The sequence below is a fragment of the Blennius ocellaris genome (assembly GCF_963422515.1).
Source record: "Blennius ocellaris genome assembly, chromosome: 11".
NCBI classification, from domain to species: Eukaryota; Metazoa; Chordata; class Actinopteri; order Blenniiformes; family Blenniidae; genus Blennius; species Blennius ocellaris.
Window position 1 is genome coordinate 10,989,276 of NC_137660.1, and position 288,358 is coordinate 11,277,633.

The 288,358-nt window shown below is 41.8% G+C and overlaps 10 protein-coding genes across 12 annotated transcripts; 4 read left to right on the top strand and 6 right to left on the bottom strand.

Annotated features, from left to right (window-relative positions):
* Window positions 1-582: 582 nt before the first annotated feature.
* irak4 (interleukin-1 receptor-associated kinase 4) lies at window positions 583-6,414 on the top strand. Its single transcript, XM_080504174.1, has 11 exons — window positions 583-775; window positions 862-1,007; window positions 2,080-2,232; window positions 3,286-3,446; window positions 3,527-3,591; window positions 3,682-3,796; window positions 3,885-3,994; window positions 4,090-4,276; window positions 4,680-4,742; window positions 5,007-5,171; window positions 6,161-6,414. Exons 1-11 carry the CDS (start codon window positions 615-617, stop codon window positions 6,206-6,208), a joined length of 1,374 nt encoding a protein of 457 aa, XP_080360300.1. The 5' UTR covers window positions 583-614; the 3' UTR covers window positions 6,209-6,414.
* Window positions 6,415-6,477: 63 nt separating this feature from the next.
* twf1a (twinfilin actin-binding protein 1a) lies at window positions 6,478-15,707 on the bottom strand. Of its 2 annotated transcripts, none has more exons than XM_080504175.1 (9): window positions 15,634-15,707; window positions 14,363-14,443; window positions 14,005-14,183; window positions 11,931-12,026; window positions 11,660-11,764; window positions 9,507-9,632; window positions 8,952-9,102; window positions 8,746-8,867; window positions 6,478-7,765 (listed from the first exon to the last, which is right to left on the bottom strand). In XM_080504175.1, the coding sequence occupies exons 1-9, from the start codon at window positions 15,656-15,658 to the stop codon at window positions 7,598-7,600; spliced, it is 1,053 nt and encodes a 350-aa protein (XP_080360301.1). In that variant the 5' UTR covers window positions 15,659-15,707; the 3' UTR covers window positions 6,478-7,597. The 2 variants fall into 2 exon arrangements, with proteins under 2 accessions (XP_080360301.1, XP_080360302.1); XM_080504176.1 differs by having other exon boundaries at window positions 14,005-14,178; window positions 15,634-15,667.
* Window positions 15,708-17,657: 1,950 nt separating this feature from the next.
* tmem117 (transmembrane protein 117) lies at window positions 17,658-64,084 on the top strand. Of its 2 annotated transcripts, none has more exons than XM_080504288.1 (8): window positions 17,658-17,788; window positions 20,647-20,954; window positions 37,683-37,815; window positions 47,461-47,560; window positions 50,807-50,904; window positions 52,538-52,697; window positions 57,842-57,971; window positions 59,984-64,084. In XM_080504288.1, the coding sequence occupies exons 2-8, from the start codon at window positions 20,675-20,677 to the stop codon at window positions 60,640-60,642; spliced, it is 1,560 nt and encodes a 519-aa protein (XP_080360414.1). In that variant the 5' UTR covers window positions 17,658-17,788; window positions 20,647-20,674; the 3' UTR covers window positions 60,643-64,084. The 2 variants fall into 2 exon arrangements, with proteins under 2 accessions (XP_080360414.1, XP_080360413.1); XM_080504287.1 differs by lacking the exon at window positions 17,658-17,788 and adding an exon at window positions 20,015-20,208.
* Window positions 30,370-32,417, bottom strand: LOC308136950 (P2Y purinoceptor 1-like; the record flags this gene model as incomplete). The annotated part of the gene is made up of 2 exons (XM_080505506.1): window positions 30,370-31,373; window positions 32,378-32,417. 2 exons carry the CDS (start codon window positions 32,415-32,417, stop codon window positions 30,370-30,372), a joined length of 1,044 nt encoding a protein of 347 aa, XP_080361632.1.
* Window positions 64,085-76,527: 12,443 nt separating the features above from the next.
* On the bottom strand, window positions 76,528-165,546 carry nell2a (neural EGFL like 2a; the record flags this gene model as incomplete). Its single annotated transcript, XM_080505386.1, has 20 exons — window positions 76,528-76,608; window positions 79,035-79,259; window positions 82,470-82,646; window positions 86,357-86,550; window positions 87,548-87,688; window positions 102,888-102,983; window positions 104,504-104,626; window positions 116,846-116,971; window positions 135,840-135,968; window positions 137,170-137,275; window positions 138,815-138,906; window positions 141,248-141,350; window positions 145,451-145,579; window positions 145,953-146,035; window positions 146,810-146,882; window positions 150,972-151,068; window positions 152,455-152,628; window positions 154,061-154,211; window positions 165,076-165,204; window positions 165,495-165,546. 20 exons carry the CDS (start codon window positions 165,544-165,546, stop codon window positions 76,567-76,569), a joined length of 2,442 nt encoding a protein of 813 aa, XP_080361512.1. The 3' UTR covers window positions 76,528-76,566.
* A 13,871-nt stretch (window positions 165,547-179,417) lies between these two features.
* dbx2 (developing brain homeobox 2) lies at window positions 179,418-182,692 on the top strand (the record flags this gene model as incomplete). Its single annotated transcript, XM_080505547.1, has 4 exons — window positions 179,418-179,688; window positions 180,352-180,435; window positions 182,126-182,310; window positions 182,507-182,692. 4 exons carry the CDS (start codon window positions 179,418-179,420, stop codon window positions 182,690-182,692), a joined length of 726 nt encoding a protein of 241 aa, XP_080361673.1.
* Window positions 182,693-183,903: 1,211 nt separating this feature from the next.
* prl2 (prolactin 2) lies at window positions 183,904-185,133 on the bottom strand (the record flags this gene model as incomplete). Its single annotated transcript, XM_080505549.1, has 5 exons — window positions 183,904-184,113; window positions 184,296-184,481; window positions 184,638-184,739; window positions 184,851-185,026; window positions 185,124-185,133. 5 exons carry the CDS (start codon window positions 185,131-185,133, stop codon window positions 183,904-183,906), a joined length of 684 nt encoding a protein of 227 aa, XP_080361675.1.
* Window positions 185,134-186,470: 1,337 nt separating this feature from the next.
* On the bottom strand, window positions 186,471-187,686 carry szl (sizzled; the record flags this gene model as incomplete). The annotated part of the gene is made up of 4 exons (XM_080505270.1): window positions 186,471-186,781; window positions 186,924-187,016; window positions 187,139-187,305; window positions 187,406-187,686. 4 exons carry the CDS (start codon window positions 187,684-187,686, stop codon window positions 186,471-186,473), a joined length of 852 nt encoding a protein of 283 aa, XP_080361396.1.
* Window positions 187,687-192,444: 4,758 nt separating this feature from the next.
* Window positions 192,445-203,577, bottom strand: mov10l1 (Mov10 like RNA helicase 1; the record flags this gene model as incomplete). The annotated part of the gene is made up of 25 exons (XM_080505550.1): window positions 192,445-192,540; window positions 192,658-192,795; window positions 194,140-194,247; window positions 194,548-194,697; window positions 194,903-195,076; window positions 195,190-195,336; window positions 196,053-196,152; window positions 196,239-196,360; window positions 196,637-196,783; window positions 197,024-197,239; window positions 197,436-197,514; window positions 197,843-197,912; window positions 198,317-198,372; window positions 198,474-198,565; window positions 198,640-198,710; window positions 198,789-198,966; window positions 199,146-199,260; window positions 199,862-200,059; window positions 200,223-200,510; window positions 200,663-200,803; window positions 200,929-201,116; window positions 201,715-201,827; window positions 202,870-203,029; window positions 203,195-203,406; window positions 203,508-203,577. 25 exons carry the CDS (start codon window positions 203,575-203,577, stop codon window positions 192,445-192,447), a joined length of 3,429 nt encoding a protein of 1,142 aa, XP_080361676.1.
* Window positions 203,578-209,506: 5,929 nt separating this feature from the next.
* nuak1b (NUAK family, SNF1-like kinase, 1b) lies at window positions 209,507-225,264 on the top strand. Its single transcript, XM_080504562.1, has 7 exons — window positions 209,507-210,711; window positions 216,072-216,192; window positions 219,880-220,031; window positions 221,136-221,201; window positions 221,332-221,451; window positions 222,980-223,112; window positions 223,752-225,264. The coding sequence occupies exons 1-7, from the start codon at window positions 210,418-210,420 to the stop codon at window positions 224,843-224,845; spliced, it is 1,980 nt and encodes a 659-aa protein (XP_080360688.1). The 5' UTR covers window positions 209,507-210,417; the 3' UTR covers window positions 224,846-225,264.
* Window positions 225,265-288,358: the final 63,094 nt, after the last annotated feature.

Below are 288,358 nucleotides of genomic sequence, written 5' to 3' on the forward strand. Positions count from 1 at the left end.
GGGCTGCTGGAGGACAAAACATGCTGGTTGTCAGCGTCCCATCAAGTTTGACATCAAGTTAGACCTCTTTTATTTACGTTCTCTCAAAACTAACAACTGAACTGATGCAAATCGCCTAAATTAAACTCGCCAATAATATTAGTGTAATTTCAAATCAATTATTTAAATGAATTAATTTCATTTGATTGAATTTACAATGATGCAATGCAAATAAGATGCAATGTGTGTATATTTTGAGTGGATTTGTGCAGAGGAGCAGCAGCTGTGCGCATGAGGTGCGTCTTATTATTCACACTTGCGCTTTGAATCCAAACCTGAGCAGCACGCGCACACAGAGCTGCCTGCAGCTCCGACTGCTGTTCATCATCTGTGTGTGTATTTCCGCTCAGTAGGAGGAGGAGACTTTTCTGCGGCTCTTACGTTTGGGGAAGTTGCGCAATTTGGGAAACGCACAACTCTCCGGACTGTGAACAAAATATCCGCTTTCTGTTGCTTCTTATTGACACAGTAACAGTTTCTCCCGCGTGGCGCTTTTATATAAGTTACGCATCATGAGAACATGACTGTCAGATGAATGAAAAACGTTTTTTTTTTTTCCCCCCTCGCTGAAAAGAATGAATAATTCCGTAACTTCCGCGACTTACATCCGTCACCTCGGGTTCGGTGCGCGCCGCAAACTGTCCGACTTTCTGGACCCGAGCGACAGGTGGAGGGACGTGCTGGGATCCATACGGAGGCCGAGTGGGGAGTACATGTACAGCCGGCTCCATGCAAAGTAAGGCCGTGTGTGTTTGTTATTCGTGCAGAAGGTCTCCTAAATCTCCTAATCTGTCATCCATCCATCCATCCATCCGCCTCCAGGAGGTTCGAGGGCCTCGTTGCGCAGGGAAGGAGTCCCACCCAGGAGCTGCTGGATGACTGGGGGACCACCAACAGCACAGTGGGGGAACTTGTGGACATTTTAAAGAGTCACCAGTTACTGGCAGCCGCCAGTGTCCTACTACCAGGTGGGAGGTTTTTCGAATGCTTCACATCCAACCTTGCTGCCCTGAGACGCAAGTCATCAGTGTTTAACTGGAACTCATCAGTGAAGGAGTTTGCATGTTCTCTCAGAACCCAAGTGAGGTTTCCTCATGTTGACTTACTTCCTCGAATAAACTAAAAACATAGTTTAGGTTTAATCGTGACTGTGAATTGGGAGTAGTTATGAATGCACTGTATTTGTCTTTTATGGGTTGCATGAACTCTTGTTCTCAGGTGATATTGGCTCTAGATCTGGGGTGTCAAACATGAGGCCCGTGGGTCAAATCCAGTCCAGGAAAAAGCTGCAATCCGCCCCGCCACAGCACTCAGCGAGTTGTGAAAATATCAATGAAAACAGATTTCCAAAGAGTATAATTAACTGCTTTGCTTTAAGTGTGGAGCTATGCTACTTCCCCTCTGGGATTAATAAACGGTTTCAGTTCTGTTCTAACTGTCAGTCAATACAGACATTTTCATCAAGCGATGCCCTGCGCTACAAAAATGAAAAAGTTTAAACTTACAGGTTATTATGTCACTATTTTACCTGTCCGGACGACTCAAGATGAAATTGTGCAGGTTGTGAACTAATATGTTTGTTTTACCTGCATGACGATTTAATTTCGGATTATCAAATATTCTATATTACTTTCAGGTTTTTTGTGTTTTTAAACTTAAGTTGTCAATTGAGTAGTGACAACTCCTTTGTTTGAATACCATACATTATGAAAGAAACAATTCACATTTAATTAAATGTCTTTTACAGAAGCTAACAAAAGTAAGTTGACATTTTAAAGACATATTTAAGCAGGGTTTTTTTTGTTTGTTTGCTTTTTTTTGGCAATGATTCCAAATACAGTCAAATGTCCCAAAAGACTTTTCCTCTCCATGCACTTTGAAAAAAACATGATTATTAGTATTCAAGAAATCTGCTGAGATTTAAAATCCAGTTTGAGAAGTCCAGTAAAGGTGGTGTGTAATCCTATGAGAAAGGAAATGCACAGTCAGCATGTTGAAAGACGCATTTACGTACCTTTTTTTGTTTGTGTGTGTCTCCAGTAGAAGATGTCCCCTCATTAGAGACCCGGCAGGTCTCCGTGGTACAGCCAGCCAGCGCTCTCTGCACCAGGCTGCTGGAGGAACGAGACACACAGCCGCCTCCGGTCACCTGCCCCCTGCAGCCACAGGAGCCGGTGGAAGATACTGAACCAGGTGGATGAACTTTCCTCCAAGTAATCCTTCTTTAAATGTCACTAATGTGTGCATCGACGCAAACACTGGCACAGTCCCAAATTATATTAATGAAAATACCATCCAAAGAGCGAAAGTGGGGAAAATCCACTTTCGAGAAATTCACATATTTTGAAATTTAATGGCAGCTAATTTAAATGACAATGACTAACTCCATGTTCTTAATTTATTTACAAACAAACAAACTTTATACTAGGAGTAATTGCAATGTATTAGTTGTATTAATGAAGTCAAAATGACGACCATTCCACCTGTGAAATCAATAATTAATAACATTTTTAAAAATGGAATGCAGCCCACACAGTACTGAGATCAGGCGTCACGTGGGCGTGGCCATCTCTGCTTTACATTATTGTTTCGAGTAATAATATAATAATTTTGAGCCTTTAAGTATAATAACTAAAAGAAATAAATAAAATGATAGTTGTAAAATATATTTTTACACCCACAGTGTGTGTTGCAGGGTATAAATCCTCAATGAATGAATATGACAATTATTCCAAACATTATACCTATTCTAGATAAGCAAACTGCAGAAAACCTAGTTCCATTAGCTACATTACATTACAATGTTTTTTCTAATGTATTATTACATTGTTGGCTGAAATTATTACATTTGAGATAGTTTTTTGAACGCGACTTCAGACATTTGATAAGTTATTACATTACAGGCAAAATATTCTCACAGTAATGTCTCAAACATCCTATTAGATCAAGGGAAGGTATTTTGTTATTTGGCATTATTATTGTTGCATTATTGATTGTTGCTGCCGCCCTTTAGCTGAATCAACTTGGTATTTTGATTGTAATGTTACTTAATTGTTGTTGTATATTTTGTAATGAATGGATATATTTAATTGAAATGCATCATACTTAAAAGTCAGTGAAAAATTTCAACATCAAACATACAAATAACAGTTTCAGTTGTGTGATGGAACTCAAACTGTAATCATTTGACCAGTAGGAGGCAGATCTGTGGTCCTGAGTGCCTGCATGTGTGTTTTTCTGCCTCAGGTTTCTCCACGTTCTTGTACAGCGAGCTGATGAAGATCACCCGCAACTTCGACGACCGCCCCGCATCCAGCGGCGGCAGCCGGCTCGGCGAGGGTGGCTTCGGGACCGTCTACAGAGGTCTGCTCAACAACAAACTCGTGGCAGTGAAAAAACTCAATCCGGTGAGATAAAAATAAATAAATAAATAAATACTGCGAGCGCGTGTGGATGTCGACACAAACAAAAACGTCACGTCATTCAGGTGGAGGACATGCCGATGGACACGCTGCAAGATCAGTTCAATCAAGAGATTCAGACTCTTCAAGTGTAAGTTTCAGAGGAAAAGACAGTTCATTTAATAATGTGTTTGTGAAAATCAGATTTAGGCCTGATTTGATGGCGTCTTTTGCTCCGCAGGCTGAAACATGAGAATTTGGTGAACATGGTTGGATTTTCCTACGACGAGCAGCACCTGTGTTTAGTGTACGCCTTCATGGCCAACGGCTCGCTGCTGGACCGGCTGGCCTGTTCGGTGAGCAGCAGTCACAGATCCTGCTTCCTGCTCCCTTTCAGGACTTTAAAAAAAAAAAAAAAAAAAAAAATGTTGTTTCTGCATTCAGGATGGAAGTCCTCCGCTGTCCTGGAGACGGAGATGCTCGATAGCTGAAGGGTCGGCTCAAGGTTTGGAGTATCTGCACCTGAACCATCACATTCACAGAGACGTTAAAAGGTTTTCAAAGTGTTTTTAAATAAAAAAGTTTTATTTCACCTTTTAAAAAGGGGGTCATTTCCCATAAAGGACTCTTGGTTTCGTCCACTGTCCAGTGCAAACATCCTGTTGGATGACAACTTTGTGGCAAAAATCTCCGACTTCGGCTTAACGAGGGCGTCGGCCAAGCGGACGTCAACAACCATGATGACGGAGAGGATTGTGGGTACCCGCGCCTACATGGCGCCCGAGGCTCTGAGAGGGGAGATCACGCCGAAATCCGACGTCTACAGTTTTGGAGTGGTGGGCTTTCAGCACACACACACACACACACACAAGGAACCGCCGCTGCAATGTAAAATCAAAAGTCAGGACTCGGCAAAGTTCCTCCCTGGCACTGATCCACACATCAGTGCAGGACACAAACATTACAGTTTTCATTTCATCCCATTTATGCAACAAGAGCTTTGTCGTGTTCCATGCTCTACAGCTGTGGCGCCTCGTCAACCACAAATGACAAATTCATTCATTCATTGTTTGATTCCCTCCATGAAGGGTTTTCTGCAGATCTGGGATCTTTTCAGGCATCTGACCAAACTTTAAAGTGCCAGGTTTTTCTGCCTGGCTCTTTGCTGGGGTGATAAAGTTTCCACCCAGCTGGGGAAATGTGATTAACCTCCGTCTTCCCCCTCCCCGCCATCCGCAGGTGTTGTTGGAAATATTGTCTGGACAGGCGCCAGCTGATGAAAACCGCGAGCCGCAGTTCTTGGTAAGCCGCACAAAAGAGGCTTTTGTGCCGTGTACCCGCCGAGCCCTACCTTTGTGATTACAGCTTATTAAATACTTTTGAGTTTGATAAGAATGGGAACATTATCAGTTAGTGGAATAATTTGTAAAAGGCTTTAATCCCAGTTTAATCTCTGGAGTTTCTGTTCAAATAGGAAAACAATGGAGTTTTTGAGGTGTGTCGAAGCCTGAAGGCACCTGCAGCATTTGTATTTTTTCTCTCTCTCTCTCTCTCCGCCCCTCTCAGATGGACATGAGGTACGACATAGACGACGAGGATGAGAAGTTGACCCTGGAGGACTTTGTGGATAAAAAGATGAGGGACTGGGAGATGAGCCAGGTGGAGTGCATCTACTGCTTGGCCTCCAACTGCCTCCACGATAGGAAGAACAGACGGCCGACAATCAAACAGGTAAGAGTGATTCTGGAGGATGTTCTGCTTTAGTCTGTATTAGTGTGTTTTGAGTCCTCATTCCCGAGCCTTGCAGCTCAATGTGGTGCAGCTCAGTGGTGTCGTGACGTTGCCTTCAGGCGAAATAACCTGAATGTGGTTCCCGCAATCCAAAGATCTATACGTCAGTTGATTTTAGGACTTTAAATTAGACGTACTTTCTCCTTTAATGTCAGCTGGAGGGGGTGAATTGATTTCGTCTGCCAGTGAGCGTTTACAAAGTAGGACATCGACCTCAGATGGACAGTGTAATGATGGGTCAGTGTAATAGTGTGGCTCAATCATCAATCATTGAATAGCTTTAGAAATGGTTTTTTTTTTTTTTTAAAGTGCCAACCAAGATTTTTGTGTGGAGTTTGCATGTTATCCCTATGCTACTCCCTTTTCTCCCCAAGCCAACAAGCATCTTGGTGCCTCTCAGTGGCTCTGACGTGTGAGAGCGATCGTTTTTTTCTGTGCCTTTGCTAAATTGTTGTTTGGACACCGGATAAAGCAGATGGATGTGTGCAATGAGCTTCAATGCAAAACCATGAATTTAAGTTAGAAAGGCTGCATCTAAATATCTAAAGCTTTAATTTCATACCAAAATTGAAGACCTGCTGTGAAGAAAAAGCGTTTGTTGGTGTGAGAGTTGAAGATGCTGAGGTCATCCTCCCGCACTCTGGAAATCCATATTAGAAGGACTTTTATGGCATTTTCTTTGCTCGTGCACGACGTCGGCAGGTATCATTTTCTCACTTCCCGATGAAGTGAGGCTCCTGCTGCACGTTCTGCATCAACCGCTGATCAATGGGACTGGACACGTTTCACTACCAGGGTTGACCTTCGTTTGGTCGGCCAGGAAGTTGGACGAAGCACAAAACTGAAGTCATGAAACAGATTTCAATGTTTTGCTGTAGATTTGAGTTTAGGCTGTTTTTGTTTTTAAATGACTGTGATCTTCTTAACAGGTGGTGTCAGAGATTCATGGAGTTGTCAAAAACATTTCACTGGAGTGAAGCGTCGCCTCAGAAGAGCAGACAGACCCGTATTTTTTCCTCAGCCTGGGTTTTATAAATGAATGTTACACTGTGACTGACTTTTCTTCTTCTTTTTTTTAATCAGGTGTGCTTTCAAAAATCTTCCTGAAATCATTTTATCATTATATGATAAGTGTAGATTTTCTGCATCTGTTCCAAAAACCCCAGTCACATATGTCAAACAGCAGATTGTAGTGTTTCTACATGTACAATCAATGTAATTACCATAAATAAAATAAGCAACAATGTGATTTAAATATTTTATTTTTCTTCTTTTAAAGATTTGTAAGAAAACATAAGACCAAAAAAAAAGGTTGTCTTTTTTTTTTTATTATGACACCATATGTGAAGAAAATGAATCTCCCTTCAAACTTGAGGTGAGTTTAGTAGTTTGCCTAATAATATGAATCAGTAGACCAGTGAATGTGGCAACATTTAATCAAGTTATTTCCTTCCCGATGCGGCCGCTTGGCATTCCCTCTTATTTGGAAAGCAGCAAAGTGTGAGTAGCTTCCTCTCCCTCCCGAGTTCTACTGATGGAACTTTTTTTTTTTTTTTGGAAGCCCCAGTTCGATTCACTGTGATCCTGACTGACACCGACAATCACCAGCACAGACCAGACTTGTTTCTTAATCGTAGATCATCACACAGCTACAATATGTACATTTACAGCACTTGCATAGAAAAATAAGTTTCTCAGCAGATGATTTTTTTTTTTTTATATCTTTTATATGTAAACCACAGTTATATCAAAAAAGAAGTCAATTTTCCAATATAAAATGCACTGTTAAAACAAACCGATGGGACACGAAGTGGGATCGTTATCGTCGTTTCTGCTTTGGAGCACCTCATTGTGCAAACAGGAGACAAATAATCAACACGTTAGACACAGAAAACATTAATTGACACGGACTTTAGGAATGAGAGTTGGGAATTTGAGCACGTGAACTCAAAAGAGGGGGAGTTTTATCATATTGGCGCAAGTTCACATCAGTTGCAGTAATGTTTCTAAAGTTGTAAAGCTGGCAACATAATTTAAAATAAAGCCCAACCTCAATTGTGACTTAGGGATTCTGTGAATTCGGTATGAGGAGTGACTGTATTAACACATGAATGCGTTTCCATTTGGCAAGCTACAAATGGAAATTCTGAAGTGTGTCATTGCTCAGTTGTCCTTGGCGTGCATAGTTGGGTCTCTGGATGAACTCGGTGGGAATTTGAGGTCTTGTTCTTTTAAACAAGCGTGTCAAATATGATTCCCCTCCCTCCCCTCCCCTCCCCTCCCCTCCCCTCCCCTCCCCCATTGCAGGAATGTTCCAGTGTGGAACGTGCTCGGGGTGGAGTTGAAGGCTCACTGCCGAGGTCGGGCTAGTCTTCCTCCTCTCCCTCCGCAGGCGGTCGGGTGATGCGACGGCCGCCCCTCTTCCCCGCGGGGCCTTTGGGCTTGGCGAAGGCCTGCTTGTGTGCATGCTGTTTGGGATGCACCTCGTCGTACAAGTAGTCGCCCGTCAGCTCGTCCCCGTTGTCGATTTCCAACTAGCAGACATTTAAAATAGACAAACAAACGTGAGGCTTTATTTTATTAAAATTTTTCCCCTCCAGGAAGTCAGTCTGAAAAAGTGAACTCGTCTTATTTTCAGGGTCTGATATTCAGTTCAAACTTGATGGGAGCAGAATGGATGTCAAGCTCGCAACAGTAGTTTTAAAATACCGCATCTCAAAGGCATCGAAAACGATGCAAAACTACAGATGAAGACAATCCTGGTGACACTAGAAACTGTATATACCCAGGAAACAGAAATATAACCCGTTAACGTTCAAATTACCATACAAAGTCAAAGAAAATTGTGTAGAAACCTCAAATTTGATCTCTTAACCCTTTATCTGATCGTGTTTGGGGACTTCCTCGTTCTTCGTAGAGAACTTGATTACACAGTTGAGCCGAAGACCTTGGCTTCAGCAGGATTTCTGGAGATTGTAAAAATTCTACTTTGTACTCCCCATAATTGAAACCCACAGAGTGTAATTATGGCTCTTTTTGCTACAACTGACTGGTGATTTACAGAGTATAAATAGTCTTTCAGTCAATCTACTGAGCAACGTCTCCTACTGCTTGAAACACTGAAATATGTGGATAATTTTTTTTCATTCTACGCTTTTCACGAGGTTTAGCAAAAAAAAGGAGGTAAAGGTTTGAAACTCAGAGTTAAGAAAACACACGAGTGCCATATAAATGGTGATGTACTAATCTAAAACAACAAATCTGATTATTAAAAAAATCCATACGAAAGTCCTCGCCATGGTCAATGTTTACAGCATATTGATGTCTGCAGGCATGCGTGTGTGGTTTCAGTACAAAAGTAACCAACTGGCGCCAACTCATGGCCATACATGAAAACTACATTTCCACATGAGGTGGTGCGTTGAGCCTTTCAAAGAAGCGGTAAGAACCCAGCCAGACAAACACACACTGGCACAAAGAGCTGCTTTAAAATGACATTTTCAAGATTTCTGACCTTTTTTTCAATCTCGATCTGGAGTTTGTTTTCCACCATGTCCACCAGGGGGTTTTTGCAGCTGGAATACAGCATCCTCTCCCGAATGCTACACTTGTACCCGGGCATGGAATAAATGAAGACTGCAAACACAAAGAATCATTGAGAGCAGTGTACAAATATAGATATATTAAAAAAAAAGTAGAATGGGAATAAGGTGAACTCACCTGTAGACTCTAAGTAGTCGCCCTCATGGGAATGTTTGTAGAGGAAGAAGTGGTAACGTGCAGAATCTTTCGGGATCCTCGATGGCAGATCCTTCAAGTCTGTTGGCTCAGTGTTGCACAACCGGATGATTTCCTGTTGGGCATCTACTTCCTGTCAACAAAGAACACGGAAAGTCCTCAGAAGCAGAAATGAACCATCTTTTTCTCCTTTGAGGGACTCGTTGACTGAAAAGTTGCCGATGCGTTTTCCAAGCTCGTGAGCGCAAACATTTTTTCGTCTTCTTTGTAAAGCTTTGAGATGACCAAACAAAGAGACAAAGGCCAAACGGCCACAATTATTCCTTTGTACTTTGGACAGATCTGATCTTGTGACATGAACCGTTTGAATTTCAATGAGAAGAGCAGACACAAAGGCTTTTGGGGCAAAAATGACTCATTGTGTTAATTTGGAAACGGCTCCTGAGCAAAACAAGGGGAAAAAAAAGAGCGCATTCCGTGTATCGACCTCCCAAAGCCTCACCTTCGCACCAACAGGTTTTCCTCTAAAGAACTCACCAGCTGTACGTAGTTGATTCTCTTGTCCCTGAAGCGTTCGAGCGCTGCGACGGCCTCGCCGTGCAGAGGGAACGCCACTCCGGCCAGAGTCTGCTGCTTGGTGTCCACGCTGATGTCCGTCTGCACCTGAAACCACCAAACGCACAAAAACAGGAGACGCTAGAGCTCCGACAACTGGAATTTTACATATCAAATCTTGGTATTTTGTGGAACAACTCTCGGGCAAAAAGGTCCGGCCCTTGGTTTGGCACGCCGGTCTGATTTTGTCCCTCTGGGGCGGGTGGATTAATTGAGGGCCTCTGCCGTAGGATCGCCATCAAAACGTGATAGAAGGAGCTCACAAGTGCGACAAACGGCTTTGGCGGCGGCGCGTGATGGTTACAGACGAGGTGCCCGTATCGGAAGTGACAAGGCAGCGCCGCCAATTCGCGCAGAAAAACTGGAAACGCTGCACGGATTACACTGATGGATTGCATCTATTTTTAGACGCCTGTTCCCACAAAATGAAATGCCGTGCAAACATGATTGAGCCTCTGATGCGGCTACCTCGCATACCAAAAAGGATTGCGGCTCTTTTTTATCCATCTGCTTCGTAAAAAGGCAGGCAGTCTCCAAGGCATGACAGCGATAGATATTTCAAAGCCTCTTTTTTCTCCCCCCCCCCCCTTTCACCAGGGTGATATAGATTAATAGTATATTATCTTCCCTCACCAGCTGGTCAGGCGGGACGAGTGTCGCAACTCACTTTCCAATTGCCGTGCTGCCTTTAATTGCACTGCACAAACTCGGAGCACTTCCTTATATGGTGGTGAAGACAGTTCTTGTTTACGCAGCCAGCCAGGCAGAGGAGCAATCGGAAAATGTGCATCAAGAATTAAAAAAAAAAAAAAAGAGTTTGGATTAATTTAGAGTGATAATCCCTAAAGACTAAAGCGCAACACTTGAATATTGACTTTTCTGCTGGGTGAAGCCCTCGAGCTCTGCATCAGCAGCATAAACACTGCAGCAGCATGCAGCGGATCTCACGTTACACTATTCCACCGCGAGCACACTGATGCGGCTCAGGCAAAATCCCCAACACATAACCAGATCTACTGAGCGCTCAGATTTTGCGCGTCGATCTCACCGCGAAAAACCTGAGAAACCACGAGGAGGAGCTGTTCTTGAAGGCACTTTGTTAAAACCTGAGGTTCAGGACTGCGTGCAAAAACTTCCTTTTTATGGCGCCATGGGTGCGAGCTGTGCAAGCCCCGATACTTTCACCTCTGCCAACATCCTGCTGTCCTAATGCATCAGCACCTCTACGCTGTGTCGACACCGCCAGCCAAGCATATGCACGCTTGCACTGCTGCCGACCTTGTGCTTGTTGTGGAACGCTCCATCACTGGCCTTCATTGAGGCTCCCCCGTTTACGCGACAACATTTCATGTGACAACAATCTAATTCGTTTAAAAGAAAAAAAAGGTGCGTTTACACTGTAGTGCATGCATAATACGTTGCTATACAGAAAGGTATACAACAGCCCTTCCTGATGAAAACGTGTCAAAATGCAACTATAATTTGAAAGGGGTGTGGCCACGGAAACGCAATGTACATCTGACAGAAACAGGAAGTGACTCTGTTCTACATCTAAACAGCCCTAAACTTTGTGATCTCATCCTATATGAAGCACAATTTACACTAAAAGACTGCTGTGAGATAAATTCCCACACACGCGCAGGCACGCACACACAAAAGGGTGTTTTGAGCGACTGAAGCGTTTCCTGTGAAGTATTAATAAAGCTCTAGTACATTAGAGTGGTGGTTTACAGAGGGTGGGACGGGCCTCCCCTGGGTGGAACCACAAAAATATGGGGTTCATAAGGATGCCTGTTATTGATTGAGTAACTTAAGTTTTCAAATTATATCAGTAGAGGCCAAAACCATTAACTTCTATCACTACAAAGCAGTTACATTTGTCGACTATATATATTTTTTTTTAAACTGAACTTGCCAGACATTGTGAATTAAAAGTAGAATTGTGCTTTTTACTGCTTTTATGCTTTAAATGCGCTACTATGATAGTCTATCAGATAAAGCACATGTGGGCTGCTCTGAGATGATCTCACATCACAACACAACCTGAAATCCAAACAGGTCATCTCTGTGTTTACCTCATTGAGTTTGATCTGCCTCAGTTCCTCCTCTGCAGCGGTGAGAGGCAGCGGAGCCGCCTGCGAGGTCAGATACTTCCTGTAGCCACTGAGGCTCAGTTCGTCCTGCAGACGAGACGACGGCACAAAGTCACACCGCGCACACAGTTGGGGAAATGGCGACTGCACGTGTCACACCAATACAGTAGGAATCTAAAAATAGCTTGATAGGTATAGCTCATCTGCATAGATGCGAGTCTCACTTCATGTCAAGTGTTGTAACGTGACCGACCTTAGTGTTGGCGAAGAGCTCGTCCTTGATGTGCCCGCCGCCAAACTCTTTCTTCAGTGTTGCTCTGGTGGCAGCGTATAGCATTTTGTATCGCACCTGTTAAAAAAACAGGAGGAAGGTTTTCATGATTATTGACGTCAACCGAAACATTTTTAAGGAAAGGAAACGAGGATCTGTACAATAGCTGCAGAGAAAACGTGGCTGTTTGTGTATCCATTATGGTGATACATATTTATGACAATACATACTGAAGGTATTCCATGCAATCCTTAAATCTGTTGAAACTCGGTCCTACAAATTCTAAAAGCCTGACATACAGCGTCAGATATGTAGAATCTTCATCGACAATTTAAAAGCAAAACATGTAGTACTGAGCAAAAATTCTAGGCAAGTGACAAGATGTTACCAAATCGTTACACCCACAAAAACAGAGGCGCGAGTAGTTGATGTTGATCACTTAATGCAATGCAGAGTGAATAAACAGGATTCAAAATCGGTGCTTAGTGGAAGCAAGATTTGCACCCTCAGCTGCTTTTGTCCCCAGTAAACGTGCAGTTTTTTCATTGAATTTAAGTCATTTTGAGACGTCTACCAGATTTCTTTTTAATGCCTCAGAGTTGGTGGTGGATCTGCATTTGATAAATTTCCTGTTCATGTCTGAAATCAAAAGAGACGGGCTCATTCCAGTCAACCCTTCTCCAAATACTGACATCATCACGGAGGCAGAAATACAGCGATGTAAACAAAACAGAAGCTTCTTTGTCTGGGTCTTGCCAGTCCAGCGGCTTATTTGATAAACTTTCAACAATCGACTCACTCCTTGTTTCTATCGACGGTTCGTCATGACCTCCTGACAACATAATAGATCTGCGTCAATATTTGCTCGCCCGGCTGCCCGTCAGCGTCGCCCATTACTGACTGGGAGCTGGATGGACGTTCACACATGGATCAATGTGAAAATAACTTTAAACATTTCTGAGTATACAATACAGGCTGGATCAGCAATTTCCATTCCCCCCCCGCCAAATACACACTATCCTCCAGAAGTCAGATTCGTCTTCAGATCTTGAAATAATCCCTTATGACAATGTCTATTTGACTGGGATTATTGCAGTCTGCCGCAGAATCAATCTGGAATCTGATTTCTCCTTTACGTTATATCATTGAAGAGTGAATATGAATCTCTTGCGATACACTGTGGACTTTATCTACGGAAGTGGTAATCTAACACTTTTAGCCATTACTTCCGTAAAACAGTCTTTAATACAGTAATTTCGGAACATGTATCATTTACATTTGACCCCTCTTTAGCAGTGTTCCTTTGACAAAACAATGCACAGACCTAAAAAACAGCCAAAGAGCAAAACACACTTTCTCCATCAAATATCTGAAGCGAAGCGTTTTAAATGCAGCCGACGGGACAAAACAAACTGACAACTCTTCAGCCTGAGTTCATGAGGCAGCGCGAGTGCACACACCAATTGTGAAAACAATCTTAGAACTTGTGGGCAAGTCTGAACCTGAGGCCTGCCTCTTCAGTTTGAGGGCAAGAATGTAGAGTCTGGCTGTATCGTTCAGAAAGCGAATACGAGTTTGCACCCTTTAGTTTGGGTGCTGAAAATATCCTACTAGTCACCTTCTCCCTGCAACATTCCTCTTTCCACTGCTACAATCATATGTCTATTTATTTGTCGTGACTATTATGAATTGCTGGGACGCGACTCATGAAGTGGTTCATCAAGTTTCTATGAAACCAAGTAGTGATGATTTATGCCAGTCAAGAACAATCAACAGCAAGGACGAGGGAGTAGAACAATAACACAGGCCCGTTTCACCTAAACACACAGCGACAGCGAGTTTTAGGTCAAAGAGAGCTGCAGGCCGAGTGTCGAGTTACTTGGACGCCAAGATCATTATTTAGATTTCAAGAGGTCTGTTAGGGAATGAGGAGAGGCTACACGAACTGGCCTGCTTCATGTGGTAAACTCCACCCATCTGACACCCAAAGCGGAGGAGGGTAAATGCCATGCAAAACGTGAAACTATTCATTAAGATCGGTGCAGGCCTCTCTTACAATGGAGTGGTCCGGTGACCAGACCAGGAAGATCCACTCGTAGCCTTGGTTGTTGGCGGAGTCCAGCCGGTACAGGATATAGCAGGGAAGGTCATCGTCCAGAAGAGGCAGCACTTGAGAGTCATACTCTTGATCCCACTTCTTTGATGCTTTCCTGGTGCCGCCCAGAGTCAGCTGCTCTGGAAAGCAGATGTGTACAAAAAAAAAAGAAAGAAAGAAAGAACTTTAGGCCGTGTGTGGAGTTTGTTAGTCATTCTGATAGTCGGGCGTCTATAACTTGGGCAGAAGTCACGGTTCAAGGAATTCTGTTGGCAGAGGAAGTTATAAACAAACTCCTGGCTTTCTAGACGTTTCTTACCATCCTCAATGACGATCTTTATGGCACGATATTGGTCTCCAGTTTTGGCAGAGGCAAAGATTTCCTTCACATCATTCCCCGCTGAGGAGAAACAGAGTAGGTCAGTCTCACGCCGGATGCTTGACAACAATAATCCATCTGACAAGATCCTTTAAAGTCATGGACTGGAAGTGTAGATCTCGGGGTCAGCCAGTGAACAAGATCATTTAATACAAGTCAATTATTTCTACACTCATGAACAAAGACTTGTCACACGTATTATGGCTTCTATTCAAAAAAAAAGAAAAAAGACTGCTGATCTTTATCTGGCAGTAAAACGTCTGGAAGTTTCACTGTATAGATTAAATCACGGGATCAACTTGTAAATTCACATGTACAGCCCCGCTCACCGACTCACCTTTGACACACACAGCGCAAAGAAACAACGTCACCTTGATTACTTGGAGCTGCATGACTCCACATTTTCTCCTCCAACCTAACAGCACTGCCAAAGCTCGTCCATAAGCTCCACTAAACAAATTTTTTTTTTTTTGTATTAATTATGCAAGAAGGCAGAGCTGCAGTGCTGTGTTAGCTGATTCTTAAAAGCGGACACCCACACAAACACACAGACACAGCAGACCTGACAAAAACTTTTAAAACAATGTGTGCAGTCAAGCACTGGGATTCAATTCCATTCATCCTGCAGACATTTGCAACAGTAATCAGAATAATCGATGCATTTGGTTCTGCATTCAAATATAATAAACCGTTGACAGCTGTGTGGAAAAGTCAACACACCGCCTGTCTTCACCCTTAATATGCACTTGATTTCACCCGATCGTGTCCCGTGTGAGACGAGATCTGTACATGTCTACAACAAGGCAAAGTCAGTGATTCACACGGGTTCCTACAGAAACACCGGCAGGTACCAGGCCAGCAGATTGGATTAATGAAGGCGTCGCCCTTCCATCCAAAGCACCCAAACCACACGGTTTAACGTTTGCACTGAAAAGCCGAGGCTTAGTGGAACAGGGAGGGGGCGGGAGGCGGATTGTATTAGTGTTTCTGGTGCTCGTAAGCTCGCGAAACACTCGGAGATCCTAAAAGTGCTCCAACACGGCTGATCTCTCACATCTCGGTAGCACACCGCTAGCTCCGAGCGGCTAGCTCACTTGACGCCAGCTTCCCGTTTTGCAAGGCGCAAAAAAAGCCGGCCCGGAGGATACGCCCCGCATCGAGAACACACACACAGGGTGGGAGACACCGACAAGACAGAGTGAAGCAGCTACCTTGAATCCCCGTTTGATGTGACATGGTGTCTTTCTTCGGATCAAAGGCTGATGCAGCTGACCGAGCAAATCCAGAGCAGAGAAGCAGGAAGTGGACGGCCCGGCGAGCCACGCCCCCAGCGTGACGTCACCTGCGTCACCGGCCAGTTTTATGATAATTATTTAAAATATGTTATTATTTATAACTTATTTTATTTAAATGTATTTATCTTTCAGTTTATTTTATTTTATTTTATTTTAATATAAACAAAAAACGTAATTAAAACCCCATACACATCGAATATATTTAGCTCGTGTTGAACTGAACAGGTTTCATACAGAATAGAATAGAATAGAATAGAATGTTTCTGCAAAAGATTGTATTTCCTGGATTGATAAAATATGTTCTATTCTATTCTCTTCTATTCATAGGTAGTTAGATAGATAGATAGATAGATAGATAGATAGATAGATAGATAGATAGATAGATAGATAGATAGATAGATAGATAGATAGATAGATAGATAGATAGATAGATAGATAGATAGATAGATCGATCGATCGATCGATCGATCGATAGATAGATAAATAGATCGAAATGAGAAGTTCCAATTGAACTATTGTTATTACTGCTGCGAGGATCATTATTACGGTATATGGTAACAATATTAAGTCTTTCAGTCATTTCATATTGTTTTCTCCCTTTTAGCAGCAGATTGTTTGTGACGTGAAATCGACAACTTTGACAAGCCACCTACCCGTCTCTGCTTAGTGCTTACCGTTATCTGTCTTCTCTCCTCAACAAATAAATAAATAAATAAATACATAAATACTACGACATCCACATGATCAGTCCCCACAAGGAATCCCAGCCTTAAGTAAAGTCGAACTGACAGAAGCATAGACATGCAGGAAATTGTAAAGCCTTCTTCAAAATAATTTCATACCGTGTCACATTAAACTTGACTAATCGTGACAACCTTTTCCTCATCTGGTTTCCAAGCAACTTGTAGCCGTCCAGGGTATTAAATATTAGACGATTCATCTTTGATTCATCTTTGTAATTCTTATGTTGTTATGTCTTGTTTGCACATTCTCTCTGTGTGTGCATGTTTCCAGTGAGTACTTCGGTTTCTTCCCACAGTCCAAAAGAGCATGTGAGGTTAATTGGTGACCCTAAATTGCCCCGAGGTGTGAATATGGACGTGTGTGCTTGTGTGTCTCTGTGTTTGCCATGTGATTGTGTATCCTGCACTTGCCCAGTCAGCTGTGATTGCCTCCAGCGCCCTGAGACCCTGAACAGGATTAAGAGGTATTAAGATGGATGGATGATTCAAGAGAGCCAGTCTGGAAAGAGACATGATTTGAAGTTGGTTAGAGATGTTCAGAGTCCATTTGACTGAGCAAGTGTCTTGCAGAGTCGGAGGAGCTCCAGAATATCGGGCATGTGGTGAAGATGTAAAAAAAAAAAAAAAAAAAAAAAAGTTCTATTGAAAAATTAAACTGCTTATTTTGTAATAATCACACCTTGTAACTAGATTGGGGATGCCTGTTTGGGGAGAACGGGCTGCATGTTTGACAGCTCTGGGTTTGGGGATAGTAAGAGGGAAAAGGACAGAGACAGGACAGAAAAGGGAGAGCCCTGACTACGGGAGAGATGCACATGTACCAGAGAGAGAGACTCAACGAGTACAACCTGCTGAGCTGCTGCGAGCTTTATTCTGAAAGCAATTGAAAGGAAGTGCTGTCTATGGACTGGCTCTGGTGAGGCAACGTGTTGGCTACGCTGCGTTGCACTGATGCTATGCGTGCTGTGTGGCCCCAGCTGTCTCTCCATCCTCAGTCCGACAACAGCGGCGGCAGCAGGAGCGGCAGCGGCGTCCCGCCAACCCCCCGCCCCTCCGACCCGACAGTCTGCACCGTCCGGCGGGGACCCGGTGACGCAGCGCCGCCCGGCGCATGGACGCTCTGGCACAATGGCAGAGGATTTGGGGGTGCCTCTGTCGTACTCCGACAACAGGTCTCATGGATAATCCCCTTCCTCCGCTCTCTCGCATCATCTCGTGTTTGGGATGATTAGAGCGCCGCTGTCGGCCTGATGTGGCAGCAGAGCCGAGCGCGAGCGCGGCTCCTCGTCCCGGCTGTCGACTGAGCGCGCAACGGCGGCGTGGAGCTGGTGCGTAAAGGAGGGTGATACACACACACACACACACACACACACACACACACACACACACACACACACACATACACACACACACACACACACACACACACACACACACACACACACACACACACACACACACACACACACACACAGGGCCGCCCCTGGCCAAGTGGGGGCCCTAAGCAGGATTTTATTTTGGGGGCCCCCTTCCAATAACATAATAATAATAATAATTATTATTATTACTATTATTATTGTATTGACGTTTGGAAGCCATCTCTCTCTCTCTACTCTCTACCTGTAAACAACTGCCTGCCGGCCCATCTGACCGCTGATTGGTCAGATGGTGATGCTTCGCGCTTTCGTCTCTTTTCTCTCTCTCTCTCTCTCTCTCTCTCTCTCTCCTGCCTCAGGCTGACTTGGTGGCGGTGCTCTACGCACGCCTCTCGGCAAAATGCACGCGCATCCTTTGCGCATTTGCAGAGTATGATGATACTTTATTGATCCCGAGGGAAATTCAATTCACTTGCGCAAAATGGGGCCCCCCATGGATCGCGGGGCCCTACGCACAGCGCGTGTTCTGCGTGTAGGGAGGGGCGGGCCTGCACACACACTGATACCGACGTGCACGCAGGATAGACGTGCACGGATTTGTCGGCCGTCCCACATAACACACACCGACATTTAAGTTGTGTAATCAGGATAATTCCTGGCCAAGCTTGTGGTATCTCCGAGATATTGTGGGGTCAGTGTTGTGACATTTGGCGTCATCACTGCTGTGGCATTACCTTGTGCGTGTGTGTCTGTGTGTGTGTGTGTGTGTGGGGGGGGGGGGGGGGGGGGGGGGGTTTACAGACTTATGTTCTTAGCAGGATGTCCATTCAGAAATTGCCAGAAACACCAGAATAGATAATAACTGTATTATAACTTATAATACACTGTATAATAACTGTATTTCCTCCTGCACTGCAAGTTGATATTAAATTGATTGATTTCATTGCAGCTGCCTTGGCCTAGTAGTTTGCACTCTTTCCTTACAGTCTGTAAACTCCGGTTTGATTCCAGGAACTGGAGTATCAAGGTCTCATATGGGAAGCTTGTCTTCCTGAGGTTTTCACATGTCATTAGTCTGCAAGTTTTTATTTCACCCAGAAAGGCCCCCCCAATGTTAATGCAAGCCAGGGATATTGTGACTGTGAGGTGAGCGAGCGAACAACTACACCACGTATGAAATAGTTCCAAATTGTCAAATCCTTCCCTCAAGAATCGCCATACTGCTTGAATGTTAACCAGTAAACTTGAGGCAGCAAAATGAAACCTCTTTGTGAGGAGTTTGCATGTTCTCCCTGTGCACGTGTCCTTAATATTTTTCTGGCTGCTCTATTCAAAGACAATGTGTTTCAGGTGGATTTGTCCATACCATGTGAAAATGTGTGATTGTCTCTGTGTATTTACCCTATAAGAAGCTGTTGCATCCCTTGTGTTATGTGGCTCCAGCTCTCCGGCCACCAGACATAAGCTAAAGATATATCAGTGATGAATTGATTTCAGTGCCTGTTTGTTACTATCAAGATTACAGTCAACCACCATGTTCCATACGGGGTGTTCCAGGTTGGTAATTTTCCATCGGTGTGAATCTTGTATATTCTCATCCCACTGTCATTAGTGTCCTTTGGGTGCTCTGGCTGACTCCCACACAGGAACTCCCCCACTATAAGGCACTGACGTCACATTGGGAGCAGGTCCCATGACACTGCCGTCTTGGTCTAAAACGTAATAGAGATAGAGGCTAAATTCAGCATTTTTGTTTTTTTTCTGACTAAATGAGGTCCTCTTGTTCCGTGAGTGGAAGCATCAGTTCAGTATCATCCAAGGGGGCATATGATAACATAAACATGGTGTGGGTGTGTTGTGAAAACCTGTGTCGAGAAGACATTCTTGCATAGTAACACAAGAATTATTATGACAAGACATCAAGACTTTATTTTGCCATTACAGGTGAAATGTAATAGCCTCGGGGTGTTCCACTGTGGCAGCCCTATTTCTGAAGCTGTTGCATCACAGGAAATTTCCACCACGGGGGTATTTTAGGAAACCGTGTCAAAGTGAGGGAACTTGTTTGGGAAGTTCAGTTCAACAAAGTCGGACCAGCCAGAGAAGGCGACAGCTACGCAGTAGAGACCGGCGCTCACGGGTGAATGACAATTGTTGAGTTTGAAAACACAGCGGAGCGGACTGTCGGGAAGTTCCCCAAGCGCAGCTTGGCAGGTGTTCCCGAGCAAAGCTCCAACGAAGTGCTGTGACAGTTTTTTTTTTTTTTTTTAAAGAGAGGTGCACAGAGCAGCCAGGCTGAGAGGATAAGCCTTCAGAAGCCAGCAGTTTAAAGCTTATAGATCTTCAACACTTCGAGATTCCTCCTCATCCAGGTATGACACTCGTTTCAGTGTCTGAGGCAGATTTCATTCTATTAATGTCAGTGTTTCACCAACGCCCATGAGTTTGCTTCGCTGATGTTTTTTTTTGCTGAGCTGTCACCTTTCAGCAGTCGTTCTGTTATAATCTCAGCATTGAGCTCGTCTGTCTGCGCATAGGTGTACTGCCTGCAGTGTCACTGGAACTGTCTGAACTGAGCGTAATTCCAATCCACGCCAAATCTCTTGATATTCCTACGACTAATCTGAGTCTGAGAGATGTTTTCTCTGTAATCTGCCCTGCTGATGCGAGTGTAATATAATCTGACTGAAAGAACCTCTCTCTCTCTCTCTCTCTCTCTCTCTCTCTCTCTCTCTCTCTCTCTCTCTCTCTCTCTCTCTCTCTCTCTCTCTCTCTCTCTCTCTCTCTCTCTCTCTCGCCCTCCCTCCCAGGTGTAGTGTTGCTGGGGGGCTCAGCAGGATGGAAATAGATGCCCATTTTCGCTACTATTTTCAACACCCGTGGTCCCGACTCCTCGTGGCCTACCTCGTCACCTTCTTCAACTTCCTCCTCTTCGCCGAGGACCCCATATCTCACAGTCAGACGGAGGCCAACGTAATCGTGGTGGGCAACTGCTTCTCGTTCCTCTTCAACAAGTACCCAGGCCTCGGGTGGAACATCGTCAAAGTGATATGCTGGATACTGGCAATTTTCACTGGCCTGTTAGCCGGGAAGTTTATATTTCACCGCCAGCTCTTTGGTAAGTCATGCGCACAATATCGCAGAGGAATGTGCAGAGTAATGGCTCTGTTGTGGAAGGGAAACTTCCTCCGGGGCTCTTCTTGTTGTGGTCATTTATCGGGGATATGCACCTTTTACACTCACTCACATTTTTGTCAGTTTGACAGTGTCGTTAAAACATTTTGTAAATCTCCACAACTAGCGTTCATATTTGTTGCTGAACTAGCTTTTCACCTTTGATTAGATCTGAGTCAAAGAAATCTTTTATTTTTATTTTTAAATCATTTAAAATTATTTGTCATAGTTGTTTAATCTTCTGAGGTGTAGCCATATCCCACAAAAGGACTCACAAACAATCCAAGAAATCTCGGTCTCAGTCTCACTCCAGTCATTTGTATATGTCACTAAGTGCAGCTGCAAATCATGGATTTGACGTGGTGACCCTGCTGGAGTCACAATGGGCAGTCAATGGAACAAGTAGGTTTTCAAGTTTCTTTCTTATTAAACATTTCCCTACAAATTGGGAGTGGAGGCCTCCAGGCCAGAGAATATTTGTGTTTGAATCCAGACCCCGGACCCCCAGCAGCTCCCCGAGCACTGCACTGCAGCAGCCTACAGCTCTCCGGATGTGCAAAATGTAATCATCAATAAGATTCTTTAAATGCAGGGAAATCATTTACCCAAGGGGGTTGACAGAGTGTCTTGATATCATTACGATTAACAATCACTCCGAAATGTGTTCGGTTGTTCTTACAATTCACAAGACCCAGGTGGCCAGGCATTACTTCAGAGTTTTGAACAGAGGCACTATATTCTAGCATTTTTAGGCGTTGAATTGCGTAGAAGTGTGATAATGTAAGTTATGAACATTCAGTAAGTAGAATTTTCTTCAAGGGGAATGTTAATTACACATTTTAAGATGGCTCTAAAGGTTGCAAGCAAAACCCAGGACAGGCAGATGTTGCGATGTACATTCTGTAACATCCCGAAAATGTTGTGTGCTGCTCTCAGTATCAAAATTGCAATTCATGCTGGAATATTATGGTGTTATTTCCTCGAGCTTAGACCTCACCAACACCGAATGAAAGATATGAGCGCTGGATGATGTGTACATTAGCCACGATTATCCCGTTACATCATGTGTTTCTTCTGTTTCAAGATGATTTAAATTGCATATGACCTGCACAATGTACCTACTAAATGACAAGCTATTATAATGTTATATATGTATATAACACTATATATATTATAACATTCGATGTCCTGCAATAACATGATGAGTAAACATAAATGGGATTAATCATTTATCCATGTTATTAATTACCCCTATGTTCCCTGAGCTCCATATACTACATATTTTATTCAGTATCTCACTGCTCGCCTCTCACATCTCTGTTACATTTCCTCCGCCTCCTCACCCACTTGCAATTTTTCCCATCTCGTCTTGTCAACCTCAAACTTTTTCTCCTTCTCTTGCTGACAGTCAGGACTCTCTGCGTTTGACTCTCCGTCTCAGAGAGTCAATCACAGCAGCTCTTCACTTGTTTAAACAGCTCAGCAGTTTGCGGCGCTTCCTGTTGAGCTCACACATTTCATTTCCGACTCCCTTCATCGCACACTTACTCCGGGATATTATTGGCCACCCTGGTTCATCTGCTGGGGATGAACCATTAATGAGTGTAATTGGCTGAGTGGCGGGGGATGCTGGGAGTGATCATCTCCATTGAGGATAAATAGAAAGTCGAGCGTGCACGATGACATGACACTTTGTGCACAATCGTCGCAAAGCAGGGAAGTGGAACATGGCTTTTAGTTTCTCTGCACTCTGAGGGCAGTTGATCTGTCCAATGATACCAGGCATTCTATCTTCTCGGATTGCAATCGTTTAATTGATTTGACTGTTTCTTTATTCAGAATCTATGATGATGTTTAACTTCCTGTGTTCTGGGGGAGCTGCATGGTCAGATCATTTCTACACATGGAAGGATAGTTTTATTTATATATGTATAATTCTCAGACTATAAGCTGCCACTTTTTTTCACACACTTGGAACCCTGCGGCTTCTAAAATGATGTGGCTAATTTATGGATTTTTACTGGTTAACGGGCTTCATGCCACACAATTCTACTTCCACATGTAGATACATGCTATTTTGAGCCCCTCTGCTTCTCCAAAACACCCTAAAAGTGATATTTCAGTTTTTCGTGTCCTCGTCTTGTGCTGCTTTCCGTGGTCCAGAACTTAGTACTCCAGGTGCCCTCAGTACTCCAGAAAATACAATAACTGTTTTGTAGGTTGCATTAAATATGGCATCTTTTAATCCTCACCTTGGTTTCATACTTTTCCAGGAAAACACAAAATACCTTTCAACCCTCTGGAGGTCCAAACACATCCAGTCTTACTCTGAGTGTTGTTGTTACTACTGCTTGTACTCAGAATTTCAGTTTGTTGCTCGTTGATTGTAGCGTATAATCCATTCAGACTATTGTGTGTTTGAAAATGGTTATTTTTGACATACTGTAGGTCCGGAGTGATGTCCTTGTTTTTGTTTGGAATATTTCTGCCTCTTGTCCTGCTGATTGTTACGTCTCTGATGTATTTGTCGTCATCATTTGCTTGTTTGCTGCTCACACTCAAGACGTTGAGTACGAGGAGTGAAATAGGAGAGCTGTTTCTTTGTATAACTGCATGCCTGTCGGTATTTGAAAGATGACTATATTAACCTTTGATTGTGTCCATCATTTTAATGTCACGCTCTGCATGAACAGTTATTTTGTAAACACTCTGCAAGCCCTTAACCCCTTAATGTATGACTCCACTGCTATTTTCTCATTTGCATGACTCATAAGTGTAAACTGAGTGCATCATCACATGCACTTCACCCGTCTGTCGGTCAGGTTTTACACTTGAGCTGGGTGTATCTGGATGGCACTAGCGCTTTGTGAGGAGCGCATTGAGGACAGAATGAGTGCAGCTCATCCTACAGCCAGGTACAACTAATGCAGTCCAACAAGCCTCTGAACAGGTGGTCCGAGCTTCTGTAGATGTGGGTGCGAGAGTTGAATTGTTCCGTGTGTACGTGTGTGTGTGTGTGTGTGTGTTTGTGAGTGAGTGAATAGGTCAGTGTGTGTGCGCGCGTCTGTTTGTGTGCTGCGAGAGTTGAAAGTAAGAAAAATCCCGACGAGGCAAATATGCGAGAAAAGCGAGGCTGAGGTTGAGAGAAGTGATGTGTCCTGCACAACATTTTACTGGAGCAGTTATGTAATCCCCAACCCAGGTAGAGCCTAAGAGCTCCACTATTCGAGCCTGCAAAATCTATCATCTATTATAGATCTGTCGCACAGACCCACATGACCAACTTACTGTAAACATCATGATGTCTTCTTCACAGCCATGCATTTCTCTACCTACCATCTCTTTTGCTCTGCGGTATGTAGGCAGTGGGAACACTTGTGGGAAGTAATCCAGTCCATGCAGCAATTTTACTTTTATTTCTGATATATTTACTGCGGCCATTTTTGTAAGATGCGGTTTTCTGCTTTTATTCAACAGATGTGACGTCTTTCATAACCGGACTGCTGTTCACGTCTGCGCTGCTATTCTCAGCTTTATGTCAGTTCAACACAAAAATGCAAGCAGATGTTGTGTTAGAAAGGTGAAACATTTAAACAATCAATTAAACTTCCCTTCCTCGAGCGATGATTCTCACTGCATTTGTAACAAAATGGGATTTACCCCCCCCCCCCCCAGAAGCCCACACAGTCATTAATCCAATTACTGCAAAATGCTTTTTCTTTAATGGATTTCAGACATTTTGCTTTGTAGAATAGGCAGAGGTGCACTATATTGTTTCCTGTTTGCATCTATTGAAATACAAACAAGGTGAATCCCGGATGATGGATAGGTTGTGGCAGATAATGTGATTTCAGACGGCATTTGAGGTTCAAGAAACAACCTATGCCGCGCCATTCAGCCACTCAAGGCTATGTGTGCTCTCTAATCGAGTGGGTGGTAGCCAGTGACTTCTGGTTATTCAGAGGAGGACTGGCTGTCATTATGCATTTGTATTAAACCGTAGGTCATGCGGGGTTGGCGACCTGTCTAGTTTTCAATGAGGGTGTGGGTTGTTTGCATGCAGCTGCCGATCAGAGGAAGCTCAACTTAATCAAATATAAAGGCAAAGGCAACTCATGGTCAAGGACTTCATGTTTCAATTATTTTGACTTTTTTGCAGGATTATTAATTTAATGATCGCTGAAAAAAAAATCAATGTCTGTCACATTTAATAAATGGAAATAGTTTTGAATTCCCTATTGAAATTGAATGTGTAGTTCTGAGACAGGCATTCATTAGTGAAAGGAGCAGCCCTCTGAGACTAAACAGTGTTTCTCAAGGATTTTCAGATACATTTGAGTTCATTTATTGAAGTTGGCAGATATCAATTGGTACTGTAGTTCAGGGGAAGTGACAGCAAAGGATGCCAAAACCTTTTCTGTCAAAATCCATGAGTCCCTGACAAAATTTGAGTGCTACAGGTGAAATGATGTGAAGATGAAAGATAGATGTCAAAGGACTTCTAAATATATCCAACCAGTGAAACTTCCTTCAGGATCAGTTTGGCAAACTTTTTCTACCCTTGTTAGAAGTTAAGTGAGAGTCAGTTCCATCCATGTGTTCATCCATATTCATGTTCTCGCTGTGCATTTGAGGATTGTTCTTGGTGCTCCCAAAAGAGATGAGCAATAGAAAGACCTGTCTGTTAAGTGGGGATTCCAAATTGGCTCTGGAAGTCAATGTGTGTAGTTGTGTGTCTCTCTATATTGGCCCTGTGATGAAATGATCACCCTTCATTTCAGGGTTTATGCAAGGGCATACATTCACAATCTTTATATTATATATTGTATGTGACAGCATAAAAGGTTTGTTTGACAGCACTATCTTCCTAGGAAATGACTATCTCCCTCCCCATCTCCATAATGAGTGAAGTGAACCTGCCAGTTCCTTCGCCGGAGCTTCCTCAGACCTCACATCAGCATAAGACATCCACCTATCTCCCACTAAGGCTTTGTAAACTCTAAAAGGTAATTGAAGGGTATTTTGAGTCGTGCGGAGCACCGTCCTAACCGGATTAGAACCTGCTTTGCATCTCATTACAGACACTTACATTCAATCAAACTCTGATCCCTCCTCATCGAGATGAGTCACCAGCAGCTCCAGTCACTGTGAACAGCTCACAGAAAATGTGACGGTGATGTGAAAAACCTTCATCCGCCCCTCACAGACCTGTTAGGTTCTGCTGAACTCTGTGTCTGTCTGTGATGTGTTGTTGGGTTTGCTCTGTTGCTTGAGTGCTGCTCCACTCCCTCATTTTTCCTTTTTTTTTTTTTTTTTTTTCCTGGTCTTGATGATTGTAGCCTGCAGGATGCCATCTGGGTTCTGTCATATGTTATTACTGTGGCGAGCAAAGGCTGAGATGGCTTATGTACAGCGCTGTGTGGCTGCAGGTCAAAGAGGAGAGAGTGTGTAGAGGAGTGAGTGTGTGGGTGGCAGGATCGGGAGCTCTGTGTGTGTGTGTGTGTGTGTGTGTGTGTGTGTGTGTGTGTGTGTGTGTGTGTGTGTGTGTGTGTGTGTGTGTGTGTGTGTGTGTGTGTGTGTGTGTGTGTGTGTGTGTGTGTGTGTGTGTGTGTGCGTGCGTGCGTGTGCGTGTGTGTGTGTGCGCCGCGTGTGCGCGTGTGACTCAGGGTCTTTTATCATCTGTGTGTGTGTGTGTGCGTGTGCGTGCGTGTGTGTGTGTGTGTGTGTGACTCAGGGTCTTTTATCATCTGTGTGTGTGCGTGTGTCACAGACGTGTACAAGGTAAAGAACATCTCTGCATCTGTTCACCCTCCTGCTGATGATTTAACATTATATATTTTTGCTTTTTGTTCTGCACCGCAGCATAACATTATTTGATATTAACTTCACTCGCACAGAGATACTTATTGTCCATCATTCTAAAATGACAACAGGGAATGAGTTAAATGCATGTGAAAACAGTCATCTGTGGCTCCCTCTGAGCGTTTTAGCTTCTTCATTCAAACTACTTGTTTTTAGTTTCATAGCCTGCGACTGTACTGCAATTCCCTTCTTCCTCATCAAAACTGTTTGCTGCTGGAGCAGGAAACAGTTTTCAGTAGGAGTCATGGTGAACTATGCATGCACTGTCTGCCTCAAAGCAAATACTAGATGCTTTTGTGACCAGTTTTCCTACGAGGGGAGCAAAGACATTAGAGAGTATTTCAGATTTAGTGATGATTTGAAATGGAAAAGAACAAGGCTTAAGATACATAGCTGCAGTATATTCAGAAGGAACTTGTGTAGAATGAATGAAGGCATCATCTCTTATGAATATGTCTTCAGGGGTGAAACGTAGGACCTTTACAGTGCTCAGACCTCCATGTTTGGGGTCTATTTTTTAATCCCTATTCTTGGATAGATTACGCCTATTAATTGCAATAGGCCCTTGTAATTTGACACTCATACCAGTGTATATTTATGGAGCTGTTTTGACAGGAAGAAAACAAACAATTTTTTTATTAGACAGAAAAAAAATCTCCAATATGGTTACTCTATCATGCATTAAGCTGAAAATGAATTTTGATCCACATGGATAAAATGTTACAAGACCAAAATCTGAATTTTTCACTTTTTCGAGACGATAAAATACAACAGTAGCTTGCAAACCAATTTCCCTTTAAACATCTTGTGTCCGTACCTCTTTGATAATGAACACATCTAAACACAAGTCTTTTTTTTTTTGCCAGACAATCTTCACCAGATACTGCAGCTGTTTGGTATGGTCACCCTTACAATGAAGCCAATGAGCAAATCACATGAGAAAACCTCTAATTTTCTTCCAGACTACGACATTGCTGATGCATTGAACTTTTCTACACAGTACAGTTCTTCTCATGTGTGTCCTAATGAGGGTCCTAAACAGTTGTCAGTGTACATAAGAAGACCAGCTGGATACCCTTATTGGAATAGAGATGTAAAACAAAGTCGGAAGCCAGTGTTTGTGCAGAACCATATATCATGATGACTGTATCTCCATCTTTACCTATTAAACATTTCAGGCCTTGATAACTGATTGTCTAAAGCGTTCATCTATTCATTATTAAAGTTGTCCTGACTCTTATTATCTTTTAGTCCCCCTTGTATGTTCTGATAATTCGAGAACAACTCTGCATAACTTTTAATGTTGTCTCCTCATTCTGACTTAAAAAGACTGAGGATTTTAAGAGTCATAATGAGACTCTTGGAGGACTTGAATTAAACAGCGGCTTGGTGGACATTCAAGCCTTAAATATGTTGAAATATTTTATTAACCTTCCAGTGTTTTCTTTTTATTGCCTAATAATGTGCTTCCAATCCAGAGCAGAACACGAGTGTTTGCACAGAGATAAAGATACAGAGCAATAAAGATGAGCGGAACAGAGGAAACAAGCCAGCAGAAAATTGCTTATTTACTCAAAATGTATGACTCCTTTGGTCTGGAGCTGAGCCATAAATAACAGAACAAGCAACCAAGCTGCTTAATGGAACAGGTACATTGGCCCAGTAACCATCTCTCTGAGGAGCTTTGCTCTCTCCGCTGCAGTGGGACTTGTGTTGTCACTTCCCACCTTTGATTTATGATCCAGACACTTTAGTTACAGAGGAGTCCTGCTCTGGGGACACGACTGGACACAGTTTGGACTGTTTCTCTGCAGCCCCTCCCCACTCAGGCCTGTGCCAATGCTCCGTCCCAGCTTATGTATGACGTGATGAATGAGGATGCTGGAGTGTGCCTTCGTAGATCTGGATAGAGATGAAGCTCAGCGGTGGAGTTATTAGAATCCCTAAGGAGGGCAGGATTGTTCTTCTGATGCTTGAAATCAAAACAGGTTCTAGGGGAGCTGCGTACAAAAACTCAAAATAGATGAAAGGGCATCAATATGCATGTAATGTGTGTGTGAGTAGTGATTTGAATAGAGAGCCGCGACTGTGTACAAACACTGCTATTTGCAGAACAGGAATCGATATGGACATGATGATATCGCTGAGCTGTGTTTGTTTTTCAAGGCCGGGTGTTTATTTGTATTCCTGTTCATTTCAATCACATTTTTCCTGCACAGTGTCTTGTTCACTGAACTGCAAGGGCAGAATATGTGAAGACAAAGTTGACGAAGAATCATCCGCCAGCTGGAATTACTCCAACCATTGCTACTCATCACCAGCTGTGTTTTAACTCACCTGTATATATCTGTGGTGTCACTAATCAGACTTGAACTCAAGTCTCACACTGAACACAGATGTCTGCCTATCTGAAGAAAACATGACACAGCTTGTATTCAGGAGGTGTTGATGCGCTGCGAGCTGTCAGAACGGCTTCCATGCAGCTTTAACTCGGAGAGATTCCATGACTGTTAAGTCTATATAGCTTATGTTTCACATCATACTCATACCAGTGAACCCGCTCAGTAATCACTTGTGCTTTGCGTCCAGTGTGTGAATTGCGATGAAAGCAGAAGGTGGGCTTGGGGAAAGTTATGGGAAGGAAATCTGAAAAATATCAGAAGACATAGATAGAAGGTAAGTAAGGTTGATATTGTGAGTGTCACTCTCAATGTGTGAAAAGCGAGAGCCATTAGATTTGAACTAAAGTATCTTTAATGCCAAGGGTTTATCGTAAACTGTCATTAATCTCAATAATTTTCTTTATTTTTTATTTTTTCTATTGCTATTTTATGCACCTTAGTGAGTGAAGGCACTGAACAATCCGTGGGTGCCAGTGACAAAAACATAAAATAAAAAAAGCCACTGATTTAGGATGCTGTTGATCACAAACATTTTAATGACAATGAAGCTTATCTATTAGCTTATGAGTGTCAACAATTAGCCAATTGAAATTTAATTGATTTACATCTGCCTTTATAAGCTATCACTGATTTCAGAATTAACTGCAATTTCAAAGTGTTAATTGTGAATAATACCAATATCATTTTTTCTCATCCAGTATAATGAACTGAATATCTTTTGGGGGAATAAACATGAGATTTGATTTCAGACTTAATAATTTTCATTTACGTATGTCTGACATTTCACATTTCTAATTAGTTAAAGCTATATTTATTCATTCAGAAAACAGAATGGCCTGGAATGAATATATTTCTCGCTCTTTGAATGTGTAATAAAATGTTTCTGAAATACAAAACACACGCTGCAATACCAATTCACCTTGTTTCTGAATTAATTTCTATTGGTAAACAACAGCTTCATTTTCATTCCTGCTCCATAATTGTGCAATTTAACGGCAGACTCCGGGTCAAAATAATTGCCACGGCTACACACGCAGCATGGATAATGCCAAGTTATTTTAAGGCGATTGGCCAAACTCTCCTCATCAGATCTGTTCAGCTGTCAGTAGCCTCGACCCTCCCGCTTGCTCTGCAGCACAGTCCTCTGTCGTGGTCTCTTTTCAAGGACAGCAGTTTTCTTTTCAGCTGCTCAGCGACCACGATATACAGCAGTGGATTCAGGCAGCCGCTTAAGCTACACACGGCTTCAAAAAACTCGAAGCAGGCATAGATCACGTTCGAGTTAGAAGGTGTCACTTGGTGATGGAGCCGCATGGCCACGAGAGTGAGGACCATGATGTGATAGGGCACGAAAGAGACCCCAAAAACCAGTATGGCTGCAGTGACGAGCCACATCGGCTTCCCTCCTGCCCGCTGGTTGCCCCCGTTCCTTCTGCCTTTCGGCAGACGCCTCAAAACACGAACTGTCATGATGTAGAATCCCAGCATGACGCTGAATGGGAGCAGGAAGCCGAGTGTGGCTCGAAGGAGGACGGTCGTCTTGACATAGACGAAATGACCCTGGATGTGATCCACACACACGGTGGTGTTTTCTGAGCGTTGACCGCCAGGAGTTAGAAAGAGGTCAGGGATGGAGCTCAGGACGAGCAGCAGCCACGTGCAGACGGAGCACAGTTTGGCCTTCCTCACACCCCACCAGCGGAGCGAGCTGATGGGATGCACCGTCCCAACGTAGCGGTCAAAACTGATCAGGGCGAGGAAGAAGATGCTGCCGTATACGTTGACGTTGAAGGAGATCTGTTTGACGCGGCAGAGGATCAGGATGTCAGCGGTGTGCTGAGTCTGGAAGGTAAAATAGAGGGTGAAGGGATGGGTGAGGATCCACGCCGAGTCGCACAGTGCCAAATTCAACAGGAAAATGTTGCTGGCGCTCGAAGTGTGCCTGAAGCAGGTGTAGTTGATCAGCACTGCGACGTTTCCAAGGATTCCCAGAGGAAGGGTCACCGAGAAGAGCACCAGGACGACGTAGCAGTACCACTGGCCTCTCTCTGAATGCCTGCAGAATTCTGTCGATTGATTCACGATCTGGCGGAGTGCCTCTGCAATTCAAGAGCAGGATGCAGTCAATACTTCTACAGCAGTGTTGCAGTAGACAGTCTGGTGGGAGATAATAACCTCCTGTTTTAACAAAAGCTACTTAGGAGCTCAATTACGAGATCAAAGATGATGAAAATGTTTAAACAGCAAAGTCTCCCTTCACATGATGCATTACAGTCTGGTGTGTCAAGCCTTTGAGCTCTCTGGTCCTCGGTCCAAACACATCCAGCCGGAGGAGGTGTGGTTGTCTGAGTCATCCCTGTGCACTTCATTTAGTTGTCTTCTTTACATGTTCTCGGCCTGTTTGTGGTCAGACTCCTTCCTGCTTATTGTCTATTGCTCTTATGCTTCCTGCTTATTGCCCTCTATGCTTATCTGCATGGTCTATTTTATGTCAACAAAAGGGGGATGCATTCTGCAAACAATGAAACCTGGGGGACTGCTGATATGTCTGTATTGACTCCAGTACTTTGGCTTGTTTGCATTCAAAAACCTCTTTAGTTCAGATGCACTGATCTTGACAGCTGACTCACTCACTAACTAACTCCCAAACTCAAAGTGCAGCCTGTATTGAAGAACATTTCTTGCAATTCTGGTGGTGCCAAAACTCTGTTATGTCTTCTTCCAAGTGAGAAGACACTATCTAAATACAGCCCCATTTCAATGCAATCCTCTTGTTCCAGTTACATCTTGTTTGGTTTGTGAAATGGTGATAAAAGTCTCGAGTCCTTAATCAAAGGACACGTAAATCTAAAGACTGCCAATGAATGTAGTTTTCATATTTATGTACTCCAAGTATATTTTCAAAATTGATCATTTATAAGTATTAGTACAATTTCAAATTGTGATATTAAAATGTTAAACCTTCCAGCTTGTAAACAATAACACATATCCACACCAGTTAGCCTGTAATACACAGGTAGAACATGCACACAGAAAGGAAAGTTGTTGTTTAATAGGACTAAAGAGTGACTGTTGAAGTTGTCCTGCGTCCGATTAAACGTACCTCCTGCAATGGTCTCCGACTTGTTCCAGGGTGATATCATGACGAACTCTGATCACATCTTGGGTCTGCTTCACTTCTTCACTTCTCAATTCAGGTGTGTGTTTCTCATGTGTCTGCAGCAGTGAATGATGCTCTGTTTAACCGCTGAGTGATCTCTCAGGTAAAACTGAGCGTGGGCAACCAGAATATCAAGCAAAGCTATTGTTTGAATGGATACAGATTATTTATTGCCTTTGCTTAGCAGTGCAGATGTTTATACTGGTATGTTTGTGTTCTAACTATTTGTATAAGCAATAGGTAGATTGGTGGTTTTATAACCTGTGCATTTCCCAGAATTGTTACAGGTGCTCCCATTATCAGACACAGCAGCAGCAGACAGGAAACTATAAAACCATATGTCTGAGGCAATCAAGACTTTCAGTCTGGACTGAGTGGGACTCCTGAAAAAAACTGATACACTCACAAAATCTACTGTCAGCAGTTTAATTGCTATACATAGCTCAAAGGCATGTAGTGATACAGCAGTCTTACATTTGCTACATTCAAAAAGGGCTTTGATAGATCATTTTTATATTAAATAATAATCAATTCTCAATAATTTAGGAAACATTTTGACGTATCGTCTTTCTGGTACAGCTGAAGTGTTTCAATGGACTGAGAAATGTGTGGCTCTTGTGGGGTAAAAAGAAAAAGCGGTAATTGGCCTGACGAGCTGTCCAGGTGGACAGGAGGAAGCAAAAACAGAAAAAGGATATATGGACGGTTTACAAACGGACTTGGAATGGTTAGCTGACGTAGCTGCAGTCAATCTAAATTCAGTTTTTAGGAAAAGCTGGTTCTTCATAATCGAAATTAGGGCCGTATTGTAAACATGTCCAATAAACGAGCAGGAAACATGTACAAGGTGTGTAGTGTGTATGTATGACCAGTAGATGGAGACACAGTTACATGTTTGATGTTGATTTGGAGACCACTTGAGAAAAGGTAAATATGATCTTAACATGAACACAATCACTTTATCAAAACATGTGATTTGTAATTAGGGTTTAAAAGGATTATTACACTCTTTGTAGTTACAGACCAGCTCGTTTTGTGTGTGTGTGTGTGTGTGTGTGTGTGTGTGTGTGTGTGTGCGTGTGTGTGTGTGTGTGTGTGTGTGGGTGTGTGCGCGCGCGCGCGCAGCAGCCTGATCCACGTGCATTGTTGTTTTTGTTGTTATCCCCTGCTGTGCTGAGCCTCCGCCTCGACACCGGCCATGAATCACTCCTTATCGGGCCGCTCTGCTGTGGGGAGGTGTGGTGACTCAAACGGCTTGGCTGAGCGCTCTTGAATCAGCCCCGAGTTAAATCTCCCAGGCTGCGAGAGGGGCCATGCTGCTTTAAAAGTCAGATCTGTCGATACACACTGTGCACCTACATTCTAAGCCAGGGCTCATTGGCACTGAAGGCAATTAAGTTCACCCATGCAAGTCAATTCAATTATGCAACTGTGATGAGCCCTGAAATACCACAGAGCAAGACGGACGACGTGGCCGCACAGTAGGCCATGTTGCTTCAGTACCAGCTTGTTGAGGTTCAAGTTTGTGGGTGCTTGAAACAGACATTTTATTTCATGTTTTTAGGTTTTTGTTTGTGTGTTTGAACATACAGCTTCGCATTAACTTGACAGCAATCCTCTTCTCTATAATACGCTCAACATCTTTGGGGTTTTTTTTTTTTTTATGTGCACAGTAGATAACAAAGTAAGAGTGAGCAGCATGTAAAACTATTGGAGAGTAAACCAGCTTGACTGTAAAGGGAAAATAAATGGAGCATTCTGTTTTCCTGGCTGTGCGTGCATGTGAGAGTGCATGTGCACAGAAATGCAATGCTCTCTCCGAGGAGCTGTAACTCAAAGGGACGCTGACTGAGCTCGGAGGGGAGAAAAACAAAGAGTTGTTCCTGGGAAGATGGCCGCTTCTGGCACCAGATCACAGCTCGCAGAGATAAAGCAGAGAAACAGAAAGAGAGAAAGAGAGAGGGAGAAAGAGAGAGAGAGAGAGAGGGAGAAAGAGAGAGGTTGTTTTTGTGAGCAATATGAAATAAGTAGTAGTTTTATAGCAGAGTTTCTCATGGAAGACTTCTTAATTAGTGCTCAAATGAGGGACCTTAAAGCCAGTGATAATTTATAAAGTAAAAATCAACTACTCTGAGTAGTTTTCCCTGAATTACAGTTTGATTCAAAGTGACATTGCACCCATTTATTTTGTGCGTCTTTATCTCAGCTACCTTGCCTTGACAGCTCCTGCTCGACCTGGTTTTGTTACCGTCTGAGAAACCGAGCGGGATGATGTCACAGTGAGGCCATCACGTGCGTTCTCTCTACTCCAGTCTCAACATTCGCACACAACGCTCATGTCGCAAACGTGTGGCGGTGTGTTTTTCAGCAGGAATTGATGACAATGTTGTTTGCAGTCTGCTTAATTACAATAGCATTGAAGAGCGGGTGTGTTTTTCTCTTGATGCTTTGAACAGAGCTGCCAGAGAAGTAGCTGTTGTGCCGCTAATGCGCCCGGCAACCAAAAACAAAATGGCTCACATTTGTATGGAGCTTTTATCCAAAGTGCTTTATAATTTGCCTCCCATTCACTCATTCCATTTTCATTCACTCACACACGGCGGAGAGCGAGCTTACATGGCGCTGGTGTTTTGTCCAGGAACACTTGGATATGTGGACATTGGGGGGGGGGGGGGGGGATATGGGGTTTGAACTACTAATCCTCTAAAGGTGAAGAGAGGAGGAAGAGTCTCACCTGTTAATTCCCAGGTGTGAATCATGTTCAGAGCAAGATAGTAGGACAAAATAGTTGATTAAATTAATACATTTAAGTTTAAGTTTTAAGTTTTAAGACTTAAAGGACAATTGACCTTTTTGACTGCAGATAATTTTACTTTGCGTCTATATTATTTTCAACATGTAAGTCAGTTTCTCCTCGTTTAAAATTTGTGTTAATGTAGTATGACTACCCTTTTTCAGGCATGTCAACTGGATGTGTGTGTGTGTGTGTGTGTGTGTGTGTGTGTGTGTGTGTGTGTGTGTGTGTGTGTGTGTGTGTGTGTGTGTGTGTGTGTGTGTGTGTGTGTGTGTGTGTGTGTGTGTGTGTGTGCGTGCGTGTGTGTGATTGCGTTTGCACATTTGAATGGTTGCATGCTTGAAATGAATTTTGGGTAGTTTTGCCAGTACAGTTCACTCTCTAGAGGCCGCTATTGTTACTATTGTTCTTCTACTGGTGCCTGTGCAGAACAACTATTTACGATGCCGTGGTGTGCATGCACAGGAGCAGCATTTAAGAAAAGTTGCATCCCCCCATTTTCACAGAGACTGTCGTTTTTCTTTTCGAAAAGTTCCTCAATATTCTTCAGAAACTTTCACATCGGCAACAACAAACAACAAATCAGAATAAAATCACCTTACAAAAATCTGCAGGCAAATGACAAACATATCACTTGTATATGATAACATTCAAATACATTGATGCTTTATAAAGACATTATTATACAGACTTATTGTCAAGACATATGGAAATAGAGCTAATAAAGAATAAAGACTAATGAAGCCTGGCTGCTTTAAATGTAACTATGATATCATTGATTTATTATACAGCACATTGCTAAGAGACCCTATTTCTTATGGCTGTAAACACAGTTAGGTTGAATGATGAAGGTTGAATGATGAACTATGAGAAATTTGCTTTTCTCAGCTGTTTGGAAATTTCCCATTTTCCAAATGGGACCTTTTGATAAACTGTTTTTTTTTTTCAGCACATTTTCGAATATTTCCCACTTAAATTACTCATGAGCAAACCGTTGATTAGTATCAAGTCAAAGCTTCATAAATTGTCATGTCAAGTTGCAAACATATTATATATTATTAAATTAAAATAATTGAAGATTTATAACAACATTTGACGTCATAACAGCATATTTTCCATTATAAAATTGTTGATTTGAATCGACTTGTTTAAATGGCATAATTTTGTAAATGGAATTATTTCATTTTAATATGAATGAGTTTCGGTTTTGTTGGAACATATTTCATTGATTAGACTTCTTCATAAGCCATTCATAAAAAAACATTTGGAGTTTTTGTATAAATGTTATTTTTGCTGTGTTTTTACTATCAAATCGGGCTTCATGCAGGCCCTGAACTAAAATGAACTTGACACCACTCCTCTAGAGCATCATAATGAAAACAATTACTAAATTGACTTAGAGTCTATTACAATTTGGGGGGTAAATGGAGCCATTGGCTCCAACATCACTGGCATATTTTATTGCAGGACCTCAATTTGGAGAAAAATATTTTACATAGCGACTAAAAGCTCGTGTGATTCAGTTTTTGTTTCATTTGTTTAATGAATCGGTGCCCCGTGAGTGCTTTTTAACTGTGATTTGTTTTATTTAATAAGCCCTCTTTGACCAAGACTGATCGACGGTGGCAGTGACACACCCAAAAAGTACAAAGTGGAGAGTTTCTGTTGCACGAGCAGTGTGGGAGGTGGATCAAGGACGTGGCAGCTGCCGTGCAATTACATTATGCATGTCTAATTGAATCACAAGCGGCACGTCTCTCGTTCATTTAAGCTGCACTTATGAAAAGCTTTCTCCTATCTCTGATACTGGACAAAACACGAACCCAAGGCGTGATGTTATGAATATGTTTGGTCTTTGAGAACCAAAGAAATACAAAAGCACAAAAAAAACAAAAACAAAGAGCCTGTAGACTTTTAAGGTCAAGAAACCAAAAGAGGTATAATGAACCTGACTTGACGAGTTCTCCCACCCGAGGACAAGCTTGTTTGATTATGTATTCTGAGCAGAAGGCTGCGTATCCAAATCAATCTCATGCTCTGCCAAAAAGATATTCCACCATTATTTGATTCCAAGCCAGGACCGAATTTAAAAAAAAAAAAAAAAAAACTGAAAAAAACACCACAGGTCACAATAATTTCTCTAATCCTGCAGATTGTGCACGAGCAAGCACTGAATGACTGACGTGTGAAGGTGATTCTCTGCGGAGGCACATGATGTTCAAATTGGTCAGGAAAAAGACAATCGCTTCAGGGTCACGGAAGTGACGCCTCTGAGAGGTCTTTAATCTTAATTTCATCGCCGAAAGGGTACATGTCCGACAGAGGAGGACGCTATTGATCTCTCTCGCTAATTTATTTACTTTCATCTTCATTTGCGTGCCCGTGCATGTTCGCCGGTCGACGTGCCGTTTGAAGCGCAGACTGACAGCGGTGTCCTTGTTGTGCTCCCTTTAGGTCGCTACCTGCGCCTGAAAATGTTCCGCGAGGATCACGGCTCCTGGATGACCATGTTCTTCAGCACCATCCTCCTCCTCTTCATCTTCTCACACATCTACAACCTTTTCCTGCTCATCGCCGGGAGTATGGAGTAAGACGTTCAATCTCTCTCTCTCTCTCTCTCTCTCTCTCTCTCTCTCTCTCTCTCTCTCGCTCTCTCTGTCTGACCGTTTTCCCCACACACTCTCTGCTTCCCATTTGTTCGAGGCACCGTAGGCTCCCCTTTGGCTCCTGTGATTGATCTGAACGTCTCGCCTGCACAGAGGCTCGATACGAGTCTGATTAATCAGCCCAGACTTTAAATCACAGGTAGGGGCAGGCGAGGGGGAGGGTGGTTAATCCTGAAAGATCACCTTCAGAACCCACACTTATTCTCCCATGATCCTGACTTATTTTTGGACACTTCTCTGGTGCCAAAACACATCCCTCAGTCCGGGCCTTGGGTTCGAGCTCCGCCGGCTCCTCCAGCTCACCTGCTGGGAAGCCCAGTGTGCACAGCGGCGTTCGACGCCCACACATCAGGCGAGTGACAGGAATCCGTTTATGCATTTGTAATGTGTCCATCTCGAGGAAGGAAAACACGCCCTTGAAACCAGCAAGCCGTGCACGAGGTCGCAGCAAGGTGATTTACCATTTCATATGTCAGGGGCTACAAAACAGAAGAAGTAATGTGTGGCAGGTGTTTACACAGCTGTCAACAAAGACGCCAAATCTGTTCTGGGATCTGTCCTTACAATGATGTTTTTCTATATTAACAACAAGCGTCAAGCATCCATAAGGTGCACGCAGATGAAAGCTATTAGCTCGCAGGTGAGCTGTTCTGTTTTTCTGAGGCTGGAGGGATGGGTTTGTATAATCAGCCCATCTGTCACTCTCGCCGGCGCGGTGACACCGGCATCCATCTTGCTCGCTCTCACTCTGGCTGGCCGAGAAAATGTGAAGCGAAGGACTGAGCTGAAAGGCCAGGCCCACCGAGACGATGGATGTTGCTTGCTCAGGGAAAAGTTACATTTGCAGTTGCACTGAGTGAATCTGTCTCAAAGAGGTTTCATCTGGTTTTTTTTGTTTTTTTTCCGCTCTCCTTTCCTGAACTACCTCTTTTTTCATCCCCTGGAGGTTGAGAAAAAGGGCCCCTTTTAGTGTGTCAGTGCATCTTTTAACATGAAGCATTTCATTAGATGAGATGTGGATAATACTTTCAGAAGAAAAATTACTTCGACAGAGAATTTGAGAAAGAAAGCATGTGACTTGTTTCCCTCCGGGATGTGCAAGATGCACATATTCACTGCATCAGGTGTACAGATGTAAAAAAAAAAAAAAAAAAAAACTCATAGCATCTGTAACAGCCCATTAAACAATTAGACAAGCTGACACAACAGTAAAAACCCTAACGGTAATTGTTCGCCTTGGGATGTGTGTGTGTGTGTGTGTGTGTGTGTGTGTGTGTGTGTGTGTGTGTGTGTGTGTGTGTGTGTGTGTGTGTGTGTGTGTGTGTGTGTGTGTGTGTGTGTGTGTGTGTGTGTGTGTGTGTGTGTGGAGCAGCAGCACAGTCCTGTAAAGCTCTGCTCGCAAAGACAGATGGTGCTGTTGTAAAGCAAGTGAGACCGCTGCTGCCAAGACACCTGCTTGTTTTTTTTTTTTTTCCCTGCACCCACTGCCCTCCCTCAGCATCCCCGCCTGCCCCTCCTGTCCCTCTCTCCCGCTTGTTTTCTTTCTGCTCCAAGAGTGTGTCCACCGAGGACCCGGGCTCTGCCAAAAACCATTAGTGTTCACATCTCTGTTCAAGAACGACATGTAAGAGCAATGTTCACACTCTGCCAGGACGCTCCCTCGCAAAATGAGGCTCTGGAGCGGCGGCAGCATGGATGCAGCAGAGTGAGAGAGAAAGGGTGATTGAGGCTGGGAGGGACAGAAGGAGGAGAGAGGGAGCGATGGAGAGGGAGCAGCCCAGATGATGCAGTGTAACTTAAATCTTTTGATCTACGTCCAAAGTGGACTCTGCACCTTCACTCCTGCGACTGTTCCCCCACCCGGCAGCGTGGCTGTTGTAGTTTTTTTTCTCGTTTCACCCCAGCCCAGAGGAAAAGTACAATATCCCTTTGTGGCTGCAGCTGCCCCTCTGTGGGAATGAATGCTGTTTTTCCTTTTTCTCTCACACTGAAAGAAACAAGCTGCTGTGAGGTATTATTCCTGCCAAGGGTTTTTAAATGTTAGGTACTTTGGCATGGGCTCTGCTGGCTTTGACACCGAGCCATGATGGTGCACTGCAGGGGATGCTCTTCTCAGGGCTAAACTCGGCATCCCACACACACACATACACACACACACACACACACACCACATATTGTTCACGTCTTGCACCTCACTGGAGTTAGCCTGTGTGTGTGTATGTGTGTGTGTGTTCTGTATGTCTGTGTGTCCACTGTGGTCTCAGTGACCTGCTGCCGCATGCTGCCCGTGCCCCGCACTCCTCATTAATATGCTTTAATATTCTTCGACCTTTCAGTCATTCTCGAGCTTGATTTAATTAAACCCGGCGATACATCCACGAGGCAAGAAGATAAACCGCAGCATCAGGACAGCAAACAAATCACTGATAAGAGATTGTATATCTTTTTTTGGGATGACAAGTGTTTCTCCATGATTAGTCATGTAAAATGGATTCATCAGTGCCAGGATCAGTCAGCTGTAATCTTACACGTGTCAGCCAATATTTAACCAGCCACTTCTGGGTCAACAACTATCAACCTGTTACCTGGCTTATGTCATATCAGAGTGGGAGCGGGGAGGGGGAGCCCCCTGCCCATCCACTATGGCTCAATGGGAGCTGTAAGCCACACGTGTTACAAACCCGCACATCTGGGCTATTTGCATTTTAATGTAACTGTCAGATTAGGAGAGGGGCTGTTTGTGTGAAACCAGGGGAGTGTGACCGCCCAGGGAGTTTGATGGGCTTCACGAAGGTTCTGTCAGGCCGCGCAATCCCATTCCACCATCCTATGGCGCCATTACCGGTTGAAATTAGCCTCTAATTAGCTGGTGTTATTGAATCAAGGTGGCCCAACGCATGGCGCACACATTAATCACGGCTGATTTAGAGGGAAAAGGGGGAGTTAAAGAGAGAAAGTTTGTGGTCGCTAGTGTGGGACACTTGAGTCGGAAAATGACATTTATTCAGCTTGGGTTTGTTATCCGAGGTAGGAATAGATGGACGGCAGAGGGGCAGGCGGCTGGTATGAACGGAGCATTGGAAGTGTGAAGCAAGGCACAGGGAGGGGGTTGCAGTTGGTGGATATCAGTAATGAGGAGCAGAGGGTGTTGGATGTGGCATTTCACCACAGTGTTATCCTGAGCTGGATTAAACCCCACTGTATAAGTATATTTGTCTTTGTTTACCATGATCCTTTGTGCTGCATGCATGCCAGCTCTCCTCATCTGTCTGTTTGCTTGTCTGGCACTAAGCTGGGGTAATACCATGGACAAAAGGCTAAATCAATAGCATGTTGTGGTACGCTGATGCCTCCTGTTGCATGCAGTCACGCAGGAGACTCGCTGCTTCCCAACAATACAACAGAATATTTCTAACAATGGGTTCAATGAGCCGCCCTTTACTTACTACTAACAAGTATGAATAACAAGCTATGTGTGTTAGAGTAGCATACACAACAGATTTGTGCTTTCTCACATTGTATAATTTGTAATGCTGCACATGTGTTGGAAAAGATGGTTTCTTAATGTACTTGTTTGTTATTAATTTCGTGTTCATTTGGTTCTCAATGCTACTGCTGATCATTGTTTTACACCGCAAACGTACAGTCGGTCGTATAGATTTTCACAACATCACATTTATATATACATATATACGTGAATATAAATATTCTTATTTGTCATTAACGTTGATGCAATAATTTATTTCTGCATGGATTTAGTGAAAACGTTAGCTTATAATCTCAAAACTGAAACCTATTTAAACAAGGAAAAGCAATTATTCTGATAAGTGAATATCATTGTGTGACTGTAATGGCCATTTTTCTAACCTGTCACTTTGCAGCGTTGTCTATTACCTGAGAAAATAACCACCAGATTAGTCCATGATTGAAGTAACTGCCACTTGCTGTTCCAGAACTGAAACATTATCAGCATTTGTTTTGCTTTTTTATTGCAATATTTTGAATGACACGTAGTCAGAAATCCCTTTGCCGCCATGACTTGACACTGACGCTTGTTGCAGTTTGTAAATCATCGTAAATGTCTTCCGATTAATTGATCTGTCTCTGCCTTCGCCCACGCCTGCTTTCTCAGGCGCACTTCATGCTGTCGTTCAGTCCCACGCGTACGCATTATGCTGGTCTCTCCAACATGACTCATTACTGTACGTGTTTAATGAGTGTTAAGGTAGTGTAAAGCCCTCCAAAGTCATTCTCTCTTCTCCGTCAGAGTATTTGTGAAACAGACAGTGTGCTGTTTTGAAGCAGTGAGGTGGGTCACTTTCTCTATGATTATATTATCCTGCTGTTTTCTAAGAGGGAGAAGAGGACTTCAGCGGTGGCTCTCCTCACACAACAAATACACATAACAGTTGTAAACAAACCTGATCACCTCGGGAGCTGTATTTGTCCACTGGGAATAGACATGTGTACATACAGTATGTGTAACGGGAAATAGACATTGTCTTCAGATATGCTTTTGTGTCGAAGCACAAAGACCATGAAGGTAGTAAATGATATCACACTGCATTGTTTGAAAGCATGGCGCTGCATGCACTTTTATGTTGCAATGTTGCATTCAACATTGTGTTTCAGTCATTTTCTGAAAGTTTTGATTGAGATTATGTAAATTTGATGTCTTCACGTTTTAATTTAGTATATGGTGGGGTGGGTTTTTTTTTTCATAAAGTTTTTTATACTTGTTAAGTATGTTGTAACATGCAATGTGCAATATGTATCATATCATTACAGCAATTTTTTTTCCCGTAGAGTTTGATTTGTGCATCACACCACAGACTAAGTTTGCAAATACAACCCATTAAAAAAATTACAGAACCACAAAAAAAATAAAAATAAATACATGTTCTTTATAAATAGATTCTAGGTGAAAGTGTAAAATATGAATTCAAACCTGTGTTTTCTGTGCGTGCGCAGACTTTTCAAACAGAAACCTGAGAGTAGAATGTTGTTGATGTGATTTTCTATGCAGTCCAAACCAAATGAACATCGACTGTAATGAAAGGGAAATTCCCAAACTGTATTGCCTGGGTGTTAGTTTTAATATACTTGAGTGGCTTCCCACCTATTGTGCTTGAAGCCATTGTCTGGATTGCATCAAAGAAAGACTGTGGACCCCCTCTCTGATCTCCGATTTGCCAAAACATTGTAGTGAAGGCAGACAATGGACACTCCCACACAAAAGCAGGGTCGTTCAAAACAAGGTCTGCTCTTTGATGTATGCTAATTTAATTTTGACAACCCCGGCACAGGCAAAGCTTCAGTGCCCCCTGTGTTATCTGACATCCCCCAAGGGGGGTCCCAAACCCCAGGTTGTTAACCACATGATAACCTTTTAAAATAATGGTTTTACAATGACTCAATGTCCAAACTCAGAGTGTTATCTCATCTTTGATATACATGAAGATATGAGGTTCACTTGGATTATCGCACCATATGGGTTTATTCTTTTTAAACATAATAAATTCAGATCTTAAGCACATTCCCTCCAGTCTGTGCCAGTCCCAGGTGTGCATTTTACTTTTGTTACCAGAAAAGGTTGATTCCCGACTCCTTACTCTTCTGCAGCTTTACTGGATTTAGCTTCTCCATCTCATTACTGGTAATGGATGATGTGAGAAGCAACATTTATCAGCTGCATCCAGCTGTGCTACAGATTAACATGGGTACCTTTCGAGAATACCACAAAGTGATCTTGGGGGTGATGTTTCTCATGCCATGTCATAGTTGATCCTACCGGACTGTAATATATTGATAGTGCTTGGTTCTTGTTAAAAAGAAAAACCCAATTACGGTATTGTAAAATCAAGTTTGGCTCGAGTTCATTGTTTGTAAAGAAAGAGACTGACGATTCCAACAGATGGGTCAACGAAATATCACAGTGTCTCACAATAAAATACAGGATTTGATGGTGACGTATGTAAATAGACCTAATTCAGCCCAAACTTTGTGTCGGTTTTTTTTCCAACTGAGAGGTGAAATATTAGACCTTATACAGTAGTCCATGATATTTGCTGATGATTTTCACTCGGAACCCTGAGCCAGAGGAATGATAAGAACCAAAGGACTCAATCTCCAGGCAGTTTAATGCAATACGTGGGTGATTGTGTGCCGAGTGATGAATTGAGATTGAGGTGTTAAGTTGCCTTGGGAGATGGTGTAGCAGTAGTGATGATAGTGAAGAGAGTCCGCATTGACAGCTTTATGCTTCCTAGTAACCACCACTGCTCACTGGCGTACACTGTAAATACAATGTACTGTAGGCGCTGTAGTGCACAAGAAGGAGACGGGCAATGCATTTCAATGTGGAGCCAGCCAAGGTCGCAATTTAATGTTCTGAATGAGTTGAGCTTTTACAGGGCAGGAGAGGTCAGTGGGCTGCTACAGTCACTAAATCACTGCCTTTCTGACGGAGAAAACAAGTTTATAACGGCTCAAGCGAAGGCATAGATGTTCAAATGGACAGCGGAAAAAGAAAATAGATATTGGGTTATTTGATAACTCTTAAGTATGAAATGTCTCAGCATCATGTTTTATAGTATTATCAACAGCGCTTCCAAAGGTCCAGAAAATCTACTCTTGGAACAAAGATGTGATTTGTTTGGGGTTTTTGTTCCCAGTAAGACGACACAAAGAAGGAAAGCCTTTGGCTGAGGTCTGAGGTCTGCATCTCGTATTGTGGTTTGCTGAGTTTGATCATCTGTTAGTATGTTCAGGTTTGGCAGTGTTGGCTAAATACAGTGATTGTAATACATTTTCTTTGGCTTAAAGAAATTCTAAGAGAATATTTTCTGTATTTTTCTATACCTATAATCATGTGCTTTGGACTCTATTCTCTGAGGACATCCCAGGCCTAATTTAGTCTGATCTACTCCATAGCATCACTGCAAGGGAACAAGTCTGATGCACAGTTGTTCTTTTTTCATATTGGAAATAGCAGCTATGTGGCTTAATTTGATTTAAATTGATGCAATATGAGGTCACATAGGCCGTGAGAGCTGAACAGACAAAGAAATACATCTTTTGACACTGGAAGAACAGAAAACATGACAAAGGTATCTTATATAAACCTATAGACTTCACTGCAGTCACATTAAATTGGCTTAACACCAAAGGAATAACCAGTAAACCAAAGGACTACCAGTTTTCAACCTGGAGTCCCAGACCCCCTTGTGTGAGGAGAGAAATGTGGTGCCAGAGACACTTTCTAAATTTAGACCATACCTGGAAGGAAACCTTGGCCTATTGTTTTTTTTTCTCCCTTTTTTGAAGGCTCCTGCTTTTGTGAGTGTCCTCACTGTGGTGTTTCACAAACTTTTCATGCTTTAACAGTCGACGAGGACTTTTCTCACTTGTTGAAGTCAAACAGGGATAACGGCCAAACTCTATATCCCAGTGCCCTCTGTTGCACGAAATTGTAATTTCTTGCATGTGATAGAACAAGACAAGATGGAAGGGCATTCAAATGTCCTTGAATATTATGTCTGAACAAGTGTGGGAAACCTGATAACATTCCACAGAGGGTCAAAGCTGGCTGAGCCGGCCGCGCTGGCACCAACATTGCAACTGGCTCTGCGATTAAGCCACGGGAGCCATTTCCGGGCTGATTATTCATGGTGCTACTGTACTGATGTTCCACTACACTGAATTCTCTCATTAGGTCATCCGACTCTAAAGGCCATAAAATTTTTAGTCAGCATGAATAAGTCAGAATGTTCTGCCTCTGATCATGCAGTGCGAAGAGTCCCCAAACTCATCATAGGTGCTCTGCAAGAAAGAGGGGGAGGGGGAAAGGGAAAAAAAACTGTCTTTCAGTGCTGGGGTAACATTTGCTCAATTAAATATGTGAGAAGGGCAGGGTTGGACAGCGAGGTAGTTTTTTTTTAGATTTAAAGCCTAGCATGTGGTGCCAGACAGCATTTCCAGAAGTATTGATTAGAATTTTGCTGCGGGTAAATGACTCCCAATGGGATCTCCTTGGTAACTGGAGCAGTGCCAAGCCGCTGAATGTCTAACCGACTTAATGCAGATATAAATCGCCGTTCCAATCAAGGCCGTTTTATTTGCGGGCTTAAGTGAAGCAATACGTCACCTGCAGTGCTGCATGTTTTCGTCAATAAAATCCTGTCAGATCTGTTAAATGCATTCTGCATTGATGACATATGATTTATGTCGGTTCCTTCCAGGGAAGAATGTTTGCTGCACAGTTGCAGTAAGCAGGTAGTTGGAAGCAGTTGGCATTTTGGGTCACTGGCTTGCCACTATTAATCATGATTATCCCATATGGCTTGTGAGCCTGAATGATTCCTTCCATGTCTGCTTTGACATGAAGTGTAAAGCACTTAGCGTGCATTAAAAATGAACACCTATTCAAGCTGCTAAGCTAGCCAGTGGACTGCCCTCTGGAGTGTTTAGACTTGTGTGGCAATGATTCATTTACAAAGTGACGCTTCAAATGAAACTGAATGGAGAATCATGTGGAAACCTATGGATTGAAAAACCAGTCAATATGTAGGGGAGATTTTCCTTTTGTGCAGTAGGAAGCAATTTTATCTGTGTTTGCTTGCGGCCAGAAAATGACCCAGGAAAACAAAGACGAATGGAACCATTGACTTCAAAAGGGACCCCTTGAAAGCACAGCCAGAGCCCTATCCATTGCTATCTATTATATTCATGACTGTGACCTGTTGGGGGTGATTGGAGGCTGGGGGGGGGGGGGGGGGGGGGGAATGAAGGGCGCCCACCTGCTCCACTCAGCTTCTAAGACACTGGCTGCCAGGAGATCAAACAGGCCTCCTCCATTGCCTCTGTTCTCCTGCGCGCTATGGCAAGTCCCATATAGGAGGCGACTGACCCACTTTTCCTTGTGCTATTACCTGGAGAAAATGGAGTGATGTGATATCTGTGTGTGTATGTTGGGTGGGTGGGATCGTGGGACCGAACAAAAGCTTCTCATCTTTTCCTACTGTACAGAGATGAAGGCGTAACTAAGACTCCAAAGAAAGCTTGTCATTTCATATCTGACTCTATTGCACGCGAGATTGTTTCTTTAATGGTGCGTCTTGGCCTACTCAGTGTTTTTGCTTCTGTGCCGCTGCTCGTGTTAACCGCACTCGCTCAGATCCTGCTGCTTTTAACAGGAGGGATCTCATCGGGAGGGCGGTGTTGATTTGAAATCAACTCGACATGACACGAATTTGCCAAACAAATGGATAATTTGCAAAACACTGCAGGACCAAATGAAAGTGGCGATACCGTATAAATTCCACTGCGCTGGCGTAAATTGTGTACAATCCAAAGGGGTTTATGGAAGGTGAAGCCATCGGTCATTGCTTTCACCGGATTAGATTGATATTGATTGGCTGTGACAGCTCGCATCACGATACTCAGCGACAGTGACGATTTTCCACCTTCATTCTCCCATTCTCCCCCCCCCCCCCCCCCCTCTCAAATGGCAAGACATAGGCAACCACTTCTAACACCTTTTCTCTCTTAATCTTCTTCCTTTGCAGGCGTCACATGGTGACAGAATACATGGGCATCAGAAATGAGAGTTTCATGAAGATGGCGGCAGTGGGCACCTGGATGGGAGACTTTGTCACTGCCTGGATGGTGAGACGAAAAGAAACCTTGACATTAACATTTTAACCTTGTAATAGAGTTTCAACCTTCCTGCTCCCAGTTTGACATGTTAATATATAGACAAAGAAAAAAATTATAGTATATAGAATAATAAAGGTAAAAATGTTCCATTTGCAATATTGTGATCAACTCGAACAACGCTCAATTGTAGAATGAAAATTTCAGCTCTGAGCTTGTAGATTTCCAAATGCATTGCTCAAAACTGCAGTATCAACCTTATAATAGTAAGAGTAACCCCTTTTAATGAACTTGTATAGATTAATTATTGAGGAACAATTCTCTTCTGTGTATATTATTTCTTCTTAGTGGCTTGATTCAACTCTTTTCTATGTGACGTATATCCAGATCTGTGTTGCTAGTTCCTGGATGGTGCTGATTACATACTGTACATGTGACATGAGTGTACCATAACACAAAGTAACTGGGTTTTTTTTTATCAACATGCTTTGATATATTTTTTTAAAGTTTTATACTTGTACTTTTGACATGGAGATCTTTTTTGTCGAAAAAAAATGAACATTTGATTTGTGACATTATGAGCCCTGTAAAGCTCCAATTGGTATTCTCTTAGTGCACTCGATTTAACCTTTACTGGAGCAACTCTGACAAATAGTTTTCTCATGAGGCTTTCCCATCAATCCCATTTAATTAGCAAATTCCCCACAATGATATTTTCTCTGCAGTCCAAAGGAGACAAAATAGCATTCTGTCATTTGTGATTGTCTTTGTTAATCCTCACACAGTTTACTTTAGCCATCACTCGTCTTTAGTCAAAGGGTGTGTTTAAATCTTTTTTATGACCGCGTAAAAATCCAGACTCAGTGAAGCCATCCTTCACACACTCATCTAATTTCTAGGTCAGGTGTATCCTCTCAGCCGTTATATGGCACACAGTTACAGTAGAGCCTTCCTCACTAATCCAGTTCAATCGACTCTCAAATCCTTGGAGTACCATGAGGCCGTGATCTAAGAGGGGTCAGAGGAAACAATGGGTGCGCAGGGAAGGACGGAGTATATTGGAGGAGAAACGTACCTCAGTTCATTTGTCAACATAAAGAGAGGCGGGGAGCTCCGGCGGGAGTGGACTACCTGTGGTGGGAGGACTGAGGCTCTGACACCGGCATGCCCACAGCTCCGACAGCTTGACAAGCTCCCTCACCGCTCACATTAGCATTCCACAGTACATACCGCAGAGGGGGAGGAGGAGGAGGAGGAGGAGGAGGAGGAGGAGAGGTGTGGTGGTAAGGAGTAGGAATCAGAGGTGAAGGGGAAAGGGAAATGTAAAAGTCTGGTGGAAACGGGAAAGCAGCCAGTGGGAAGGGGAATTGAGGAGACAGAACCTTGTGTAGGTGGGAAAGAGGAAGGGTTAGGCAAGGCAAAATGCTGATTCCAGAAATCACTCACATGCCCCCCCCCCCCCCCCCATCCCCCTACCCCATTCGATTAATTCAATAAGGCACTTTGAAGATGACCTCTGTGTTTCCTCTGCATAGCAGTTTACCGAATCTTAAGCAGACAGGAGGTGTCTCATTTTGAAACCTTGCAAAGCCAAAAAAAAACATTTCAAACACCCCCACATTCAAATCCTTTTTTTTCCCCCAGCACAAGCTACACATATCTGCAGTGAGCGGCTTTATTGATATATTGACCCTGTCTCTGCAGTGAATCCGCATAAAGCATATTGTGAGGATGTTTAGTCTCCTATATGAGATGCTCCCTGACTTCCACGTAAGGTAATCTGCTGTGGATGACTTTTACTGACATTAAGGCTGACAGATGATCCCTGATTGGTACAAACACAGCATTAATAATAAAACAACCTGATATGTTTGAAGGTAATCACATACTCATTAGTATTTAATCACAGATGAAATCTTATTTAACATAAATTATTCAGTGTTGAAAACTGAATACCCTTTTAGTGACTTGTCGCATGTGTTTGTTACTCCGTGTTGCAGACTCATTTATTATTTAACATGTGTATAATTGAGCTGTATTGGTGAAGCAGCATACTGTAGGTCAATTTTTCTTGTTGATGGATTTTTGCACGATATTTCACAAGTGTTACAGGCATCGAACGTATGTAGACAGACACCCAACACAATCACAAAACCCAGTGGTACTCAAATGTTCAACTTAAATACCTAACACGCTAAACTAAATACAAATTTATTTTATTTTGTTATCATTTCATATTAAAACATTAAAGCAGGGTTTGTTTAGTTTACATATAGCATTTACAATGAAGTGAAATAAATCACATTGTGATTTTTACATCAGATGGTGTCAGATGAAGGACACCTCCACATGTAGACTCCACATGAATTGGTGAGGAAAACAACATTTCGTCCGGCACGTCCTGCTTCTATACATTCATGCATGCTGCAAATTGCACTTTGTAGAATACAAATATACCAGAATGAATTATTCAAGGGACTGACCATCAAACTGGGAAATTACACTGTACTAAATGTTTGCCAAATATTATTAGTGTTACATCATGCTTTTGTCTAAATGTTCATTCCAAATGTGGGGAGTTTGATTTGTATGTATCTGGCTGATAATGAGAAAGAAAGAGGTAACGTGCTCCCACAGGGTAACATAGAGGCTGAACACATGAAGAAGGTTTGCTTTGATCTGTCCTTCCCTTTAAATTAACCCACATAAACAGTTACTGTACATATTGTCAAATAGGCCAAGCTATAAACCCACTTTGGGAAGCTTTTAAAAGAATATCACCGATGAAATGTGTGATTTTGGGGAGCATGGTTACTTACTGTTTTTGCTTTGCTTCTAGTCTTTTTTTATTTATTTTTTTATTGTATTCTTCATCAATAACATTTTTCATTTGAAAAATCCTCCTCATTGGCCATAACTCTATCGAATGAACAGATCGAACGTTAGGTACCATAGCTTGCATTTAAACTGTAAGGTTCAATAAATTCATGTTATAGTTCATCCATCCAGCCCTCCGTCTTCTATACCGCTTTATCCCTTTCTGGGTCCCAGCTAACCACAGGCAAGGGCTGGGTACACGCAATCCATCGCAGGGCAAACGCAAAAAGACAGACCACAAGATACAATCACATTTACCCAGGGAGAATATTCAAAATCCACACAGAAAGAATTGCACACAGCGCTGGCCATTGCACCACCGTGCAGCCCGATTCAACTACAAAACTAAACTTTCTCATCTCGCCTTTTCCTCTTTTCCAGGTCACAGACATGATGCTCCAGGATCAGAACTACCCAGACTGGGGCAAAGCTGCCAGAACTTTCTGGAAACGGGGCAACAACAGGATCGTTCTCTTCTGGTATGTCACAACAAGATAATATTTGTGTCAGACCATGTTCACCCTTGACTGCACGCCCATTAATTCTCAGGGAGCCTTATCTTTCTACTGGCTTACTAAATGCATTACATATTGCTGAGATGCTCTGTGCGTGTGCGCGTGTTATTTGGTCTTCCGTAGCCGTTGCAGGGTTCCACGCAGTCAATATCCGTGTTAATCTTCCCTCACTCAGTGTCAGCACCTTTAATTAGAAGAACAGGGTGAAAATCAATGGACACAGCAAGGTCGCAGGGCGAGCCAAAGCCCTGCTTTTCACTTCCTCCTAGCGCAAGCTGTGACCCTGAAATAACTGCTAAACAAATGCTGCAAACCATGTCTGATATGCCCATTACTCGACAGACAAGTAGAACCATCCCCTGCTTGGACGCATTAAAAACCAGCAGTGCACGGCCCCAGCGGCGGTCTTTCAGCATGGCGGCTCAGTGCTGTCAGTCAGGCGATATGACGTAACCCGCTTCAGTCCAAAGAGACACACCGTTTTCTCCAGCGGCTCACTTTCGGGTCACACGGACAATTGAAGGACGGAAGGAACCGGTCCGACATCTGCTTGATACGTACAAACAGGAGGCTAAAGCTGTAGGCATCTGGGGGCTTCAGAAACACTTTGGACGCCGAGTTAAAACATTTCCATTTGCGGAATTGATTCACCTGCGATTAGTAATCGCAGGTGAATCAATTAGAATGCGGGCAAATTGTTCTGTGACTTCAACGCAGCCCTTCATTTTATTGATGCACAGCGCGACTCGCGCTGTCACAATCGATGAGAGATTTGACGAGCCATCGTTTGAAATTCAGAGCCTGAAATGTGATTGATAAATGTGTTGCCTGATATGTTATGTCGATACGTGCTGAAGGCCCCGCAGCAAATTTCAAACAACAGTGCCAAAAGTCATGCCGAGGAAAAGATTCGCACTGTGGGATAATGATGATAAAAAAAAAAAAGAATAACAAACCTCAAATTGTATCTCCCCGGCAGTTGACATGGGATATGAGCTGGCAGACACTATCTGCAGTGCAGCCAAGCGATGGGTGGTGCGAGAGCGCACACAACACCACCACAATAATCGCCGGGTGACATTGAGACAAAATACACAGTGGAGAATAATACCAAGTTACTGTGCCTCTGTCCCACATTGCCGAGGAATGTGCCAGTAAACACAAAACTGCTGCAAAGTGACATAAAGCAAAACACCAGACAGTGTGAGAGAACACAGTGGAAAGGTAAATTAAATATCGTGGCTTGTATTAAATACGGAAATACATGGAAATGTGTACGTTGTGCGATGCAGTTTTGATTTAACGCCGTCCCCGCAGCCACAAACATACACACTTCTCGTCCGTGTGCATCCATCTTACTGGAGGCCTTATCTGCCGCCATTTGTCAAATCCTGGTAAAAAGTGTTGTTCGATACATTATTGAGTCCATGAAGAGAGACTGACTCGCGTGAGATTTATCTTCTCTCGCAGTCGTCGTGGACGAGCTGTTTGTCTTCCGGGATGCGCGACGTGCACCGTCCGTCTATTTTAAGTTGAATAATTTTTTTTTCTGTGTTTGACATTCATAGACCTCCATCTTCCTCCCTCTCGTCTGCAGGACGGTGCTCATTTCTCTGACCTCGGTGGTGGTTCTGGTCATCAGCACCGACTGGATCAGCTGGGACCACCTGAACCGCGGCTTCCTGCCCAGCGATGAGGTCTCCCGAGCCTTCCTCGCCTCCTTCATCTTGGTCTTCGACCTTCTCATTGTCATGCAGGTAGGCCTCTCCCCTGTGGCCAATTAAAAAAAAAAAAAAAAAAAAAAGAGGACGCTGGGATGTCTCTTGGCTTACTCGACTACCCGTCTTGCCAGCCCCCCCCCCCCTCATCCACATTCATCAATGGGGCACTGCGGCACAGAGCAGCAGAGAGGTGTTTGATCGCTCTCAGTTGGCACACACAGACACACACACACACACACATACACACACATGTTATATCTATAGATAGATAAACAAACTGTTGTTTATTCTTTTCTATCTCCTCCTTTTTCAGCCCCTCACAGTCATGAACTCACACTTTTCCTCGCCCACTCCCCCGATGAGTGTGGTATATTTTCTTTAATGATGACTCACAACATTGAAGTTTTTCTCTCACTTTCTCTCCCTGCTCCATCGCTCCACCCCCCCACCCCCACCCCCCCCTACCCACCCAATGTCCTCCTTCCCACAGGAGACTATACATCAATAAAGCCTGTGTCAGAGCCTCATGAATATGTAAACTAGTTTGTCTGGGATATAAAAAACAAACAAACACATAACTGCACTGAGGAGAGAGAAAGAGAAGATTTTTTTTTTTCCCCTTGTACTTTTTTGTTGTCTTGCCATGAGCCATTCATATATGTGTCTCGACTGTGAGCCTTTATTCATACCAGCTCCCCCTGATGCTTCATAAACACATTTTCCCCAAGTCATGGCGCTGCACCATGGTGTAGTGGTTTACACTCTCACCTCGCAGTGAGAATTTCCCTGCTTCAAGGCTTCAAAGACCTGCATGGATTTTATTTTTCCTCGGAAGTCAGGTTTCTCCTCATAGTCCAAAAACTGTGCAACATGGACTTCATAGTCGTAGATATGAGGGTAATTTTGATTCTACTATGTCAGTCGTCACTGAATTGAATTGACTACTATATATTTCTTAGGCAATATCAAATTATAAACAGAATTGGGCTGTATAGCACTTTTCCACTACCTGGGCAATCTCCAAAGCCCTTTAAATTGCAATTGTTTAAATCGCATTCATAGACATTATCCTGTACATATTTCATATACACCATACATACATAAATGAGCCAAATCACGAATTGACCCATTGTTAATGGACAATTTATGGGCAGCAGGAAAAATGTAATTACAGAAGTAGACAGAACCAAATATAATTTGCAATAACTTCCTAAATATTGTCGAGCTGAATCCATTTTAATTTGGAAGCTATTATTTGTCATTCAGTATGACAGAACTGAAGATTTTAGCCTGAGGCAGCTGAAATCGTATGGCTGCATGATATTCAGGTAAACATGTGTTACGTGATAGTATTAGGTAATGTGAAAAGATATTATTTCTATAAATATACGTACTTTAGAAAACAGTATGTTTTGGGGTTCTTGTTTTTTTTAGAAAGAGCAGTGCTGTTTCTCTTGCTCATAATTTATACCAGCTGTGTTTTGTTTTTCTTTTAGGTCTTTAAGTTTTAGACGCTAAGCTTTTGGATCGATATTTTGTTTCCTCATGAATATACATTGATAGTCTGATGCTAATTACAAAGAGAGCCAGCAGTTTCACGGGAGAGCGTCTTTGAATGTGACAAATATACTGCCGCACAGAAACCTGGCAAGCAGACTATTATAATCCCCACGGCAATATGCATTAAAATAACTGTACCATTAAAAGTGGTTTCAAGACTTATTTATTGAAACATTTCATTATTTAAAGAAGGGACTCTGGCTACTGTGGCTAGTAATTACTTTGCACTCTGGTCTCTTTCTCATTTATATACTCAATTGTTGCGATCATTTATCGGAACAGCTCAGCTTACACCAAAAATGCTGCCGTCTTACCGAATCTGGCATTTTTGATGTGTCTTGGCTATGTCAAAATCACAACCAGCACATGGTGTTAGGTTCTTATTCGGAAAACTGAGTTTGACTCTCCGACGCCGGCGTGGACCATGTGACACTCCCTTTGTTTCTCCCGCTCCTCCTCCCTCGCTGTGACTTGACGGTATATCACTCCCCCTCTCATAGTGATTTGTTTACGACGGGCCCTTCTCATTTTCTGCACAGTGTACAGCAAGCACATTTACTACAGTTATTTATGATCTGAGTTACCTGCTGCCGTCACAGGGCTCCTGCACTGGCAGCCCGTCACCGTGCTCCTCCAGTCATTAAAAAAATGATCCGCCGCAGAGCCTCCCCACAACTTCATTCACTTCCATCTTGGTGCATGGACGTAGTTAATCTTACACCATGAGAAAGGATGGGTGGTGTTGTTCTCAAAGTAATTAATGCCCCGGCTAATGACCTGTCTGGATTTGGCTCCGAGCAAGGGCTTTACTTTTTCATTTTGTAAATAGTTTTGTGTGTAATTGTGTTATTTCTCTGCAGTTTCTCAGCCGAATGTCAGAGTTCTCTGTCCTCTGTGTATATGCACTCACACATTTACATATGGGGAAGATAATGCTCACACACCTTGCTGGTTTACTTCTTCTGTATTTGTCACTGTGGCTCATTATTTTGTGGGAGGCAGGTTTAAATGCCATGCCTGTTAGTGCAACAGCAACAGCTTCGGCAGCTAAGGAAGAGGAGAGGAGGACTTAATTAATATCCAAGGGGCTATCATCAAACTGTTATGCTGCTCATAGATATTGGCACAGGAGACCCCGGATCACGTGAGAATACAGCAAACACAGACGTGCAGTAATTTCATGCAGGGGGACGATCTGCACAAATAATAGGAATCAGAGCTAAATGTAACTAATCTGAAATTATGCGTGCCTTTTCTCTAATAGCGATGACAAAAGCTAATTAGTGGGATGATTAAGTCAGCTCAGCAGAAAGAAACTATTTCAAAACATTTCAATTTTCCTTACTTACCTTACTTTTCATCTGAGTTCATCACTTTACTTGTTTGATCTCATCTGCAGTTGTACAGGTTGACTATTTAAACATATTCAAAAAAGAGAGCACATATCGATGCTTCCTTTTGTTCAAAAAACAAAAAAAACAACTCAGTTATCTTTACTCCCATATGCTACAAATTCAGTTTTTTAATTTGTATTTTCTCCTTTTTTGGGGGGGTTGAATAGTGTATTTTTTTTATTTGAAAACATTCAGGTAAAAAAGACACACAATAAAAGCCAAGTGACACCACGGGGCACAAGCAGCCTCTAAATGTCACTTTCGCCTGCCTTGTTGGTGTATTTTGACACGTTGAAGTCCCAGTGCACAGGAGTACACTTCCACGAGGCTGTGAACACACAGTCCCTGCGGCCGGCTCCGTCTCCGACCCCCCAGTCAGCGTATGAAGAGAGTCCACTGGGACATAATACCAGCTCATATGAGGGTCTTTGGTAACTTGTGGCAAATGTTTGGCAAAGTATGATGGATAGTCAACATTTGTCTTGTGGTATTTAAATATGGTCACAGTTGGATGAGGAGTTGGGCTGTGTTTGTGTGAGATCAGGCCTCCCGAGGAAACCATCTGGGGCTTACTTGGTATTTTATGTGAGTAAAATAAACAACAATGTGTTTTTTTGCTTTTAGTTTTGGACAAGGTCAATTATAGAATTATTATAGAGAAACTCAAATGTTACATCATAGGACTGTAGAATTCTAAAATAAAAATTAAAACATAATGCAACGATTAGTTAATTTGATAAACTAAAAACTTTTATTCTCAATATAACAAACAACATTTCAAATAGTGATAGGAAAACCTTTTATTGAAATATACAGTATTGGCCATTATTGACTTGATGGCAGAAACATCTCCATTCAAATTCAGTTTTATTTGCACAGTATGAACTTCAACATATGAGGATGATAATATAGAATAATATATATTGTCTGATAATATTATATCAATAATGATTCAAATAATTTCCCTCTGGGATTAATAAAGCTGTTCTATTCTATTCTATTTATTTATCAATTAATCCTCAGTCTATTGTCAATCGCACTTTTCCCAGAGAAGCTATTTTTGGGGATTTTGCACAATCCTGCTTTGAATTGTATTTGTGGAAAATATGATGTTTGGTGGTGTTACTCAGCCCAGGCAATGGTGACCACTTCAGAAACCTGCCTGATCTTAATGCCGCCCCGTCTAATATATATAACCTTCCGTCTGGTCTTGTGTACCCAGATCTCGATAATTGATGACACTGCCATCAAATTAGTATCAAGACTTTTTTGAATAATGTGTAAAATGTCTTAGATTTAACATCATCCTACTTTGTTTTGTGACATAAATTTGGTTTGTTGGTGGTTGAAGACCATTGCATTCTGTTGTTGTTTACTTTTTAAACATCGTTTCATCCTATTTGGGGTTGTGGTTGTAAATTTATCGTTTAAAGGCCAAATCATTGCTTTAGTTAATCGCATAAAGAAATTATAAAAATTGATCAGAAAAACTAAATAAGATCTGATTACTTAAAAGTGCAGGTTTTGATTTTAAACTGTATTGTTTCTACTTCATGTAATCATCTTAATCATGAATCAATTAGAAAAGTATTCATTGATTCTTTCATTCATTTATTTTTCATGATGATTTCTCACATTTCCAAGGCAAACAATCAGGAGCCCCAGATTTTCTTTCTGCTGCCACGCCGCCCTCAAATTCTCTAGCCAGGGGGAAACTGCTGCACTTTGAAAACCTCTGCTTTAGTGCAGCAAGGCAGGGCTCCTAAGTATTTAATATTTTCCTGGTTATATAGTTGTCAGCAAGCAGAGCAACCAATATGCGGCTGTCTGCAAACTACTTTAAAGTTTAAAGGCGTCTAATGGTATCAAACCATCCTTGAATATTTAACGCGCCCAACATAAATACTTCAAACGTACTGACTTATGAAACATTGTCCTTTCTCAAGCAGCAATCATTGTGCTGTGCGGATTGCCTGTATTTCAACCTATCCTGTTTCAAACGCGGACATTTGACATGTCCTACTTGTTGATGTTATTTCTATGAAATATGAAGCACAGTCACGATGGTTAGTTGTGTCGTGAACGGAATGTTGTTTTTTTTACTCGGAATGACCTATTTTTACGTGTGTGTGTGTGTGTGTGTGTGTGTGTGTGTGTGTGTGTGTGTGTGTGTGTGTGTGTGTGTGTGCGTGCGTGCGTGTGTGCGTGTGCGTGTGTGTTTTGCAGGACTGGGAGTTCCCTCACTTCATGGGTGACGTGGATATGAATTTACCAGGATTGCCAACAAACCATATAAAGGTCAAACTTCCTGTCTGCAAGCGTATCTTTAAGGAGGAGTACCACATTCACATCACAGGTACACACAGCGCACAAACAACAGGGTCACTTCATTGTTTCATGAGAGGCGTCCCTCTTTTCGGAGCACACCTACAGTCAATAAATTGATTTAGTTCCAGAAAGAAATCAAAATGTCGGACAGGGAGGGATAACTTTGTGCTATTTTTTGACTTGAATACCCAACGCGCCAATGCTGTTCTAGTTTTCCTCTCAGCGGGGAAGAGTTTGTTGGTTAGACCACAGCGACCATTTATAATACATGTGTAGCTGATGTGGCACGCAGGTGCCGCCGCCTCGGCTGTGCCCCCCCCCCCGATGCCCGTGTTTCCTTCCTGTCGTGCGAGACACTTCTCTCGTCGTCTTTCACATCCCCGCGCCTTTAATGTTCTCTGCAAACGAGTGTATTTCCCATTTAAAACCATCCTCCAGGTTTCTCCATTTTGTTCCGCAGCGTGCACACGGCCACTCACAACCATCAAGAGAGCGCAAAAACCAATGTTCCTGAGCTAAATGTTAAGCTGTTCAAACGCTCAGTGATTCCAGAAAGGTTGTTAACCCTAATGCATTGCATATCCATTAAGCATTATGGAAATGGCGCGACGTGATTGGTTTAACTAAAAGCTTATTAACATCATATCGTGGGGAGAGGAAGGGAGCAGTGTCACGTATACCCGGGGAGACATCTGCCTCTGTTATCAGTCAACCTGGGGAGATGGCTGTCTCGTGGTAATATAGTGATCTCGTTAGACGATACTATAGAGGAAGTCGTACCTGGAAATGGGTCTCTGTATGCAAAGAGAGAGAGAGAGAGACTCCTGATAAATGACTGTGACAGCAAATCTGTTGGACTATGTCCTCTTAATCTTGTTTGGAGAAGGTTTGTGACGTGCACCAATCGGCTCGTACGCTAAAAGATCCGCACAGCATAAAACAGACCGAGGCAACGTATCGCAAGTGTGTCATCCACCATAGGAACATGGGCAATATACATATGACACTGTGATCAGATGGAGCTACCCTGCCTGAGCTGCCCACTGACTGAGAAGATGTGAGTCGTCGAGGTCACAGAGCTTGAAGAGAGAGCTAAATGAGCATTTTGACAGAGTATGAGGCAAGCAAGGAACGTCTGGGCAACGAAAAACACACAACTAACCACTAAACCTTGTTTACACAGAGTTTTGATGTAACAACAGTGAATTTTTGTTGTGTTTTGACACCGGTACAATAGTCCCTGAAAACTGCAGTTTAACAAAAAAAAGAAAGAAAGAAAAAAAAAAGAAGGTTTCCAGAGTGCAATGAGTGCGACATGCTTCTGTCTGTCTCAGCAAGGAAATCAAAAGCTTCCTGAAACACATAGTTCTGCTCATGTGCGCCGTGGTTCGAGTCGATAGCTTGTGTAATTCGACAACAATAGCAGATTCCTTACTGAATTCAACAGCGCTTTTTCAACAACGTTTTTAACATTTAAACAGGGCCTCAGTCACATCGGGCTCAGCTTTGGTGAGTCACTGGTGAATAGTACACATTGTCAACAATGCTCCGGTTTCCACCTGAAACGGCTCAGCGATCCACTTGACTGACAATATGTTTATTACTCATGCAGAGGAAATTGAGCCAGAAAGGAAGTTGCCACACAAAATACATCACAAATCTGGTCATTTTTACAATAAGACATTGGAATGAATTGTTCTCATAGTTCTCTGAAGTACTGCAACACTTTGTTCATTCATACTTTGTACCTGCTGGCCAAAAGGGCAAAAGTCGGAAGCGCAAAAACACAAAAATCAAAGAAATGTGATCGAAAACAACAGACTCAGCCAGCTGCTCTACTTCTGAGACGTTTGTGTGATCGAGTGGCAAGAAAGAGAGCACTGTCATATGGGAGAACAAATCTGAAATCACAAAGACGTTAACATCTTCATAAGCGTATTCATCGCAAATCATGTCATTATCGCCAAAGTGAACTACATTGGTGTACTAACACGTTGCATCTGTGACAATCCCTAATCTGACTAAAGTGTCTCTTCGCAGGCAAATGGTTCAACTATGGCATCATCTTCCTCGTGTTGATCTTGGATCTGAACATGTGGAAGAACCAGATCTTCTACACGCCCTACGAATACGGTCAGTACGTCGGCCCCGGCGACAAGATCTACTCGGTGGAGGAGCCAGACACACTCAGGAATTTCAACCGCAGCACGCTCACGTACGAGTGGCGCTCCACCACCGTCGACCCCGACACCAACCAAACCTACGTGGTGCAGGACATTTTCCTCCACAGCCGCTACGTTGGGGTCAGCCTGGACGTCAAATGTCTGGCCTTCATACCCAGCCTGGCGGCGTTCGTCCTCTTCGGGTTCTTCATCTGGCTGTTCGGCCGCTTCCAGGACAGCGAGACCATCACGGAGAATGAAAGCAAGACGTACGAGAGGATAAAGAGGAAGTCGCCGTCGGAGTACAGCAAAGAGATGGGCGTGACGCCCGAGGAGACGCACGTGACGATGAGTGAGAGTCTGAAGCGACTGGAGACGCCGGTGCTTCTGTCGGTTCTGTCGCACTTCGAAGTGACGCCTTCGACCAACTCGACCATCTCCATGGAAACCCAAGAGACACATCCGAGCATCGTGATTGACAGCGTGTCGCAGGATGAACCAGCAGTCTCTTTTGATGTCCACAAACTCTCTCCATGACTCGGTTAACTGCCGAACCTTGCGCGGACAGGTTGGGTCTCGGCTGACGCTTCACGGAGAACTCGCCCTGCCACATTTCTACAGATGAGCAAGCGAAACAAAGGACCGAGTAAAATTCTGCAAGCCAATCCAGCTTGTGCAGTCATTTATTATATTTTTCTACAACCTTTTTAAAAGCCTGTTGAACGGCGCCAATTCTGATGCACCAATTCTGATAACAAGCAGATCTTTTCAAACCGAATGCAAACTCTTACTGACGTGGTGCTCGCTTGAAATTTTCATTGAGGCACATTTTTTGTCAGCGTTAGTTAATTGGTGCCTATACCAGAAGAGTGTTTCTACCGCTGTGACGCTGCTGTCAGGTGGATCTTATTGTATCAGCAGTGCTCCAGCTAATTCAGTGCCTTGATTTTTCTTATGTTCTGATACACACACTCCAACAGCCTGTTTGTACGCAGGCAACAAAACGAAAGATGTCCTACTTACAGCGACTTACGCTCTGCTCTAATAATGCTTTCCTACCACATCGACAATTGTTACCTCATTGACCCTCCGACTTTAATTTTTTCTCCTTTGGTTACTTTTAAATGTATATGTCTGCAAATGACATGATTACTTACGGTAATGACCTGTTCATCTCCCCTCACTTGATATTAATTGCAGTGGTAATGAATGCAATCAGCAAAGATGAAGAAGCAGAGCAACAAGCCACCTCATGATTGCTTATGTTGCTGCTGCCGCTGCACCTTCACTGCATACCAACCATGGGAGAGGTGGCTTTGCCCTTGGCATAAACATGCCATTGAAGTGCAAGGGTGGCTTCTTCTCCAAAGCTCAGGGCTTCTTCATGTCGAGATAAACCTTAAAAGTTTCTTAGAAGCAGTTTTCCAGGTGAATGCATGGAAACTATTTCTTCTATTTTAGTTAAAAAAAAAAAAAAAAAAGTATCATTTGAAACAGTCAAAGCTGCAGCATATACTTTCAACTTTTGCTTTAAAAGCTTCTTTTCCATATCTTCTTGTGCTTGGTGTTTCATGTAAAATGCAGATTTGGAGCTTTTACCAGAAATTTGCATGGACCAAAAAAAAAATCTATTCCTATATCACTAACTCGCCCTTGTAGCTTTGTCAATATTTTCTCCCAAATATAGAGGAATACTACTTAACATATATCCATGACCAAAGATGCCAAATAATACAGTATTTTCAACAAATATTGTATCTTTAAAAAGGTTTGCTCATTTAAAGGTGATATATATATATATATATTTATATTGTACATACTCATAAGACATAATGTAGAATGATATTATGTACTCCTGCATTACTTTGTATTAATGTGAGATGCACTATAATATTCTACAATGACCTATAATTTCCCTATTGCGGAAGAATTATGAAGATTTACACATATTTAATACTTGGACCCAGACAGAGAGAACATTATTTGCTTTTAGAGGATCCATATCTGTTTAAAAATCCAACATACTGCAGTTATCATCCAGTTACACATCAGAATAATTCTATAACAGGATTCAACAATATTTAACTGTTATCAATGAGTGCATTGAAGCAATCTAAAACTATGTTTTTTATGTCTATGTTAATTGCTTTCTATGTCTTGAAATCTTAATTGAATAATTAGCTTTGAAAATGACTAAATGTATCAATACTTAAAGGGGTCATATTTTCAACAATTGCACATGGGTCTTGTTGGTCCACAAACATTATATTCAAATTTTATTGCCCCAAATCCAGCTTTTCTTTGATTTTTACCCATTTGAATATTCAATCATAAGAGCTGCATTCAGAATCCGCTGTGTCTGTGTGAGCTGCACTGGCTCCGCCCACACATGCCCATCTTGGGAAGAGAAGGAAGTACTTCCTCCCGTGGTGCCATGTGCCAGAGCAGAGCTGCCTCGGGGTACATCCGAAAAGTCCCTCCCAACTCCTTATCTATGGACTTTTACTTAGCCCGTGGATGACGTCGCGGGGTTAAGGAATGGTGATAGAAGGCTTCCTAAAGGAGTTAATCAAAGGCGATAAAGTTTTTGTTTTTTTGTTTTTTTTTTCAGAACATCGCATCTATTGAATTAAGCAGGAAAAGATTTACAAAAAAAAATTGGACATGTGGGAGGTCAGAATGAAATGAGTTCAGATATAAACGTTCACCACTTTGCTACAGTGAGAAGCTGGAAATAAGGTTCTGCAGGGCTAACTTCTATTATCTCGTATAAAATGACAAAAATCAATGTTTTTATGGCCAACTCCTTTTTAAAGTATTAAAAAAAAAACCTTATTAACAAAACAGTACAGAAAATCAAAACAAATGCAGAAAATACGATGTGAAAAGCTTATGTTGCTTCCCAATTCTGAATTTTCCAGTGTGATTTGGTTAAAAACTCTTAAATTAACTGGCTGAGGTGTTCAGTTGTTCTGAAGACGACAAGAAACAAAAGATAAAGTCCAAAGCGAGATCTTCAACCACAAAGAGTTTTGAAATCTCCAGTGTTTTGTTCCTCTCCTCCCTCCTACTCAGCTCCTCCCTCCGATCACGTTAGTGCGGCAGTCGGACCACACTTTCACTTAGTGACGTCACAATAATCCGACAGCGTTAGTGACGGCTGCCGTGGCGGGGGAAAGAACTACGAGTTTCCGAAAATGGACTACAAAATGTGCATTTGGGTTTTAGATGATTTAAAGTTGCTCAATGCAGATTATTGCTTTGGTAACTCACATGATCTGCATCCTTTTTCCGACATCGTGAGTTTTCCTGAACGCTGGGATGAGCGGGTCCCTTTAAATGTTGTCGCTGCAAGGAATTGTGGGGCAGCATGAGCTCGTCTCCTTTGCGAAAGGATGCATCAGTGGTTCCTATGCTAAAACCATGCCAAATATTATAAAGTGAATTTTGCATAATATCACCCCTTTAAAGATTGAAATTGGCCATTTTACCTGTAATTATTTAATAATCAGTCTACGCTCTTGGAATCTTTATTCTGATGGGTTATCTGTCTGTCTGTGCGTCATATCGGTTTCCCACATAATAGTGCATGTTGTCTCTGCGTGTGTGTGTGTGTGTGTGTGTGTGCGTGCGTGCGTGGGTGCGTGCGTGCGTGTAGAGGCTTGTGAAGTGTGTACCGGTAGGTGTTTCTGGACTACACTTGTTTTTTGACAAAGGCCATTCTGTGAAGAGGTCAGTTTATTTAGCATAATTGTTTCACAGCTCTCGGTTCTGTAATCATCCTTTTATACATTAAAGCTGTGCGAAGACAGTGGATATTAGTGTTTCACCAAAGGGCAGACCCTCTTTGGACATGAAGGGGCTCAAATATGTTTTCTAATGTAGCTATTGTGTTTTGGTTAAAAGTGAGGGCTTTGTGTTTGTTGTTCAAGACTGTTTTCATTGTGTTGCAAAGCTGACCTTCACTCCCTGTGTTTTGAAGGCAGAGGAACCCTCGCAGTGTTTGCATCGTGTTCTGTACATCTGTTCAACCTTGTGTTACCAATAAATTAATACGTTTGTCATATACTGCATTTGTTTGCTACTTTCATGTTCTTTTATTTGACAAATAAAACGAAGCAACTGCCATTTAATAATTCGGAACAAAGAAAAAGTTCTGCTTTATGCTTTTTTTTTTCATTTTCAACTGTATATACTTGGGAAGTAGTTGCCAAGCAACAGCACAGGTCAAGCTTCTTGCAGCTGCTGACCCAATTAATGTGGGCGACATGAGAAATAATGATACTATCTGCACAAGGACACTTGAATATGTAGTCTGCATACACATGACACCCAGCCCAGATTAGCATGAGTCCTGCTCGGGGTCCGTCTGTGGTTTGATTTATGCCGCTGGGAAACAATTTGAATTTGTTACGTGTTTTGCTCCCCGGCGGGATTTGTTTATAGAACATGTCTACGTGTAAATGAGTTATAGATTGAAATCGAAAATGTCTGAGGAAGGAAGAAAAAAAAACTGAACTCATTGCAGGGGGAAGTGCTTCCCCGTGTTTGAAGGGTCGTGAGATGGCTGACAAGAGGATGGGGAGGGGAAAAAAACGTGGTTTGATACAGAGGATTACGTTCTTTTCTAATGTCTAAATGAATTGTTGTTCCACCTTGTAAGAATTGTGACAAATTGAATTGGTTTGTGTGCTTCCCTTTGTTACAGATGCATCTTTTCAGCGATTCAACAGGCATTATACATTTTCATACAAACTTTCATGAGGAGGAATCATCCTTCCTGATTACTTGACTTCATCCACTTCCATAACGAGTTTGGATGAGCGACACTCACCAAACACTGGGCATGAGCCACAGGTACAAGTGTAACATTGCCAAAACAAAAACATGGTCAATATTACAGCGAATCCTCAGTATATTGTTTCTGCATGTTAGCACATTGAAAGCTGGATCGACTGAGTTCCTCCAAAATACAAATAGATTTTATGCCTCGAGTTTGCATGCATGGCAAATTGCATGCATGTCATGCAAAAAAAAAAAAAAAAGAGCATTTAAATGAGGGTTTTTGCGAGCACCAGACTGTTAAAGTAGGAATGGTCTGCTCAAATCAGCATTGTTTCCTTGTTCATGTTCTCGCAGCGGAGAATGATTGAATAGCTTGCCGAGTTCCAACAAACACTGGAGTTGGACTTGTCGGTGTAGGAAGTTAATAAACATACTGGAACATTGCAGCAAATAAATCAGAAAGTTAATTAAAAGAGAAAAGAAGACCTCTCACCACATTTACAGCGGGAGTTCAGAAGAAGGCTGAGACAGTCTGTTCCACCTTTTCAAACATGGTACAAACAATAATAAAGTCACATTGTGTGTCCATAAAACATACAGGTTTGTACACTGTTGATTGTGCCTCTTCGAAAATCAATTCCCGTGAAACGTATTTAGATTGCTAAACAATTTTCCACAATGATTTTAATGCACAGTGGACTTTGAACACATACAAGCGTTTGTTCAAAGTATCAGTAACGGCGATGCTTTAGTTTGACTCAGAATGAAATTGGAAAGAAAATCAATGGTAATGCACATCAAGAACTTTCCCATCTTTCCACATTCAAAAGTATCGTTCGTCCACATCGATGAGCAGTAGTTCGCCCAGGACCTGCAGTGACATTCGGACTTGTAATTAAAGCAATGTATGTCGGCGAAGAACAAATACAGAGAGAAGATGAAGGATGTCTAAAGTCACTGTTCTAATTGGATACCGAATACATTTAGGTGTTTTCTATGTATAGAACTAATTATACAAGAAATACGATTTTTCCTGGAAATAGGTCTCAGATCGTGGGGTTGCACTATATTCTTGCTCTAATATTCAGTGATACCGAGTTCCGCTTAACAACAACACAGCGGCTACAGAAACAAGAGAAACATGCTGATGTGATACACAAACGCCTGACTAAGCAAGTCAAATGTCAGGGACGAGAAGCTTACTACAGGTGTGATAAAAACCCTCCAAAGCCTTTAAAATTCTGCATTTCAAAGTCTTTGGATGGCAGCGAGGATGAAGTGCTATGGGAGGAGCAACCATAGCTGCAGTCTAGTATATGGTCACTTATGTGTCCTTGTCATGCTTCCAGTATACAGCATTTGGTTTTGATTGCATGTCTTTTATATTGAAATACTTTATTTATTGATCAATAGAAAAATAAAATTCATGTATTCATATAAGCACTATTTTCAAGAATTACTTTTTAATCAATTAATTTGGACCTACAGAGTGTATAACATAGATCTTATAATTCATAAAGCTCCTTAATTTTTTTTACTATGATGTCTTCCAAAGTCCAACCAAGTAGTTTGAGGATATAATCATATAACAGCAACTGTATGAGAAGGTTATTATGTTTTATGATCATGGAATCGAGTGGACAGCACATTAATGTCCTTTAGGTCAAAGTCGTAGTCGTTTCTTGAACCAGACCACTTTTGTGCCTTCGCCTAAATGAAAAGTACTATTTCAACTAGGTACGATGTTACTGTGACGATGAAGGTCTGGTACACTTATCACGTAAAAATAGTCTTCATTCAGTGATGACTTAACAGTTTTTAACAGTATTTGAATTGACTGGCAGGAGCATGAAGGTTTTTATTTATGGGATTGATAAAAAAAATAACAATAAATCAATACCATATGAAACAGATGACGTCAAACTCTGAGTTCCCCATTAAATAAAGGACATGTATAATCCAAGATGGGTTTATCAACATTTTGAGCCTTTCTAAGCTGTCACTGGAGAAAAGGAGGGGTCAGTAATTCAGATCAAAATGATTCTATATGCGATATTCGTGCCACCTCTTTTTGTTGCACCTGCCTGAAGCTCTCAGGTTTATGCAACATTTGACATGTTAAAAGAATTGTATCAATATCAACCTGATGAAATCCACAGGAGTGAGATACAATACTGCGTGAAACTTTGATGTAGGTGTTGGATAAAGGTGCCATCGGGTGTTATAATCATTGGAACAGCATCTGACGGCTTCAAAAGCCAGGCTGGGGTCCAACAACACCTGTAATCCAAACACACACAATGAAAGGTGTGGAAATGACTGGATGTCACAATGAGGATCAAGCACCGAGACATGAGGAGGAGGGAGGGCTTCTTGAAGAGGGAGACACACGTGACACTTATCAGGAGACACCCAGGAGGGACATGTGAGCCGAGATGCGGACAAGATAGGTGAGAATAAAATCAAGCAGGAAAGACGGAAACAGGTAAGAGATGCAAAATGTACATAGACACATGAGGGGACCTGACACATACCAGCTGATGTCCTCAAGTGTCTAAAAGAACAGGGTCCGACAGTTGACAGTGTGACCCCCCACAGAGGGTCTATCTCCACAGGGTGGGGGGGGGGGGGGGGGGTCGGTCTGGGTGACAGAGTCTGTGGTTCAATATCAAAGACGTTTAGAACAACCCCCCCTGTGGAGTTCCTTCAAAAACTGTGTGCAGTTGGACTGATGAGAAAATGGAAAAAACCAAACAAACAAAAACCCTGTCAAACAAGGTCTGCAGCCACATGTCCTCCTTTAGTGGCTCCCTGAAGCTTTCTCAAGATTCTATGTAAACACTCATTTTGCTTTCCTTTTTATTTGAAGTGAATATGACACTTTTGACACTTTTTCTCAAAAAAGGGTCTGATTGCCAGGTTAAAAACAGCTGAAGAAATAAAGGCAAGGAAAAAAAGCAAAAGAGCTTAAAAAAGAAAGAAAAGAAATGGGGGGGGGGGGGAAGCCAGAAACCAACCAAAAAAATGAATAAAATAGTTAAAACAGGTAAAATGGCAATGGTAAAATCACAGTGGATAAAGGTGAAAATTGCTAAAAGCTAAAACTGTTCTAACCATCAGCAAATGGCTAAAGTGGAAAAAGTCAATTCAGAAAGGAGGAAAAATGGTTGAAATTGGCTACGACACAAACAAAAAAGTAATAAAATATTGCCAAATTGTAGCTATGAAACATAATAATAATAAATAATTTGCATGTTTGACACATTATTTTCATGGAAAATCACAAAAACAGCTCTTTTGGTCCTAAAAGTTGCAGACCGCTGGTCTGGAAGGTGAAAAGTCACTAATGCTGATCTTACTTGTATTTATTCACTTCATATTACCTTTTACAATTAAAGCACTTGATGTTTTTTTTTTTTAATCAGCATTCTTTCTTTGCAGCATTTTTTTCCTTTGTACCATACGAAGCAGGCTTTTCTCACACATTTGCAGTGACGTGAAGCTAAATGCTTAACAGAGGATCCAGCCTCACCACTCATTGTAAATTACCTCTAATGAGAGCCAGAGCTCGATGCTGTTAATGGTAAATATGGAGAAACGCCTGCTGTGTGAAAACAAAGCAGGTGTATGAACACCTGAGGTCCTGCTGCTGCTTGTTGTTTGTCTGGGAAAATGCGTCTCATTGGAGAGTGTTAACTGTTTGACTGTGGCCTTCTTCCAATTCTGCCATTGGGCTGAGAAATGAGATACTGATTTTTTTTTGGAGGACCATGCAGTAATAGAGAGAACACATCAGAACCAGAGTTTCAAAAATATTTGTGGGGTGTTGGATCCTAATGTCCGTGTTGAGTTACCAGCATATTGACTGTTTCCTCATTGAATGCTGGTAACATTAATGATTGAACGCAATCTGTTTTTACTCACATTTAATTTCTCTCTTTTTTTTTTTCACATGTTCAAATTTTCCGGAGGCGAAATTGAAATTTCTCCCATAATGTACTGTGCGCTCCGTTCCCTTGTCTTCTATCAAGTCAGAAAAATAAACTCAAGAGCTGGTTTTTCATAGGGAAAATAGGTGAATTGCTTTGTAGCACCCCGAGCTAAATATATACCTGCAAAATCCCCAAGAGGCGGATGAGCCATAAGTACAGATCTAACTGGAATCTCCTCCTCTGTCTTTGAGCTATCCTCCAATTAGATCAGTGCATCGTGTCCCGGCATGGGCCATCACTCCACGCTGACAGCTCCGTGACTCTCGCAGACCCTGGGAAATTTATCGGCACAGGCAGTCCCAGCCAGCTCGCAGGTTTTCCCTCTGTCCTCTCTCCAAGCCCGAGATGGTCTCGGTCCCCAGAGTCCATGTAGGAAACAGAACTCATCACCGATTCCTCCTGCAAGCTTCAGATACTTCACAGAGGAACACGGGGCTCAGAGAAATCTCTCACCACTTCACTCAGAGGACTGATGGCCTCGTGTTGAGGAGCTGCAGAGTGAAGGTGAAGACTGCTGCGGTGCTGAAGGGTTTTTTTCTGCAGAAATAAACTAAAATAATCGGAGTCAATTTGTTGTTTTGACACCAATTTCAATCCAATTCAATTTCAATCTTTAGTTCATTTGAATCAGCAGTTTCAAACTGACCATCATGGTAAGAAACAGTGAAGCTACCAAGAGTGGGAGCGTCACAAAATCAAAACAGAAACATACTGTACAACATCAAGGTCAAGGCTTTTTTTTTTTTTTTAATGTAAAATACCTTGTTACAGGAGTCTGAAAGAAATCCATACAATGCTCTCCAAAGAAAATGTGGTTTCACGATATTCTTTTTCTTCGCTGCGGCCTCTCGCCTCTCAGGAGATTGACTTTGCCGTCTTAAATATGCATTAAAGGGGGATTGTGGCTCACATGATAAGGCAGGTCGTCCTTCAACTCCAGCGGTTTGATCCTCAGCGCCGCTTATCCTCCAGCCGACGTGTCCTTGGGCAAGACATTAAACCCCAAGACGCTCCCAGTGGAGGGCAGGACCGACATGGCTTCTCAGTTCTCATTGGCGGGTGTCCGTTAATGAGTAAAAAAGTTTATGGCGGCTTTGATGGTGAAAATGTGTTTCATTGAGAGTCAGCATGGTGAATAATGTGACTGTGACACCGCTACCTTACTGATATTGGAAACAATAATGCAGTTATAACTGAGCAATCGTATTCAGAAGATCTTGAACTAACTTAAAATTTAACAATGACAGAGAGCTTGGAAGGCAGTGGCAGATTAGATTGCTGAAGGCAGAACTTCAGTCCAAGCAAAAGACAACAAGAATGTTTAGTGCAGCCTTCAATTTCCACTGCATACGGTTACTATTCAACAAAACTCCTGTTTATCGATGAAAAGATTCCACATGCACGCTATCCACGGTGCCTGTAAGGCATCAGGTTATGTAAGTAAACAGTAATTTACCTTCATAGCTGTCCGCAGCTGTCTGCGTGTTTGTATTTCATCGAAGCTGTTAGTCTGCTGCCATTAATTCATAAATCCATCTTCCCCCAGCTATGACACTGATCCGCCCAGTGCTGACATCATGTGAACTCTGGATGACTCGATTGGATGATTCTGTCTCTTTTTTTTTTTTATTCTGTTTGTTTCTCTTGTTTAGTTTGTAATTTATTTATTTATTTACGTGTTCAGAAATAAAAAAAAACCAAAATGAATAAATACATCAGTGCATGAGTGAAGTCTATTTACCATTTAAAACAAAACAAAACAAAAAAAAAATCTGGATCTGTGCTGAAAGAAAGTAAATGGCTCAGTCATGATTTATACGACAGTGACAAAACCTGTGGTGTCCAAAAGTCGCTTGACCTTTCCGTTCTCGGCGCTCTCGAGGGAAAAACTAGAATAATCTAATCTCCGCTGAACTATTTCTCACTGCCAACGTAGCATCTGCTTTCCAATTACAACGGAGTTGTAAATGTTTAAATTGGAATCTATTAAATCAGTTCGGGGATGATAAAATGTTTGTCGAGTCGTCATTTTATTAATCCACTTTCAGCCGCAGATGCGGTTTTGCCTGAAACCTAGCGCTATGGGCACGGTGGGACTGTGAAGGATTTGCACTCGTGTGCATGACTGTTCTCATAGAGACGATTCAAAGTGGTTTTTATTCCAGTTTTTTTCTTTTTTTTTTTTTTTTTTCCTGGCACTATAATTCATGCATAAGCTGTGACAAATAAGAAGACAAACACAGAGTTTACCCTGCAGCAACAAGAAGTGAATATTCTGCATACCAATACGTTAAGCTGCACATGTCTACATGGTGCATGGATTAGATGGCCAAGTGCAGATACATCGATACTCCGGTTCTCCGTGTGACCACCAACAAATCCGTCTCCGTCAGCCGTGCGGTGGATTTTGCCAACTAATAAGAACTCTTTGAGGAATTTAAGACGGCTGAGCACCAAATATTCTTCGTGCATTTGATCAGTTTGTGCTCTCTCCTTAAAGGCAGGCTGCTTCTCACTCTTTCCTTGCTTTGCCAGCCACAATCACAATGACGTGTGTGTGTGTTTGTGTGTGTGTGTGGTCATTAACAGTGAATATAGGACAGGCACTGAAGTGGGCTCCCCGTGGGTTCGGGCATCTGTTGCAGGGGTAGTTCAGCACTGCCATGGAAAATTGGACATTTAGGAGCCAGCTGGAGGGGCAGTCTGCCCTGCTGTGCCACCACTACTCAGGTGCCCACTGGCTTCACGCCACCACCAGCCAGAAGCCACTGGACCAGAGCAGGCCAGATGGCGCCCTTGCCAAGCCCGACGGGCAGCCGCTGCGAACTGCCCACCGTCCACCGTCCTATCATTCAACTCAGGGATGAGTTTGCAGTCATCATAACCTGAGGTAAAAAAGTTTTTTGAGGATAGAGAGAGAGAGAGAGAGACAGAGGGACACCGCAAAAGCTGAAGTGAGTGGCGAGTGCGTCGGAATAGAAATGGGCCCCCGTTTACGTTGCGTGTTTGTTAATGCGAGCAGCTGCGAGGTGGAGCGGTGGAACCAGGAGGTGGAAAGAGAGCGTTCTACAGGGAAATAAAGCCATCTCCTCGCTCAACTCATTTGTCTGTGGCTGTGAACGGATACATAATTATATTAGGAGCTTTAAGTGTTCTTCTGCGGTACAAGTATTACTATCATCTCCAGAGGCACGGGATAAAGTACAGAGGAAAGGAATCGGTGTACTACAACCGGGACAACCTGCTCTGCATCCAAATGTGTGGATGTGAAAGTGGATCCAACACAAAAGGAGCCTCATTTAAAAATCAAACCTGCTCAATCAATTAAATTGTGAACAAGCCTCAACAAGTCTTCTTGCTTATTTAGTTTATAGTAACTCGTGAGTCAGTGTTTGACACGGGCAGCCTAAACTCATTTTCAATGATTTTGATCCACATCAGATTGATTTATTATTTATAACCTTTAATTGGGTAAGGTTAACTATTTGAAAATGGATTAGATACATCACTTACATTATCAGAGTGAAATATGTGTAGAAACCATCTCGACAAAAGGGAAAATATTAAGAAAAGAAGTTTAAAGGTAATCTTACATAATTGACTAAATATTCAAATACATGTGTTTTATTTGAGCCACTACAATGAATGAGTGAGTTTTTGATTTTACTTCCCCTGTTTCAAGTTTCTTATACTAACCTGAACTATTAGGCCAAAATGCTGGACAGTCAACACCTTTACAATTACACTAGATTCTTCACATTTAAATTATTCACCGGTGATACTAAGCATATACAGATTTCCTTCTAACGTTGTTCTCCTCCCAGTACATGTCAAGGATTTGTCTTTTCTTTTTCTCTCATCTTATCTTATGTTCCACAGACTCATGTTTCCCACACACTTAAAAAAAAAAAAAAAAGCTTTGTTCTTATATGATTATTCTGAAGATCATAACAGATTTATCATCTGTGATCACATTCTTGTGTGTGGACCTCTGCTTCTAAATGGATTTAGTTTTATTTAAATGCATCTGTCTAATACCGCTGTTTTAATTTCTCCATTTCACACGTGACTTCTCATAAGCTGCTGCTTTTTGTGGTCATCAGTCAATAACACAAATGATATTTCTCAATCTATACACAATACATATTATTTCTGTACGTTAACTGTTAGTGTCACAGGATGCTGACATTTCTATTTGTATAAATTGTTTTCTCATGTAGCTTATCGTCTACTCAGCACAACACCTTCTGTCCCATTGTTATCCATCTTTCTAAATATTATATATTGGTGCATAATGCTTTTCCTTTGTTTTCTTAACCAATAAAGACTTCTAGTGTATAATTTTTACTATCCTGACAACCAGTAATTCTTCTGCAGAATCCATGAATATGTATGTTGTTTTTAAAAACATAAAACAAAAAAACAAACCTATTTAAATATACAGTACTTGAATAACCGTAATCTAAGTATAGTTAAAGCAAAACCTTACAAGTAATAGGTGCAACCATTACAGGCTGCACATAGAGTCTTACCACTGATGGCTTCATGTTGTCGATCTCCTCATTGACGGCTCATCGGACACAGAGTTGTTTGAACCTCTGGAGCATCACAACCTTTTAATTCCTGTAATCTGCAAAGTGTTTCCTCCATGGGAACGTCCACATCACGTAGCCTTACCCTCCCATTACCGTATCTCCAGTCTCTCCTCTCTCACCACTTGAGCTGAACACTTCAGACTGAGAACAATTCACGAGGAGCAGGCATCTTGGTGATGCTACGACGATGTCGTTAAGTGATTATTAATAGAATACGTGTGAGAGTTGGAAATTTTGCATTGTTCCAGCAGAATATTTATTATACTGTAGCTCATAGTGATGGTTTATGATTATTACAGGAGGAGTTATAGGGGAGACATTTCTGAATCCAGAGCCTCTTTTATTCCTCGTCGTACGCATGAGGAATTGTCTAAACAGTTCATGTGCAGGTCGCACTCAAAACACTGTGTTAATAATAATAATAATAATAATAATAATAATAATAATAATAATAATAATAATAATAATAATAATAATAATAATAATAATAATGTTGAACTGTACCCACACCCCTCATTTTCTATGTGTTCTATTTTTCTGTGTGATATCATACTGTAAAAATGTCAATACAAACATTTTTAAAAAGGAAAGAAATACTGTGTTAATTATTATCCATCAAAGAATAACACTCGCCTCTCCTGATCTGTTAGTTTGGCATTTGTTTGAAGTTCTAATCTGCACTCTTTTATAACTAACCCAGTGTTCATATATGTGCTTGTTGTTCCTGTTGATAATAAATGACCAGCCTCCCGCATCACAGTGGAGTTTGAAGCAACTTGAGCTGAACCTGTGGAGCCAGAGCGAACGACAACATGAAGGTATCCACACTCCGCTAAAAAAGCCAAACAGCTGGCCCTCACAGACGGACTGCAACATGCATCCCACCTTCACCGAACAACAAAGTGGATCCATGTGGGACTTTTATGTTTGTGTTTTTCAGCTGGTCTTTGTGACGATGTTTTCTCCTCCGAGCCAGTGAGATTATGAGCTCCTGCAGGAATCCGCCTCTTACTGCCGGGCAAAACAGAATGAAAGGTGCCCGCGGCTGTGCTGCACCTTTTGGGGGTTTTATTATTCTGATGGCTACAGTCGCATTTGTGTTTTCTGCTTTCTTTTCTATCGACCGTGATGGCTATTTATTACAGTATTTAAAAGTACTCTCAAGAATACCCAACTCCATTTAAAGAGGTGGGTAAGGATTTTTCTAACGTGCATTACTTTGTGTTTCTGTGACTTACCATATTTGGACACAATTTACATAGTGAAACAAATAAACGACTTGTTTCTTATTTTACTGAGAGAAAGTAAACCAGAGTTCATTGAATGTATGAATAAATGAACGAACTTCCTGTATTTCATAATAATGTGCACTGACGCCGGTGTAGTGATTTGTCTGTTGTCTGATAGTGAAACATTCCCAGTAAGACTGAGAATGTTTCTGTGGGAAGCTTATATGTTTTTCCTGAGCATTTGTTGGTTTTCTCCAGTTTCCTCCCACAACAGATGGGAGTTTGAATACCGTACGTCTGCCTGTGTTTGTCCTGTGATAGACTCGTGACTGTGTCCAGAGTGCACATTTCAATCACCAACAGTCAACGGAGTTCAGCTCCATATCCTCGTGACGTGGAGAAAATGGTTTGGAAGACGAAAAATGTGTTGACACATTTCAATACCTCCAAAATGGGCCGCTTGTAACTGTCACACTTAAATTACACCATAATCTAGTTTGTAGCGTTTAACTTGTATACATATGTATACACTATGCAATGCTTTAATTAAAACACAAAGCTTTATTCTTTATTCTTATTCTCACTTTGATTTAAAATTAGTTCAAGTCAAGGTCATTATAATTCTTATTTAAAAAAAAAAGATTTAAGTTGTGATTGACAATTTTGACAAAACAATTTTTTCTGTGTTATTTCTGAATATTCAGCAGGTGAATGCAGGGTGATACAAAGTAGTCATGTTGTGACTACTTTGTATCACCATGCCCCCCGCCTCCCCTAACCCCCCCCCCCCCCCCAAAAAAAAAAAACCACGTGTAATGGGGTCTCAAAAGAGTGTTTGTTTTCCTGATGTACCGAGACACATTTCAGAAGCTATAAAATCTCAGTTTCACTTCAGGAGTGAAATTAGCACTTCTTGGTCGACGCCATTAGCTGTACTTTTATTTAAGTATAGAATGTGGGTACTTTTGTCGGCTCTGGTGATTCGTGAAAACTGAAACCTCAGTGGGAACTTGGGTGTTCAGCCACAATGAATATGAACAGCATCAACTCAGAAGCCAAAGACATGACTTTAATGTAAATGGAAATACTTTATTTCACTATTACACAATAACAAGCTTGGAAATAAAATTTACAAAAAAGAGAAATGGAACAAAATGCTACAAAGCACCACATAATATAGACGACTCGTAAAAGTGGCAACAGAACCTTATTCTAACTGCCTTTACTCTATCTAAGGTATCATCATCATTAAGAATTTAGAAATCAGCAAAAATGTTCGGACATCAAGCACAGTCATGCCAGTAATAGTAATATCTTACAGGTTCATGTAGCAATGGTTTGAAGGAGGAAACGGTGATCCTTGGAGGTTCACTCTAAGTGGTGGGACAGAACAAACAGTAGTGGTTTTGAGGAAGCCGTAGTCCATCACCTGTTTGGTATGACATAGGTTTGCATTTGGTATAAAGGAGTTGAGGGAGCCGGCGCGCGTCGCGGACAGATTTGCAGAACAATTTTGATGCTTAACGTGCACGAGGTGCCAGATGGGTGGCGTTTACTGTAAAGACTGTATAACATGAGCTATAAACTGTATGTAATCTGAGGAGAAAGTACCTGAAGGGTAAATTTGTACAACTGTTCGTATTCGACATTGTATGAACTATCGTCCTGATAAATAACCTCCATTCATCCGGAGCTGCAGCCCAAAGCCAATCCTGACAACGCAAAAAACACAGTTTGAGCCACGCCTGTGAGAGGGACAGTGAGGAGACACAGGGGTGGTGTTACTTTTTCTTTTTTTGTTGTTTTCTCTTTTTCTTTTACATGGAGAATGCTGTACAGGTGCCTTCAGATCTGCCGGGACTAAAGGCACATGGGGTCCACTGAGCAACAGATGTGTCCATTCTGAAAGGCGAGAAGAAAGAGAAGACAAAGAGACACAAGTGGATTATTGTCACACTTTAACCTGGGGCAAACGCTCTTTGAAACACGGCAGATAATATTTGCGGGTGGCGCCGGGGCTGCAGCATACAGACTCAGTTTGGCATTTACAGTTCCTCTGGGTGTCATTTCAGCACCAACTGATCCAAAGCACCGCTTTTTTTTTTTTTTACTGAGAATACAAATGTGAATGGTCACCGAGTCATTTTGCTTTAAAGTTGGGGGACTGATAAACTCCCTGGATTGCTAAAGGTTGGTGGAGAAATCTTCAGTCGGGTAAATCCACCACTGAATGTCGGAACAGAACGTTTCAAAAATTAGAGATGCGCATCCAAGGAAAGAAATATGAACCTGTTTGGAAAGACAGCACAAATAAAGACTTTGAATATTTTAGTGAAAGTCCACCGAGAGTGACTTCTTTTGTCTTGGATGTGGCAGGGAGAGAATATTCTATTCTATCCTAGAAACTCAGGCAAGGGAATCGGCCTTTGAGGATTAATCCTGCGGCTGATGTAAACAATTTACTCTCACGTTGGGTAATGAAGAGGATATTACCTGCATAGGTTACTCTCTCTGAGACTGTTCGGAAGCAACAACAAAAACAAAACTTCACCACCTGATTCACTCTTGCAAATTATAGGAGTTTTCCCAAGTTTCCTCGATGCTGCTCTATACATTGGAGAGAGAGAGACAGAGACAGAGAGAGAGAGAGAGAGAGAGGACCAGGAGACCAGAGGCCCACAGATGTTCTCTCAGTGCAGCTTTTCTGTTTGGCCTGAAATGATTCCTCTCTGGGTGCACACGGGAACATTTTCGGGGAATAGGCTCATTATAATGTCGCATACATACTGGAAACAGGAGTCTTGTCATCACTGAGAGGTTGCTAAGCAACATGCGAGTTGCTGCTTTTTGACCAGGAAGTAGCCACGATTCATAACCCCCTGAAATTCAAACTTGTATTTTGTACTCTCTTTCCAGTAGTTTGGGTTAGTTACTTCATGAATAGCTGTTTCTAGTCACTCGGCAGTGCTATAGGAAAGTTATGAGTTTATTATTTTTGCAGCAGCATGCAGCATGGGAATTATGAACAGGAGGACTGAATCAAGTTTGATAGCAGGATGTCAGCTTCCACTGAATCAGAGGTGACAACCGTCAATAAGCAAGAATAACGTCATCCACGAGGCGCAGTTGTCTCCCGCTGCCGGCGCTGACAGGAGAGAAGTAAATGAAGCTAACCGAGACTCAAACAGTTGCTCTTGTATCCAATTACGTGCATGCAAGTGAAGGCAGTCCATAAAAAGCGTTGGTGTGGCGTCGCGCTGCTCCAGCGTATGTGGAACTCAAACGTTTCGAATAGAAAACTCAGGTTGAGAGAGAAAATTTTAGAGCAGATGAATTTAATCGTCATGTGGATATCAATCATGAGGTTAAGCGTATATTTTCCAATCTCTCCCGCTTGCATGGGGTCAATGTGAAGAATCATTGCTTTGATGTGGCGAAGGAGATCAAGCACACGCTGCAAATCTCACTTGACATGATTAAAAAACTCCAAGTGAAGCCAGAGCACCATTGACCACTTCAATGAGGAATGTGGCAGCATTTTATAGAAAGAAAGCTGGTTTGATTTCTTTGTATGTGTACTGTCTCTCTTTTTCATCATCTCATGTCACCAGCTAAACCAGCAAACGGCTTCACATTTGTCTATATTTATTTAAGTAGCATCAATTGTACAGATAAGATCAAACAAGAACATAGGTATATATTCCTTAATATCAAAGAAAGGCTTTCACATAACAAAGATTGCTTGTAAACCGATAAAAAAACAAACAAACAGATTTAGAAATCTGTTTCCTAATTATCTCAAATGAAGTCACTTGAAACAAACAAAAAAAAAAAGTCAAATGGCCCATCTTCACTTATTATTCTCTCTGCTCGCTATTGTGCTCTTGTAAAAAAAAACAAAAAAAACCCAACAACAAATAAACAAAAAATTCCAGCTGTCTCCTCGTGTATGAGAAGCCGATTTTCTCTCTCTCTGCATATATGTCGGTTTGCTTAACAGCTCTGGTGCGACTCCACAGATCCACTTCTCCATTTGTGACCCACTCAAACTCTGCTCTCAGGTTCTCGAGGTTTGTGTTAACACAGGCCCAGCTCCACCAACATCTCCTGACGTGCGTAATAAATACTGCAGCGAAGTTGTTGAAGATACTCAGATTGCCTGTCGCGCGGGGGCCAAAGGCTTGCGCCGCCGCGTACTCTATTTTCCTTGGGAAAAGTACAAAGGGTTCTCACTTTCCACACCATTTCTCTCCGGCGTCTCGTCTGCGGCCGAACCAGATGAACTGTAATTTGCTGTTTGGATGCTACCGACGAGGCCGGCGGCTTACCTTGCACTGGCACAGGGTGCACTCCGTGCCATGTTTAATCCAGGAGGAGCCGCTGAAGCGTGAGATGTTGTGCTCGTCCGTGCACGTCTTGGTGATGTCGTTGCGGATGGTGTCTGCTTGGCAGGGGTCGGTGACACAGCGGGGACAGCACTCGCCCTCGGGCACCACCGTAAACTCGCAGTCCACGGGCGGGCACGGCAGAGGCCAGCAGTCCACCTGCCCCTGCTGTGGAGACAGACAGAGGGAATTTGAGGAGAATAGACGGATTGACGGAAATGGAAAGGCATTATTGCATTATTTCCTGTGCTTAAATAAGTATTCGTGCAAATATAACATATTTTTCCTGACGTTGTGTATTTGTATGCTAGAGGGACCGTCTCCACTTGATGAAAAAAAAAAAAAAAGTACTTAAGGTACCAAGAAAATATAGATGAGCAGAGCAATCTTCTCCCAAAGTCAGCAGTTTTTCTTTACACTGCAGAGGTAAACGCTCCAGCTTTTTAATTGACTTGTTCTAGTCTTATTGTTGTTCCTATATTAATCTCGCAGCAAACTTCCAGCGCTGAAAGTCTTATTGGATTTTCCCCGCTGCCACAATCCATTGGCCTCACAGAACACGGCGGACATTTGGACCATCTTTGCAAATAGGCCTCTTAAATGAATGCTACATCATTCTGGCCTGACCCACTTCTGCTCACACTGTCACCCATGAGCGTCTGTGCCGCACACCTCATTGGGAAGTGAAATATGACTCCTTACTCTATACGTGTGAACACACCAGCAGATACAAAACACGCACGCGCACACGCACGCACAAACTTACAAGAGGCTTGACACTGGAGTCCCACCGGGGATATTTAATATCACTGAAAAAAACGCCAGGCTCAGCATTTTTGGAAATGTTGTAGTAAATTAGGCTGGCTATAAAACACAGACACACAGAGTGCTAATGCTCAGTCTCTGCCTCTGTGCAGTGTGTAAACATTTAAAGTGGAGAACCCCCCCCCCCCCTCCGGGGTAGCACTGTTTGCCTGCAGCCAGAGATGAGGGATTGACTGTAGCTTCAGGTCTCTGCTCCACACTGCGATATAGAACGCTATCATCTCTGTCTGCTTATGCAGATGCGGCCTATGATCACAAAGGAGGAACCGATTTGGTACACAATAAGCTTTCATTTGGCTTTTGTGCAGAACAATGTCGCAGAAATAAAAAAGCTTTATCTGAGGCTGGAATTGAAGGTGGTCTTTGATGTCTTTGTGATATTAGAAGGTTATTACTTTGAAAAGGCTTTCCTTTGAGCATTTACAGTATCTACATGGATCTCCTCTCCTTCACACATGTGTAAGATTTCACAATACATCTGCATCTATGTGAATTAATGTTACACGTGCCTTCAGGAGATCAAAGCTGCCAACATTTATCTTTGCAAAGAAATTAGCCAGCAATAATCACATTCCGCCTTTTTTTTATTCGCTTCAACCAAAAAGACAATCCGCACGTGCGGTTATAGAAATCAGCTCGTTTGATATTCTGGTGATTTAACAAGATAAGGAATGGCAGGAGGCCCGTGCGTCTGCACGGTCTGCAAAGGCCAGAGTCTTGATTTCAAATGATTGCACGCTTTTTGTCGAAAAGGACTTGCATCCCCAGTCTTGGGAGGATGTTTTTTTTTTTTTTTTTTTTTGCCCATCTGCCTGCTGTCACTGCGTATTTTGAGGCCCCTGCTGAGTCCTGGACGGCCACGGCTCTGCTAAGTGAAGCAGCGTTCAAGGTTCATTTCACGTCGCTGTCACGCTATCGCGGAGCCCCCTGTATGGCGGCGCAAGAGCAGCCTTCTCTTTCGCCCTTTCAAGTGGCGCTCGTGGTGACACATGCTGGTGGACTTTTGATTTGCCTGTGCGTCCGTTCACTTTTAACTAAGTGTGCCTCACGTGGGTGTGTGTGGACATATGCTGGGCATGCTGGGCCTCAGCGACACCCGCGGTTGTGAACATGTGTATACGACGTGCATGCCGATGTTTACACCTTATACGTGTGTGTATTAATGTGGGCGCGTGCACTCTGTTGTTGTGACAGACATGCCCGCATTGTCAAAATGTGTTCCGCGTCGGCTTGTGTCAACATATATAAGTGCCTTCAGTGAGCACAGCCACAGCCAGAGTGAAGCCGAGCGAACCCATTTGCAGCCGACTGCGATTCCCCGCTGCCTCTCAGCTGAGCAGTGATTTTCAAGCCCTTCTATAATGGCTCGCTGTAAGAAATCCAAAAAAGCAGCCTCGAGGTCCGGGCACCGGGACAGCATTACAATAGCGGGAGAGGAAGGGGAGGGGGAGAAATGACATTGCTGTTGCTACTCAGACCATAAATCTGTCAGGCTGGAGCCAACTTACAGTATCTTAGCGCCAAGTATGGCTGATCTTTAAAAGCTACAAATAGTGGCTAAAAGGCAGAAAAAGGGGGTTTGAAAAGTGCTTGTCTGAGATCCCCGGTGATGATGATTTGTGAGTCATTCAACAGAATAAGTGACACCAGCGTGGGTGTGTGTGTGTGTGTGTGTGTGTGTGTGTGTGTGTGTGTGTGTGTGTGTGTGTGTTACAGCGTGCGGGTAAGACAGTCAGTGGGGATGGAACATAAAGCATGCCATTTGCATTTAATATGCATACGGATATGCTGGGAGGAATGGCTTTCACAGGTGGAAAGATTTACCGTTTTGTCATGTTTATAGGGAAACACTAGGAAAATGCCTCTCCGTTGCCTGGAACGGAGAGGCACTATGTAAACTTTAAAAAGGTCAGCACAGGCGCAAGATGGGAGCGCAAAGGAAACTGTGCATATGTCTCACAATGGAGAGCTCGGGTTCTGAACACTGTGTCATTTTGTTTCGTGTGAGGAATAGTGTTGCGTGTTTAGAGGGCACTTCAAACTACCGGACACACACATGCTGTATGGACTCATCAATCAACCCGAGCACAACCGCCTGGAAGCACATGGACTGAACTCACTGACACACCTTCCGAGCTATACTGTAGATACGCATGTGTCCCTCTCTTCAACCTTGAAAGTATCCTTCAATAAAACGTGTAATTCAATCACAGCGAACAGTAGGCACTTCCTTGAATTCTTTAAAATCTCAGTAATCACCCACACTTTTCTCTTTTTTTCATTTTGCACACGATGAAAACTAATCTTCATTTTCTCCTCCCTGCAACCTTCCAATTCACCTCCTAATCACTCCTCGCTTGCCCAAAAAAAAAAAAAAAAATTCTGCATGACTTTCTTTACAGAGCGCATCTCTCACTCATGGGCATTTCCATGGAGACCGGAGTATTTGTTACATTTTCTTATGTGTGGGCACTGCGGCACAGCAGTGGAACGTTTATGCTGTTTTTCGCCATCAACCCGGAGGGTTGGAGTCATTTCTCCACCTTCACTCACCAGACACTGACACTGCTGGCAGTTCTCCACCCAGGTGTCGCCGCTGCCGTAGGTGAGCAGGCCGTTCTGGTGCAGGCACTGGCTGCTGAGTCGCGGGTCACACTCGGGGCAGCAGAACAGATCGGCGTTGGGGTTGTCGCAGTCGCACACCATCCTGCGGCACATCACTTGGCCGGCCTGAGAACCCACAAGCACAAAGCCATTTCTTTTGATGGGATCATTAAACATATATGTTGATAGTAAATAAATGTAATGACGGCTCGTTGGCCCGGCCCCAACAACTGCTTGGAAGCAGTGTTTTACGGTTATTCAATTGGCGCTGCGGAGGAGACCCGGGCCGACAGAAATAAATTTGATGAATACCGACGCCGAGCTGTTCTTCTCGAGTTCCTGTTCATCAGCGTGGTGTGTGAAGAAGTGCTACTTGGCTGCCTCGTTGTCTCGGTGATTTAAGGGGCCTCCCAACTGCTGCGGGCCTCAATTCAACTCATTACCTTTGTAAGACGCTGCTACCTCGTCACGGAGTCAGAGCCGTAAAGAAAATAAAGGTGGTGGTGTTTATTCCACAGACAGTGGAATAACAGGGGAGACATGTCAATTAATGGCTCTTTTTTTTTTTGCACAAAAAAAACAAAACAAAGTATCATCTATTAAATTGAAATACTGTGAGGCTGACTCACAAGTACAGGTTCAGCTAAATGGAGTTTTCAATGACGAGAACCACAAAATTTTATTCCTGGGTGTCAAAATAGAAAGAATTAACTGGAAACCACAAATCAACCCAAAGGCTCAAGTTGGTTTGTAGTAGATGAGGCGGCCATACGTGTCACGGAGCATCTCAATATTAAATAAAGTGATGCGATCTTTATTGTGCACTCATATTACCATATTTAGTTTGCGGTGCCTGGAGTCATAATAAAATGTAATTGCCTCCACTAACCATTCAACAGAAAAGAGCAATAAGACTGATGAAAAAAAAAGGTTTGAGATCTGAATCACACCAACACATCTTTTTTAAAAGTCAAAATTAATCAAATTCATGAATATGTTACAAACAAGGCAGTGTTTGATTCCTAAAATAGTATTTCAGTTTCAAGTAAAATTAACATAAAAACATAAAGAGCAGATATTTTGTAAATTCATGGATGGAAGGTTCGTCATCATTTGATATTTTAAGATGTATTGTAGCACGAAGATGCACAAGTGTATGTATTTCTTAAATTTTTTGCACTTTTTTCTGAATACTAAAAAGGTTTCACATAGAGAATAATAATTATGTATTGTGTTAAAAAGATTTTATTTTGTACAGCACAGACGTGAAAAGGATTATTTGTGAGATTTCCTGTTTTTACTTCCTCTCAAGTTTGCATGTTTCACAGGATCCACACATTCTTTTATAATTGAAATGAAGAAACGTCATTGATTCATTCCAAATGAAATATAAAACAATTGTTCTTGTTGTGTGGCTTAAATTGTTGATTTTCTTCTTGAGATTGAAAAACTTTGTGAATAACTTCAGTGTACTTAATTTGTTTTTGACCTTTTGGTTGTGTTTTTTTTTTTTTTTTTTTTAACAAACTATGAACGAATTCTTGACAAGAAAGTTTCTCGTTTACTGAGAATAAAAGGATGTGGAGTTACAGCCTGCAGTCACATCCTGCTCTGAACCGCAGGTAATGAGAGGAAGCAACTCTTCATGGATTCCTTCCTTAATTATGATTATTGTATCACGAACAAAAAACCGAACCCTGTAACAAGTCTATCATTTTATTCATGGTGTTATTTGTTACACTTATTGCACCACTTTTATATATTTATCCCGTCTTCATATACTAAATCTCCTGCCTAATTAATAACACACAGATGTGATTGACGCCAAACACTTTGCTTTCAAAGCGAGTTTATAAACTACAGTATTTGCATACTGTTTTGACCTCAGCCTGGACACATCCCGGCCTTTGTCTTGTCTGCTGTGTTTGACCTTGGTTCAGCCCATCTCATATCCAGCTGAGTCCAGTCACCTTCATAACAATAACATGTTTACTCCTCCGGCTCCCTGAAATGCTCGATACAACTAATTTTGACAGGCAGCTTTTCAATCTCGCAAATCAATTAATATGACTCATTTAATTAGGGAGCCATTTCTGCCCTGGTCCTTTGTAATCAAATGAATAATTTGCTGCTTGATCATTCACTACCGACACTAATCCACTATAATCACCTTCCACTTCTGCCAGACACTTGGCATTAGTTTGAGCGAAACACTGAAATGTAAAGTATGACTGCTCTGTGACCTGATAATCATGAAGGAAAAAATGTGTTGGGGACGACAGAATGGGTTTTCCGGACCAACCGTTCCCAGATGCCTCGTCCCTTTGGTTTTGGCAATCAATCAAAACAACACCATTAGAATGCTGGATCAATCTGCCAGGCTCCTAAAAGTGACCACAGATCATTCTTATCATTGTGTCAGCATGTTAAAGAAGTGTTGCCAGGGTGGGCAGGAGAGGAAGAGGTGGCCAGTTTTCTCTGGTCACAGAGCGGGAACATGTGCAAAGTGGATACCATGCACGCGCTGAAGTTTATACTCGTGTATGAATACATTTGGAGTCACTCCAACGAAAAGTATAGAAATAAGACTTAAAAAAAACCCTCACCACATGTCACTGTGTCACAATCATCCATCTCGCTAACTTTCTTCAATCATTTTTATTATGTCTATCAAGATCCATAAACCAGTCGGATGAAGCTGAAAAGTTAGAATCATATCCCAATGTTTAATTTTTTAGTGTTTAAGAAATACTGGGAGGTCTTTTACCATAATCCCGCTGAGCCCTCTCCGTCTGTTTTTAGAGGGCATTAGAGGAGAATTTGCATTATCAAACTGTTTTGCAACAAACTCTTCTAATAGATTTCGCTGCATTGCCAAGCACCACAGCATGCTGGCTTTAGGCCCCATGAAAAAGACAATTACACTGCAATTATATGTATGAAAACTGATTGTTAATTCAACTTTTGAAATCATCCCAGCCCTCATTTATGAACGGCCAAGCAACTAGCGAATCAGTTTCCTATTTACATATTCGTATTAAGACACAGCAGCATTAGGATTTTGTGGGAGTTATGTTTCTGGCTACTTCAGGACCATTAAGTCTAATTTTCTTCTACTTCTCTATATAATATTATTGTATAATATCCCGCTTGTCTTTTCAGTTGCTGAACGCTTCGCCTCATTCAGCAGTGGGATAGTCAGTTGTAAATGTTTTTTTGTGGGTTTGTTGCTACACAGGCACTACACAAACCCATCTGACCCATTGGTAATATGAAATATTGATTAGCGCAGCTTTATAAACATGTAGTTACACTATCTGCTTAATTATTTACCATGACTGAGTGCACACGACAATTTGCATTTTTTATTTCTTGTTTTTTTTTTTTTTTTCTGGAGAGGAGATTGGCACATCAAAGTTACAAACTATTTGATCCAACTGAGCAAGTCTATTAGTGCTAACATGATGAAAAACCACAAATTCTGAATCGATTACAAAAATAAAGACATTGTTTACTGCTCTTTTGTGCTGGAACATTTCCACCGACGAGTAAAGATGAGCAGTCTGGTGACAGGACAAAAAAAAAAAAGCCATTTGATGTGGAGGGGATGGCATCATTCTCAGGGAAGAGCAGGTTTATACTTGTTTTATTTAGACGCTTGGAAAGTAGAAAGAGAACAAACAAAGCCTGGCAAAATCACTCCTACACCAGCTGGATGCACACACTGTTACAAAAAAAAAAAGCGAGGGGGAGCTTCTCTACATCTTAGCCTGACTATGTGCGTGTGTCATATCTTGTGTTTCTACTCATCCATCCATCTCTCCGCGGTTTATTACCTGGCATGAGCACACCGAGCACCGATCGCTGTCCAGCACCCAGATCTGCCCGCTGTGCTTGACCTTGTTGTCATGGATACAGTCGCCGGTGCAGTTGTGTCCGTGGGGGCACCGGCAGTCGTAGCCTCCCTCCAGGTTGAAGCACACCGTGTCGTTGGCACAGGTGTTCCTCCCCGTCTTGCATTCATTAATGTCTGCAGGGAGTGCAGAGGAAGTGGCATCATACATATGCTGCGTGCCTGTAACACGGCTAATTCACGGGAAAAGAGGCTGATTCAGTGTGAAGTAACTAATTAAAAACGATAGGCAGTGGCCAGTGACACTTTTGTCTTTTCGATGGCAAAATGAACAGTAAAATGCAGCCATACACTACTTTTCCAATCTTGACTGAAGCATGCAGAATGCAGCTGTAACGTAACCCAGAAACCCAGTTTTGGTCAAATTATAACTTTGCTTTGTGAGGTGCAGGCGGGTTCTATTTTTTTTTTTTTTTTTTTTCTTTAGCTTTAATGTACTTCCTCTTGCTTCTTGCAACTCAAACTGACAGTCTGGGTTGGGTCAACGAGCAGGTGCTATTGTTACAGGCAATGCTTCAGTGTTATTGTAGATTGAGGGTTTCCATTTTGACAGCTGACACTTCTTCTGACAGTCTGAATCAGAGACACTGCTTCCTCAGAAATATGAACAGTCTGCAAAAAGCGGACAAAAGGTGACATATTTGGGAGGAAAAAAACACTTAGAATGATATATCAAGTCAGATATATACACTGCTTACACAAACGCATCACCCCAGAACATATTTTCGAAGGTGATTTCAGCAAAGCTGTGCCTCATCAAAAGGCAAAATTTTCAAGGTTTTGAAGTTCAAATCCCCAAAATCAAAGAAAGGAACCGTGAAGATCTGAGGAAACTGAGATTGAAATTAAAGGCTGTAAAATTAATTCAACGAATGGCGCTCTGTGGAGTTTCATGATGCAAACAAGGTCATATTCTTGCATGGCCAAAGATTCCTGAGCCAGATATTTCCCGAAAGGACTCTAAAATGAGAATTTGAGCAGACTTTATAGTGGCACCAGAATTTCACGCAGTCTAACGATGCATTACATAGCCCTCCTTAAATTGGAGGGGAAGTAGATCTTTTTCATTGGATTCGTAGTGTCTGTGTGGAAGAAGTGAACCCGAGTCACTCACCTACACACGACTCCCCGTTGGCAGAAAACAAACCGTTGTCATGGTAACCATCCCGGCACTCACAGTGGTACCAGCCGGGCAAGTTGACACAAGTGGATTTACTATCACACTCGACAAAGCCGTCCGTACACTCATCAATATCTGGAGGAGAAAAAGAGGAGAGGAGAGGAGAGGAGAGAAGAGAAGAGAAGAGAAGAGAAGAGAAGAGAAGAGAAGAGAAGAGAAGAGAAGAGAAGAGAAGAGAAGAGAAGAGGAAAATGAGATGTTTGTATAAAGTCAACATATCAAGCTGATTTTACATTTTTGCCTTCTACAGCAAACAAACTATTGAGCTCTGTTCCTGCCTAGCAGGCATTCTCTATATTGACTGATTCATAATAGATAAAGCAACATGTCTCACATTTGAGTGGATCTAGTCCAACGGCTTTATTGATTAAGCATTGTTTGATAGCCGGACAAGGACATTTGTTTCAATAAAATATAGGAAGAGCGAATGAATTCACCATAACAAGCTTGTTCTTGAAAGACAGACATGGAGCTGATTCAGGTTTTTAGGTAGCAACAAAATACAGATTCTGGCTTTTTTGTTCCCCCCCCATCACAGGTCAAGAGACAAATTCCCAGGTGGCTGCAGACTTTTGTTTAACTTTGCGTGGACATATGGAGTGTGTACAACGTGCTGTGCAGAGCGGCTCAGGGCTTTGACGCAGCCTCAAACACAGCCTGTGGGTGGCTGTCAATACATGGAGCTGATGTTTGTTTTCATAGAGCTCCACTTAGAAATATCCTTGACTCTGCTACCTCCCCCTGCTCTCCTCTTTAATATGAGAACGAGACGACATGCCCCGACGTTCTCCTCCATGAACCCCCACCCCCCACCCCCCCCCCCAACACACACACACACACACACACACACCACTCTCTGCTCTTCTGTTGCCTCGTTTCTCTCTTTCACAATCTGGCTTTGCTTTTCTGCACACAACATCCAAACATTTATTACAAAAAGCGTCGCTGCACATGTCAACCAGCTCATACGCAATTTTCCAACAATGAGCATAATAAACTCTGAGCGAGACAGATTACTCTGATATTCCAGTGAACATTTAATTAAACTAAAGGGCCAGGCCCACATGAGAGCGGAAATAGAGCCTGTTATTACACAGTGGGGCTAAATATGTTAGGTCCAGACATGCATCATGATTAAATGTGTCTGCATAGCCGATGATGGCTTTTTTATGATTGTGCATGATGCATGATGCTCTGCTCTCATTATGAAAATGGCAGTGTGCTGTGTGTGACCTTCTCTGCGGCTGCCCGCAACAGTATCCCCCACAGAGCGACATGCAGACGGGCTCATGGTTCCCCACTGCACAGCTAGTAATGGGATTAAGATCTATTGGCTAATGAGCCCTCAGCCTTTTAATAGAATTTCTGCAGCAGATTAACCGTTGATCAAATGTCCCGTGGATTAAGGCTTTATCTATTTAAAAATCACCAGCATTTGTCTGAGTCAGCTGCAGGTTTGCTACGGGAAAAAAAGAAAAAAGAAAAAAAAAAAAGTCTCTCTGCTTCTGGTTTTAATATTGGTCAGGTTCAAACCGTTCCCACTCTCTCAGTAATGATGTGCCAGACTATATAAAGTGAAACACATTTTACTAATTACATCAGTTTAGTGAGAGCAGAGCACCTCATTTTCTCCCCCCTGGACTGTATTGCTGGGTTAAAAGGACATGGCTTCAAAATCACAGGTGTGCAGTCACAGTATCAAAGCGTGCATCTTAAAATGAATACAAATTCTTCACACTGTTGAGAAGAAATATCTAATGATCTTTCCCGCCTGAGAAATTCAGTGGGATAAAAGCAGCACAGGGAACGTTTAAAAGAAAGGAGTGTCAAACTTATAAATGATTTCAACTCCAATGTTTGGCCTGCAAACGAGCACTTTATTTTATTTTTCATTTAGCCTTTATTAAGTCAGGAGAAGCACATTGAGATCAATAATCTCTTAAAAGTGTGTCCTGGGGATTTTTTTTTTTTTGAGGGGGGGGCTGAGGGACCCCCTGGTGCATGTTTCTTTGGACAGTGGGGGAAACCGGAGTACCTGGAGGAAACCCACAAACGCACTGGGAGAACATGCAAACTCCACATAGAAAGGCCCTGTATTTGAACCCACAACTTTCTTGCTGTGAGGTGAGAGCGCTAACCACCGTGTGGCCTGTTGTGAACATAATCACATTTAACAAAACCTGCTATGTTTATTTTCCCTCCAGAATAATAATGGAAATGGATGTTGGTCTTTGATCGCACGGTGTCTGCTGCCTTCAGCATGTATGTTTTCACTGACTCTCTCGAATGGCATCGCTCTCCTGTCTCACTATTGTATCTGTCGCTGCTGTATGACGACACTCATCGCTGCCATCTGTTGCTCAGTTCTGGATTTCAGAGTTTCGTTATGACGCTCTCATCAAAAAACTGGAACTCTATTCCCCCTGGAGTTGATCTAATAACCTTATAAAGGGAGAAAGGCATGGGCAGCAGCATGGAAAGGTCGCCAGATCATCACAGGGCCAACAGAGACAGTCACACATATTCTGATCAATTACACCGATATGCATCCAAATCCCTCCATCAACATGCACACTACAAACCATAATTCCCCAAAACCAGGGCTATCTAACCTTCAACCTTTGCCAGGTCATCCCATGTTTGCCTTCTCTGCTTCAGAATAAGAAAATGCAAGTTTATTTACAATATATTCAGCAAATCAGCTGATTGTGTTTGAATCATCCTCTTCCGCCCAATAAGGCCGTACGAATCCGTTCAAAGTACAAGCAGTCAGTCAGTGCTATTAATAAACAGAAGTCTAAAAATATGCAAATGGGTTATTTTGGAGCGTGTTTCATTCAGGTGTTTTAAATCCGCGGCTGTCTGCTCGTAGCAACGCAGGGTTACACCCTCAACGGAAGGTTTGGCGTTTTCTCTGTTATCCATGCAAACTTGTCAGCCGCAATTACGGCGAGACGCGTCGCGGGCTGCCGTCACGTCAACTTTTATGGTGCCTCTCCGTTCTGGGACTGTGTGACTCGCTGGCGCTGCACCCCGAGCCCACAAGATTGAGCGTGTGAGGTACAGCGAGGACGCGCAGGGCTTTCGAAAGTCTCGCCTTCTCTTTTATTGTGTCGAGTAAATGATAATAGAAGATCATTGCAATTAAATTATCAGCGATGACAGTCAGACAAAGGCTGCTGCCAAGGGGAGCTGTCTGTACCAAATCATGGTTTTTTTTGCTTTTGTTGTCATAGATGTGACATGGCACACAGTATTTTCACTTGCTAAATCATGTCATGCTTCGCCCCCCCCCCCCCCCCCCCCCGATCTAGCACGAAAAAATAAAAAGAGGATGGCGAACAAAATACAATCTGGCTTTCTGTTCCCAGAGAGGTCAAGGCTGCAGCGGAGCAGCTATTTAAGAGTTGCCTTGCTGACTGAAAAGACATGGAACATGACAAAGAAATACCTACGCAGGCTGAGAGAAAAGCAGAAGGGTGGGCCAGAGGAGGAGGATGAAAAGGAGAATGAGGACACAAAGAAGAGTCGGAAGGAGACATGGGAAGTAGGGGAGGAAGAGGAGGAGTAGGTGAAGGAGAAGAAAAGAGGGAGGATGAGACAGACTGCAGTTATCCTACTTATTATCCTGAGTGGCAGGCTGGAAACAAGGGCTCTATTAAGGCAGCTCTCGGAGGACAAAGTAAGGAACAAGCGGACGGTCGTTCCTCCGATGCCTCCTGGGCTTGTTATGCCACTCTGCCATGAACTGCCCTTCTTCCCTTTTTTTTTTTTTTTAAACTCCTGCCTTCATCTTTCCACATGTCCCCCCCTTTTTTTTAAATCTCTCTCTTTCCCTCCGCATCTTGAAAAGCCAGGCAAAAAAACCCCTCCCAAAAAAATAAAATAAAAACCCAGAGGTGCTCTCATTACCACCTCTGCCAAACTCGGCAGTTTGTTCTCTCTTTGAGCAGAAAAAAGGGAGAGTTTAGAGTTGAGCTCGGCTTGCCCTCTTCTCTTCATGTCTCCCTTTTATTGTCCCTGCCACCGACAACCTCTTCAACCTGGTTCTTGCTGCCTTTTCTCATCCCGAATAGGTTACAGTCCTTTGCTTCCACCTCCTCCCGCCTCCTCCTTTGCACGATTCGTGGTTGCCCCCGCATGTCTTCTTTCTCTGACTGACAGATAGCCCAAGGGGGTTGGATGCAGTTCTGCTGCGTTGCATCACTCGGTGTCAAAACCTGCCACATGTACACGACCTATACAATATAGCCCAATTAATAACTTTATTTATTTTTTTTTTTATTTCCCTAGAGGTCCACTTGGTAAGTCTCATTGGATCAGGGAGGAATTATTCAGCAACATCTCTGGATCTCAACTCCTGCTCCCGAATTCAAACGCTATTTGAGTGTAAGTGGAATTCCAAATGAGCCGAATTTGTCATGTCAGATCACATCGCCGGTTGTGAAAGAGATTGCCGAGCCTTTAAGTCAATAATAATGTGTACACAGCTTTTTATTGGCACGCTCACGACACAGCGATAAGGTGAGAAATGAATCGCGGCTCGCTACTCCTTTATGTACAGTAAAGTGTAATTGAGTGATTGCCACTGGTCCTCGGTCTTCATTAAGGGAAAAAAAGAGAGGGAGCTCTAATAATCAATCAATCATCATGAAACCCGAGGGCAGAGCGAGTTTCACACCGAGTTCCTGAAGATGAAACAGACACTGAAACGCAAATCCATATCTGCAAGCACTTGAGTGGGAGAGTGGATGAGTAATCAGGGTAAATTGGAAACAAGCCTCATGAACAATCGGCGACTGCGAGCGCATACAGAATGCAATCACTCTGCATGCAAACCCCCCCCCCCCCTTTTTCAGAATAACTCAAATCACAACATGTCACCTGCTTTTAGTCAAAATATGTCAAATGTCATTTCGCATGTGATTTTTTTTTCAGGTTATCAGAAGTACTCAGTTCTGCGATGAAAGTCAAACGACATCTGAGCCCGCAGGAGCAGCAAGACATGAAATAAATAAACAAACAAACAAAGCAGAAATCAGAGTCAGAAGTCAGAAGAATATTAATCCTTGGGGGGGGGGGGGGGTTCTTTTTACATGGCTCCACACAGAACGAAAGGATAGTTAAATAGAGTTGAAGGTTAAAAGTTAAATCTCCATATATACAGGGTGAAGCTCAGCAGTGATGTAATAATATTGCAGAGTGAGATTAACAAGCAAACACAACACCCACTATTTAACAAGGAGGAGTTCCAGTCTTATTTGGAGGCTCTTGGATATTTAGGAGTAGTATATAATTTTACCTAAGTGATATTCTCATTTTAAAACCAGCACACCCACATTTTGAATTAATATTGAAACCTTTTGATCTGTATTTTTATAGCAAAAAAAAAAAGGTCTCCCACAGAGAAAATGCCTGGCTTTTATCTGATTTAATTTTCTCATTATTCTTCAAGATGCATCTGACAATTACTTCGAGCATGCAGGTGAATTGAATTCGATGCTTTCTACTGAAAATGCAATTAGACGCAATGAAAAAGTAACTTTGAGACTGAGAGTTCTTTTGCTTAATCGAACATCTTTTATTTTCCACAGTTGTCGGCTGGAGCCTGAACATCTGAGGCGCCCTGATTGGCGGTAGAATCAGAAGCAGGACTGTTTCAACTGCACCAGAGGCTCAAGTCTCCAGTCAGCCGAGGCCTTTTGGATGAGAATTTACGTAGGCCTTTTTGTCATAAAGTACTTCGTCCACAATATGAACTTGTTTTACTCAATCTCTACATTACATGATGTTGGATGTTTGAGGCTTGAGCCAAGAGGCTGTTATTATTTTCCGCCATAACAGGAGCAGGAGTGTCATTAGGTTTCTATGTTCCTCCTCCAATATGAATGCTGAACTAAATTCCCACAGTTTTCTGTATTTTATTTTGCATGTATTTCCAAAAAATCTTGTCTTTGGGCAATCCCAGAATATATGAATAAAGTCACCCACTTTACCACAATTCCTCCAACACAAATTAGAGGTGTTATTACATTTTGATGCGATAATTGATGCGTTAAAGTAGTGCATCTTCACCTTCCAGCTGAATTCCCTCGTTGGCATGTTAGTTAATTTATGACCTGAAGGGTTCTTCTCACTGCTGCCATTTGTTTCATTCAAAGTGTTTTTTTCCTGTTTGGCTACTGTAGGGAGGTAGAGTAGCAAATGCTTTCTTCTTAGTTTTTTGGGGTGTCTCGTTTCAGTTGTTGTTGTTGTTGGCCTTTGACATTTCCTGAAAGTTCACTGCTATAGTTTCTGGGTTGCATTTGAGTATCAAATAACATGTTTGTTTTTTAATTGTTTGTAAAAAGAGATAATTGCAATAAAAGAAATTCCTGTCTGGCACAGACTCCCCCTACGCATATATTTTCTAATGTCATACTCCTGCTCTGAACTGAGGGCATAACACAGGGTGTATCTTAGATCCTGGCTGTATTATTATTTGACAATGTATTTCAAGAACAGCACTTTGCTTCTGAGTATAATTTAATCAATGTAACAGCAGCTGAGTGTTTCCACCTCTTGTAGCTGCTATCCTTGACATTATACAGTATGACCACAGGTGTGTTAGCATTTTCTTTTTAATTCGAAAAGTAGATATATTTGTGCAATTATTTTAGTATATAATGAGACCCTTCCAGTGATTACAAACCCACAGGTTTCCTTTCACTGTGAATGTTTTTGCCCACTCAAGCTCCAATGTGAAGCTATGAGAACAATGAAATTAGTTGCAGGAATACTGACGACTACCAAAGGCTTAAATTTGCAGTTGTGAGCAATTTTTTTGTGCTCCCCCCCCCCCCCCCCCCTCCTTAAAAAAAGCAACAGGGGGTATGATGTGCAGAGCGGCCTGCATGTGGCAGCACAGGGGAAAAAAAAAAAAAAGCATTTAATTTTAGGTTGGCATTTAATTGTAAGCAGTGTCCTGAGCCCAGCCCAGCGAGGTCCGCTGTGCTCCGACAGCTGCAGGAGCGGTCTATCCCTAGGAGATGTGTCATTTCGGTGGAAGCAGCAGGTTGCACTGGGCTGAACGACAGCGCCGGCCATTAGCAGGGCCTAATTAAGACGCACTAATTAAGGGTGATGGAGTGAGTGCTTTGTAGGGCCGTGTCTAAATAAATAATGAATACATAATCATTGTGCTTAAACAAGCCGCTTGAGCTTAAACAGTCGCAGGCCCCCAGGCCTTGTGGGTAAATCTCAGAGAAAAGGAGCGAGAGCTGCAGCAATGCATCATGGGAGCTGTCAAGGGGCAAGAAAAAAAAAAATTAATATGGTTTTAAATATTCACTACCTGGGCCTGAGTGCTGGGTGGAAAGTGCCCAGGGGAGACATCAACTATGATGAGGCTGTGGTGTTTCTTTTTTTCGCCTCCATATTGTAGTTACACGGACACACACGGACACACACGGACACACACGGACACACACGGACACACACGGACACACTGTGTCTTTTGACAGCTTCAATTACTGTTAGTTGTTCCTCTGTTCAATGTACCTATATGAGGCTGTTTTTTTTATGCACATGCAACCTGTTGGTTCCAATTGACCAATATCTGAAAATATTATACTGACATATATATATACTATGCCTGCTCATCCATTATTAACTTTACCATATGTGTAAAACTGATTCCATATTACTACAAAAATAAATGCATCACCATGTTTCTATCACGTGAACTGGTTTTGAAACTCCTGTAGGTTTTATTGGGAGGTGAATTAATTAAATTGGATTAAAGGACACCTCAGCTTGCTTTCTGATTGGTTGTCATGAGACAAAAATGAATCCTTGCACGATTTTACTGTCTGGTGAACATTTTTTTGCAAAAACCAGACATTAGACAGTAACAACCTGTTGTTTCTGCAAACAAATGTACTTTATATTGGATATTTCTGATGCTATTATGGCCAAATGTTAATTATTATTTGTCCAAAATGCTATGATAATCATCATCATGTTATGTACTTGGTTTAAGCAGTCCAAGAACAATTTCACATGGGCGATAAGGACACAGTTTATAAAAACTTCACTTGGACCATTCCACCAAGATGCTTTAGCCAACAAATGAACAATCCTTACCATCATCCTGAGTCCAGACTATATGAAAGCATTGAACAACCCTCAAAATGAAGGCTCTTTTATTTATTTTTTTTATACCAAACACATAAATATCAACATAGCTAAGAAGTTATTGAATGGAGACATATCTAAAATAAATTGTACTGTGCTCAATCCACAAAAACACAGCAGCTGTAGAGGTGAAACATTCTTTGAAAGCACACGCACCGAGTGACAAGTGTCCCTTTCAGATGTTCCTGTTCCTGTGGGTTGTTTTTATTTGGACATAAACTAGAAGTGGCCTAACTTTGTCTGCTCTCCTGGCCGTCTTTCTCAAGTTTGCTCAAGTTTTGTCTGTCCGGTTTGTCATGTTGTGTAAAACTTAAACCTCCCCGGAGCGCCACAATAATGCAAATGAGGCGCGATGGTACAAATTGTTTGTCAGGACCTGTTCTGCTCTCTGTCCTTGTCAATATGCCGGCGTGACCTCAGCGCTCCCGGCTCTTTCATTCCCTGCCTTCAAGGTTTCTTCATGAACTTTCTGGACATCCTCGTGTTACCTTGCATCCTTCACCTCCCCCATTTGCTCTTTCTCCTTGAGTGTGATGCCCTTCTCTTCCATTGTTATATTCTATTTTCAATCCTTTTTGCTCAACTCTTCCTCGTCTTGTTATATCTCTCAATAGCAATCATTCAGTAGTTATATTCTCCCTCGCTGTCTACACAACCTAAACAAATGTCCTGTATGACCGGATTTTCTGCACACAGCTGAGACATGTCATGTTTGAGCATATGCTCACTGTCTATTATATTAGTCAAACAAATAATAAGGAAATGATGAAAAAAAGGCACCTCTTAATTAGACGATCAATTCAACATGATCACAGCTTGACAGTCTCTCCATCCAATGAAACGTCAATTCACAATGTAGCTCTGATGCGGGACCGCTTGGTAGTACTCTTGAATATAACCCTCCACGAGTGTGCAGGAATCACAAATCCAGATTGCATCATTAACACTGAACATAAAAATCTTTTATCTCTTTCTCCTTGTCCTTACAGAACATCGTGGATGCAAAGCTGACTGCGGTGTGACTCAGTGGCGCTGATTAAAAGTGCTCATGAGGACTTGGGCTACAGATGAACGGAGAGATGAAAGCGAGAGGTGTCCATCCCCAGCATCTGATCAAATGCTCCTCTCCATTGAGCAGCCCACGGTGTCCTTTGAGAAAGTAGCACGGGGCCAGCCAAGGACGGCAGGGATGGCCATTAGTTACAGAACTGACAGCGCAGTGACAGAAAATTTTAACTGGTGGCCGAGCATCCTAATAAGCTTAGAGGGGCTTGAAAGCAGAAGATAATGAGCAGAAAATAAAGAAAATACAAAGAGCTACCTCCTCATTCATCTCACAAGAACAGTTCAGCAATTCAGTCAATAAGCACACATCTGAGACCTGAAAAGAGAGAGTATGTTCACAGATGTTATGTCCAATTATTTCATGCAGGCGACTGTTGGCTGGCAACAGAAATCTTTACAGTCCTGGGCCCCTGTTTCTGAAAGCATCTTTATGCTGTGATGGTTATGGATCTTCTTACATCTGCAGGGTGTTTTGTATGACGTAAAGAACTAAAGAGGCTTTGAGGATCACATATTACCAGATCGTCCTACTGACTTATCTTAAGCAGAGTAAGCACCTTCAGATAAAACTGGACCATGATTTATTCAAAGGGTTTATGTTTTTTTTTTTTTTTTTTTAATCTTTAATCAAATAGTCTTCTGCTTTTCTCAAGACTACTCATGCTTACTGCAAGTAAAAGTGGGGCTTTGTGCAAAATGAGTGATGCTCTCTAAATACAAACTTTAAATAAATAAATAAATAAATAAAAAGTCCTTGAGGATATGATAAAATAAAAAAAAAATCAAACAACGAAGGAGGGGGAACTAATCTTTTGAGTTCCTTCTCCAATAAATAACATAGAAGATTGTGGCTTTACATCAGACGCTCATAAACTGTGCATGATCATTTTATGCCAGTTTCCACAGGTAGTATCCTGTTTATTATTGGTGTAAAGCAACTCAGACAGGTCAGGTTAGGATAATTTATACTCGGATTCTCAAAGTGTGGAAGGATTGACCCCCCCCCCCCCCCCCCCGCCACGGCTCCGGGGCAACACAACTCTCATGGATGTTTTGTCTCACACCAAGTATTTATGGTTGGATGCTCCACATACTAATCTTCTTAAAGGTTAATGGCTGTTAAGATCCATAGGCAACAAAATGCACAACTCTTCTCATGTTGGAAAAGCCTGTCAGGCTTTTAATTCATAATCTGGTAGATTTTTATAGTCGGAGAGCAACCGTTGCTACACACATTATGTTGCATTGAATTTAGTTCATCGCCAACAAATAGTTTCCCCCTGAATCTATTTCTTTTTGTCATGATTCCTTTTTAAAGATTAAAAGGGGGAGGAAAAAAACATGTGGGGAAAAGGCAACCGCCTGACCCCACACTTTAGAACCACTGCACTGCTTGGACACGTGTGCAAACGTTTGTCTTGGCATTATTTGTCAGCTGAAGTTAATAAAATAAAATAATGTTAAAGCAGGATTTTTGTTCCTACACACTTTTCCACTTCCTTTATTCTGATGTGTGTCACTCAAGTTTCTTAAATGTACAGAAGCTCCATTTCTTCCCACAAGAGTATCGGTTGCAGAACAATTTGCAGCAGATTTATTGATACATGCACACACCCTCTGATGTCTTATTGAAGAAGCTGCAAGCTGGAACTTGCGGCACACGACTTGAAGGCACTCAGCACTTACACAATGTACTCAGGGATTTGCCTTCCCTTGTCACATTTCAAATATTCATATTTTAGATACATTTTCAATATATTGTGTGCATGTCTAAGTCTTATGTTCCTTCACTGCCTCGGTGAAGACACTGAGTATAAATGTTTTGCTTTTAAAGGCTGTTTTCTAAAAAGCATGTTAAAAATAACGGGCATTCACATAAAGGCTTTTCGAAAAGCACGTCTATAAATGCAGGCTGATTTATACTGAGAAACAAGGCCGAATGTATTTGGCTTGGTCTGTGGACAGCCTTGCTCCTCTGCACCTTAATGATGTTATGAAAAGTATGGTTGCTTGCAACGTTAAACAAAATGGAGAGAAGAAAAAAAGAATAAAACTGTCAAGAAGTAGAGCTCATTCGTTTTTCAAAAATACATCTATTATATCACGTGAAATGACTCCTGTGATCAAAATACAAAAAAGAAAACTGACTAAATAATGCTCAATAAGACAAACTATGACCTTCAGGCTCATTCAAGCAAGGTTAACTGTCTAACTTGTATCTTTATGCAGAATTATAAAGAAATAGCAAAACATATTATATCTGACTGAGAAAGACCTGAGAGAACATTTATATTCCTGACTTCTCTCAGCCAAGGAAGACAACAAACATCTATTTTATTGGAAAAAAAAAACCCCAAACCTAATATTTCCACATTGGCCCATCTTTCATTCAAGCATTACGAGGTGCAGCGTTAGCCCACAGCTACTGTGTTGACTTTTGCGGCATGTACGGGGCACACATTACATGGCTGGCCCTGCGTACATTTATATCCATGACTGAAGTGTGTGTGCCCAGTCGCGGCTGTGTCATGCATAATTCACGATGTGTCAGAGTTCTCTACTATGCTGGTGTCTGTCTGTCAGCACTCCGTGTCCCCTGTCCCTCCCCATCCATTCCCCCTGAATGGTAATGACAAGGAAGCAGATGTGTGCGCGCGCACACACACACACACACACACACACACACACACACACACACACACACACACACACACACACACACACACACACACACACACACACGAGCATGCACGGTCACAGCAAGCCTAAAATGCAAACAAAGGCAGAGAAAGGAAGAGACATAACAACGCTACAACACACAAACGTGCAGCATTGTGAATGGCGTGAAGCCGCCACTGTGAAAACTGTTGCCATCTTCTTGCATGTCGATGTGTGTGTGTGTGTGTGTGTGCGCGCGCGTTCATAAGGTGCGCGCGTGTGTATCTGCTCCGCCTTGAAGAGCTCCCGTTCGGTGTCTTATGACAGGCCGTCAGTCTGCCGCTGCAGCAGCAGGAGTGCTGGAGTCTCTGGGGAGGCCTCTAAAAGCTCACAGGGTTCTGGGGGGGGGGGGGGGGGGGGGGGGGTTGGGGAGTCCAGACTTAGTGAAAGCTTTTCCATGTTCACCCACCCAGCTCTGCCTCTTCTCCTCTGGCAGCCTCGACTCCACCAGCCTCATTCCCGCATCCAAATGCGGAGAAACACTCACTAACCCCGAGCCTCTAACCACCCATCTCCCCTCTGCATTTCCCATTCCATCGCTGCATCTGTCAGTTTTCCCCCAACATCTCTGTATCTTCCTTTCCACTTCACCTCTTCTCAACCCCCCTCGGCTAGTCGTTACCCCTCTTTCCTCTCCCTCCCCGAATTTTGCATCTGTCACTCTGGTGGTACAACTCCATCTCTTCTCCCCAAACTGCTCCTCTCTCTCTCTCTCTCTCTCTCTCTCTCCCACTCCTCCTTCCCATCCTCCCCCATCTCCTCCTCACCAGCAGAGCAGAATATCCAACAGTACATTAACCCTCATACATCTTTGTGAGCTTCAGCAGCAGACGCGTCCCTCACTGGGAGTTCCTGTCACACTGAGAAGAGAGTAGGACGGACCCTTCTCTTCACAGTGAATGACTGGTGAAGACTCTAAACCGTGCCCTGTAGCGTGGGGCCCTTGTGGTGATCTTGGGCTATGAGACTATAAAACCACAAGTAGACAACAACAACAACAGAAAAAGAACCATCCTGTTTGTTGCCGTCAAAGGACTAACTTGGACGGGGTCGCGAGGGAGTGAGATAGTGAACAGCAGGAAATAGAGAGAGAGAGAGAGAGAGAGAGAGAGAGAGAGAGAGAGAGAGAGTGCGCACAGCAGTAGCAGTTGTGGTGACAAATATCTTGTCGCCCGAGGCATGACGAGTGTGCACGAGCCTCGCGACGTTCACGAGAGCTTGTTTGTGTTTGCATCCTCAAACCTCGAATCTTAATCAGCCCCACTGATGAGTGGAAAGGAGCCTGAAAGCAGGCGGGTCCCTGGGCTACCAATCACTCACCTCCCAATGGTGTGATTAAGAGGCAGACAACTGCATTTACAGAGAAAATCTTCAAGAGAATGTACATGTAATGGAAGTTTGATCGCCAAAATGAAAATTACACTAATTTTCCCCACTCACTTGTTGGCTAAGATCCTTCACACCAGTTCCTGTGTCTGCTCTTTGGATATGAACCAGGCCAAAAACTCTCAAGACTGGAATAGTACGCCGTCCGCTAAATGAGGGAAAGAGCTTGGATGAAAATGTGCCAACATCCCTTTGAAGCTCACCGCTTTCCAATTGATATTTGGTTTGTAACATGTTAAGCTCTGAAATAATTTCTCTGGTGCTGTGTGTCATAGTTTTTTCATTTAGTAGACTGGAATATAAGATGCCGCCGTAAAGAAGAAAATGCTTAGGGAAAGAAACATCACCTTGAACGCAGTTGTTTTCAAGTGTTTTCTGAGGTACAGAACAGTCACAAACGATAAAAAAAAATAAAAAACAGACTGAGACTCAGAGAGAAATGCGGAGATCTAAAACACTATAGAAGGTAATGAAATGTGTGATTGCCTGCAATGTGCCATTACTATAGGACCAGGTCTTCAGAACCTTCTCTGCTGCAAAATGGGGAGGAGGATAAGTCATTATGGCAAGGTGCGTTAACGTGCTCTCTCTTTCTCTCTCTCACACACACACACACACACACACACACACACACACACACACACACACACACACACACACACACACACACACACACACACACACACTCTCTCTCTCTCTCTCTCTATTGCGCTCTCTTTCTCTCGCTCAAACACACCTTCCTCAGCTTGTGAGAGCAGCACCACAAGGAAATTCATTTACTTTAAGACAGGCAGTAAAAAGGACGCCTCGTAAAAAAAAAAAAAAAAAAAAAAAAAAAAAGGTCCTTTATGTGCAATCAATACCTGAGCCAATGAGAAAGCAGCTCAGCTCAGTTTGCCTCTTTCAAACAGGAGCGCACACACACACACACACACACACACACACACACACACACACACACACACACACACACACACACACACACACACACACACACACACACACACACACACACACACACACACACACACACACACACACACACACACACACACACACACACACTATGAAAGCTGTCCAGACTTTCTATCAGCCTGGCTGCTTGTGTTCTGAAGGACACCATGAAAGGTCGGACCAGGTTATGAGGAAGGTGTTGCACACAGATTAAAGTGTTTCTTTGTTCCCTTAATGTATCAGAAAATCGAGAAAAACACACACAAACACAATCAAAAGCCTCATATCTTATCATAATGATGTGTGTGATATATTTCTATGCGTGAGCGTCGGCAGTGATATGTGCTACTCAATAAACGTTGGCTGGCTTAACATGTGATTAAGCGCTCACCTCCTGTCCGATATCGTGCATCAGGAGATGCAATCGAGATGTGGCACAGCCTATGAGCAGAATGCCATGCTGATTAATATGGCTGCGATATGGGGTAATTCCCATACTGCTGCAACTGCAGTTCAACTCCTCCACCGGCCACTGGAAGAGGTACGAGCTCATTACTCACCACGCAGCGCAGAGCCACAAAAACAGGCACACATGCACCCACACCAGTTTAGTATAAAGGAGTGAGATCTCTGGAATCTCGCATTTGGTGATCAGCTGTCTTGTGTGAGGGTCAAAGCAAAGTCAGCCCCACAAAGTAAGAATAATCACTCCCTGTTTAAACAATATCCCACACATGTCAAGATAACTCAAGCAACAACTTTGATCTTCAGCGCCTTGCTGCAGCAATCACCCCTCCTTCTCTTCCGCCTCTTCCTCCTCTTTGGTATTTTTACTATTAAATATGAAGAAAGCCCACCGCGGATCACATCTTTATCCTGCGCCTTGTCTCTTTTCGTGCATCCGTTGTCACAAGTATCCCATGACCTTCTTCTGATTGGGATAAAATGCAGGATTGGAACTGAAATAACCTCTTACCTGTTTCACATCTCTTCCCTGTGAATCCTTGCTGGCAAACACAGTTGTTAGGCGAAATGCAGGTCCCTCCATTCTGGCACAATCCGTCACACATTGCTGGAGATACAGCACAGAAGGAGAGCCATTACTCACAAAGATTAACGAGCATTAACTATGTAATTAGACCAGCAGCAGCATATGTATTTGCATACAGAATAAGAGCTAATTTGGTCGATGTGATTCATTATAGGCTCGCACGATATTATTGCGCGTGATTGATGCATCGCACCAAGGTTAATTCAAAAATGTTCATTATCCACATGTGCTAGACTGTTAGTTAATGTGTCCCCAAAACACAGAGAAGTCATTGAAGTTGACAGAATGAAATGGAAATAAATGTAAGGTTCACACACAATTCACAGTGCGTTCAACAAGAACAAAAAGCAAGTGGTGCTGAAAACAAAAGCAACATCAAGCTGCACTTTAAATTAGTTCCACAGTTAAATGTCGCACTTTTGTGATGCTTTTGGACAAATAAGATGCTCAAGGATTAGCACTAAAAAAGACTTTAACTTTGGTCGAGTTTCAAAAGTGCAGAGAGAAACTTTTTCCATAAAGAAAACCAGAGGGCATCAAACCCAACCTTTATGTAACGTAAACTCAAGACAAGGAAATGTAGATTTTAAATCAAATGTTCAGTCTTTTTTATAATACCTTTTATAACCCATGTAACAAATACATTGCATTTTTGGGTGATTTTCTAGCCTTTTCTCTTTTTCAATTGCAGTTCCTGCAGCATGTTGGGTATTCATAACAAGTGAAATGATCCTCATGTGTAACATCAGTGAAGTTCCTCCTTGAGTAGATTTATAATCAAGGAATTGATTATCCAGCAGAGGTCAGGTCAAGTAACTAGTGGGAGGATATATATTACAAACTGGCAATCAGACTGAGACATTCATTAAAACTGGGCCATTGAAGGCTTTTAATCGGAAAACCACGAAAACACTCTGGAGAATATGTCTGAAAAGAGGCTAAACATAAAGATCTTCAATCTTATCGTCATTCGATATCTGTGGCTTTTCAAAGCATGTAACGCACTCAAATTCAAAATGGATCATGTACATCAAAAAGCGATCTGATTTTGTGCGATACATATTATTGATCCAGTCGTCAATCTTCTCTAGTCGGTTCATTCAAATGATGGTTTCAAGAGGCTGGAGATTTCCGAGCTGACGATGATCGAAAAGCTGTTAACATGTCACGAAACTGAAATTTTATGTTTTGTATCATTTCCCCTTGTTTGTATCTCACCTCATGTTGCACCTGGCTCGTATCCTCTTATTCCTTTGTGTGGGAATGTAGTAGTCGGTTTCTCTTTTGTCTTAATTTGCTCCAACCCTAATAATACCAGCTGTGCCTAATTTTTCATCTGCTCGTTTGCCTTGGCGTCCATGTCTGTCCATCTTTAATATATCCTGCCTTTATTCTGCTCCATTCATTTCACAGGAATCTATTAGTGCTAACCACTGCACGGACAGAACCTATTAAATTGGTGTAATTCTGCTTGATAAAAGGAAACGTAGCGCGAAAGATCTCGCTTTAAAGTCACAGATAAAGAACCCTGGGGAGCTCACCTTTACAGACCGTCCCATTGCCAGTGTAGCCCGGCTTACAGGAGCAGCTGTGGCCTCCGACCATATTGAAACACAAGGCGTTTTCATCGCAGTTGTGGAGTCCGCTGAGGCACTCATCGTGCTCTGAAAAACACAACAAACACCAATGTCAAGCCAACCCAACAGTCATTTTGTAATATAAACCTCACCGAAAAGAAAGGCAGAGACAATGAAGCAGCAATATTTAAAGCAGCATCCTCACATCTACAAATCACTTTGGCTGCTGAGGAAATAACACTTGATTAAGGAAAAGCAGCCGTTTATTTTGCAGATAAAAGAAACGATCACAACCAGCTGATAATTTGTTGAGCCCGCCATTGAAAAAACAACAAAAAAACAAAACTGGATTTCCGACATGTCTTGGTTTAGAGGACTTGATAGTTAAACAGCTTTGCATGTACCAAGAAGGACAAACAGCAGATGAGAAGATGAGTCATTCCTCTATCTCCCCCCACGATCTGTCATTACAAAAGAAAAAAGAAAAAATCCTCTTATATTTCGTAGTAATTTAATTGAATTTTTTGCCTCTGGAATATTATAAGCATCTTCACTCTCACATATACGGCACAATAAAAAGCTGCCCCCTTGTGTTGTGTTTTGCATATGTAAACCCTTGGCCTTTAGCTGGAGTGTTGTAAATTACTGTGTTAAGTACCCACATGAGATGTTTTCTGCAAGTTTTATACGAGCATTAACAAAATGTCCCCTCAGATTCAGAACTCCCAAGCTCCCATCACTGTGGAGTTCGAGATACGCCGTGTTATGAATCACTGACGAGCCTGACTAATGGCTGCTACCTGTGACTAAGTACGTTAGCCAACTGATGAAAACAAATCTGCTTCTTTCTCTACGCGAAAAACAAAAATGTGTTTGACAAAAACTGCAGTGCAGATTTACAATACAAAGCCTGCAGTCAAAGCCCAGATACAAACAAACAGTCTAGGTAGGAATAATAGAGAGCATACAACAGAACAAATACCATAAATCCAGAGCAGAACACCGGAGCAAAGTCAAAACACAGTAATTGAAAAACTGGAAACGCACATACACAAAGGCCTTGGTGATGAAAAGTAGGCCTTGAGGGCGACAAGTTACTTAAGTTTTCTGAAAGGGAAATATTAGTGAAAGGAGGTTCTAAGTTCACAAAAAAGTAAATTGCCTCTGACCAAAGTCTGCTTACAGATTGCTTTTCCTGATTATCTTCCACTTTAATGCATTCAGACTGTCTAAGAATAGTAGGTTCATATTCAGTAATAATGGACTTGTGCCCTCTCTTGAGAGTCTCAGTGGACTTTAGTCATCACTAACTTCTGGTTACTTCAAATTTTATATTATTTCTGCCTTTGAGGATGTGTAATTCTTCAGAAATACCTAAGACATCCCCTTCAACTGTAGTTTTTTAAACACATTCCTCTCAGCAAGGTAATGCTACAGTATCACAAAAAGTCTTTTACAGTAATTAAGCTGGTTTTTCATAACTTTCATTCTGTGGCGTTAAACTGATGCACTGCATTCAAGGGTTATTATACTGTAAACATCACGGTTTATCTCTCGGACTCATGGCCTTTTTCTTGGGTTTCCTCATTGTTTTGACCACTTGGAGCCCCATGAAGCTGAAAACACTCAGGGTTAGTCCAGCTCCACCTGAATAGAATAGAATAGAATATAATTTTATTCCTCCCCAGGGGGAAACACAAACTTACAACAGGTAAAAAGGTGCAAAAATTATAAAATTAAAGAATTAAAATAAAATATGTAAACATATGTAAATATCTAAACAAGAGCAAAAAGAACACAAAAAATAGAATAAGTAAAAATAAAAAATAGAACAATCCAGTAAGAAAACAAATCCTCTAATCTCTTATTAATCACCTTCAGGTTAGTGAATTTCTTCTTAACTCCACGTCGAGAAGACGTCATGACAGTGATACGTCTTCATGATATAGCGAACTATGTTTTTGCTCATGACAGCCCTTCTGACTGTCTTTGTGAGCTATCTTGTCGTTACCAATATGAAAAGGGTAAGTAGAAGCAATGGGGTTGTTTTGGAGAGAGAAAACATTATTCATTGATGAACTGAGGCTGGAAAATGTGTGTTGTCGTCTCGCTGATATCAAAACATCCAAATTGAAAGCCGTTCCGTTTACAAACCATTTCATACAAATGTTTTTTTGTTGTTCTATAACTTTGTACATCTTCAAAATGTTATGAAAATCGATATAATATTTTGCATTTGCAAGACATTTCAATAAAACTGATTAGGAAAATTACTAATGACGTTTTACCAATAAATAACTACATTTACTAAAAGATTTATAGCTTTTGGAAAGCTGTTCCTCCTGTCTTGTCAAGAAGGTTTGTGCACAGACAAAAGTGCACAAACAGCCTTTCTCACTTCCCTGAAAGTAGATTATGCGCGACTGTCATGAGAGAGCATGATATCTGTGGTTTATAGCCTGCAGCACAACAAATATCAGGTCGAGGTTTTTTCAGCAGCCTTTTGCGCCGCAGATTATTGTTCACCCTCGATAACCTCTGCCGAAAAGGCTTCAAATCAATATGTTTGTGGGACTCTTGTCAATGAAAACGGTGCAGCACATTGTTTAGTCATACTGTATGCATTTAGTTAACAGAGAATATGAGACACTGCCACTTTAAACAGATACAGCCAGTTGGAGTCATCGAGGCCATTTCAAGAGTTTATGTCTCTCCAAAGGTACATTTTTGGTGCAAATAACCTTTCCCTGAAAATAAAACAACCAGTCAGAGACATAAATTATCCATCCATCTGTCCATCTTGTATCAAATTCAGTATAAAAGGTCCCTCCCTTCACTCGTGACTAATCAAATCCTGCACACAGCTTTCATTTGATAATTGCATGCTCTGAATGGATTTGATGGAAATTCGATTACACGTAGAAGCGTTGGCCAAACTCACAACATGATGCTGCAGTTTTCAAAATGTATGATGAAATATGAGTAAAGCAAAGACGCACCGTTTCAACGTTTACCAGAAGTTTGATCTTTGACGGTTTGGGCTTCAAGAAAAAAATAAGAGAAAAAGTTGATTTCTGTATTTGAAATGATCTTTTTAATCAAACCTCGCTGTAGAATAAATGCCAAAAAACATTTGCCCTATATTCAATCCAGCTGTGGTATTTGTGAATTAGTGTGTGGTATTTTGAGAAACAGTACAAAGTTGAAATAGCCTTTCTTTATTTGTCAAGTGTGGGCAGGATGCTGTGCTGACAGAGTTTGAACTGTGAAGCTTTGCGCTTTCAAACAATTCAAAAACACCTAAAAATATACGGCTGAATTTCTCCTCATGCAGTGCACTTAAGGTAGGCATTTACTCGACTTTTACCCAAATTTTACTTAAATAGTTCGAATCTCAACATTTGAGACCTTTGCATTTGTTTCCATTGTGAGAGAAGTTGTAGTAATACAGACACTCCACTATGAAATAACAAGTTAGGTAAACTCCCAGTCGGTGCCAGCTTATGGCCTAAATTAAACAGTTAAAGAAATGTTAAGCATGTGAGGCCTTTTCCCACGCTGCATGAGGAGCCACTCCAATGCTCATCCTTCATATGTCCCGGAATACAAAGTCAGATCTTTATCCCTCTGAGAGACACGCCAAAGCAGAATACTCATCCATTGGATTCTGGAGATTCAAATAAATATTGTTAATATTTCTGATATGTAATCTAAAGCTTACCAGGCACCATGTAAGCTGAGGTGTCAGAAACTTCCTGACTCTTTTAAACATTCTGAAATCTGTGTGCCACAAAGGTCCAAAAAGGATGCAGAACAGAAAGCAGGCATGAAAGGTCCTTCATCTGGCAGGAAGAAGCTCTTCTTCTCTGTCGAAATAAAGCGTTTGAAAAACACTTGGTAATGTATCCAGAGACGCTGCTTTTCCATTCACATTAGCGTTTGTTTATGAAGCAGACAGAACCTTTAGACACAACTGAAAGGATAGAAAGTCAACTGAAAGAAAAAGATAACTCACTATGGACTATTTCTAGTTAATTTATAGTTGCCCTTTTTTTTGGGGGGGGGGGGGGGGGGCATGGCAAGAAGGGAATATTTTACAACAGCGAATCTCTCTTGTATGGCTTTTGATTTCATGTTGATCTCTGGAGTAATTCTTTAACCACATAGACTTTTCGAGTGAACTTCAATGTCCTTATATGTACTTTTGAGTGAACGGAGTCATGAAAGACATAGTGATGTCAGGACTGAAAAGATGGCCCCTGAAGAGTGAGAGGATCAGACATCAGAATGCTTGTTGCCGGAGACCTGAGCCACGTCACCCATGTCCCTGCCATCATCCAATCCATTATATCTCTTGAACAGACCGTGGGCTCATCCAAATTGAAAGTGACATTGTGATGAGCTCCTCCGCGGAGGGCATGATGTATGAGATGATATATATGCGTGTGTGCGAGATGGACTGAAGGGCACTTCGGAGGGCCCACTGCCCTGTTCCAACTACTGCACCGCATGCTCGTGGACATAAAACAATAACACCGCAGGAGAGGGGAAAGAGAATTTAGTGGGGTTTTTTGTTGTTGTTGTTTCTTTCCAAGGTTACCTTGCCATCAGTCGGAACAGACAGGGCAGAGCCAGGTGTAATGTCGGGGTGTGTGTTATCCCTATAACGCTGGCTTCAGAATGAGTTCCTTGTAATAATGATCATTCCGGAATTTAGGCTTATTATACTCCTGTTCTTGGTGTAAGTGAGACTCAATTTAATCACCAAACAAATCCCTAAAATGTGTGTGCGTGTGTGTGCTTGTGGGAGAGGAGTGTTTCCTCGCTGACTGCTGCTGCTCAGGCTGTAGACAGATAAACAATCAATTATGTACAGGCTGTCACCGGGGATCTCTGTCTGGTGTACGCTGGCCGGTTCTCCTCCTGCTTAGCTTCCCCACACTTTCTGCCAAAACATCCCCAGCCTCTGAGAGCTTTGACCTCAGGCAGCTTTCTTCAAAACAATGAAACCTCACATTTATTTCACAGTCACAGTTCGCAGAGAGCACAATGATCTTATAATGTTTATGTCAAGATTACATTTTCTGCTGCTTCACAAGGCTTTTGTCTGATGATGTGTCCAAGGGGATATCAGCAGCATCTCTCATTCTCAAATACCTTATTATATTTTTATTAGAACATTTGTACGGCCCTCTCTGCAAAAGATCTTTCAGACACATAGCCTTTGAACAGTGACGACTAACCATAAATATAGATATTGCGAAAAGCGAACGTGGGATGATTAATACCCTGAGAAACAAAAATTGCAGACAAAAACAACAGCAAATTGATAAAGATATCAAATCTTTTCAGATAAAGTATAAATGTATACATTCTCTTTGGTATTTGTGACTATTCGCTAGAGCACAGTGCTTCCCTCTATGGTTTGGTGTCCTTTGTTTTTTCTCGTCCTTGCTGCTTTGTGTTTTCTTGCACCTGCACAAGGACGCTGACACAGCCGAAAAGCAATCAACCAATGCTGTTGCATCGTTCAATCAACAGCTGCAGTGGCAATTCACTAAAAACTCAAGCAATGTGCCAACAGAGGCGGAAAAAAAAGTTAATGGGAAACGCAAACAACGTAACACTGGAAGTTTTCTGTCAAAATGGCTTTGAAAGTAAAATACATTGAACTTGGTTTTTTTTTTCAGCTGTAAAGGATTCACACATTATTTGTGGATGACAAAAGGAACTCTCAGTAACTCTCCACATGCATCATTGAAATGCCAAATACATAGCAATGTCCCCATCAATAGAAAAGGAAGACTTTTGAATCATACGGCCCACGGGGTTTCACCGCTCAACCAGTATACAGATGTCACCAACAAAAACGGTGCAAAAGCTGTTTGTCAAACTCCACCTGAACCACAAAACCCTTTGAGTTGTCAGACTGAAAGTCATATTTCCTGATCTCTGTTTGTTGACAAACCTCCTGCCCCACCTCTGGCCTGTGCCCATCGCTTCCTTCCTTACTCCACCCACCCCTCCATCAGTTCCTCAGCCTCGGGGGCCCAGGTCTGGTTATCATAGGATTAGAACAAGGACACACACATACAGTAAAAACACACCTCAGGAACAAGAGAGGGGCCACATCTGGACAGCAACTGTAGCGCACACAAAACATACACACACACACCTCAGGACAGCTTCTTTAATAACATTCAAACGGAGAGCGCAACCAATCCGCTACCTTTCATGGATTAGCCGCTAATCTCACCGACCGAGGAGCACCTCGGGCACTTTGGGGAAAAGACGAGGAGGAAAGGGAGCGAAAGACGGGGAATCTTGACCTTCAAGACGAAGGATGAATTGATAGTCAAAGAAAGGAGGAGGGGAAGAAGTTGGCCATGTTTCCTTTGCTCAAGGCTTCACTAAAGACAGAAGCTGAGCTGTGTTGGGACATTTGGCTGTACATATTTCATTCAAACAAGTACACCCGGACCACATGTTACAGTCCACCACCAGCTGGGATCTGAACCCGCCACCTCCCTCGCAGTAGGTGGCCTCAATGTAAAATGCAGCCTTCTGTCTGAGCTCACTGACCCCCTGACAAGCTGCAGAGAAATAAAACCAGGGCTCCATGCTGCTTCTCGCTCAGGCTTAAATCTGTGGATCAGTCCTTTAATACACTTCTCCACATAAACACTGAGCCATGAAATGAGCTAGGGTCAACTTAATCCTCTTTACTGAGCAGACCCGTTTGCATGCAACATTGTAATGCGCGTGGAAATATAGCTATCAATACCGGGACCATTGTTTCTGCTGATTTTGCAATTCGTTAATTGGTGAAAGCCATTGCTGATGATAAAGACGCTCGTATATCATGCGAATGTACAATGCCAGTCGGTACTGAAGGGTGGCGGTTTAATGTTTCCTTCCACAGCTGTAATATTTCATTGGAGAGCAACTAAAAGGAATCAGCATTCCCTTCAGACTCTTTTCACACACACACACACACACACACACACACACACACACACACACACACACACACACACACACACACACACACACACACACACACACACACACACACACACACACACACCCAGGTGCTATTAATGAGCAATATATTTCTGCAGCTACTAACTTAGCATCTTCTTATATGCATAGTGAGGACATTTAGCTCAAAGCACATGCAGACATTATTGGAGGCATATTGCATTTAAAAAAAAAAAAAAATGTTTACATTGTGAATGTCTTCACTGACACCTCCTCTGTTTAAAATCGTTCACAAAAATCATCTGCTCGGTGAGATGTTGCCATTGTTGGGACTGTTCTGAGCACCACAATGCTGCATGTGTAGGAGATGATCCAGCAATAAATCAGTGGGGAGATCACGAGGGGTAATTTGACTGAAGCTGGGGAAAAAAAAGTCATTACATGGGTCTTTGTATAAGCCTCAGTTTAATCACGTAAATTGACTTTTATAAGCAAACGCATAGCCGTGTGTGTTCCACTAAAGCGACTTGAAGGCATTTTAATGGGGAACTACATAAAATACAGTGACACAATTTAATCCAGTGGGTTTGTGGGAATTAATCTCCATTGTGAATCTGGGGAATGAGCACACAGTGGAAGAAAGACAAATGAGTAAAACAATAAAACTTGCCCACAGCTCGGAGGTCTAGAGAAAACACAGGGAATGAAATCGCACACAGCATCTGTTTGAAGATGCGACGTAAAAAAAGACTTGAGTAAGCAAGAAGACTTCTTTCTGGGAATAAATCACATGAAAAGAGATGAATGTGCATTTGTCACTACCTTAAGAAGCTATTCCTCAATTTCAGTTCAACTTGTTTATGCCTTTCAAGGAGCCTGTTCATGAAAAGACACAAAGTCAAAAATCCTTAACTTTGGTCTATTATTTCCTGATTTTCATTGACAAGGGAATGCAGAAACTCCACAGGAGGGTATGTGTGAATGGAGCAGGAAATGGGAGTTTTCAAAGTGCGTGCGTGGCGTCGCAGAGTCTCACACGGCTTTAATTCAGACTCCGATGGCGCGGCAGGAAGGCTGCGGGCCTAAATCGGAGCGCGCAGGCAGCACCCGGCGCCTTCATCGTGCTGCTGCTGCTGAGTTAGTTTGCATTGGTGCAAATTGCTTTCATAATTATAAGCACAGAGGAAATGCAGCATGTTGCCTCCACTTCAGAGACGAGGCACAGAGGGAGCTACTTAGCGACCCGTTTCACAATCTACAAACAACTGCTGAGGAGTGTGGCAGAGCTCGTCGTCACTGATGACACCGTGTCATTTTAGATGAATGAGAGAGACACGGCATCGCTGAGAGATTACGAAATCATGCATATTTGAATCCATGTGTTAACTTTTATCTAATATGAAAATGTGTCTGAATATAGGCACAGACGCAACTTCCTCACAATTCCTGGACAATCTTTCTGTGCTTAAACAAACCTCTGTGTCTTTGTTTGAAGCTTCTTTTTTGACATTCAGATATCACGTTGGGAACATGCCCCACTTTAACATTTAGAAAATCCATTCATCTATTAATTTTCTAAAGCTGCATATTCCAAGTTAAACTTGTGGGGACTGGAGTCATCCCAGTTAACGTGGTACTAAAGGTTAAGGATCTACTTTGTCCCAGAAAGTCCGGGTATGTTTTTTTACACGGATAACAGGTCGTTTTACAAGTGGAGCTCATACATTCCTGAGGATATATTTTTATGTGTGAATGTATTAATGAAGAAAAAAAAAAATCACATTGGTCGATGTAAAATGGATATAAATGAATATCCGTAACCATGGCAACTTTGTCTGACTGACTTCAGATTGACTCTCATCTTCTCTTTGTGTGGCGAAAGCTTTTTCTCCATGCAGGTGGAATGCAGCAAACCCTTCCTGCTCCTGGGCTCAATCTGTGTGAGTGGCCCGTCTTCACTCCTGGACCAGGCGTCTGCAACCTGCCGATCTCAAGCTACCTGCAGCTTTTCAGCCTCTCTGTTGTGGCTCCCTGGAGGTCTCAGATCTTTGTTGTTTCGGCTGCTCCGTTACGATGTGACCCACATGTTTGATTTGGCCCGAGATTTTGCTGACTCATAGTCTGAGGTGGCATTTGTAACACTTAAACATCAAATGTTTAGTGATCAATTTGAACTAACATTGACAGGTTCTAAATGTATTCAAATGTAGATTTGCGGTGTTATCTTCACTTTGAAGGTTAAGTCGGTTTTGCAGCTCCAAACAAATTCTGCTCGGAGGGAAGGGGGAAGGTTGTGCTTCTTGGTTTTAAAGATCGCTGACCTCTGGTCTGGACTAATGGCTTGAAATCTACCCCTACATAGTAAAAGCTCACCATGGACTCATTCATTCCATTTAAACCTCTTGTCTGGCTCAAAGGTTCCTGAGACCTTCCTTCTAAAGGCCTGAGAGAGCTCTTTAGACTCAGGAATGACGAGAGCGGAGAAAAGACTAAATGCTGGAGGATCGAATGAGACGGGCTGGACACAAACGCTGTAACGCGTCCAGTCATCTGGAGCTGAAACCACCCTTCTTTTTTTTTAATTTTTTTTATAGATTTTACAAGGTGACTGCTTGTGAATGAGTCTTTGGTTTAAACCAATTAAAGTCACGAACATTCATGCAAAACCTTGACTTTATGCACCATTTATTTAATAATACCATCATTTGTAATGAGCCCTTTTTTGGAAAGAATGAAAGGATTAATTGTGCAAATATGTTAGAAAGTCTGACAATCTCCTAAAGAGTGTCCTTACTTTCACAGAGGGCACTATATAAACATAAATTATAGCTTATTTCAAAGTCTAAAGCTTCTCTTCGGTTCCGACTGTGAGTGAACAAGAAAAGTGAGCACACTGAGCTCTCCAGCTGGGCTAAATCTGATTCCCTCGAGCTTAAAACTCGGCGGTGTTGAGTTCAGAAAAACAAATACAAAGAATTGGACGATAGTCAGCTGAGTTTACAGTATCTATATTCTGGAAATATACATATCGGTGCAACTTGGGGTCAAAGACAGAGAGTGTGATCCACAATATTCCTGTTTTCAATCAGCGATGCTTTCACCTACTAAATGACATGTCTAAAAAGACCAAATTTAATTAATAAATAACAATAACACAAACACAGAGATCATTATTTGACGGATTTTGTACTTGAACGATTTGTACTAAAGAGTTGTCATTGGATTGCTCAATAACAGCTGCGTTTTTACTCTGATCATGATGTTGTTGTTACTCGTTAATCTTCTCAACAACACATGTTATTCATGGTCTTTTTCCCCCTTGAAGCAAACATGACTGCTTTTGTTTTTTTTTAAATGCCCTAATAAATAAATTACATCTGACTTCATTGTGTTTTTGGCTCTCTGGGTGATGAAAGAGGCTGATGTAACAAAGCCCCATTTCTCTTTTACCCACTACTGTATAACAGTGTGTAAAATCCAGCGGAAGAAGCCGTTTTGACCATGAAGTGCTCCAACCACAATCATCCACAACACAGACGGAGAACAAAGACGGTGAATCAGACGCACGATCTTTCTGGATTGATTTGGTTTGCTTTTGAAATCGACTCGAGTTTCAACTTTGATCAGGAACAAATGGGACTGCCGCCTCAACTCACAGTCTCGCCATTTCTCAGGTTCTCACTGACTTCCTTTCTCCTTATCACATGCGCACAGAGTACATTCACACACCATATGAGACAACGCGCACACGCACGCACACACACAAGCCAGAGAGTCCACAGACATTTTGACAACTCAAAAGTTGTTTTCCTTTTTTTTTTCCTTCTTTTTTCTTCTTTTTTGGTACTTGTTGTTCAAAGCAAAGTTTTCAGAGTACAAAATGTCTCGTGAGCTATGGGAATCACTTTTCAAAAAGATTGGAGTTGCAAATATGTTAAATAAACTATTAACTTGTCTCGCAGCACAACAGAGTTTAGGGATTCAAAGTTTTCTTGTAGGAGGAATGTGTGTAATTATGCCGTTTGACAAGTTTTTACAAAGAAAGGAGAAGAATTCTCTTTGTAACCTCCACAATGCAGAAGTGATTAAAGACTTAGCGTCAGTGTTCCTCCTTTACTCTACTACTTTCGTGTGGTGGATGCAGTATAAAATGATGAAGCTGCGTGATTGTAAAGTGGGACTAGGAACCTTAATAAACAGCTACTCGGGATGTTCAGGATTAACATTTTGCCTCCGCAGAAAAGCCCAGCTGTAGTATTCCCGAAATCACAACATTGCAAGTCATGTTGTCAAGCTGTATGTGAAGGCAACACTGTAGCAGCAGAGTTGAATTCACAAGTTATGACACGACTGACAAACCTGTACATGCTGTAAAAACACACACACACACACACACACACACACACACACACACACACACACACACACACACACACACACACACACACACACACACACACACACACACACACACACACACACACACACACAAAAGAAACAAAACAATAAATCACTGTATGTGTGTCACATCATGTGTGCAGCCGTCTTGAAAACAAAACTCAAGGTCTTTAATACTGAACGGGGCTTATGGCATGAAAACTCGCTCACAGTGGAAGTGGTTGTTCTTTGCTTTCATTCCAAGAAGACTTGGAGAAGCAGTTTGAAACAGCAGAAAAACAATGAGGCTCGTACTTATGCATAAAACCGAAAGGAAAGCTGCTGTAAACCCTGGAAAGGTCAACATTTTACCACAGTCACTAACTGGCAAATTGGAGTCTTTTACTCACGGCCTTTCAACTCACGTTGACGGGAAGTGAGTGTTAACCATTACTTCACTGAGGGGATCCAAAAAGGCCAAGCTCCCTGACCATATCACATGTAAAGCCCAGTCAGCCAACCAGGTGATTTTGGGAATGCAACATGCTCAAAGGGAAGAAGAGTGCAGGTTTTTTTTACAAGGCTTTTTTTTTTTTTAATTTTAGGAATTTTTCTTTTGCTCGCTGTCTTCATTCTGTCTCCGCTAACTCCCACTGTTCATATATGAACGTCTGTGCCTCGCATATCATCTTAAAATCACATATCATTCATTGAATGACTAAACATGTAAATGAAATCCACTTTCGCTGGCGGCGAAATGTTGCGGTTATGTAGAAATCTGCATCCATACGACGACGACAACACCGTCACCGTGTGTTCATTTAAAGTCACAAATCGTTTTAAAGTCTTTGCACAAAATGGCTGCTGCAGACGCTGAAGCATGCGGACTAAAAGCAGAGCCTCCTCTGCTCGATTCCAGCCTGTCAGAAGTCCTGCAGAGGAACTCACCTGTGCAGGAATAGTCATCGATCCTGATGTAGCCCGTATGGCAGATGCACATGAAGGAACCGGGGGTGTTGACACACATGGTGTTCTCCCTGCAGTAGTGCTTCCCTTCAGCGCACTCATCAATATCTGAGGAGCAAGGGAAGAAGCATAAAGGGAGAACAAAGCTTAGGTGAGACGTGCATTTCTGTCACAGCGCTTTCTGTCAATTGACAACACGACTAATGAAACATGCCGCTAAAGAAGGGAAACCAAATGATGTTCGCCTTTGCTGGCGGCTGACAATTTGTCACACTGTCCTTCCATCCACTGCTAATTACTACAGTTCTTGGCAGATAAAGATGTGACTTTCAACCGCACAGTAAAAGAATAGTGTGTAACTAACAGTACTGGCGGCTGGGAGGTAATTCTGTAAAATTATTCTGCAACAATAGAGAGAAGGATATCAACTATAAGCCATTGAACAAGTATACAAAGTAAATAAATGTGTTTGGTAATATATATATTTTATTTCATTTTTATTACAAATTTGTAGAATTTTGGAAAGTCTGTAAAGAATATGCATTTGTGGGATGACCGGCAGAGCTGAATCATGTGAAAAATGTGTTCAATCTTTAACTCTCAGTAAACTTATCTTGGGTGAAGCCGTTATAGAGAATAGAAAGATCGACTTAACAATGTGTTATATTTGCAAACTTTTTTCTTTCTTTTTTTTTTATAGTGGGGCTTGCTGAAACCAGGGCGACAATTCTCAGGTTTTTAATAACAAGGAAGCATCTTCCCACTGTGATCCCAGGCCCTCCATAATGATAAACTCTTCATGGGGAGACCCTTGTGCTTTGTTGTTGCTGCAGAAACAAGCAGTGAGAAGGGCTATTTGTCTTCATCAGTGGGAGACAGAGGTCGAAATGCAGAAGGTCCACGAGAGGTGGGCGCTCAAGCACTTAAGGTTGGCCACTCGATTTTCAATCAATTAAAAAGTAAAGCGCGCCGTGTGGCGCCACTGCTGCATTTTTCTTGTTTTGTTTCGTTCATCTGGACGCTTCAAGAATCCTTCAGATTTTATATGCTGTGAAGAGATAGTGTAGGGTAAGAAGTATTCCAGTGGAGGAGGAGTGTATTTCTAAAGAAGTGTACACACACACACACACACACACACACACACACACACACACACACACACACACACACACACACACACACACACACACACACACACACACACACACACACAGATTCGCAATTCTGAGTAAATAAATTGCTGCTTAGCTGGATGGTACACAAGGTCATAAAATAACAAGCTGTATCGGAAAACACTGATGATATCCCTTCTTAACAGCTGCAACAAGAGATTAAAGGTGACGTCAATCAATGAAACAGACGTTCGAGCTGAAGGCAAGCGAAGGTACTTGGTGGACATCATGTGTGAGGTGAGCAATGGTGCTTTTTTTTCTTTTTTTAACCTCAAAATGTCAACTTGTGGAGGAGTTTATTGTTTTTTTAAAGGACTGGATGGAATTGACTGACTACTTGGCTGCATATGAGGCTGCCTGTGCAGCTTGACTGTGCTCAAAAACTGAGAAGACAAGTTTAAAGTGGAATTGGGCAACTTTTCAAAAATGTGGATGTTACTTTCATAATTATCATCTATGAATAGAAATCCTAATCTGGCATGTTTACATGAATGTTGCTGGGAGGCTGCTTGGCAGGTTAGTGTTATTTTTTCCCCCCCTCTCAGACCTGGCAACCCAATCTGCATTGTTTATTATCTGCCTACAAAATACAAGTACTTTCTAGAGATACTAAGCTTTTTCAATTCCCTGTCTGCCTTTTTCTATATATTCGTCCATAAGACTTGAAAAGGGTGCTACGATTGTATTATTTTGATTTTCTGTTCAGAAGATCCAATTGCAGATTTAAAAATTACTTTTTTTAATCATTGATTGTTAAAGAGAGATTGTTTGAACAAAGCATGTAGTGTGTGTTTGTTTTGTTAAATGACATTAAATACATTAAATATATGAGGCATTTCAGTAAACTTTCTTTTAATTGTCTCAAGCCAGGCCAAGTGTCCACTTTCTTTTTTAAACTCAAAATCTGGGGTGTTGAAGCATTTGTTGTTAGGTATGATTTATCAAGCTGTCAGGGATCTATTTAAGATGGTTTATTCAATTTAAGTAACACGTTCTATTTGGGGTGCATATTAATAGAAAACCTAGAACAGAACAGCACTAAAGTCAAAGACAAATTGCTATTGGCAACATGTCCATTACTGAGAATATTGTATATTTATACATTATTTGTGACACTGAACCCAATTCACAGGAACTGTAAATAAAAAAAAGTCCCATGTTTCTTTTCCACAGACAGGAGCCTGCTCATGGCTCCAGGCGTCATGTCTCTGTTTGACGAAGGAGAAATCCTTCATTCTCATGCCGCTCGCTCTGCCTTAAGCACCTTGATGCACTTCATCATTGTGCTTTGCATTGCAGGAGATAGATTTCATACTCATCACTGTGCACCGTATGAAAAAGTAGGCTGGCAATAAGAAGACAACTACACTCTGTCATTTTTATTTATAAAGGTTCCCAGCAAAAAGCTCCCTCACTATATCACTTCTCTTTTTAAATCTAAAAACCACTGCTCACCAGACCGTCTCTCCAGACGATTTAATAATGACAGAGGATTTTAAAACTTCACTGACCCATCCCACTGGATGTGGTTTCCTCTCATATTCTATATTGATATATGTGATTATCTCCAATACTGCTTCTACTTAATTCTTTTTGCTGTCCTGGAGTTAAATAAAAGCCCGTCTCCACACAGTACTTCGAGTCAGTCGGCACTCGAATGAAACTGCATTAGAGCAACTACCAGAAAACTGGACACATACAATTCATTGAGATCATTTAAAAATAATTCTTAGTTCGTGCTCAGCTCTGTCAACTCTAAATCATTTTTTGATGACTTCTCCATGCTGTTGGTTGCCACCTGCTTTCATCAGTCTGCCTCACTACACCTGCATGCATGTCTCATCGTGTTTTTGCTTTCATTATGTTAGCCTACAATCAGTGACCATACTGTTTTATACTTGTGTGTGCTTATGCCTTCTAGTGCCCAACAAGGAAGCTCAACTTTGAACCCAGATATTCATTAACGTTTATTAGGGCTGGGCGATATGGACTTTTATCCATATCTCAATATTCTTAGGCCATATCATGATACATGATATATATCTCAGTATTTAGCCTGAAATCAACACTTTTCGTGCATGCAGTCACACGAGTATGATTCTATGTCTACTCCATTAATATATGCTAATATTTAACTCGGATGCAATAAGTGGGAAATCACAACAAAGTGAATCTTGCCAAAGAAGTATTTATTAAACAGCACCATTATGAATGCCATTTCTCTCTTTCTTTTTTCTCTTACTTGAATAAACAATAGAGGTACTGCGTTCTCTGCAAAATATTTGCTTTTAATAATTTTTTTATTTTTTATTTAAAGAATCTGAACAACTGAACAGTAAAGAATAAAAAAAACCCAAAACAAAACAATGAGAATTCACTGAAATTCGAAATTAAATTAGAAACATCTTACATACAAAAAAAAGAAAAAGAAAAATCTGCCTTGTGACATTTCAAAAAGAAACAATTTAGTTTTCATGTTTGGTTTCAATGAAAGTTTATCCAATTAAATTTCTGAATATCAGAAATCAATAACGTGTAAATATATAAACACCCGCTCGTAGTTTGCTAAGTTAAGGTGTATGATGTGGCTCTCTTGAGAGCACAGGGTGCCCGTAAGTGCACTCCTTTTGTTTCTGAGAACCCGTTGGCTGCAGCTGGCAATTTAATACCTGCGGCTAAAAGCTACAGTGTGATAGATACTTGAATATTCATGATATAGTCATTTTCGATATCACACAGAGAACAAGCCACGGTACATTGAGCATATTCACCCAGCCATAAACGTTATTCTATTTTTTTATTACATTATTGACATGAAAATCGCCATTTTTCTGGCTGCATGATTACAGATGATCTTGGTAACATGTAATTCAACTTTTACTTTCATATTCTGTTTTAGGGAAACTCTGTCACATCCGTGGACTTACAATGGAAAATACACATTGTTCATTCAGACCCCTGTTAAATAGAGAGACAAAATATGAAGCTGCAGATTTGGGCAGGTTCAAGTGAAGACTCCTTTAATCTCCTGTTGCATGAATTAAGATTGGAAGAGGCACAACCAGTACCACAAGGTGGTTAAATGAAATTCACCAGCTAAACTCTTTCACTACCAGACTGACTGGATTCATCGTAACTTTATGGCCATAGAGTGGTCAATAAACGTGCATGGAGGGAGTATTTGTGACGTCTTTTCCAAGATAGCATTAAATTAAATTTTCTGAAAGTTTTTGATAAGCTTGAAACGTACATTTTTATTTCAGTTTCAGTTATTCAACATCAATAAAGTCGCTCTCATCTCGACATAAAATGTTAAACAAAAAGCTCCGACACAACAGCAGTTTCAGCAAATCAAATAGTAAATTCCTCTGATTAGTGTAAAACACAACTTCAAACCTCCTGAATATGCAGGATGATAATTTGATAGACTGACTTGCTGTTTTTACCAAAACAATCAAAATGTTAACAGTAAACATAGATGCAGAGCTTCCTGATGACGCTTCTCAACAGACATGTTCAGTTATAATAAAAGGAGCTATTAATAAGAGCTACTAAACATCTACCATGACTCATTTTATACTGTAGCTTCTTTTCTCTTGTGTTATTTATCATATTTCTGTTACTGCAATATGCCTCTAACAGCTTGGACGCTTGAGTGTAAAAGCTGTTGAGCTGTTCTTGTGCTTGTTCGATGCTTTTCTTTGGTGAGCAACTTATGGTTTCGTACTCACACTCGTAAGGGTGACGTTTGTATTCTGAAAATGCGTGATCAAGTGATGATTAAATAATGAGTGAAGACAGATATGACTGTCACCTGCCACTATAGCAGATTTTATGTATAAGATGATTATTCCAGTTGAGTGAAACCAAACTGCTGGGTCGCTGTGCAGAAAGAGGACGTCTCCATCCTGAATCTCCAGACTTTGACCAGTCAGTTGTTTTTTTTTCATCAATCGACTCAGCCTCCTGGAACGAGACTCATATGCACGTTGCTCTCCTGGCTAAGCAATTATCCGCTAACATGCTACCATAAGAGCTTGATAAACCCGTGCGTCTCAGAGCTGTGTTTCCCTGAGCTTGTTTTAGGAACTTTCTGCACCGTTGTAATTAAAACTTGTTGGTGCAGCTTCAGGAATATAATTTAATAGATTGTCCTTTGTTTTTCCTTCCTCACTCTCATGATTCCATATTTGGATTTATATTAGCTGTTGCCAGGGCAACAGCTATTTCGGGATTTTAAACGGCGTGCCAAACATTCAGACAGACGATGCACAACACTGCCAGAGAAAACAAAACAATCCTGATAATGTGATGCAATCAAATGAAATCCAATGCAAATACATGTCAAAGTGAACGGGCCCCGCCATGTAATGTGCCCTGAGCCTTTGTTCGAACTGATAGCACTGGTCAAATGTAGGGACTCCTTTAGAGACAGGCTCCATAGTCCTTGACATTACCAATTTATTATTCATTCACTGTATTCAGAGTCTGTAAGAGTGCGAGAGGACATTCACCCCCGAATATGTTCTGTGCCAGATGCTTTTTCAAAGAGCACTTGAAAACGAATTTCAATAGATTTGCATTGGCATTCACTCGTCTCGCATGTCCTTGGGTTGAGCACCACCTACCACCCTGCAAGCTAAGAGCTCTACACCTGCCTACAACTGTGGCATTCACATTTCCTTGGTCTTCATCCTTTCACAGCTCCATCAATACTTGCTGCCTTCAGCTATTCAAAAGTTTTGTGGATGAATGAAGCCAGCAGACAATGGTCGACCGCCTATGAAAATGCCTGTGTCCTTCAATAAGTAAATGGAGGCTAATTGAAACTGTTACTAGCTATAAAAGAGAGAAAAACACAGGGGGAGTTGGGGAGCGTATGAAGAAAATAGGAAGTGGAGGGAAGGGCAGACAGCAGTGCAGGTAGACAGATGGGGGGGATGACTGCGACTGAGGGGGGAGAGAGACCCAGAGGGTAGCAGGGAGAAAAGGACGGACCAACCTGAGGCTTAAACATAAAAAGATATAAAACGAGGAAGAGCCAGTGTGGTAAAAAGTGTCTGTGTGGGAAGGTGAACAATTGAGATAGGAGAAGAAAGAGATTTAAGATGGCAGACAAACAGGAGCAGAAAGGTATTAACTGTCGCTGAAGAGACGGAATAGTCAGAGAACAATTTCAGTCCATCCACCATCGCGGAGGTAACCTTGAGAACGGATCTTATGTGACAGCTTTCCTACTTTCTGATTGGCCGTGAGGCGCACGGCTTCCAGCCGGAGCCTATTAAGCACGCCCATCCATCCCGGACCTGGTGACAATGGCTCCGTTTGTTAAAACAATATGTTCGGAGGTGAGATGATGAGGGGCACATGGGGGAGAGCAACCATCTCCATCTCCATTAACACTCTCCATTTTCTTGATTGGCCTGTCACATTGGACACGCGTGATGCTCTGCACCAGGCAGTCCGGCCACCACTCAGCGGTGGGCTTTATCGCTGAGCGGAGCTCCCGGGGTCAAACTGTTGCCACACGACGATGGATGGCTGGAAAACGGGCAGTGCTCTTTCCTTTTCACCTTTGCACATTCCTGCATTGCTGCTAAATCAATCATAGTCATATGTGAGGAGCTGTGTTACTGCCTGGACAGAAAGAAACTTCCTTCTATGGCATGACAAGGAACATGTTTAGCTCTTACTGTTGAATAGCGCACAGTGTTACATGCACTTCACTCCACGTGAAGACAAAATGAGATTAAATAGTTGTACGCTAAGGGAACCCTTATTTTAACAACATATTGATGACAGTCCAGAAACACACATTCAAATAGATACAAAGATACAAGAAGGGGATGGTTTGCTGTTTTAATGTCAAAGCGCAAGTGTAAGAGGTGTAATGGTAGCAGGCTGAAAATAAAGACCTACAATGACTCATGCTCAAAGTAACACACGCAGTGCTACTTATTATTACCTCTGGATCCAAACAACCACTGACGCAACCTGACCAAATATTACCTTGAAAAACCCAACACATCCCAATTTAAGCTTGAGTGGGTTGAACGCGTAAAACGGCAGTGTAATTTTGTTTTATTAAATTATTTTCTCTCAAAAGTTTCAAATTTTTTACAAAACCTGAATTCATTTATGTCACAAAATACAGTAAAAAGTCCAAAAACCAAGTCCTCCATTTGCAGTATTCGTGAAGCATACAAATCTATATGAAATCACCACATGAGTTTTGAGGCTGATGCTCCTTCATCAGTGGGGTATATAGATTTCAATAATGCATCACTGATCTATCGGCTCCCGTCTCAGTATCGTATCACTAAAACAGTAAGATCCACAGGAAATGAATCAGAAATAGTGTGCAAAGATTCCAATTAATGTGCTTTTTGATTTTACACCTTTCAAGGTTATACTGTGAGCCAGGTTTAACCTTCGGCCAGGCTGATCGGAGACTCCCGGGCTGTATGTTTGACACTGCTGCGACACTGGGTCTACATATCATCACTTCTGCTTAATCATTTAAACACAAGGGGCAATAAAATACATTTTAAACCCTGAGACAAGCGTAGCTGTCACCTCTCTTGCATTGAGACTGAAAATCATGTGATTAACTCATGCCATATGGTAACAACATACGTCAAAAAATATATATTTCCCCAAAATGAGAGACGTCAGTGACACTGATGTAGAAATTAATGCAACAGGCTTTAATCATGCATGATAGGTGTCATCAATGTATTCCCTCCAAAGCTCATTTAGGTGATTCACAACAAGAAAACAGCAGCTTGTCCTTCTTTGCGTGCATGACATGAAGCTCCTAATAGGGCCTGTCCTCACTATCTGTGTCGCATACTGCAATACACCGAGGCCTGGGAGTAGGGAGATAACGCTGCCATTGCCTTTGGACGTCCCACAAAGACACCCAAATCTGCCATTCCACCGGCGGGCCTCTCGCTTTCTCTCTTCTTTTATCTCTCTTTTACTCCCTGTCATATATTTCATCTAACTATTCCCTCCCTAACCAACTCTGCCACGACTGAAAACCATCTGCTTCGGCGGGAGAGGGATTGGGCTTTCTAAAACGCTGAAGGATATTCCTCAGTAGTCGTTTTCCCTGGTGGCCGCATACATCGCAGTCGGAGAACAGAGCAGTAAGACAAAGACTGTCTCTGCTGGCCAAACAGTGTCCCACTCAGCACATTATCTCCACTGTTGGCCTTGGCTCCTCTTGGGTGGAGAAAGGTGTCGGGGAATGCTAAAAAGCTCCTTTGTGTGTGTGTGTGTGTGGCAGAGTCACAATATCAATATTGAGTCGCAGCTTGTGTTCAGGAGGGTGACAATTGTGTTGCTTTTAGACAGACCGTGGTATTTGTCGAGATTGGACTATCATTATACTCATGGTTATTTTGCATATACTGTAATTTATCAATTGACATGCTTTTCTTTTTTTTTTTTTTTAAAGCAAAGGACTTTAATAATATTAGGTCACACTGATTTGTTTTCAAATGAGTTGATTATGAACACACTGGGGGACTGAAATTGATTTTGTTTACAGCTGAGGAAAAAATCTTTCCCTTTAATTTATTTCTATTTTCTGATGGTCTGAACATATAGAGGTGATGACACATTGTGATGCTACAAGTTGAATCATAGATGCTAAATTACTATAAATACCCTCTACTTTTAATCAGGATGAAAATTGCTGAATGACAAAAGAGCGAGGCACATTTGAATCTTTTTACTTGTTACCAATTGCAGCCTTCAGGGAAAATTATTATTTTCATACCTGCCTTAAAAAGACTGCCAAGAGAAAACAAAATCAGTGAAATAAGGCTCTTTGAAATAGAACAAAGCAAATCATACCTTATCCTTTGAGCCATTACCAAACCATAAACCACTGCTAAAAAGATTACTCTTTTCTGCCTATTTTCAATTTGGGCAAATTGGACAATCACCCCTCAATGAACGAGCCCAAAAAGACCCAAAACAAATATGCAAAGCATCACTGTCAATTTGGGCTGGAGCAGGAGCCAATTAACATGACTGACTGCAGAGAATGCCATTAGGAGGCAACCGGAGTAAAAATCCCTCTCAGAGAGCAGTTGTTGTCTAAATACCAGACACTCACACTGTGATCCATCACTGTAAACACTTAGAAGCCTGCTACCTGACTTACAACAATGAGCATCAAACAGGACGACGCTGGAGGAGGAGGAGGAGGAAGTATGAGTGATTGTGGGTAGAATAGCAAGACGACGTGTAATGAACATGTTCCTTTGCTTGTCAGCGTGTGCAGAATATCCGGACAATCTCCCGACTTAACCACACATGACAATTTTCTCTGTGGGGATCAAATCTCATCCAACTTAACAACAGTCATGGATCCTTCTGTGCAAACATGTACCAGCCGTTGACGTGCGCGCGCGTGTGTGTGTGTGTGTGTGTGTGTGTGTGTGTGTGTGTGTGTCTCCACGTCACATCAAACATGTACTTAGCACACTTTTGGCACAAATCAAATGACGCCTGGCGAATCGTACAGGAAAAAGCTGCTCCGTTCGTGCGGTGCAGGGTTTGGCTCTCCATCGCGGCTCTCATCAATCTGGGAAACGTTTTCAACCACGTGTCAATCGATGGAGCGTCATCATCCATCACTTGTTACACTATGACTATGTGTAGCCCGCCGGCCACAAATCAGCAACAAGGAGAAGCGAATCAAGCTGTGTGATTGGTGTTATATTAATGAAATGTATTTAATAAATACTAGTTCTCAGAACCGATTTTATTCTAAGTATTTAACAACTAAAAAACAACAAGAAAAGCCTAAACTAAATCGATGAATCGGAAATTCACTAGAGGGCACTGCTCTAAATCAACATGCAAAGAGTAGAAGTCAATGATAAATGAGATCGCTCCATCATGAGGTGGGCAGTGTTGCAGGAAGTCATGGTGTGTGAAGCTGTTAAACATCTGCAGAAATTAATTTTTATTTCTGTTGTAACGTATTGAAACCATGTTCCCATGGTCACTGGTGGTACTGCTATTAGTGTGAGCTGCCAGAAGAAATGAAATATGGATGAAATGAATGCAGAGGCCAGATGAAATGCTCAGTGCATATCCCTGTGCATAGCTCATAGTGAGTTTCAATGTGTGTAACTTTGGCTACACGGAGCTTAATTAAATTACTATGTACTGTGTGCAACTGTCAAGCCGGCAACTTCCATCCAATTAAATCAACTTTACATGCTATCGACTCAGTGAGTAACAGCAGGCAGAGGCAGACATGAAACAACCAAGTGAGAACACAGTTCAACATTTAGCAGGTAAAGTGCCACATGTATCCACCCAAAGACTGAACCACAGCAGAGTGGATTGGCTTTAAGAGAACTTCCATTAAGCCCATTATATCAGCACAAGAAGTATTGATTTCAGGATTGTTGTAAGATAATTTGGTTCAATTCTATTTTGTTTTCATTTTTTTTTAAATCCCTCCACTCATGACATAATCATAGCACAGTGACAATCATGTCACTTATTACATTATAGCTTCATTTCAAAATTATTAGTAAAAAAACAAAAAAAAACAAAAAACAAGGAGCTCCAATGTGAGACTGAGTTGCAAGATTTCACAAATTGATGTTTATGAAGAGATTATGAGATTTAAAAAAAAAATGGTGTAATACTGTTGTAATGATGTCTGCACTGTGTTGGCTTCTGCACACGAGTAACCAGAGTAACGAGAGACCTGTGAGAGTAAATGGGGCGATAACGCCAGGCACCAAGTCAAGAAGCACTGTTCTTGACCTGTATATTAAAACAATTAAACTTTTGACAGCTTTATAGGATATAAATACGAGGCGCAAATTAGGATCGACAGGTTTTCTGTATTCACCGTTCTTTGAAAAAAATCATCAAAATCAAAAACAATAAAAAGTGCGCTTGAGAAAATATGTTGTAATGTATTGCCTTGAGCTCAGGTTTTACTCCTGCATGCTCTGCTGCTATGAAACTCAACCCGAGCGCGAAGCAGTAAGTGAATTAAGCGCAATCTCGTCTGCAAATAAAGCAGGCGGGAGAGCGCTCTCATGTGACATATCGAAGGGTGGCGCTCGGGCAATGCTGAGACACTGTTATTGACACGGTCTGGATGATGGTGGGATTGTCTGTTTCGGGTGACATTTCGACGGGGTCACAAAGGCAAACACACCAACATTTGCAACGTGTGTATGCTTTCCTGTGTGTATATGAGCATAAATCATCTGAGTGTGTGTGTGTGTATAGGGGGGGTTTGCGGCCTGTGCAGGTTGGTGAGCCCCGAGGCTCCCGGCTCATCCCAGCAGTGATTGGGTTCTGGAGCGGACCGAGCTCTTCAGTCACAGCCAATTAGCCTGCTGACACCTTGTGACATTTAAAAGACAGCAGTAGCAATTGGATTGCGGTGTGAACGCCAACAACATGCTTACACTAAGCACACACACACACACACACACATGGGCTTACAGGTGATACTAACTGTGTGTGAACTTTAAAAATTATTTATTACATTAAAATTGTGGTTACTGGGAAAGTGAGATTAACAAATATGATGAGCTTAATGATCTTTGCGTGTCTGCCATGTTTCACAAGTCTGTCAAGTAGACATCTCATTTTTGGGCCTTCTTTTTATGAGCTTACTGAATTAAAGTTAAATGAAAAGTAAGTCTTTTTCATATATTTTTTAAATTTTGTATTTTGTGGGTTTATATTTAACACAATCAATTTTATGTAAATATTCAACATATCAAGCTTACTTCATTTAAGTTTCAAAGCCAGATAAATAGCATATGCAGTATGGCTGATATTTTTTATTTTTTATTTTGGAGTGGAGGTGCTAATTGCTATTTGTTTAAATTGTGCAAGAGTGTGAGAGCAGAAAGATGCAGGAGCGGCGGGGGGAGACTCCCACTCCCACGGGACACTGACGGTGCGACGACAGAGTAAAGATAAAACTAAATCCCACATTTTCCACACCAGGCCCGCTGGACCTGAACATCCTGGCTGTGATATAAATGTGTACGGCAGCTGTACAGCGTCTGGTCAACAACATGTCCTTCAGGGAGGATGAGTTTATAAAAATAATCAATGTTATCATTTTTTATTCCAGTAAAAAAACAAACAAACAAAAAACACATATATTTTGTATATTTTTTGATGCTCTGGATCCTGAGTGACTGAGTGACTGAGTGAGAGAGTGAGTGTTGGTTGGTCCTCAGGATAATTGAAAGAGATGCTCCTGTATTGTCCTTAAGGGAACGGAATCCTGACCTGGTTAAGCTTATTCATTGTTCCTTTGTATCCTCGTTTCATCAGGTGTCTATATTGGCATTTTAGTGGTTCTTTTATTTTATTTTTGCTCCTGTCCAGTGAGCCTGCGACTGCCTGTCAATGTCTGTGCTTTGTGCTGTTTGTCCTGTGTTTTCACTTTGAACTTTTGAACTCTGAACTTTACCTTTTGAGGAGAAACTGTGATATGCATCCATGTCGTTAGCGCTGCGTTGTTATAAGCATCAATACGGTCACTTGAGCCAGACGTAATCTGATTAAACTCTAATCCAATTAAAGTTGCATCATGTAAAGACTCCTATCTGATCAGATTGGAATTACGATTGCATCGGACGAGGTGGTGTAATGTTTGCGATCTGATCAGAGTTCACATAAATGGCACATTGCTTCCTGGTGGAGCTTTCTGCGTGTCTGTTATGCAATGTCTCCACTTTGTCCAGAACAATTTCATCTTCAATAGTGACAGGCTTCCAGGTAAATCTGAATTTTGGATTGTGTCACATATAGCTCACGTCACAGTGGAGAAACATTATGGAACTGATCCACTCACTGAATCTGATGATATTGTTGGTGCATATGAAACTCAATTCAGGAAAAATGGGACAATCTGATCCCTCAATCGAAAAAGAATTCCATCAGACTGACAAAAAAAGCGACCATGTAAACGTAGCAGTGATTCTCACAAACAGACCAGCACATCCTGGCTGCTGAGCACAATCCCTCATTACACTTGACTCCCACACACCATCCTTCTGCTGTGAACCATCTCAGGAACACTCAATGTGTAATAATATGCACTTTAAAATAGTTCCAGGCACACAAACTTCTTACTAGTTTTCTTTTTTTTTGCTGAGAACTTTGATGTTTACGGGGCCACTTTCTCTTTTCTGTTCTGTGCTAAATGGAAACTATATATATATTTGTGACCCATTTTCAAAGATTTACATCAGCGCTGAAGGATAACTCAGGCTTCAAACTGAGTGTCACAGACAGGCCAGAGAGTCGGGGAAATACTGAGACAGACACACCAGTTTTAGGTTTTCCATAAGATTCGTTGACGATGTGAGATTTACATGTTGTAAACACTGCAGATTCAATTTGATTGCTCTGCATTGTACTACAGCAGGATTATATCTATGTAAACATGGACAAATTAATAATTATCTGCATGACTAGACACTATAAGTGGCGTTTATTGATGTTTGGGTGAACTGACACATTATCGTCACGCTATCTAACAATTGAACTGTGTGACGCTGTGTGCTTTTCCATAAACGTGAAACATTAAATCAAAATGAACTCAATGAAGAGGCTGTTCTGCACAAATGAAGTGAGTCGATTATTCAAATAAAAGCCCATCAAAATAAAATCCTCTTGCATACTTTGTCTCTTCCCATTTCTTCAAGTTAACTGAATATCATTTTGTAGTTTGCATTTCCCAAATGAATGCTACTACAAAAAAATATATATATATACACCGAAGTAATTCTGACTGGGAGTTTTTTTTTCCGAAGGAGGGCATTTCACAACCAGACAATGGGAGATGTTTTTCTGCCCGCGGTCCTCGGCAATGCTGAGATGAATGATGGTATTATAGCAACGCGTTGAACTATACTGATTGTTCAATTTAGAGACAATCACACAGCCTGTCACTTCTCCGCTGCTCGCCCCTCTGTCTAATTCTGGGATAAACACACACATGCATGTAGCTAAAAAGGCCTCCAACCTGAGCGTGCCGCGAGAACGGGATCGAATGTAAAACTGGGCTCTTGTTCTGTTCTGGGAACTCGGCACTCAGACACACACACACGCACACACACGCACACACTCAGACGCAGAATTGCACAAAGGCAGGGCGAGTATCCCCCTGAGTTTCCCTGCTGCTGTTTCTATGAAAAATTTACACTGAAGTGATCTCATCGGCTATTTTGAGCCCATCTCTGACCTAGGAATGTTTTAAAGAGCTAGTATCTGTCTCTGCTTTTTGTGACGCGTGTCTTTACCTTCAGCGAAGCCCGCAGAAATGCCGCGTGTGCGTCGACGTGTGTCCCAGAAGACCTATGCGGACCGGTGTGCCCCCGTGTCATTCCGCGTTATGATCTCCCCGCCGTGTTCAATACACAAAATTGCCTCTAAGTTCTCATCTCATCTCACAGACACAAACTGTACTGAAACTCATCTGGAATTGAAAGCAAGCGATAACCCTCGTCTCCGCATCCCCTCGCGGACAAATAATGGTGTATCTATTACGCGAACACAAACATTTTTCGGTCTGTCTGCAGGATCCTGGCGAGACTTTTTTTGTTTTAATTTTCCACATAGGACAAACACGCAGACACAATCATATATAGTAAGGGAGGACAAAGAATCCTAACAAAGAATCAATTGCCTTTGAGAGAACTCCATCAGCAAATTGAGTCTATTTCAGTTTTTTTTAAGTGCAGTCTTTGATGCAAAAGTCCACCACAAACACTGCCATCCAATTTCATGTCGAGACTCGGGCAGCTCTTGAGACGGACCGTCTGGGTCGGAAGTGTTGATGTTGGAGGGACAAGTCTGCTAGCTTGTGCCTTCCCACTGGATTTTGTTTTGTCTTTCAACAGGATCGAGAAGCTGAACATGTTTGAGGAGCTTGTTTAATAAACATATCTTCTGTGAGTTGTCACTGTGTTTGTAAGGTAGTTGGAAATGATGAAAGACAGTTTCATGGTTCCTGCTTGACGCCATTATTCTGCATGTGTGTCCAAGTAAATGTTGAGACTCTCGCCTCACACAATGAGGTAGTTTTGCTTTCCATGAAAACTTATTGGTGATTTTTCCACAGGTTGTTATATGTGTAGTCCTGACTGCAGCACATTGTGAGGGAATCAACCGGCAGCTTGTTCTATAGATTCAGATTACTGATCCCTCAGTTCATTCACTTTATTGCCACAATTTGATACTGTCTTATAGTGATTATTGCTGTTTTTTTTTAACAGTGATGCAGTGGTTAGCACTGCCATGATACACCAAAAAGACCCAGCTTTCCAGAGCTTCTTTCTCATGTAGAGTTTGCATATTCTCCAGTGGAAACTCTAAATTCTAAATGAATGAAAACAAAGTGTGAGCAAGTGATCTTGGTGTCTTCATGACATCGTTTAAAGCCCCATGACCCAAAGTTCAGACTCAAAGCACAGCATTTCTCCTAATATGAACATATGAAGTATTGTTACTAAACTGATAGAATGATGATTACTTTCCAAATACCTTTGAGTTTCTAACTAAAGCGTTCCATATGAAGACATCCAGTCATGTCTGCATCCAATACAGCGTTTCAGACCAGTGCAGTTATTTTCGCACCCACTGTCAACAGGTTTTAAATGAATGTCATGTTCACATTCATACCAGATGGTAGGCGTTCTTACACTTTGTTGACACATTTTGATTAATTGTGTTTCGAGACTCAAAACTGTTTATTGCAAAGTTTATAAAAGAGCTTCCGTTACAGAAGTTGCGTTTGTGACTTGCACACCAAGGGCCCGATTCCCTAAGATCAAAGCACGATGAATTGTAGGCACATGCAAATAGGGTGATTAGAATTATACGACAAGTGCCTTCAGATAGTACTTAGATGAGCTTTTTCCACACATTTGGTCTCGTTTATACAAGAACAATCTGCCGGGAATGATAGTTTCCTTGAAATGATTTAACCGCTTTGCTGTTGAGTGACTGCATGGACTGGTGATGCCATGGAGTTGGACGAGGTGGTGGAGGAAGTTATGTTGTGAATTTGTAAAAAAAAAAAAAAGAAATTAAAGGAAGAACAAAACAGACTCAGAAACTGCAAGACTGAAGGAGTACAACATAGAAAAGAAAATATCATGTGATATCTGTGTGAGAATGTACTGTATTTCTCACCGTAAGAACAGCAGCGTCTCAGAATAAGCCAACTGTCACATTCTTTTCACACAATAAAAACAATCACAAACAATGCAGAAATGTTTCCAGCTGTTTACATACACTCCAGTATTTCATGAGATCTGAAACACACGCCCAATGTTCCATATCCTTGAAGGCAAACTGCCTAAATTGATAGTAAGTGTTGTTTTGTGCTTCTGTCAGTTGTGATCGTCAGTTTGCCCCTTTCCACATGTGCATGTGTGCAATATTTACTTTGAAATGTGCTTTTGTCTGCATGTATGGTTGAACAAGCAAACCTTTAGTTCATAAGGCACCAAGTTATTTTATATATGCAGATATGAGTAGTTTATTTGACATGTATATCAAATACATAACAACGCTTTTGCGCTGTGTGCTGGACTCGGTTTTCGACACACTAATTATAAGACCGCGAAGCCGGGAATCAAATCTGCATGCAAACTCGTACAGCTGTCAATTAAATGCTGTTTTATATATCTGGGCATCTGGAATGGAATAATGAGAAATGAATCAAAGTAAATATGAAAATTTGAAAATAGCAGGACAGAAGTAATTGTGAAAAATCTCATGACACACAGTAGCATTGTAATTGAGTTACTGTTTGAGGATGTATGAGTGTTTTCAGTGAGACCAGTTACATCCATACATACATACTGTTATGGTGAATGAGGCCAGTGCTTGCCATTTGATCACAACCTGCAACCCACACCATCACTCCCCATTAACTTAAGTCAGATAGTATCTGTAATTATGCAGATTCCATCCGATTAATTACCTGGGCAACAGCTCATATCTGTAAATTACTCTGAGATCTGCTGAAGCTGTGAACTACTACTCTTTCCTTTAGCGCCCTGATTACAGGAACAAAAAGCTCTGACTGACGTTTGAGCCTCATCTTGATGACAGCGACAGGAAATTTATAGTCGAGAGTGTGTGGACTGCAGATAACAATATAGGCAAAGAAACATACATGCACGCGAGAAAAAAAAAAGGAAAAGAGGAAGACTGTACAGTATATTGATGCGGCAGCTGTCAGGGTCAAAAGCAACCCTATTTGAACGACTTTGATGTCTGTTTTGCAAATTAAGACCAAAGAAACATACGGGCAGCAGTTACCACATGTTTACAGCCTTTTTTTTAAATGCAGGAGAGCATAATGAGGAAGTTATGATTTTTTAATGATGTATCTGGAAAATTTTCGCCAAGATGGAAAATAAAAAATACAGTTGAAGCTCCTTTAATTTCATTCATGAATGTTTGAACTCTTTTCTCTCTCTCTCTCTCTCTCTCTCTCTCACTTTTTTTTTTTAACGGCTTTACCATCAGCAAGAAATGACCTGCTCAATGAGGTGTAGAGCAGGTTTTTCAATTGGGTAACGTGAACATGTGCGGGCATTTGTAGGACAATCAACACCGTTTGTAGGAAAGAGTGGTGCACGTATAATTAATTGGTTTGTTTTTAGTTTAGGGTGCAACATGGTTGGAGACGTGCGTGTGAGATCGGCGATGAATGATCTCACAGCAGCGTGACCTCATGCATACATGCAACGTTTCATGCCACAGATTAATCTACTGACAGAGACGACAAACGTTAAGTCTCTCCAAAGCACATTCTGAAATGTAGCTATTATATGCTGTGGACACAAATAATGAGAGGATTACAGTCTACATCACACAAGGATTATGTGATAAAAAGATGAATTAAACAAAGTGGGTATTTAGAAAATGTCTGCATTATTTTTGAAAATTGTCACAGATGTGCTTCCATTTCTTTCTTTCCTTTTTTTTTTTTTTTTAGATTCATTCTTTATTCAATACTAAACTATGTTTGAATATAACTCGGCAATAATACTGTGCAGTTTATGAGAATGTTTCAAGCATCATGTCAGCAGAGATTCATTTGATGTGTTTCTCAAATTGAAAAAAAAAACAACAACAAAATGTTTAAAAGCTGACTTAAATGTTTTGGATTTATCGTGGTGGATTATCCACATCAAGCCGGAGGCAATTCCATGCCTGCTTTCAAAATGCTCCACAATGAATAGTAGCAACACACTCTTGTGAAAGCTGGAAAATAAGCTGTGACATCTATGTTCACTGTGCACATCGCATGCGATGATCCTGCCGGGATAAAAAAGGCAACACCATAACTGCTATCACTTGGCCATATCAAAAAAGAGAGAAACTAATTAGAAATATGGAAAAATGTAGAAATTCCACGAGTATTATGTACCCATGTAAGTCTTAGACAAATTAATTATGTGCTTGCAAGGACACACAGTGAGTATATGAACTCCCTTGAACCACATGTTCTTATTTCTTATAGGTAGAATGAGAAGAAACTGACATGTAGCAGTCAGAGCACATTGACGCTGATTTAAAACTTACACACTCTCTGAAATGAATGAATATTCTCCGGTTGGCTTCCCTTCATGCAGCCCAGACACATTCACACACACACACACACACACACACACACACACATGCTCAAACGTACATGCCCTATCTTAGAGGGCAAATGATTTCCGGCTAAAAGTCAGGGTTCATTATTCCGAGCCATACGGTACCTTCACAGTAGGCATTGTCGTCTCTCAATGGGCGGAAGCCATCTTTACAGACGCAGCAGTCTCCTGCCTCCAGGTTCACACAGTCGGAGTGCTCCATGCAGCCGTGGCCCTCTGAGCAAAAGTCATGACCTGCAGGAGGCGTGGGGAGGAAAAGGTTGAGACCCAGAGGAGGAAAGGAGAGGCGAGCGATGGATTCAAACAGTGCCAGTGGAAAGGTTATGTCATAGTATGACCCTTTTCTCATAAATGCTGTACTTAAGTGTCTTCAAATTGGCATATTAAGGCAAAACACCACGTTGGTTAGATTTCTTTCTGCAATGTTCGACTGCAGAACTACGAAACGGAAAAAAAAAAAATAGATCCTGGAATTTGCTGCAAAAGAAGTCCAAGTATGAAGATAGTGCAAATGAAAACTGAAGAACCAAATACATTTTACAGGTCTGACAGGTTTGACATTTATTTTTATATTATCAAAGCTTTTAAATGAAGGCCTGTTGCCGATTGCAAGTTTTTAAAGCACATTAAGAAAAAAGTACATAACCAGTCCAGCCAATTAAATCTGTTTGAAAATGACAATGAAATTTAACGCTGCCCAGCCTGCAAACTCAAATGTAAAACAAACACCGACCACATACGCAAATGTGAACAGAATCATTCGAGTTTAGTAGTTTAGTCTTTTTCTTGTTGCAATAATTGTCGGATGTGTTTTATTAAACATCTGTCCAATTAAACGTAAGCTGCAGATTGCTGTGGTGGCTCCTGCTGCCTCGAAAGAAGTAACTCTGGGAGATTTGTCAACGTGAGAGGCCATAGTGGAACCCCTCCAGACCACCAATTCGCACACTGCACATTACTTTGTCTGATTACAAGCAGTAACTTGTGGTGTAATGTATGAACTCGCCACTTGGAACGACTGTTGAGATCCGAAGGATAGAAAAGGAATCGACAAGTGATAAGTTTAAAGCAGAAGTGTCATGTTTTGTGGTTATTTACACACATTCTAACATTCCTACACAGGTCTTGGCTATTTCTTTGTCTCACGCAGCTGTTTTAATTTCTCCCTCGGTGATTGTCAGTTTTAGTTTGGAAAAAAACGGAAGATATCAGGAAGTTGGGAACACGGCTGGTTGCATGATAAGAGGAAAATAGCTTTTTCATCATTACTTAATCTTACTCAGAGTTTAAAAGTAAAATAAAAATCACATTAGGAACAGGCAGGAACAATATATATTTTTTGAAAGGTGAAATGATATCCCTTCCATTTAAAAAAATGAATGTTATACACTACTAGACAGCGGTAATGAAGTATAGAAAGATGAACCCTCGATACCTCGGCACACTTTGCAGCATCTGCCACTCAATGTGATCTGCTCCGACTCTGGACAGTTGAGTTCGGGACAAGGCTCGCTGGGGACGACCCGATGCATGGTCCTGTCCTGTGAAGGGCACACACAAAACGCTCACGGGTTACGTCAGGTGATCTCTGCCCCCCTGTTCATTTGCTCAGAGCTGGAGGTAATTATGGAGGTAATTATTCATCTATTGTGTTTCCTCCTCCACTGTCTCACTCTTGCCACCTCCCCGTGTGCTCATTATAAACCAATTACTCATTGGTCAATCACTGTTTTTCCAAAACAACTTCTGCAGAGAGGAAAAAAAAAAAAAAAAAAAAGCTCTTTTTTTTCACTCCTCTTGTTATCCTCAGCAATTTACATCATGATTCATGGTCCATCTTTATTATACAAACAGTGAATCAATCTTGTGGATTATCCCTGCATGTGTGTTTAGCCGGAGTGTAAAACCTGATTAGGAGGTTCTTTTTCCCTGCATGCTTTTGGCAGGCCTCTCTAATGATCTCACCCGTGTAACTCCAACTGATGCTAATTAAGACTCATTAACACCAGAGACAGTTGGACAAAAACAACAGATTTCCTCTTTCAATATTCCACAGCACACATGTTTTTCTTAGGGATAATCTCACGCCAGTTTACACAGAACATCTCCGTGACCTCGGCTCACGAGGATCCAAGTATGCTCGTGTGAGCTCCGGAAAGAAAAACTTCTCCCAGAAGTCTGCCATCAACTTTCTGAAGAAGCCTTTGCCACCAACTTCTTCCCACCCACCACCTCAAGCCGGCGCCCTCCCTCCTTCAACCCTGCAGCCAGCAGGCAGACACAAGATCAGAGACGTGACAAGCAGCTGTCAGGGGAAGCCTGCAGGAGTCTGCAGCAGTGGACTGACTGACAGCACTCCCCATCCCCATTTCTTTGATCTGCCTGGGACTGCCAGTCAGTTACCTGGGACTACAGATGGGCCAGGTGTGGGCAAGCCCGCCAGACAGCTGTCTGAAACTGCGGATTCTAATGGAGCGCTGCAGAATTCATGGAGGAGACGGTGGACGTGATAGCGATGGGTGATTAAAAACTTCAAATCACTTTTCGGTGATTGATTGGGCCTGCCTGGCATAATGTCATCAAGTGAATTGCTCCCAAAAGTGAGCGACCCACCCATCTGGTGCGGCAGGCAGACAAAAGCAAATACTCTGTATAATTGGGAAATGAATCTAATCTGGGACCATTGTGGCGTCTGATGATTGTTCCTGAAAGATTGCTGCAGCGCACTGTGATCTGCACTGCCTCGGCATCCAAATTCACCCACTTTTGAAGGAAAATCACAAGGAATATGACGATGAGTCTGATCAAAAAAAAAAAAAAAAAAATGTAGCTGATGTGGACAAATTCGCACGATGGCTCTCGGAGGATTCTCTCCTCTCCGGGTTACTGTAACAACGCAATGGTAGACTGTCATGAGCTTCACGGGAGCAAATAAGAACCCAAAATGTTTGGGTACATGAGTTGCTGTGGGGTTTATTTGAGTGTAATAAAAAAAAAAAAACCCTAAAAAAAAAAACCCCTCTCCAATAATTCAGTAGCAAGCGTGTGTTGGTGTCAGTGTGTGCGCTGACGTGACTTACCCTGCATTCAAACAGCAAGCATCTGCCAGAGGAGTCGCGCACAGCCTTCTGATCTCCCTCCACCAACTCTCTTCCTCCAAACAAGCAGACAGCTGGAAGCAGGCACACGTATGAGGACATTAGACACATACAAAATATACACATAAAAGCACATAAAAGCATTGATCTCCTAAAACTCACATCTACTTTGTGCCGTAGTCACAGTCATATTAAACTTTAATTTAATGGCCGTGGTTTTTGATGCCGCAGTGTGTCTGAAAAAAGTTTTTACAATTAATACATTTTTGGTGAGTTTTTGCTTATGGGAAGATGCTTCATGATGTCGAAGTATATATTTCTATCGATCCATTTCAATATAATTCATAGATTGTTTCTCAACATCCCGTGAACGTAGGATGAATCCCATGTGTTCTCCAACTCACAACAATTATGAACAAAAAACAGCAAACAAAGAGCTGAGCTGTAATGTCAGAATTATCAAATCATCATGTACTGTTTTTGTTAATGAGCTTATCATTACAGAAATCTTCACGTATAGTTTAATCCTATTGCCCTTGTCCTGAATCTATTAACATTCAAACCATGAGTGTTATCTAATGGTGCTGTTTTACATGCGTGATACAATCTGTCCACATTATTGCAGCTTTTTCCTAAACCCCCTGTTTTTTTGTCCTCAGGTAAATAAGACTCAAACCAAATCAAGCATGTCAAACCCAATTAAGTAAAGCAACGGAGAAAGCGATGGCATAATTAATATGGAGAGAGAAAGTGCTGCTCGGTGCCGCACTGAGCAGAAGCTGCTTTCATATAATTGAGGGGGAAGGGCTGGGCGGCGGATCTGTGGGGTGGCGTTACAAAATAATCACATGGGCAGAAAGTGTGTGTTTGATGAGCAGCCGGGGTCAGATATATCCAGACCGATACGAGGGGGTGGGGGGTGGTTGACACCGCAGGTCAGGCCCTATCACAAAGCGGTGCATCATGAAAGCGGAGGACTTCTGAAACAGCCATTTGGCGTTCTACTTGACAGGGCATCAAAAAAAAAAAGAGAAGGAGGAAAAAAAAAACTGAAACTCCTCCCTGCAAGGCCTTGTGCTGCGAGATAAGGCTTTAATTTGGAGAGCGAATCGTGTCTTTATAGTGGGGAAAGTTGTGGTACTCCGCTCCCCAAAGCTGGAGCATGCGTGATTTGCTCTGTTTGTCTACCGCGCTGAGATATGTGAACACGGGGGTATTGAGTTTAAAGGTGTTACCTGCTTCATGTATATATTGGTGTAACGCAGCAGAGAATTTGGAGTCACGTGTAAAAAAAAAAAATTGTTTTGAATCCCAGCGTCGCAGCCGTCACCTCCAGGGTCACTGGAAGTGATGCTGGCGCAAGATGATTGGGACACAAAGACTAATGGTGTCCTCTTCATAGAGACTTAATAATGACTATTATTTGCTTGCATGGGGAACAGGAGAGCAGAAGTGTGTGGGAGTTTGTGATGAGAAGGAACTCAAATGAAGTCATCTCACACTTGACACAGAGTCAAATTTACAAAGAAATATTATATAAATTAAAGGTCTGCTGCAATTTTTCCATCATGCATATGGTGTCTGTGTATGTGTAGGTTTTGATATGGGCTGTGTGAAAATCCTCAGATATATAGAAAAAGAAAATAAATTCCTTGGACTTATTGCAGATGCTAGATTAACTTCATGTATTGTCATACCAATTTGCCCTTCAAAAGCACACATTGCACATCTTTTCAAATGTCATTTGGGTTGCTATCAGAACAATGCCGGGGTGAGAAATTATAATATCCACTTAAATCCATTTTTATTGAGAGGGGAATTGAGAGAATATGAGATGCAGAGTGCCGCGGTGAAGAGGCTAATAAGAGTTCATTGCTTAGCTCAAAGTCTTTTGGAGAAAAAAAAAAAAACAGACCCTCCATGTAGCAATGTGATGAAACAGAATTATTTATCCAGCAAGAACACATCGGCAGTCACAAGTTAGAAAAATTGACATTTATGAAGACACCATCGCACGTGCCTCTTTCCAGGCCTTGCCCCCCCCCCTTACACTATTCTCTCAGCCTCAACACGTCATGCCATTAAATAGGAACTATTTTACATCACATGTAGTCACCGCAGATTTACCGGCTCATGTCGGTGTGACTGGTGGCCATCTGTGTTTTGAAGTCAGCTTGTGAATAATTGATTTGTCCATGTATATGCAAAAGGACGGACTCATCTCAGGAGACATGTTAGGAGGTAGCTTAGCAACACAGCAGAGGCCCGGTCAATTGTGAGGCAGTCCTGGTGGAGGCGTTATGTGCGCTCTAAATCCGGCGCCGGAGCGCACGTTATGTGTGCTCGTTTGCTCACGAATGTGTCCGGGATTGTACGAGTGTAGGAGGGTGCCGAGGTTAAGGGTACTCCACTCACGCTGGCACTCCTTGCAGCAGGCACCCTTTACGTAGGTAGGCGCTGTGCCCGCCGGGCACTGAGGGGGAGGGCAGGAGATGGCCTCACACTGCACCGTGCCGTTCTGGTAGAGAGAGAGAGAGAGAAAAAAACATGTTGTGTAATGGGAAACAGACAAGGTCGCAACTGGTATGGAATGTTTACAACCTACAAAGACAGATATTGTATCGACATCTCACAGGAATATTTGGAAGTTTGTACCACTCCAATTCCACAAAGAGTCAGATCATGTGTAAAATGTAAATAAAAAACACGATGCAATGACAATGCTGTTTTTTTTTTTTGCACAATAGAGCATAAACATGTCAGATAAGATAGCTTAACATTAGAAGATGAATAATAGCCCAGTGTGAATTAGATGGCAATGACACAGGTCAAAAATCTTGGAACATAACCAAGCTTACAGTTAAAATTGTGATGAGACACTCTCTTCTGGGAAGCAATGAGAGATGAATCTGGCTTGTCTGAACACAAACTAATCACATTTCAAATCATTTCCACGTCTTAAATTGTCTATTTATTGCCCCATGATGTCTTATTTATGCATTGTCCATTTATTAAAGCGTACGATGCTTTGGATTTTGTTGTTGCACACTGGAACATTTCAAAATCGTCTGAACATCTTTCTAACATCTTAACTTGTTAACATTGATATTCAACTTTCACATTTTCACAACACAGATTTCTGATTGTTGTTTGTGAAGATAGTGCATATAAAGGGGAGGATGTGAGACATTGCCCAAAAGGGATAAATAAGGTTTTTTGAACTGAACTGATGCAAGTTTCATAGCAGCGCAACAGTCCTGGGAATTTATTGCTGGATTTTTATTCACTGAAACACCAAATGTTTTCTTCTGGTGCGAGGTCTGGATTGCTTGCAGGCCAGTTCAGCACCCGGATTTTTCTCCTGTGAAGCTACTCTGTTGTGACGGATGCAGGATGCAATCAAACATTATCTTGCTGAAGCAAGCAAAGCCTCCACTAAAACAAATGCTGCTTGGATGGGAGCAGATGTTTTAGAACCTCACTATACTTTTCAGTGCTTAAATTCCTCTTTAAGAGGAAGGTGCCATAGGCATGAATGCAGCCCTATACAATCAGATATGTTAGCTCTTTTTTTTTATTACTTTGTGCTGATTATAAGCTGGAGGGTTTCTCTCGAGGCAACATGTCTGACGAACGAACTCTACGCAATAGCATTCTTTATGCAAAAAAATAAGAACAAACAGCTCTAAAAACACCAAATGTTCTTCACAGAGCAAATGTTCTTTGCTGTATCCTGTGATGCAGGATGACACAACACTCTTGATCACGAAACGAGGCCATATGACATTATTCTATTAGCACTGGTGTCATATGCAAATAATGTATACTAGAAACAAAATAGAATTTCCTCAGTATTTACAGCGTGGTACACAAGCTAACACTGGATGCTGGTGCTACAACAGCTTAGCATCGGTAAACACATTGATGCTGCTAATAGTGTGTCAGCAGAGGGACTTACAGTCATGGAAATGTTCAAAGAGATCTCAGGAAAACACATTTCCAGAGTGAGGATCAATGAACAAATAAGCTGCACGGACAACAAAGCCACAAGTAATTTATAAACAGTTTCCATGCAAAAGCTGTATTTGCACTAAATACTGCATAACGTAGACGTGTTTTTATCCACATTCTTGCACCTTGACAAATGACACCAATTTTGTTGTTCTTGTACAAAGCCAAGACAATATTTTCTTGTTGAGTCCATTTCATTCTAAAATGAACTACAGGAGTTTTATAAACACTTAAGAAGTACAGGAATCAGTGTGTGCTCACCAAACACAATATAACTATGGTTCTAAATAAATACAACCGATAATATGTTTGTGTTTCACCTCCAGCACGAGGTTCTAAACCTTCACCTTCAGAGGGTATTTGTGTACATTGTGAGCAACTGTTGGTTTGACATCAGCATTTCTTCCTGTACCTTTAATGGTCAGTTCACTGAAGTGGTGCTGGACATTAAGCAAAGTAGTTCCAGTTTGTGCAGCATTTCAAACATTTCTGACAACTGTGAAAACATTTCAGACTTCTGCTTCAAAGTTTCTACAGGAACATAGACGCCGCTGTATTTCGCAGGTTTGACAAAATATGTGAGGACACGCTCTATGCAGATGAAGCTCGCTAAATTACATTTTATGACAGCCAATCCATCCAAAAAGTCCACCTGGCCACTTTTGTGCAAATAACACATTATGTTTGTGAACACAAGTAGTTATCATAAAACTAATGTGGAAGAGGGGTTGAATAACTTTGTATATTTTTAGGGAATTTCTTTTCATTTTGAAACATTTTCAAGATACAAGACAGGAATTGTCCAAATACCAAAAACATATCAATTATGTATCCCCCCCCCCCCCACACACACACACACACACAAAAGTCTTGAAATATTCTACAAGTATCCCAATGAACACCCAATAAAGAGTTAAAGAGAGTAACAATGTTTGTAAAATTGGAAGCAATCTCCATTATTTCCTGACAGAAAAGACAATGCAGGAGATTCAATGTCGGGGGACAAAAATTGTGGGGGTTTTTTTTGGTTGTTGTTTTTTTTCAACTAAATGGGCCGAAACATGCCAGGTATAAACAAACCAATCATTTTTGTGTTGTTGTAATGTCAACAAATACAAGTAATCAGACGTCTCTTTAAACTGACACGTGCTTTCTGTTATTTCATCGACAAAACTCCTACAAGTGAGTTAAAAAAAATAAAACAAACACCTAATTTGTGTGGCATCCTTCCACCACCCAACCCCTGATTGCGTCATCAGACACTTGCACACATGTCTGATCTCAAATTGTACTAAAATCCGGTGTTGCATTTCTAAATATTTGCAGGGTGTGGTAGGAGTCTAAATTATACACACAATCTAAATAAAGAGACGGCGATCATGAACTTTAAGTCTGCGTAGTGTAGCACACTTCCTCAGTAACCTGGATGTGCAGTCTATTTAAATGCTATCCCCTCCTCTCTGGCTGTGCCCGTAATTAACACTGTTTCCACGGATGAAAGCTCCGTGACAGCAACATCTATGAACCTGATTCACATAATTGATAACATCTTAATGCACGACCTTTGAATTTTAAAGGTCACCGCTAATTGCCACACATAAGGTAAGGAACATATTCCATCTAATTCCTTAATTGCAGCCCAGGAATGGCAAGAAAGTGGTTCCTGGCGAATGAAGCGATTTCATTGGTTGAGTGGGTAGAACAAATCCCTGATGATAATTATCATCTGTCAAGAGCAATTAGGTGCGGTGCACTGAGAGATGTGATTTTCATCTTTTTATTTTTTTCTTGCTTGTTGGCTAGTAGTGCGTGAAGGTATCTCATTGGCTAGTTGGACTCGATCAGAAGTTGAGAGTGAGTTTCATGTTCCACAGTTGACGGACAGGCGGTGAAATCTGTTCGCTGATGTGGCACAAGCCTAAGAGCACCCGTTGATTCTAATTCTTCTTTAGGCAATTATTCGCACTTTATGCAGCACAAAACAGACCCTTGAGAGAATGGAGCATTACTAAGCACCGTTGTTGATGCGTCTAATCCCGGGTTGTGTGGAGGTCTTTAATACAGTATCCTTTCTTGGGTAACTGGGGCAACCTTCCTGCGGTGTGAGGAAATGATGCCGGCGCAAGCTGCCGACAATGGGGCCATTGCACCCTGCACCTCCGCCACACCCAAACACAGACCCTCTCGCCCCCCCACCTTCGCTCACTTCATCAACAGGGGAGCAAAACAAAAGGCGACAGTTACAATAGGAGCGATGGTCGCGCGCACACGCCCGCGCAGGCCCACGATTAAAAATGCATGCTCTCGGACACAAACACACATCTTTCTCACACACAGCAACCCACACACATGTTTATTTTTTCATGACTCGCGCACATGCCTGCAACATATAATCACACAATCACATACAGCATGACAAGCACATCATTTTAGAGAGTGTGCGTATGCGCGCGCGCACACACACACCCACACACGCACACACACTTAATTAAAATTGAATGACCTCCCGAAGACTTTAATAGTCCAACATACACACTGGTGAACCCTGTGCACACACAAAACGCGTGCACATACGCACACACCCAGGCAGCAGCTATAAAGCCTCACCATGCATGTGCAGTTCCTGCAGCCATCTGTCCAGCCCTCGTCCTCCCTGTAGACGACCCCCTTGACGCTGCAGGTTCTCTCACAATAGCAGCCATCCAGGCCATTCATCTTCTCCTCCGCCCTGGACAGCTGTTCATGTCACACACCCAATCCCCCCCAAAAGAAAAGACAAAAGCCAAGAAGGAGAGAAGATACAAGTCAGACTCGCAGAAAGCAAAACCAGAAGCACCAAAAATGTCAGTCACGAGGTACCATCAACATATTTTATTCTCAGAGAGTCTGTATCAAAAGAGAAAGGACATCTCTCATGGCCAGCCCATAATGGTAATATATCTCTGGCTGCCTGTTGCACTGAATATTAATGGCATGTGCTCACTCACAAGTGGATATTTTACCCTATAGGACAATTCACTCATTTAATCCAGAGCAATAAGTGATTATTTTGGGGGGATCATGCACACATTGTAGACACATTGGGACACATTACACCCCATTGCATTACCTTGCCGGATGTCTTTGCAAGGATGTCCTGCAGTTCCATAATTTTCTGCACAAGCCCGTGGAAATCGTTGCAGGTTGGACATGCTAGAAAATAAACAGTGTAGTGTAATTTCAGCACATACAATACAATGGTTTGTTATTATGAAGATCAACTGTAAGCATACATAGAAACTATAACTTAATCCTAGATAATAGTAGAATAAATCAGGTATATTCGATATTTTTTTCCAAAACAACTCTGCATTTTAGACGAGTAAAACTCTCTCGAGTTATTCTAAAACTCTCTTAATTTAGTGCCAACGGCAGTGTGAGTGTAGAGTTGGAAGATTCATGTGATCCACAAGATGCTTGTGTGCGTTTCCCCACTCAGCAGAATAAAGCAGTGTGTCTGCGACAACCAAATGAGCCGCGACACCACCTGGCATCAGAAAAATGGATCTCTACAACACATCATCATCACACACAAGACAAAGAGTATGGCTGCACTGGTAAGTTATTGAATTGTAAAAACAGAATTATACTAAAAGCGTTTTATAGCTCCAGGAATATGAGCACTTCAAAGCAATGCTAAACTACGTTTTTAGATAAAGTCTTGACGGATCTGATTGTAAACATGCATTCTTTCAAAAACATAAACATGAAAATTCAAGTGTCATCATCAGAGCCAAAAAAATAATAGACATTCCATTCTTGCAGAGGGAACATCATGGAAATTTGACCATTTGCAGAAAATTCTCCAATGTTTTATTGATGGATAGGAAGAAATAGGTTTTCTATTGTTTGGTTCTTGGATTAAAAGGGGAAAAATGTGCATCACAAACTGAGCACTTTATTTGAAGTGTGTTCGTCGGTACTCACTTCTGTTTAGATCCGGACACTGTGAGATATAACCCTGTGGCATCACGAGGATCTCCACATCCTGCATCACTCCCTGCACACGTACAGACACAGATAACAACTTCTATGAGAATATACCACAGAGAACAGATTCAATGAAGCAGAATAATGTGCATGAACTGGACTCGAAGTCAACGGAGCACCAGTGTTCAAGTGTACACAAACTGTACAGGTGTATGTAAAAAAAAATTGATTAAAATTGCCTAATTTTGTTCATCTTAAATCTCTAAGAGTGAATTTCCATCCATTTTTGATTTACTACACATAAACTGTCTGTTTGGTTTAGCTTTTCAGCAAATCAGTCATAATAATCAAAAACACAGTACCTGTGCTTCCATGGAAGCAGATGTTTTTCCATATTGTTTGTACTAGATGACAATGTACCACAGTTAAAATGAAAGAAACTATTTGGTTTATGTAGAAATAGCTGACAAAATAATAAACTTTGAATCATTGTGTTGTTTTATACATCAAATCATGCTGATTGTAAAGTTTAAGAACTGAATGCAAACACAGTTGTGGTCTAAAAATTGTGTCAGTCTCATACAGCAAAAATGTCTCAGCTCATCTCAGACAGCAATTGTATGATCGATGTAGGATTTATAAATACGTGAAATATTTGCTTACTTCATGAAATAATTTTCAAAATTTATGAGAAAGTATGAGAAAATACATACAAACATACCAAAAATAATATCAAATCTGACAACAGCAGCTTGATCATCGTTGCGATTTTTAAAACTAACAAGTGGGAATAATTGGAAGTACATTTTTCAATCTGGAGAGCTCCGTGGCGTAAACAACAGTCGACGTCGCTTTGGTTTTCATTTCATAGAGACGGTGAGCTCGGAGTACCAGTGACGTGGGAGTTTGAGGCCATACATTTAATTCTCTCCCCTCCAATCTCTTCTGATGAACATAACCAGCAACTATACATTAAATGAAGTTCATAAACCCACAGTGATGGCTTTTGCTTCTGTGCTCAAACCCCACAAACAACACAAACATACATAAAGATGTGCAGATGCTCTGTTACCATGGTAACCGCAACTATACCACTCCTTGACTGCACTTATTGCCCTAACAAAAGTGCAACTTAGTAGAAATTGTTTTTAAATTGTCCTGCCATCTCAATTTACTCATCCTAAATCTCAAATCCTGCACAAATGATTTGCAGATTTTTCATGGCAATGTGAGTAAATGGCAGCGGGTAGGAACAGCATCAATCTATCCATTATATATTGTACAGAAAACATAAAACTCTACATTTATTTGCAGACAGGGTGCAGATTTCCCATTCAGTGATTGCGACTGGCCTTTCTCCGAGTTGTGATTACTGCTGCCCTATACGTTTAGAGTTGTGTTATCCCAAGTGTCTGTATTTGCACATTGTTTACAGTGTTGCCTGCTCCCAGTATATCTCAGGTTCTGTTCTTTTATGTTTCCAGCTTTAGAGGAATCGGACTGCAGGAGAAACTTTGTACAAGTGCTCACATTCAGTTTAAGAGCTGTATCATTCTCCTCGCATCCTCATAGAATAGAAATGTATAAAAAAAAATTTCAAAACAACTGGGAGCTAGAATAACGTAAAACCACAGATATGAGGAAATCTTTGTGTTGTTTAGCAGCAACTTGTGCTGGGAGAGACAAAACAAACAAAATAAATAAATCATAGTTTTTATTGTATCCTGGTCAACCAATAACGAGTGTGAGGGTAACTGTTGTTTAAAAGCAATATTACACTGGAATTCATGTTGTCGTACCGAACATCAGTGCGGCTGTAATTATCCTTGTATCTATGGCTGAATCACTGCCCTGCTGAGGTTCAGTAAAACCTCAGTAACACCCCCTCTTGTGTGATATTGCTCCATTATCCTCCCAGATTTCTGTGAACTTCAATCCCTCTTGTCTTTATATCTGTTCTGTGCTTTTTCGAGTTCCTCATGTGTCATCTGTGTCTCATCTCCTCTCATCTGGATGTGGACCTGTTGATTGCCCTGCTGCTCATGTCTCAACCGACTCATTTCCATGTAACTGTGTGCAGATATAGTGCTGCCTCGACTAAACAATGGGGAGGAAGGAAAGGTCCAATATTATCATTGCTAAATCAGTTGGCTGGTGAAAAAGAAAATGACTAGCTGTACAGCACGTCTGCACAAACGCAGCGTGGAAATGTATTTTACCTCCTGAGCGTCATTCAATCCTTGGTTGATGTATGCGACATTTTGATTCCTACACACTTTGTGTTTGTCAGTTCCATTTTGGAAAAATCCCTGAAGTAAAAAAGTTTTGTTTTACCTGTGTCCATGCTCGGCCCTTTACATTGTAAATTTTGGACTCTGCGTGAATAGAGTGGATTATTTAACTCAGTTAGTCATTTTAGAAGTGGCATGGGCCTTTAGTTACGAGACTGATTAGCAATAATAGGTTTCGTAACGCTTGCCTCAAAGATAATGTGCCTGAACAAACACACCATGTAGAGCTTAGGGTTGTTTGCAACATCGAAAAATATTCTTGCCAGCTGAGGTTTGAAAAATAACGTCTTACGTCTGTCTATAACAGTTAAGTGTGGATTTTCATAAGAAGCCGAGAGCAAAAGCGTGTATAAAAAGTTTTTTTGGCACAGTCTGTACGGTGGGTAAATCAACAGTAGACACAGATTATTTTCCAGTGTTTCTAACTGTAGCTTCACTTTTCAGCACTGTCGTCACATCCCCTTGCCAGATTTAGCTTTTCTTCTTCAGGAAACAGAAAATAGAATAGTCTCCACACTGATTCCTCAGTATGTGTCAGCAAAACAAGCCTCTATAAACTGGGATTTGTATAAAACAGCAAGGGTCTTGTGAGTCAGTCATATTTATCTTCTATAAAGTGCAAACAGCCATGAGGGGATATGTCCCGCTAGACTAAAAAAAAAAAAAAAAAGACTAGACTAGAGAAGAAAATCTGACTCTGGAATAAAGTTTGATTTGCATGTTTCAACTGTGATTTGAATTGGTTTGAATTGTCTGAAGTAAAAGTAGGTTGTTTCTTGCAAGCTAGAATTGCAAATCAAGATTTAGACTGATCATCGAGACCGATGTTGAACAATTAGCTTCATTAGCATAGAACTTACACGTCACAGACGAACTTCGGCAATCAACTTGATATACAAGTCAGATTTACTTCTTTTATAACGTGTGTATTGTGCGTAAAGATATGTGCAGATACACTAATTATGATCGGAGTCTACTTACTATCACTGCGAGGGCTGCGATTTTCTTCAGCTGACGCCCACATATAAACGCTGACTGTCTCTGTGTGTTTGTGTGTGTACGCGTGTGAGCCGCTGCATTTGCACTAATGAAGCACAGGGTTTGAAATAAGAAGACGTGCCTTCAGAGGGACTAATCAAACTTCAGAGTGGAGAGATGCAAGCTACGTGACAAGATGAGTGGGTGACCTTTGAGGTGTCTTTCGTCGACCAATTAACACTGGAAATTCAACAACCAGGCCTCCATGTGTAAAGGCATTAGCAGATGCACACATGCACAACAATGCACACGAGTCATCGCGATAGCATCAAACACAGAGTACAACACTGATTAAAATAGTTCAAGTTGTGGATAAGTTGACATTTTGCCCCAACATATCTCCCCCAGGAGGGTAATTCTGGATGATAATGCAACCCGAAAGATGCGATATATGTCTCTCACCCTGATAAGCAACACTATAGACAAAGCTGAATGAGCACAGAGGCTATTTAATGATTTCTCCCAAATCAGCATTGTGGGGTTTTCTGAGATAATTGCACTGGGCTTAGCAGCAGAGTAAGAAACAAAGAACAAACAATGACAAAAAAAAAAACGTCAATCCTTAGTGTAGGCAGACCAACCCTCAATTTAAAATGGTAAGCCGTGAGAAATGCACGCATTTAAATCCGGCAGCCGTAATAAATAAAACTAAACAATGCAAACAAAGAGGGAAAAGATACAGCATAAACCAAGATTGAGTATGTAATGAAGAGAGGGTGCAACAGCTCGTCCTTGCCCTTCTGAATCATTTAATGCTGAGTAATGTGACAGATCAGGACAGCCATCAACATTCACAGATTCTGAGTGGGGAGTTGTGCTGCAGTGTTAACCTTGAAGAAGCCATGAGCTGCGTTTCTCTGTCCGAGCCAGAAGGAAGTGTCTTCAGGTATGTCCATGAAGGGGGCCTCCACCACCCGCTCATAGATCCTGAAAAACACACAGATCATACAGTGGTCACGAGTTATGATCACAAAAAAGACAGTAAGACCAAATGCTTTTTGCTCGGGTTCTATTACATAGTTATCCCCCTCCACTCGGTAGGTCCTGCCCTATTTAAATCCCTCAGTTAACTCTTACCCAGAGCAGAGTGGAAATAGCCACATGCGTTCTGCAATACACGTGGTGTTGCCATCTGTTTCTTTTACTGTTTACTGTAGGTCTACTCCGAATGATTTCCACCTACCGACGAGGCAGCGGCCTGAAATCAATATCTGTATGTTACAGCCCGCAGAGATTGCAGTGGTCAAAACAGTGGTCTTACACATAACTGCCACAAAGGGAAAAAGCAGTAGAACAGAGGGAGAAGCAAAGTGACACTCAGTTAGCATTGAAAAAGATTTTTCCATGCACGATAAAAATGCCAGTTCACCAAACCGAGACTGCAATCTGCATTAAATCCCACTCTTGAGGAAGACTGTCTCTCATCCGCATTCAGCCATTGTAATAGGTCAATGACGCAGGCTTGACTTGCATTACCGGGCTCATCTGAATGCTGAAAGATAAAGACGTGATCATTCAACAGCTTTAAAACCTACCAGACAATTGTGGTAAATGGGTCAACTGAGACGCCTTGTTAATAGAGAGACTTTAAATGGTAAGCGGTGTGGTCACCCATAAAGACAACACCGAATGTGTACTGAATCAATGAGGCTGTCTACTGAAATGGTGTTTTTCAAAAGATATTTTATCCAAAGACATCATATGACGCTACTCTGTATGCACAGTATCAGTGTATCTGATTTCTATATGAATATCCTCATTTTGTTTTACACTGAATGTAGTTTTGGGAAGAACTACACATTCACATTCAATATAATACTACTTTCCATATCTGAAAGAGCGATAACTGCCTTTTCCCCACATAGATTTCAGCATATCACAATGAATTGCATTTCTCCTGAGTCTTGAAACAATACAGTATATCCACTTCCACGTGTTAATAAGTTACCATCTTAGGGGGAAAAAAGCTGGTAAAACATCGACGTCGGCTGAATTAATTTTTTGTAACATTTCACCAGTTGAACTTCTTCTCTCTGGCTCGGGCTATTTGTGAATAACAAGAGTGGATTCGGTAAGACTGCTGCCTTTGTACCAAATTCAGAAATCTGTATCTCTCACAGTGTGAGCATAAGGTAGCATAACAGAAGGCACTGATGTTGAGCTGATGGCTGTCAAGTGATTCCAGCTCTGTTGCAAGAGAGCAGAAACAAATTGAATTATATGACGTTGGCTAAATCAAATGAAATGCGGGTTGGTCAAAGTTACAGCGATTGGACAAGTCACTAGGAAAGGGCAAGTTGATGCACCCGTTACCTGTTACAGTCCACGTGTAGTATAATATGGGAGGCACTGACAGCCACAGAAACTTTGTGCCACTGGTCGTCGGCGAGGCTGTAAGGGAACACCTCAGTGTGATCCTGTTGGCCTTTGGTGCGGTAATGGAGACGCACCTCGCTCCGCTGGCCGCTGCTCTCCAGCTCCAGGAACCTGCAGGAAAATAAGAATTTCGCCAATTACTTCATTTGATGACACCCGCACGACGACATCTTCTAAGAGAATTCGCATTCCCTGCACTGTGCGGTGTGTCTCTCTGCATCAAAGTCTTATTACAGAAACAAAACAAAAAAAACCCAAAAAGCCTTATTTCTCTTTGCACGTAAAATTGCATGCATCACTAATGTGCCTCAACTCTGAGCTCTTCTCAGCACAGTGTGGAGAGAAAAACACTCCACTCGTGTCCAGGCAGCGCACTCACAGTTCAGCAAACTATTAACAATTTAATCACATCAGTCGGCAAACATAACAGAAATATATAATGGCAATGTGTGCAACGTAAGCAACGTGCAACAGTGTTTCACATGTGGTGTCTCCGCTCTGTATATTGCAGTATTAGTATTCTGGGAGAATTCTCTTCTCCACACCACAGAGATTCACCCAGCATAGTGACACTAATGGAAGGAGCTGCCGACACACACTCATCACCTCTGCTTTTAAAGACAGACTTATTTAAAGTCGAGTAATTTGCTGAAAACATTATTCAAAAGAAAAATAGACACTCGTGCAAGTGCGGCAAAGGGAACTGATTTATCGGCAAGCCACATCGAATAGATTTACTCTCCCTCAGCCATGCATGCACATTCATCCTGGCTCCATAAATGCACGAGCTATCACTTCTGACGCTGAATTAGGCCTTTGCCATGTTTCCAAATGAAGCCATGCAGCACTGCTTTGTTGCATATGAATGGTTGGGAAAGCTAATCAGCAGTGTGGAAAGTCATTAACATCCCTGTGAGCTCTCCTCTCAGGACTGCCTTTAATGTACAAACTGTTCAATCAACGCGTTATGCGGAATTCAGATTGCTGTTCTGATCATCCAACGGCTCAGCTACCACCAAGTAATGGAAAACATTAGCATGCTAACTGCAGATAGTGTCTCATCAGTTTTCAATTCACAATTACAGACTCGGCGTTTGCATCGCTGATGGACTGTGAATAATACGGTAGCATACAGAGCGATTTGCTTTGTTTACTCGCCGGGTGTGTAAAACATCTAAATGCTTATCAAATACAAATATCCACATTGCTAATATGACAAAACATAGAGGTGCTAAATTCAGGATCCAGCTTTAATTAGTCTATCAGGGGAGTTTATAAACAGCTTTATTTTACTCTATGTGATATTTGGAGCTGAAGACCTGTTACAGCAATTTTTTTTTTTTTTTTTTTTTTTTTTACTGTGAAATGTGTATTTGAATGTTTTATTCCCCTATATATCTATAAGTATATCTAAATGGAAAATTTGAGTCATATTTAACGTAATTGGCCTGGGCTGTCTGCCCTTTGTCCGTTGTCTGCCCTTAATCCGCGTGTAATAAAACCCCCTTTAACTGCATTATGACGGAATGTGAAGTGAATATACCTGTGCTCAGAATGATGGATGGAGAGGATGACCCCAGAGTTGAGGTGATCCTGTTTGAGGGTCACCAGCACAGTAAATTCATTCTTCCCTCGGAGCTTCTGCACCATTTGCTCCGACACCTCAGCGGGAGCTTTCACTTCCCTGGAGGACCCTGGAATGAGAACAATAAAATCAAAAGTCATTCCCACCACTTGAAGCCACTTGACTTTAAGAGATTGTTTTGTTTTGGCTTGGTTTTTTTGAATCTGTCAAAACAACAGCATAATTATAGAAAGTGACAGGGTTGCTTTGGAGATCTACATTTGTTCATTCTTGAAACATTGTTTACAGGCTACTGATGAGAGCGCCACATCAATAAAAAGGCTGAGGCTGTGAGTTGTCAATACTTAAACCATAAAGTAAAAGTGTTATCACTGAGGGAGACATTGTTTATATCCCATATTAAGTCACATTTGAACTTCAAATTAATCAGAGGTGGCAAAAACACTTTTTTTCTACTTAAGTAGAAGTTCAGATCCTTATGTGAAGAAAACAGGCTTTGGGAAATATAAAAGTACCAACTCAACTTCTTTATTTGAGTAAAGCAAAAAGCACAGGTTCTGAAATGTACACAATGCACACACATTATTAGATAACTGTAATACCTTATCAGTGTACATACTCCAGTTTGACTGGAGTATGACAACACAAATCATGATTCAATATGTTATTTATATAAAACACCATGGATAAAAGCTTTATGCTGCAGATTGCCATTATTAATTTAACCTGATCACTCCTATATTCTTCAACATTATATGAATGAGAGCAGTCGAAAGTACAAATCTTTGCCTTCAAATGTAGAAAGTCAAAGTCACAAATCTTCAGAAAAATGACTACTTAAGTACAGTAACAAGGTCCAATCACGTTGTTACTCACCACGTCTGAAATTAATTATTTGAAACGCTGATTAGCTCATGCCAGTTCTTATTCTTAGTAGTGACATACGGTCATTAAACATTTATTCATGGTGACAATCTAACTAAATGACAAGGAAAATGTGCCACAATGAACCTGCTGTAATGAAAATAAAGAACTTCCCAGTAGGACGTTGTAAATATTTGATAAAATTTTTTTGACAACTTTATTTTAGAACTGAAAACAAAACACAAAAACATATTGGGTTCAACAATGTCCAGAGAATCTTGTCTTTTAGTCATTTGAACAATTACTGTAAAAGAAACACTTTATTTCAGGCTTTATTTCAAACAGCTAAAGGTGCAAGTACTCTCAATTCAGGAAGCTGCCAACAATGCATCGTCTGTTTTACCCTTTAGTTTTTGGCTTTTTTTAAATGAAGATCCAACCTCAAGGCTACGCGGAATGATGTTGATGCTGGTCGAATTGAAGCTTTGGGAAAGCAGCCAAACAACAAACGGCTTGAGTAGTTTTCAGTGTCAGATAAGGTCGCCTCAGACAGAACACAGAGCCATCCGGAAAGATCACAAACTATAGGAAGCAAAACAGACATTTTCAATATATGTCTCACAGTTAATTTAATACACTTCAGTAAGATCTCACGGTTTTCATAGTCCACATCCTGGATTTCATCAGATATTTCACAATTCCCAATAAAAAGTTGTTGTTTTTTTTCCCTTATATTTTAATATGCCACACAATAGCAAATCGCACGGGCAGAACCAGACCGCTGAATGTGGTACCTGGCATCAGACCATTGGCTGCAGAGCCTTCAAATCTTACATCTTTCGAATTGGAGCCACTATGTTCCAGCACATAGTCAAAAAGCCGTGTTGCTGGTTGATAATGTATTTCTCTTCAGAAAGGTCTGTCTGGGTGCCAACCACTTGTGGCCAGGAACATCCCACAAGGCTTTCATTCTGCTAACGCTCTGACCAACCAAGTCATCTGCCATTGTGATTTGGCTCCTGTCAAAGTCATTCAAGCCTTTACACCTTCCCATTTCTCCCACATCCAACATGTTGAGAGCAAGGACCAACTGTTCATGTGCCATCAAATTCATCCCGGAACATGACATCCGGTGTTGTTAGGAGATAATGATCATCATCCAGTTGGTCTGTGAGTGGTCGTTATGTTTCAGCTCGATGGTCTGTGCTTGCTTGTATCAGCTTTCCCAAAAATTATTTTAAGTGGATCAAAGACTTTCCTTTATATTGGCCTCGAGACACAAAACTGAGGACTCAGGAAGAAGTGAAAGGCTAATGGTCCTGGTATGGATGGGGGGGAGGGGGTTCAACATATTTTGCATGTTGTGTGTAGTTGGTTCGTAAGCTCCTGTTCCGTCCGTGTGCTCCCTTCCTCCCCTCCAACTTTACACAGACGTCTATGCTGCTTTAATGGAAGCATCAATAAATGATGACGTTTCTCAGAAGCAATCACATCAAAGAGCTCACTTCCAGCTACGGGATGCATGCAAGATGCCCTGGCACATTTAAGCACTCCAGGAAGCTAGCATGGAGGCTTTTCCTCAGTGTATTAGCATTACTTCCAGCTGGTGGGAGTAGCCAATTAACACAATGCGATGCGAAACAGCGAGCAACTGCATGGTGAAGCCTGAACACAACAGTGGACACGATGCTTATATGAGGTGAGATGGAGAATAGCTGATATGAAATATTTTTCATCCTGATTGTACGCTCACTGAGCGAGCGTTGGCTTTTTCCTTATGTGGGCTTTTAAGACCATCAGGAGCCTCCTGGTTCCAGTCATTTCTGTACAAACAAAGTGTTCACTGGATTCGTCCCTCACCAGAGGAGATGCACAAAGTAGACTTTCATACATTTTGCATCGGCAGGGTATGATCCGTGTGTCATTGGCTGCGGAGGGACAGATGGTCCAATGACTGCAACAGGAGCTCCGCTGAGCAATAATCTGCCGCCATCAACAGATCCTACTTAGTAACCAAATCCAAATGGCACTGTTGATAGTAATCTCCAAAATTATTTTTGTCTTGATCCAAATTATTAAATTGAAATTGAAGCTATATTTAGCTGCATTTCATTCGAGCGGCAGCAGCACGCTTTGTCTCTTCTCACCCAAAACCCCCCCCACAAAAAACATGCCTTTTTATTTCCCTAAAGAAAACATTTGCTCAAGCCATGCAGGATATATATAATCTTAGCCCACATGCATTGGTCAGTATATATATATATATTTCCAGGCTATAGGTTGAGCAGAAAGTAAGACATCTCAATCATGTGAAAATGAGCACAGTGGGAGCAGGTGTCAGGGCGGAGCCCGTGGCGAGAAGCGGCTGATGAGGCAGGGGGATGGTGAGGACGGAGAACTCTCCATCACTGGGCTTCTCCACAACTTGCCAGCTGTGGGCTTTTGACCTATAAGTGGATGACTCTCATTACTCGTGTTTATATATTGAGGACACGGGGCTGTGTCAAAATGGACTTTGGGGAATTGTGGGCCAGAGGTGTGTTCTAATTTCGACCGCATTGTGCCGCGGGTGTGGAAAAAAAGCACACGAGCTCACGGCTCAAGTGAAGATTAAGACAGCTATTGCCGCATTCCTAAAAACAAACATTAAAGAGCAGGAGATGAGTTTGTGGTCTGATAAGTGGGCCAGCTTTCCTTTGTGCCAAATCAATGTGGCCCTGCTGAGGGGGTCCTTTGGTCGATTATCTATTGGCAGGCACCTGGCCGGGGCAGCCACCTGCTACTAACAGCCTCTCTGAAATCAAAAATTGACACTGAATAGCTTGAAAATCACGACGCGCTGCATAAAATTCCAATCAGCACATTTTCAGTGCAATAACAGTTTTTATTTTTACTAATGTACTTGTTTACTAGTTGTGGGAACCAGACTGTGAGGAAACTATGTTTCATCAGCTGACTGGGGATCTCCAAAAACCTCCGGCTCAACTGCTTCCCTCGGCAGTGCAGCTTTAGGCTGCAGTCTAATCTTACCTCCTGGGTACATACTGCTTATATTGTAACGCTTCAACCACGACTTCCATTCCTAAGCTTTATTTATAATACTTTACTGTCTGACGAGGTCCTTAGAACATGGGCATTGACACCATTTACATTATTTTGGTTCGCGCCAGTTCATTTGAAATAAAACAATCAAGCTTTGCAGCTTCACTTTGATGATATGTGCATCCACATCAGGTGAACGCTGTAGCGATCACAACACATCTTGAGTGTTTCATTTTCAAATCCATCTGTCCAGCGTCTAAATACTTACGGGCGTGTCTGGAGACACGTAGCTGTAATCTTACACACATGCTCCCTGGACTGCTTCCCACAGTTGGATTGGAAGCGCTGCACCCATCACGAGCTCAGATTTAGCATTTAGAACAGGTGCGTCGCAGCACAGCTTGAAAGTCCAGATTCACTCGGCTTTGCCACAATCCTATTCTCACACACGGCTTTTACTTCTACCTGTATTTATAAAGAGCAAGAGAGTTGGGTTTTTTTTTTTTTTTTTTAGTGGAAGGCGATAGTGTCCCTCCTCCCATTCAATGATCTGAAGGACAGGCAGAAGTATTTTTTTTTTAATGTCTTTTACGTGCTAGTTTTTTCAAAACTAATTATTTCCCAGAGGAACTCAGGACTAAAAGCAGTAGCATGGATATTAGATAAGAAGATCATAGCAACTTTTGTATGTGCATAATGAGGACTTTCATTCTCAAGTCTCTAGTGGATTGCCAGAACAAAATAACACCTCCTACATCTTCGCAACAACTCTCCAACAACGTTTTGCAAAGAATCTGTCCCTCCAACAGCAAAAAGTGAGACAGCCATGAGATGCTCAACACACATTCAGCCAAAAGGACTCCAAACAAACGTGCCAATGCAATCAACAGAAGAAGGAACACAATGCATTCTTAAACTGGGTAAAACTGATATATTCTTATTGCATAATCTTTTCTGTTCGAGAAATGACCGGGCGTATTTCAGACCAGGCATTTTATCTGCTGGCCCGAGTGCAGAGGGATGTGAGTGGGCGGGACAGGCAAGAGAATGTCTCTCCAGAGGGATTAGAGTAATGATAAACTCTCCACTGGTGGCAAACTCCAAACCCTTCATTACTGTCAACCCCGCGCGCACATTTGCTTGCGAACATGTGCACTTGGGCAAACAGGTGTGGACGCACACAGACCCACACTGGCATTTCAACAGGCCGCCAATTCAAAACCAAGCACTGAGTCAACAAAAAGAGTGAGAGAAAGAAGAGATATGCACACAGGCTACCAGAAAGATGAATGCCCACACGCACCTGCACACACACGCACGCATCCATCCACACAACCCCAGAAAGCTGGTCGTTACAGCTCCTGAATATTCCACCGCACTCAGGCAATCTGCATTCGGTGAACCGTCTCCCCCCGCTGTGTCTCCACTCTCCTGGAACAAATACTAAACTGAGCCAAGGGCACCTCCAGGACTGCTTTGGCCAGCAATTTCTCCCCAATTCTCAGATCGCCTCCTCAGCGACCGCCTGTCTGACATTCACACACACACACACACACACACACACACACACACACACACACACACACACACACACACACACACACACACACACACAAAGCTAATGACAGCCTTCCAGCCACCCAACTGTATAACTGCCTTTGGGGATAGAAATTTCTCTCTCACCATGGCCACTGCTGCTCCTAAGAGGAACGCATGCGGGATCAGGTTTGCCTCAGAAGGCAGCAAGCAAAGATGACTTTGACCACAGGGAGGTGGAACAAACGTCAGTCAACAGGATCAAATTGTTGGGGAACTTTTGGGAGAAGCAACAGAATACAGAAAAAAAAAACTTCCATATATAGAAGAATGTGTGTTCATTTTATTGTGAGTGAGCCTACAAATCTCCTCTGTAACATTCGGGAGCAAGTATCATTGACTCCAGCTAAGTTTTGCTTGGTTAGTTTTTAATTATTTAGATTTAGATTTTAACTCGACTCGATTATCTTACTGCTGTTAAAAAAAAAAGAAAAAAAATGCATTATAAAAACCGACAATGTGGTATTTAACACAAAATACTGAAATAATCCCGTTTACCATCAAAGACAGTGCATTTCTTTTCAGAAGATATGTTTTTGTCTCCGGTTTGTTTTCAGGACAAATCATGTTTGGCCAATTTAATCCTGATCATTCTTCCAGTTCACACTATTATGAATGAGCTCTTACATTTTAAGATGTTTTAATATCGCAAGTCTAAGTTCAATATACAGCTGCGATAAAGCAATTGTTTTTCTTTCTTTCCTCATTATTTTATAATATAACAATGTAACAGCTTTTTTTCAGCTGTGTCTTCACCAACTGAGTCAACTGAGTTGTTTTTTTTCAGGCTCACGGTCCTTTTAGTCCCGAATTCTCTTGCTGTGGTATCATCTCTTTGCTTTTGCTGTGGCTCAGCAAAGCTTCTTTGAAAGCATGGCGAGGGAACATCATGCTAAGATGTCTTTAACTCTGGAAAAGCCCAAATGATTTGTCCGACTCAAGACTGTAAAATCTTTACTTTGATTGGAATTAGAGCAAAGAATTTAGATTTGTTTCCAATCATAATATGTACAGAAATAGCAATTTAACAGACATGGCGGATCTTTGTTGAGTCAAAGTGAAAGACAGGAAAAAAAAAGAAAAATCGAATTTACTGTCAAGTAGGACTTCTTGGTTGTATTTTAAGCAACCTTGTTTTAAAAGTAAAATACTTTCAAGCCTTTTGGAGGGAATTTGGATTATTAGTGTTCTATTTAGATAGGCATCTTCAAAAATCACTCAAAGTGAGTGCAACCATCATGGGCAAGGTCACACAGACTTATATTACGAAGGGAGAAGACCGAAACGAGACACATTTGTTTGATGGGAATCTTTTTTCTTTTCTGAAAACTGAATACCACAGATGTCTCCAATTCAGTTTGCAGGCCACATACATCCCAAATTGATCCCAAGAGGGTTAAAACGGTAGAATAATATATGATATCTATAGATACTGATGACCTCTCCAAAATGTTCATCAAAAAGAACATTTTGATAAACTCAACCTTATGATTTGGCTTCAGTAAACACAACATCTATTCATACATCCATCCATTGTAATCTTCTGTACTATAGCCAAGATAGTAGTGAAAACCTTTAACTATTGCACTCACATTTACATGTACAGCCAAATCAAGGTCTGTTGAGGGCAACTATAAATTACACCAAAATGAAGAAAGTGTGGTTAATGCAGAAAGTAAACATGCCTCATACATTCACTCTTTTTTTTCTCCCAATTTTCACAGTTGTTGTGGCGTATGCATGTAGAGTGTAATTGATCCAGAGTGATCAATTAACTGAATACGCCTGATATTGGATTGTTGAATGATGCTGGAATGATTTGAGGAAACCAAAGAAGGCATGGGAGGACACGCCAACGCCTCGAGTCTGGAATCAGACCTCATGCTGTGAGGCAACAGTGCAAACCACTTAACCACCGAGCGCCAATTACAAGTGGTGTTGGTATATAAAGGTACCAAACATACCAAATCACTTGGGATAAGACTTTAAAAGCTACATCTCTAATATCTCGTTTGGAGATGGAACTGTGAGCTCGTTTCACTCCACGAGCAGATCTTTCTGTTTACTCAAAGGATTTCTCCAAGGTAATCGCCAGTGATGCATAGGGCTGTATAGAAATACATGAATATCACAGTGTTAGACAGTGATATACTGCTTTAATTGCACATTGTATTGAGGTGAGACATAACTGATATGTGGGGAAAGGAAATAACATTCTATGTAATTTTACTCAGCGTTTACGTAAACTGTATTATTTCTTTAAAACGCATGCATTTTGTGAACCATCACAGTGAATTGAACTGTGGCTGCTCTACAATGACTATTGTTCATCTAGACCCTTAAGTGATGCACTTTCTACAAGTGCTCCCTTCAAGAAAGGTAGGTTTTTAATGAATCCCCAGTGTGTCGTGTAATTGTAACAAGCTAACAGCAAATTTAGTCAATACACTTTGAAAGAAAAGCCTCGCACGATAAAAAAAGAGCATCTAAGTTTAGCACGGGTGTTACACTAAACTCCTGTGTCAGTGTTAATTACACTATTAATTCCTGTAGGTATGTTCCTGTTTTGCTCCGCGAGGCGAGGTATTTGCCACAGAACAGCACTTCCTTAAACCCGCTCAGCGTAATTCGGCGGATTACAGAAGCTTCTTTCCTGCACATATGGAAGATTGAACGTGAGCTCCACAGCTGAAGGACTAAAACTACCCTGGAAACCTTTACGTCTTGCTGTAGCGGCAGCGCTCCTGTGAGGAGCAGCTGCTGCGTGTAGCCTCGACACTGGAAACAATGGCACCTGTGACATACACATTAACACAGGACAACAAAATGACATTCGCGCAGTGCGTGCCTGTCATAGTCGGTCTTCCTCTCTCCTCCGCGAGGAAAAACACAACACAGCATGGCTGCATTATGAATGAGTGTCTTCCATGCCGTTAGACTTCAGTGTCTCCACAGTCAGGGGACATTATCGCCACTGCATACACAGAAACACCTCGCTGGCAGTGTTCAAACAGTCTGAGCAAAAAAAACACGCTTCTGAGACAGACACGATTCGCACAGACACAATTACACGATGGGCTTACGCTGCAGCTGAAAGGAGGCTTCTAGCAATTGTGTTGTTTGCACTTTGAGTGAGTTTGGTCCATACGCTTGTAGCGAGAAAGGGAGACAGCGTGGGTGTACATGTGTGTGGGGGAAGGGAGTGCTTCTGGGTGTGGCCCCTACGCTTGTACACACAGACAGATATCTGGATGTCTAGATATTAAAAACGGAGGGGGAGGAGCGCTAATGATGTGATGATTTCGTGGCGAGGCTGAGTATCACCTGGCATCTGGACATAAGAGGAGTGCAGCCCCGGGGCTTTTCTCCCTCTCTATTATCCCCGTCCCTGAGGTCCACCTCTGCTAATGCCATGCAATGTTGCGCTGACAGCTACCTTCAAAAGCATCAGCAGGGGTGCGCTAAACACTCCCTCCCACTGCTCAATGAGTTTTTTTTTTCTTTTTCTTTCTCAGACACACACGTAAAAATAAATACTTTGCCAGACTGATATACAATCACTTACCCAAACATGCACTCGCACACATTACTATACAGTGAATTACATTATTTCCCCTGCTACTTCCCATACCCCTCCTCCTACATCCACCCAGAGATAACAGCCTTCCCTTCAGGCAGGCAGGCAGGCAGGCAGTAGAAGGGACAGCTATGGATATGTTCTGCTTGCTATCTAATGAGCGTTGGAATGTCACCGTGGGCCTGTCTGCTGGTCCCAGCCAGCCAAGCATCCATACATGTGGAATCAGCGCAGTCTATCAAACAGCTGGCAGACAGCCCCGCTCTGCATTTGCCTCCTCCCTCACTCTCTCGCTCTCTCCTTCTCTTTCTCTGCTTCTTTCTTTCTCCCTTTTTTTCTACCTCAACCACTTTCTCTCCCGCTCCCTCACTCGTCACTGCATATCTCCGAAACGTGCCTCTCGCCGTCTGATCGTGAGCAAACGCAGGCCCAGGTCTGATTTGCCGGAGCAGCAGAGGAGCCGCCTGCCTCCCCCTCACCCAACATCATTGACTTAATGTAGACATCCCAAATGAAGGATGGAGGCGAGCTCTGCCACAAATAACACACTGCATTCTCCACCCGGTCGACTGAATGTACTCAGCAAAGGTAATGCAGAGAAAATAAGAGACCATAATGATGTTGTGGTGCCAGTTGCTGAACATTCGTGTTTTTCATTTTGTGACGTTGGGAGCTTCTTTCCGTAACTGTCTTTGCGTTCTCTCTCTCTCTCTCTCTTTCTCCTCTAACTCTTCCCTCCTCCCCTCTCGCTACCTGCCTGGGTAGAGCACTTCTGAGTGTTGTCTACACAGAGGACATCAAATGGCCTGCCTTCACAAAGATGCTGGAGTTGCTGCTCCAAGCAGAAGTGCTGCTGTCTCAGCGGCTGTGCGGGGAGATTAGAAGATATCAGCAAGGAAGGGGGGAAGAAGAGAAATGTCGACAAATGATTACGGTGTTTCTCTCTCTCTCTCTCTCAAAACAACGCTGTCACTTCGCTGCATTAGGTGATCCGTGATGAGATCCTCCTTGTGAAGATCTGAGTGTCGCCACGTCTTTGGTTTCATCACTGATCTGAGAGCCAAAAAGCAATTTCCTGTGTTTCTAGTTTTGTGGCTGAGTTTCAATAGACGTCGCCGTCCGCCGCTGTGATGGGGCTGTTAACACTCTCATTTCGACTGTAATGAATGTTTGACATCAAATAACAAAGATGTAACGCTTGAAAACAAAAATGGAATAGAAAAGTAGCTCTGACAAGTCCATTTTGCATGGTGCCATTTACTAAATGCCACAGATAACATATTTAGCCTCCACACTGGTACCAACTGACAACACGGACATCTGACTCACTCTGCCACGTATTCATGCATACGTCTGGGAAGCAGCACTGTATAAACTACTTACACACTCCGAATGATCACCAATGGGTGATTTCTAGCAGGGGGTCCATTCACCCTCCAGACGCGTATATCTCCATGAGCGCGGGGCTCTGTCCCTGCCTAATCTGATTAAACTCACTCATGAGTCTCTGCATGATCCTCCCGTCTTTCCGGCTCGACTTGCCCTGGTCACCCCACTTTTTCATGAGGGGGCCTAACGAAGTCTATTGTTCAGGCAGGTGGTAGTCTGGGGGCCCCACATGATCATCACTGCTATAGAAAGAAAACCCACTGTATGAGTGCTGAGTTCGTATAGGGGGATAGAGGAATGCTATTATCAGCTTTGTGTGCTTGCTGTTTGTTTTCTTTTGCAAAAATATAAAGGCATCACACATGAAGTGAAGCAAGTTGTGAAAACAAAATAGAAGAAATGAAAGAAATTGAAAAAGAAACTCAGACATCACTTCATCTGGGGACATTCAAGAGGAAGAAACAAAATCAGAGAGAGAGACAGTGAGTGTGTGTGTTTACAGTACCTTGGAAGTGGAACGCTCTAGACTCGCTGTGGAAGCCCTGGACCTGAGTAACTCCATCAAAACCTTCCCCAAGCGAGAGTTCATCAAACACGCTGATGCGCAGGGCAGGGTCAACCCCAAAACCTACAACTAATTTACAAACACAAACACATCATGACCATTGATAGGAGCAGGGAAAGTGATGCTATAGAAAAAAACCCTGCAGTTGTCATGGGGAGAGATGGGAGGTTACAGTACAGTGTGCTGTCTGAAAGCTTCTGGATAAAAAAAACAAAAAAAAAAACATCACATCTGACATGTCCTACTTACAAGTTATTCAAAATCAACAACACATATTGGATCACATAGATCTCATAACATACTGTTCATGTCTGCCAGAGACGGTTACATGGAAAATCAGTGACAGCCCTGTATCCTACCTGAGGAGGTGCAAAATATGCCGAGAACCAGAAAAAGCTTTGATAATCCCATGGTTTCTGTCCGTTCAAAAGATTAGACCATGTTTTGTCCACTTCCGAGAGACAGTGTTGCTCAGTCACATGCGAAATGATGTTGTCACCCTCGCGCAGGCGGCTATTACCAATCCCAAATGCTGAACGGAGGCATCATCACAAGTTTGGATGCCCAGAGATGGCAAAAAAAGCAAATCCGGAGGAGGACAAGAAGAAAGAAAAAAACAAAACAAAAATGCAGGAATTATTCCATGTAACGCAGCGTCTGCTCCATCGGCACCATCCACCGCACAGGTGGGTAAACGGAGGATGCACAAAGCGAGCTGCACTGCTTCACAAGCTCCACAGACGCTCCACCAGCAGCGGCGTGAATGAGAGCTGCGGCCGAGGAGGGAGGAGGAGGAGGGAGGGGGGGAGGAGGAGGAGGAGGAGGAGGAGGGAGGGAGGAGGGAGGAGAGAGAAGCTGTCAGCGAGGCAGAGGAAGAGGAACAATAAAGCCCCCTTGTGGCCTCATAAGAGAACACCATTTATGAGTTGAAAACATGCCTGAGGATTGCAATCATAGTGAGATGAGCATCAAACATGAGGTGCGCGGGTAATTGTAAAAATATCAAAGAAAACTTTGATTACTTTTTGGACTTTGGATTGTGTTTTTTGGGGGGGACATTTAACTATAATTTGCACCCGAGGGTAGCATTAAAAATGTATTAGAATAAAGTTCGTCTATTACTGTGCTGAGTCATATTATAGCCTATATGGGAAGATGGATGGAGCCAAATACAGGACAGTCATGGAGGAAAACCTGTTAAGAGACTTCCAGAAGACTAGAGACTGAGGGTCACCTTCCAACAGGAAAACGACCCTGAACATTGAAATCTAGAAATTCAATGTAATGGTTTCTACACTTGGTAGAGTGCATATCGTCACTAATGGCACATTTGTGTACTAACCCTGTATAGCATCGGTAGCATGTTAGCTCATATTGATGCTAACAAGCCTGTCAGATAGTAACGTCACTGTGTGTCGATGTGCTCACGCCGGTGTTTCTGGACACTTGGGGGAGACACCCGCCTGGGGTTCGGGGCAGCTCCGGTGTCCCGGCACACCGTGTGGATGCGGTCCAAGTCCGATCGTTGCATTGCATCACGTCGTATACACCGGCAAGTTCTTGGAATTCCAGCGTTGAGGGTCCATACAGCTGACATTAAAATATCAAGTGTAGTAAATCTCTGACCAATCAGCAAATGGCTCCTCAAAATCGAACCCTTTCTGTTGTCCTGAGTACCCCAAGGGAAGGACGATGGAAAAGCGTCAACCTATGGTGCATTCATTTCGAGAAAATCCCAAATCCTTGCGGTGGAAACCTGAACTGTACCGGACCATACCACTCCATTTGTGCAGTGGAAACGGGGCTTTAGTCATGTCCGTGAATAACCATAAACAACAGTAACTGAACTCAACTCCTAAACAAAAGTTTGGGAAAATAAATTTGGTCAATTACTTCTCCTTTGTAATAATATTGATCGGTTTTGTATTATATATGTTTGAAAAGCTTGATTAGTCACCTTTTAAACAAGATATCACTTGTAAGGATTGTGTTTTCGTGCAATGAGCAACACAGCCAAATGTATGGCTTGTGCTCTCCCAAAATTTACCAAAATCCCCTGTAAGATTCTCCCATTGGTACTCACTCTTGTTAAGAGTTGCTTCGGAGATTGGATGATTGCACTCTCCCACAGCAATAATAATTTAAAAAAATAATCCCAACACATATTGACCATTTTTTCTCGTTATTAATTTAACACTGTCAGACACTTCAGTAATGTGTGGAAGATGCATACACTACCACAACAGCTTAGCACCTCCTCAATCTAACCTGGTCACCCTGGCACATGCAGCACACCAAGATGATGCCAGTGCTCAATTGGGTTGAGGTCTGGAACCATGGCAAGCCATTCCATCTTCTCCAAGCCTAAATTCTGGAGGTAGTCTGAGATCATCCTGGCTCTGTGGGGGTGTGAATTGTCGTTACGGAAGGATGGAGTTAGGTCACAGATTCTGGAAACACGGGATCTCCACTGGCTCCAGAATCTCCTTCTGATATTTCACTGCATTGATATTGCCTTTAATGATGACAAGTTGTGTTTTGCCTGTGAGAGAGACATTGCCCCACAACATCACACTGCCCCCATTGAAAGATGTCACGCAATCTGTGCAGCAATCTGTATAGCGTTCTCCATGCCGTGTCAATACTTTCATCCTGCCATCCAGCTTCCACAGACAGAACCTTGATTCATCACTGAACATGGCGTTTCCCACATTCTTAGGCACGGAAGAACAAACGGGCCTGACGGTCTAGGCCAGTTATTGCAGGCTTCCTGGCAGCCTGATAAGTACAAAGTTCCTCACCGTCTGATCGGAGGTCTGGCTGTGGTACCGTTGCGAAAATCTTGCTTGTAAATCTCTTTGAGAGAGCCTACGGTTCCTCAGTGAAGCAAGGGAGAGGAACCGGTCTTCTTCGGGTAGTTGTCTTCCTGGGATGCCAACTTCTTGGTGCGTCTTTGACTTTAACTTGGTCCTAAGTTTAGAGTTGGTAGCATGGCTAACACCAAATAATGCTGTGGAAAAGCAGCTTCCAGTTGACCTGCTGCACAGGCCTTATCCTGAAGGGTCAAATGTGGTATTTTGATGTTTGGAGCAACACAAACTCAATGAAGTTGCAGGATCCAATTAGGCGCTAAACAGGTGCCAGTCACACACCTGCCAGCATTAAAGCTCCAAACAAGAATGAATACCATCAGAAGAATAAAGCAGGGAATTTTGGCACATTTTGTTGAGTCGCTACACACTTTGCTGTGTTGCTCATTCTGCAAAAGCGCAATCATTACAAGTTATACCTCGTTGTAACGGTGACTAATCACACTTTTCATACTACACCAATTAGTATTACTAAAGGGGAGAAATAATCGACTGAAATAATGTTTCTAACCTTTTCCTGAGGAGTGTAATTGGACTAAGCTAGGTGAGCTAGCACATGAATACACCACTTAGAAATAAAACTCACCGACTGAATCCTCGTCACACACGCGGTTACGTCTTGCAACTGTCCTTGAAAACTTGATTTTGCTAGGAGAGGCCTTAAAATGTAGTCTTTTCATTCTGTTACCTCTATTACTGTCTCTATGTATGGTGTATTTTTTTTTATTTTTCTGTCTCACCAGGAAGTGTCACTGTTGTGGAATTCCTCATTCTGCTGTGCCACTGCTGCCTTCTGCTGGACTAGGAGGGCTACAGCAAACAGCTCATCTAAAGGATTTTGTTTATTATCAAACATTTATTTATTTTTAATACTCATTTTCAACTGGGGGTGTACAAAGTAAACACTAATGCTTTCAATTACCCATGTACAACATATTGCAGGAGGAGATTAGAAAAATACAATAGATAGAGGTTACACCAGTAAATATTTCCGATTATCCGCAAAAACATTGAATTTTTAAGGAATAAGAAATGTGCACATAAACTATAAAGAAAAAACAAATCTGTGTTACATATGAAATGTCCAGATTATCGTTCAAACCATGAGGAAAGAGCAACATATTTAGTTTATTGTCAAATGTTAAAAAGGTGATAAGATATTTTCCTTTTGTCAACAATGGGGGAGTCTAATGAAGTCACAATACTTCATGTCATGATAATATTGTGGGGAAACATTGCACTAGCAGTGTTGACATATACTACTCATATCAAATAGTCTATATATTGATAATATATGTGTATAGAGCAGGACAGCTCCATGGCGTCACAAAGGACAAAGTAATGCTCTCAACCTCACTGCAGCTTTTCAACATTGAGAACAAATATATTTTGATCAAACCAATGATTTAGTTTTTTGAGTTCTTCATTTACTACTTCCATCATCTCCTGTATATCCTCTCCTGAGTAAAATAAGGTTATGTCATCAGCAAAATAAAATACTCTGTAATCTATCCGATGCTTTTGTAAAGTAGTTAATATATACAGTATTATAAACAATAATGGCCCAAGTATGGAGCCTTGGAGTACCCACCAACTGATGTCACACTGGTCTGATTCTGTATCATTTCATTATACATATTGCTTTCTATTCTCAAAATAACGTCACACCCAATTTTGAGCAATACCACCATATTTTTCCAGTTTCCAAAGTAGTTTTGTGTGATTAATTATATCAAAAGCCTTTTTGTAAGTCTGTAAGCCCATTCCAACCTTAGGCTCACAGTATAAAGACAAACTGGAAGAACAAATTATCTTAGAAGAAATTAAAAGAGCCATCAACTCAATGCAGAGTGGAAAATCTACAGGCGCTGATGGCTCCCTAGTTAATTTTTTAAAAACATTTGTCAATTTGATCACTGAATTGACAAACGTCGAATTTGATCGCTGATTTGTTCTAATCATGTTTTCACCCTCTCTGGTTGACTCAGGTTTCAAGATCTGGGATACCAATGGTGTACATGGCTTTAAAGATTTGTATATAAATTAGTTATTTGACTCATTTTCCCAATTGACACAGAATTTTAATATTACACCAACTCATTTCTTTCCGTTACTTACAAATTTAAAGTTACCTACATAGCAGATACCCTTAGCTCCCTAACCGTCCAGCTGAAACTACAAAATCTTGATATAAAAGTGTGTAACAGAGGAGTAATCAAGGTGATTGATATATAATGTATTTCTGAATTTACATTCTCTTATCTCTCTCCACTATTAGATCTCAGTGGGAAACTGATTTAACAATTGAAATAACAGATAACACCTGGCAGTGTATTCTTCAAAAAGTACATTCTTCCTCAATTTGTGCCAACCATGGACATCTACAATTTAACGTTTTACACCGTCTGCATCAATCAAAAGAAAAACTGGAAAGAATGTATCCAGGGGGAGATCCTCTCGGTAACGGATGTAAGACAATAACTGGTTCCCTCATTCATACTTTTTGGACTTGTCAAAAGTTAAATCTCAAAAGTTATTGGGCATTTATATTCAAACACCTTTTCTGAGGCCTTTGGAGTCAAAATAACTCCTTCCCCATTAACTGCAATTTGTGGAGTAGTTCCAGAGGACTCCTCACTCTGAATGCTATTGCCTTCGCATTCCTAATTGCTAGACTACTTATACTGCTGAAATGGAAATTGGAAGACTCGCCCACTCATGTCCTACGGGCCACAGAGCTTATGAGGTTTTTACATATAGAGAAAATAAGGTGTACAACTAGTGGCTTTATAAGACATGGCAACTATTTCTAAAGTACATGAAAACGGTAAAGCTGTGTACAACCCCATAATGTCTTATCTGTTACGGGATTGTATGTGTACTTATCTATTTTTTTTTTTGCTTTTATTGTCATTCTTGCAATTATTTGAATCATACTGTCGATAATGTAAACATTTTGTTAGATATTTTACTTTTTGTTTGCACTTGTTTATCATCCTTGGTCTTTCATTTTCGATAATCTCAAGAGGTGGGGAATATGGTGCGAGGGATATATATATATATATATATATATATATATATATATATATATATATATATATATATATATATATATATATATATATATATATATATATATATATATATATACACTTTTCTGTATTAACATACTGTTCACGTTATGTCATTGGAAAAAAAGGAAAATAAAGTTTTAAAAAAAGATTAGGAAATGGATCATATCGAATTGCTTGGAAAGGTCGAGAAAGATTTAAATTCCAATTTCTCCTCTTTCAAATGCATCATTTGTTTTCCAACAAGATCTAAAGTGCCCGTACTCGTGCTACTGTTTTTCCTAAAGCCATATTATGAAGATACAAGCATGTTGTGTTTATCAAAGTAATCCTCTACTCTTGTGTAAACTACTCTTTCTTGTACTTTTAACATGGTTGGCATAATCATTATAGGCCTATAGTTTTGCCTGTCATTGTTTTCCCCAGACTTGTACACTGGCATTATGTTTGCCACCTTAGCCTGTTGTGGAACAATGCCAGACTGTAAGGGGAGATGAATTATGGCAAAATGGCTCAGGTACTTAATTCACAATGGCTTTAAGGATTTTACAACAAATACCATCCGCACCTGCAGGGTAGGAGCATTTCATCTTGTTAGCAATATCAGTTATTTCCATTTTACAGGTAGGTCTGAGGAAGCTTGAGCTGGCATCATTATTCACAAAAAATTTATAATTACCTTCACCACCGTCCAGGTTTTTGCCAACAGAAGCAAAGACGTGTTTAAAAGTATTTGGTAGATGGTATTTCTCATTAAGATTATTTGACTGAATTTGCACCACAGTGTCAGGGATGATTGATGGTTTACTATTGTGGCATAGTATCTCGTTCAACACCTTCCAAGATTTCTTTTGATCCCCAGAGGCTGTTTTGCATCAGTTAGTGAAGTAGTTTTGTTTGCTCGCTTGTATTAAGCTGGTTAGCTTGTTCTATTTGGTGTAGTCAGTTTTATTCCTGCTATTAGGATTGTTTCTGTATAGGTTATAAAGTTGATCCTTTTTTTCAAGGATTCAAGGATTCAAGGATTCAAGGATTCTTTATTGTCATATCAAAGAAATGATACGAAATTTGGACTCAGGTCCCGGTGAGCCAGTAATAAAATATATAGTAATAAAATATATAGAGCGTAAAATATATACAAATATACAAGAGCAGAAATGTAAGTGTGAAGTGTTTGTAGTGCAGGAAGATGAGGGAGTCTATGGAACATGGCTCGAGTTCACAAGTCTCACAGCTTCGGGGAAGAAGCTGTTCCTGAGCCTGGTGGTTTTGCTCCGAATGCTCCTCAGCCGCTTTCCTGAGGGGAGGGGCTGAAACAGTCCATGTGCTGGGTGGGTGGAGTCCTTCATGATGCAGAGAGCCCTCCCCCTGCATCGTGCTGTGTAGAGGTCTGAGGTGGTGGGGAGGCCGCTCCCGACAGTCCTCTGAGCGGCCTTTACCACCCTCTGCAGAGCCTTCCTCTCAGCGGCGGTGCATCCGCCATGCCACACAGTGATGCAGCTGCAGAGGACGCTCTCCACCGCACAGTGGTAGAAGCTCCTCAGGACGGAGCCTCCCAGACCTGCTTTCCGCAACTTCCTGAGGAAGTAGAGGCGTTGGTGGGCCTTCTTGACCAGACGGGAAGTGTTGGCGCTCCAGGTGAGGTCCTTGGACAAGTGTACCCCCAGGTACTTGTAGCTGGAAACCACTTCCACAGCTGCTCCTCCGATGTGCAGGGGAGCGGGGGGGCACCTGACCCTCCTGAAGTCCACCACCATCTCCTTGGTCTTTTCCCCGTTGATGCAGAGGTTGTTTCCACTGCACCACTGCATCAGGTGTTCCACCTCCTCTCTGTATTTGGACTCATCGTTATTTGTGATGCGTCCCACTACTGCTGTGTCGTCCGCAAACTTCACTATATGACAGCTGGGGTGTATTGCCGTGCAGTCATATGTCAGCAGAGTGAACAGGAGGGGGCTCAGCACACAGCCCTGAGGTGAGCCGGTGCTGAGGATGATGGGGGAGGAGACGGTGTCGTTGATCCTGACAGTTTGTGGTCTGTTGGTCAGGAAGTCCAGGATCCAGTTCCCCAGTGTGGGGCTCAGTCCAAGGGAGTGGAGCTTCTGCACCAGGGTCTGCGGGATGATGGTGTTGAAGGCTGAGGAGAAGTCCAGGAAGAGCAGACGGACATAGGAGTTTTTGCTCTCCAGATGGGTGAGGGTTGTGTGGACCACCGATGAGATGGCGTCATCGGTGGAGCGGTTTTTCCTATATGCGTATTGGTGGGGGTCCACAGTGACGTCGATGGAGTCCTTGATCTGAGTCATGACCAGCTCAATGGTCTTTTTTTTGGCTAGACTTGAGAATCTAATTTGTAATCCATGGATTCAAAGGTCATACTAGCATTTTTTGTTATGAGGACATCCTGTGCATTTGGAAAAAAAAAAAAGAAATAGACACAAACATGAACAAAACAAAAAAAGTTGGACTACTTCCACCCGCGACATTCCCAAATGTCCAATTTCTCTCCTTCCGTAGGCTGACATGATGGAACACCTATATACAGTAGAGAACACAAACACAATTGCTCCAGTTCATGTGCTTTATCTGATGCTCAGTTCAAACAAGTCCTCACGATCCAAAGCAGAAATTCCACCTCACGTTATCAGACACTGATATCACACATGAGACCAGAGAGAATGAATAAGGGCCCTTCAACCCTCCTCTTCACTGAATCTTTATTCTAAATTCAAAATGAAGGCATGGTGGTTTGAGAAAACAAGGCAAACAAAAATGTGTAAATAGCAAACGTGAATATCAGCCATGGTGAGGTATTCACACATATCTTTGCAAGAATTGTAATCAATGCATACCGATGCAGCAGACTCCAGTTCCTTCTGCTTCCTCTCAAACATTGCATCGTCCATTCTGTCTTTATCGACCTCTTTATGGCAGCAGTTCAGCAGCAACTTCTGAAAGCTGCCGGTGAACATTGTGGGGTGATAAAGTACAACAGATGTGGTGCGGTTTAGGCTTGGAAAATAACAACAAAAAACAATTGTTCAGTTCTTTCAATTGCCAACACTGTTCAAATCAAAATAGTAACTGCTGTTTGTGGCGATACATTGGCAACTTTTTTCTGAAAAGCTTTTCAAATATTGTACGCATGTTGCATCCTCTGCCTCTTATGTTGTGCAGTGAAACATTCGGCCTCTTGCAAACCAATTAGGTCCAAATTGACGCTAAACAAGGTCAAATCATTTGTCAAGGTTGCTGCACCCATCATGGGATTCAAGAATCCTGTGAATTAAAGTGGAAATTGGTGTGAAACAGCCCTATATAAGAGGTGTCACAGCTCTCCCTTTCCAGTTTATGAATGTGTGATTCTGTATAACGTTGATGGCTTCCCTTACTCTTCTTCTATACCATCTGTCTTCCCCGTCCTTGTGAAGAATAAAGTTGGACACCAAAAATACTGGCTGTGTCATTCAGTTCACCTGAAACCACTGAACTATTCTCAGGTTGGTGTCACTCCATTGAGTGCCGCGACTTCATAATTTTAAGTCGCACGATAAGGAATGTTTATTTTAGCCATTGGTATAAAAATTAATCAGAATTTAGTGTGCCTGGCTTTTTTTGTGACTCAGCCATTTATTTGCCTGTCTTGTAGAGCACAGACACTTTGTTGTGGTTGAAATATTTGTTTATTCGCCTTGCAACCTTTTCATCCGTGGGATGAATTACCATTTTGAAACATAACCGTTTTATCAGCAGCCATGCCATTACAGTGATGACTTTTTTTCTTCTTCTTTTTTTTTAGGATGATAAACGGTAAAATTTTAACTGAATCCTAATAAATTTCCTGCCAGATGGACATGAATTGAAGTCGTTTCATGGAGTCTTGTTCAGAGACCATCCTAAGTACAGAACAGTCTCCCGCCAATCCCTGGATCGCAGGGAAAGACTTTTGCTGGCTGTGCTAGTCTGCTGAAGTAGTGCTGACAATTGGGTACCAGCAGATTTGATTCTGGGGAGAGATCCAGAGTCTTTGTCGTGCTGAGATCCATCAATCCCGAGATTAGCAGATTAACACCAACATATTTGTCAGACCAATGTACATCCCTTTCCATATAATCCCTCACAATGCCAACAGCATGTCTTCTTTTAATTATGACTGACACAAAATAGATAATAAAAAAAAAAAAAATCCTATCTGCTTCGAGTATATTACATATCCACAGCGTGAATCTAATATACAACCACTGTGAAAAACCAAGGCTAATCTGTGGCTTTTCATGCAGTGTCACACTGATGTGTTTGAGGGCCTCCAGCCCCCTTTTCATTATTAATAATACACAATTTCTCCAGGGTCCAAACACAGGAATTGTAATTACTTTGTATTGCCCACAAGTTGTCATTTTCTAAAGTGCCATCAGGAAACCAAGCGTCATTAAAGCATGCGCTCAGGAAAGAGTGAAAAGTAATAAACGTCTACAAGTGCCAGCACCCACCTACTCTCCTGCTGTGCATGTGCACACACTCAATCTCTCAGGGCAAAGAAAGGGGGACAGTGGGAGTCTTTCCATTCATCTCTAAAACAACCAAACGACTGACACACTATGAAACTGATTCGTTTCTGTCTCCAACTACACATTAGAGGCATACTATAACCATAAACCGAATGGATATGAATGCAGCAAGGCTCTCCTGAGTGTCATTAGTTCATACCGTCATGTTAAATTGACATTTCCTGTCTCCCATCCACAAGTCTCTTAAGAAGCTTTGCTGGAGCCAGTCTCAGTGGTTTATGACTAAAGACAACCTGGACAGGGGGGGTGAACATGTCATAGGACAGAGAATCACATACACAAATGAATTCCTTTTACAAGCCAATCTTACAGTTCTTCCCTTCAAACATGTGCTTTTAGTGCCAACCACGAAACCATCAGGAATATAAATTGTGTTGAAAACTGTAATGATCTGTTAATATGCTTTATTGTTGTCTAACATTAAATATGTAAAATATACTTCAGCGACAATGGCAGTGGAAGATCTTGTATTTTCATCCACCAATATTTGATCGTAAGTTGTATTTTAACTCCTTTCACACTGCAGCTGCTCTGACAGGCAGACCAAAGATTGTGGCTTCTGCAGAGGAAGGCAAAAATAATGTGACTCAAACAATATTGGTTTTCATTCTCTCAGTGCCATCTTGTGCGTAGGGCAGTGAATTGCAACTGTACCGTCACAGTGGAGCAATACTGAGGTCAGACAGACAGTGTCACCATTGGGCTTCATGGTTAGTTTGGAAAATCACAGAATAGGACACAAACTTCTGAAGGACACACAAATAGGTAAAAACTCCATTATCCACATTGTTTCATCATGTCAATAACTGAAGCCTGCCTTACAGTATTAAAAGATAGTTTAGATTTCCAACTGTGATGCGGTGCAGAGAAAGAAAAACATTGAAATGTGATTGCTTAATTAAATTTGTTTGATAAAAAAATAAGAAAAAATAAGTTTTGCGGCCTCTCTAGTAGTTTATGCATCTACAGTTAATTGTAAATGTCATTGGATTAAGAAAGAAGCAGCTTTGTGGAGCCCATGATGGTCATCTATTATTGTGACATCATGTTGTAACAGTATTTAGCAACAGTCTGCCACTGAAACAACATCTAGTGTTTCTCAATCATAAAAAGATGATGGTCAGCCCTCTTTAAATATTGACTCATTTACATACCTGAAAACCTCAATGTACATAGGTTGTGCTCACGTGCCAAGAGTGATCATTTAAAAAAAATCACTCTTCAATAAAGAAAAAGTTTATTGCAAAGCAGCTTCAACTGGAGATAAACTGAAATCATTTTGAACGTGTCCTGCTTAATATGAATGTGCTCTTATTTGAAACACGGTCATAAGTATGTTGAACTTTTATAGACTGCCCTGGCAGTGCAGTAGCTCCACGCGGCCACTCCCATTCCTCCTGGATCCTATTGTGAATGGATGCAGTGAGCTGGCTCATTGGGCTCTCATGGTGAATGGCCTGCAGCCATTCACTCGGCATACAGAAGCTCATTAGAACTCTATAGACACACAATTGTGAGGCTCACATTAGAAACTTCCTCCTCTGGGGCACAGACACCTCACACAAAGTGCCAGTTTGCTGCTAAGCTAAGCGCATTGTCCTCCTGATTCATAGAACCTGGCCCTCCATTCACGATATTAAGTTCGAGTGGTGGAATATCAATTGCGTGTGCAATGGGCCAGTATCTTTTTAAGAGCTTTAGTGGGGTTAAAAAAGAGAGAAAGGGGATCTCAGCCAGTCTGCAGAATGCTAGCATTCAACACAGCCATTGTAAGGAATCTGAAAGAAGGGACCCCTGTTTTTTTCCCTCCATTTCTAAAAAGGGACGGACATCAAATAAATTCACATGAACTTGCTTCAGGGTGTTTCTAAGACCTACCGTTTGAGAATAGCCTAATTATACCTCCCTCTCCTGGAGTGCTCTATAGGAATCTGGCTAATTACAGAGTGGTGAATCTTAATAATGATATGCTCTTATCAATGCCTTTTAAAGTGTGGCCAAAGTCTCGTGAGACAGGGTCTACCTACAACTGTCGGCGGACACACCATGAGCTAGTGTTCCATTATCAGATGACAACTTTTCATTTGTTGCTTAAAGGTGAATTTATGAGAAGAGAAAGAGCGGTCTGAATAAGCAAAACAAACATCCACAATGTGAACGCATGAAACCAGACGTGAGCACAATGAGGATTCTTTCACAGTCTAAAGGAGATACAGTAGCACTGGAGAGCACCTCGGGCCTCCCTGCTGTTTCCTCTCTGTCATATAAACAAACGACTCTTCAGCAAACAAAAAGCTTAGGGGGGCTATCACAGCCACTGCTCTATGCGGAGCATGTTAACACACACTCGCTACACAAAAGTGGATAGTGCATGAAGACTTGCTAACACTCATCATGTGACAGAGCGCTATGCCTTCTCCACCAGTCCGAGGAATAAAACCTCAAATTTGATTACAAGCAACCTTTGGCTCCCTGGCCATCACACAATAGACTGAGCTGTCTGGGCCAATTTCCATGCTCAGCATGAGGTATCTACACGCGCAGACTGCAGCTCCCAGTCCCCTCCCCTCACACACACTCTCAATCCGTCCGGCCAGTGTGGATAGGCCTGTTTACTGTGCCTTAACTCCAGGCCTGTCGCCTCTCTTGTTGGACTCTCTATTACAATGTTGAGGATCATTAGTTACAGTGTGAAAGGTTACACAAGCCTGTCGCTGGATGCGTTTACGTCAACATTACACATATGCATCGCTATTTGTATAAGTGACTCATGAGGATCTCTTTCACAGTCACAGTCACCTGTGAATGTAAAACATGTACTGCAACAGTGACCAAAACTGAACTGGTAACTGTTCCTTTTGTCTCTTGACAGATGTCCTTAATGGCATCATGACGTCAACAATACAATAGCATTATAATGTAGCATGTTAGCTTCATGTCAAAGCAATCATTTGATATATGATTCTCAGGTATCACTGAAAATAAAGATGTAAATTTTATCAAAAATGTAAAAAGTATAACTGAGAACAATGCAGATTCCTTACAATTGCACTCAAGTTTTTTTATTTATTCATTTATTTATTTATTTAAAGTTCAGTTTCAAGCAAAGTTATTGAGAAATTCAATAAAACATTTTTTAATAAAAAAATGTAATTAAAAAAGGACCAAAAGTGATTTTCAGTCCTTTTTTTAATCCAATTGCAATGATCACTTAACATGCATATGTATTCACAAAAACATGCAGTAACAAAAAATCAAATCACATTATTAATTTGAGTCCAAGAAAAACCTTCACTTGAACGAGTTTCTGAAATTGAACAAAAAGAAAATGCTCATTGCAAATGAACGGCTGAGGGGTTTGTGTGGAGCACAATGGAGCTGCGAGGGAGGCTGGAGAAAAAGAGAAAACTATTTACTACTGGAGAAGACTGTTTGGTGCATGTTAAACTTTGGCCAGCACTTCATTGTCTCTGGTGTCTATCATTTAATAGGCTAGTTGACATAATGAATGAGCCAGACCCACCTTCTGCCACTCCAGAAAGGCCCCAGCCTTATCTGAATTGAGAACCACATTAGAGCCTCTCAGCCAATCACAACTCAGCCCCGTAGCAAACTGCAGGCCCAAAAGAGGAAGAGCAGGAGAACTTTTGTTTTCCTCAGAGTTTAATGAAGTTGGCCTGGTCACTCAGGAAAGGATTAAAGAAGAATTTAGTGTCACTGAGCTGTGACTGCTGGAGAAGGAACTCAAGTGTTTGGGTCACTGTGTGAACGGGATGGTCTCAGTTCAGAGCTGCACCAGGAGGAATATGGCCGGCTTTCCTCCCGCTTCACCAGGCTTTGGCAGCTCGGGAAAGAGCTTTCTTATTGACAATCTGTTGCAGAAACCGTCAGGGCGACCAGATGGGACGACAAGTGGACCCCTGAGACGAGCGGCATGTGAACGCCCAAGGAGAACGTGGGGCCCCGAGCATGGAGCCTACCGAAGCCCGACCCAAAGTCCTCAGCAGGTGAAAGACTTAACAGGACAACTTCTACCACACTCAGGTAAAACTTTTTTTTTTTTCTTCTTCTTCTTCTTTAAACTCATGCATAAAACCATTTTGTTCTAAACCCAAAACAATTTTAACAGATTTTAACAGTGTTCAGCTGCACTTTTACACCTAAACACTGTTTTTATTTGGACTCTTTCTCTACAATCTGAATTATGTTCATTTATGTTTGAATTTGGAGGCTGGAAGATATTCACAGGTCTTACGTCATTGTGAACATGCCAGAGTCAAGTGTGGAGAGAATTACTGGAAGGCTAGATAAAAGTAACCTAAAATACTAGTAGGATGCCGATACACAATATTTAAAGTTAAATAAAATTTGAAACCAGGAAAAAGAGGAGACAGAATCGATCTAAAAGACAATACACTTTCAGCTTTTGTAAACCAAAACCAAGAAAAGTAACTTGTTCAAAACGTGTACATTTAAATGACATGCCCCTTATAAATATTTAAAATTAAGAAGACTCTCCAATCAACATTTGTCTCTCTAACATCCTCTATCGGTTACACCGATTTGCTAAATTACACAGGCGAGGTTTGCAAATGCCCTCCCAAGTGGTCTGTGATCCATGGAAAGTCCGTTGAGAATCAGAGCCATCACACCTGGCTCTCACACGACCACACATGTGACTGTCCCCCCCCCCGTCTGTGTTTGCAGGTGTGCTGAGCAGTGTTTTCCTGCAGAGCCCGCAGTATCTGCTGGCGTGCTGCGGTGGGTCCAGCCCCCCGCCTGTCTTCTCCAGTGAGTGTTTTATGCCTCATCAGCAATGCCTCAGCTCCTCTCTAAGCAATAGCAGCAGGGTCTCCCATGCTCTCCACAGCTAATTACTGATGCAATGCCAAAGAGCTAATTCTCCGTTCAACTCTGCACAGCTCTATTCATAACCATTCACGGCTGTTTAGGACGGGAAGGAGGGGTGGGTTGCCAGGCTTTTTTTCAGAGTCCCAGAGGCCCCCCTGTTTTGTACTTGCAAATACACACGTTTACTAGCACAAATATGCAGAGCTAATAAACATCTTGTCTTCTGACATATCTACACAATAAATACCAGATGTGGATTCAGACTGCTGAGTCAAAAGAAAATGTGCAATCGAAGTTTTGAACTCAGTCAGTACATAAAAACTTTGGTTTGGAATGTAACTGTTTGACGTTTTTTTTTTTTTTTTTAATGGATTAACATTTGCCACATTATATTTACATTTCCCCCCCAAAATTAAGATATGCATTTCAACTTCAAAGTGATTCATTGAAATCCAATCTGGACCGGTGCAGAACACTTGCACCGCTGCGTGCTCTCGTAGAATTAAGTCAAGCTGTTGTCCTATACTGGTATTGTCAAGACAGCAATTGGAAGTTATTAGTTGCAGCATCCTATGATGCCTGTCAAGAGATGTGGAAAAAAACACAAATCAGAAAGTCCTCATCCCACATGTCCTCGGAGCCCTCTTAGTAGGCTGACACTTTCCCACAGCGCCCGGCAACAAAACAATGCCAACTGTGACCGTAACCAATTGGCACTTTCACTCCACCGTCCACACGCGACCTCGCTGCAATTTTTCACTGCAGCAATGAACTCGACTACGAACAAAAAAAACTTGCCCATTTCTCCGCAGAAGTGGGCTGGACGTGGAACATCCCCCGCCCATTGTGTGGCTAAATAGCTTGGTCGGACGCCCCCCCTCCTTTCTCCTGTCCCTCAGCTCTCATTCCTGCCCATTGGAGACCTCTTGACTAGGACATAAAGCATTCAATGAAAGTGACTTTTATAGACTTTTTCGAGCTCATCTTCACATACAAACTGGCTTCAAACTTGCAAGAGAAAAGATTTAGTGTTGGGCCACTGAACCATCCAGTAATGGCATTTCCATTGAACTGCCCCATTGTTGGTGTCCCACAGAGCTCTATAGTTGGCCCACTCGGGTAGACACACACGTTGCTCAGGAATGACCTGGTAATCAGCTATTTAAGGAAAGCCATTGAGCTCCAATAGAGAAGTGAGAAGCATGTCCAAACCCGTTTTGTGCTCCCTAGAGGTGGTCTATGTGCAGATTTGTCGTACAGATTAAAAAGGCACCGTTGAATGGATAGGATAAATTGTTCCACTTGACTTTTGTTGTGTGTGCACCTGTGAGTGAAGCAGCGTGGGATTGGTCCTCACAGGTCACCAAATCTCTTTTTCTCAATTGAAATGGCTTTCTAGTCTCTTTAGTCACCCCCAGTTTGTTAAACCGGGCAAATAAAAAGACAGAAATAAAGTGGAGTGAATATGACAAAAACCAAGCATCTTTGTTGAAAAATGCAGGTGAATGCAAAACCAGTTGAGTGGAGACATAGCTTAATCCTCTGTAATAGAATGAGCCAGAGGGAAGCCATGCATCACGGATAATTACCATTCTACTTTAAGATTCATTTGTTTTCATTTATTTTGCAGAAGGAGCCAATATTCAAATGTGGTCCTCGAACATAAGTCCCAAAACACGTAGAGGGATCCTCCGGAGGGCTGTGTTTTCTGAAGAGCAAAGGAAGGAACTGGAGAGGACCTTTCGCAGACAAAAGTACATCAGCAAGACGGACAGAAACAAGCTGGCGGCGGATCTCAGTCTCAAGGAGTCACAGGTAATTAAGTCGGAGACGCCACAGTCTCAGGAAAATTAACAGATTTAAATATCAAAATATGTCGTCTCAAAGCTAAAGCTAAAACTTTATCACAATTTGGCAGATCGCGATTATGTGACATGTATCATCAATAAGGATTAAAACAAATCAACTGGCTGGTGACACAAAAATACTTTTGATTCTCTTGCTGCTTTAGGTAAAGATTTGGTTCCAGAACCGCCGAATGAAGTGGAGAAACTGTAAGGAGAAGGAGGTTCATAACATCCGCTCGCCAATGGACGAGCTCATGGCCCAAGGTCTTGCTCAGGAGGAACCATCACAGACTCGCTCAAATGCCAAGACAGAGGGAGCGTCTCCACAGAAGAGCGCCAGGGACACATGAGAATGTTTGGAAAGCAAATTTCAAATGTTCTCACCACCGGAAAAAAAACCCTGAAAATAAAAGACTTCAAAACTGCGAAACATGTTAGAAGTATCAGGGTGGATTACGCCGTCTATGAAGACCAACACTAATATTATTAACGTCCTTCAATTCAAGTCACTTTGTGTTGCGTCATGAATGTAACTAGGTTCAACTGCTTGGACAATAATTGTATTGCATTTCTCTGGCTTCAGTTAGCAATTTCATGGTCGTTATACTGACACGTCTTTCCAGGAAAGATCCCCATGCTCCGATTGCAATTGCAATCAGTTAAGGCCTCAAAATGACTCATTTCACTTTTGACATTTACAAATCTGATTTATTTTTTGTTTCCATTTTTCATGTTTCAGTAAGCTTTACACTAACACTCCAAAAATAATTGGTAATAAAAGTAAAAAGTCAAATTTCACATGGCATATTTTGTAAATATTTTTGCATGATCTTTAAATGCATACATCGACTGTAAATAGTGTTTTAAAAGCGTATTTTTTTATTGTGATTAACAGTAGATTGAAACAAATGACACATTAAAGACGTGATGAAACGATGCAAACTGCTGTTTGACTTATGTCTGGTTAAAAAAAACCAAAAAACAGTATAAAGCAGATCTCCAGAAATCTTCTGTAAGGTTTTACTGAGTATGTGTTCTGCAAACCCTCTGATGAACATGTTGTACACAGAAGGTACAGTTGTACACCTGGTAAAGCCTGCATGTAGGTTGAATTATGCATATACATCGACATAAATTTACCAGGGAATAGGAGAGAATTCAATGCAAATACATTTTTCTTCAAATCTTTTCACACTGATCAAAAATTAAATGAAGGAGCACAATGACCAGATAACTGGTTAAAATATGTTGTTTCATTGAGCCTTTAATGAATTTCCTACTGTACTTCATTTACTACTTCTAAATAGGGTCCACTTAAAAAAAATGCAACACAAAGATGCCATTGAAGTCAGTTTTTATTTTTCAAAACATTATTGGCCTATTGCAAAAAAATTTAATAAAGTTGTTAATTTGCCAAGAGCGCACATGATGAATATATACAAACACAGTGGGATTATGAGCACTTAAAACCAAACGTGTAGGTAAGAGAAAAAGTAATACAGGTTGCTTTCTTATGGAATGTTTTAACTAAACCCCATGAGGATTTGCTATGACTACAGTATCAGCAGTCCAACTCAGGAAGGGTAGTGCACCTCAAAATCTGGAGGTAATTCTGGACTTTGTTGGAGTCTCTGCGGAAGCAGTACAGCAGGTCATGATGGTCCATCGAGTCGAGTTTGTCTCGTCTATAGAACGGCGAGGGAGAAAAAGGGTCCAAACTATCCGGAGCGACATAAATGACAGCGTTGCTCAACACTCCTTCTTGCTTCATCTGAGGGATGAGAAGACAAAATAATGAATGTATAGGAATAGATGAAAAAAAAAATTGTGCGAGTTAACGATAATTCTATTTTATATTTCTAACCTCATGAACAAGTAGATAGTGATTTGTCTCACCTGCATCATGAGGTGTTTAAAAAGCTTAAAAAGAGCACATTCATCTATAAAGTTTACCTTCTCAGCCATCTTTGCCACTCCGCCCCTCAGCTCCTGCACCATATCCGTGATCTCCAGCGCCTTGTTGGAGCTGTCATGGTTGAAGTTCTGATTTTGGTCCAGAGACATGCTCCAGTAGAGCTGCGACAGAGGGTCACTCCAGGCCTCCAGCAGCCTGAGAATCACTTCCGTCAGTCGTTCTCTCTGTGCGAGAAAGAAACGCTTCAATAACTTGGGAGAAGCACCATGAAAAAGTTACTTTGCCATTATTAATAAGAGCAATACAGCAGTGTTGTATATAAGTGTAGTGAAATAGAACCATATAATTGTGGAAAAATAAATAACAGCATGAACACTCACTCCTAATCTTTGAGCATTCTCTTTGTCGTCTGGTGTTATTATGTCATATGTGTGGCACCTCCGATTTCCAACAAAGTTCTTGTTAGGAAGGATATACTGCTCCTGTTCAAACACATTGGACACACTGACATCAGCACAAGAAAAATGGATCGACTGGAGAAAAATGGATCAACTGAAGATGACAAATGCAAGAAAGACAGAAAAAAGGCTTACGAATTCAGAGTGCAGGTCATTAGAGATGCCATGCATTCTTGAGGACTGTTGTATGAGCCTTTCAAAGAGCTCTGCCAGGGAAGGCGCACGACATCCAGTCTGTCCAAAAGCACATATCGGGACAGAGTTTACCCTCATACACAGGCCCAGGTAAACCAGTGCAGCAGCAAGCCAAACTAAAAAAAAAAGAGGGGGGTGGAGACAAAAAGTTTTTAGGACAGCAAAGGTAAGAAGCGTCACATCAGAACTTGAGATTTGTCTTCGCCATCTTACCTTTTGTCATGGTCACTTTGTCGTGGAGAACCAGAAGATGAACAGAGCTCTCTCATCACTTCGGTCACTTTTGTAGACGGCTCACGGGTGCTATGATGACGTCGCTGATTGCTTTGCATGGGAGGAAACTGGGAATACTCTACGCACGTCATACGCTTCGCCCAGATAACTGCTCAGCCGAGAGCAGACAAAACTAACCCACCCGGAAAAGGTATTTCACACTGCAGACTTCCTTTGGCAATTTGCCAATTCAAAGTAATGAATACACATGGAGATGTATTTAAAAAATATATAATTGTTAGGCTTGACCCCTTGTCCAATATGTTGTACAATATTTATGTAAATGTCGTTTTGAATTAATATCGGTTTAGAAAAATACAAAATCTGACTGCAAAACTGTTTGACTAATGAATACTTCCGCTTCACATCACAAACTTCATACAATGTTTATATGCCATATGATAATGCAATGACTTCAGTTACTCAACTATCCTGGAGGGATAAACTCGTCCAATTCAGATTACTTGCCCGTCTCTCCAGCTTTAGTTTAACATTCAATATTAATTTTTAACTACAAGTAAGCATCATTCAAGGCAACAATACAAATCTGGATAGTAAATAAAGCATTCAACCTACCACTTCCGAGTTGTCCTACAATCCTTTAACTGCCCTCGCTCTGTCCGAGTGAAGATGAGGCTATTCAAATGTTAAGTGAGGGATTTCTTTTCTCATTAGCACTACAGAATGGAGACATGCCAGCTGTGAATGTTCATTTAAAAGAATCTGACTTCTTTTGAAAAACTATTTTAAAGGCAATAAGGCTCAAACTCAAAGTGCTAGACTGCGTGCAAAAGATTTGGTCTCCAAATATCTTGTTAACTCAATAGCATGTAAATGACCTGACTCTTGATGAATTAAATAAGTACTGAGGGCAGTAAACCAACTTCATACATTAAATACACAATAACCAAGTTAAAATAACAAGGACAAAAAATAGGAAATTAAAAAAGTAGTTTTATAGAACAAATACTTTATTTACATTTAAAATTCACACAAAAATCCACAATTTCCATTATAGAAAATATCTACTATGAATTTACATTTATTGTTATGTACAGGTTTGAGTGCATTCCAAAATGTGTGTTCATGAAATAACTTGAGCTGCTGAGGGGAGGAAACAGTCATCGTCTGAATCCAGCTCTGCTCTTCACAAAAGCCAGTGAAAACTCACCGACAATAAACTCATTGATCTTTGTCCATCATCACGTGCCTGGAGAGAGAAATCGGAAGGCATTTGTCCACCTGGGATCGTACTCTGCCAAACACAGATCCAACTCCTCCAAGTGTTTAGCATCTGCGATGCTTCCATTTACGAATGGCCACGGCAACATTTGGGTCCTTTTTGTGCCAGGGGAAGACACGGATGAGAGCCAGAGTGCCATCAGGCAGTACAGAACCGGTCAGAACATAAAGCTGTGACCGTCCCGGACGCACCAGGGTGTTGGCACATCTGAGGTTGATGAGGAGCCACTGCTGGAGGAGATGCCGGGTGTCATAAGGCAACAGAGGTCCCTGACGAATAAACTCCACCCGCCCGTGGATCTCCATTTCCGGCTCTCCTTTGGGTAGGCGAATACGGTGAAGCTGGGCCGTGACAGCTGAGATTGGGTGGGGAAAGAAAAAGAGAGAGAGAGAGAAAAAAGAAGCAATTATTATGTGCAAGCATAACAGTGATGAGACAAAATAGCTGAGAATGAAGCTCAGGACTGCAGTAGAACTTTCCAAAAGTTTGAAACATACCAAAGTCAAAGTGGCAGAAGGCATTCAGGACTGTTCTCAGTGAAGGAGACCCGTCCACTGACGGACAGTTTTGACAAGCTGGTTTCGGTAAATCTGTGTAAAAAAACAAAACCAAAACCACTGATTACTACAAGTTACCTGCAGTGATTATGGAAACTGAAAAGAGAAAGAACATGGGAAGACAAGATTTCTGTGTACAGCGAGTTGGTCACTACCTTTAGCGAAAGGGTTAAATGTTGAATGGGGAGAGAGACACATGTCATCTTCAGCAGGAAACTGGTCGCAGTCAAGAGCTTCAGGCCAAGGGTGTCCCTGGCAGGCAAGCACCGGGGCACAACTGTCCCTCACTGCCACACAGAGACTACGGCAGGGCTGGATAAACCTGAAAACAGAAAACGAAACATTAAAAACTGACCCAAAAAAAAGCATCGGTTAAAGAGAATTTGAAAGTCCGTGAAGGTTTTCCAAAGAAAAAGACTCACGTGTCAAGGCAGACTGGAGCAATGAGAGAGCAGAAGAAGGCCTGAGCCTGAGCGTGGCAGCCCGTCTGCAGCAGTGACCTCCACTCTTCTGAACGTGGCACGACTTCACCTTCCAGGTTACTGTGGCCCAAGAAATTGGGCAAGCGCATCTCTGAGTATCCGACACCTTTACACACCGTCATCTGGGTCGGGATGGCGACGCATCGAGTGGTCTGACCCATGTCGAAAGCCAGCGAGGAGCTCGCCAGGACCACCAGACTCAAAGTAAAGAATGCAGCCATAATAAAGAGCGACGAGGATGTGGAGAGTTTAAGGTGAGCCGGGGAGCTTCGATTGTGGATGCTTGCTGCAGGTCGGCTGTCCTTGAATGACACCTCCAACAGATGCAGCTTGCTTTATATACAGATCAGCCAGGCCCATCGTCTCTAGGTCTGCTACCGATCAAAGACCCCGAGACGATGCATTTGGAGACAACAGCTTGTTTTGTGACAAGCGCAGACAGGGGGGTGAGGGGGGGTGGGGGGTCTGAGGGGTGTGAGCAAGGGGTGGTGGTGGTGGGGGGAGAGACAAAAGGAAATCAAACCAACTTTCAAAAGGTGGAGGCTACTTATAGTTTGTATTATTCACTTTTATGGGCCAGCGAGGTAAAATAATGTTGTTTGATGTTGTTTAAAGTGTTTGAAATCATATGTCAGAAAAAAAAGAAAAAAAAATAGGATAATTGTGGGTTTATATTGTCCATCAACTGTTTTACTGTTAACTGGCAGATAAGTGTGAGACAAATTCAATAAAGAGGTTTTACTTTTCATCTGTGAAAGTTGCCTCGGAAGAAGCAGAGGTTTGTCGTAGACAGACAGCCAGTCTCCTTCATATTGCGAGACTCTTTCATGTCATGCTGCGTGCTAATTGGAGGGTTTCATCAGCAGAGCCTCCAGTACTCGTTAGCAAAGGAACGTCTCTTCTGGCACACCTACGCTTTGATCTGCCAATAACAAACTCAAATCCACATACAAAACGCTATCAGTCTGCCTTTTTGGCTTATCTATTTAAGGAAAGTGCAGGAGACGTTTTCCCCCCTCTGGCTACTGCACATCGTGCTCCACTGACAAACACAGAGCTCTGCAAGGAGTTAATAGATTTTCAGGGGGAGGTCATGGATGTCTTCTCAATAAAAAAGGAAATATACGTCCATTAATTTCAGATATCGAACGGAAAAATATAGTTTGAAGGAACATAACAGTTTTTGAGTTCTAAAATAAAGCAAACCTGCAGCATCTAGCAAAATACATGATTTATTTCCACACACACAAATTATGGTAACATTATAGATATATATATATATATATATATATATCTCCCACTGGAAAAGGCAGAGACCCCATCTGGAGATGCTGGCACTTATTTGCCTCCTCCCGTCTCATTTATGCATCTTCACGAATAAAAGAACTACATTAAGAATTCACTGTATTTGTTCGAATGACGTCTCTCTTCAGCTTTAGTTATGCGTGCAACACTAATTGATGCCTCTGGGCCTTTTCAGGACTGTCGCTCATGAATTACAAGTCTCCATCCCAGCCAGACTGCTGCAGTCATTCTGGCTTCAGAGACATTCAAACCCACCGACACACAGGCTCAATTTCTGTTACTGTTTACCAGCCCTCTCTGCAGCAGAGATAATGTACATGGCACTCAGCTGGACCCAGTGTATCCAACTTTCACAGCACGAGCTGATGGGTGCCAGGTGAATCCAGTTCAGGTAGAGTACAAGCCACAAGGGGGACTAACAGGGCAATTAGAGTTATAGACCAATTTAGGGGAGCAAACGTATTGAACAAGCTCCCCCTGCGAGGAGCCCTGCGGGGGTCTGTTGTTGGGCCTAATAGCTGCCCTGTAGACACCGTGTCTGTCATGGTAATGTGTCGCCAACCACTTCATAGTTACTGTAAAAGTAATAGTGAGGTGAGAGCAGTGGTTGGGCAATAGTGTTTAAAAAAAACATAATATAACCAAAGCGACTGCATAACACTTGGAAGTCACAGTGTTGCAACTTGTGACGAGTTCACATTTGGGAAGTTTGATCCAATTCAACTGTTATGCAATAGCTTGGTTGGTGATCATTGAATAAATGTGAAGGTCTGATTTCAAATCGCTGTCAACCAGTGCAAAACTGCAAACCCGGACAACTGGTCCACATCAATTTTTTTTGCTCCAGCATTATTGATTTGAAGGATTGGATTTCCAAGTATATTTAAGACATTTGGAAGGATTACTAATGGTATCCGACTCAAAAACATGAAATATATCAATATATGTGACACAATAATAAAGTTAAAACGCCACTTCATAGAAGACGGCTGCGAGTGATGCATTCAAGTGCTCATTGTGTTGGAAGCTGCTTTGTGACACGTTAACGAGCTGCAGGGTTCATACAGTGGCAATATTACATGCTTTTTCAGCATTATTGCATGTATTTGATGGCTTATTAAAGGTTTGTGTCATGTTTTCCTCCTCTGAACTGCCGTAAGCTCTTTATTTGGCGCCGCCATCTTGGATGTTTTGCGCTCTTCTATTGGACCAGCAGCTTAAATGGGACTCAAACACAGCGTGCACAACAATACCATGACGCCAGTAAAAATAGTGCCGACTTAAAACACTGGTTTAAAAAAAACAAAACAAAAAAACTGGGGGATCACAAATGGAGAACTTTTGACATCTAGCTCAGGACTAATATATCTTTGCAACAGTGTAAAGACATTATAGTGTCTCGATGTCAGAGTGGGATAATGCCACTTTGCAGCTAACCGCTTTGAGTGATGCGTCATGTGCATCACGTAAGCGTGTCTTCTGATAGCGACTTTAAATGATAAACATGATAAAAATATGACTGATAGTCATTAGCGAGCTGGAACGTGCAGCACAGCACACAGCAGTGCTGAAGTTTCGTAGGGGGGGGGAGGAGGGGTGAGCAGCCCAACCGTTAATCTGGGATTCTAAGACAACTCGTCCACAAAACTGACATACATGTGTAAAATCAGATCAGTGTTGCATCAAAATTCACTCAACTTATTATACAACTCCCTCATTCTTCCATATCCGACATATGGTGTGGAAATAACGAAAACTTTTTCACTTCATAAGAAGGCCATTAGACTCAAATGAAGCCGATTATGCTCCAACAAATAAAAACAAAACAAATAAATAAGAAAAACAAAGTCTACCATATCAAAAATGCTAAAAATACACAATAGTGTCGACCTTAATACATTAGCATATTTTTGTGTCAAATACACTTAATAATCCTTCCAAATGTGTCAAATATACATTTAAATCCTATCCTTCGAATCAATAATGCTGAAAGAATGAGCCGTGGACAAGATGTCTGGAACAACATGGACGAGCTGTCCGGGTGTTGCAGTTGTGTGGACAAGTTGTCCAACAATCCCTGCACCTTACTCCGCTTCCTTCGATCGACTGCATCCACAGTGCACATCTCTGCATTTCAGAAACTTTTACACGAAGACCAAATGAGATTGTGACTCATTTCCGTTGTAAATAACTTTAGATTGTCGTTGAAGACATATACGTAAATACATGTCTGTATTTATAATGGCTATCATATGGTGGGATCGCTTGTCTTTAATCTGGTAGCAGACTGGTATGTTGCAATCGTGCTTCATTACCTTGTTCAGAAACATTTCAGACAATAACGCTAAAGATTTGGTCTCACTTTTGAAGTACACAAATCATATTTTCTCAGGGGCGTTTCTCCCTCTGTGGTACAGGTCTGTCTCCAGAGGTGGAGTGGGGCAGCAGAACAAACACCTGAGACACACATCAAAGGCAAACGTGTGCTCGGGGGGGGGGGGGGGACTGGGTGTCTGAGGTGGGCTCCCTCGCAGCACAGCAAACTTCAGATAAAAGCGGTCTCCTCCCAGAGCATAAGAGCCTCATTAACTTAGGAGACTAAACCCTCTTTTGGCTCTTTTCTCTTCCACACCCCCCCCCCCCCCACCCCTCAAGTCACACCTGCATCCTGCTGGGCTCCAGCAGGACTGATGATCCCCATGTAGACTGCATATATAAATAGCACTCAATTGTGACATTGAGTCCTCGGAGCCTCACCAGCAGACGCTGCGACACTGAGGTTTGCAGACAACTTGGAGACTACATGGACACAATACATGTCGTTGCCGCCTTGTATGGTTTTTGTTGTTGTTGTTTTTCTTTGTCAATCTTAACCGGGGGCCAGAGCACTAAAAAGTTTCTCCTGGAAAATCAGGTCAATGCCGTTCAAATCATTTTTAGTAGCATCATTGTGCGTTCTTTATGGAGTCAATAAAACTACTGCTATGATGCAATTCTTGGTAAATTTACCCATAATTTGAATCTCACGCACGGTCAAGCACATCAACAAAATGCAAAAATAATTGGACAGTGTACATATGCGTCATCTTTATTTTCACCCCCAGTTTAACTGCAAATGAAAGAAGGTAATTTTATTTTCAAGCTACATTTCACCTAGGAACGGTCAATACAGATGAGCAAAGAAAAAAATTTAACTGTAACGCTGACGTAAAGAACAATAACATCTTCCAGTCATGAACTCTCCTGCTCTGTGGAGGACCAAAAAACTAAACACTCTTCGGGTGAAATCAGAAGGAATTCCTTTTTTAAATTACATTTTACTCCAACATCAAAATGCGGAATACATTTTACCACGGCACCTAGTCTAACTTAGGCTTCCGGGCAACATGCAGTCCCCAGTCTACATTCTTTACTGGCAGTGCACCAAGACCTTAAAATTGATAAAGTTGTTTGCTTAATTTACTTCGACGACACTTGAACCCGAAATCAAATACCAAAACTGTATCTAATATTTGGTTACATGGATTTAATTGTGAAAAATACCAAAGGAGTGCAAGCTGATTCATCTAATTGGCCTATTGTGAAGCGAATGGTCAAAGTGTCTTATTCATGGTCCTAAAAAAAAAAGCCTCCTATGAGCCGTCTTATGAAGGCTCATTAGAAATGCATACCAGTCATTCCTGAGGGTCTCGCAGGGAACGAGGGGGGTCACAGCCGAGATATCCCTGGTTGGCAAAGGTGTAGTGTAGCAGAGCCGAGAAGCACGGATCCTGAGAAGAAAAGAAGTCTCATGAGTTCATGTAACAGATGCTTTGCTTTAAACTCTCCTTCGAACCTGCCAGAGATCACGCGCAACCTAAAAACTACGAAACTCCTAAGTTACTCACCCGGATGAGAATGTGGGGGTTTCCGACAACTATGAGCAGAGCTTTGGGGCGAGTGATGGCCACATTGAAGCGTTTCGGGTTGGCCAGGAAGCCAATCGTTTTCTGCAGATCGTTCACTTCCGACTCGTTCGACCGTACCTGTAACGTGAAGGAGTACGTGTGATTCATTGTTACAAAGAGAAGTAAACTACTGAAGGGTTGTCATACACATTTGTGTAACAACCCATTTCACGTTGATGCCACCAGATTAATCAGAAAATGAAACGATTGTGGTTATTATTGCAAAACAATGTTGATTTTTAGTCTTCATTTAGGGATAATAAAAATTATGTGGATTCAAACTGAAGTGGAAACATTTCCTGTGAGATTATTGTGACGAGCTGCAATCGCCGGCTCCAAGTAACATTGTCGTGTAACTGGACCCCCAAAAGGCACCAAAAGCTTTGCGTTTTCAATTGAAATCATTGTTGCATAAATGGGCCCTTATGCTCATGTTTTTTTTTAAGTATTTATAAAAGGTGCATTGAGTCCCATTGTAAAATTTATTTTTATTCCTTGGCTTTTAACCATGCTCAAACATGGTTAAAATCGCTGGTTTTAACCATGTTTGAGACGCTGCGCCTGGTTTTATTGTTGTCAATTGTATCGTTTATTTAACTGTGTTTACTATATTTGTATTTTTTGCCTTTTCTGTGAAGCACTTTGGCTTCAGCCACAGCAGCTTTGTGCTATATAAATATAAGTGACTTGACTTCTCTTATTTATCTGGTAGGATTCCCAAGGAAAACAAAACTACCCATCATTATTGTTTATCAATGGAACGCCACTATAAGACCAAATCAGGTCAGCGCGGCACGAAAAACATTGTGAAAGCAACCATGCAATGCTGCACACAGACTGCCTAAAGGAGTCCACGTGTTTCAACTAAAAAGCATCCCTTAGTTCAATTCAACCACAATTCCCCCCTGAAATGTACTTTTTGCATTGGCTGGAGCACGCAAACCAGACAGAACATAATAACCAACTCCACCATATTATTTTCATTGTTGACCTCTAAAATCTCTACAGGGTTTCCTTTTTCTGGTCACTGGCCACGTGAATTTGGCATCGACGTGTCGCCGTAACTCAGCAGTCACGAGGACGTGCTGCTCTGCCAGCTGGTGTGGGGTTTGGATCAGAGCAACAAGAGTAAGTGTCAAAAAAACAGTCCTCCCGTGGATGGAAATCATTTATGTGTTGATGCTGGTTCACATCAGACCTATGTCACAGATATTTTAATGTGCTTCGGATTTTGTACTTTACAATTATTAGAATTTATCCGCATTTGCCCCTTTTTTTTGTAAAACTAGATTACTACTACAACTATTAATGCTACAATACTATATTAACATTTTTAAAAAATTTGCATTTTCTTTAAACAACGAGCCATTACCCAGAATAGCATGTGTTCTGATATTTGATATTATGTCTGTTTTAGCCTACCGTGGACAAAATGATGACCAGGAACTCTTGTCCCTGAAACTCCTCCACTGAGCCCACCTTGATGTCCGACAGGCCAACTTTGTTAAGCAGCACTCGAATCTTCTCACACTGGGGAATATTATAAAAAACAAGAAATCTGTACGGTCTTTGTCACGAACAACTGTGTAAAGTCACACATTTGTTGATACACAAGCCATATTCATTTTGTTCTGGTGTCCCAACCTCCAACAACATTTGATGCTCTTGTGTACAAATGCAGGCAATACATAAACATGTACAATAAATTGTGTATTTATGAATATTTCTCCCCGACTGCATAAAAATGGACTTGTGGGGGTCAACCTATTCGAGTTCAGAGGGCGAAAGAAAGGGCAATCAGGTTTTTGCCAGTAAAAATGGAGGACTCACTTGTTTCTTGTAGGGAGAAATGATGCCAATGTCCGAGACGTCCACAGGTTTGTAGAGCTTCTTTGACAGCTGGCAGCAGTAGAGCATGACCTGGACAGCCTCCGCTGGGTTGAACCATGATGGGTTGTTGCATTCTCTCATTTCAGTGCCCTACAGCAGAGCAATCACGGAGTGAAATGAAGTGATGGGCAGGGAGAACAAGTGACATAATCCCAGCATGATGGGATAAGACTGGATGTGCAGGCGGAAAGTTTGAAGTCATTCGATACAGCCACGCTCAATGTTTGACATCCAACAAGATGTCTCTCTACGGTGAATCAGAATTGAGTGCACAGTTGGATTCAGTGTGTATTACCCTGACACCATGAAAAAGCAGCGGGAAGCCCTTTTTTGGAAGGTTTTTCCACTGGCAGAGAGACTCTGTGACGTCCTTTCGGGCTTTAAAGCACAGTTCTCCCTGGTAAAAGAGCTTGGAAGGCAGCGTGAGCAGGGCCTCGTGAGAACGATAGTTGCAGATCAGCTTAGTCACCTGTTGTTGAAGCCAGAAAAAGCATTTGACAGCCCATAGCATATCTTTAGCACGGTGTTTAAATACATTTTAGTCACTTTCATGAGCAAAGTGCCAGAAAATGTTGCACTGACCAACTTTGGATTGTAGCCCCAGTCTTGCCTGGAGTACAGCGGGTTGGTCATGAGCCTCTCCAACAGCGAAACCCCGAGGCCAAAGGCTTCAGCGCACTTATTCTTCACCACTGGACCCAGCTGACAGGGGTCTCCAGCCAGCACGATCTACGTAGACAAAAGGTGGAAAAAGTCATCATTGGCAATGACAGGATGAGGTCAAGGACTTTATGACAAGCCTAATTATGTCTTTTTTTCTCCCCTCCAATAGACATGAAATTACTTCGACTTTAATTTAATCCAAAATTCTGTGGGGTATTGGTTCAGTTAGGAATGGCTCTCCTTCTTAAGTACACAAACCAGAAAAAGCCATATGGCAGTCCAAATTTGACAACATGATTGGAACTGCTATACCATACTCTGATAGTCACAGCATTTACTTTTTATTTTGATGATCCAATACGACTCAAATCAGAAATTCACTTCACCCGGCACATTCAGGACACGCAAATTCAGCTTTGACTGAAAATGTAAGAGATAAAAACAGCTGCGAGCATGTCATGAAGATGTTACCGATTAGCTGAGCCGTAAAGTAATGAAACAAAGTCAACTGTGCATAAAAGTCTTTGTTGTAAGTCCTGTCAGTTCATTAATCCCAGACAGACTGAGGACGTCTGTGATGGAGCAAATTTCTACACCAACACAAGCAGAGCTCAGAATGAGATACCACAGGAATCTGGTTGCATTCGGTAAGTTTGTGTCACCACACACACACACGCTGCATCTCAAGATGCCTGCTGTAGATTAAGACTGTCGCAGATGTTTACATCACTGCCAGGCTGCAACACATTGAACCAATGACTGAAGTCGAATTCTGTTCTGACCTGTCCATTTTTCTCCGACACAAGGCTTATGGGAATGAGGGACTCTGGCTCAGTTGCTTGGCCGGCTTCATCCAGGAACACGTGTGTAAAATGTCCCAATCTGCCAAACAACACAGAGCCACGGTAATTGAACTGAAACTTTGGTGGGAGAATAGTGAACGACCTCGAACTCAGCCACGGCCTTACTGCAGTCCTATATTGTTCAGCATGGCCGCACTGGAACAGGTGCTGACCACAATCCTGTGAAATGCAGCATGATGGATATCCTCTCCTGCACTCGAGTACGTTTGCAGCACTTCAGGTATGTGCTACAGGGGGGGAAAAGCCATGCAAATCACACTGCATATAAATACCAGCTGATTGAATACAGACACAGTTCAAGCATATTACCGCAAACATCTATTATTTAAAGATGGTTACTTACAACCACACTGCCCAGACCAGAAATAAATAGGCAATGTCATTTGCGCATTACATACTACAGACGGGAGCAATCATTTTTATCTTTTAATTATAAATAACTTTGCAGCTGGAAAAAAATTGGATTGCATCACAACTTGTTCTCCATTGGAGGTGTCCAGTACCTCTATCTGCCTGCAGGTTGCATTGATGCGAGCCAAACTTGCAGCGTGCAGGAAGCCGCTCTCATGTAGGCGGATGGAGACGAGGTCGGCAGCGCTGTTTGAAGGAGTGCACACAAGTATCCGACTGCTGGGCAGAAAGTGGTAAATCTGGGAGGAGGAGAGATTTCAAAGCATCACTCAAGCTCAGAGATAGGACGGCACTAAACTTAACAGGCATGAGAGCCATTGCGATTTGAGCTCCAGTTTGACAAAGTTTTATGAATGTCGCTCAATCTCCGAGATTTACAGCTTTAAGTTGCAGAGATAATTGTAAACACCCGTAAACACTGAGCAGCACAAAATTAGCAAACAAGGTTTGATTGACCCCACAAGAACGTGTGCACGCACCTGCAGTATAGCTTCGATGAGGGTGATTGTTTTTCCGGTGCCTGGAGGTCCAAACAGCACATAAGGGGCGGGCCGACACTCTCCCTCCACAATCCTCTTCACTGCTTCTCTCTGAGCAGGGTTCAGCTCTGGGTTGAAGAAGTGCCCTTCACTGGGGACGGCTCGGGATGCCACTTTACCACCTACAAGCAATTTGCCATTTGTTTCAGCTGCTTTCTATTTAACCGGACACAAAAGTGTTAAAGCACTGAGAAGCGCATGCACCTTTAGTCTGGGTGGACTTTGACTTCATATCGACAGAAACATTCGATCCATTTCCAGCAGATGAAACCTGGTGATCAAAGCGATTCTCACTTGGCCAAGATGACATTAAATCAATTTGTCCTTTATTTTTTACTATCAAGTTTTTCACCTCATCATTCCCTGTCGTTTGGGTTTGGTCGAGTTCATCCACCCATTTTCCCGTCCACTGAGGCTTCTGAAGAATCACCCTGGATGGAAACAGAACTGCACAGCGACACCTTATAAATGACCCCAGCAACCCTGACAAGACCCGTGTTTAAGTTAAACATACTGACAAAACAATGCAGTCTAGAGTAGATATCAAAACTCCTGGTTTGAGAGAAAAGACCATGAAAATTGACTGATGATTATTGAGTGAAACTCGTGATAGTATAGGCTTCTCAACCAAAATGTTTAAATTCACAGGCATGAAATGCCTTTATTCTGTTGGAAAAACTGATTTCACAGAATAGAGTTGTGATACACAGCAGAAAGACTAAACACTTCCCTCTGCTGCCAAAGTTGATGCTCTCTCACTTCATGGTCAACACATTTCCATTAAGCCAGAAGTCGCCAAAGTGGGGAGGCACGTCCTCTTGTGGGGGTTCTGGGTCATTACAGGTCAATGATCCATTGAGCAATGTGATCTCTTCATTAAAACACTGATAACTCAACATGTTTAAAGCATTTTGTCAGGTCGTGAGCAGTTGTTCAAACATTTCTTTAAAGCACTCGAAGATGAAAAATTAAAAAGCTGTAGGACATGATGCATATTAAATAATTTACCTGTTGATGTCAACCAACAGGTAAACAGTGTAGCATCTTTAACTCATATTTTGCTTATTATTTAGTTTTTAATCTTTACCTGTGTTTATTCACCTTTCTTATTTTATCTTGTGTTGTTTAAAATCCTGTGTATGTACATCTTTTGTGATCCAATGAATTCACATAAATAAACAGATAGGCAATTTGAATATAATTTCAACTTAGATTTTTTGGATAAAAACCTACCATCTCCAAAGTGTTTTGCTTGCTCCAGTGCGTAGTGACACCTCCTCATGGTCAGTCTGATTACACAAACAGTCAATAAAAGTCATTAAAAGATTGGCTTCGGTTGTAAGCAAGATGTCCATAAACAGTTCAATGTCAAGGTTTCCTCTCTGCTCACCTGTTAAAAGAGAACTCGACATCGAGCGGCTCTCCGAGGTAGGCACGGTGAACGTCAGAGTTCACTCTCAAACTCACGTCCTCGTCACTGATCTGTCGCAACACATTGCAATAAAACATTATTAAAAGGCTTTACGTTGGAAAAGATGGTGTTGAATACCTCATACCTCCGTGACATAGCTGACGTACTCCATCAACAATTCATCACCGACTTGTTTTTTCAGTAGTATTCGGTCCCCTGTGGAGAAAAAGCTTGTGAAGAGTCTTCATTTGCGACATCACAAAGCTTTGCAATGGTGATTAAAAGGCACCTCACCTATATTGACATTGGGCCTGCCTTCAGTCAGGCCATGGACCTGAAGGTGCAAGCAGACCGGACCTTTTCTGAGAAACGCTCCGTTGATGGTGAATTCTTTCACTTCTTTTTCTGCATGGAGCTCCTCCAGCCAGAGAAGAGTAGAGAAACGTGAAGACATGTTGGAAGGTGAGAGCGCCTGAGCGAGAGAGTTCACACTGTCAGAAATACAACATTTGTGTTCATCTCCTGATTTTTTCTCTGTCTTTACCTCCCTTCCACATATCTGTACTTATAACTAGGAAGATGTAAATACTGTAATGACAATTCCATTCCCCCCCATCGCAAGTTGCTAAACTTGATCAAAGGTGTACTCACCTCTCCTAGAAGAGGCTGGATGACCAAAACATCCTTATCTGCCTCCACACAGTCTCTCAGAGTCTGAGGCACGGGGTACTTGGGCAGAAAGCTTGGCAGCCGCCGCTTTTCAAGCCTAAAAGTAAGAAAGGTCATCTCTTAGGCAAGACAAAGTGATTCCAGAGTAAGCAAAGCTGAGAGGAAGAAATATATATATATGGCTCATCAAAGTGAGTATGAGGAAAAAACAGCAGGCCAAGCACAATTAGATTAAAACAGAAATGCAAGGTCAAATATTTGCAGCAGTTGCATGAAACTCATTTAATGTCAGTGGCACATTCAGTTACAAAAATTGATATTAAAATTTTAAAAAGGCAGCAACTCCTAATCTGAAAACGCTGAAATATACAAACGATCATTTGCATGATAATGAAGCACGATGTTCAGCTGGGAATTAAAAAGTAGCTACTTTTCCCTTTTTTTTTCTTCAAAACGCAACTTGATGTTTTTGTCAATTTTAAGCTTTGTAAGGTCATCGTGCCACCTGCACCTGAAAGCAGGTGTTTGAGGAGACAATATCAACCTGGCTCACAAGATCCCATTTCAATTTGTAGCCTATGAAAAAAAATAAATAAATAAAAATGTGAATTTGTTGCAGAACACCAATGACAACCCCCGAGTAGCAACAATGATTGACAGCTTATCTTAACCTCTGTGATTTTCCTTAATGATCTGACCTTCTCTTGACTTCTGGAGCCGTCACCGTGACGACGTGCGCGTGGGGAGCGGCGGCAGGACGAGTTTCACTGGGAGCGTAAGGCGCGGAGGGGAGCAGCAGGCTCTCGGTTTCGCTGCCCACCGTGACCTCCAGGCGCCTCCCGATGATGAACGAAGCAAAGTGCAGCATCAGCAGCTCAGTACAACTTCCAAGGCTCCTGTGAAAAGTTCATCACACGTTGAGCTGAGCAGACAGACAGACATCGGGCACTTCCTCAAAGACGTTCCAATAACACAAAGACCGCCATTAATCTTGAAACAATATCGTCCACATCATCAATTGTTTGTCTAATCCCACTTCAAAAGTACAACACAACTTACTTTGCTTGACAGGACAATACCACAGACACTCTTCCTCCGGGAGGTATATCCACTTCTTCTTCCAATATTCTTCCGTCAGTGGAAGAGACGGCCTCCTCCTTCATGTCAGTGTTTTTGTTGACATCTTCCACATTACTGCCCGCTGTTGCTGAAGGTTCAGAGCAGCTTCCTTGAGGACGGCGTCGTGTTGGCGTGGGTCTGTTGAGGGCGACCAAGTTGAACTGCTCCTCCGAGTCCCATCCAGCAAAGTTGCAGCATTTCAACCGATGCGTCTCTGAATCTTTATTTCTACGGCGGAGTGATTCAAAATTAAACAATGAACTATATTTTGCAGCCGACGAACTTCGTCGGCTTGGAGGAAACATTGTTTGAAGCCAAGCGCTGTAATCAAGGTTGAAAATACAAAAGACTTTCTTTTTCAATCTCCTCTTTGTACTCACTGTATCCACAACACAAACTCCTGCGTCTCCCCAATCATCAGAACTCCAAATTGGCCGTAGTCCGTTACTTCCACCCCTCCTTTGTTTTCCAAGATAATTTGGCGTTCAGCCGTTTGGAGCTGGGCCTCAGAAACATTGACACTGCGAGAAAACAGCACCCATCCCCATCCAACACTTATGAGTCTGATGATACACTTACAAAGCTGAAATCAACTGTGTCCATTCAGATTAATAATCAGTGCCAGTTTCAAAACTACAAGCGTCACCTCTTTTTCCAGGGCGACATGCAGAGGGCCCTCCAACAGTGGAGGGACTGCTTGCTCTCCAACATCACCACATTCACCAGGTCCCCTTTCACAGGCTGGTAGTCGGCGGGCAGCAGCAGTGACTCCATGGTGAAGAAAACGTTATTGTTCACCACGCCGTTCTGACCGCACGTGCTCGTCACAGGAACCTAAACAGAGGAGATCATTCAGAGGAAAGTCGTGAAGAAGATTCACCGTGACCGTAATGTTATTTTAAAGATTACAGATCGGTCTGAATGTAAGGTCCTACTCTTGCAAGGTTAACATTTGTAAAGAGGCTCTGGAAGCCAACCATTGTCATTAAAAACATAAGCTTTTGTCATTTTTAATGACATGTACGCATGAAACATTGCTGCACGAACACATTCTGTAATTTCCTTCCTCACAGCTACAGTTCAGCCTGCGCCTCCCACTCGTCATCTTTGCTGCCATATAAAGCTTTTGAGATGCAGCATTCTTTTTAAACTGCTTGTTAGCAAAAACCTAGAATCCTCTTGTTCTTCGGCTCCCGAGGCATTGCCATGCACCATTCGGTACACAGCTAAGTATAAGTCTTGTTTTTTTTCTTTCCAGGAAAGGAAAAAGAAAAGAAAAACCCACACATTCTACATTGGGACCAACAGAGTAAATAATCACTTCTTGTTGTTCATTTGGTTTCTTTCATTGGAATATTGTACAAATCAATTGAGCCTCCACAATGTTGTGAACTTCAGTGTACTTATCTGGAACAAACATTGACTCTGTTACCTCGTCTAAGCGGCAGTAGCGTAAAGGTGCCACAGAGCAAGCCTGGGTCGTCCAGTCGGTAGGGTTGATGAAATATTTAGCTTGGACCCAATCTCCTTTCATTGGCACATAACCTACAGGAGAAGAGCAAAAACTCACAAATCAAGACAGCTGACAGGGAATTGAAGACCTATAGCAGGCCCTTGACACATTTAGGTGTGAGTAATCCGTCAGTCTAAAGTCCGCTATAAACTGTGCAATTTTAATTTTAGTTACAAGTTCGCAGCTGGCCACACTGTATGAAACGAATCGAAACGACTGCGCACAAGAATAAAAAGTCAGAAGCGAGCGCTCGTCCTTGTGACATTTATGTATTTGGAGAGAAATTCCCAAAAGGTTTTCGTATAACTTTTGTCCCCCATGCATTGTGCAAAGCAACCATTTGGGTTTAGTGCCAGTGCCGGTCTGATAACTTCATTTCATACCGACTTCTTATTGGTAAGTTAGTTGACGTAAGCTGCAGCATTCCCCTTTCTGGAACTACTCTTTTTATACCGGCTCCAAAATGTGGAACTTTTCTTTCACACTTGGGAGTCCCCAGCACAGAGACCGTCGGAGGCTACGGAGCACTGTTACTGCGACTACACATCTTCCCTGTGGTGAATAGTTCCTTCCGCTCACGCGCAAGTAACAAACATGACGGCGCCCATAGTGGCATGACTCTATATTATAGTTTTGGTCCATATGGGTCGTTTTATAGTGGAGACTCACCCCTGACAGCATACAATTCGGCGCCTGTCCATACTAATGTTTGGGTACTCTCAATTTTGTTTACGTTTATAGCTCTGCACACACATCTGCCGCTTCATTACAAAAACAAGCAAAGCAACAGCGCCCTCTCGTCGCCCAGCAAACAAACTACATCATCGTCAGTGTTTCTGCTGCTGCTATGTAAACCCAACACTTTTCTTTAACAAGTCAAGGTGTTGTCACGGGAAACGTTGTCGTGTAAACGGGCGCCATAGAGACAAGATTTATGATATCGCTAAGAGTCTCCCACGACTGTTATCTTAATGCTGGTTCATAAATGCTGATTCGGTCGCAAGGACGAGTATGAAAAGCATCATGGCGTCAAGGTCGTACTTCAGGCCTCTTAAGTAAATGGAGTATCATTACCCTCCTCGAGACTGTGGCATGGGAAGTATGTCTTCTGATTGATGTAGCCGCCGTTTCCATCAAATGACGTGACGGTGCCGATGAGAGGCCGCGGCCGCTTACAGTCTTCCTCCTGAGAGGTTCCTCCTCCAACCTCCCAATCGTAAGCAGTCCTCTGCACCTGAGTGACAGGTTGAAACCGTGTCAGTCCGCCAATCCCCTCCCAATAAAGCCACCTCATAAGAACAGTGAAAACACACAAGTTGTAGGATGCAAAGTTCCAACAGGAACGTCACGCTTGTCTGCAAATCGAAGAAAGTGTGTGCAGGACGCTCACGTTCCTCACCCTCAACGCTTTCCAGCCCCCTTGGATTCCGATCCTCACCGCAGTGCAGTTGACCAGGTCCCCTACTTTCAGTGGCGTGCCGCCCAGCACCTCAGCGCTGGTGAAGTAGACTGCATCATCGATCATCCCATAGTCAAGACACAGCTGCGTCACAACACCATCCTGCAGGTGGCGGATGTTCTCCTTGCCCGGAACTGACAGGGAAAACCGATCTGGAGCCAGAACAAGATCAAATTAGTTTAATGTGTGCAGTTACATGAAATTGGAAGAAAAAGAAAAGAAAAGAAAAGAAAACTATAGTAAAATGGCAGACCTTCGATTTCCGCTGTCCGCCATAGTGGAGACACCAGCTTGGACAGAATGTACCTCGCGGCAGTGATCATGTCCGATGTAATTAGCCGTCCACTCTGAGAATAAAAACAGTACATAGATGTTGTATATCAGGCTGGTATTTGCTGCTTTGAAAGCTTTTGGAACACGCTCGAGTTCCACACGACGAGCTGGCCGCGAGCTGAAATAAACACAATCTGATCGGTGGCTGTTGAATCAATCAAAGATGTTTTAAAGTTACCTTTGTTCAAGCAGAAAAATTATTCCTGGAAATAAAAGTGGTTGACAACATTATTCGACAATGAGTTGAGTGTTTTGTTTTGTTTTTTTAGGATTTTAAATTGTCTCAATTGGCAACTCACGTGCTCCAAGCTCGCTGAGGTGAGCCACGCGACGATCTCGTCTCGCTCACGTGTGCCTTGCTTACGCTGCTTCACGTCGGTGTTATGAGAAATATGGTGACTCGATCAGAAAGGTACACCGTGCAATTTAATGCCGGAAAACCCCCATACCCAACTTAATGGTAAATGTTTGTGGCCTTCTATTGTTTGTCATTATAAAAATTGCGTTCAAACATTCGCAAGCCTCAAATCATTTATTAGGATGGAACTTATCAAAATAGAATAGAATAGAATAGAATAGAAATGCTGCATTAATCAAAGAGAAAATTATTTTACAGCATTGCTCCATACAGAATAAATAGAAATGTATATCAAATAAGATATCACAGAAAATTAAATAAATATTGATATATATACAAGGCGTAACTGATTATATAAGCATGGAAAGAAAGGAATTTACAGGAAAACACAACAAACACTATTAACAAGGAATAGTGAAAGACAGGCTGATACAAAAAAACACCTAAGAAAGACTGAAAGTCCCAGTTTTCCTTCGGTATTGCTCAAACACAAGCAACAAGATGATATTTCATAAAATGCAAGGGTGGAACCAAGATATTACAAATACTCATTTAACTGTAATTACATACAATTTGGAGGCATTTGTATTATCGCATGTACGTGATTCGGTTGTGTAATTTGGCACCAATTTAAGTACAATTTCATTCATGTAATCCACTTAATTGTTTCTGACATTGTGAGTCATTACTGAGTGCAGACACAATTCGTAGCAACTGAGTTTGTTATTTCAACAGAGATGATTCATGTTTCATACCTTTGTTCACAAGATTAATTGCCAAAGCAGGTTTTTAAAAAAAAAGATGCTTTAACTGTATATGTTTAATACAGTTAAACTGAACTATTACTGATGCAACTGAATGACTTGTTTTGTTTTTGTTTTTTTGTTTTTTTTTCTTCAGAAAAGTGCTTTGTACTTTTCCTTAAGTATTATTAATAGCAGTACTCTGACTTGTAATTCACTTTAAGTAATGGTACAGTAGCCACACTTGACTGCAAATGTTCAGTACCGTTGGATAAAATAGCCAAAACATTATTTATGTCGACATCATTTCAATTTTCAAAGAAACAATTGTGGCCAACTTTGTGCTGCATGAACAAAAGTATTCCTTTGGAGCCATATTGTGAATGAAAATGTAATTGTTCATGTGGTTTTTGAGGGGTGATTATGTTGTGATACACTTCCAGTTCAAACAGTCAAACATAGCTGCTTGTATTTTCTTTGCAGACAGAGTCAAATGTTGACAACATACTACTGATTATTTTCCAAGGTCTTCGTGATGTTTAAGGTGAATTGATCCACATTACATACTATATGACAATGTAGTCTCCTGCATAGTGAATTACATCGTATTGAATCTAAAAGTGTCCCCAAGGTCCAAAACAAATCATTTTACAAAAACTACTAATTTGCCAGGTTAATGAGAGCAGCTGGGGAGATGTAAGCCACTGGAACATTTATATACAACAGCAGACAATAGCAAAATATACACGTGACTCCAGGGAAAGGGGTTGTATACAGAGGATATAAGCCCTATGGACTGACTGAAAGAAGTGCTGATGATGGCTGTCTGCATTGAAACAAACTGAGCATAAGCTCAATACCAGCTTTACATTTCCACCAGTTATTGTAATGAAAATGAAACAGTCCTTATGATTGTTTTTAATGCATTGCTTAAATTATTGGGTGGATAAAATCCCAAACTATTTTTTTTTTAAGTTTATTATTTAGTAAGTGCTGAACAGTTTTGTTTACCAGCTGGACTTTAAAAAGATGTAAAGTCAAAGTAAAGTAAAATTATAAGATCTATATGACAGAGACATTATGTTGCTTTGCAGCTTTTCCCTGCTATTATTTTGTACAGTATATAGTTTTGTGTCAAGTGCTGGGATGTAAAAATGCAGGTTTAATTGGTTTGTATTGAAATGACTTTCATGAGTAATGTTGAGAATAGTTTCATGAGTACATGCACTATTTATGCATTTGCATTTCATATAGCTTGATGGCTGGATAAAACAGTCACACAACCTGTTAACATCTTTTTATTTGTTCAATATCTTGTCCCTGGCCTGTTTTATTTTGTGTACCCTGCCTTTTTCCCCATCTGTTGGACTGGATTGACTCAAGGCCCTGTGTAATTAGGTAAGTAACCGGAGGATGGATTAGTCTCAGATTGTAGTAGGTTGCTATTTTCACCACAAGAGAGCAGTGTTGACACTCTCTGCACTCAACAAGCCGCAGCTCCCAATGGAGTGCAAATGAGGACTCATATCAGAAACTCATCTCTGTTAGTGTTGCTATAACTGGACACTCCACCAACCATGTTTACGTCAATAAATACCGTGCAAAGTGATGTCAGCTATTTAAAGGGCCACTGGGGGGATAAAAACAACACACTCCTACATTGATCAGATATTGTTTGACATGCACCTAAACTTTTCCACTGTTGATTAATTAGCAGCTAAAACACAAGCACATGAACGATCACCAGCACAGACATGGTCGTTTTGTATTTAGGCTTCGTTTGACGGTAGCAGATTGGTTAAATGAAGGATCAAAAATATTGTTAAAGTTGATGATGACATTGATTCACAATAGTTGAACTTACCTGAACAAAAACATTTTCGAGCTTGAAAATGTCTGCAACTCTTGTTTGATAAATGGTAAACACACTTCACTTATATTATACATTTTCTTTACAGAGACATTCATTGACATGTACACACATACAGCAATTATTACAGTATTTTAGGTCAGGGTGAGATGAAGAATCAAACCTCCCAGGCAACCGTACAGCCACTTCAATCGAAGACATTTTTGATACTCGGCTGCACATTTCTCTCTTTTTGATCCTCAAAACATTCACATTGTGTCAGTCTGGCTTGAAAAACAGACGATTCAATAAATGAACAAGGTTTTCTTCTCTTCTTGTTTTTATTTAAATAATTACACTAAAGCAATGTAGTTGATTGATTGCAATTTCAGGCCAGAAATATCTGATTCCTCTTTAATTTTAGTGAAGAGTTTAATGCTCGCCTGCTTTGACTATGAGCTGATCAACTGAAAGGTTGCTGGTCATTATGGGTCCCATAGGTAGAGGGCAGCAATTCACCTCCACCTCAGAGTTGGCTTGGTGAAAGAGTCAAAAATGACATAGTTAAATGTTTGATGGAAGCAGCTTTAAGGTGCTTGAGATATTCATGTTTGAATCAAAGTTATTCTGGTAGTGCTCGCCACCATAATGACTTGGTTACTGAGAGTAAAAGACAATGGCTTTAGTGAAAATGCACCAATGAAAGAAAGGTGTGGTTCAGTCTTGGGTGAGGACACCACGGCCCATGAGCAGGTGGAGACCGGGATCAAACCTTGGAATTGGATGAGGACTCCTGCTACCACAGCAGCAGCCCCCCTTATCATCAGTACACTGATATTGTTCAGTGTTCAAGGTTTTTCAAATGCACGTTCACAATTTTTAGATTATAGAAACATGCATAACATTATCTGAATTGTAACCATATGACCCATCCAGCATACCAAAGAGGTCAGGAGAATACCTTCAAACAAACATGCAAACAACACATAGCAGCTTTACAATATTGTTTTAGTATAAGCAAAAAAAAAAAAAAAAAAAGAAAGAAAGAGAGGAAAAACCCAGTGGTGAAAACTCCTTGTTAACATTAGAGGCTTCATCATGCACGAATATGCAAGGATGATGACATCATCGTGCACGTTATCGCTGTTCCCCGCCAGTGCTGTCAAGTTAAATAAAGCATGCCGGCCAAAAATGGAGTCTTTCTTCTTGTGGTGTACATGTGCATGGAAAAAAACGACGAAGAGGGGAAGACCGATGTTTTGGAAATGGTCGTGGTTTGAGAAGCGAGGACAATTTGAAATGTCGATTCTGCAAAGGTAGCTGTTGCACTTATTGCCATATTCACCTACAATTAGATTGGTTGGTGAGTGGCTTGACGCTACCTGTGCTGTGTAGCGAGTCATCCATTGTTGAAATTTTTACACACTGTTTAAAAAAAAAATCATTGTAGGTTGTCTTTGATGTCACAACCACCCGTCTGCAGTTCTACACAAGACCACCAATTGACGTCACCCCAAAAGTCACAGTCTTTTCCAAAGCTGAAAATTGCTCGATTTACTATTTAAATGTTTATAGAATGGTCAGTTCTGACAACTTATACTAAGTTTACTCCTCCCGTGATGTGTTTTTCAACTTGGGCGCAGACATGTTTTTGGTCAACATTTAATCTTTCTTCATAAAGTTATCAGGAGTGACCCTCCAGCAAAAATCTAAGATCGCGTTCATGCGGAGACGAAAACATTCTCATATGCAAAAAAATTGTCTTACACAATGAAACCACCAAAAACACTACAACATTTACCATTTACCTCTATAAGTACAGATATATCACCACAGTGATACACCAAAAACAGAAAATGACAGTTTTGCTCCTCTGGAACTGCTGCCTTTGTTTAGAGAGATTGACGATCTAATAAAACACACTTAAAACCATCTCTTTGAGGACAGGGCCTAAAGTTCCTTTCACATGACAATATTTTCACGTGAAAAGGGAAATCTTTTGGGGATGTGGGGTCTCTGTTAACATGACGAGCCACTGAAAACACGTCTTTTCTGAAATGCTACTACTGCGCATTCGCACCACACCTGGAGTAAATAGTTCAACAATGGCGGCCTCAAGAGTGTCATGACTTTCAGGCCATATGCTGCTGACTGGTTTTATAGGGGAGCAATCCAAATGTCTATGTACTCGACATTGTTAATGTTTACAATGTATCATTATCTCTCTCTCTCTGTGTTGTTTCATTACAAAAACAAACATGAAAACGACATCATTTTTAGAATGTCTGCCGTTTCTGTGTAAATGGACATTTTTGAAAAAGCTGCTGTGTAAACCAGAAACCTTTCTGAATACACAAAAAAATGATGCGTGTTCACTTCAGACGGTGTCAGATAAATGCAAAACTTTTCTGAAACCAAAATGCAAAAACGTGTTCACAGTGCTTAACTTGTTTGCATGCAGCCATGTCGATGCAATGCAAACATTTATTTGAACAACAGAGTTACAAGCATTTTACATATACAACAGGGGGCATAAACATCTTTTTTTTTTATCGAGGGTGGGGGTGGAGGGGAGGAATAACCAATGACTTCTGCTTAACTATAACAAACCACATTAGGAGAAAAGAAAAAATGGGTTTTGATCTGAGGCAAAAAAAAAAATAATAATAATAACAAAGGCCATATGGCATGGAAGAGGGTGTGGTAGGGGTGTGTGTGTTGGGGGTGTGGGGGGGGGGGGGGGGGGGTATGTCACCTCCTGCAAGCGCAGTGCCTGGCTACGCCCCTGATCGCTGCTTCTAGTCATATCGGAGATGAGAACACAAAGGGAGAGAAGGGAAGAGGGAGGAAAAAAGACAGGCAAGGAGGAGGTCTGCCGAAACTCCGCCTCTGGTCTCGGATCCTCTCGCATTCCTTCTTCACACAGCCGCTCGCGCTGAGGATAGAGAGAGAGAGAGAGAGAGGGAGGGAGAGAGAGAGATTGAAAGGGAAGGAGAAACAGAAACAGAAGAAGGACACACACACATAGAAGAAGAGGAAGAAGCAGAAGAAGAAGGAATAGAAGAGGGGGAGCAGCGATACGACCATGGCAATATTCAAGAGGTCTCAGCCTGAGGTAGTGTCCGATCCCAGCGCACTTCCAGCAGCGTCGACCGGGGCTCGGATCATGCAGGCGCACAATAGACAGAGTCCTGATGAATGAGGATCTGTACCTGGGCCGTGGACAAAATGAGGGTCATCTTCATCCTAAACGCCGGTTTTGTCGCAGCTTTCTCGCCTTTCTCGTGATGTTGGCAGCGTTTAGGACGACAGATAATGTGAACGAGTCAGAATTAACCACAGCTAGATCATGCCAGTCTATTGAGGAGTTCATTTAGATTTTCCTTTTTTTTTTTTTTTTCTTTTCTTTTGATGGGATAGTGCTTGCACATATATTATAGCCAATAGAGCATCTTTGAATCGAAAGCGTGTTCAGCTTCCGGCATGCTCCCTGCTGCCGAAATCTGAACACAAGCTGTATTTTAATATAACATTGGCACTATAATTATTTTTAATCTCAGATAAGGAGGCGCAAATCATCTTATTATGAAGCGATCCTTTTAGACGTCTTGTGCTCCGTTTATTCTATTAGTAGATTTATTATATAGCGATAAGAGGAGGAATCCGCTTTATTTTGATCAAACCCAATTGATCAGTCGAATAAGACAATCTGGAAATGTCAAGTTTCCACGTGTGATAATATGATACGCGTTATTCCTTGTAATTTATTTATTTATTATTACTATTATTAGGCCTATAAGTATTATATTATCAATTGTTTTAAGTAGCTAGTTTGTAATATTTAACAGTGGGAAGGCGATTTGAACACTTCCCTAGTGAGATGGAAACCGCGTATTTATCGTCCCACCGGGGGACCCCCCGTCCCGAGGCCCAGAGGGGCCGCGGCTCAGCGGGCAGACCGGCGGGAGGCGGTGACCTCCCCCCAGCACCTCCAGCCTCGCCCCCGCCCCCGTCCGCAGGTGGCTCACCTGAGGACGCGGGGCGCAGAAACTCGGGCGTGAAGAAACACCACCACAAGCACAACCTGAAACACCGCTACGAGCTGCTGGAGACGCTGGGGAGAGGCACCTACGGGAAGGTGAAGAAGGCCATCGAGCGACACTCCGGCCGAGAGGTGAGTCGCTCCAGATGTCAACATCTGGTCACGGGGATGGCGCGCAGGCGCCGCTGCTTAATGCATGCACACTTTTTTTTTTTCTTTCCAGTAGCTGATACAAACAACCACGCTGGTGTTGAATTAAGTGGTTTGTTACTCTGAGAGGCATGTGCACGGGGGAATCCCCCCCCCCCCCTCCCCTCCCACTTCTCGCGCTCCAGAAAAGCCCCCCTGGGGCCGCGGAGTCATGCTGCACACGCTGCGTCCAGCGCGCCTCGCGACCGGATGCTGGAGCCCAAATCCGGCTACTGACAGACTGATGTGACCTGTGCGACCCCAGCAGCTGAGCATCACCAAATGCTGATAAAAGCTCCCAGGGGCCTTTTTGATTGTGCCTTTTTTTTTTTTTTTAGATGGATAGATAGATAGATAGATAGATAGATAGATAGATAGATAGATAGATAGATAGATAGATAGATAGATAGATAGATAGATAGATAGATAGATAGATAGATAGATATATAGATAGATAGATGTTGTATTAGTCCACTGGGAAATTCAACTTCAAACAACAACCATCATACTAATATTGCAATAACAATGCGATTAATAATATTGACATTCATGTTCCAGTGGGCAGGCAACTGTGGCTCCATCAGATGTGCATGAATGCACAGTGCATGGAAACATACAATATGACAGTTTAGTCAGTCTTTTGTCATATATACACTGGATATATTGATGTCACAATAAAGGTACATGTGCCATATGTTGTGCAGGCTCAATTTCAACTGTGTTTTAACTTTAGTCATGGTAAATATTGATTGGATAAAGAAATGCACCTTAAGAAGAAAAATTCCAAATGTCTGCTACATGATTTAATACATTTAATCCAGGGGCATTTTTTCTTTTTCTTTAATGACATTGCTAGATTAGTAGTTTTTTGGTAGCCTACAGGAGCACCAGTGAAGATCTGATAATTCCCAGCATCTGTTTGATGCCATCATAAGTCTACAAAAGAACTGTAAACCACATGCTAAGATTCTTTGAACAACCTACTTGCAAAATACCCTAAAAAGTGGCGATGGTTTAAAGATTCTGTGGGTTTGTTTGTTAATTATTTCTATGCATATTACAAATGAAAGAAATAAATCCCATTTTTATAGCACTTTATATTTTGTGTACTTTGAACAGCTACTACTATAATGTCCCTTAACTTCACATATTTCACCACTTTATTTTTCTTGATTTAAAGCATTTTTATTCATCATGGCAAACCCACCATCTGCTTCTGTGCCCTTGCAGAGCTGCACATACGTATTTCCAGTTGCAGCATATTATGACCCCTACTGCCCACTCTGGCAGGACATGAGGAACTTTCCATGTACTGGGAATGCCTGGGGGAAGCTTTGCTCAGTACAGGTCAACAAACTCACACCCACTCCTGCCACCGATGGCTTCATAGCTACTGACAGACAGCTGTTTGAGTAATAGTAGGGCCATAAACTCTTTTGATAAGGGCTTGTTCTCTTATGACATTTATACTTTCACTTGTACCAGAAAACTGCACATAGCAAACTTGTTAAGAACAACTCAGATTGTGCATTTTAAACAAATTTAGAGGCTCTTGCTTCTTTCCATATACCCACCACCACACTGGACGTGATGCATCCTTACCAACAGCATATACACAGTCTTGTCCATCAAACTTGTGTGGCACGAAGTTATCTGTTAACCTATTGTCTGCAGTGCTGTGCTGAGCGTGCCATTCAGGCTTGGAATATGAAGTACATGTTATTTTTACACTGCTGTGCTTCTAGTGGTGGAAGTCCTTAAAGAAGGAGTGGCTCTGCACATGAAGCACCAACATAGCACAACTGCTGGCCAGCTCACTGGCCATGTGTGTCTGGCGCTGTGTTGCTGGAGTTTACTTGGCCTCTGACCCAGAGGAAGTCCTTTGTGTCCATGTGGCAGATATAGCATGCTGGTGAAGAGAGTTACACAATCATCTTATTTCCCTGCACATTATTATGGCCTATGCCACAAAGCCAATGCGAGACACAGAGGGAACTGAGGAAGTTCCTTGTGTAACTTAAGGCGTACTTATGTGGGAATGAACTGAAGGGTTCTGAGGAAGATTGATTAGTTGAAGGCAAAGCCAGCCTCTCTGTGAGAGGAGATCTGAGTGGTTGATTTAATCTGGAAAGCTGCGTGTTTTACTGCTTGGTAGCTCAGTGGAAACCCAACACTATATGAAGTGGAACTGATCTTATTGGGGGTATATGATATAGGCACAAGCTAAAGGGTTGGCACATAGCTTAATTTGACATGCTTCTATACCTCTGAGAGGAATAAAAGAAGACTGTGTGGGTTTCAGTGTAACATATGCCATTTAGGAGGCTGTTGTGAAAAGGTTGTGGTGACAGCCAGGCCTAAAATGGATACTGACACATAAAAGGCCATCCACAGCAGGAAATGAGATTTGAGGAGAAGGCTAATATCCTGTATGAAGGGCCCATCACAAATAGGGGGGGGCGAGCAGTTTGCATTGAAATACTGGAAAAGCCCACTACCATAACAAGAGTGGGACAGCCTCCGTTAAATCAGATACTGAGTCACATTAATGCAAGCTTAAAACTCAAGATTACATCACTCCCAAACAATGGATTCAATGGGGAGGTACGCTGGAGGGTCAAACTCTGACATTCCTCTGCTATATGTGGTGCCGCTGATGAGGCATTATGACTCCTGGCTGTGTTTGAGAATAAAGTTCTCTGGAAAGTAACTGGCCTCTTCCTCCCCCTCACTCACTCTCCCTTTTTCTTCTCCTCCCCTTAAAACTCTGAGTCAGATTCACGGTCAACACAACAGATGATCATGATCTTTAGACAACGCAGGGACAGACAAGCTTGTGATGAATACTTCATCTATTTTAATGGCCTGAGAAAGTGCGGGAAGATGTCAGGCTCCACTGAAGCGAAACATGGACTTTCACTTCAAACAGGCTCTTTTGAGAACTAGTTTAGGGGTCGGGAGGGGGCGGGTTGGGGCGGGTGGGATGGAGGAGAAGGACGGGCCCCATACCTGGCAGGGGCCAGCGTGGGCAGCAGTGCAGTGCCTGTTGACTGTGAGTGACAGTAATAGGGATCCACTTAAGGACAAGCGAAGCTGTGTTGGCCAGCTGACAAGTGGCTGGTCTGCAGCTCTGTTTAATGATCCACATCGGGGTCAGGGCAAGGGAACATGAGGAGATACACAAGAGATACCTGGCTTTGCCTCAATCCCAGTATGTGAGGCCTGGTTCATTCAAGGAGTTAGCATACGTTGTAAACTTCTACAGGTGAGGTAAAGCCCCGTTAGGAGAAAAATGAGCAGTTGCAGCATGACATTTCACTTGCTTTTGTGTGCTGTAACTTGATTTAGATTGTCGTGCAATTGTGGCTGAAGTAAATGATTTCCTGGATTAATACCTACATTAAATCCAGGAAGGTGACTCACAATGGACTTCACTGCGGAACACAAAAGTCAACGATGTTACCCTCATTTTGGGGATCAGTGATATAATCTTGATGATTCTGGTGAGGTAAAGGAAAACATCAGTGTTAAGACACAAACAACCTACACTAATTATGAACACAACATGTGAAACCCCCTGGACCCTGGATTGTTTATTATGGTATCCTTTCTTTAAATTCTATGTAATCAAGGCATGCCCTGGAAGGGAGCTATTCCGGTTTGGGGTTATTTTTATTGATGTACACGGTAATTAGCTTGGCACTCGCTACTGCCTGTGGTTTCTGCTGCATGGAATAAAGCTGGGCTTCTCTGAATACTGCAGCTCGGCGAGGAGAGGACAAAAGTTTAAACCAACAAAATTCAGAGTGATCAGACTCTATACAGAGTTGATCAAAGCAAACCAAGGATTCAATCCAGAATGTTTAGGCTACAATTAGAGAGATGTGCTAGACGTTTTTCCCTCCATTGGTTTATTTGGAGAAGGCCACGAACCCCTCATTTATGGAGAGCATAGGTTACTGGTTAGATTGCATCCACTTGCAGCTGTCTTTGAATGTCGTGGCACCGCCACGACAATGAAAAATAGTCAAACCAAGTTTCACTGTTTCATCTCCTGTAACAGCCAGTTTGGAAAGGCGAAATGAATGAATGACTTCCTCAGCCTCTGCTCAGTCTCCATTAAACTCCCAGCAGGCGTTTAGATGTAGGCCATTGGCTGTTTTTAATCAGAATGACTAAAAATAAAAGACGATGGAGAGTGATGAGTGTCATCTCAGGGAGTTTTTGACAGGGGAGGAAGTATAGCTGTTAATGCCACCCGTTTGGTTTTTGCATTGGCATGCTGAATATTGAAAATTACACATTTTTAACACCATGCTCAACTGTATCCATACTTTGTTTCAGCATATGTGTGATCTTCACTTACTCTATAAAGGAGGAGTAGGTTCTTTTGTTGAGGTGTCCCACCAGTTTGGTACAGAAAAGAACCTTTCAAAAACCGTCCAACTATTGATTATCATATAATCTTGAACTGAATTGACGGTGTTCATTTTTTGCAGTCCTGTTAATTTTTTGTACAGTATGTGGTTTTGTTGTAAAATTTTATATTGCTTCCATAATCATCGCTTACTGTTGGTTGTGGTGGGAAGGTGAGGGATTTCTAGACTAGCCTAATTAGTCTCAGTTTTAACAACAGCTACTCACACAATGGCTATGGAAACAATTCTGTTCTGGACTGGTGGCACTGACGATCGTCCCTGCTGTGGTGCTGACTAATACCTGGTTTAATGTACAAGATGTACCAAAGAGCCTCCATTATGGTGCCATGACTCAAGTTGTTTTTCTCAAGAGTACACCTTCCTTTGGCTTCACGTAGAGTAAATTACTGAGTGGTGAGCATGAGATGGTTGCACTCGAGCAGATATGATTACATGGGTTGCTGAGGTCAAAGGTTATACCTGCTAAGATAAGATAAGATTTTGCAGCTCGAGAACCTAATCCATTTTGTTTGGAAAGAATTTGTAAATGGAAAAGTTTTTGTCTTCTCTCAAGTGTTTCTGCTGACACAGACCGCCCATGTTGCACCACGTGCTATTCAACAGTTGCGTCAATATCAAAGTTCACTGATAAGATAATGCATGTTGCATAAATTGAGTGTTCTTTAATTGGATGTTAGGGTTTTCTGAAGTAATTTCTCTCTCTAGTTAAATTAACATATTCATGCGATCAATGTAACTGAAAACAGGGAAATGTGTTTTCAACTGCATCCCCCAGTTCAAGGAAAATACTTTCTTGCTTTGAAAAGTAAATTTTATGTAGCCGCAAGCTATTTGAACTGAGTGTTTTCCATCCTCTGTTTCCAGGTGGCTATAAAGTCGATTCGCAAGGAGAAGATCAAGGATGAGCAAGACATGGTACACATCCGCAGGGAGATTGAAATCATGTCATCCCTCCGCCACCCACATATCATCTCTATATATGAAGGTAAAGGTCCCGGAAATATGCACATAACCAAGACAAATCCTAGACACTCGTTTGACTTGAACACACATAAACAAAAAACACACATGTCCAACATTCTTCGATCTCCTTCAGCTCATTTAGAATTTGTGGCCAAGATGCAGGACTGTCATGTTATGACATGCAGTCATAATTACTCCTGGACTACAGCTCTGGGATGTTATTCATCTTGTCTGTCTGGCTGCCTGGGCCAGTAAAAGTCTGGATGGCTTTGACGGTGGATCTCTCTGAATGTGTGCGTGTGTGCACGTGTGTGTTGAAAGTTTGTGTTTATAAGAGGGGTGATATTCTAAGGGATTGCCTCTCCCACATCTAAGAGGTCTCATCCCTTGTCTACTCTGGTCTTGATCTCGGGGCCAGACATCTGTAGATGCTTACAGACAACTGCAGCTGGGAACCAGACTGTACTTGTGTGGGTGTGTGTGTGTGCATAGTATGTGTGTCTGAATAAGTGCTGGTATTTATGTGTATTGTTGAATGTGTGTGTGTGTGTGTGTGTGTGTGTGTGTGTGTGTGTGTGTGTGTGTGTGTGTGTGTGTGTGTGTGTGTGTGTGTGTGTGTGTGTGTGTGTGTGTGTGTGAGTGTGTGTGAGTGTGTGTGTGTGTGTGTGTGTGTGTGTGTGTGTGTGGGTGTGGGTGTGTGTGTGTGTGTGTGTGTGTGTGTGTGTGTACATGCATGTGTGTGTGACCCCAGTCACCCAGTCATGCACCCTGTCTGACTCACGTCCAGTACTATGCAGTGGGAGGAATGGCCTTAAGTCTTCCCTGAAGAGTGTGTCAACATATATCTACACCAGGAAGCAAGTCTTGAAATATCAAAAGCCTTCAAGACAGGCTCATACGACACATATTTACGCTCTGGACCATATACTGTATACATATGAGACCTTTTGAATGACCTTTACCTCATCATAAAACAACAGATAAGAATTTTTGGTCATGTAAAGGTTTAACAATTCCCATTGAATTTTGAACACACCACCTGCAATAAATCACCCCTTATTATAGTTTGAGCCGACGCACAGTCTTTTACAGTCACAAGGCACTTCGGTGTGAATCGGTTTCATATGATTTGCGACATGTAACTATTTTTATGCATGTGTCAACAATGCACCAGTTTCAGCACCCCTTTTTCAGGAGAGCCTCACTAACACAATGGCAACAGGTTGTGTGCCACTGCCCAAACTGGCTTGCCCACTGTCCTTTGTACAGACTCACAGTCCCCTTATCAGTAATGTGTTTATGCAACAAATAAAACTATTTGATATGGGTATGTGCCAGTAGTCAGCTGAAGTGCAGTTGACTTTTAGGTGTTTTCTCGGAGAACAATTTAAAAAACATGCAGGTTTATAAACTCTGACGAACCGGTATAGTGTTGCTATAAGTGCAGCCTTTGTTTATAAGCAACGTGCTCCATGACCAAACTCAACCAGATTTATTGCTGTTGCTCTTTGGTGTCTCACTTCAATCCCTGCGCTTACTGTTGTGGCCTGGCCTCCACCCAAGCTTGCTTTAGAGATATATAGGAGACCTAGAGATTTGTGTATCCGGCAACACCCTCTTCAACAGCCCCAGCTTACTGCCTTGTGTGAAGCAAAGCTGAACCAGATGTGTACGTGAAGATTGATTTTTGCCACTCCCTCACATTCTGCATCCATCAGCATGTTGTGTGGTACATTTAAAAGTGGACTTTACTTTTTTCTCTTCGATATGTTAGTACCTTCTTAAAAAAAACAAATAGTTGCTTCCCCTAGAATGACATTTCACTAACACATCTCTACCATTTTAGTGTGTAGATTCCTATTTTATAGGGCCAAATATAAGAAAATGTCTACAATTCTTTCTTTTTTCAAGACACTTTAGTAATCCCCTTGGGGAAATTATTTCTCTATATTTAACCAATCCTATTCAATTGACCTTAACCACACATGGAGAGCTACTGTGTGTAAAAAGTCAAAGCGAGAACTTGTCTGCTTTTGTCAGCTGTAATCTTTCGTATAAGCAGCCCATATTTATACTCAACAGTATATATGGGTCAAACAAACGTGTTTTTAAGAGTGAGCTTTACAGAAGCTGGAGTGTAGGTTTTGCAACAATCTGACAGAGTTAGTAATTATACATATTTATCATTAATCCCAGACTTCATGCTGAGCTAACATGAGCTCACCAGCAGCTGTCTACAGCTTGGCATGCAACACATTAACGTCAGTGACAAATATCTTGGCATACAATTAGAAAAGTACAATTCTGACAACCTAGAGATTATAAGATATATTTCTTGCATCAGCCCTCTTTCTCTCCTTTTGTGTAATAGTAGCCTGCCTCTTGTGTCACATGTAGCTTTGCAACAGCAGTCAATCATCAGTGCATCCAACAGGAGAATAGGTGCTAATTAGTTAGATGTGAGGTCCTGACCTGTAAACAAAGCCCAGTGAGTGATAGGGAGGCTGCAGAGGTGGCTGGTGTACCCAACGGCCCGTAACAAACCCAAGTTATGTAAGCCAGGTAATTACTTCTCCACCAGGGGTCAAGGGTAAATGGGAGTGCAAGCTGCGAATTGCCTCTCCAAGTCAATCCCCATCGAGGGTCTCTTCGATTGTCACCCCAGCTCACGACTACGTTCACCAATCAGGGGGCTGTGTCTGCTCTGCGCTCGGGAGTGCTTGGCGTAACGTCCCGTCAGTTATTTCCCGAGCAGCCAGACAGTCACAATCAGGAAGCATTACCATCACTCAGCAACTGTGTGTTTTTGCAGAGGATTATATCTCTAAAAAGAACTCCAAGGGAGGGAGTGGAGGAAAGCAGTGTGACAGACTATGAAGGTGCTCACTCAAGGGTGTAGAAAGTTGAGGCCCTCACCCCCGGTGACCCTGCTGTGTGGGAAAATCAACACACACAATGTGTAGCAACATGGCTGTCATTGTCACAACAGGAATTACTTTACTTTTACTGCTCTTAGACACAAAATATTTCTCACATGGTGTTGTTAACCTACCAGTCCATAAGTGTATTTATCCAATTTTGTTCAGTAAGCATTGACTTGAATGAGTAATCAGAAGATTGAATTTAGTATATTGAAATTGATGTCTTATTGATATTGAGGCTTTAAATTACACAGAAATAACTACTGAGTGAAACATTATGTGGAAACACAACTATTCAGTGTCGAAGTTAGTAATATTACAATGTGGTGTAAAAAAGAACAAACTGATAGAACATTGAAACATTGTACTTAAAAGATTAGCAGACACTCTGCTGATTAATCTATCTCTCTCAAAATCTTCTATCCAGTACCTTGTTTTTTTGGTCTGTTTTTGCTGCTCACCACGTGCTCATATCTCTGAGGAATGGGCTTGATTGAGTTAACAGCCCCTCCCTGGGATGTTGTGAAGCAGCCAAACTTCGGAGGTGGGGTTTGGGTGATGTAACCCTGGGAGATGTGTGGAGATGTTATGTGCTTCTCAGGAATCTGGACTTCTGATCCAAAGGGGGCCGTTGGTTTACTTTGTTTTTACATAAAAATGTTTATTTAGGTTTTTGACATGCTAAAATTAACCTGGAGATCGCACATTTGTCCCACCATGTAAGCATTGCTATATATGTTACTGAGAAAAAGCATTAATAGGGATCCAATTACTTTCATATGTTTCAGTGTTTGAGAACAAGGACAAGATCGTGATTGTGATGGAGTATGCCAGCAAGGGTGAGCTCTATGACTACATCAGCGAGCGCCGGCGCCTGAGCGAGCGAGAGACCAGACACTTCTTCAGGCAGATAGTCTCTGCCGTGCACCACTGCCACAAGGTGAGGAAACCCATTTCTGAGCCAACACAGGCAAAAACACGCACTTTCAATTTGTGGTTACCTTAAAATTCTCTTCGCCTCTCTTGAATGCGTATCCAGACTTTGTTTTTAAGGTACATTTTAACATTAACCATGTACCTACACAGTCAACCATGCAGCCAGTTAATCTGCAGGCTCTACAGAATATGCTTTTCTTGGCTCACTGGTGCTGGGGAGTCATCTGTTTCTGAGTGAAGATGGAACACAGGCCAGTTTAATTTGGGCTCATGCTCCAAATACAGTACAGTGCATTGAGCAGACCCCACTTAAATTGCGGGCTCATCTGTTGCCCCGCACACTAATGGTTGCCTCCCCCACAACCCCCAGCTTCAGCACAGAGATTTAGCTCCAGCCACACCCATGCCAACCCTTGTTCCACACCTCACTGGCTCTCATCAAAACCCACGAGTACCAAGGCCTGTTTGGATGGACTCCCCCTTCTTGTCATGCTCTTCCCCGCTGGAGATAGGGATGATGTCACTGGCCCTCAGATAGGAGAGTCCCAGACAGCCGTGAATGATGAATCATTACCACCAAGTGCAACCTCCTGCTGGGTGGGGTGGTGTGACTCACTGCCTCAACAAGCAAGAAAACCACTTCTTCCTTTTATCTGCCAATCAGCATCATGTGAACATGAACGCTATGCCAAACAATAACCAACAAGAGATGCCACAGATGCAGAGCAGTGGGGGGTGAGGGGTGAAGTCACTTGTCCACATCTGAGCTATGCTTTTTTGGTCTGCATACCATATGTCATTTCCTCAATTTTTAAGACAAATGATATGGTTGTTGTTTATCAAAATACTGTGAGAACAGTATTCATATGGGGGTAAATTACAGACTCTTGTTGATATAAAACATGTGGCTTGATTAAAAAGAGAAATCTCCCCAGCTGTCAGCATAAAGACCTGGGGGGGGGGGGTCTCACTAACGGGTTGCCTTGATTCTCCCCCCGAGAGCCACATAATATCTTTGTCAGAGTAAATTTTCTCAATACAAAAAAAGGGATTTTACTACTTAGATTTATATGTCACATATAATGATTTTTCACTCATTGAATTTCAGAATGGAGTGGTGCACAGGGATCTGAAACTGGAAAATGTGCTACTGGATGAAAACTGTAATATCAAGGTATGTCTGCTCCTTGATCTGTGACGCATCACCCCTCTGACTGGAATAGCTCACCTCAAATTATCTTTGCACAGAGCGATTAAAAGTCACATGGTTGGCGCAAAATTCACATGTGGCCCTCTTTCTGCAGATCGCAGACTTTGGGCTGTCCAACCTCTACCATAAGGACAAGCTGCTGCAAACCTTTTGTGGGAGCCCGCTCTACGCTTCACCGGAGATCGTCAATGGGAGACCGTACCGTGGCCCAGAGGTGGGGCCTACTCAATGTTTGGAAATGGAATTTGCTATTTATTTAATTGTTATTTATGTGTGCCTCCATAGGAAGATTACATCACACAATCACACATGTGATTATCATAATTATGTAGTTCATTGACAATGTAGTCAGGAGGCTTTCTTTTCTTTGATGGGATTAGTCGCTAGTCAAAAGGAGGTCTCCCTTGCAGCTCCACAGTGGGTCAACTTAAAGACTGTCTGCATCCCACCCTTGTCCACCATCTTCCTACAATGCTTTGCTCCTTTGAAGTGAGTAACTGGAGGATAGTTTTTCTTCACTTAGCTTGCAGCTTAATGGGGCTGGAATGAGCACTGCAGGCCTCAAAGAGGTGGTCAGAGTCAGCATCTAATAATTTTAGCCAAGGGAACAGTGAAAACGTCTCTCCCAAAAGCCAGTTATCTGCTAAGGGCGTTGTCACCATAGTTGTATCAGGTTCATAAAACAATGCAGCAAAGAAGGGGAACATTTTTTTTTTTTTTTTTTTTTTTTTAGATGTTCAAGTCTAACCGTTCAATTTAGAGTGATTCACTGTAATTTACTTGAGCGTGCTAAAAACGACAGTCCTCCGCTTGCAATGGAAATTACAGAACCACTGTTGGGGTGAGGCCACAAATTACAGCAAACTCGGGGAAACAAAAATAGAACAAAACAATAACGCGTGGCCCGGCTCACTCTCGAGGACTGACCAGTTACAACTGAAGACTGAAAAACATTCTTGATGCAAGTCCAAAACCTTAAAGGAAGTACACCAGCTACATTACGAGTGCTATCTGATTTCCTCTTCCTCTACTATGCCTCAAAGCCCTGTCGGCTGCTATCAGAAGCACATTCCCCAGAACATCCCATCCTTTCCGCAGCACAATCAACCCGCTCATATTCTCACACACATAAACAGGCCTTTGGTGTTTTTCCAGCAAGTTATCAAGAGCTCAGGATACCACATCAGCCATCTCTGCAGCTCTCATTACCCGTTTCCACTCCCACCACTTCCACTGTGGCGCTACACCTTGTCATGGCAGTCTTATGTAACTTCAAAAAAGACACAGTTCATTCGGCTGCTGGTCAGAAAGTGCTTGCCTGTTGCCTGACAAAGCAACAGAGACCGTAGCTGATTTATCTCTGTGCAAACAAAACAACTTCCCACCAGAATGCATTTGTTATTATTCCCTGGAAAGTTAAAAAGCTCGACAGTGTCAGAAGCTTTTTAACAGAGATGTTCTCATGTGGCGTTTGTCTGAAAAAGTGATCGGGGGTGATTATTAATGTCAAAGCAAAGTACGGAGCATAACTCACTGGGCAGAGTGGAGCTGAACTCATTCCACCGCATTCATTTTAATTTCATGAATCACTAATGAAAACAGTGTTCTGGAGGACTGCCTTTACATTACATAACACACCTCAGCTTTTTGTTTTCTCAGTCTACAGCAGATGTATGGTACATATCTCCCTTGACAGCATGTTGTGCTGTGTGTATAAATAAACAAGGTTTTTGTTTGCACAGGTGGACAGCTGGGCTCTCGGGGTGCTGCTGTACACCCTGGTCTATGGAACGATGCCATTTGATGGGGGAGACCACAAGAACCTCATTCGCCAGATTAGCAATGGCGAGTACAAAGAACCCACTCAGTCCTCAGGTAATTCAGGAATTTCTGACTCGGTTCGCATCTCATTCAAGGAAAAAAAAAATAGCACTCCTTGTATAAATCAGAAACTGTAGTCTGCAAATCAAGTTTGGCTGCACCATAAATAGAAGCAAGGGAGGCTTCATGTAAATTCCAGAAAACACACAAAATGGTTTGAACTGTGGAATGTGGAATGGAATATTAATCAAAACACACATCCAGTAGAATCTGCATATTGCATTACATATGGTGCTCGATACTAATATTGTCCAAGGCTACACACCTGTTATACTACTTTCTTTTAAAATAAACTTCACAAGAGATTCAGTGGTTAAATAACAACTCCTTTCTTTTCAATGCTGAATACAAAACAAGCATCTTATGAAGTGAATTCAACTTATTCCATTTTTGTAGTATCTCAAATTTCTTAGTAATTTAAGAGACATTTAGTTCAGGACCTCACGTATTCTAAAATTCTGTGGGCATCAAAGCAGCTAGGGTACATGAGAAGGTTTTGACTGAACAAAAAACTGATCTTTACAAAGCTCTCAGCAATAAAAACACTTATCAATGCATAACAGTAACAGCATGTGCTTTTAGTACTTGTATTTGCTCACAAAGCAGCTCACAGGTGTTCCTGTTTTCTGTTAGATGCCCGTGGGCTGATTCGCTGGATGCTGATGGTGAACCCTGAGCGTCGGGCTACGGTGGAAGACATTGCCAATCACTGGTGGGTGAATTGGGGCTGGAAGAACAGTGTGTGTGACTGCGAGACCCAACGTGACCACGGAGGCTCGCCCATGCTGGCCCGTTTCATCGACTGGCAGAACCGCACTGAGCCACGTGGTTCTGGGGCCAAAGCTACAGCCATGCCACTGCTGCTGCGCCAGAGGCCCAAAAAGTCCAAGAAGGAAAATGTGGAAGCGGAACAGACCCACTGTGGAACGGAAGACAAGCCCGGTTTGAAGAGACCCAAGGGGATCCTGAAGACGAGGGTGACTGAGGAGCAGCAGGCTGCCAGTGTGGAAGAAGTAGAGTCAGTTCAGGCAACATTGCTTCAGCAAGCTGAAGGGGTAGAGGAGACCACAAGTCCAGATCGAGAGGAAGAGGAGCCAACTCTGGGAGGAGTTTCTCCAGCCAAGATGGTGCCTTCCCTGCCAAAGAAAGGCATTTTGAAGAACAACCAACAGCGGGAATCAGGGTACTACTCTTCCCCAGAGCGCAGTGAGTCCTCTGAGCTTTTGGGAGGAGCCAGTATGTCTCTGCTCGCCACATCTCCACCAAAGAGAGTCATGGGGAGAAAGGGCATCTTGAAACGGAATGGAAAATACTCCACCTACAGCGGGAATCCTTCAGCGGCAACAGTGGCTGGAGTTCTCTGTGAGCCTCCTCCCCCACCCGACTCAGGTCTTTCCCGTAGTCAGAGTCGGCCCTCCAGCATTGTGGGTGAGGACAGCTCCGTCCTGTCCCTGTCGCCCAGCTCCCTTGGTGGAGCTGAGTGGCACCCCTCCACCTCCCACCTCCGCTCCAACATCAGGGCCTGCGTGTCCGCTGAAAACCTGCTGCAGCTCGCCAACTTCAAGGGCTTCCAGGCAGCCCAACCACTCCAGGGATCCAAGTTCAGCCGTGGGCCCAAAACAAAAGGCTCCCCAGGGGACAATGGCAGCTTCTCTTTGCTGGGGGACATGGAGGACATGACTCAGGTGTACCAGCAAGCCCTGGACATCAGCAGTAACCTCACCTAACAGAAGGGCGGCAGAGAGAGAAGAAGCAGAGGGTCGAGAACAGGAGGGTGTCTGTGTGCATGTGTGTGTGTGTGTGAGAACAGATGCATATGTGTGGCATTAACGACCAGTGGGTTACTGGGATACACCTTTTGGGGGTTGTGACTTCTCAAATAGGGATGGAATCTTGATGGAACAAAGAAATGTTTATACTCACACACACACATGCACATGCTAAGGTGTACTTCTCTTGGCAAAAGGAAATTCAGTTAGGGTTTTGTGAACAGAAGAGAGACGGCTCTGGCACCAGAGAATGCCACCCACTCTGCTCTCTTGGGCCGCCCATAGACTTTGCTGTGTTCAACATGTTTACATATTCAGCAAGAAGGCAAGTTAGAATCACAAACGCAGCAACCAGAAACTGGTTGGCTCTCTTAGTACACCAACCATTTTGAACATGAGTTTACAAAAGCACCTTAAAACTCACACACACAGAGCACATGCTTTTGTGATCTTTACTTTCTTTATATGAAAAAAAAAAAGAAACAAACCAGGGTCTTGTTCTAAAAATACCTAACATTGCTGATTATTTATTAATATTTTGTAGCTTTAGTTTTAAGTGCAAAAACTGGTGGGTGCTGGCTATTACTGGAAGAGTACAAAGCTCCTTGTCTCCAACTCTTTTTGCGGAATTGACATATATAATTGTGTTGCTCAGAGATGAGAAACATATATATACTCGACATGTATAACTCTGCCTGTGGCTGTAAAACACACAGGCAAATATATCTTCATGAAAGTGTATGTCCTATATATGTGTATGATGCTAGGGAATATGTAGGAAGTGCCTTTTTTGATCCATAACAAACATTATGTATGTCATTTCCCTGAATTGGAAGGAAAAGCAAGGCCAACCTGTCACCAGTTGAGCTTTTTTTCATGTTGTTTTTGAATGTGGAGAGACCCAGGGCCTTCAGAGCACAGCTGACTAACTTTACTTGCTTTCGGGGTTCAAAGGTCGAATTGAGGCCGTTGAGATCAAACAGTCTTGTCTCGCTCTTACACACACATAAAAAACAGCGTTAACAGGCCCCCTCCAAGGAAAAAAAATACTCCTCTGTGTTCTTTGTCTGTGTTTGAGCCATACTTTGATTTGTCAGCGGTTTAGGTGGCTCGGTCGAACACAGTTTCTGCTGGCGGCACAAGAAGTCTGGAGGGGCTCATCTAGTGGGACATGTAGTGAAGGGAGATGGCGCAGACACAATCTCAGAGTCCTGGAATGTGCCTGGTTCTCTTAACCTTGGTCGTTTCACATATTCAAGGCGACCTGATAAAACAGGCTGTTGAGTGAGAAAAGTACAAATGCTTTTCTTCCCCCCCCCCCATTTTTTTCACACCAAAGACATGCAAAGTGTTTTCCATTATCAGACTTGTTAATATTTTACACGTCGTTCTTCAGGAGAGCTAAGTAAGGCCATTTGTTTTAGCTTTCTGATGACACAGCAAATTCCTCCGACAAAGGCCGGGGACTTGTTGGTGCTGGAGATCTGTATCAGCCCCAGACCGAGTCAGCACAGGTGGGATCCACAGTCTATGCTCAGCCCTCCAGCTGTGTATACTACTTCATTATGTCAACCAAGCACAATTAGCCAGCTATTGTTTTCATTTGAGCGAAAGAAAGAGGCCGTGTGTAGAGATTTGCAGCGAGAAGGAGAAGGAAAGCGTGTGAGAGAGTGATGCAGGGAACGGAGATTAGAGATGGTTGTCCTGTGGAATACGGGAAAGGTCGAGGTGTTAGATTTATTTTTTGAAGGATTTGTAATGTAGATTAGTGAAAGTAAAGAATGTTTGTAGAAAGAGTAGACGGAAAGTTTTTTTTGTTTGTTTGTTTGTTTTAAACCAAAGATGTGACATGATTCGGCGGGTGGATTGGTCAGTGACGAATGAGAGTCTCTCTGGTTCTTCTTTGACTTGGGAATCCCCACTGGTGAATGAAATCATCACCACGCTGGCTTTACCTCAAGTTTGTTTTATTTTTCTTCTTTTGTTTCTTGCTTGAGATGCTGGAGGATATTGACACAGCTTGTCCTGAGGGTCATTGGGTGTCTTCTGTACAGCCTTGAAATGTGTGTTTTGAACAGCAGCTACAAAAACATGAGGCCGATGACTGACATCACCCACACTATCAAATGATTTGAATGGAAAAGCATGCAGTCGACGACCCCGAGGAGAAATATCACGTGTTGCTGTTTTCAGTGGTCCGCTCGTGTGAAGGAAAGGCCCTGGGTACTGAGTCAAATGAAAGACCCACTGCGTATTCTATTGCATTTTATTGCCTTTTTGTATTGCATTTTATTGTCAACTGGATTTACAGTGAGAAAATTATACTATGTTAGTATTTTGTTTTATTATGCTTCTGTTTTTGATTTTCCAAAATATAAGAAACTTTATATTGCTTTATGTTATGGCAGAAAAATACTTCCTTCCTTGAAGTATTAGAATTTCTTTCCCAAAACAGACAAATCAGATGTGAAATTGGCGTAATCTCATTTCCCCTTGTTATGGTGAACCTCTGTGTCAGACAACCTCCAAATGGCAACATCCAAAAACAACGTCATTGGAATGGGGAAACGTACACACATTTGTACAAATATATCAGCAACTGACCCCAAAGTAATTGCATTTCAACCTCCACCAAATGCAGGGGAGGCCCCCTAGGCTTTATGAATAACACCAGGAAAATTAGCAATAACGCAACGGAGAGAATCTGATGATAAAACTTTTAACTCTGCCAAACTGGAAATAACTGGTGCATATCTGTTAGTTAGCAGAAAGTCTAATCATAGGAAAACTTGACTGGATATTGTTATGACAATAATGATAATAAATTAGTATTATTATGTTATTTAAGTATTATTTTCGTAACAGCTCATTACTTTTGCTGGCTATTGCCACGATTTTTGTTTTACTGTTTTATTTTGTCTGTGGGTGATCCTGGACTGCCAAGGTGTATTAAGTTGTGTGCCTTTGGTATCTTTAATGAACTTTTTTTTTTTTTGATAATGACATTTATTATCAATGTGTTGTTTTTTTTTTATACTAGTATTTATTGATCAAGCCATTTCAAATTGTAGTCAAAGTACTCCGCGTTCATGCTTTGGCCTGTTTTGGACTGTGTGATGCTTTCAGGATGTACTGCACAGAAGAATAATGTTGCTTGTTCAAATTTGAGTGGTATCATCTCATTGTGAAGGCAGCAGTCAAGCGTGTCTTTTTTAGGAGTTAAAGATCAATAAATGTTCCTCAAACTCTGTAAAATGTCTTAATTCGAGTCAACACAATGCCCCTGTAGTACTGTGTCAAGTCAAATAAATGGATCTTGAAAGCTCCATGGCCTCCATGAGTTTTAATGCTTTATGTCATCATTTTATTCTCCAGACTGAAATAGGATTCAAAGGACCAGTGTGTCATCCAGATGTGAATATACAATTAGCAACAAACTGAGTATTGCTTGTTGCAGTTTGCCAACGTGAAATAGAACCTATGATGGTGATTAAACTAAGAAAAATACCACAAGATACTCAATATAGCCAGTGTGATGATTCTTAAGAAGCAAAAGCACACTTTCATGTAATCATACAACAATAAGGGATGTTCTATTCAACCTTTGTAAATAGATTACCAACATTGCCTCAACATTAAGCCTTTCCCCTGAATCAATACCTATAAAGTTGAATGAATATACTTTAAAACTGAGTCTCAGGGGTCATATCAGAGTCATACATCTTACATGTTGTCTTTTACATATTTGTACACATCAAACCTGGCTTCTGATGCTCGATTCAAAATTGGAAGAGCCCTATATTAAAGCCTTTAAATGAAGGTTCATCCATGAGCACTATTTACATAACTGGGCTGAAAAGTGGACTGGTTGACGAAACTGTGAATACTACATCCACTGTCTTCTTACAGTAGGAAATGTGTAAACTATAATTGGAGAGATGTGCTAATTTCTTTTCCTGAATAAGACTATGTGACCCAAAAACCCCTTTCCATAGTGGAAAAGAGGTCAGAGAAGGTCTTGTCTCCATCCTTAACTTTGACTTAGTGAGTTAATTGAAGTTTATAAGAGTGAACGATGAAATTAAAAATGATGAAAGCATAGAGGTCATTTTGACACCATTTTTATTAATATGTCCAAAAGTCCTGTCGTGTTGAAAGTAGAAAGCCAGCTTCTCCCACTCGAGGCTACCAAAGAGACCATGCCAGTTAAAGGCATTAAAATTAGCTGAAAGTTTCCACACGGCTCAGCTGCTGTAGTTAAAGTTGAATTAAGTTGATGGATGTGAAAGTGACACTCCACCCAAGTCCTTTCCTGTGGCTTGAAAAGGTGGTTGTTGAAAAATAAAAAAGCTCTGTGGTTTAGGTCTCAGCTTGAAAAGTCATGATTTCCAATAGAATCTATTTTAATAGAAGAGCCATAAATCAAAACACCAATGACTTATTCAGAATAACTGCCTCTGTCACTGTCACTTTGTATGTTTATCTTCCAAACATGTCGTATTTATGCCAGAATGTGGACATAGACAGTTTTTCTTTCACTCACATGCAAGCCTGTCAGGCTCATCAGTATGTTGGTTTTCACCCGATCATAAAGCCCATCTCTGATCCTCCTTATCTTGGGATGACAGTCTTGAGATTATTTTCTTTATTAACACTTTGGAGACTTGTTTCTTTACAGCCAGGTAAACTTGTCGGCTGGAATCTTTTTTCTGTTTTGTTGTCATGCAGCCAATTGGCTCAGTGTCTCACCTGAAAAAGAAAAAGAAACAAAGGACCTACCTGATTAAATAAAAGTGAAGAATCTCATTGTTGTTAAATGTGCCTTCAAACGAGTTAGCTTATCTTGACCTTTGCCCCATTCATAAATGTACATGGAACTTGAATCTTAAAAAGTGTGTGACATAAAACAATAGGGCATATTCTACACCTCTGGGACAAAAGTGATAAAGATTATGGTCAAACTGCAATGAATTCAGCTGATTCTTCAACCAGCAAGAGGGAAAAAAAAACTTCTATCACATTTTTGGGATGAGCAGTGACACAAACAGTGGCACAGTGTTTGACACTCATTCCTCCCAGCTTCAATTATCAGGTGGGATTCTGAGCCCTGGCTTCGGCCCAAAATTTCAAAACATGCATGTGAGGCTCACTTGTTACTTGAATTAGTGCTATTGTCAGTCTCGCTGTATTTTCCCTGTGATGGACTGCCGACCTGTGCAGGGTGCATCCTGCCTTGACCTGTAGTGACCAGTGGAGCTCAATGACCCCGAGTTGTATAAATTGGTATAGAAGATGGGTGGGTGGATGGATGGATCATGGCCTCAAACCAAAAGAAGTAAACATCATCCAGCATTATCTGCAGTTTGACAACTTTGCCAGTATCACACTTTCTCTGCTTCCTCTCATTTCCTTCCACAAACCTTGAGTTGATAAGGTGTGCCTCCATGACACGGACCAATACAATAGATGTCCATATCTATGCAACATTGTGGAAAACTGTTTCACATGAGTTCACCAAACCGCAGAAGATGAAACTGTAAACTTTTTGCAGCTAAACAGTAAATCTCAACTTCAAATTAATAACCAGAAACGAGTCGATCTTTGTACGAGTTCCAGGTGTTTGACTGACTGGCTTTGCTGGTTTAGTAATCTGTGCTTCGGTTCAGTTTTGATGTTAAAGTTGCCAATGAAATGATGGATTGCCTTATGACCAAATGAGACAAAACTAACACGTAGGCAGTGGTTCACCTGGGGAAAAAAAGCAGAGAAACATTATAAATATAAAACAAGACCAGTCATCTGAAAAAAATTGTTAATATTAGATTTTCCACAAAAAGGGTTATTTTTCAGGACCCGGCACACCTGCTGGCAATTAAGTGAAAACTATGGCAGTGTTATTTTGTGAAATGTTTTTTTGAGGGGGTGCTCAGAAAAACTGACAGAATCAAACAAACAGGGAGCAGAGAACACTGTGCATGTCTGAGAAGAAACAAGAGTGTCTGTTTTTAGGATTTGCAGAGTCAATTGATTGTTGAGGGAGAACATTGCTGCATCTGCTGCTGCTGCTGCTGTGGGTTAATTTGATCCACATTTGGCGGAGGGGGCGAATGGCTGTGAACTTTTCAGGGCTTTTGTACTGATGAGTAGAACAGCACCCCCCAGGCTAATGTTTTCCGAACGCAAACGCTGCAGGCCTTGGAAGAAGACAACAGTGGATTACTCAGTTGTACAGTGCATAGAGTGATTCAAGTGTCCTCAAACACATCAAATCTCTTAACCTAATTCTGAAATTGGCCTTTTTAATCTGTCTTAAGCTTTAACAGCAGCAGTTAGGAGTTTTATTTATAAATCTCTCCTACATCATGTTCCATTTTTGTCACACTTGCAATAAACTACTGACAATTACAGCAATCATTGTTTTAAGTCATTATTTTCTTGGGGGACAATTTCTTAAGAAAAGAAGAAAGATCTGTGGAACAACCCCTGGCCTCTTTTGTTTTATTACAAAGTACAGTATTTCTCAGCAAACTGTAATGTACCAACCAAACAAATAATTTGTAAAAAATATTCAAATGATTATATTTTATTATTTCAATACTTTTTTGTAATTCACTGTCTCTCATAACAAAAGGCCAAAGTAGGAAAAAAAAACTATGGAAAACTATGGGGGGAAAAAAGACAAAAAAAACCCCAAAACAATGGTTGCAGTACTGATACTGATATGAGCTGAGTTTCAAAGAGATTTTTTTTTTTATGTCTTCAGAACAATTTCTGCTTCACCTTTTGACCCTTTAATAAAGTCCAGCTGCTAGACCCTCTGAACTCTTCCCTCCTTTGCCCTGCTCCCTCCCTCTTCAGAGGGTGAGCCTGTTTGCCCCTGGAGGTGGAGGGTGAAGGTTTATTGCTGCGGACACCATACCCAGCTCCACAATCCGAAACCATCACAGACCCCTCCCAAATCCCCATCCGGCCTGTTAGCGTGACCCCAACTCTGTACCCCGCAGATAGGGAAGTCTGCATAATGTTGGAGGATATAAGTTATTCTCTGGTTTTAGCTCGAAGCGCTCCAACTTGAAAAAGAGGCCTCTCCCTTCTCACCCCCCTCGAGCTGCAGCGGATAAAAGCCGTCACATGCAGAGAGATTTGGACATGAAAGAAGAAGAATTTACATGCACTCCAAATCAGTTTACAACTGCTTTTGTCTCCAGAGAGAAAGAAAAAAAAAAAGGAGCTTCATATGAAGAAAGTCTGGGGATATTCCGCAAATTGAGCAAAAAGCGATTTGGCATGGTCAGGGCTGCCTTGGCGTGTCTGACTGCTGTTGCAGGCAGGATGTTTCACAGAGAAGGTTTAGGGTGGCTGTTGTAAACCGAGCTGCCCGTTCATTGCAGGGAAAATAAACAGAGGGCCGGGCCTGAAGAAAGTCCTGAGTACAGTGGAGCATGTGTTCCCTCGGTTAGCTGACACATTGTTTTAGAAATAACAGTCTGAGAGGCCTCTTTCCATGCTTTATCACAATCACACACACACACACACACACACACACTCACACACACAAATGACTGAGCACGCTCCTGACGTGCACCCTTGTATAAGTCCACATTCGTTCTTTCTCACTCTTTCGGAAAGCACTCATGCAGCGTCCCAACTCACATCCCTGCAGGACTCCGTTTCCTCCGCGCCACTGTGATAACATTGTGACTGGATATGGAATGGAATAAACCACCCTCCTTTCCTGCTCAGCTTCCACTCCTCTATCACTCATCCTCCATCCAGCGGCCCCCTCCACTCATCCAGCTCTCCATCCCTCTCCTGTCCAGATGACTATTTTTAGCGGCAGCGCTGCTATTCTGGAATTTGTTGCTGACTGGCTGCTGCTGCTGGGTGTCTGGGCGGCGATCTCTTCAGGAATGTCTGGCCCACTCTCAAACCACTCCAGAGTCCCAGCGCAGGGCGGATGGCTCAGGGCTCTGATTACAACTTTAAGCCTCGCTGGAGCTGGAGCTCATTCTTCCTTCAGCAGAAACACAAAGCCACAGCAAGAAGAGACATTGGATTTGTCCTCCAACCGTACCACCAAAGTACTGTTTTGTATGAATGACTTTTGTGTTTATCCATATGTGTGTGTTTGTAGTTGTACTTCTCATTTTTAGGGGGAAGAAAAAAAAGTTGCAAAATCAAATCAGGACAAATAAAAGGCAGTTTTAGGATTAGAGCTATGTTTTACAATCACGACAAAGAGAAATGCTTTTTTCTTAATGCGTATTATAGATGTTCCCTGCTGCCATTTCCACACCAAACCAAACCTTTTCATTGTATTTTTGTAGCGTTATTCATGCTGAAGCTAATATATCAGAGAAAGACATTAGGATTAGCCAAATAGCTTAAATACTTTTGTACAAGCAAAATTGGAACCTGAATGAAAATGAAATTCAGTTTTGTTATATATGCTGTTATACTCACACTGTACAGTAAATCAGTGTACAGTTGGTTGCTCGTAAGAGTTAAGAAGCAGGCAAACTATGGTTGTTTGCAGGCCAAGCTTGGCTTGTAGACAATTTTTTGACATGAAGATAATGAAATATGACTTACTCATGGCACTAGATTGTAACAAACATCTGAGATTCCAGATTAAGCAGAGACCAAAAAAGTAAACAATAACAAAAAAGAAAAGATGCAGAGTAACTGAATGTAAGACAGCAAGTGATTGCTAAAGGTTTCAACAACTTCACTCATAAACTTCATCTTTAGTCATGTCCATTGGCAATCATATATTTTTTTTAAATGTGGACAACCTTCCCTTGATATTGTTATTTTCAAATAGCTTAGTAATTAAATTTGGTTTACATTTAATCTGAGCCAAACAAGGTTTTTCTCAGTTTCATGATTCACAGAGATAATCATGAAAATAATATTAGTATTCCCAATGAGTTGTCAGATTACAAAAAAATAACAGAAATCACATCTCCCAAAAAGGTTTTTTTTTTCTTGTTTTTGTTATTTTTAAACTCAGAAGTAAAGGTACAGGCTGAGTCATAGAGGGATATCATGGTTATTGTTAACATTTGGACTTTTCTCCAGGAAATGAATGACTGTCAAATAAATATTACCTTGTCTACATATTTGTGTGTGTGTGTGCGTAGATGCGTGCGTGGGTGTGTGTGTGTGTGTGTGTGTGTGTGTGTGTGTGTGTGTGTGTGTGTGTGTGTGTGTGTGTGTGTGTGTGTCAGAGAGCGCACGGGTATGCTTGTGTGTGTGGTCCATGAAAAGAAAATAAGCAGCACTAATGGGAAGTTTTTCCTGTCTTGGATCAGGCTTAAGGGGTTTCAAAGCGAAATTGTTTGCAGCAAAGGGAACACCGTCCAAGCCCACCTGTTGCTCATGATTGCAGAGATCCGCTCGAGCCGGGCCTTGTCGAGAGACATACTGCAGTATGCCACTCAATAACAATGCACTGGCCAGGCATTACACGCGATTACCCAAGCAAAAACAATGCACCACAATACAAAATATGCAAAGCATGTCTGATGTGCTGAACAACAGGAGAGGCACAAAGGTATTGCTGCTCTTATCACCCAAATGTTCAGAAATATTACAGCTATTTAGAACAATGCTGCTGCTCGTCAGTCCAAGAGATTATTGCTCAGTGGATGTTTGCACCGAGGCAATGATTTCAATCTATGGGGTGTATTTTACACACACATAGTATTTAATGATGTGAATCTTGCCCATCTGAGTGGCAGTTCATTTGGGGAGCGTCTAGTTTAATCTGAGGCCCAAAAGAGGAGAGTGTAAAAATAAGTCACTGTCCGTTAAAACGCACCTTCTGTTCTTTGTTTGCCAAGTGGAGGCAATATTTCCGTGGCATGTGAACTTTTCTCTGTGAATCAGTGACTTCTGCATCAATTTGATCCTCAAGCTACTTCTACTCCTTCTCGTCACAAAACATCTTGTTCTTGTTAGGATGTACACAAGCAAGTATGAAAAGTGAACAGTCAGCAGGGCGAGCATGGACACAGCTAATTGGCCTTGGCTCCTTATAAGGGGATGTGGGTTTCGCTAAAATACGGCGGGGCCGAATCTCGGCCACTCGGGGAAGAGTGGAGCCTGGGAGGAAGCCCGTCAGGCACAGTGGCCAAGCTGTCTGGCTAAATGGCCAGTCGGGTAATTAAAAAGACTGTATGAGGGTTTTGTTTCTTCACAGTGTGAAAAGCCAACGTGAGGGCTGGGAAGGAGAGTCACTCCTGGCTGAAGCTCAGAGTTATGTGGCCTGGCTGCTCTGGGCCCCAGTGAGACGGTGAGTTTTAGCAATGGTGGTTTTAGCCTATCGTTCAATTTGGCTTTTGTCTGAGACATTTTTTTCGCCCCCACCCCCAATCCAATTCGCCCCGAGCTTTAAGTAGAAATACAGCAGAAAGAGCTGCATGGATGGATGTATACTCCAGCTGGCTTACATTCCTCTGGTTTCCACTTGTGTCTGCTTCCCTTTCTTTATGGGTCAGTGTTTCTGTGATTAAAGTTTCATTCTATTTTTCCCCTCCCTCTGCTTTCCTCTCTCTTTCCACTCATACTTGTTTCCTCTGCTTTTTTTGCCTTTTCTTTTTTTTCTCACATGGATTGAAATATCCTAAAATATTAACCGGGGAAACTCCCATCCACTTTTGTCCTGCTGCCACCTCGCCACCTTAAAAGCAGTGTTTCATCCTATAAATATATTCATTTGACAGGCCAGCCTTTATATTATTCTGCTGAATTTGAAGATGTGTTTGAACTGTAATTTTGCTGTCTGTGCTGAGTGTGCAAGGATGATGCAGCAACATAACACGCGGCTGATGCATCATATTCCTTTTCTCAGAGAGAAGCAAACTTTAAATCATCTTAAGGTTTATCATCCATGGTAGCTGACTGGCCATCCTCAAACTGGCTTCACAGTGATTGATAACAATGATTGACTCGGGGTGTGGACTCTCTGTCTTCCTTCCTCTTTCTCCACTCCTCTCCAGAAATGGCCGTTTCACACACTGGGGGTGTGATGACTCTCTCGTATTATTCTTCATGTTGACAATGAAGCTCCTTTTAGACCACTAAGTGGTTGGGGGCTTATTACCTGTGATCTGGGATCCAAGCAAGCACAATCTGGAAGACCATACTGTTTAAATGTTTTTCTGTTGGAAAAACAACACATGCAGACAGAAAGGTTTTGATAACGTATAAATAGCGTCTCAAGAGATGAAAGCACCGCAGTTGCCATAACAGGCCAATAGTCAGTGAGGTGCATTTGTAATGCAGTAACATGTGCTATGTGCAGATACTATGATGATGTAGTAAATGGAAGTGAATGTACACTTTGTGAAACAAGCACTGTGAAATTCCAAAGAATAAGCAGCAGAACTCTGGAATCCATCATTGTGATTGTACTTAATCGACTATTACTAAACTGCAACTGTGGTGTGCAAGTAATATGGGTTTCAGAAAGCTTCCCTGTTGAGATTTGGGGTTGCAATCAAAATCACTGCACTCTGGAGGCAGTTTCTAAATAACCGTGTTTAGGATCTCAATATGCTTTAGACGTTGCCTAAGAAGCCAAAACCAACCCAGGAAATCATCCATCCAAATCCTATACAGCTTTATTGGGTTTGGGATCATGGGGTAGCGATCCCAGCCAGCTGAGGCATGACTTAGTCATGTACAGGTCACCAGTCCATCACAGTCTCAGAGAGAAAGACAATCAGACAGACTCACGATCACACCTACTCCCTCTATGTCTACTGTACATATGACTACATATCAATAGGGATGATTTTTCTGATTCTACCCTACCGGCCCCACCCACCCTAATCTCTGTCAGGGTGGTCCTTCCGATGTTGTCTTTCTTTAGAAGGAGGAGAAGAAAAAAAAAATTCCCAGGAGTAAGTGTGGCCTGACATTTGCTCTCCCATTACAGCCCACCTAAGAAAGAGTCGTGCACATAAAACAACGTGAGACACACGATAATGAAGTGCTAACCACTGAGGTATTTGCTCTCTGAAGAGCAACCATTTCCCCTTCCCAACTCATCCACTCACCCTCTGTCACTCTTTTGCATCCCTGCCTCCTTGTGGGCTTTGCAATTGCATGCCACTGACAAGATATTCCTCCACATAAATGAGAATGCGCCTTTTGTCCCAGGCGTGCCTGTGGGATTGGAAACAACTGAGAGGAGTTTCTGTGGTTCTTCCCATGATGAGGTGATTAAGCGCAATCCTCAGGGAAGATCGTCGCATATTTGTTGGATTCATTTACAAATACAGGAATGACCTAGAGAGATATGTCTGGTCAGATGAGCGACAAGTCATTCTTTATGGAGAATGCTTGAGTTTGAAATAAAAGTGAAGGCTCGGCAGCGACAGGTGAGTCGTGTCTCATGCCCACTTCTGATGACATTTGGATGGGAGCTTGGTGCTTTTTTTTTTTCCCTTGGCAAACATTTTCCACTGGCAGCTGTGGTTTGTTGGAGTTGGGGCAGATTCTTGTCTTAACATGGTATATAATCCAGTGAGTTGTTTCGCAAAGATTCCCTTTATGACTGATGGCCATCTGGGTCCTTTCTCAGTAGTGAGCATGTGTATGGTTTCCTCTTTTTCTTTTTTCCACCTCCCTTCTTTTCTTCTTCCTAAACAGCAATGAAATATATAAGGAAAACAAATGAAAAGATAGTGCTTTGAAAATAGATCTGCGCTAGTCACCCACCGCCGCCGCCCCAGCCACCTCCCTCTTTAATTCCGTCCCCCTCCTCCATCCACTTGTGCAGGCTTGACGAAAGAGTATACCTCTCTCCATCGCACGCAACAGGGGTTGGGGGAGAAGGCTGGGGTGAAATTAAAAGAAAAAAAATGGCAAGGGAGGAGAAAGGAATGATGGAGACATAAAAGGAGGGGAAGGTGATGGTTAAAGGGAAATCCATTTGTGGAGGCTAATGTTAAAAAATGTATAACAGCTCGAGTGCAGATAGCGAGAACAAACTGGGAAAGAATAAATGGAAGGTAAATTAAATATTGAGGAGAGAGGAAAGGGGACAAGGTGAAAGGTTCTGCTTTGGGCAGTAGAAGCATAGAAGGTTCACAATGTGGAAAATGGGTGGAGGAGCTTTGAAATAGATAGTTGTGGTTGAATGGAAAATTAAATGACATACAGAGAAATGCAGTGGTCAGAGAAGGGAACATAATAATAGGAGAGAGCATTCATCCAATAGTGCTAAACAAAGAGTGTGCAAAACATAAACTATAATGCATGCTGATTTGTTTAAGCTGCTCAGGAACATTTCAAAATAAAACATTGAATGTAATAAAGCCAAAATATAGGTCTATTTGAAGTAGCTCTTCATGTTTGCTTCACTAACATTACATACTTTACATACATTACATAACATAAAGGAAATACTAGACTATAGGGAAAATGTTGTGCTAATTCTTGAGACGTGTGGAATTTCCTTTTTTGCAGTATTTCACAATTTAGCATAAACATCCAAATTTTAATATGTATTATATGTCATATCCCAAAGTTAATACACCCGATTCACATATTGATCTTAAAAATATGAGGAACTGTGCTTCCCTATACACAGAAAACCGCAGTAGACTGCAGTTTTAAACACCCACTCATTAAGTCTAGAAAGTCACAGATCTTGTTTTGTGGGCAAGTTGTATTGCAGGACAGAGGTATTCAATAAAATAGCGATAGATCATCTTTAAAAGGGACTAAGGTCTAAATGCATACATGATTTTGGTCAGTATACACTGTTTCAAGAAATTTAATGATGTACGCAGATATAATAGTTTATCTTTATACTGACTCGAACGTCTTAATGTATATAAACATCATTTAACAAGACTTTAATGTTAAGAATTTACACATAATGTAGAGAAAACATTAATGGGGAATATATACTAGCAAGAATTTTGTGAGTGTTTTCTCTTTGCATGGTATTTTCTCCAGACACTTCAGTTTCTTAACACCGCAAAAAGATGCACGTGAGGTCAATTGGTGACTGTAAATTGCCCACTGGTATGAAAAGGAGTTTGTGTGTGAGTGTTTCTTTATGTTTGCCCTTTGATGGACTGGTTGTGCCCTGCCTTTGCCTTCGTCAGCTGGGATGGGCTCGGGCACTCTGCAACTCTTTCCATCCCTAATTATACTTTGATTCTCAGGGAGCCGCTTCAACTCATTCCTCTGACCACAAAGAGTATTCTCACTGGGACATTCAGTACCTGACAACATCAGAGACAGTTGCACGCAGGAACGCACATGCACATGCACATGCACATGCACATGCACACGCACATGCACACCTCCCACATTGCTCAGTCTCAAAACACAAATCTTTCATATCCTATTGACACACTATAGTATTAAGCTGCACACTGAGCAGGGTGGGAAAGATTAGTGAACTGACAGACATTCCTAGCATCTGATGTCAATGCACGCACACACGCACGCACGCACACACACACAGTGATGTTAAAAAGCCAAAAATGAACCGCTTGGACACTATGTGAGCCGATATGTTTGGATTAGGGTGGTCCCCAACTGGCTGACCTGTGGGTCAAAATCATAACTCCTGAGTTAGAAGTTCCTCAGACCTGGTTCAAGGAGAACCCCACAAAGGTGAGAGGTGGACCGGGATGCCTGAGTTGCCAGACTCTGGAAGCAAAACTAACCAAATGAGTAGTTCACAAGCTTGATGACCACAAAGGCACATTCCAGACATTCTGACCTCAGTGATGCCTTGGTGAGTTTACAGAGGACAGATGTCCTCTTCACAACCTGTGTGGCAGGGGGGGGTGTCGAGGAGGGAGCACGTGATCTTTTGATATCATTGTTCTTTCCTACTTCCAGACTTTCTGTGGTTTGAACTCTGGTGAGTCACTGAGTCCCTGTGAAGCTCATCCATCTAAAAGCCGCCAGCGGTTTATTTGGACTCTGATGTTGGACCAGGAAAAATCATTTTAGATCCGACAGGCCTTGCAGCTTGTAGTTTGAAGGTCAGGTCATCTCGGCTATGGAACGAAGCTCAAATAATATGAATGTTTTGGAAAAGTTGTCCTTGAAGAAACAGAATCAGACCTTCGTTGAGCCAAATTACAAATATCCTTTACATTTACATATACATTCTCATTATCTTGAATAAGTATGCTGGTGATGTAATCGTATTTTCCCAAGTTCTCGAATATAATTTTCTAAGATTTTTGCCACAATAAACACTTAGTCAATAAAAAACAGACACTGGTTATCTGTTAAACTTATTGTATCTTTTGTTAAAGATTCAGAAATGTGTCTTGAAACATTTTGCATACAATCTTCAGAATCTGTTTTTTCCCCCCCTTTTTTCCTTAGCTCATGTTTAGCTCATTGTTTTAGTTTTGCAGGCCACAGATTTACTGCTCTCATTCACACTTTCCACCCTCATTTAATTTTTTCCAGCAAAATTGTGCTGGTGACCCGAGAGCACATGGCCTACAGTGCACATGTCATATAAAGTACTTGCATGTAAAGAAACATTTACCACCTATATAGCTGAGTATAATATTTATAATTTGGTGGAGACCAACATATATTTGAAAGAGTGTTATTGATAAACATTACATTTTTGAAATGAAACATGCCTGGGTCTGTTGTCAGAAAGTGCTGTTTTAATGCATTCTCATTAAGCTTTACTGTAATCCTCTATACTGGTAAAAATAAATAAAAAAATGGCAGTTTAACGATAATTTCATGAATGCCTCTCGTGGGATGACTACAAATAACATTGAACTGGAGCATATAGTAGAAGAAATATAATAAAAACAGTAAGACCTAAAATAATCTGAATGCTGGATATCACTAGTCTGTTCACTTCAGAAAACCACCCTTTTATAACTTCAAGGTTATTAAAAGCATTTAAAATGGGAGTGGTGGTACTAGTAAAAAAAAAAAAAAAAATCACAGCTATAAAATTACTTTAGAAGTGGTTTTGTTGTAAATTCTCAGTTTATTATCTTCTTACAAAGGGCCAATCAGGGAGCACAGCTCCAGACGTCCTCTACCTGCCCTTCCCGTCCATCTTAAATCTTTCAAGGGTCACCTCTGACCACAGCTTTGATTGAGTTCCACCAGGTGCACATACAGTATTTAGACACGGTATTTTCCTTCATCTAATTCACATCCTAAAATAGCTATTTCATCTGGAATCTTTTGACAAAAGTAGCAGCTGCACAAACAGGAAAAGCAATTTGTGTGCATGCATTGCTGAACGCCAAGATTTCCTCTGACACGTTGGGCTCTCCGGCAAAATGTCAGCGACAGTTTAGAGTTCCAGTCCTGATCCGGTTTCCCCTCCCGTGGAGAGAAGAGTTTCACTATGGAAAGACAGTCTCACTCCAATTAACCTCTGCCTTCTGAGGTGGGAGATAGCGGCTGGGTGCAGCACGTGTGATGAAACACAAGCCCCATATCACTTGTGTAAATATGGTAATGACTGGTGGGCTTTTTGCACAGGGGCCCCTTTGCACTGACAGACTACAAAGGGGTTTCCATGTCACTGGTGCTGCGTTCGACTCCGCCAATGATTTGTCTTTCAGTCAGACATAACCGGAGATGATGCAGCGACTTCCTGCACCGGTCTGAAGGGGTTAAAAGGGAGCCCGCTGACCCACATAAACAAGCACTCTCATTCATGGCCTCTGCTACTCCCTCATTGCTAAACTCTGACTCACAAGCGTCCAAGCACTACTAAAGTGCCCCCCTTCACCCCACCACCATCCTACTCTTCTCCCACACAATTCACCCACTCAAGAAAAGCTCCCTCTTCCATCCTCCCCTTGTTTTTTTTTTTTATAAGTCAGCATCCACACCCTGCACACACACACACACACACACACACACACACACACACACACACACACACACACACACACACACACACACACACACACACACACACACACACACACACACACACACACACACACACACACACACACACACACACACACACACTCCAGGAGAGGGAGAGGAGGTCAACATAGCTCTTCTCACAAGAATGCTGAAGACGTTTATGTTGCCGTTGGAAAGGGAGAGAGGCATCTTGTGTGAGCTCAGATGAGCAATTATCCTATTCAGCACACAGACAAAAAAAAAAAAAAAAAACTTTTTCTGGGAACGTACCTCCCACCAATATATCTCCTGGCAAGCCACAGGAGTGCACAAGACATTTCAACTAAATGGGCAAAAGTCTCGCTGTCACTTGCTAGGAATGTGTTATTTTTAAAGCGACTATTTTTACCTCCACTTATTTTCGTGGTGCCAAATAATAAAATGATGTTATTTAAACGAGCAAATAAAATAAAGAAATAAAGAGAAAAGGTTCTTGAGGTATGGTATTGCAATTTGTCAAGAAGCTCTAAAGTCTCTAAAGATGGCAGATAAGTATTTGAATTATGAGCATTGGTGTTCATTTGGTTTCGTACGATGTGGTGATACGACATAAAGTCCTGACAGTCTAAATAAAGAGTAGAAGACACTTTATGGGGGCCTCAAGATAGTTAGGCCTCCCAGAAATACAAGCATGCCTCTGTATTAATTAATGATCTTAACCCATCTGTTTGAAGAAGTGTATCTAACTTTATGAATGTGGCTTTTGAGGTTGTGTAAAGCAAGCTTCTGTAATGTTACCGTATATTTGTGTTGTGGCCTTTAAAAATAATTGAGATTAACATTCAGGGCTCTAATTTTAAATAGATCCCACCAATGTTGGCAATCACACGTCATACAATAGTGCTTTACTAAAATGTCCTGGCTTTAGTTAGTAATGTATTATTACAGCTCTGAAATTAATAACATAGTTACAATTACTGAAGTTTCCATAAGCCATGAGTTACATTCATCATCGATAAAACCTTCACTTATCTGTTTTGTTGTTTTGTTGCTGCTTCTTATTGTTGTCATCTATTCATAAATGTGTGTGTTTTTAAGAAGAAGTCATGCCAAGACTGCTAAAAAAGCACTAACAGTTGTGAAAATACTGGACCTTAATGATTAACTCAGCTGAGGTGTCAACACAACTGCATGTAAACTTTTCGAACATCCCAGCTGAGAAACAACCAAAAGTCTTATCGAATTATTTATACAACCAGCTTTGTAACTTTGTGAAAAAAGTAACATTTAAAATAACTCAGTTACTTTTGGAAGCAATAACATGTAACATGTATGAAGGGTATGTTTAGTAATTGGCCTAACAGTGAGCTCTACATTCATGCATTCACTCTGACAATGCCTGCCACCACCTGTTGATCCTTGATGTCCTTGTGCTGATAGTCTCTGTTTACAGCTGGATTCCAGCAGTGGATCGGCGATGCCGTTGCTGCCAACATTCTGTTTACGTTGTCCTTGTTTGTGGAAGTGTGGCTTCCATGGCACACTTTCCTTCTTCATCCCTGTTTAAACAATCTAATCCATCTTCTCTTTCTTTCCTCCCTCTCCCTCCCTGTATGTGTATGTGTGTGTGTGTGTGTGTGTGTGTGTGTGTGTGTGTGTGTGTGTGTGTGTGTGTGTGTGTGTGTGTGTGTGTGTGTGTGTGTGTGTGTGTGTGTGTGTGTGTGTGTGTGTGTGTGTGCGTGCGTGCGTGCGTGCGTGTGTGTGTGTGTTTGTGTTTATCCTGTTGTCTACTCAGTCGTCGTCTCCGCTGCCAAAGATTAATGGAATTGTTTTCTGGCATTCCCACTCACAATGGGAATAAATGGGAGGCATGCATGTGTTTACAGTCCATTTGTCCAATTGGCAGCTCAGACCAACTTGATGCTTTGCTTCACTTCCACGATTCCCAGAAGGAAAATAAAGGCGCTGGAAAGTAAGTCTAGACGCTAAGAAAAGGCCTCTCCAGAATGAGGGAAAACATCCTTAAATTCTTACTTCTCAGCTCTTTCTGTTGTGTCATTGGTTCATGATATCACACAAATCTGCGGAAATCAACCATGAACGAATCCTCAAGTCACAATAAATCTTTGACTGTCATTTCAATCTGGCTCATGAAGTGCTTTGTATGAAATGCATGTCTACGGTGACACAAGTATAATAAGTAGCACAAGTTACTGTGACAGAACAATACTTTAAATTTTAAAACAAGACACATGTTTTTTCTCTTATAAACAAGCATTTGTGTAATAAGATCCAGTATTGATCAGGCGTCATCGTAAATGGAACATTTTCTCAAAATTCTTTGAAAAATCCTGGGGGAAAAAAAACAACAATCCAGATAAATGAGATCCATGATTGTAAACATTGATAGGTACTTTCTGTTTGGCTCGGGGAAAATGCGTGCTCTTCTCGTCTCCTCCTCCTTCTCCTCGGCCTCCCTCTCCTTCCTTCTGACCATGCTTTAATGATGGCTGGCAGACACGGCTTAAGTGAAGAAAGAGACAAAACCCCTCCAGACAGGATGGGAGCCCTTGTTTACTTTGGAGATAAGGATTGTGGGTAGTGGAGGGAGCGAAGTGTGCTGGCATGTTGGTTTGTTTTGGAGAAGCTTCTGGGATGTCTGTGATAAGAAAACAATATCGGAGGAGGGGTCTGTTTCACAACAATCAAAGACAGATTGAAAACAAGTATTTTACCGCGAGCGTCTTATGAAACAGACCGTTACCGTAAAGCTTGAAAAATACATTTGGCTTACCGGGCTTTCTTTTTGATGATCAGCTATCTGTGTTTGGATGTAAATCTGCAGGCAATCTGTCAAGTTTATCAAATTAGCAAGCAAATGAGATTCATTTATTGTTAGAATTGTATGCTTGCAGTGCAAAATTATTTAAAGAGCACTCATGGGCAGATGCATCGACATGCCGATTGTTGGTGGGTTTGATATTTTCTGTACTGTCAACAACAACAGATCATTGGAGGAAAAAAAGGAAGCCTTGGCAGTGGAAACCTGAAAAGTTGGCAGATTCATACCGAGAGGAAATGTGATATCAGACTACACATGTCTCCTTTCAGTGGAATAATCTTGTTTTGGCGCTTATGCAGGAGCCTTTTGTTGCATTCCCCTCTTTATTTCACTCCATGTGACTCTCAGACTTCCTAAGTTCTGCATTCATTTTCTAAACAGCAATAGATGAAGTGGAACAAACACTTGTCTCCACACATCCAGCTCTGCAGTAAAGATGCTAAATTTGGTCAGATTGTGTTCCTCCTATATAGTTTGCAGCTCGGTTTACTCAGCAGATAAAAACATACTGTTTGAATAAAGGTACTTATTATGTTCAAAGGCTGATTCGAAATGATGAAACTAATACTTGTGTAGCTGTTTATTGTCAATTGCAAATAAAACGTGTCATTGTTTTCCTGTGACACCATAGCTGAGCCGTCAGCTCTATGCTGGCCAGTCCAATGACTGATTTACTTCAGAAAGATGCTCCAATCATATTGGAACAATGAAAAAAAAAAAAAATTTCACTGAAAAACTGACAATGAGCAGCGCTACTGAAGGATATTCACATGTAGGCAACATCAGACAGATTACGTGAAGATATGTTTATGTTTGTGCAATCCTGACACTCTATCACATCACAAGTACTTTCACTTACGATGAAAAGTCTTTCCAGTTGCACAGTTTTTCAAAAGCTCATCAAAACATTTCCCCTTTGACAAAAGTAATAAAAAAACCAACTAAATTTTAGTCATTGTACCTGCATTACTGATTTACTTAGTTACTGTCAAAAATTTGCAGCAGTTCTGTCACTGGTTTTAAATATGACAAACATGACTACTTTCTCTCCAGCATGATATGGATGTAGTTTTATTCTGCACGCCTTGGACATTTAAGTTATAATGTTTAAATAACGAGCTTAAAGTAGTACCCACCTTATTAGAACATATGAAGTAAGCAAGGGGGTTTAGAGTCAGTGTGTTTCAAACCATGACGGTTTCACCATAAATGGCGATTTTCAAAATAGCACAAATGTTGCTATTTCACTTCAAGTCTCTTTCGCTGGAAACTTAGTATTTTGTAAACCCACTTCCCACCTACTACACTTCTGAACGTCTCACTGTACAAACACACTGTACACGGATACAAGCAGACACAGACACGTCAACTTCAGAGCAATGTTCACATAAAACGACCCTTTAATCTTTACAGGGAAGGGGGAAGGAATGCATATTTATTGGCGTGGCGTGTCCGTGCCAGCCGAGGAAGACCGAGAAGTGTGTCGAGTGAGAATTACAGCCATGTGTGATCACTGTAATTATAAAGTTCAGGGGAGTTTGCACTCCATTTATCATCACTTGAAGGTAGTTCATATACTTCACACTTTGACTGATTTCGCTGATGAATATGAGTGTCGGGATGGGGGAGGTCAAGTTTGAGCATAATGTTCTATCTATTTGTTGTTGAATATTCTCTTTAATATATCTTTTTTTTGTTTTACTCCAGTGTGTGCATGTTGAGCAAAGAGTGTGTGTGTGTGTGTGTGTGTGTGAGATGTGGTTGGGCATGACTGAACACACATTTCATAATCTCGATCCTTGGACACTGTCAAAGCAACCAAGCTGTGAATCACGAGTGTGCATTCAACCTTTCTCACTTTTCGGAGCCACGCTCACAGAGCGCTGAAGCATGAAGGTGTTTGAGGCTCTCAAATGAGCCGTCGCCTGGCCCGACCTCCAAGTAGGTGATATCTGCTCCACGCTTTGGTCCATAACACGGCCGACTTCTGCGTTGTTTTTCCAGTCACTGTCTCCACCCCTTCCCATCATCTCCTCTCGTATTTGCTCTTCCCGCTCCGATTGCTGTTGGCATCCGTTGTATGCATGTCCATCACCAAAAAGCACCCAGAGCCGAGATAGCTTGATGGTCGCGGATGAAAACAAGGCCTTGCAGCGTTCCCAAACATCCTGCTCAAGTCTGGTGAAGGCTCATTCATACAATCTGTGATTCATCTGCACGTTGACAGACGAGATGAGAGCGAGAGATGAGAACACCTGGGAAGAGACGGGCTGTGGAAATCCACAGCGTGACCGTCCTCACAACAACTTGGCTAAATGGCTGAAAGGCATGTTTGATTTCACTTTCCTCAAATGCCGCGCAGTTACGAAAGTGCATGTTTGTTTGTAGATCAGATAAAAGAAGATGCAGGGAGAAAGGGACGTCTGTCTTTCTTTACTCTTCACTCTCGTCCTGAAAACAAGAAGGTTTTCTTCCTCACAATGGGCTGCTGTGCTGTTCCGCCCACTGAGGTACCCGGTTGGCCAGCAGTATTTCATTAACATCAAAGAAAAGAGTCAGGTGCACTTCAGCTTCAACTTGCGTTCTACAACAAATCTGCAATTAGCTCATTCCTGTGTTTTGGCATCATCGCCACAATCCGCTCTGGTTTAATTGAAGTTATGTAAGAGTGTCCTCTCCCTGCAGCAGGAGTGCTTTGTTTGGTTTGTGCTTTGTTTGGATGCCTCGGCGATGACTGCGTGGGTGAAACAAACCTCGCAGATGTTTACACCCTGTTGTGTTTACATGTTTACGAGCATGTGTTTATGAGATAGTGGCTGTGATCACTCGCTGGATTAAAGATAGTTGAAGAAAGCTTTTTTTGTTTCTCCTTCTGTTGCCATTCTAAGCTGTTCCTACACAAAAATGTAATTGCCAACTAATAATTGGAGCAAGCGCTACATTCAAAGGAATCCTGCATTGTATTTTTCTCGCTTACTTTGCAATGTACAACTACAGATTTATCAGCGGTGCAGTGCAAGTTTTGCTAATCAATACCAGTTGGTCCTGGAGAGATTTCATGCTCTCTAACAAGTCGGTATGCCAAGCCCACAGTTCACGCAGATGAAACAAACAAAAAAAAAAACATTTCCTGAGCACTTCTGAGCACAGACCTTAATAATCTTTCATATTCATAAATTCCTGCGGAAAACATTTTGACTAGACAATGCAGGAAAGGCACAGGTGCAATCAATCAAAATCATATGAACCTCATTCTGTTTATATGGGCTGGGAAGCCATGCCAACGGGCCAGTACCAGAGTCCTGGCATGCTGTAAAAAAAAAAAAAGGGGGGGGGGGTCGCTATTGCTATGGCTATATACATTTCATAACATCACATTTGTTTTCTAAAAGTTAATTCAGCCAAATATAATCTGTTGGAACAACATGGCAGAGTGACATTTTACAAGCTTCCAGTGGTATACAGAGCTCATTTCAGGGGACTTCAGGCCTGCCAGCCACGAGAAAGACAGGGGGGGTTACACAGATGTGAGTTGCACAGCTGGATCTCCTTGAATAGTGTGCTCATTACCGTCTGCAGCAACACCTTGCCAACATCATTCGCTTGAGAGAAATGTGTTTGTCAGAATAAAATCTGGCCAAAGTTGACAGTATAAACTAAATATGTCAATACTTCATCTAGTACAGTTGAGACTTCATTGGTGCTTAGTATAATTAGGAATTACAGAGAGTACAATTTGCCAAATGGCAATAAATACTTTTTCTGAGACATGACAACTGCACTCAGAGGTCTCTCTGTGAAGAGTTTTTATGGTCTCAATAAGTATATATTTGATGTAAATGTGTGATTGACTATCTATTTGTTTGCCCTGTGATGGTAACCGTCTAGGTCCTATAACTTATAACTTATAACCTCGAGACCCTTCATTGCATAAAGCAGTATAGAAGATTGTTTGTAAACAATTTGTTTGAACTTTGGTACCGAAACACTCAGGTGTATCGACACCATGGACCTGGGCGATTTCTGGGTTTCATGAAATATCTGTCCAGCATTGTTGAATCAGCCCCATAGGTTTCTGGAATATGTGATAATGCTCAATCCCCTTGATTTACCCAGATCAACCAATCATTGCAAAACACAGTTGGTAACAAGTGAGGTGTATCTGCAAACTGGAGATTGAGGCCCCGTTTATATAACGTTTCAAGGAAGAAAGCAATTTTGTGTTTTCGCTTCAGAAAACTTTAAACTTAGTTTTTTTTCTTTGTGGCAACATGTTGAAAACGATATCTGTTTATGCAGAAATGGCAGAAAAGCTGAAAATGATGTCGTTTTCTTATCTGGTAATTGGTGGGTGCTGTTGTTTGTTTATGTAATGAACTCTCTCACACACACACACACACACGCACACACACACACACACACACACGCACCAAGACACTATGAACATTAACAATGGCGTGTACTTGAACATCTTTAATAATAGATGACCAAGTTGGATGGCTATTATAGACTCTCAACTATAAAACTACTAAGTCCCAGGAGAATATTAGAGTCATGGCACTCTGGAGGCAAACATTTTTTGTTATTATCAATCTACTCGTGCTTGTGTTGAAGAATTATTTACCATGGCCGTGATGCGCAGGTGCAGTAGCAGCCTTTCCGTCATCAACACAGAGAACCCTATGGAGAGATGGACCCCTAAAACACAACACAAAGTTTTACGTTTTCACTTGAAAATGTTAGTGTAAACGGGGCATGATTGACATGTGAAGGTCCCAAATGGTGTTTTCCCTTGTGGTGTTGTTCTTGTAAAGGTAACATTACTATAAGTTAATTAAATGTGACATGTTAGGAAAGATTACATAAGAATTACGAGAGAGAAACCGGTCAATTCTAATTTTATTTACGAACTCTGCCTTTAAACTCATCTGGGACACATTTTAGTTATGAGTTTAAAGTTTACAATTCTTTCAAAGAAGTCATAAAGTGCTTTAAAGGGTGGAAATCACATACGCTATGATTTCAGAATGCGAGAAGACAGCCACAGATTATGGACACAATCACAAAAATATAACATCACCTCAAAGTTGACCTCCCATTACTGACGTGAAGTTTGCACCAATTCACACGTCATTTGTCTTTGCTCAGTAAGCACCTTCCAAGAAGTCTTTTTTTATTAATAGAGATAGTAAGCGGCGAGGACAAGCAACTCTCAGTCAGCCTTTCGTCCCGTGTCTCTCTCTGCACTGTTTCAGCCAGGATGAGGAAACGTTACTGATATCCATTCACCTTTATGGCACAAACTCAATTTGGATTTCCAAAATTTTGGATGCTAATTGTTGCTAGAAAAACATAAAATGAATGACAGGACTGAAAATAAAACACCTAAAAAGCGTCAAATATGGAACTTTTGCGACCAGTTTTTTTTTGTACTGAAAGAATAGAAAGTGGTAAATCCAAGCTGTAAAGCATCTTTGTTTCAGTGTCTGCTTTTGATTTTGGTTTGGGGGAAAAAAAAGTTATTTAAATTGATGATTGTTGACATATACTTAATTTGTATCAATTAAAAAAAGAAGAAGGTTTGAACTAGTATAAAACGTGAACTGTAGGTGGGCTACACATTTCCACCTATTTCCTTAGTTAGCCCTCATCAGCACTGAGCCACAGCATTTTAAACTGCGCTGCAAGCAGCTTGTAAATGTTGTCTTTCCAACTCTAGCAGGAAATTGGAGACAGTCAAAAAGTAATAAAATTCTTCCGGCCTTAGAGGCGATTGATTACAATTTCTCTCAACGGATCTTAAAATCCATTCATTAGTGAACACTGTCTTAAATATACCCTTTAATGTGATGAAATTTCGCTGCCTTGCATGAGTTCACGCTGTTGAGTTCTGTCTCTACAATCATCATATGTTCAAATGAAGTCAGTTCATTATCCAAGGCAGATGTTCGTTTAGCTGACATTGCTAATTGCCAGTCTCCTCCTGCGTTACTGTGTTTGTGTATGTGTGCGTAAATGAATGCGTGCATGTGCATACACTCAAACACACAGCAGGCAAAAAATCCCAAGGAAAACCAGAAGTGATCCAATCTGACTGCGGGCCATCTGTCTCTGCCAAAAGAAATGATAGAGGGAGCGGTGATAAATTATTTCTCTGCTTGTGATCTTCAGGGCAGCATTCTTCCCTTTCCACAAGCACATGTGACCCCTGTCTTCCTTTTTTTTTTTTTTTTTTAAATATACTGCCTTGCCCGTGATACATGTTTTATCCTCTTCCAAAAGTACCAGTTCCTCACCCTCGTTCCTCTGTGGTTGGCTCCGCATGTTGCGTCGTGTGGCCATCTTTCAGAAGTCTCCCCAAGGCCTCCACGAGTAGCAGATGCGAATAACGGGGTCCATGGGAGTTTTGAGCTCCATATCCCAGATCATGTGATGATGTGACACCCAAGGGACGACAAAAGGAAAGGCTGATCTCATCTCTTTTCCATACAGGTCCCCTCCCTTGTTTAGGGAGAAAGAAAGAAAAAACAGATGCTGAAGCAATTTAATGTGGAGTTTAAGAACCAGAAAAGGGAATTCTCTGTGGTGGCTGCACCCTTAAGCCAGACCCACACTGGTCTCACATCTCCAGAGTTTTCTTGACACTGCTGCATTGTGCCAATACATCAGAAAGGGCAAGTAGAACCTGTCGTGAGTGGAAACAAAATGGGGTTTCTTTGACCTCATTTGCATAACCACTCTGTAACCTGTCCAGTAAAAATCTTGAAACTGAGAGCTGCTTTCCACTAACTCGAAACAGACCACAACTACAAACTGCAGCAGCATACACAGCTCACAATAAATGTGGACGTGTGGGACTGAGTGAGGGGGTGAACAGCTTAATGACTGATAGATTAAAGGAAATCCAGCAGTCAATCTAATGACGTCCTGCAATTGTGGAAAATTTAAAACCTCTCATTTTATCGCAAATTCCCTGTTGCCATAAAGCCCCATGTCAGCTATTTGGACGCTGTTTTACTAAACACTGCTATTCGGTGTTTCACATTGTATTATGTTCATGTAAATTTGAGCATCTAGACTAAGTGGAAGCTCTTCAATCATTGTACGTAATTACCTTTCTCTTTTTAGCAATTATGTTCATGAAAAGAGACCTGGTTACGGTTACATTTATCTTATCATATCCTGTAACGTTCAGACCACAAGAGGAGATTTGAGCTGGTATATTGTTTCTGGTTCACTTGTGAAATGAGCAGGGTGCAGTTCAAGGCAAAAGCGGGACTTTTTTTTTTCGTCATAAGTTCAGTAAAGATCTGTTGAGTAAATGTCAAGTTGTCGTGATGTCAAGATAAAATATTGAAAGTCAATCACTAAAAACATACATTTGCAAATACACACAGCAAACAAAATACAGTATTTTGCTCATGTTTGACATGTTTTTCAGATTTTTAATCCCGGTTCTTCCAAAGAATCCTTCTATTGATATACAGTGAAGTTTAGTTGTTGTCCTGAGTGTTTGTTGTTGTTGTCAGTATGTGGTTTCCCTCGTTCGTAATAACCTTTGGAGACTGTGAGGCATTACTGGTTATTTATTTTGAACACGAATTGAATAGCCCTGAATTTGACTACATTTATAGAATTCAATAAGTTATCACATTTTAAGGTTTTTAGTTGGATAAATAGTGGATTTGTAGGTTCTTGGTTAACACATTTACATAATTTATTATTCTTATGGCTCTCTCTGGAGAATTACAGTTTATTTTGTTAGTGGCCCCCCCAGATAATATCCTCATATTGCTGAGTAAGACTGAATTGGTTCAACAGGAAATGGATAAACACCACTGCCTCTCTGTCAGCACATGTTTGTTCTTTCATTTTCCAAATTCATCTCCTCCGTCTCCACCCCTCTATGTCCTTGACGCCTTGACTTATTCTCTCCTCCTTGATTTGACTCCTGCATGAGGTCATTTCATCTTTGATGTGAAGCTGTGTGATCATAGTCTTGATGTACGTGATGGTTATGCGGAGTCTGGCATTTTCTCCTACCTCCCTCACAGCTGGTCCTCTGCTTCCCCTGCAGCTTCCTCTTTAACTTTGACACCTGTATTTGGCTGCTCTGAGAGGTAAATCACCACAACGTCCTTGCATAGCTTGCACTGCACTACTCAATTTACTGTACGCTGCCTAGTCTACATACCCTCTGTCTATGTCTTTCGCCACTAGACTATGATGGCCAGACTCTGCGATCATACCAGTGATGAAATGGTGTTCCCCGGTGGACAAGCAGCATGACTGGGAAAATTAATTAGGATAGGGAGGATAGGGATGAAAAAAAAAATGAAAAAAAAGTTGGCTTTCAGTCACGTGCATACAAAGCTTTCCCTTGCAGAGACAGCCAGAAATGCAACGTTTATACAGGAGGAGCAGAAAAACGTACATGTGCACTGAAAAGAGTGATTTTAATGTGCCCTAATGTTGTGTAGTAGGTAAAACAAGTGACCCTGTGTGTGTGTGTGTGTGTGTGTGTGTGTGTGTGTGTGTGTGTGTGTGTGTGTGTGTGTGTGTGTGTGTGTGTGTGTGTGTGTGTGTGTGTGTGTGTGTGTGTGTGTGTGCTGCATGTCACTAAGTGAGGCAGTTTCAGCAGTTGTAAATTTAAACATATGCTACACTTGTACATAAACACAGACACAAAGCCACATGTCTGCACAAGCTCCCAAAACAGAGCTGTGCCCTGTGATGTCAGGCAGTAAGTGACTCAACGGGTCTCGTGTGGACACGTCACCATAGGTAGAGGCTGACATGCACACCTGCACATTTCATGGTGCCAGGACTTTCCACTTTATCGTCTTCACTGGTCAAGTCCCAACATTAGCACTTGAGTAGTTGTGAAGCGTATACAAGACGGTGTCTTTCTGTGGAAGCAGGCACAGCGAGGAGGTGAACGAGCCTCAGCTCTTTGTAGAAGATGGGAAGTGAGAGGCTCTATGCGTGCAAACCTCCCATTCATCATTGTCAGGAGCCTTGTGTTGTCTGGCCAACCCCCAGAAAGCTTGGGGATGAAGCATTGACTTCTGTAAAAAGGGGCTTCAACTGAGCCAAAGCTCAATAAAAAGGGCCAATGCACTTAGTGTGCTGTTAATTACCCCACTCCAAGTGAAGTAAAACCTGTGTTAACTTAACATAATGGACTCTGTCACCACATCACCGAAGTAAATGGTGGGTTCTGCCTGTGTGGGAGGCTCACAATGTGTACGTACGTATGGATTGTTTAACTCCCTGTCTCGTCAAAATAGGTGCATATTGTTTCAAGACTCGTCACTTGGCCTTGTATGTTTTACACTTGGCATGGCTGACATGTTGTTTTAAATTCGAGAAGACCTTTTTAAAGATGAGATGATTTTGATAAATATTCACATTGTAGCCTTGCATGACTGCACTCAATGAATCTAAGGAATTTGTAAAAAAATCTGATCCACACACAAATGGAAAAGATTTTGAAGAGAGGACCTTTCTATGTGCAGTTCACTTGTTCTGCAGTGCATTTGAGGGTAATTGGTGACTCGAATTTGCTTGTAGGTGTGAATATGACTCTGTGTTTGCCCTACGATGAGCTGGTGACCTGTCCAGAGCATACTGCGATCGCAAGTTTTACCTATTTTAACCATTCTCAGTCAACCCTTCTCAGAAATAATATTAAAAGTCAGGTTGGCTGTGGAAGATTTACAATGCCAAAAAAAAAAAATCGATGAGAAATTGTATTCGACTGCACAGCTGAATGATGTTGGTTGCAGACCTGAGGGGCATCAACGAGGAGGATTGATGGCCTGGAAATAGGTTTGTCAAAGCCCAGTTCTGTGCTCATTAATCTAGCAGAAGTCAAGACTGAAGTGGTGGATTGACAAACAAGCATTAACATCCCTGGAGCGACGTTGTTAGCGAGGCTATAAAAAGAAGTGTTCTCGTTTTCAAACTGGTTTAACGAGGGACTGACCCATCTCTGTACTTGAGAGGTTGTATGAGCACAAACAGAAACTTGTGACCAAAAGAGTGGAAGCATGCGTGCAGGGCTGAGAATATCCGGCCTAGTTCTGAATGTACCCTCTGTAAACTGGTACACCTCACTTAAGGGCAGCTGGCCTCATTGTTTGTTGCTCTTTTTTTGGTGTGTGTATTTGCACTCTTGGAGTTTCTCACATGACTTTGAAACTTAGATTAGTGCAGTGAGAACATGGGCAAATGAAGCCTCAGAATTTTATTTTTTTTCCTCAATGTAAATCTGAAGTGAATAATGAAGCAGCTCGTGAGCCAGCGCTGGAGGAAAATGGAAGAGGCAAATTGAATTACATCAAGGGGACCGGACTCTAAATGAATGGGTCTGTTTCAAATTGGGCCCATTTTCAATTTGAAACACCCACTTTACCTCGGTAATGCAATATGAGTGCAACCCATTGCCACTGAGATTAAGACTTTTACAGAGAACAAAGAGCTATCAATGGCTCATATCCCTGCCTCAACGCAGCAGTGACACTATATATGGCAAATTATCATCAACTGTCAATGCCCGGCAATCTTGTGGTCAAGCTTTGCAATGGCTATCTAATTGGAGAGAGGCTTGAGAAATGCGTCACATTGAACTCTGTGACATCGCCAAACAAATAAAAAATGTCAGGTTTTAGATAGTGTTGATGTTTCCATCAAGTAAAAACACCTGCAGGAGGTGAACAGAGCCCAGACAGCCACGTGTCCAACAGCCCCGTCTCCGCAAGCAACAAAGGAAATGTCTCACACGTGCAACCATGTCCTGCATCTTACATGAAGCCATTTGTCTAATTTCATTTGTCTAACCTTGTTGTGGATCACTTTTTATCGGGCAAGATCTTACCTTCACAGAGAATGAGCGCACAAGAGAGGTAAATTACATAATGAGATCAAGGGCCAGAGAGTATGTGTGACCCAGTTTGATGAGCGGTAAGCAGACACGGTCCTGAGAACCATTATGGTCTCTGACAGGTCCAAATGAATGGGCCATTTCTCTAATGTGGAACAGGGATGAGGGCCTCGGATACTTCAAATGTTTCAAATTCAGCAAAACAGTGACCTCCCTCCAGAGAGCTGAGAAAATAAATCCCTAGTCACACACTTCAGCCGCAAGAAAAGAGAAAAACGGGCCCTGTCTGCACGGCCCACTCACTCGCTCTCTCACCAGCACGTGAGACAAAGTGGAAAAGCATGGGGACCTCTGCTCGCTCCGGGTTGCATGTTTTCAGACGTGCTTCGTGCTATATGGGTTCCCCTATCTTTCAAGCATGTTTATGTGGATGCAAACTGCGGATGTGTGTGTGTGCATGCATGCATGCATACGTGTGTGCATGCCTGTGAGCATGTGTGTGAGTTATGACTTGATGCACGTGAGTGAGCACTAATGCGTCCACTGAAAGACCACTTGTAAAACTCTTTGTGTGTTTGTGAATTGTATGGCGAGCCTGTTTTCTCCATTTTCTGTTCCCTTCTAGTGTCTTGTTCGCTGTATCGTCTCCCCTTGTCAGTTTGCCCACTAGGCCAGCATCTCTGGACCTCAGCCATGAAGGGGCCATTTTCTGGCTCCAGTGGTGAGTGTTGAAAAATCCCTACTTGAACTCAACAGACCCTCCAGATTCATGTGTATCTCACTTCTGGCTGCTTGTTGCTGGTTTAAATCCCCATGCCAGTTGGTAGACAAATAAGATATTGTGATTTTAGAAATGGGTCATATTCACCTTGGAGCCCAGGCAAACACATATTAACAAAATCAGTTCCAACTGCAGAAACCAAAAGGCAGTTATTTATGATTGCATGTGTGAAGTTGCAATTAAACTGCATCATTGAACAGTGAGAACATTCAGAGGTCATAACTACGACTTGAAAGTGTCCAAAATAATAACAGGTCTAGAGTTATTTGGGTTTTGTGGCAAGCAGAAGTATCTCAGAAATCTGAACTTGTGACCAAGTTCAAACATTTGAATTTGAAGGGAGTGTCCAAGTCATGTCTGTTGCCCAATTTCAGTTTGTATGATCGTGCGTGACTTATAAAGTGTTTTGATGAAGACGTGTTGAAGAGTGGTGCAGCATGGTGGCATATGGTAGTAAGTACTATTGCCTCACAGAGAGAATATCCTTGCTTCGATTCTGGACTTTAAAAGCATTCAAGTCCATTTTTCATCTTCATTGCAGTTGAAAATTTGTGGCATACATTGTTTTGTGTGTAACGTACTGTGACTGCAAGGTATGGGATGAAGCACAAAGTCTACACACAACAATGTTTCTCCAGAACAATGAACATTGAAGAACTTGACAGCACAAAAGTTGAAAAACTATAACCCTCTTTGTCATCCAAACTGCTTACAGGTCGGGCCACTGAACTTCTGTCAGTTGGTCTGTGGACGTGCCTGTGGAGAGGAGGAAACCATAAAACCGTGCGTGAAATGCTCCTTTTCCTTCCCTCAAACATATTTCTCTTTCGGTGGGGGTCTTTCAATACAGCGAGCAGGCGGCGACAGCAGCAATCTTCTCTCATCAAATAGTCACGAAACATGCTTTGATAGGTTTGGCACCCATTTTGTCAACATTTTGTCCAATATTTTCTTTCAGACTTTGGGAGAACACAACAGTCTTTCAATAACATGTATTTTCTATATGGCGTTAACTCAATGAACAGCTTGAGCCCCAATGGACGATGTTCAGGGAATTTACAGTTCACTTCCTGTTTGATGGTCAATATCGAAATGGGCCGACTGTGTCAAACCAATAACGATTGATTTCTCTTAATGTGAATGTAAAGAAATGCTTAAATATTGAATGACTTCTCAATCAATCGGCTTTATTTTAATTCTATGTATAAAAACAGGAGTGCCTCTGCAGGGCTTTGGGGACTGTCCCACCCAGCATACCGTCGTCACGCTTTTCCTGCTCAACACCTTCTTGTCAGTGGGGTCATTCACATGGCCTGCTTGAGGCGACGCAGCTCCTTCATGTGTTCTGGTTCTAAAAGCCACTTGTGAAATTTGAGCGCCCCCATCTTTTGAAACTCCTGCTTCTACTCCCCACAGACATAGATTACTACAAGATTTAATTTTGGTTGGGACACAAAGCATTACTCAATTCTCCTTGTTGTTTTTGTTGTAGTTGTTTTATGTTTCCTGTTTTGTTTGTTTGCATTATTCAGACACAATCCTTGCTAATATATCCATATCCTCTGACCTGCCTTTTAACCACACACACACAGACATGTACTCGCAGAGAACAACACGCCATAGAAATGAACGAGAGTACACTGACGTTCGTATCGACAGACCGAGTGTATATGGTCGCTGCACAGCGATGAAGGGAAACACTGTCATGACGACTATGATTGAGCTCAAATGTTTGAGAAACAAAGAGTGTCTTCAAATTAGAACTGGAGAAAAGAAGAACGATGAATCGCATGTACTGTATATGGTTACATTTACTTGTTTCCAAACCATAATCCATAAAGACCATTCGTCAAGACAATGTTCCGCTTGTTTGTCAACCGACAAAAGAGAAACAACTTCCTGAGATAGTTTTCTAAATAAAGAACAACAAGCCCACAGAAGCAGTGTCAAAAAAGGCATAGTCTTTAAACCAGTTCTTTGGAGGGTAAACCACGCCAAATACTCGAATTGAGCCGAGACATGCAACCATTTCACAGTGAAGAACTTGGAAGAGAAAAAAACTTTCCTGAGATAGCTATGTTTAAAATGTATCACAGTAAAAATTTGCATATTCAGGCTAACCACAGGGAGGGATAATACAGTGTGGACCAGACTTATCTGTAAACATGTGAAAAACTGAAAATGGTCAGCTTGTTTAAATCAAAGCTTAACATACTACTACAGTGGGGATGTAAAGTCACTGTTAGGATTATCTGCGGCTATCCATCCACCTGGTCAGTAGTCCGAAAGGGAAAGACAACCACATACACTCACATTCACACCTACAGGCAATTTAGAGTCATCAGTTGGCCAAATACATGTTTTTTTGACCCTCTGAAGAAATACCTTTAAAGACGTGTGCATTTGTGCTCCAGCTGCATATAAGCTCGGTATCCCTTCAATTATAAAAGGCAAAACAATATCCCAACATTTTCTAGAGGAAGTGAACCTCCATCACGAGGAGGCTGATGGAGAGGGCCACCTGAACAAACCCAGTGTGGAACCAGGCAGCCAGGACAGCCAGTCCCAGCCAGATTTATGACCCTCCTCTGCTCTCTTCCCACAGAGAGGCCCCTCTCTGGAGCTTCTGGATGTATGATACCCAGTTTACTACTTTTTGTCACCTCTGTCTTCCTCTTTCCTGTTCCACATTCTCATAGTTTGATTCCTTCTTTTTTCCCCTTCTATATTTATATATATACTGTATATATCTTGTGTTTACCTTCCTCTTTTCTCGATCCTCGTAGATTTTTTTCTCTTTTTCCCCCTGCTTTTCTCCCAGACATCCTGGCCAGCTGTTCATCCAGACAGGGTGTCTACAGCTGTTTGTGCTGAGCTGAGTTGCTGCCCCAGAGGTGGGTCACACTGCCGGCAGGGCCGAGCTCTTTCTCAACACCTCTGTCTCCTCTCTTCGCAGCATCTGTGACCTGAGCGCGACCTTGACACTGCAACTACACATTTTACATGAAACCACACACACACTAGAGCAGCATGACAAATGCAGTAAATGCATACCAAACACAATATATAGTTCCATGCAGAAAGAGTGGAGACAATAAAAATTGTACTTGCACTTAAAATCTCTGTAAAAATGAGGTTACCATTTAGGGTATAGTAGTTACAGTAAACACACATGAAAAAAAACAACCCAGTTTTTCTTCTAATTTTCCCTTTTCTTGTCCTCCACCCAGCAACAGCGAGGCCTTGGCAGAGGTTTCACATTGCTCTGAGTAAAATCAAACCACTGACTACAGACATCAGTAAATGGGTAAAAAACACTTCTCCAGACAAGAGTAAAATCTGTTACAACACCCCACGAGACAAGGGGTTGTAAAAACCAAATGAAGTGTGCAGCAAATTAGCCCTGCATTGCTGCCGATATTCCAATAATTAATCCAGCCATTGCACGCTTTTCTGCTGTGGTATTTGGCTTTTTTGGCCAAGTTAGTCTCAAATGAAGGACTTAAAGAACTCTCATTTCACCACTTTTTCCAAGACAGGAAATGATGAAGCCATACAACAATGCATGCAAGCATGTATATTTACCGTAAGAGCTTCTGTGTTTGCCATAAAAAAAAAGAAAAAAAAAAAGTGGTTTCTCAGACAGAGATCTGACATGGCTGTGTTTTGGTTTTTTGGGTTGTTTTTTTTTTAATTAAGGATATCCTTTTTTCCTGCAGCAACCGTGATAGTATTTCCCTAAAGGGATCAATGAAGTATGATTGGTACATTAGCTAGTTACATAGTTCAGCGGCCAAACGTTCACTCTTGATGTGTGAAAATTGGCAGCTTTGCTTCACTCGTATTATAAAATAAAATTGAAGTGCTATGTGGAGTGTGTCCTTGAAGTATCTCTAATTACTGTGAGAGGGAGCGTTTTAACCCTTTCCAGCCATAAAATGATCCAGCTGAAGAGAGGACGCTTCAACAAATGTGATGGCAGTCGCTGCTACCCTCCTTCATAGCACACCCCGGCACGTCACATGATGGAAGTAACACCGGAAAAACTTGGAGCAACATCATAGTAAACTGCCAGCAGTGTTTGTCAAAAATATACTGTAGTATGTTGTTACTTTGAGTTTAAGAATCTTCTAAGCCCAGGGAATCCTGCTTAATTTTAACTTGTGCTGGGCCCTGTGTGTTTTCTGGTCGTTTTTTTTTTTTTTTTCACTAAATTGTTTCTCCCACATGCACATCACAGGGACGTGAGACCTGTGAGATGGACGTGTTTACTCGGCAGTTAATCACCATGTCTTATGCGGCCTCTCTGGATGTGTGAGAGGGGAAATGCCGGCTAAATGCAGTCACCACGATCTAATGAGGTGGTTTAGTTGCAGCAGCGTGCCTTCGGTGATACTCTGTAATTCAGAGACACCGACTCCACCATTCCCCCCGCGAGTCTGCGTCACAAGTGCGTTCGTCCATATTCGCCACGTTGCCCACAACCCTGCGAAACATGCTGAACGGATGCTCTTTGGGGCCGGGGTCCTGGTGGGCCGTCAATCAGTGTGGAGTGTGTGGTTTGAAAATAGGGAAAACGGGTAGATGGTTACTGAGAAAAAGGAATTACAGTCTGACCAATTCTTCTTGGGGTTTTTTTTTTTTTTTTTGTGAGGCAAGCATCAAACTTGCCATATTAAAACAAAATGAGTGTAAAATCTGTGGCACTTGCGCGCACACACACACACACACACACACACACACACACACACACTCTGTGTATTTCTCTCACAAGCAAAAGTTACTGCAGCGTGCGATTTTCCTCTTCTTTGTCCTCGTGGCACAGCAGTGCTGTTCTTGGAAAAGCTTGGTGCTGCAGCTCCACTCCTCACTAATGGTTAAACAGTATGCCCATGCCATGCTCGCTAATGACAGGCTAGCTTTATTCCACTGAAGTGGCGCTTTTCAGAGTCAACGGTGCACAGAGAGCAAAGTGAGCCCAGAGAGCACCTCCCAGAGCAGCTGAGGTGCTATGAGGACACCGTCTACACGCACAGGAATGCACACATGTACTAACAAACACTCAAAAAAGGGCTCAAACGAAGCAACAAGGAAAGTATCTGCTTACACACATTTTTGTGGTGACGACTGAATGTGGTCTGAAACTTTGTTAATATAATTATCTTCCAACATTTCCTCAAAGATCAATCTGATACCGCTTCCAAGATGCCATTAGCTTCCCGCTTGGAACAAGTTTCCTCCCCTTCATCATCTATCGTCGTGAATTTCTTTCATTTCTGTCATTTCTCGTTTTGAAGGTCATTCATCTACTTTGCTTGAATTTACCATTAAAATCATCAAATCCTGACCTCTACATCCTGATTTTGTTATGGACCTCAAAACCCAAGAGTTCCAAAATGAACTCTCTCGCACGTCCAGAATCATTTGTCTATACATGAGAGGAAAGTACAAGTAAATACTTACCAGATTTATGAGCTACATCTTCCGAGTTTTACTCTATGTTTTCCCTCCAATCCCTGAACAATCAACAGACGAGGGTATGCAAGGTTTGTTTGTCTTTCAAAACAGAAGGAGGGCCAAAGCTTTTTGTTTGACTTGGCATTTGTATAGCCATATTATTAGGACAGTAAACTTCCGAGTAGAGTCATGTGTTATGTGGTCCACATGTTGTTGGACTTTCTTTTTTTTTTTACATTTCCCATGAGTCCACTAAAATGTAAGACGACCTCTACCAATTCCCACTGCGGGTTGTTGTAGGGGAGGTAAAGGTCTGCTAAGTGTAGGAGAATTTCATGCACATCATCCATCATTTGTCGTTTGCAAAGCATTAATGCATGTGCACGTGACTACACTTTTTGCACCATGTGTGCATGTCTGCATGAGTGTCTGTGCATCTATAAGGTATGCGCCCACTGAAATTCTTTCTCTTTGGGATATTTGACTCTCAGATTCTGACACACTTTCCCAGCATCTACAGCCAGGATCTGTTTCTGCCCCATGGCAGGTCGACTTCAACACTTCCTCAGCAGAAAAGGTGGGAGTGAGAAGAATGTGTCTTTTCATCAAGACTGGCGCTGTATGAATATTTCAAACGGGCAACATGAGTCCTCCGGTGCCACCCGACACAAAGGAGAGGTCTCTGGGCGAGTTCAGGGGTGGGACAGGCGGAGGTGAAATCTCAGACTGTAACTCAGCTTGCAGGCACCACCTGCTCGTGGTGACAGACATGCAGACAGGCCCCGGAGCTAGTGCCTTGACAGAGGTTTGGTTAAACCCAATCTGACCATGTCTGCATGAATCAGTGCCAAGCCTGCCTGCCAGTGGAAGATGTGCTTTGCTGTGGAAAACCATAATCGCAAGCCCAGGCATGTGATTGCATTGTTGAGTGTGTGAGTGTGTGTGTGTGTGTGTGTGTGTGCGTGCGTGGATGGAAAGGTTGGGTGTACCTCTGGACATACCAGGCATTCCAGGTTGGCAATAAAGCCAAATTGAAGGTGGGGGATAAAGCTAGGATGTGTTGAGTGATACCTGGGCAGCTGGGAATGAGAAGGTGGGACACCGAGATTTATGCTGGTTGAGATGGGCTGATACTGCACAAGGTGAAAAGTGGGGAAAGACGAAGCTGTAGTGAGGATTTTGTTACACTGTGGTCAAACCAGCATCAGTCCGATTGTGCTTTTACCAGAAGATGTGAATCTTGCAGCAGATGGTCACTCTGTCTTTCTCAAGCTGGTCCGAACAAACTTTGTGGGTTTATTTAAATATTGACTTAATGTATGTCAAATATTTTTTGTCAATGTGTGTACATTTTTCTCTGTGACTATAAAACACAACATCAGATTGTAACTGTACATCCCTATTAGTGACACTGGGATGACTTCGCCACATGTAGGAAATATTTCCAATGTACTTGGTGAAGCTTCAACCAAACAAAGGTCTGTAGATCCATCATCAAATCATGTTTGTTTTTTTAATAAACAGTCGTACTGGAAGGAGAGAAATTGGAGGGATGGGTCGTTAAAGAAGGAAAGGAGAAACTTTTAAGCATACAGCAATGATCCTATGTGGAGTGTTGCTTTTGGTCGCTTTTGGGCAAAACAAAACAAAACAAAACAAAAAAATTATATCACAGTTATTAAAAAAAAAACACACACACACTGTGAATGAATAAGGCTGATGAAGTGCAGATAAGTAGCTTTTACAATACAACCAATAAAACCAGTGGTCGAGATCTACACCAAGATGACAGACGCAACTTGCCAGTGTCCAGCATCTCCTGGAGGGATTCTATACTTAAGTGAGTTTCATCAGGAGCCAGTGTAATGTGGTGGGGTTACCAAAAGAATCCAGAGGTCTGGTTCAGGCATAATTGGACCACGGAGACACCTGGAGGGATACAGAGAAAGTTTCCAAGCCCAGAAACCAGGAGGCAAAGCAGCCGCCGCCCCCAGGCCACACTTGTGCCCAAATCCTGGTGGAGGCATTAAAATTGAGTATGAAGTATCCCTGTGGGGCAATTGTGGTGTGATGTAGGATCAATTAATATCAAGAGATCTTTCACAAATATCCAGTTTTGAAAATGCTTCAGATTTCTAAGCTGAAGAGAAGTGGAATAGAAAATCACTACTCCCCCCACCCAGCCAGAAACCAAGAAGCAAGACAAAATCTATTCTGATCAGATGATCTTCAAGGAAAAGATCACTGTTATTATAAATCATCCGTAGGGGAACTTGAACATCTAAACCAATTGTCATAGTAATCAAGCCAATAGTTGTTGAGACATTTCCCTCTGATTCTCTAATGTCAGCCACATAATGACAGCACTAGAGCCATTGTCAGCGGCTCGCCAGGACCATGAGGGTAAGTCGTCTGAACCACAAATATCCGAACGTTTCTTTCCTTTCCTTGAATATGTTGAATTACTTTGTTGAATAGATGATATAAGACTGTTGCTGGGCTGCAACACACATAAACGTCACATATTAAGAACAAAATCTAATGGAAATGAATTAAAAATAACAGTTGTGACAGATTCATAATGTATATGCATACTTTGGATAGACATTGTCTTGCTTGCTGCATATTTGTGACTACAATTAGCATAACCGAATGCTTTTTTTAAATTATGGAATCCCGTCAGCCATTAACAATGATATATTATAATATGGAAAAACATTAGGAGGTCCAGCTGGGGAGATGCAATATGGTTCAAGCTCCAAACAAATCTTGGCGTCCAAATAGATGTACTTTTGCAGAAGAAAAATCACCAAGAGAATGCCATATTTCTGCAATATTACCCTGCAGGCTGCGATTAATATCAGATTTCACGCAGCACTTAGTGTATCAGGAAATCACTGCTGAACATGTGCTCATGTTGAGCAACAAATGTTTATCACCTCTGGTGCACAAATCTGTGCACAGCTTGAGCTGTTGTATGGCCAGTTTTCTCGATAGCATACTCTGAAATGTAAATGTACTTAATAGGGTTCCAGATCTCACTGCTGGTGAGAGCGGAGTGCGGCTGAAGGCACGGCTCATTAAGCCACAACACTGCAGCAATTAAAAGCAATTAAAAGCCTGTTCGAAATTTCAATGGGCTCCCCGCTAAGACACCGTCCCACAACATGACACTGTGAAAGAATGCAAGAGATCCACAATAGGGACATATGTTCTATAGAGTTTCAGTGGGCTTCCACTGACATTAAAGAAACCTTGTAAAAACATAAGAATATGTATATTTTTTCCGGTTCAGATGTAACTTCCCCTCATCATTCACCAAAGTGCTTCACCTGCTGTCCACCTTTAAGTTTTTCTCCATTTGTGACTTGTAAAGTTTCAGGCCTGAAAACCCTCCATTGTTCTTTTGATGTACTCTGCAGTACTCCCCCCATCTCACGCACACTCTGTTCTGTTGTGGCAAAAGACCGGACCTCTACTAAAGACCAAAATAAGCCCGGAGCCTTAATAACAGAGCAATTTCCAAAGCTAAGCAGTAATAACTCAATGCCCACAGCTGATGGTGGGCTCCTCTGACTGGAGTCTTTGGACATCTGGATGCTCTTCAGAGAGTCTGTCGATGGCATGGTCAACCCTGTGGTTCAAAAGACAGCAGAAAGGGCTTTTGTCTTTCGTTTGACAGACTTCCAGGCAACATGTGGCCGGGGCAGCCCATTCTACTCCTAAGGTATGTCCTTCTGAATTCAGGGCTCTTTCCACTCCCGGACAACCTAATGTGAGCCAGATTGTTGGCGCTTCAGGGAAAATATAGATCTCATGATTACAAACAATTGACCGATTCATTTGAGACCTCCTTTGACGTGGCAAATGTGCAGCTGCATTTGTAACTGTGGTTATAGTGTGTGTGTGTGTGTGTGTGTGTGTGTGTGTGTGTGTGTGTGTGTGTGTGTGTGTGTGTGTGTGTGTGTGTGTGTGTGTGTGTGTGTGTGTGTGTGTGTGTGTGTGTGTGTGCACGTGTGAGTGTGTAGCTTTCAGATCATGTTGGGCCCCATGTTTTGAAGAATGGGTTGGCACTCAGTACGAGCAGTGATTGAACCACGAGAGGGTGTTTGGATTAGAATGGGTCTATACATTACACAGATGGGGCTCAGTCTATTGTATGTGGGTGCATGCATGTGTGTGTGCATGTATTAGAGAGAGAGAGAGAGAGAGAGAGATAGAGAGAGAGAGAGAGAGAGAGAGAGAGAGAGAGAGAGAAATAAAGAAAGAAAGCAAGAAAGAAAGCAAGAAAGAAAGAAAATTCTTTATGTTGAGAGACACATAGACAAATGCTGTGTTGCAGACAGCACGTGCAAAAAGTGGAACTGACAGTGACACACTATTGCATGATGTACAATTTCACCAGCCCTTTGAGCTTCAGAAGGGTTGCCTTAAAATCCATTTGGAAAGACAAAAGGAGGCAACGTTATTGGCTTGAGATGAAGTGCTCATGTACAAAGGGATTCCACAAATGCCAGGGGAGATGAAGATTGCCTATGGCCAGGTAGCTTTTTAAAACATCCTCTTTCCTTATCAAGTAGTTGTTCACAGCTGGCATGCAGCTGCTTCTTTGCACTGCTCTGTCTCCAACCGCGTGCACTTAAACTTATACACAGACTAATATAAGCTGCATGTGAAAGTGCACTGCAAGATATGAGTAAAGATAAATCTAAAACACTGTTCTCCCTTTTATCTAAAATGCTTTTTGCTGACTCGTGCCATCTGTGTTAGGGAAGCACACTGACAACATCAAATGCTTTTTATTATTTAGGGGTTTAAGATATACGATTTATTTTAAAGTTTTTATGGTGGGTGATCACGCATGTGTGCACATGCATGTAAATAAAACTCATATTTATGACACTATACCACTGCAGTGCCTTGCTAATGTCTATAATCCAGAGGCATAAATCACCCGAGGTCCAAAAACGGCCCCTCGTAGGATGAAATCTTTGCTGGTTTAGTGACATTGACAAGTACCAAAATTCAAAAATAGATCATAACCACTTTTTTTCATAAAAACAACAATAATTACTAATGTTTTCACCCACAGCCACACTTAGGAAAATTATCAGACAAAACTCAGAGATCAAACTTTAAAAAGACAATTGTAGCAAGAAGCTTTAATGTAAATCAGCTGCATTTTGCAAGTAAAATTATATTTATTTCATCCTCGTACTGAAATTGTGAGTTTGTGAAAACATGGAGGAGAAATACATTATGCTGGACTGACAGGCATCAGGCTGGCTTGAGCCCAAAGAGAAACACTAGGCAGGGGTCTTCAACCCTGGTCCTCGAGGACCCCTGTCCTGCATGTTTCAGTTCTCTCCCTGCTTCAGCATACCTGAATCTAATGATGATGTCATCAACAAGGTTGTGAAAAAGCCCAGTAACGAGCCCCTCATTGCAATCAGGTGTGTTGCAACTGGGAGAGAGCTAAAACATGGAGGACAGGGGACCTCGAGGACCAGGGTTGGAGACCTCTACACGAAAGAGTTCATATTTTCACTATTTTTCAATAAAGATATCAGGTTATCTATTATAGTTTTTGTTTTAAGAGTGACTTTAGAACATGAACATTTTCAGAACTGAGTCCTACTTCTTTGTACATTTATAGATAATTATGTGTAGCCTAATCTAAAATGTTATTGTTGCCCGTACAGTAATAGTTGATTTCTTTATTTGTCATTTAAGGATATATATACCTATATACACACACACACACACACATATATATATATGGCAGATTGAAACAATGCAAAGAGTGGAAAAAAAAATATTTTTTTCTGCTGATTATTGACCTGTAGGGGCAATGGCTTTCATGACTGTACCATAAAAACCATCTGAATGGGGGGGAAGCTTGGTCTTCTCCAAAATTAAACATACTTAAATTGTTAATTAAAACTTGCAAATGTGTTAAACCCACTTTACTTTTAATTGCTGATGTGTCACTCGGAGCGGCATTTTGTGAGGACACTGGCAAATGTAACATAAAAGAGCAATGAGAGGATTTTGTTTTTTATTGCTGAGGAGTTAATTCAGTTTAAGAAAGTAATAGCAGCTGATTTAAGCATCTTGTACGGTTTAACATAATGAGGATGGTGACGTCAATGAGGCTAAAAATAAAAGGGTAGATTTGTTTTGTGGCATGCGAGTGGGGACTTCTACTGTCAATGAGCTTGCAAAAGCCTTTTGAAAACAGAAACAACAAGCAGCGTGCAAAAGTTATGAATGTTGAATACAACGGTCAAAAATACTAAACAAAACAATTAAAACGTGATTAAAGTAATGCAGCGCCTTTTGGAAATCCAGATGACTTTGGAAGGTTTTTTTATGTGTTGTGACGTTTTGGCATTGATTTTCATGTCACGTCAAGTCTGATAGTTTCCCTTTTCCATTGAACTAATCATATGTTGTAAAAAATTATAAATTTGCCAAATTTTTCTCCAATCGTTCTTTAATCTCCATGTTGACAATTTTCACCCCATGGGGTCTGTCACAGAATATACCACGTGCCAGCAATCCTGACCACAACCCCATTGAACACTTGGGGGTTCAGCTATGACATGCTGTTTGTGCCGGAGTGATCAACACAACCATATTGGCTGGATGAACAGTGCGATCTGTCCCTCAGCAGTCTGTGACCGGGCTGGTGACCACCATGAGGAGGAGGGGCCTGGATGTTGTTGCTGTGTATGCTTCTTCCACCCACTGCTGAGAGTCCTGTTTGCTATATGAAGACACTGTTCCATTTCCAACATGCCTTTTTTCAGAATCATACAATTCGTCAAACAACACTAACCAGGATTCAACGGCAAAGAAAAGCTGCTCGACGTTTAAGATTTGTCACATTTTTACATGAGTGCAAGCCACATGCTCAGTTGCATCGCTCATCCCACAAATGCATGTTCTTCACAAATGTGGCAAACGGGGAAATAAACAAGCTTCCCATTAATATAATACAAATAACCAAGAAGGGTTGTTGAAATGATCTACCAAACATTGACTTCCATACTGTGGAGTCATATTTGTTTAGATGTCTTTGTGATTTGAAATACTTTTATCACTCAATACTTTTATTCACTCCTTTATTTGTATATCTATTTGTTGAGTTCAGGGTTAGACTTGTATGTTTGCTCATTGAGTCTTAGGCCCCAGATATGTGCAGCACAGGAGCTTTCTACCACTGGGGGGATGTAAAAGTCAAAAGAAAACAAGACTGCACCGACCCCACTAATATTTCCAACCGTTTCAACTCTTCTGAGATCGGACTGGAACGCTGGTTGTTCCACTGCCTGTTAGCGTGCGATTCCTTGATCCCACTGTAACATGAATCCCGTGTAGCGAGCCGGACCACATGGGGAGCGCGATGTTGTGAGGTGAGGTATTTTTCGACCGGGAGACGAATATGTAATGCATTCCAGATACTCGGGCCGCACACAGCTTTCTCCCCTGCTACCTATAGGCATCAATCCTCTCCCCTTTCGCTGGAACAATAAACCAACTGCCACTAAGGAAGAACTCATTTCAGATCCCAAAAACACAACTACTTCTTCTGACGCCTCCTGGGGCCTGTGCGGATGAATCCCACTATAGCGTCCTGCTCAGAGACAGTCTCTGAACACTAAACACCCTCCGACTCATAAACATTCATCCTTGACCAGAGTTTTAAGATCTTGTACCCACGTCCTCACGTCCTAAACCCATGACTTTTTGCTATCAACCATCGGCTTACCGACATAGCAAACCAAGACACTAAATCTCTCCCTCATCCTCCAAAAGCGTGACCTTCTGGATGATCATACCTCACACACAAGATGTTGGTGATTCTCCTACAAGGAGGGCTGAGCTGGTTTAACTGAGTTGCATAACTGCGAAGATGCTCAGGTTTCGCCGTTCAATGAAGCCCAGATGGAAGATGATGTGTGTTGGCAAAAATAAGGACCTGCTTCATCTCTTCTCCATATTTCTTATCAATCTTTTCTTATCTTCTCTACGTAAGCATCAACACTAGACTGATGAGACATGGTGTAGTGTGGGAAAGACTAAATTTAATGAACATTTTCTACACCTTATTGAACGTTTTAGTCATGATCATCTGCAGCTTCCTCTTCTTGTCATTCCTGGTCCTTTTTCTCTCCCTCTGTCGTTATTAAATCAGTTCCACTGAATGTTATTATGCAAGGCTGACTCACCAAACAGCGCCAGAAGGGAAAGGGGGTGGCAATGTAATTTGATATATTTCTTATTTTAGTAGAAGCAGATCCATCCAGACTCATGCTTCTTCAAACTGCTGCCAAGGAACCCCAGATTGACGGCTCTCCCTGTGTGAGACGTTCGCTCCTGCTTGGCCTTCGTTTCGCAGGAATGCATGAGTGGAAGTGTGTCTGCGTGTGTGATGTCTACATGTGTCTCAGCTTCCCTGTGACGTTCTAATGTCCTTCTCTCTTTCATCCTTTCATTTTTTTGTTTTTAATTCCTGTGTTCCGAGGCATCTGATCCTGTGGACTCTCAGACATGCGAGAGCTCATGGTGCATACCTCTCCGGAGAGGCTGCACAGCTTTGAACTCGGCTATATGAAACAGAGTCAGCAAGGTCACGCTCAGCTCTCCTGGCCTGGATTCTTCCTGTTCGTGTGCATTTAGTAATCCCCCTCTCTGTGCCGCTCTCAAGACTCAAGCTGTTTAAGGTCAGTGGCTTCACTCTTTTTGAAAACTGACCAACCGACTCAAGACGTTTTCTGTTTGACTCCTTATTAAACATGAACTACAAAGGAGGTTTAGCCTTTGTGACAAACTTGTTTTTTTTAATACTTCCAACACAACTAATCAATCAGTTCCCCCAACACTTCAAGTCATGAAATCTGGTCTCCACCTTTTAAATTGCATGGTAATTCAAAATGATGCTGTCAAACCATTGATTTCAGAACAGATGACTGCAGGGAGCCATTTGTGAACAGATCACAGGTGGAGGTGGTATGTCTCCTTTCCCAGCATGCTTCTGGCCCTCAAATTATTCACAATGATAAAATCAGAAAATAACCATAGTTTGAATCTTATCACACATTCCTTTTAACTTAGTGTAATAAAAAAGTAACAAATTAAATGTAAAACATGAAATAAGGCATATGAACAAACTTAGTTGTATCATGCATGACAGTTGTAGGCCTCTATATAAAGACATGCTCACTAGACTACCAAAGACTGCAGATATAATCTTTCAATGAAACATTACTCAGGAAGCCTGTTATCAACCAAAGTTATTACACAGTACAAGAGTATATGTGGAGAGAGGGACGTTAGAGTCAATGTGTAATTTTCACCATTGATGCATTAAAGTTGGCAGCCCTGCTTCAGTTGGGTTTTTAAATTCTATTATCTGGTGTGGGTTTTTTATCTAGTTTGCTGGAGAAGCATCTTTAAAAACTGAGTGAAAGAGAGTTTATTCCCCCTGCGACTGAAAATATTTCACCAGGAGGGAAAGATGCAATGACCAGATCATCCTGTCCAGCAAATGACTCCCACGATGACTAATAATCAAATATAAGAGCACAGTGGTGTTGGATTCATGTTTTTTTTGTTTGTTTTTTGTTTTTTTGTCTAAAGTCTGAAACCAAGTCAAAAGTGTGTCACTTCTCACTGCAGTGATTATCGTATCGGATGCATAAAGTCTCAGTTGTGGATTGTTTTGGATTCCAGCCGATGTTTGGTAAAGTAGAACACCGTGTACCAGAAACAAGTAGGTGGAGAAGAAATATCTTTTAGGAACATATAAGCTGCGGTATAGTCTTTCACATATCTTAGCACAGACATACATATTTTAGTCCTGAAAAAACAAACAGAAGCCCTTCATATACCTGCATTAACTCCCTGGTCCTGTCACTGGGTTGATTACCTGCTATATGCACACACTGATATAATAATGTTATTATGAGGATCTATTTTTATATGAGACTGTATATTTTGGAGATTCCGTTGCTGCGAAAAGAGGTTCCCTTTATTAATTGCAAAAATGAAATATCAAGTTCTAAAATAAGCACTTCTAAAAACTAGTTCCACAAAAATCTTCCACGGCTAATTTTGTGCTTCTGCACACTATTATGTTTCACATGCACATACAACTGATACTGAACAAACTTTAGCAGAGAGAAGTGTCCTTCCTGCTTCGCAGAAAGACTGGCCCAGAAACTTTACTGCCACAGTAGACCAGGTCATGCTCACTGGCACATTACACATTCAACTACCTCTGCGACTGTGTCCACATTTACGTTCTGAGAACTGCCGCCCAAACTCTCTTTTATTGACCTACTTTCAAGAAGGTGCTCAGTTGATATATGGAGCAGGCATATTTGGCGAGCTGGACGAACCAACCGGTGGGGGATGTGAGGGGCTGTGGTGTTTGCATACCTCTGTGCATGTACAAGGAACAGCCTTTCACCTCACGGTCTCTGTAGTGCCTTTGTCTTTGCAAAAGAGGACATAAATCACCCTGTGTGCTGCCCGAGACTCGGACGCCACAAAAACTGTGAATGAAGACCGAAGGAGATGAGCTGAAGAGATCAGCGGGGGAAATTCTTGAAGTGCATTTGAGCGCCAAACAAATATGAGTTGATGTTGATGGTTTATACGCTATCTATGATAATCAGCTCTGCAGAAGTAAAACACAGACAGAATTCAAGAGGAAAATGACTCTGGGTGTTTAACCTTTCAAAGAGGAGCCTCAGGCATCATCTACTGTTTTGTAACACAGAAGTGCAGACATGAAAGGTTTCCTCATCTGGCATTGACCTCTAACCTTTTTCAACATTATGTCAAAAAGCACAACTGACAAGCTCTACATCTCGATGTCAACACAACACAGAAGGCTGCAGTCTTTTTGACCGGTACAAAGTGACTGATGTCAGCTGCTGCTTTTAGATGTCATCCTTTTAGCCTAAAGTGTATTTTTACACTCTCATTTTGCTTTCAGCATTTAAAAAAACACTATTGAAATATTTAAATCCGAATAGGCCTGTGACATTTTTGTAAAGTAAGTTAAAGTTGCATAAATCAAAAGGCAAAAAACATTACCATCAATGTTAGCGACAAGGCTCAGATGATTTGAATTGAATTGAATTGAATTGAATCTAAAATAGATGAACCAGATGAAAAAACAATCTGACAAAAACAGGATTTGAATAAAAATGAGTTACTAAAAAAATTAACAATTGCTATCATATTGTTTGGTTAATTTATCTTAAAGCTTTTTAAACTTTATGACAATTAGACATTTCTACCAACAAGTGCGAGGTACTTTTTAAGGACCAACTCATGTAAAGCCCTTTAAATGAGTGGAGTCCAGTTCGCATTAATGTTGTTCCAGGTGGCGACTCCCTGTGTTTGGTTTAGGTCCGACTCATTAACAAACATTTAGAGTGTTTCTTGTAAAAATAAAGCGCGCTACAGAGAGCTTTGTGCACCACCCCATTTTACTGCTTGGGAAGGCTGTGGCTCAGCTGGTAGAGCGCCTCGTTTGTCCTTCAGGAGGTTGCAGGTTTGATCCCCATCATGCCCTGACTATACATCGAAATGTCCTACATCTTCTAACCTACTGCTCTTGTTTAAAGCATTGGATTGTACTGGATTATTGTTCTTCATTCTGCAGGTTATATGTATTGGATCACTGAAAAGTGATTATGTAATGTAACACTCGATCAACATTAGAACATATAATCATCCAGCCTCAGCTGTCACTGTCAGAAAAGGGGATAGGAGGTGATGATGGCTATCATCCATTACTCTAAAGTACATGTACATGCAAATACACATGCTGTGACCTACAGAAGCATGTCCCCACAGGTGTAAGTCCTCTTCGCATGTTACTTCTGTGCCATTACATAACAGCCCCCCAGACTGGAGTAAAGCATTCTTACAAGCTGATTCACATGTAAAAACATTATACAACTTGGAAATGAGTAGCCTGTTGAGTCCAACTTGGACAGGGGGAGCAAACTGGAGGCCTTAAATCAGTTTAAGACCTGAGCAGTGTTGGGACAGGTGTGAGCAGCTTCCCCAGGTGCACCTCCACGGGCCATGTAGTGCCGGTAATCAGCAGTCAGAGGTGGTAATGACAGGGTGCCGCTGTCAGGGAACTGTACACATCAACACGCACACCTCACATCCAAGCGCAAGCGCTCACATCTCAGAGGGGCACTTGCACGCACACAGTCGAAGTTAGTCTTAGTCACAACAGGCATTTTGTTTTCTCAACCTTCTCACACATTCTTCATGTGTGTGTCTCCGGGTGTCAACCACTCAGACATTTTCACACCTCCACTCGGATCTTTCAGCCTCGATCTCACAGGTCAGCACATAAGCAATCACCTCTAACAGCAGCTGTGGGGTTATACAAGCAGCTCCCAACCTGTCTGCAAACCTGCTGACCTCCGTCACCAAAGGGTCATCCAAACAAAGAAAATGACTGCAAACAATTGTATGGATGTGGAAAATGGTTCAAATCCTGCTTTACAGAGCTGTTTACTAACTTATTGGTGGTCATATTACCTTTGTTTTTGCATAAAAGCAAGCAAATCTATGGAGAGCTGTATGTTTGTGTCCTTCTGAAGAGAAGGTTAATGTGGGAGATTTCTGAATCTAAAAAAGACTATTATGTATTGTGTTTAATATTATATATTATATCAGAATATTTGCCAGGTGTGTGCTGTTATGTATATCTGTTATTGGTCTAAATGGAGGAGGGGATTACAGGTATAGGAGAAAGTGCAGCTGTTGTTGCTGCTACGATTGCAATCAGTAGGGTGTGGTTAACAATGCCGCTGGTACATTGCGTCCTCAGTTTAGAAAAAACAATGCACTCAAAAACTACCCCACACTTCGCCCCAAATACCTCTCAGCCACCATTGCACTATTTTCCCTCAGAAAGTTCCCCCATGGTGATGTCAGACGTGTAGAGAAGTAAACAGTGTGCAGATCCCGAGCCAGGATGTCATTATGTGATACCAGCGTCACCGCATCCTATTTATAACTCTGTCCTTTCCCACTGACACCGCAGCCACAACCAGCCAGCCAGGTTTCGTGCGTGTTATATGGCTGTGTGACCCCGGTCAGTTACGTATGTGAGGTGGGGGGGGTGACTGTCTACGAGCTTGTCTCAAACACGTCGCATATTTGCCTGCTGATTACAGGCCCTGTCACAGCTTATTCAACAGCCCGGCAGTGAAAAGCACTTGTCCCTGAGAGCTCCTGTTTTGAGGGTACCACCATAGCACTAGACCTCACGACCCGGCCAACTGTAAACATAAACCAGCCCTAATCTTCAGGGCTTTTGTAAATTCAACACCAAACAGGACCCTTGACACAGAAGTCCTTCTGAGACAAAGTTGAGACGACATGATGGACCACATAAGCGTGACTCAGACATACCTGCATTACCTAAATTATCGTTTCAGGGTTTTTCTTCCAGTTTTATCCTCTTTCCAGCAACTCACATTCAATAAAGATCAAAAGATTTCCATCCATGGCTAAACAAAAAGAAAAACTGTAGAAAATCCCATAATTGTGTAAGTTACATAATCTATCAATGGAGTATGACATTGAGAGGAAATTATGTGCTGAAATAAACTGTGGTGAGCTACACTTCCCATGTGGTCTTAGAGCTTGATGGAGTTTTTTTTTTTCCTTAAACACTCATTAAAATATCCAAACAAACTGCATCAGGAAACAAATATGCAGCAGAAGAACAGCAAAGTACATGAATTACCGAATTGTTGCTTTATTTTTGAGCCTGCCACTGGTCTATATTACAAAATACCTAAATTATTAAAAGTTTGGTAAATCATTAAATTAAACTGAACTTTCTAATGGCTGATAGCTTGAAAGAATGTAAGACTGAGCAAGTCAAACTAATGATGTGTTGTATCATTTGCTTCATTCAAATTGTTGATAAGAGGTCAATTGTTATTATTCAATGACAACATTTGGAGCTATTTACCCCCAGAAGTGACAGTGATGACTGCTTATGCGTGTCTGTCAGTGTCCCTGTGTCTTGAGTCGTCACAACTGTCTTCAACACTAGAAAAAGGATGAACTGTCTTCAATACCTTAAGCAAGTCCAGCTTCTCATGGAACATCGTCTAAACTTTGAACTATGACATTTAGAAAGAAAATGCACACCTTTTGTTGAAAGTGAGGACTGTGTTATTGACATTACACTGCTCTCCATGCTGACAGGTTATCAGCAGCTCCTAGTGCTACAGTGAACTCTCACGACTGGCATCTTTAAGCTTACATAACCTTCTATTCCACTGCTGCCGAGTGCAGTGAAGAAAACACTTTTGTTTCTGAGTAAAGGCAAAAGCTGCATCTGTCACCGACACCCATTTGTTTTGAATTCCTCTTTTTATCCTTTTTTTTTTCATTGATAGTGAGCAGGACTGAGGCGGGCTTCGTGGCCGAGCACACAGGAGAAGAAATCCGTTGCCAGGCGATTTTGTTTGTATAGACTGTGGGTTCTGCTAAAGGGAAGCACTGGGTGGCGGGGGGATGAAGCGAGGTGAGAGGATGTGGCGAGGACAGTTGTGGCTTGGCACAACTCACTGTGGGCGAGCGCCGGACCTCAGGGGATGGGCGATGGAGAACATTGTGCTATCGAGATGTGCATTGGAGGGTTTTTATAGAGTGAGAGTGAACGAGGGAGAGTGATCATTATGTCTCCTGGAATAGTATAATTAGAGAGAGACGGGCCTCACCGTCTCTCTGTCTGTGCGTGTGTGTGTGTGTGTGTGTGTGTGTGTGTGTGTGTGTGTGTGTGTGTGTGTGTGTGTGTGTGTGTGTGTGTGTGTGTGTGTGTGTGTGTGTGTGTGAAGGTTTCTCTCTTCCTCCATACAATAAAACAGGATACCATCACAGGTATATTTGTATTCATTATAAATGTGTATAAAAGTCAGATGAAAAAGTGAGAGGATTCTCTTTTATGTCAGTTCATATAATTGTGTCTGCTTGAACGCTTTTGAAAAGATGAAATGCGTCACAAATGCTTTGGGCATTACCGCGCGACAGAAACCAGACTGAGACATAAAAACACAATATCTGACATGTCACTCAAGTGGATTTGGCAATCTTCTGATTCATTTCCATAAATATATTTCTCTTGTCGGCGAGAATTGTTTGTCTGTCGGCTCGGTTCGGCCTCCTGACTTCTGTTCCATGGAGCACAATGTGTGAAATGTGAATCTTGTCTTTGACTGTACCATTGTAGTGCAGAAGTCCTGGACGTGCGCTGGATGGTACAAACCTCAGATAAATATAAACTGCTATAATATAAAATATAAACGTACATATATTAATTTTATCACAAATTTGAAATGAAACAGATTCAACCAAGTATCTTGACATTTAACTTCTTATTCACAATGTGATCCATCTTGTTCACTGTGTTTCATTTCAGTATGACCCCAGTGAATGTCAGCCCTGCATGGCAAAACGTCAATGTGAGTGAAAGCATGCCCACTGACTACTTTAGCTATGGATGTCCTGAGTGGAAATTTCTAGTGCTGCTAGCATTAGCACTGTTCCATGCAACTACTGTCTGCTTCCCTTAATCAGACTCCAAACAAATGTTTAAATGATTCATGTAAAACTTAGCTTTGTTTGGAAAGCCACAGTGTTTTGAAGATCTGATTAGGGCTTCCTTTAAGGCCCCTAATGTTTTGTAATTTAACTAGTGCTCACAAGTGAATGCAGGAAACCCTTTTTAAACAACCCTGCAACTGAATTTGATTGAAAATCATCCATTTGGTAAACATCAGACTGATGTACGAGACTAATCACCAAACCTCAACAAGAGAAGGCAGATGTGATAGCGGTTGAATTCACATCAAGGCTGCACTCAGGAAATAAGAAGTGAACACTTACAGTAGTTCAGCTGTGAGAGGCAAAATAATTTTTTTTCCCCTCCGAACAAAAGCGCAATCATCCCGTTTCCATATTTAGTGCGCTACCATTTCCCTCAATAGAGCGCTGATTAAATGCTAACAAATGTATAAGCACCGCGCGCCACAAGTGCGTGGACACACTTTTACACACTGTGAACTAATTGCATACATGCATCCATATGTTCTCACACACATCTACACACACAATACACACCACCACCATCGACACGTTCTCCAGCGTCAGCTTGACTTGATTAACATCTGTTAGCGTGTATAACTGTTGTGCCGATAAAAGACAAGGAGCTGGTTCTGTCACCGCGGTACGGGCATTACAAGCACGACAGTTTACACAACAGTTGAGCACTAAAGTTGGCCTCCATTAGAAGGATTAGAAGCCCGAATCTAAAACATTGTTCAAGTCTCTCATCCTAAACCCTAAACATTCTCTCCAGGGGGGAGCTTTTCCTCCTACACCAACCAAAACATCTCAGACTTCAAACGCTCCATCTGTAACCCCAACCTCTGGGTGCGATCCCCTCTTTCATCGACCCCTATCTCATAGTGAGGGGTTGCAGAAGGGGATGGACCCCATGCGATGGTGCAGCTGCGGGGTGATTTATCACAGGGTTAATTGTTGGGTGAGAGGGAATCGTACCCGCAGGCCGCGAGCTGTGGACTCATTAGGGGTTCACCTGCTATCAGATTGTTGCATACTGTTCGTTAGCGTCCTAATGGGCTTCATGTTTGTCTCCCTCTCTCAGTGCCTCTCTGGACAACTGAGGGCCATGCAGGGAAAAAGTTCGAGTCCAGGGATCAGACGGTATGTTGCTGTATTGCTGTGATTAGGGGCCATTTGTTTTGAGGACTTCCTGTGCTGACCAGCTGCATGGTGTCTGTCCACCATAAAGCTGAGTGAAAAAAACTCAGCAGGCTTCGCACGGCTTGTTGACGGTCATGACCCTGGAAAGTCTGTTACTAGGTCTGTTCATATGTGAATGAAATCCTGGTATATGTCAAGTTTTTGGAAATGTATTAACTTTAAAAAAAAAAAAAAAAAAAAAGTTTTTTGAAGCCAAACCTTCTAGCTACCTTCTACCTTCCTTCTCACTTATAATGGATTTTCCCTTTTCTTCTTTAGATGATTGAAAATTCAATTAATGTCTTTGACTTTCTGTTTATTTGGAGGATAACAGAAATGCCAAATATATTTACCCAAATGTTTGTGATGATGTCGCCACCTCTGAGTCTGGTTTCTGCAAAGGTTTCTTCCTAGTAAAGGGACTTTTTCCTTTCCACAGTTGCAAATAAATCTACTTGCTCATGTGGATTTCTTGGGTTTTTCTCTTTTTTTCTGTTAAAATCACCTCGAGATGACTGGGTTGTATTTGGTGCTATATAAATAAAGTTGAATTGAATTGAATTCCTTTAAAAAATGTTTATAAAAGCGCTCAAAATAGATTGAATGGGGCTATATGCACCACTGTGTTGCATTCCATATTATTGTGAGAAAAGTTGTTTTATCTTTGGTCCTACAGTTTTCAGACATAGATTTGATGTTGAAAATGTCATATTGTCAAACCTTTTTACAGGACAAGTATACAGTGTTGGTGCATTACGAAGTTAGGAGATCATCCTTTTTGTTTAATTATGTACTGATTTGAGTCCATGTGAATAATCCAGGATGCACTCTACAAAGAAAATTCCTCACCATGAGAAAAACATTAAAGACCGACTGCAAAGAGGTACAGGAAGTATGTGGATACTGATAAAGGCCTTTTTACGGGTTCATGACTTGTGCAAGGAACAGGAACAGGTGGGGACTGTTTGCATGTGCTCCGAAGCAGAAAGAGTGAAGAGGATTTGAAACATGTCAGTATATCCAGGCCAGAGAATAACTCATGTACAGTTCTTGTGTTAGCCTTTAAAGAAATCTATTGCTCTTTTTGATAGCTGAGCGTGCATGAGTGTGTGCATGTGCACATCTGTTGCTTTTAGAATTTTAAGTGTAACAAACGTGTAAAATCTTATCCAGTTCTCTTGTTTTGGGTTGGCAGCAGAAAATGGAGATCGCATTTCAAACCCTGGGCACATAAAACCAAAACTATAAAGTTGGCTGGTTGTAACTTGGGGTGAGTTGGTGAGTTTGTGTCTTTTTATGAACTGAATGAACTGAGCTTAAGACAGAAAGTAAGTCGTCCAAAATCAAGACAGACGGAGAGTGTAGTAGCAGACAGAGATGGACTGTGGGCAACAGACTAAAATCAGACCTGAGTAAAAGGGATTTAAATGGTCTGTTTCCTGATATTAACTGCAATCAGCAATCAAGTCACACTGCCATTTGTAGCATTGAAAAAACACATTATAGGTCTTTAAATTTAGAAAATGACCAATTGTGAAATGAATCTATCCATCCATCTTCCATACCACCAAAGATCTTTATCCTTGAAATCAGATTAACCACAATTGCCAAACTGGTGGATCAAAAAAAGCAAATTGGTCCGGAAAACCTTTTATGCTTAGCTATGAAATATATAGATAGTTAAAAAAAAAAAAAAAAAAAAAAAAAAAACACTTTTGTGACCATTATATCCACTTTGATTGTGTTTTAAAAAATGCAAATCTGGACCAGAAAAAGAAATTTAAATGGTGATTGATGGAAAATCCTGCTGCCACACATTTAACTGTGTGATTGTATCAATTCTGGCATGCAGTCCCGAGCACCACCCTGGAATCTATACCGTCTTTATGATTTCCCATAATGTGTGCTTTGGAGGAAGTACACAGAGAAAGGTATTCCTCTGAAACTGTGTGAACTGTGAAGTAATCACCCAAATACGTGCTTGTTAACCCAAAGTCCAGTCGACACTCATTGGGCTTTCGCCAAGCTAAAAATATGCCTACTTTCTTTTCATCTCTCTTCCCTTTCATCCTGCATGTGAGAGCTTTACTGGGTGCTGCTGGTACGTGGCCTAGCTGAGGCCTACAACACCACTCCTGTAAAATAGGGGTACGCCGAAAGTCCACTGATTTACAGCATGGAGCACACGCTATTCCTTTGCTCCTATGGGCTATAAACGGCAAATGAGAGCGAGATGTCCAGATCCCACTTGCTATATTAACCTACATTCTTTCCAGCGAAGGAGAGTGGCTGCATGACCCAACTATAACCACGCACTGGAAAGAGACAACAAACCTTCCAGGCCCCAATAGAAAGCTCACATGAAGGACAGATGACAGGAAAGGTCTGATAAAATCAGCTGCTGACCTGCACACCATATTCAGTACAGTCAGTGACATACCTTGTCTTGTACACAACACAGGCTCATCTGGCCTCAAAACACTGTTGCTGTATTAAAAATTCCTGAGAAGCTTTGTTCAGTTAATGCATCAGATTTTGACCTGCAAATAAAACATACAATTTAACCGATTGGAGGCCTCCTGTTTTGGTTTATTTTTTTAACCTTCCATTGTCCAAAAACATGTGTTTGAGGCTAAATAGTCCAGGCTGTAACTCCAAATTGTCCTTATGTGTGAACGTGAGTGTGTGATTCAAAGTTTTTCTGTGATATCCTGGCATCTTGTCATTGCTCATGCACATCTTGGATCAGCTCCAGCAGTATGTACCTCTAAGTTGGATAATGTGTTATAGTATGTACATCTGGTTAATGAATGGATGTCTTTCACCTTGATATTAGATATTTTCATCTGGCGTTTTTGGGCAGGAACACGTGGGGACCTGATTGTCAACAACTGAATGAGAGAAGAACAAGACTAAGATGAATATGAGCTTATGGCTTCACTTAGTCTTTGCCAAAATGAAAAGTCTGGTTTGCCAAGCTATTGCAATTCATCCTTGGAGGGACTTGAACGTCTGTATCACATTTCATGGCAATCCATCTAATAGTAGTTAAGACATTACTGTCTGGACCAGAGTACTGATCTGGCTGGCAATGGCATCCTTTACGAGCCACGCTGCTTATTATGGCTACAAATCAAGAGACTCGAGGAAAACAATAGAATTCCACAGTAAAGGGAAGAGGGAAAGGGGATGTTTCTATTAAAATAAGACTTTGAAGTGTTGGACATTTTGACCGATTTGAGCACGCCCATGTTGAAGATGCTAGCAGGGCCCTTAGCCGCCTCTACCCCACGGGCTCCTCGCAGGATTAGCTTTGCTATGATTTAGCGCCGTTTCTCACTGGCCTCTGGAATGCGACGGATGACGGATCTATTTTCCTACATTGTTTCACCTGCTCTAAATGGAACCACATGCTGCACAGGACCGCCTCTCCTTTGTCTGTAATTGGAAGCACATGCACAGCGAAGTAAAAAGTAACGCAAAGCCGACATGACCGACAGGGCTCCTCTTTCTGCTTCCATCCGACTCCCCCCCAACCCCTCCCTCCTTCCCTTTAGATCTGGGGTGCCACATTTTGGTCCAGACCTAGTGGGAGGCCACAATGCAGAGTCTGAGTGCATTTATTGAACTAACTGGTCCGGGCATTACGCGTCAAATTCAGTTCAATGGGAAGACTGTATCATGTGTCCTTGTGACTCTTTCAAGCTGTCTGACTTAACCGTGAGTGACAGTTGAGAGTTTGCTGAGGAAGGAGGCCTTGACATTGAGTCTGACATGCTTTGAGAACACCGGCAGTACTGTAATGCTCATTCGCCACGGTCAGTGATGTCTGGATGGGACGGGCCATGGACGCAAGGCGGAGAGATCAGCAACTCTTACATCACTGCCTCATATCAGAACCCGATTGCATAAGGGAGGAATGTATGATATTTATTAACCTCATCAGTCATGTTAATTTAAAATGTCTGTCTGTGATGTAAAGAATTCTGTGATATCCAGAGGGAGGGAAACAAAACACTCTACCTTCTAACATAATGAGGTTTTTGGCAGGAATATCTAGGATTTTGTATTTTTGTTTTTTTTTATATATATATAATACAAAGATGTCCCTTACCCTTCAAAAAAATTCTGGCCAGGTGTTGGGAACAAAGTTTTCAAATATTAAAATATTTCAGATTTTATCTTAAACGTGAACTAAAATGAACTTCAGTGAGACTGTTTCTCATTTATGGAAGTATAAACACTGAAGTCAGAATCCTGGTGTGGACTGGAGGTGGACTGAAACCAGTCTACCTCCAAATTTAGATCAAAGGACACACAAGCTCTACAGTCACCAAAGATGTCTCAATGAGCCAGACTGCCATGTCTTTTCAACAGATCTTTGACCCTTTTATACATTTTATAGGCTCTTAGTGACTCCGTGACTGGTAAAAGAAAAGAAACACCACTCCAATAAAGGAGCAAGAGCATTATTTCAGCATATGGCATTGTTGTGTAAACTACAACTGTTATGTCTCATCATACAATCTTGTGGAATTTAAAAATGTACCACATGAAATTTGCAGCTAAATACAACACTAAACAATAGTTCCTCATAACAGGAACCAGGCAGATTAACTTGAGTTGACTTGTCAAAATCATATGAATATTTTGTCTGTTCCATGTCACTGGTTTTACTTGAAAAACTATTTAGGTTTTGTTGTCAGATTTAACGCTTCCAACCCACCACATGAGCCAGTAATCCTTAGTAGCAACTCCTGAGGTATGGCTGATCACTGGGTATAAAAAGATCACACACTGTCACAGTGACTGTCCTGTATGATGCTACGAAGCGTATTTTGATCATTGACATTCTCCTGTCTGGCCAGAGCCTCAGAGCTGTATCCAGAAGGATTAACATGCACCACTACTCCAGTGTGTGCTTCCAGTAACAACCGAATGCAGCTGGAACCATTGCTGACCGATCAGGACTGAGTCAGTCTGCAAGCAATGCCTCCATGTATTGACGACCACATGCTACACACACCCAATGCCCAATGGGCAGCAACACCTCTGGTTCTACTGTGCATTCTTAGGAAGAATGAGCTTACTGGTGCTAACAGGGGCGATATATTTGCAACTTGAATAAAATGTGTTTGAGTTTTTTTGCACACGTTTTCTAGCTAACCCAATAGCATACAACAGTAAGAACACAGAAATATGTAAGAACAATTTCCATCTGGTGCCTTCGGGATTGGGGCATGGCTCTCTGGGGTGGTTTGCCGGGGCCTCACCGGTCATGTTACTGTTAGTAAGCTGCTCAGGCTGGTTTAATCTAGAAAAATCATGTTACTGTCTCAATAGAGCTACTCAGGCTGGTTTAATCTAGAAAAATCATGTTACTGTCTCAATAGAGCTGCTCAGGCTGGTTTAATCTAGAAAGTCATGTTACCGTCTAGATAGAGCTGCTGAGGCTGGTTTAATCAACAGTTGGAAAACATTTGGATCAGTGTGATGCATGTGGCAAAAACTGATCTGACAAAGGAAGGCTCTCAATCACGTCATATTGTTAGCCTAAGCTGCCAAACAGGACAAGGGCAAAAGAAAGAAAGAAAAAAAATGAACATAGACACTGGTTTCTTCTTCAAACATATAGGCACCGTTTACCCAACATTTTACTCAAGTTAAAATGCATCATTTTTGCATTTTAGTTTTGCATTTACATCGCAACATTTTGTAAGTGATGTGTTTTTACAAGGAAATGGCAGAAATGGATGAAGTTAGCATGCCACAAGTTGGCATTATTGGGTGTATTAGTATTGAAACCACACACACACACCTGCAGAGAACAATACGTTATAAATATTAACATTGCAGACACACAGACATTCATTAGGGCAGACGGCCAATTTGGATTGTGATCTTCTGGTCCAATGAACAATTGAGATTTTTTTTAAGAACTATGAACACCTCAACTTAGAAGTCTTGTAAACTTATTTTTCACTTATGTCCACCTAGTTTTCCCTTCACGGGAGCTGTACTCACACTTTAGCTAAGCTCAGCTGATCTTTTATATGATTCTGCAAAGAGACAAATGAAAGACTTGATTGGTTGTGGAATCCCAACACATATGACACAACACGTTTGCGTGAAGTTTACAAAATAGTATGCAGAAACAGCTTTTATGTCTTCTGCTGATGCAGCCAGTTTGGAACTGTGGATGAGAACATAAGGCAGGCCGATTTAAAAATGCTAGTAAATGACGATACAGGTTCAGTATTTCTGTAAATATTTTTGTAAATACAATTGGCAAAAACAGTTTTTTTTTTTCCTTTTCCCTCTGTCTAAGGGCAAAGGGAAGAAAACTCATTAAGACAACACTGGGACCTCAAAACCTGCATTTTAAGGATTTAGCCTCATGAAAGCTATAAAATATTGTACTTGATTGAGCCTGACAGTGGCTGTAAACTCATCATGGTGAGTTCACATGGGCCTCTAAATGGTCTGATTGCCATGGTTGGTTTTTTTTTCTCTCTCTACCAAAAACTGAGATTAGCACCCTCTTACAGTTGCTGGGCTAGATTAGCAACTCTGTTGCCAAAGACTGTGCAACTCTACAGTTTCTCAAGTCAAATGGAGAAGACTGGCTGGCTTTAACTATTTTATCGCTGAGCTTAAAGCAGCTGCAGAGGCCTCGAGGGCAGGAGAAGGACATGCTTCTCATTTTTCATGGATAACATGGAGGGAAGGATCTTAACCAAAAGTGGTGCTCCAGTGTCCTGGATCTGTTTGTAGGGGAGAGCTTGGGCTGTGCTGCACTGACATCTGCTGGTTAATCGCTTGACTTCCACTTGTACACTTGTGAAGATGGTAAATTGAATCATTGCACGGAAGTTGTTCTCAGAGCAGGTTAGAGTCTCATAAGCCTGTTTATTCCATATGACAAATAAGAAAAGGCAGGTTCACGGACATGACTTCTCCGAACGAGATATTCAGTGGCAAATGCTCATAATGGTTAAAAACCTGATAAAAGCGTACTATAAAATCCCCTGGTTCACACTGAATGAAATGCTTGATTGTAGAATGTATTATTGCTGCAGAAGCAATCTGGTTTTGCACTTTTGAGCAATGGACATTTGTTTTCTCTTTTTCTCCATCCAGTTTTCCAGTGTGTTACTAATATAACGTGGAACAGATTGAATACGTGCACGGAGCACAGGGATTGAAAAAAAAGAAAAAAAAGGTGATCCTGATGACAAGAGCAAAATATTTCACCATCACTACCAAAAGGCCAACTTGTGATCTTGCACATCCAACATAAATATAAAAGAGAATTATGGGAACTAATACAAGAAAACAACAGATTAGACTTAGAGATGCTGTGTCTCTGATTGTACTCATCATGTATTTCATCTTTTGGAAGTAATCACAGGACAAAGGGTTAAAGAAAAGATAAAAAAAAATTTTCATTGGAAGTTGTTCACTGTCAAAACATTTCTAGTTATTCTATTACTTCACTTATTAATTGATGTTTGGCAAAATATATTTAAATAAAAAAAGCAACAATATGTATTGTACTGTGGTGGGCTATAATTTTCAGTTACTTCCCAAGAGTGATTTATGTTTTAGTTTTTGTATAGAAATCAGTAGCTGAAAGTGTTTTTTATGCTCAGATAGGGTAAGTGAGTGTATGTAGCAGGTAAGAATAAAGGCTGGAACATCTCCAAAACGTTGAAATTGTGCCCCTGGACTTCTGATTAAGGTAAACTACATTGAATATTGATTTCATTGCTTGTGCTGAGGAGTAGCTGCAGGCCTGACCTGTTGGAAAAAATAGACAATGACAAGAATGATTGTGAAGACCCCGTCCAGAGTTCACCAGTGTTCGGTCTTTTTTGTGAAAATTGTACCTTCCTCCCTAGATTGGAGCTCAAAGTCAAAGATGTATTTTTATGTTACACAAATAAATAAGTGGCAATGAATATATATACATACATTCTCCATTTCAACATACTGAAAACTGCATTGTTTTAAAAAACGTATATCCCAAATGCAATGAGACCACTTTTCCTTTGTTTAATACTTTTATCATACATTTATAATCTGGTGTCATAGAGGGTGAAAGAGCATACTGAGAGGACTGCCAGTGTTTACTAAGAATTTCTACATGGAAAATATGCACAGCTGCAACGTTGAGACAGGTGAGCTGCACAGATGATATGATTACGGATGTGTTCTACATCACGTACCTCTCATGGTTCACACAGAGTGAGATCTCAATCTGCACCACGTACATGTTCAGCTGCCTCCACAAGGCAAGAAATCAGTTCGGTGCTTTAGTTTGCCTGAGCAGACGTGCTGTTGGGCAGTGCTTCTCACTTTACACAACTTGTTGATATAACAGCATATGGAACTAAATCTAAACAAAAAAGATTGCAATGATGCTCTTTTGTTTATGTCTTTACAACATTTTCCCAGCAAATAAAATATATATAAAAATAACTATGGGTTTGTTTGGGGTTTTTTGCTATTTATTGTTTTGGTCTGTTCCATCATCCATTCACTCAGCTTCTTTACCCTGTTACTCAAGTTAGTCTCACTCTGGTACCCACTTTAGGTTCTGCTGTGTGGTATTGCTGATTGGAGAAAGACTCATTAGACCAGACACCATTGTTTAAGCCACAGGAACTTCCTGTGTTAGAAGCATTGGGGAAAGGAGAGGTAAAACAGGCAGCCAGCACAAGACATGTCATCAAGACAAAAATCCAAACACAGAGAAAAGCCTGGAGTACAAGGAACGTAGAAATCACAGGAACACAACTAACACTGAAACACAGATGCACCGGCAAACAAGACACTCAAGAAAAGCCCCAATATATACCACAGCCAGCAGGTGAAGACAATCACACACTCAGGTGAAACAAATCAGGAAAGGGAACAGCAATCAGTCACAAAGAGGGGAGGTTAAAGAGCCTGAAACAAGAGACAGTGTCAGAATCACAAACCAACACTAGAACACTCAACGTGACCCATGACACTGTGCTAACTATATTAAATCTGTCATTTTTTCCATAGTGGGCCAAGGGCAGACTAGATGCGAGACTAGATGCAATCTGTTGAATCTTTATTAGATTCAACAGATTGGTGTGAGATTTCTGACTTCACTATAACACAACACATGAACATCAACAGACTTAAGTCATGACTTTTGTTTTTCTCTCATTGGCTTATTTTTCTGATTTAAAAAAACTCACCTACTGTACCTGCAAACATGTCACCCATTCACAGCCATGCACACGTATGTTAGGTTCAAGAAACCACTGAACCTATCATATATGGCTTTACATTTACTAAAGTGCAAGAAGAGCATACAAACTTCAACTTCAAGGAAAGGACCGAGCCCAGAAATTAATATAAAATTTCTTGCTTTGAGGGAAATGGTGCAATCATCCCTGTGCCCTGAGAATTCTATTTTAACCAGTTTAGCTTCAACTATACGTTATACATTAAAGTTAAACACATTTTTAACAAAGAGTAGCCTTCTTTTGCATCATATTCTAATCAGAAAAAAATATGCACAAATACGTGTATGATGCTTTGTTAAAGCTGATGAGATGTTTTCCACTCACCGTTACTTCATCTTCATATATCATCCTTTCCTCCACCTGCTTGCTTTATGTCTTTTGAGATTAAATTCCTCTTTTCTGTGCCGAATTCTTGACAGGTGTTGAAAGTAGATGTAAATCCCCTGGACACTTTGAGGAGAAAATGAAATCACAGGTATGTATATCAAAGTGTGGTGATGTG

Coding starts and splice junctions, on each gene's coding strand:
- irak4 (XM_080504174.1), top strand. CDS start 615: ATGAATAATTCCGTAACTTCCGCGACTTACATCCGTCACCTCGGGTTC. Junction 1,008..2,079: donor CGCCAGTGTCCTACTACCAG/GTGGGAGGTTTT, acceptor GTGTGTCTCCAG/TAGAAGATGTCCCCTCATTA. Junction 3,592..3,681: donor GAGATTCAGACTCTTCAAGT/GTAAGTTTCAGA, acceptor TTTGCTCCGCAG/GCTGAAACATGAGAATTTGG.
- twf1a (XM_080504175.1), bottom strand. CDS start 15,658: ATGTCACATCAAACGGGGATTCAAG. Junction 9,103..9,506: donor GAATCAACTACGTACAGCTG/GTGAGTTCTTTA, acceptor CTTTGTTGACAG/GAAGTAGATGCCCAACAGGA. Junction 8,868..8,951: donor CGACTACTTAGAGTCTACAG/GTGAGTTCACCT, acceptor TTGTGTTTGCAG/TCTTCATTTATTCCATGCCC.
- tmem117 (XM_080504288.1), top strand. CDS start 20,675: ATGGAAATAGATGCCCATTTTCGCTACTATTTTCAACACCCGTGGTCC. Junction 37,816..47,460: donor CTCATCGCCGGGAGTATGGA/GTAAGACGTTCA, acceptor CTTCCTTTGCAG/GCGTCACATGGTGACAGAAT. Junction 57,972..59,983: donor GTACCACATTCACATCACAG/GTACACACAGCG, acceptor GTCTCTTCGCAG/GCAAATGGTTCAACTATGGC.
- nuak1b (XM_080504562.1), top strand. CDS start 210,418: ATGGAAACCGCGTATTTATCGTCCCACCGGGGGACCCCCCGTCCCGAG. Junction 220,032..221,135: donor CCGTGCACCACTGCCACAAG/GTGAGGAAACCC, acceptor ATTGAATTTCAG/AATGGAGTGGTGCACAGGGA. Junction 221,452..222,979: donor GACCGTACCGTGGCCCAGAG/GTGGGGCCTACT, acceptor TTGTTTGCACAG/GTGGACAGCTGGGCTCTCGG.